The following is a 259645-nucleotide window of genomic DNA, read 5'->3' on the forward strand; positions in this document are numbered from 1 at the left end:
AGAAAAGTGTCTGACAAAATGATATCTATCAAAGAACATTTTCCACCTTTAAAAACATTTCATAGTCTGCGCAGTTTTCAGTAAAAGTACAAGGCGTCGCGCAAGTATGTAGTATTTATGATTACACGCATAGCAATTTTTTAATAAAAGGCGAAACAAACAATTTTAGATATCATTTAAAAGACACAAAATACTACTTTGGTTCTTAAATATAAATTGACATTAGTAAATATTTCATAATTGTAATATAACGTGAGTAATACCACGTTTTAGTGAAAATTATGTGAATAAAGTCTGTTAATGGGTTGGACAATTGAAATTGTGTCAGTTAAGAGTTATTTAGCCACGAAAATAGTTGTGCTACCTTTATATTTTCCCATTGAAAATGTTAAAAATGAGATGTTCTTGAGTAAAAAAAAATATTGTAAGGGTTCCGCGGAACCCAGTGTCTCGCCTACTTTTGCTGTAAATCGCAGGCTCAACAAAAATGAGGAAAAAAATCAATAAAAATATTCCTCTTGATACTATCTTATGATTGTAAGAAGCTTCTGTCCAAGTTTAGTAAATATTTAGGATAGTGAATGAATCTAATAAATGTTTTGAAAACTTTAACTGCAGACTGTATGTAATGTTAACTGGAAGAAAATCTAAGTCCATTTAAAAGAAAAATACAGAATAAATGGAGTTATCTTTTTACAATATTTACTTCTGGATACTATCTTATGATCATAAATAAGGTTCTGTCCAAGTTTTGTACAAACCCAGGATAGTTTAAGAAAGTTATTAAATTTTTAAAAACTTTAACCAGAGTGAATGTAATGTTTCCCCGCAGAAAAAACAAGTCCATTCAAAAGTAAAATACGGAAAAAAATGGATTTTCTTAATTACAGAATTTACTTCTCGATTCTATCTTATGATCATAAACAAACTTCTGTCCATGTTTGGTACAAACTAAGTATAGTTTAAGAAAGTTATTAAAACTGTAAAAACTTTAACCACAGAGTGAATGTAATGTTTCCCCGCAGAACAAACTAAGTCCATGATTTATAAGTAAAATACGGAAAAAATGGAATTTTATTTTTACAAAATTTACTTCTGGATACTATCTTAATATGATCATAAACAAGCTTCTGTCCAAGGTTGTTAGAAATCCAGTATAGTTCAAGAAAGTTATTAAAATTTTAAAAACTTTAACCACATAGTGAATATTTGTGGACGCCGCCGACGACGACGACACCGACGACGACGGAATGTAGGATCGCTTAGTCTCGCTTTTTCGACTAAAGTCGAAGGCTCGACAAAAAATAATAACACGATGCAACACTATCCTTCCAGTAAAAGCATTTTTATTTTGACTTTCTTTGCATTTTACTCAAGAGTGTGTCACTTCAATATAGCGTGATCTGGGTTGGTCGCTGGAATATGCATGAATTTATTATTAACGATTTCAATCAGCCTTAATTTTTGTGTCTGCTCAAAGTAGCATGTTCTCAAATCCGATTGAACGTGTCTTTCTAATTCAACACATGGTACATATATAACGTGTTGTCGTTTTCATATGCACATGACATTTGTCACTGGACGTTAAGGTGGTACCCAACACTACAGGGAGATAACTCTGTAAAGTCAGTGATACGTTTTAATTACGTTAACGTTGTGTTGTAAAGGGAATAATAAGCTTCTCGAAGATCAAAATTGGTGTTTGTCAAACTGCTATATAACCAGTTAATTTTTCTGACAAAACGGTTGGTTCAAATTTTTTGAAATTTTTATATTTCTGTTAAAGGTTCAAATTAAATACTTTGTCAAAATTTTATCCAAATTAAACGAACCACATTGATTTTAGTGAAAGTGTTCGGTACCACCTTAATCCTAATTCCTCAGCATCATCCAATTGTTTTTTTTTTCTTGTATTACTTAATCATCTGTTGTTTACAAATCATTCTAAAGAAGTAAATGGAAAGGAGCGAATGCAGCTACATTTGGTTGTATTAAAATTTAATTCATTTTATTCCGTTTAGTTCCTTTTCTACATATGTGCAGAGGAGAACTGCAGGTGTCCACATGTAAACGTCAAGCATTTGTCACCAATATGAGTACATCGCAATCCGTTACTGTTTCAACATCCAGGGGGGTTTCATGTCTTTATTCTTAAACAATTTGTTTTCTTCTCTTTTTTAGCAATGCATCACTCTCTACTGTCCTTATCTTTTATTTTGTATTCTGTATCTCCATCCAGATTCTCGTGTATACCATGAGGGTACGGATTGGGGGGTGTTGTTTATTTCTGTATTCTTTAAATGGTTATGTTACTTTTCTCTACATTGTATTTATCTTACCCATTATTCTTTCTCTATTCTTTATATTTAGGCATCCTAACGACGTTAATCTCTGATTTATATACTGGTTACCAATGTAGATGACAAATTGGTGTCATTCATGACAATTAAACAGAATCCACATGATATATGCGACCATTCTCGGATAAAATCAATTTTACTTTAATTTAACACTTTTTGAAACCATTTTTTATCAATTTTCAATATCCATTGCCTACATTGTTATTGTTCATGTGTTTTGTTCCGTATATTTTATATTCCATTGCTCATGTTTTGTTTCCGTATATATTTTATGTTCCATTGCTCAAGTGTTGTTTCCGTATATTTTAGCCGCTCGTCTTGAGCCTACCAAATGAACACACCATAAAGTAATAAAATTATACTTTTATTGTCATTCATAACTCTTAACAGACTAATTAACAGACCGGGTTTTATACATCCGACCCATTAACAGACCAGGTTTTTAATAAAGATTGATTTATGTCACCAAAATACAGATTTTCGTGTAGATTTTTCACAAAATGATATCAATTTGGTTAACACTCATAATGCCTGTCTTTTTTCGATGTTCAAAATAGTGCATGCGAGTAAATTCAACCCAAGTGTCATTTTGTGTACATTTTGTGTGTGTAAAATGTGTATAAATTTACTGATGAGTAATTTGCCTTTTCATTTAATAGATCGTACATAGAAGCTAGAAAAATAATAATTACACCACTGGATTCAGTACATTTTATAGTTTTGTCAGACATAAATATTTTTTATGATATACATATATTTAAAAGGTTATACAATGAAACATTCTGAGTTTTCAATGATTTTCTCGATAACACCTGATTAACAGACTTTAGCCAACCCGATTAACAGACCCACTGCCGATATAGCCGCATACTCAATATAGATTAACCGACCAATCTCTCGGTTAGCCGAGTGTCGGCCGTGTAGTGTCTGTGTTTGATTGGCATGGAAAATAGGTTTGCCAACTAGGTAACAATTTAACCTGTGTAGCTGAGTAGACCGTTTTAAAATAAATTCAAGTGTTTGTTTGATTTACCATCTTCTGCAAGCTTGATTTTTTTTTTATTTCAAAATCCCCCAAAAATAGTTTTCGACACACACAGTTTATGTAACGTTTATATCTAGTTCTTGTCATTGGCTTAATAATGTTTAAGGTACTCAGGTTTGTATGTAATCAAGAGTAAATTTTGTAGTATTACCATCGCTTTATTTGCAATTTATTGCTTTCTAATATGAACTAAAACATCACACAACTGGCGACATGTTTGCTACATGTATCTAGACAACAATTCAAGCATTATCCAATCGTATGCATATATTATTCATAGATCTCTGATTTCGTAATCCTCTGATAGATCTGAATTTATTTAGGTTGAGAAGGTGAAATGATATTCCACCATCGCTCCCCCTTTTTTTCGGTGTTAATTTTTTTTTTTTTTTTGGACCCACCGTTGATAATTAGAATAAATGATAGCACTAACGGCACGAATTATTTTGTCAATGTATATTTGTTCCTCTAAAAAAGAATACCTGTGGAAAATTATTTATATATTTTAAATGAAAGAAATTTCAATTTACTAACAAAAATTAAACTCAGGAAAGCAAAAATGGGAATCCAAGGCCCCATGCGCCATGTCCTCAAAGGGCTAACTTTTAAAAGTTAAATTAATTAATAGATGGATTTATCATGCATGACATATCATTATAGATCGATAGGTCAGATTTTAGGACGATTTCTGTTGTGAAACAGATCAATTCTAGCACATTTTACTGTGTGAATATATCCTATTACAATATAATTGTTTATTGAAAATAATGCACTATTAAAATATGAATTTTAAACAAGTTTACGGCCAATTAACAACATCTCGTTATTGTCATTTACAAAGACTTTAATTGAAAGCTAATAATGTGCATATATGTAGTAACAAGGTTGGTGAAGCATAACGAGGTTTAAATCCTCGGACTAAACTTATGTGTAAATGTTTGATAATGTGGCATGGAATTATGTGTCAATCAATCAATAATTAAAACACGTTTTATGGTATGAACATGTTCATTGTACGGGTAGATATTCCCTGGTGATGAAAATATTTACGTGAGGACAAGGAAAAAGATCAGATAAAAACGCCAAATAAGTGAGTACATCTTTATTTAATAACAATCCTTAGTAACCACCTTTTAGATATTTTGAAGAATCCCAGGCGTAAGATTCGTAATGAAGTACTGACCTCGAAGTCAATGTTTACACTCAATACAAACGACCCAGCCTACTGGAATACAAGGCACGACTAGTCCATTCTTTTTTTCAACCTACAATTTTTTAACATAACAATATTCACACAAATTTCATTTGATACGCTCTATTTAGTAAAGCAGTTTAAAACACACATTATTTTGTATCGTACGAATGTGATATTTAGTTTCCATCTATCATGTCTATTGTCCATGTTAATCAAAACAACAAAACAATTTACAACAGTCATTTATTTTTACTTGAGAGAACATTTCTAGAGGCAGATTTATTAGGGTGGCAGAGACGCCGGAAGCCCTTTAAAACGTTTTAAACGCTTCATTTACAGGGTTAACAGGTTACATGTCCAGCTTTAAACGTTTACTGGTTTGACCGCCCCCCTTTTTTTCAAATCCTGGTTCAATATCTGATTTTAAACATGTTTTCCATATTGAAGTTACCACAAAACAGGTACGGGAAAATGCACATCAACATCCAGGAACTTATTTATTTTCTGAAACACTTTATAAATACCTTTGAATGTTATTTACAAATGTCGACCATCCATGCCTTCAATATTACTCCCCTAGTACAGACAATTATGTACTAGTTCACGACGAGTACATCTATTTCAATTTAATGTCTCTGTGTTTCATTAAAAAAAATATCAAATATTGGACACAGTATATGCAGAGACTAAGTTGGCAAGTATTTATACTTAGTCCTAAATACACACCTGTATACATTGTACCTTTAAAAAAATATTTGCAGGGAAATGCCATTTATATCATGACAATTTTTACTCATTTCATAAAACATGTACTTCAATATTTTTGTTTGGTTATTTCCTGAAATCATAATCTTCATGGTAACTATGCTCATGCTTTATATTACTATACTCCTTAGGGTACCTCTGTGCCAGGATACCAAGGGAGATGAGAGTTGTACAGTTAAGGTGAGAACTTGATCCAGGATGGGGCGTATAGGGTGTACGCCCCTCCATATTTGATCGCATCAAAAATAATTATATGTTTTTTCACGTTTCATTTTTATCATAAAATCGTCTAAAATCATTTCGGTATATGATCCGTTTTATAGAATTACGCCCCTTTCTAAGATCCTGGATTTGCTACTGCTGAAATACATGTATATCTATTCCAAATAGTCACAATTGTTTACAGCAAGCATTCTAGATATCAATTGGTTTTGGTTTTAATCATTGTAGAAGACCGTACGATGTCCTATAGTTCTTTACATCTTTGTCCTTTGATCTCAATGGATAATTGTCCCATTGACAATCATTCCACTTCTCCGGCTTATTTTTATACATAATGTTAAAGAGAGCCGAAAGATACAAGAGTGACATTCGTCAAGGTATTTCAATTTGATAAAGATGAGAAGAAGGTGTGGAATGATTGCCAATAAGACAGCTAATCAACCAATCGTGATATATCAATGACGTAAATTTGAGTAACTATATATCACTGTGCGGACTTCAATAATGAACACAATCCATACAGTTCAGAAAGTGATTAGAGGCCCCGACATGAGGATATGTAAACACAATTCAAACGTCAAAAAACAAGCTTTACTTATGAACAAATCCATAAACATGATCAGACTTCAACCTAGCTGCGAAACCGTAGCTCTTTGGTCTTTTTGATATTTTTTTTACTTTTTGCTAAGCAAAGAGCTACGGATTTTTATTTTTTTTTCTCATATTTTATTCTCATTTCTTTTTCTCAGAATGGTTTTCCTATATATTATAAGACTTAGTGCTCGTAAATAATTACATGCATGTTAATGCTTATCTTAATATTTTAAACAGGAAATTCAAAGGTTTCCGAAGAGTGTTTGTTATTGTCATTATCTGTTTAGTTGCCTTGGCTACCATGCGCAAATTTTCTACAAGAAATATAACAGTTCAGAAAAATCCGGTACCATATGGCAGGAACGAAAGGAAAATCACAGTAGGGTTCCACGGGAGAGCAGGTAATCAGATGTTCCAATACGCTTCACTTATAGGGATTGCTAAAATGAATAACATGACCCCGGTCTTACTGGAGATTACAGAACTATGGAATATGTTTGACCTGCCTATAAGTACTGCATATATGGATAAATCAGGGAAATATACTGAGGTAAAGGAGGAACATACGGCCGTGTACGCTCCAAAATTCGAAAATATCAAAAGTAACACTGATGTATATCTTAATAGGTATTTACAATCTTGGAAGTATTTTGAAAATGTCAAGATGGACTTGAAACAGCGACATTACAAAATAAAAAATGAACTTTTAGAAGAAGCATCGCCTTACGTTGAAGACATAAAGAGAAAAGTTTCTAAAGAGGCAGTTTTCGTTGGTGTTCATGTAAGACGTGGAGATATAGTGCACGAAAGAAAACCAGTAGGGCATATTCCTGCGCCAATACCCTATTTTTATAGGGCAATGAACTATTTCCGGAAACGTTATTCTAACGTTGTGTTTGTCATGATTTCTAATAGTATGATGTGGTGTCAAGATCATTTAGACGATTCTTCAAACGTATATCATGTTGAGACTGGCGACCCTTACATAGATTTTGCCATTTTACATAAAATGGATCACCTTATACTTTCGGTGGGAACATTTGGCTGGTGGGCAGGATATTTGTCCCCTGGTACCGTCATTTTCTATAAAGGGTACCCTAAAGCAAACACCACTATGAGCATTGAGATGAAACAAACAGATTTTATCCCACGTCACTGGGTCGGACTTTGATGATAATTCCCATATAGATAGGACAAAGCAAACCTATCTTCAAAGCCACGGAAAGATTCAAATTCCAAATAACTACTATTGTGGTTAAAATAACTCGGCCAACATGACTTGTTCCGTATGTTTGTGCTCAATGTTTTAAGCCACACGATAGAAAGGCGATTGTAATAAACAATGTAAAGTGGCCAAAATCGAGTAGGTTGACCAAAGGGATGGACGGGTTCGCAAACTCTGGGATGAACACTATCATGCATCAAACAATTCACTGTCAATTGGCAGGACATGTTGAAAGACTACAAGAGCAATTCCGTTCAACATTGATCGTCATTCCAAAAAATGATGTGTTTTGCATTCATCAAGGTTTCGAATATTCTCTATATGTAAAACTAAGTGATAAGGCAGTAATCACGTTAAGGTTTATGTACCCTTCTGTAGCCATTTTTGTACGAATTTTTCAAACCTCAATTGTATCAAAACTAAAGATATAATAAATAATAGAGATAGGCCATTTAGTACATGTTCCAAGGGGAAACTTGATGCAAAGCATTATTTTTTACTGTTTCATTGCATTTGATAGAAAAAGAGGATTTTGTGGCAAATAAATCAAGATTTTTATAGAAAATCCACAGCCTTTAATACAGAGATTTTTGTTATAAAATTTGAAACATAAATTACTCACTTGATTTTCTATGATGTGCTAGTGTTTATTTTTTACAAAAAGTTCTAAGTAACTTGTAAATTCCAAAACACCTCGTGCTGAGTCACTAAAGTCGAGCGCACCCTAAAAGGTGTACTTGATTTTGGCCGTATTTATACTTGTCTTAACCAATAACTACATTTATAAACTTGTTTTAAGGAAATCAATGCTAGCACTGCATGCAATAATCCTATATCTATCAGTCATCAAATTGCCAAATATGAGAGTACAAGAATAAAGGCTATGGATTTTCTATAAAAATCTTGATTTATTTGCCACAAAGTCCTCTTTTTCTATTAAATGCAATGGAACAGTAAAAAATAATGCTTTGCATCAAGTTTCCCCTTGGAATATGTACAAAATGGCCTATCTCTATTATTCATTATATCTGTAGTTTTGATACAATTGAAGTTTGAAAAGTTCGTACAAAAATGGCTACAGAAGGGTACATAAACCTTAATTTCTTTAATAATATCAGAGGTTACAATGTGCATATGCAGAAGAATACTTGATGAGTGTTACAATAAATAATCTGTTATATTTTAGAATATCTAGAATGATTTAATTGTTCGTTACAGTAAATGTGACGAAGCACTGAAGTAATTATACTTGGCCAATCCTTGACTGATGCAATTGCATATGATTTTGGAAATGTTTGTCTTATAAGATTACTACGTAAATGTATGGATAAATATTGAAACCTTTGATAACACCGGGTATTTTCATTTCTGATTTTTGTCTCGCCTTCGACCTTCGCCTGTAACGAAAGTCGCAGTATATTAGACTTAGATTTTACCATCCAGTGGTGGCGGCGGTTTAAACTTTTTGTATAAAGCTTTATTCAACAGACTTATGGATGCGTCATACCTTTTATGCAGATACCTTATGTTACGAAGTTTCCATCTGTCATATCTCAAATTGTCTTTGACCTCATTTTCATGGCTCAGCAACTGCTAAATAAAATATAGTTTCTTTGTCATGTAAAATTCCCGCTTATTTGAGTAATATGATAACTATAATTGATATATGGGTTCCTTTTGAACGTCTACATGTTCACAGACAGGGTTCACCTGACCTCGACCTCATTTCATTGGTCCGTTATTAAAATTTAAGTTACGCGACTTGGTATGTTTCTCATATACCATAAGCAGTAGATGAACTATTTGTTTGGAATGATTGTAAGGGGTACATGTAGGTCTGTCAGGTTTCTTCTGACCTTGAACTCATTTTCGTGGTTCATTGGTCAATGTTTTGTCTTTTAAGTTTTTAAAGCAATCGGCCAACTATATTTGTAGTCCTATAATATATGCCTTCATAGGCGGATCCAGGGGGGGGGGCTGGGGGGCCCGGGCCCCCCCCTTTCGTGGGAAAAATTTGGTTGATCATATAGGGAATCACTGAAGCATGACTGGAGAGGCCCCCCTCCCCTTAGGTCAGTCAGCGGGCCCCCCTTAGGAAAAGTTCTGGATCCGCCACTGGCCTTCGCATTATGTATTCACTATTTAACATTTTCATGCTGATATTTTCATTATTCTTTTAAGGCACATTGATAATTAGCAAAATCAGTAAAAATAAAACAGAAATAGAAAATAACGCCCCAAGTTCATATATGATGGGATAAGTTATAGATATTTCAGTGTATGGATTGATTGTAAGGTGTACATGTACATGTCGGTCTATGCGATATTAGTTGAACTGACCTTATTTTCATGGTTAATTGGTCAATGTTAAGTTTTTGTGTTTTTGTCTGTTTTTCAAATCATTAAATCAATAGGTCAGCTATATTTAATTATGGAATAATAAGTTGTATAATTATATGTCTGTATGACAGGTATCATCCGACCGTGACCTCCATGTCATAGTTCGTTGTTCAATGTTCATATCTTGTGTTTTGGTCTGGTGTTGAATTGCCATAAGCAATAAGTCAACTACATGTATAGTTGGTGTATATAATAATTGTAAAGTGAATAAGTATGTCCATCTGAGAGGATTTATTTGACCTTGACCTCATTGTCATGAATCTTTAAACATTTAAGTGTATGTGATACCTGTAATAATCTTTTTAAAGACTTTCAACATACATGTACAATCAATGGTCATTAAGCAGGCAAGGTATTCCAGCGTGTGCACTTTTACTTTTGGAATTATTGAAAGTTTTCAAAACCTACCAGCAAACCAGCAAACTAAACCAAATTTAAACATCAAAAGAGTGCACACAAGAATTTAAAGTTACAAGTAACACGTAGCCTCAATAAACATTGTCAACGACCAAAAACTAAATTCATAATATTTGCAACAAATGAAAAAAGAACAAACATTTGGACATATCGTGCGCTTTTGGTGCAGCTTTATATTAACTTGGTAAATGTACTTTCAACGTGGATGTAATTATGTACCTAACTTGTCACTTTAATAGATCTTTTGTGAAAATATATGAGGTTTATTACTTATTCTGTAGGTCAAAAATGCATGTGTATTTTAAAAATATACAAATTGATCTGGCTTACTTTTAGATTATATATAAAATATGGTAATAAAGGCATTATATTGGAAATGAAAAATCCTCTCCCAAGAAATTATATAATAGTAGACTGTCGAGGTTCAGATATGTGAGTATGTCATGTTGGACTTTAGTCCAGACATGTGACAGTGTGCTGAATTTAGCGAAATAAAATGGCAAATTGTGCTCACTACCCAAAAGACCAAATAATATGGATTTAAGTAATTATAATTTTCCATGCGGTCTTCAAAAATTGGCTAAACCCATAGCGTAATTAGCTATACTAAAAGAAACTAATGGCCTGATTTATAAAAAAAATCAAAAATAACGTAAAGACAAATATAGTAGATAGCGAACAACAACAACCACTGAATTACCTGCTCCCGGTGTTGTACATTCGGGCGCCGAATGGGACTATTGTGGTTTTATACTCGAAATTCAATTTTGTTCGGACAAAAGTGAGTTTTGTTCAACAAAAATGAATTCAGTTTAACAAAATTTGTAGCATACTACAAATTTAAGTTTTGTCATACAAAATTATCTTTCAGTGGACAAAGGTTAGTTTTGTAATGACAAAATTCATTTTTGTAACACAGACTTTACTTTTCTTACCTCATTTGAAAATTGGGCGACAAAAGTCAATTTTGTATGCAAATTAGTTTAGTTTGAATTCTGTGAACTTATTTGCATACAAAACTGAGATTTTGTCACAAAATTGAATTCAATTTTGTGTTTATATTTGAGTAGATAAAATTGAGTTTTGTTAAACAGAAGTGAAAATTTAACACAAAAGTCATTTTTGTCGAGCCTTCGACTTTAGTCGAAAAAGCGAGACTAAGCGATCCTACATTCCGTCGTCGTCGGCGTCGTCGGCGGCGTCAACAAATATTCACTCTGTGGTTAAAGTTTTTGAAATTTTAATAACTTTCTTAAACTATACTGGATTTCTACCAAACTTTGACAGAAGCTTGTTTATGATCATAAGATAGTATCCAGAAGTAAATTTTGTAAAAATAAAATTCCATTTTTTCCGTATTTTACTATAAATGGACTTAGTTTTTTCTGCGGGGAAACAAAACATTCACTCTGTGGTTAAAGTTTTTAGAATTTTAATAACTTTCTCAAACTATCCTGGAATTGTACTAAACTTGGACAGAAGCTTGTTTATGATCATAAGATAATATCCAGAAGTAAATTTTGTAAAAATAAAATTCCATTTTTTCCGTATTTTACTTATAAATGGACTTAGTTTTTTCTGCGGGGAAACATTACATTCACTCTGTGGTTAAAGTTTTTAGAATTTTAATAACTTTCTTTAACTATCCTGGGTTTGTACCAAACTTGGACAGAAGCTTGTTTATGATCATAAGATAGTATCCAGAAGAAAATTTTGTAAAAATAAAATTCAATTTTTTCCGTATTTTACTTATAAATGGACTTAGTTTTTTCTGCAGGGAACCATTACATTCACTCTGTGGTTAAAGTTTTTAAAATTTAAATAACTTTCTTAAACTATCCTGGGTTTGTACCAAACTTGGAAATAACCTTATTTATGATCATAAGATTGTATCCAGAAGTAAAGTTTGTAAAAAGATTACTCTGTTTTTTTCTGTAATTTACTTTCAAATGGACTTAGATTTTCTTACAATCATAAAATAGTAACAAGAGGAATATTTTTATTGATATTTTTCCTCATTGTTGTTGAGCCTGTGATTTACAGCAAAAATAGGCGAGACACTGGGTTCCGCGGAACCCTTACAAATTTTTGTGTCACAAAAGTCAACTTTGTCTACACAAAAATAAAGACAAAATTGATTTTTTTCAGACAAAATTATTTTTTTTGACACAAAATTGAATTTAATAATGACAAAATTCAAATTCATTTTTGTCATGACAAAGTTCAATTTTGTGTTTATTTTTGTGAAGACAAAATTGAGTTTTGTTAAAACAGAAGTGAAAATTTAACACAAAAGTGAATTTTGTGTCACAAAATTCATTTTTGTCACAAAAGTCAATTTTATGTCACTAGAGTCAATTTTGTATGCAAATAAGTTTAAATTTGCATACCTAAAAAATTGGCATACCATGAAAAAAATGAATTTTGTCTTGACGAAAATGATTTTTTTGTAGACAAAAAAAAAGTTCTCATAAAGCAAGTCTGTATCACATAGTTTTGTAAGACAAAAATGATTTTGTTATGACAGAATTGAATTTTGTACAAAACCATAAGAGTCCCATTCGGCGCCACGTAGTACAGACACAAACAGAATGTTGCGGGATTAAACCTCTGTTCGTGAGCACTCAACTTTGCCTAGGACAGCGGTGTCACAACAAAACATAGTAGACCATTCAATAGTTCTTTCCATACCGGCTGTTGTTCATCCTTGAATGTTTTGTCAACAATACAATATTGTGAAGCTCATTAGAAAAGGCAATGGTTTTCAACTTTTTCCTCTGAACAAATTGCTTATTATAGATCTAAGTCCACATTAATTTAGCTGGGCAAATGTGGTATGCATTACGTTAGTAAAACGACAGGGACATACCGGACATAGTCTTGCCTTGCTTTGGTTCATACGACTGCCTTAGATCTTTGTATCGTCATCTAAAATATCATCATCTAATGGACTATAAACCAATTCATAATCTATACTTAAAATAGATGAATAAGACATGCAAATATATAGATAATAGTCCTATATACAATACCTCAGGTATCTACAGTACATAATCCTGTAAGTTGGACGGCATTTGTCTTTTTCCGCTTACTAGTGAATGGTTTTACACTAGTAATTTGGAGGCCCTTTATAGCTTAATGTTCAGTGTGAGCCAAGGCTCCGTGTTGAAGGCCGTACATTGACCTATAATGGTTTACTTGTATAAATTGTTATTTGGATGGAGAGTTGTCTTGTAAAGTAGGGCATTAGGTTTACTTATTGTTAAATGTACATGGTGGTTTTCAGCACAATATCTACACAAAGCTATTTTATACGATGGTTTGGTCAGTCATAAATTATGGCTCGTCTATTTGGGGCACGAGAGATTTCTCGTGCATCACTGCAGTACAGAATCGGTCCATGCGTTTCTACATGGGTGTGGGTAAATATACCCCAAACGATGCTGTGTCAGGTGACATGGGCTGGAATCCACCATGTGTTAAACAGTGGAAAAATATTTTTAGACACTGGTCCAAATGTACAAAAATGGACAATAATAGAATTAATTATAAAGTTTTTAAATGGTCAGTGATGAAATGTAGTTGTAAATTAAAAAATTGTTGCTACAAAGTTATGGAGATTTGAAATCCTTTGATTTTGAAAGATACTGTAAAATAAATGAAAATTTTCTTAATAGTAATAGTATATCTCAGTTAGAAGAGAAAATGTTTGATAAATATAAAAAAGACTGGGGCCTGGTTTTCGAAAGTATCATAAGATATGTCATAAGATATATCTTAGGACATATTTTATGATCATCTTATGACTATCATATGATATGTCTTAGGATGTAAATAAAAGCTGTCTTAAGCTATGATGCTCTTATGTCTGTCATAATGTTCTATTATTTTAGATAATGATTAAAAAGAGATAAATATAAAAATGAAAATGAAAAGTATGAACATATTAATTATTACCATTCTAAATATTTACGAATATTTTATTTATTTCATTATAATGAACATGAAATTTTATACAAAAAGGAATTGAAATATGAGTTGATAATTTGTTTCAATTTAGTTTGTAATATATAATAAACCTTGAACTTCGCTTTCGTGTATTATCATACACACAGTGTGGGAACGGTACTGTACGGTTTTCTAATAATTTGGTCATTCGGGAGACTGTCAAACGGGGCTCCGACATTAGCAAAATAACAAGTTGCTTGATGGAAACTTTGATGAACTCTTATGTTCCTATATAACGTTTCTGCTTCAAGTTTTGATAGCTAAAACATTCTTTATGTAAATATGAACCAATAAAATAATAAGAAAGATATATGCATCCAAGCGTTTTCCTTAGAATGGTGGAGCTCCGTGTAAAACGATCAAAATTGTCACTCAACAGCGATCAAAAATGTCAAATAAACATCGAAAAATCAATGTTTGCTACCTGAATTTTCACATGTACCTATTCTGATATATAGTCTTACCTGTCTGAAAGTTTCAAAGCCATTGTCCCAGTAGAAATCCAAATATATTCATTTTCTCCATGTCGGATATTTTTATTGACTGTACAATCGCTTGCAAGTTTACTGTAATATCACTCGGAGCCTTCCTGTACAATCACTTGGAGCTTTCCTGTAGAATTGCTTGGCCAAATTTCGTAAATACATTGGTGTTTTGAACCCTTTTAATGTGACTATATCAGAAACAAAAACAAAATGTGTACAATAGATGTAAAAAAAAAACTGATTGCCAAAGAGACAACTCTCAACAAGAGACCCAAATGACAAAGAAATTACCAACTATAGGTCACCGTACGGTCGTCAACAATGAACAAAGCCCATACCGCATAGTCAGCTATAAAATGCCCCGAAATAATAATGTAAAACGAGAAAACTAACGGCTTATTTATATACAAAAAAATGAACGAAAAACAAATATGTAACAAATAAACAAACAACCACTGAATAAGTATACGAGACAAAAAGAAAAGGACAGTACAAAATATGTTAAGAATGTAATCTAAAATAAAAACGAAAATAATCCTCGTACAAAATAAATATTTATATATAGTACCGAAAGGTGACTAGATGCTCTGGAAGGGTAAGTAGCATATTTTGAATTTTACTTACTATATTATTTACCAGCAATTTAAAAACAATAATAAATACATATTTGAACAATACAACAAAGAATTTTTCATCACAGAATCGGGATATTGTAACTTGATAAAGGAATTCGAATGTGGAATGGAAGTAGCTAACCACTGATCCAAGAAAAGACACGTATACTAGTATGTCAATAAACATGATATTAAAATAAGAAGATGTGGTATAATTTCAAATGAGATTTCTGTTTATTACAAGCTATAGCTACTGGTAGAAAAAAAGCTCCAGTAAAATTAAATGTTATCAAGGATGGGAGAGGACTTGTTTTCTGAAAGACAGAGAAAACACAAAATCCTTCAACATGATTTTTTTTATATCAATGTCACGATTCATGAACTTTTCAATTTTCCCAACCATAGCATCCGACACGCGAACGAAACAGTTGTTTTATTTTAGTGAGAACAACATTTTATCAAACCACATTTATATCTTCAACATAAAAATAAGGAGATGTGACATGATGATTGTCAAAGTAAAAAAATAAATGGATTCAAGGAATTATAGTCGGCTATAAAAGGTCCCGACATGTAACTGACGGCCTAATTCATAATAAAACAATTTACGAAAAACATATATGACAGACATGCACCATAGACGGATCCAAGGGGGGACCTGGCGGTCCGTCCCCCTCTTGTGTGGGAAAACTTTGGCGGTTGCTTTGATAGGGACTCGCTGAAGCATGACCGGAGTGGTCCCCCCTTAGGTCAGTCAGCGCCCCCCCCCCCCCCTTATGAAAAGTTCTGGATCCGCCACTGTGAACCAACGACAACCACTGAACTACGGGCTTTTGACTTGAAACAGGTACATAAAGAATTTGGCAGGGTTAAAATGTCTGTGTGCGCTCATTTCTCCTAAAAACTAGCACAGCACAAGACCAAACTATAAAGAATCTGTTGAATGATCGGATCATCATTTAATCACTATCATTGACGATATCAGACCAGGTGCGGATCCGCCTTTCTGCAAAAGGGGGGTCCAAACCACGGAACACCCTAAAACGTCCACAAAAAAATGGGGTTTCAACTACCAAAACTCCCTCTCCCCCGCATACCGCATCCGCTTATGCAGGCTGCATCCATTCAAATAAAAGTTTCAAACATCAGTAACACTTTTGAGTGTGTAATTTAGGTTTTAAGAAAAATTTGATAACAATACCAAATAACTAACTGTTATTAAATCGTAACAGAAAAGGGAGAGAACAATCATGCCAGACATATATTGTATTTGATTGCAGTAGTTTTAATAAATATTTGTGTGACAAAAGTATCATGGAAAACATAAACTGATCATGAATGTGGCAGAAGAGATAGTAGTAAGCATTATCTACTTTAGAGTTATAATTAGTCATATGCCACTAGAAACTATGACAGCAAAATGCAATGAGTGTGTAGGTAAAGGTAATACCTTTAACTAGCTTGCTTGCTAGCTGGACCGTGAAGTCATAACAAGGTAAAGTAGGTTATCCTCCTTTCGGAGTAGTCTAGTTGGCCAAACGATGAAAAGAAAAGCTCCAAGTGATTGTACAGGAAGGCTCCGAGTGATATTACAGTAAACTTGCAAGCGATTGTACAGTCAATAAAAAATATCCGACATGGAGAAAATGAATATATTTGGATTTCTACTGAGACAATGGCTTGAAACTTTCAGACAGGTAAGACTATATATCAGAATAGGTACATGTGAAAATTCAGGTAGCAAACATTGATTTTTCGATGTTTATTTGACATTTTTGATCGCTGTTGTGTGACAATTTTGATCATTTTACACGGAGCTCCACCATTCTAAGGAAAACGTTTGGATGCATATATCTTTCTTATTATTTTATTGGTTCATATTTACATAAAGAATGTTTTAGCTATCAAAACTTGAAGCAAAAACGTTATATAGGAACATAAGAGTTCATCAAAGTTTCCAACAAGCAACTTGTTATTTTGCAAATGTCGGAGCCCCGCTTGACAGTCTCCCGAATGACCAAATTATTAGAAAACCGTACAGTACCGTTCCCACACTGTGACAGTACTATTTTAAAAATACTAGGAACGAAATGATATGTATATTTATTATACAAAACCATAAGTTAGGGAAAAAAATCCAAATTGTATGTCGCAGGAGATTCAAATTTTAATTAATGTAGTTGAGGGAAAAAAACCTTTACTATTTAGCTAACTGAGAAACACAACTAATATTTGTATTGCAATGAACATGAAATTATACATGAAAAGTAATTAAAATTTTAGTTGACAATCATATGACCATCATACGGAAGCCGATAAGGGCCATTCAAAAAAAAAAAATTATGTCGTAATTACGACATAGCATGTCGTAATTTCGACATAACATGTCGTTATTACGACATCGCTATGTCGTAATTTCGACATAACATGTCGTTATTTCGACATAACATGTCGTAATAACGACATCAGTATGTCGTTTTAACGACATAGCTATGTCGTAATAACGACATCACTATGTCGTTTTAACGACATAGCTATGTCGTAATAACGACATCGCTATGTATATAAAAGAATATGTATTATGATTGCCAAGAGACTAAATGACACAGAAATTAACAACTATATGTTATCATAATGCCCCCAATAATTAAAAAAGCCCCCGCATAGTCAGCTACAAAAGAGGGACGAAAGATACCAGAGGGAGAGGCCCCGAAATGCTGTGTGGCAGACAGTGTTAACATTATTTAATTATTAGCTCCCTTGGTAAAACTCCAAATTTCATATTTCATTGTTGATTAATTTACATGATGCTTTATAAGTATATATTTGTTAATTGCATAGCTATTGCTATTTGAATTCATTGGTTAAAGATATTTATTCATATTGTAAAGTTTAATATTTGTATCGTTGTAAAATCTTTGGTCACCTTCTTTGGTTACCTTCTGTGAGAAACTTATATAATTTATAGGTACTGTTTAGTCCCTAAAGATACCGACCGTGGAAGGGATGCAGAGTCAGTCAAGGTCTTATAAACCTTCTACTTGTTCGAGCAAATTTGTGTGGAATTATATGAGGACTGACAATACAGTCCTACCTATAAACAAGCGCTAACTACATGTCTTCGTGTAATAAGGGTGAATTGAAATATTGATTGCTCTCTTTCTACTTTCAAACATTGGACACGATGTTCCTACAACCTCTAGGATTTAAAACAGAATCTTCGAAATTTCATCCGCAAAACAAAATAAAAATGTTAGAAAACACGAACCAATATTAAAACAAATTCAATATATGTTTCAAATTATGTTTTTACAGCTCTTGATCATATACTAAGTAATATCTAGTATATTTGATGATTAGATTAGCCAAGTTATGTGAAAAAAAAACAGATGTCCAACGTTACATTTATGAAAAACTGTTTTAAATCTTATGTATAGTGATCCTATTTCTTATTCTCTGATCTTCTTGATACTTGGCAGGAACAACGACAGGTGTCGGTTCTTTGTGGCGTTAAAGCCGTTATTTTTGCCAAATTTTATTTGACTCGGTGGCTTCATATTAAGCGGGAATAAGAAAAATGTCCAACGACGTTTTTCGTCATCTCAACGACTGAAAGTGAATTTTGTAAGTAGCAGAAAATGAATAAAAAGAGTAAGACAATAATAATATCTAACAAAAGTACAAATATTTGCCTCATTGTTCGTGAGTTTAAATATTGCTGATTCAATAAAATCTTCTCTACACAGTCGTTTTTCAAACGGTAGCCATTTTGTCCAAGCTGATATTTCATTTTTCAAAGCAGTTAACGCGTATTTTTTATAATTAATCAAAACAAAAGTTAGATACACGAAGAGTAAAAAATGCCAAGATTCTTTTCTTTTTAAGTTATGAAATTTGGAAAAACAGGTTGATGATTGCTGTCGAAAAAAAAGAATAGCGCATGTTGCTATAGACTTCACCCGGGGACATAGGTTCGACACAGCTTAAATTTTGCAATATTTATTAATCGTTTATAGCTTTTAACGATTTATTTAAAAGAATGGTGAAATGGGGAAAAACATCTCATTACATGAACTTCATCCAACTATTGCAAAGACAAATTTTAGACACCAAGACAGTCCTCTAAATGTAAAATTCGAATTGAAATTTATATTGTGGAAGTACTCCATAGATCATTTAAAGTCGTCACTTCAGTAAGGTGCAATCACCAATATTAAAAGACTTATACCAGTTCACGGAGTGTTTTACTTCGCGATTTGTCCTGCTATTCATGTTATAACTGTCGTGATGAAATAAATTCCTGTACTAGCGAAGCCGGAACTTTTCGTCAATATAAACTTGTGCATGAAATGGAGGTACTAGTAATTGAAAGACAAATCCCAAACAGCGACGAAAACCGTTTCATCGAATTTTAAAAACCCGGGATTATTTAAGCCGTTTTCGCAGACGATCCAGGAGTAGATTACTATATTTCAAAATGTATATCAGAAATTAAACACTATAGATGACTTGCTGAAATAATTCTCAAGCGTAGGTTCAAGTAATTGAAGGGGTGTATTTCGACAACTTATGTACCAGGAAAAATACAATTCTATTCAAATTTAACCAAGGGTAAAAATGTTCGATTTACTTGCAGAGCGTCAGATATATTTGTATTGGGGTTGAGTTAAGATATAGAAATTTTACAATGACAGATGATATGCACCTTGAAAGTTAAACATCATATGATAATAGTTTCGTACATCTAAAAAAATATATCTTTTTTATGGAAAACTGTACCACATCTTCCTATATCTACTTCCGTCCCATCTTTCTTTCCCACATTACTTGCGACAGTAATGCATTTTTAGTTGAAATAACTTAAAGGGTAAACATTATTAAATAGATTTCCACAACTTGAGGTAATTTATGATAAAATGACATCACAAAACGAACAGAACCAGAATCAGAAATTTTAAAAATTTTGTAATATAATGAATAAATCAACCAACATATAAAAAAACGAATAAAACTTGCAAAAATTAATCAAAAACCCTCTTCGACGCCGCTTTTTATGTGTAACGTCGTGCCCATCGTTTGACAATAAATACAGAGCAATCGATACGTCCATTCACCCTCATAACAACAACCAATGGAGTTGTGCAATCTTCAATGTAAGGTGGTAAGCTTTGCTTGCCTTAGAGGACTTCAGGTCCATCCTCACAGTCCCCGGTCGGTTTCGTATTACTTTCAATCAGGATCTATAAAATATATAAGTTTCTCACAGAAGGTAACCAAAGAAGGTGACCAAAGATTTTGCGACGATACAAATATTAAACTTTACAATATAAATAAATATCTTTAATCAATGAATTCAAATAGCAAAATCTATGCAATTAACAGATATATACTTATTCAGCTTCATGTAAATTATTTAACAATGAAATACATTAAATATGAAATTTGGAGTTTTACCAAGGGAGCTAATTATTAATTAATAACACTGTCTGCCACACAGCATTTCGGGGGCTCTCCCTCTGGTATCTTTCGTCCCTTTTTTATAGCTGATTATGCGGGGGTTTTTCTAGTTATTGGGGGCATTATGATATGACCTATAGTTGTTAATTTCTGTGTCATTTAGTGTCTTGGCAATCATAATACATATTCTTTAATATATATAGTGATGTCGTTATTACGACATGTTATGTCGAAATTACGACATAGCGATGTCGTTATAACGACATATTATGTCGAAATAACGACATGCTATGTCGTTATAACGACATATTATGTCGAAATTACGACATAGCGATGTCGTTATAACGACATGTTATGTCGAAATTACGACATGCTATGTCGTATTTACGACATAAAATTTTTTTTTTGAATGGCCCTTATCGGCTTCCGTACCATCATAAGTCATGTCGCGAGGGGTCTTAAGTTTACGACAAAAGTTATGACAAATCGTAACTTGGGACACTTTCGAAAACATATCTTACGACTATGACATGTCCTAAGACCATCATAAGACATGTCTTAGTCATAAGATACTTTCTAAAACCAGGCCCCTGGTGTACAAGAATTTTTTCATATAGTACCGGTTGTAAATTTAGAACATATAAACTTTTTAAACATACTTATAACACTGAGTAATATTTGCTAAAGAAAATGTCACTGTACCATCGTAGTGCTTTTTCAAAGTTTAGATGTGGTGTAGCACCATTAAAAATTGAAACTGGTCGATATGAAAAAAAAATCTAGACGAAAGAGTCTGTTTTAACTGCAATATTTTAGAGGATGAAAAACATGTACTTTTAAATTGTCCGTTGTATGAAGATCTAAGACATGATCTTTTTATTGATATATTGTGTCATAATGATATGTTTTTAAACTTGTCTGATGAAGAAAAATTTATATATAGGTTTAAAAATACCAATATTTGTAATATTGTTGCCAAAACCTGCAATAACATTTTAACAAGGAGAAACAGTATGTCATATCATTATCTACTGTATTTGTAGTATTTTATAAAATGAATAAGTATTATATGTATTTTAATAGTCTCTCATAATTCTTTTAAGAATGGCACATAGTAACATATATTTAATTGTTTTAACTATGTTAACTGTATAATTAATTTTATAATTGTATCTTGTTTTAATCATGTTGTATGTGGTGAGACTTTAATAAACTATTGAATCTGAATCTGAATCTGTCTCATTGGCAGTCATACCACATCTTCCTGTATCTATTTTATCGTCATTGATCTGTGACATAAAGTTTTGACATAAGTCATATACAAATACTGTGTCTAAATTCTTAGGGACATCAACAAGCGAATGAAGATTATAAAAATGATACGCTTATTATTTTGAATCGGCTGTCAGGGAATCTGACACAAAGAAGGGATCATTATTTTGAAAACTGATAGTCAGAGATTTGACAATGAGTCCAAATAATATTGATTCTCATTATTATATATAAAGATATGAAGATATAAATCATCCAGATCCATGTTGATGTTTTGTTCCATTTTATTCTTGATCTTTCCGAGAATATTATTCCTAAGTCTCTGTAATCATAGATGCACATTTTGAGTCAATCATGATGTACAAGTGTGAGCCAAAATTTGTTCCTGTGAAAAAGGTTCCAGTGGAACTAATATCACAGGAAATATGTTCTGGGAGAACTTTTTTCATAGATAATTTCAATATAATTTGTTCCATCTCTATGAAATAAGTTCCACACTTTACCTGGTGAAATAAGTACCGGGTTGGTGATATTTGTTCCTTACCTAGTGAAATAGGTTCCAGGTTTATGAGATTTGTTCCTTACCTGGTGAAATAAGTTCTGGGTTTGTGAAATTTGTTCCTCACCTGGTAAAATAAGTTCCTAGTCTGTGAAATATGTTCCACTGGTTAAACAGGTTATCTTATATACTGAACATTTGTCATCAATGAGTTTAAAGTTATCATTCAAGGGCATTATAAAAATAAGTATAATATATTGATAATATAATAAATGAGAAATGTAATTCATCCAATAAGAATCTTAAGGACTATAGCAAATGTTTAATTATAAACGTAAAAAATATCAAAATGACCACTTTAAGCAGAAAAGAGTAGGATAAGAAAAATCTTTTAGAAAAAATTAAAGTCAAAGAACATGAACATAAGAACTAATTTGAAAAGGACGAAATAACTGATTAATGATTGTAAAAGACATGAAGAAACAAAAGACACACTCTTTTGAAACAGTTCCATGACAAGTACATGTATGACTAGAAACAGGGCCATGACAGTTAACAAGAACCAAGACGGAATACCACATAAAACATAGATACAAATTATGATAAATTACCACCACTTTATCCTGTAGAACTTTACAGTCATGCCTAAAATTGCACATGTATCCTATGCCAGCACACTCAGTACAGCATTTAGCTTGCTTTATAATTTAAGTGTAACTTGAAAATGTTTCGCTGTGCAATATGTTGCAAAGGTACATGTTCTTATTTCAGTGAAAATATGTTTGAGAAGAACTTATTCATTGGTTTCTTTGAAATATGTACATATTGGTCTTAAACTAATATCACAGGAACTTATTTAAAACTTTTAATATTTACTGGAACAAAATTCATGGAGCTATGATATTTGTTCCGGAACTTATTTCATATTTGGTCAAAAAATTAGTTCCGGAACAAATTTTACAGTGCTGGAACATATTTTCTGTGATATAAGTTCCGGTGGTACATATTTCCTATGAAATTTGTTCCAGCGGAACAAATGTCACGCCGGAACATATTTTTTGTTACACAACTGCCTCTGTTCTTCTGCCGTAATACAAGAGACTTACCTTTTATAACAACATATGGACCTTTCCAACGAGCTTTTAATTTCGGAGAATTTCTCACTTTCCTGGCTGAATCTAATGTTAAAGCAATGTCTCATTTGCAATATTTTCTGAAGTTAGAATCGTTATCTGTGCGAATGCAGATATTAAGATTTCCCCTTGCAATGTTATGAGCGTCCTCTAAAGTATTTCTTAAATTTTGAAAATAGTTACATATCTTCATCCGTGAAACGGTCTTTTATCTGTCCTAAAACAAGATCAATAAGTTCATTTACTTCTCGTCCAAAACCATGAAAGGAGTAGGTCCAGTAAGACCCCTTTTTGGCTACAAAATATAGCAGTTTTACAAAACTGTTAAAATGTAAACTTTTAGTTATTTATTGGAAAGTAGAATGTTTCTGCTGTATAAATATGGGCTATTTTTGACAATACAATGCACATATATCGGTACTAGCACCGTTAAGTCATGCTAAATTACTGTAATCTTCACAATTTTAGCATTTTTAGTTAAATTTGGACGGTTTCCGTCTAAAATGAAAGTGGCCGCATTTGTGTTCATTCTTGATATTGAAATTTAAGTTGTATTTGATGATAGTGCATAACATATATAAAGGTTGAGGATAAACACGGATGCGGCCACTTTCATTTTTGACAAGATCCATCTGAAAAGTGACATATTTTGGCATATTTGATAGATTTTTCATATTTGAGCTTAAATCGGAGCGTTTTTATGACTAAATCACTTAAAATCTTTCACATAAACTAATTGAATCAAATGAAATAGACACTTAAGTGTTTAAAAAGTGTCTGAAATCTTTCTTTGGATGAACTTGAAAATTGAGGCCAAAATCGGTCCTTACCGGACCTACTCATTTGGTGTAAAACTATTTTGTCGATTCTCTGTTTGTCAGATATCACTGCTAACGGTTGCAGGTGTGTATTTCCAAGGGAGATGACGCTACTCGTGTTGTCATAACTTATGTTCACTCCCTTTTGCTACTTTTGCAAATAAAATATGTTTAAACTAAACTCATCTGTTATCAGTTTTCTTCAGGGCGACTTTTTGTAGTGATTATTCTATTATATTTCTCTACTTGGCCTAGAAGCAGGACAATACCCTGGTATGCCAATTTTCTGGTCTCAGAAACTTCAAAAAGAGCAAACCATTATTTTATCACCCTCCCATCTACACGTTTCTCTTAATCTGTATGCAATTCCATTGGACAACCAAATCATGAAATAGTGCTATCCATTAAAGCTTTAGCTACTATTTCAGCATTCTGATATGACAAGGGACAACATTCCAACCACTTAGTAGATTGATATATGATAACTAGAACATACTTATTTTGTTAACTGACTGGTAAAGGTCCAAGTATATCAAAGTGAATACGTTCAGTAGGAACGCCAAAGTGGTACTGGCCCAATTCTGCCTTGGCTCTCTTTTAAATATCTATTGCATAGCTGACATGGGGAAACATTGAGTTTACAATCCATTGTCAGTCAGATCCAATAAACTATAAGTCCTAACCTTGCCAACGTTTATCTTTTCCTAAATGCCCTGCTGATCGTAAATCTTGCCAGAGATGTAGCATTTCATGTCTAAGTTTTACTTGGTGTTATTAACAACAGAAATTTCTCAAAAAAAGTAAAGTATTCCGCTTCTGAATTCAAGTTAAGATCATAAATATCTTACAAACGGACTACTGATCTGTAGGTCTTGTTTTGTAGAAGAGAAGTCGGCGGATAACGAGGTAATACTAGTCCTCAGATCTATGTCATTCTTTTGCGCATCTTTCTGTTCAGTTTCAGTATAAATCTGCTTCATCTTAATCTCTAATATTTACTGAACGAACTGATAGTGGTTTAACAAATTATATGTCTTCTTGAAAAGTGGAATACTGGTTTTGGGCTCTTGTACAGTATTTACAACCTCCACATGGAAGATCATTACTTGGGATATACGAGTTGCATTCATTAGGTGTATCCGGAATTCGGAACAGAGCATCTGCGTTTACATGTTAATTCTTTTACTTGATTTGCGTTAAACTATCATATTGCATTGTGATAATTCCTCAATCAACCGAGCCCGATTACCTTCATATTCTTGAAATTTAATGGCTAAGTAAAATTATTATGGTCTGTACACACAAAAAATGATTACATGGAAGATAATACATATTTGCCCTGTGAAAGTGACGATAGCTAATAATTCCTTTCGAGTTGTGCAGTATTTCTTTTGAGCTGGTGTAAGAAATTTTCTTGAATCTTTTTCTTCTCTCTTTACCATCTTGTAGTTGGTTTAGTGCAGCGCCGGTGGTCTTGTCGGAGGCATCAGTATCCAGTACGCAGGTAGCTTCTATATCGGCTTAGGCCAAAACTACAGAATGTTTCAACGCCATTTTCAATTATTTAAAAACATTTTCCTGTTCATCAGTTCAGACAAACTCTGATTTTCCCTTCTTAGTTGATACAAGGAATCATGAATTTCAGCATAATTGTTTAAGTATCAATTTGTAAACATGAGGACAAATTTAAGCTCTTTCTTTCTTTTTTGGTCTTGGTTATGTTTAACTGTCTGCATATTCTTAGGATTTATCGAAATACCATCTAAGTTTCCAATTTTTCTTTAAACTCGACTTCTTTTTGAAATAGGAAGCATTTTTACGGTTTAAGTTTGTAGAACTTTTAAATCTTTAAAGATGTTTTCACGCTTTATCAAATGATCATCATGGCTATGACATAGAACGATGACATCATCCAGATATGCAAGACATTGTTTCCATGCAAGTCCATTCAAAATTAGCTAAATGACTCTGCTGAAAGTTGCTGGTGAGTTATAAAGTCGAAAAGTCAGTTGGACATGTTCGAAAAGTCCATATTTTATTACGAAAACTGTCTTATGTGGATTTTTTTCATCGATTTTAATGTTCCACTCTCCTGCAGCCATATCTTAAGTACTCATATATACACTTCCTCTCAATGTATTCATGTAGGACTAATGTTTTTGGCAAAGGGAAGATATCCTTAGTCGTAACTTTATGAACGGACAAAAATCCATACAGGTCCGAGACCACAATTATTTCGTAGTGCATTTCTTTAAGAACATAGATAAAAATTAAAAAAATCCCACCTGCGCTTTCTCGAAGAAATTTTTACAGTGTGTTGCACTACTTTTGGGACAAATTATATCAAAATTATAGAAAACTTCATCGGCTCTAACTCAAAATATGGACAATTTTATGTTTAGGGCGTCTTGAAATCTTTTGACAGCTTCCGAAGTGCTAATTTTTAACCTTTTTCAGCTGGACCAAATCACTACCTCCTTTAAAATTCTGGACCCAAATTTTTGTACAGTTTAATTTCACCCCCCTACTTGCAATTTGAGGCATTAAACATGGAGAAATAAATTTGGAAGGGGTATAAAAATTAATGGCAAGTAACCCACTGTCAACACTAGGGACTATAAACGAAAATCCAGGGACGACAATTGTGGTCTTGGACCTAACAGTATCGCAAACTGCAATCTTTCTTTAAAACTAACACAGGACACCTATCGGATATATAAGGTTTATACCTCCTATCAATCATTTGATTAAGTTTGGTTTTTTCAAATTTAAAGGAGTTCTACGTATTCGTTGTTTGATTGCTGCTGCTTCTCCTATATTTATTTGATGTTTTATTTTTCAATTAAACAATCCTAGATTCATGAATATTGAACTCATGAAAAGTGTAATGTCCTTTTTCAAAGGTACTATATTTATTTGATATTCATTGTTGTGACTAATTTTTTTTTTAAATTCGCCGCCACTATGTCAGTAAACACCGAGTGTCTCGATTGTCTTGATTTGAAGTAGATTCGAACCGACTTCTGACAATAATGTTGTACAGTTTTTGAAACGTAAAAGTAAAATCTTCCTCAGTCGGGAATCGTACGTACAGCGTTTCGAGAATCGTTCGTAAAGAGTTCGGCCATCGATCTTACATCGTTGGTAAAGCGTTCGTACAATGTTCGGACAGCGTTCGCACATCATCTTTTCATCGAATAGTAAATGTCATCGTTTTGGTATTGTTTGTCGTATGGTAAATTGTACCGTTAACCATTTGTTTATGCCCGCGTCACACTGTCCCGATTTTTACGCCGATGGCAACACGATTATGGAAATTTTCAAAATCGGGACTGATCGTATCCAGATCGGGCTATTCGTAGTGCCATCTTTAACCATCGTATAACCATCGGCCACTTTTTCTAGCCTTCGGGGACAACTTCGGGAAGGGTTCTAAATTTTTTAACATGTTAAAAAATCCCCGAAGGTGCGTCCGATGTTGAGGGTTCGTATTGAGTTCGTATCACCATCCTCACCATCGTAATTTCACCGGGAGTGCATCTTTGAACATCGTATTGCATTCGTGTTTCCATCGTTTCCATCGGGCAGTTTTGACATTACGATGTCTACACGAATGAATCACGAAGCTACCCGAAGGTCTTACGATGGCAACACGACTTCGTGAAGACCTCGTAATCCCGTCGTGTTGCCATCGAATAAAAGTACGAAGGCGACAAGATGGAACTACGACGGCAATAAATCCAGCTAATGTAAGTTAATTTTCGCGCTAAAATACATCTAAAGTGCCATACGCGATATGCACTGGTCAGTATTATACGACAGTTAAGAAAGACGTTCACAAAACATGGAGCTCATATCATATGATTCTATGAAAACAAGAAAGGCGACAGCGTTGTTTCTATTAATTCAAATGGAACAAGAAGAGCAGCTATTACAGACTCAGGATTTACTTTTATAAGTAAAATATTATTTTTTGTCAATTTTTCATATCAAGTAACATAATGAAAATCATAAACGCGCTTCGTACACCAACACTGCAGGTATACGTATATAGGGAAACCAACTTTTCCTCATTATTCTGATTTTTTTATGTATCGTCTGAGTTGTTGTCACACGAATGTTTACTCCATAACCATTTTGTTTTCTATATGTCATATTTTGCCGCATTTGTTGCTTTCCCCACATCCTTCCTTTTGTCTAAATTATTATGATATTCTCCTGGAAAGAGCTCTTTTTGAATAAAAGGGATCAACGAACCCATTACCTTACCTTTAAAATAGATCAGTAAACATGGGCATAATTATGGGTGATTATTCAGACGTGCACACATTTTACAGTTCAAACAAGGCAATGCCGAGCGTGGCATCCCCTCGTATGTAACATATTGGGGACAAATATGGAAACTATATTTGTATATGACACATGCAGAAAATGGTAAATTGAATATGCATATTTGATACATAAACTATCTTTTTAGAAATCAACCAAAACATTCAGTAACTGGAAATACCTTTAATATTGTCTTTAGAACCGGCAGGGTAAAAAATGAGCAACCAATTTCCTGTGTATATTTCAAGGAGAAAAAACAAGTCCATCTGCATGACCTTGACCTTTGGCCTTGAACGTAAAAAATGTCAGATCATTACAAGGAGGAACAATATACCAAATGTGATTAAAATATTTTGAAGCATATTGGTTTTAGAGTGTCCACGAGGGTGATATTGCCTTGTATTACATGTACAATATAATATATATTCAATATTGATCAAACAATTTAAAACGCGTGATGGCTTCGGCATATAATTTAAATGCATCGTAAGCTGTACACGACGCCTTTTAGACATCGTATGGCCATCGCGTCATCATCGTAATCCATCGTGTAGCCTTCGTAATCCATCGTGTAGCCTTCGTGATCCATCGTGTAGGCTTCGGCTGAGATATGAAGCTCAAATATCCGTCTTCGGTTAACCTTCGTATGTCCATCTTTTGCTATCATATATAATTTCGGCACCATCGTATAGACTTCGTTATTCATCGTACTTGCTTTGGTCACTTTTTGGTATTTTAACGAGATCGGGACCAACTTCGTACGAACTTACAATTTTCGCATTCGGGTGTCCATCGTATATAAAAATCGGGACAGTGTGACGCGGGCATTAGTGTATGGTATGTGAATAATATGTTGAGTTAAGAACTTAAAATAGATAAAAGATAATTTAATATGAAATAAAGAGGAATAAATTAAACTAAATATTAGATTGGAATGATTGATAGTTGGCTTCTTAACGTTTAGAAGCAAATAGTTCAAACATGTTGAAAACGAGAACAAATTTACAATAAAAACAGTAGGTAAGTCACTTAAAAGAGGACGTCCGGGATGAAGATCAAGAAATTTAGATTGCTGTGACTGGAAATTTAGGGTATGCTGGATAGAGACAGAAATTTTGCAACAGACCCCTGCCGCGCAAATTAAAGAATTTTTAAAAGGGTTCTTAACGTTGGTTAATGAAATAACGATAGAATGCAAATATCATCAATTAATTCCCTCTATTCGCTTTCTAGACTAGATCTTTTTCCGTCATACAACTTCTTTTTCAGATATGAACGTTTACAGAGGTCTCTTGGATCAGTTAATACTGCAAAAGAAAGCCGCATCAGGTGGTGGAATGGAGGTTGTCTGATCTATAAATGTCATTAACGTGATCTAATTTTTAATCAGTGAATTTTTGTTATCTGTTCTCATATTCATAAATCAAATTTTATCTTATTTATTAATCATTTATATAAGTGGCATGTGATACTGATATCAGAATGTGAAATATTCACAGGGAATATATCAGCATAAATATCATATGATGTAAAATGTGTTATGTTAGCAATCTACCTTGAAGTGCAACCACTGAATAGGACTCATTGATTCTATGACATCAAGCATTTTTCTCATAACTGTGAGCATTCGTAAACATGATATAAATGATTAATTATTGTTATGCTTATCTGTTGTATGTTCTTTATGTTGTCGTTTTATGATTACCCCACTTATCCTTTCATAGCTTTACCTCACTGGCAAAATGATAAGAATCACTGTCCATATGTAAGATAGTATCATGAACCCATCAATTATCCAAGAACAGTTTCTAAATGATTTTTGTTCCTAGAATCAAAATACGATAAGAATCATTGGCCTAGTTTGAACATTTCATTGATTACCATTGAGACGGTTCAATTGAATTGTTTTATTATAACTTAGCGCGCTAGTTTTGTTAATTGAATTGATTCTCTTTTTGTTTCGAGGTCTTTTATAACCGAACATACGGTACGGGGTTTTCATATTGTCAATGTCATACGGTTGCCTACAATTGCTTACATCCACTCCATTTGAACTTTGGTAGATACTTTATCATTTCCAACCATAATTTTTATATGACAGTTGTAATCGTGATTCAAATGACAACGTTTTTTATGTTAATATAACGTCACAGCACCAAAATTGCACAAAGTACCTACATTACACTTATTTAGCAAAACAAAACATTTGAAGAGACCATACCATGACAGAAGTCTCATTATTGGCAGCATCATTTGCTGTCAAGTGTATATGACTATATTGCAGCGTTTGTAAAAGAGGGACGAAAGATACCAAAGGGACAGTCAAACTCATAAATCGAAAAGAAACTAACAACGCTATGGCTAAAAATGTAAAAAACAAACAGACAAATAATAGTACACATGACACACCATAGAAAACTAAAGAAGCAAAACGAACCCCACCAAAAACTAGGGGTGATCTCAGGTGCTCCGGAAGGGTAAAAAGATCCTGCTCCACATGTGGCACCCGTCGTGTTGCTTATGTAATAACGAATCCGGTAAATAGTCTAATTCGGTAGGTCACATCAATGAAAGGGAATGGGATTGTAGTTACGACGTAAGGAATATATCCGATATCATTTGTGAAACGGTTATTCCATAATGGTCAACCAACTCGTGACGGCGTCCGTAAAATTTACGAAGGGATGATTTCAACTTCACCATTTGAAACTCTTGGTTTAATAGCTTCCTTGTGAATAGCAACCATCTATCAAGAAAATCATGATAGGAAATGCAAGCACGGGAATATCGTATCAATTGGGAGATATATACCCCGTATGCAGGTGCTGCTGGAATGTTTCTACTTAGAAATGGAATGTTCACAATATGAAAGCTGAAATCATCTCTTTTGTCATAAAGTTTGGTTTTCAACCGACCCTCATTGTTAATTTCTAGATGTAAGTCAAGATATGATGCCGACTTAACTGTATCTGTAGTATCCTTTATCTCTAGTTCGATGGGATAGATGCGTTCCACATAGTCACCAGATTTTGAATTATTTAGTGAAAGAACATCATCTATATAGCGGAAAGTAGAGTTAAAGGATATCGCTAACTTCTTATCTTTCTTCCTTAGAAGTTCCTGTATGAAGTCAGCCTCATAATAATAAAGAAACAAGTCGACAAGAAGAGGGGCACAATTTGTTCCCATTGGAATGCTGAAAGTCTGTTGAAAAACACATCCTCTGAACGTAACAAATATGTTGTCAATCAAGAAATCAAGAATGATAATGTCAGTTTCAGAGAATTTTTTGTTTGAATCAGAGTGATCCTTTACAAAGTAGGATTTATCCCTCCCTAAGACAAGATACTTGTATCTACGTTGGTCATTCTTTTTTATGAAACAAAGTAATACCAACTCTTTCAATTTGTCTTTTAGTTTGGAATGTGGCATACTTGTGTAAAGTGGGGAAAAGTCAAATGTTTTAATATTATTACAAGATGAAAGAGAGTTAGATCGTATGTACTCTAAAAGATCTTTGGAATTTTTAAGTATCCACATCTGATTCACGCCACCTCTAGAATAAGCAATTTCACAATATCTTTGAAGCCCGTCTTTGATTGCTGATAAAATAGATGTTAATTTTAACTTTTACATTCAACTATATAAGTCTATATATATATAGTCCTTTATATGTTATCTCATCCGAAATTTTGAATTTTATGCATTTTTAATGCATTTTTAATTTTTATGTATATTATTTTTAACTTCTCTGTTACCTTTGTACTTGCATGGTTTTATGAAAATAAACTATCTATCTATCTTATAATTTAGAAAGAGGTTTCGTGGAGCACTTGGAAGACACAACAATATACCGTTGTTTGTAAGAACACTTATGTAATTTAGGTATCCAAAACAGTGATGGAAGATCCAGTTCTTTATCTTTGGTTGAAATTCCAAAGGAACATAGAACTGACTTATGATTATCCAGGATTTCCTCTTTGGTAAGTGTCGTGAGGGTATATGTTGAGTTTCCAAGTGAATTGTTAATACCTAATTCGTTTATCAAGCAGTTAATGTAATGAGTTTTACACACAAACACTATGTTGTTTGGGGCTTTATCTGCGGGGACAATGTAAGATATGACAATTAAATGGGAGTTATAAGATTAGTGTTGCACAATGCTCTCTTGTGAACATATCTGAACTTAGACCGATAGACAGAAGGTTCTCAGAATTGTTTTCTACAATCAAAAATTGACCATATTACATTGTCTTTTTAACTTGACAATTTCTACCATAGTTTTTGGACTTTTACCATATTTTGAACTAAAGTCCAACAATGACATCTTTTGAACGTAACTCCCTAGAGAGCATTTTGCAGAATCGTTTGCCATCATGAGTTATAGACCGTATTGTAACGCCATTTTGTTTTGATTTTTTCCCAACAGTAATGAAACTAACAGTGACGTTTCTACAATACCTTCTGCAAGCCATTTGCCTATGTTAATTGGTATTATATTTTGCCGTTTGTACTGAATCAAAGAGGTTGTGTTTTAATTTAGCAATGATGAAATCGAACTGCAAATGCCATTTCTTTTAGAATTACTGCGAATTCTTATTCTTTTCTTATGTATATATATCATAGACGGTTGCCAATAACAGATGGTTACACACCTTTGATTTTGTTTCGAAATTTTATTGATCTTCTACCCATGGAATAAAGATTACCTTAGATTTATTTGATATCATCGAATAAAATTGAAAAAGGAAATGGAGAATGTGTCAAAGCCACAACAACCCGACCATAGAGCAGACAACAGCCGAAGGCCCCCAATGGGTCTTCAATGTAGCGAGAAACTCCCGCACCCGGAGGCGTCCTTCAGCTGGCCCCTTAATAAATATGTATACTAGTACAGTGATAACGGACGTCATACTAAACTCCGAATTATACACAAGAAACTAAAATTAAAAATCATACAAGACTAACAAAGGCCAGAGGCTCCTGACTTTGGACAAGCTCAAAATTGCGGCGGGGTTAAACATGTTGATGAGATCTCAACCCTCCCCTTATACCTCTAGCCAATGTAGAAAAGTAAACGCATAACAATATGCACATTAAAATTCAGTTCAAGAGAAGTCCGAGTCCGATGTCAGAAGATGTAACAAAAGAAAATAAATAAAATGACAATAATACATAAATAACAACAGACTACTAGCAGTTAACTGAGCCTTTTCGAGCAAATCTGACATGGGGTATAATTGTTCAATTGGTCAAGATCTATCAGCCCTGACATTTTTAGACAAATATCGAACAACCCATTGTTGGGTTGCTTCCAGTCTTCCACTGAATTGGAAATTTTGCAGTTTTTGGTTATTATCTTGAATACTACTGAAAATAAAGAAAAACTATAAACAGCAAAAATGTTCAGCAAAGTTAGGTATACAAAATATTTATATGACAAAAATTGTCAATTGACCCCTTAAGGAGTTGTTGCCCAACAAGGACAATTTTACACAAGTTGTTTGATATTTTTTTTAAATGAATCTAGAATAAATTTTGTTTTTCATTTCCTTGTACTCCTAGAAACATGGACACTTTGGCTAAAATGGAACATATGGGTTAAAAGCAAAAATAATCATTGATGAAAGTTTTAAGCAAAACAATAACAGGTGAGCGATTCAGGATCTTGAGAGCCTCTTGTTATATATTAGAGCGCCACTGATGAGTCTTTTGTTGACGAAACGTGCGTCTTGCGTACAAAATTTAAATTCTGGTATAAATGATTAGTTAATCTACAAGGGATCTGCATGTTCAATTAAAACTTAAGACATCTATTCGACAATTGTGGGAACGCGATCATGACTTGTGTGACTGTAAAAGAATATCTTCGACACATATAGTACGTTTACATTCATCAGTCATAGTCCCCATCCCGTCATCTCGATTTACAATCATTGTTAATAGCTATAACCTTTAGTTCATTTCGAATTCTAAATAACTTACTTTTAAATTTGTATTGCAGACAAGAATGGCATCAGATAGTAGGACATTATGTGGTGTGTGTGAAACTCAGGATGTTGTTAGAGATGCCATTTTCTGGTGCCCTGAATGCGATGAAGGTCTATGCACATCATGCGAAAAGTACCATCGGGCTTCTAAATCTTTAAGAAATCATGAAGTAACTTCAGTGGATGATTATCAACAATTACCGTCATCCATAGCAAATATCAAACAATACTGCTCTGACCATAAGAGAAAATATCAACACTACTGTTCCAAACATGAACAACCTTGTTGTCCGCTTTGTCTCGCGTCAAATCACATGAAATGTGATTTTTTAGCAATTGATGAAATCATCAAAACGTCCAAGACCTCCGCACTTTTCGACATTATGGAACAAAGTATGAAAGATATGAAAAGCACCCTAGAAAGAATAACAGACGATCGCGGGAAAAATTTGGAAGATATTCATGAACAGCGACAGAGATTCCTGACAGATATAAAAGAGATACGAGAAAAAATAAACAAGCATCTAGATAAACTTGAACAAGAAATAAAACAGAATATCCAAGCTGCGGAACAAAAAGCCATATCACAAATAGACACAGTCCTTTCAAAAATCTCCGGCCATTGTAAAACAACAGATAAGCTACAGAAGAATATATCTGCGACTAAACATCTTGCTACTGACCTTCAGACATTTTTGGGCGGGAAAATGTTTGAGGCCGAGATTCAAAAGGAAGAGAAATTCATGCAGTCTTTAATAGAAGACGGAGATTTACAACAAATAAACCTACAATGCAAAATTGATGATAAGCTGTCCAAAATACTGTCCTTGACAAAGATGGGAGAGATATCCGTCACAGCAAATCAACCCACTATTACAATAACGATGGATAGAGAAAACCAAGCTCAACAAATGATACCGAAGATAACAAAAACAATCAATGACATCAATCTAAAATTACTTACGAGATTTGAGATATCAAAAGGAAAGACAGGACTTGAAATCTCGGGTTGCACTATCCTGCCTTCAAGAAAAATGGTCTTTGTAGATCAATCCAATCATAGACTGGTAATTCACAACGAAAATGGAGTATTTGAAAGAGAAATACGTGTATTACAATGTCCTGTTGATGTTACAGGCATTGATGAAAACACCGTCGCGGTCACCCATAATTCAGAGCCTTATCATATCAAAGTTATTGACTTTGCTAATAAAAAGGTTGTGAAAAAGATTAAAACGTCTAGTATATGCTACGGTATTACAAGTACAGATGGTAGATTGATATTTTATACTTACGGGAGTGGAATTCAAGCAGTCGATGTGACCGATGAAAGTATTGTCACTACAGTGGTTAAAGTCGATGACGAACATTACTGCAACTATGTTACAACATCAAAAAACATGATTTACCATTCAAACTTAACTACAAATACCGTCACATGCCACACAGTCACAGGACAGAAGATTTGGGAATACAAAGATGAGTCAATTTTGAAAGGGGTTCGTGGAGTAACTGTTGATAATGATTCAAATGTGTATGTGGTATCCAATTCGAGTAACAGTATCGTCGTACTTTCACCAGATGGAAAGAAAGCCCGTAAATTGTTAGAAGGAAATGGGATTCAAGACCCATATGGTATACATTTTGACAAAGGAAGAAATATTCTACTTGTTACTAATTTTTATGGAACAACCTTTTTGTATAACATTAAATGACATTCTTCTGCTTTTTGTTGGTTCAACCTGTAAATAATTCTAGATGGATATATTGCATCGTTATTTGACATTACTTAAGAAATCACGTTTTTAATGCATTTAAATTACTTTTTCAATATGATTTTTGCATGTTATATACTCTAATCAATTCACAGAGATTAAATTTGTACTTGTGACTGACTTAATGTTCGGTTGTCTGTAGATGTGATAATGCATGAATTTTAGTTTTAAAAAGACTTTTATAAGTATGGTATCATATAGAACATCTGAATATGAAATATGTAAATCCTTCGAACTCATACGAATGACATCACTAAAGTTCGGCGTCAACAAACGGTAAATATAAGATTTCATATATTTTTTTTTCAAACATCTGGTCAAGTTGGTAATAGGGCCATATGAGCTTTTACATGACTGCATCAACATACAATGACTGTCGTTTGCTTCTCTATTTCTACAATTTAACGTTGATATTCAATGAGCCAAATGTAGCAAAACTTTCTATAATGTATGATTTCGGTTTTGTTATATTCCAATCTGTGCATAATATATATCCGGAATAATATGGAAACCCATCTTATATATTGGTATTTTTTGTTTGGAATACGTCAACGAAAAGCAACCTGACATAGCAATAAACAAAGATATCTCGGCGTATCTTTTGGTAAATGAAATATATCTGATCGTAAGAAAAGACATGCTTTTAATACATTTTTTGTTATAAATGACTGCGATCCTACTTATTATGTATAAACTTTGGGGGTTATTTAACTACGTCACCATATTACAACGAAAGAAACGCGACACTTCTGTACATTACTTTCAACGCCGATCGCTGGTGAAAATATTCCATTTTGAAATGTATGTTAACATTCATTGCATTTAGTCATATTTGCTTATGTGATCTTGTCGAGTTGAACTTTAACTGAGGGTCCTTTAAACAAATCAACTATTAGTATCTCTTACATTTATTTTCTAATTATTTAGCATATTAAAAAGTTGGGTAAAAGCATTCAACATATTAACGCGATTTAACTCCGATAAGAAATCATCAAATGGTTTCGGTCATCAAAACATATTTGAAGATCTGATCTTTTTTGCAGAGCACCTATCTATTATAGTTTGTAATATAATTTGCCAAAACATGAATTAGACAAAATTCGTCTGTTTTGGGGATTACTTCTTACGGAATCGGCAGCGGTTTCATTAACATGCTAGTGGCTCTTAATGTACTGTCTATTTACCGGTTTATAGTTTCTTCTTATCTAAAATAGGCTTCAAAAGACAAAAATATAACGAACATCGTCATTTAGGGACCGCGTTTTTTTTTTATAGATTTTGTATCGATTATCACTACGATTTTTAAAGTTTCTAAATATTACTTTCGAGATAATTGAAACAAGATGAAATTTAGGCATGTACAATTTCTATTTATCTTAAATCATTTGTGAGTTCAAAGGCAAAATCAGAAAGAAAAAAAAAAACATCATCATGCAAGGGTAATTAATCTTATAAGGAGTCGCTCAATACTTCTATTGAAAACAAAGCAAATAGATCTTGACATTCTGATATACAATATGAGTGCCAATGAGACAAACCTCAATCTAAATAACATTTTTTTTTAAGTTAACCCTTATAGTTCAAAGTAGGGCCTTCATCCCGGGGCTTGGCTCACACCCAAAAGTATGTAATAAAGGGCACAGATTTTGAGGATATTTTTCAAAAACGATTTTCTCTATCTATCATAGAGTCAATTAATGCATATAAATGTAGAGTCAATTAATGCATTCTATTTGTATGTTCTCTTTTTAGTTAACGCGGCCATATGTGTTGAGTTACAGGAATGAAATCACAAACGTTATGCTAGATACCATACGATTATTTTTTAAATGTAAACCATTATATCTAACACATCAGACTTTTGCAAAGCATGGTCACATCTCGAATGGTAATAGATGGTATTGAAAATCAACAAATAAAGCCTTACAACTGTTTTGTTTTATGACTTATTTATATATTTATAATCACTATATGATATATATGTATGTTTTTGTCGAGTGTTGTTTTATTTTTTCTTCCTCCATAACTAATTACAAGCAGTACTTAAATAAAGAAAACACAGTCATACTTTGTTGCTTGTGTTGCGTTTCTACTGATCCAGAGTATACCATGTATATGTACATGAAGTGCCGGATACTTTATACATCCAGGTACATTTAAGGAATTTGTGAACAAAGGAGAGTTGTTTTGATTGCAGTTATTTTTCTTGATCTTTACATACACATTTATTTAAAGGTAAAAATCGCTTGTTATCTTTTATATTTACAAATCGATGCGTAAGCCTAATGTCTTTTATTTAGGGCGAAAGCAGATCTTGTTACTTCTATACTGGGTAATATTGTCACCTTGAAATACATATATATTGGTTTATTCGATTTTATTTGCATATCTATATGCGAAGGTTTCGTACATACTTATTTATTTTACATTATTATACATATTGTTTTACAGCGTTCCAACATAATTGGGATGGACTATCCACATTGTTCATTGAGTACATAATTTGAGAAGAAACACGGAATGTAAATGTTACTTTAAACAACCGGGTATATGTATTTACCTTGTGAACAAAGGAAATAATTTCAATATAACATACTTTTAAATATTATTACAGATAAAAATGGCTTCAGCCTGTGGACCATTATGTGGTGTATGTGAAACCCAGGATGTGGTTATGGACGCCATCTTCTGGTGCCCTGAATACGATGAAGGTCTATGCCCATCATGCGAAAAGTACCATTGAGCTTCTAAATCCTCCAAAAATCATGAAGTAACTTCAGTGGATGATAATCAACAATTACCGTCATCCATAGCAAATATCAAACTATACTGCTATGACCATGAGGAAAAATATCAGCACTACTGTTCCCAACATAAAAACCTTTGTTGTCCGCTTTGTCTCACGTCAGATCACAGGAAATGTGATTTTTTAGCGATTGGTGAAAACGTCCATGACCTCCTTACTTTTCGAAATGATGGAACAAAAAATTAAAGAAATGAAAATGAACATAGGAAGAATAACGGACAATCGGGGAAAGAATTTGGCAGAAATTCAACAACAGCGACAGAAATTTCTGACAGATATAAAAGAACTGCGAGAAAAAATAAACAAACATCTAGATAAACTTGAACAAAATATACAACAGAATATCCAAGCTGCCGAACAAAAAGCCAAATCACAAATAGACAGACTCCTTTCAAAAGTATCAGACCATGGGAAAACAATTGATTTGCTACAGAAGAATATATCTGCGACCAAACATTTTGCCACTGACATCCAGACATTTTTGGGCATGGAAATGTTTAACGACGAGATTCAAAAGGAAGAGAAGTTCATTCAGTCTAAATAGAAGACGGAGATTTACAACAAATAAACCTACAATGCAAAATTGATGACGAGTTGTCCAAAATACTGTCCTTGACAAAGATGGCAGAGATATCAATTATAACAAATCCACCAACCATTTAAATGACGACGGTAAGCGACAAACAAGCTCAACAAATGATACCGAAGATATCAAAAATAATCAAAGACATGAATCATACTTTACTAGCTTGATTTGAAATACCTAAACAGGGGAAAGCACCTGCAATCACAGGCTGCACTATTATGCCTACACAACAAATTATCCTTGTAGATCAAGCCAATGATCGTCTTGTAATCCACAATGAAAATAATTCATTTCATAGTGAAATACCTGTATCACATTGGCCTATAGATGTTACATGTATTGATGAAAACACCGTCGCTGTCACTCATAATGCAGAGCCTTATCATATAGAAATCATCAACATCGCCGATAGAAAGATTGTTAAAAGGATGAAAACGTCCAATGTGTGCTACGGCATTACAAATATAGAAGGAAGATTAATATATTATGAAACAGGAACTGGTATTATAACAGCAGATATCACTGCTGAAAGTACTGTCACCACAGTAGTTAAAGTCGATGGTGAGCATACCTGGAACTATATTACAACATCAAAAAACAAGATATACCGTACAGACCCAAATACAAATACCGTCACATTGTACACAATCACAGGACAGAAGGTTTGGGAATACACAGACGCATCACTTTTGGAAGGGATTCGTGGAGTTTCTGTTGATTGTGATTCCATATGTGTATGTGGTATCCTGTGTCAGTTACAGTATCGTCGTTATGTCACCAGATGGAAAGGACGCCCGTCAATTGTTAGGAGAAGGAAATGGGATTAAAAGCACTTATGCTATATATTTTGACACAAGGAGAAATATTCTACTTGTTACTAACGTTAGAGGACCAGCGTTTTTATATAACATTAATGACATATCTTTTTCTGTTTTTGTCGGTTGAAATATGAACAAAAGCACTAAGTATTCTAAATGGTAAAAAGCGTACATATTTGACATTACTTAAGAATTTGAAAATATCCTCTTTTAGACAACTCATTTACTAGTAAAAAAAAATAAAATCCAACAAATCTACTAAACAAATACCATCGCCAAACTGTCAAATGTTTTTCTTTTCTTTTTCTATTGTCTGATTTAGAAGTACGGCCAAGTCAGCCTTATCATAAACGATCCGTCATCATAAACTGTCGTTCACTCTTCTATTTTAATTTGCATCTCAGTTGGCAGAAATGTTCCCATATCTTAATCAAAGCGCTTATATGTGTAAGAAGGAACTTAAAAGGAAACCTCGAATAAAATAAAAACAAACTAAACGAACCAAAACTGTTGTATGTCATTCTTGCTTTAGACGTTATTTAGTCTTCCGCAAACTATATACTTACTGAAGTCTCCACCAAAACAGATTTAAACAAACATAAAATCTACTAATCCTTTGAGCGAAATCAATTTAAAAAAAAATCATACATTACATCTCAATTTGAGAAAAGCTATATACAAGAGATTGATTAGGATTCACTCGAAAGGTTTTTTTTATCTATGTTAACCGTAATGTTCGACTTGATATCTTTATTTACCAAAGATTATAACTGGCTTTGATAGTTCAAACAAAAAAGTGCAGTTACGTGATCATTATTTAGATCCTATCCAATAAATGTAATGCAATTTATTGATGATATGTTACACTTTGATATGTTAGTTGCACTATTGTGTGTATTTGAATAACCATACTAGTCAAGGAAACACTTTTTGTTGAATTACATATGTAACGCATGGTGTACGAATCTGTTAAAAAAAAAGGTTCAACTACAAAATATACAATCATGAAATAAAGAAGATAACTGCAACTATTTTTTTCAATTTGAAAATCAAAAAATAATTCAATGTTTTATATACAAATTCATAAAATTGTAAAATGATAGCAAATTTTACCCTCACAAGCCTGTTGATTTCATACTTGTTGTATTCTGATGCTGTTATATAATTGTCCCTGATCAGGGGTTGGGTTTGATTGGTAATTCGCTGAAGTGAGGCATATATGTTTTTTTTTTTATTTTTTATTCTAACACATATATTTAAAACACCTTATCATAAGTGTGATGGCACTATAGTTTTTTTCTTGATTTGCCTTCATCCGAAACACTCATACAACAAGAATGAAAGCCAATGGAGAGTTTTTCAAAAGAATGTTTATCTTACGTGACATTTGGACTGACACTCTTTGTAGATAGATTACCAAAATACAGTTATATCAGTCTAATCCTATTATTTCATTATTAAATTAATTTCGGTGTGTCAGGCAGTTGAACTAACACTAACATTTGTCAGACATTTCTAATGTGTATCGTCAAATAATATGGACTGAGTATTTATGGCGTTGTACTATAGCGTAAGACCTAAGATGACAAATGAAAAAAGACAATACCAATCAAAACCAAGGAGTAAACAAAGACTAAAAAAAACAAAGGACATTTACATCAACAGTTATAAATAATAAATAAGAAACAACACAAACTCCGGAGTGAACTCAGGTGCTCCGGAAGGGTAAGCATTTCCCGCACCGTATACGGCAACCGTAGTGTTATTTCTAAGTTGTTCAGTTCGGTAATGATGGAAGGTTATTATGACTGAGGAAGAACTAATAATCTTAATAGAGGATTTATTTCAGGGACTAAGCCTATATATACTCTTGATCGTTAAAGGGAACTGCTATCTACGAACGACTGATAAAATTCCGGTTCTATAAATACGATTCATGTGCAGTTTCAGAAGGTAGTTTTCTACTCGTGAACTGGATATAAAGAGGGGCGAAAGATACCAAAGGGACAGTCAAACTCATAAATCGAAAGCAAACGCCATGGCTAATAAACAGCTGTCCAATGAGCGCATGATACGCCTTTCGTCTTGTGTGAGAAGTTTAATGCAATAATCATAAATAGTTTCTGAGATACAGCGCACCATGTGAAAATAATTGTGAATACAAAAAACTCAATAACTCTAAAATAAAATTTTGAATCACCAACCTAAAATTTCAGATCTATAGATTAATATTACTAAGAAGTGTGTAAAGTTTTAAGCAATAGTCATTAATGGTTTTTAAAATACGATGTAACATGTGAAACACCCCTGTATTTTTTCACAAAAAACTCAATAAGTCCAAAATAAAATTTTGAATCATCACCAAAAAAGTATACAGATCTTTAGATTAATATAATCATGAAGTGTGTGAAGTTTAAAGAAATAATCAGAAATCGTTTTTGAGATACAGCGACATGTGAAAAATACACACCCCTAGGCCTGTTTTAATCATAATGTCCCGCAACTCAAAAAGCTTAAATCTTATTTTCATCAAAAAGTATACAGATCGTTTGACCATCATAAGAAACAACTATGTTAAGTTTCATGAAATTTGGATAAGCGGTTCTGAAGTTACGGTGAGACATGTGGACGCCGGACATTTGTATACCATAATACGTCCCGGTATAAGAATGAAAAAGATAAACAGACAAACAATAGTACACATGACACAACATAGAAAACTAAAGAATAAGCAACACGACCCCACCAAAAATCACTGGGGTAGTCTCAGGTGCTCCGGAAGGGTCAGCAGATCCTGCTCCAGATGTGGCACCCGTTGTGTTGCTCATGTTATAGCAAATCCGGTAAATAGTCTATTTTGGTAGGTCACTTTCATGAATCCGAAGGGGATTGTAGTAACAAAATAAGGAATATTTGCGATATCATCTGTCAAACAGTTATTCCTTAACGGTCAACCAACTCGTGATGGCATTTTATAAAATTTGCGAAGGGATGATTTCAAGTTCACCATTTGGAACTCTCGGTTTAATAGCTTCCTTGTAAGCAGCAACCATCTATCAAGAAAATCACAAATAAAGTTTTGTTTTCAACCAACCCTCATTTTTCTAGATGTAAGTCAAGATATGAGGCCGACTTAACTGTATCTAGTTGGATGGGATAGATGGGTTCAACATAGTCACCAAATTTTGAATTATTTAGTTAGATAACATCATCTATATAGCGGAAAGTAAAGCTTAAGTATATTGTTAACTTCTTATCTTTCTTCCTTAGAAGTTTCTGTATGAAGTCAGCCTCATAATTATAAAGAAACCAGATATAGGTGTTGGTTTCAATGAACATCTTCAAGGCCAAGAGCAGCCACCTGGGGAAACAATAGTTTCCAGTAGTCAGCACTTCGGTGTTGACACGTATGATGAATATCAATTATATGGTAATTTTTATAAATTTACTGTTTGCAAACATTTAAATTATTCGAAATACTAAGGATTTTTTTTTATCCAAGGCATAGATTACCTTAGCCGTATTTGACATAACTTTCTTGGATTTTTGGGTCTTCAATGCTCTTCAAATTTATACTTGTTTGGCTTCCTAACTTTTTTCGCTGAGCTTCAGTGATGAGCCTTATTATGGTCGAAATGTGCGTCTGGAGTAACAAACAAACTCATCATAGATACCACGACTAAATTTTATATATTCGCCAGACGCGCGTTTTGTCTACAAAAGACTAATCAGTGACGCTCGAATCCGAAAAAGATAAAAAAATGCCAAATAAAGTATGAAGCTGTAGAGCATTCAGGACCAAAATTCCTAAACATTTTGCCAAATACAGCCAAGGTAATCTATACCTGAGGTAGAAAAGCCTTAGTATTTCAAAAAATTTTGTAAACAGTTAATTTATAAATATAACCCTATCAATGATAATTCATGTCAGCACAAAAAGTGCTGACTACTGGGCTTGTGATACCCTCGGGAAAATAAATCTCCACCAGCAGTGGCATAGACCCAATTATAAGCCTGGTACCTTTGATAACTATTTACGTCTTACTGTCAGTGATCTGATCTGGTGGCCCCACATTTATTGGTATGTAATGCAAGTTAAGTCTTGTGATGTTTTAGATATTACTGAATCAGCTAACAGGAGAAATGTTTCATCACTAAAACAAGAGAGCAGACACGGAAATCTCACCTGCCATACTGACCACTGATTTTAAGTTGAATGTGTATAAAGTTTTTACTACAAGCAACACATAAAGTTAAATTAATAAAGATCCATAACAATGAGGTCAAGGTCAAACACATCCTGTCAGCCAGACATATGTACTCTTACAATTATTCCTTACACCAAGTATAGTTGACCTATTGCTATACTAGTTGAATTAAAGAACAGATTTTCAATGTCCCCCGCTTTGCACATATTTTATCTATCCAAGGTACAAGGGCAATACTTAACAAGGATGTGTCCATAGTACATGGATGCCCTATTCCCACTATCATTTGCTATGCACAGTGAACCGTGAAATTGGGGGGTCAAACCTCTTATTTGACAATAAAATTAGAAAGATCATATCATAGGGAACATGTGTACTTAGTTTCAATTGATTGGAATTCAATTTCATCAAAAACTATCTTGACCACAAACTTTAACCTGAAGCGTGTCAGACGAATAGACAGACAATTGAATGGACAAGCAGACCGAAAAACATAATTCCCCTCTACTATTGTAGGAAGGGCATACAAAAACTATGTATAACCACATATCTATGTGGAGTTTTTTGGCTTCAAGTACTTGAAAACCAGACAAAAACACAATAAACTGTTACCACAAAGATACGTCTTGCCTTTATGTAAATTTGATAATGCAAATGTTGAAATCAAAATAGCAATACTTTTAACATGTAAGTTGTGCAAATATTCAAAGTTGATGAACCACCACTAAAAGTACATGGCTGAACAATCTCCATGGAAACGAGATGTGCCAATATACAACTACATACCAAATACCATAGACTTATCATAAGTTATTACCTTTAAACAAACCTAAACAAAAACATTAAAATTGAGAATGGAAATGGGAAATGTGTCAAATAGACAACAACCAGACCCGAACAGACAACAGCAGAAGGTCACCAACAGGTCTTCAATGCAGTGTGAAATTCCCACACCCAGAGGCGTCCTTCAGCTGGCCCCTAAACAAATATATATACTAGTTCAGTGATAATGAACCCCACTCCAAATTTTACACAAGAAACTAAAATTGAAAACAATACAAGACTAACAAAGGCCAAAAGCAATTGACTTGGGACAGGCGCAAAAAAAGGTGCAATGATGAGGGTAAGAGGCTGCATAATCTACATGGTAATAAGACTTGCAAATACCAATAAATTAGCATACCAAATATCATTCACTTTACATTAGCATTTCATTTAAACTGATTTTATCACAAACTAATACATGGAAACTTAGCAAAAGTTTCAAAGTCAATAAACATGACTGAGAGGACAGGGCCAAATATCTCAATGGAAATGAGACGTGCTGATGCTTATACAACTGAATACCAATTAACATTGGCCTAACACTAATGGTGCCCCTTTGAACTGACATAATCACAAACTTAATACATATAAACTAAATTTTCAAAGTCAATAGACCATGACTAAGGGGTAGTCAAATAACTTCAATGGAAATGAGATATTCCAATGCTAAATTTCATAATACACTAGATATAGTTGTGAAATCCGTTTCTCTAATGATTTTACCAGTGAAATTTAAGTTTATCCTTTCTATTCAAAGATTTTCAGAAAATTGTGTTCTTTATATGTGATGTCATCAGGCATGGTCACCTTTTTTTAAGACATCACAACAGGAAATTCTGATGAAATCTAGAAAATTTGATGTCATTTGCCAAGATCATAATTTTATCTGGAAATGAGAAATAATTTGTCTCACACTAATCCTGAAATGTGAAAAAAGCTTGAAAATAAGATCCATGTATTGGGCAATGGTGAATCAAAACTTTTAGATAATTAACATCATTTATTTGTTTAAGCCTCCTGTTTTTGTAAATACTTCTAAACAAGAGAAAAAAAAGTTCTCATATATTCATCAGCAACAGGATCTGTCAATGTTTTCTTCATACAGAACACCTAAACTTAACTTTTATCAAGTTTAGTAATAGAATATTACTATTTTATAAAACTCTGACTCTAATTAACTGTTCATAATATGTTTTTGTTGTAACTATAGTTTTTAACTGTCTTGTCAGATTACTCTGTAGAGTATAAGATTGCACTGTTTCAACCATCATTTCATTTTCATTTCTGAAAAAAAATAAAAATAAAATGAATAACTACAGAACTTTATGCATACCCATTTATTAAAATCATTCACATCGATTTCATGTTATTACAAAAATTTTACTAATATTAAAAATATGAAAAACTGTGTCCTAGCTTGCCCAACATGGAGAAGTGTAGCAGGATCAAGTTTGTCTGTTTAAGACAAGAAACTATACTTATGTCACTTTAAACTGCTCCTCTGCTCTTTAATAATAAAAGAAAACTGAAATTTATATTTAGGATATCACCACCCATTTATTCAAAAATTATGTGTTGACATGAATATACACTGATTTTGTCATAATTTTAAACTAACTGTAATGCAAACTTTTTTTCTAAATGCTAAGGACTTTCTATCCAAGGCCTTGCAGTCAAAAAACTTTCGAGTCAGTTTCTTATACTTGTACTCAAAAAGCACTGAGCAAAATTTTATGACTTCAACCCCGGGAATAGGTTATTTTAGCTATATTTGACAAAACTTTTGTTTGATTGGTCGTCAATGCTCTTCAACTTCATTAGTTTATTTTGGGTTTTTAACTTTTTAAATTTGAGCATCACCAATGAGACTTTTGTAGACGAAATGCATGTCTGTCATAAAAACTTTAAAGTATGGTATCAATGATGAGTTATTCAAAATGGCATCAGATCAGACCTGCAAATGTACATGCAATGAAATAAAAAACTTGCCATAGACATTAAGATAAGCATTAACATCTTAAGCCTGTTCAGGATGAAAATATTGGTTGGTCACAGTGACCTACATTCATTTTATTGCAAGCCCAATGCAATTATGCAAATGTCAATCAACATGATCTACACAAAGCATATATTCATGGACAGCTGGGGTATAGCAAAATGGTAAACCTCTTCCATTAAACAATAATAATAATGGCAACTCCGAATCCAGTGGAAAATATGACATGCATTTTCAAATATAGACAATTAAATGAAAATGAACAAATTCTGAAATATATATGTCATACAAACCTTCATTTGAATCATTTTAAGTTTTAACTACTGTAGCTGGTGAATTTGTTACCATCAACATGCTTGAGATCCAAAACTGTGATATCTTCAAAGAATACATCCCAAGTATGGCGATACTTTTCTATGCTTCTTAACCACACAAGAAACTTTTTTCCTGAAACAAAACAATCATTTCAGCATTAAAAATGTATTTACCTTCCTACGAGCTTGCAGTTGAATTTGTACACTTGAGGAAATGTTAAGTTCGTTATTGAAATGAACTTCATTGGTTTGATTTCAGCAAGAAACAAGAATGTGTCCTCAGTACACGAATGCCCCACTCGCACTATCATTTTCCATGTTCAGTGGACCGTGAAATTGGGGTAAAAACTCTAATTTGGCATTAAAATTAGAAAGATCATATCATAGGGAACATGTGTACTAAGTTTGAAGTCGATTAGACTTCAACTTCATCAAAAACTACCTTGACCAAAAACTTTAACCTGGAGCGGGACAGACGGACGAACGGACAGACGGACGGACGAACGGACGAACGGACGCACAGACCAGAAAACATAATGCCCCTCTACTATGGTATGGTGGGGCATAAAAAAACAAAAAGTATAATTGGAAAATGAATGCTGATGGTTTAGTAAGTAGGTACTAGGACAATAATAAGGTCACATATTGATTCAGACAAATCATGGTACAAATTATCAGTTTTAAATTGTTTTGTAATTAATAAATGATGGTAACAAGAGTGCACATGCTGAAATGTCTTGCCTTCTTTACTTATCATTGATACTATCTTGATAGTCCTAAATATAAAGCTTTATTACAACTGTCACATAAACCTAAAATTAACCACAAAAGCTAAACATTGACCAATGAACCATGAAAATGAGGTCAAGTTCAGATGAACCATTCCATGCAGGAATGTACAGCTTATAATTCTTCCATACAACAAATAAAGTTGACCTATTGCTTATAGTTTAAGAAAAACAGACCAAAACACAAAAACTTAACACTGAGCAATGAAGCATGAAAATGAGGTCACGGTCAAATAAAACCTGCACGACTGACATAAAGATCATAAAATATTTTTATACACCAAATATAGTTGGCCTATGGCATATAGTATTAGAAAAAAAGACCAAAACTAAAAAACTTAACTTTGACCACTGAACCATGAAAATGAGGTCAAGGTCAGATGACACCTGCCAGCTAGACATGTACACCTTACAGTCCTTCCATACACCGAATATACTATAACTATTGCTTGTAATATCTTAGATATGGACTTGACCACCAAAACTTAACCTTGTTCACTGATCCACGAAATGAGGTTTAGGTCAAGTGAAAACTCTCTGCCAGGCATAAGGACCTTGCAAGGTACGCACATACCAAATATAGTTATCCTATTACTTATAATAAGAGAGAATTTAACATTACAAAAAATATTAACTTTTTTTTCAAGTAGTCACTGAACCATAAAAATGAGGTTAAGGGCATTGGACATGTGACTGACGGAAACTTTGTAACATGAGGCATTCATATACAAAGTATGAAGCATCCTGGTCTTCAACCTTCTAAAATATAAAGCTTTTAAGAAGTGAGCTAGCACCGCTGCCTCCGCCGCCAGATCACTATCCTTATGTTAAGCTTTCTGCGACAAAAGTCACAGGTTCAACAAAAATGAAGGAAACCTAAAAAATCTTGCGATAAACTTAGGTGCTCTGTAAGGGGAAGTAATTACTGCTCTTGTCTTGTCTTGTTGGCTTGGCAAATAAAAATCTGGTTATAAATAGCAATTAAATCATACCTTCCTATGCAAGATTTTTTTGTAGGTTTTTTTCCCTCACCCTTTCAATATCTGTATTTTCTTGATATAAGAATGCCCGCCAAAACATTGTCCAATTTCTTTTTTGTATATCCTCTACTCTACAAGTCTACTGGTATACTGCAAGTTCCATACATACTGTAATAAAACATTTAACATACTATAAATGTTTTTAATATTGCTTGTTATAGGTGGGACTGAGAACATACATTTTAATTCTTTTTTTTATTTCAAATTAAAAATATTCTATGAATGAGATTTTTTAAAGGGGCAAGTGTCATGAGTATTTTAAGCCCTATAAAACTATATATAATTTTATCATTCATATATTTGTAATAAGTATCTATGTATGTGAGACAATAAGATTTCTGAAGTACCTTTTAAATTAAATAACAATGTTTATGTATTATAATAGATAAACAATGTTTTAATCTGTCAAAAGGAAAATTTTTATAAGGCAAGTTTTAGTAATTAGTATATTGACAGACTAATAAAAACACTTTTTTCTTAGAAATTAAGAACCAATTCAAAAGTAATCGTTTGTCCTCGTAAGTTATGTTGCAAGTCACAGCCTAGTCCTATATGACATTTTGGTCAATCAGAACACCTAAACGACCTTCCCACAATGCAACACAACTTCTAAATTGGTAATTTACAAGTTTCAACATTTTAGAAGCGAAAATAATTCACAAATCTAACACATGCTGACATTTGTAAGATATATTTTCTATAATATACAAATAACCTTTACTGAATTTATAGTAAACACATACCAACCAGGTTCTTTTTCTTGTAAACTGTTTTCTTTTTTACTCTAGAAATGGTATTTCATATATTAAATGATCATAAAAATGATACTTCCAGTTATCTTTGAAATGTCTTCAAAACAAAATTCTTCTTCCAAACTGTTCTCCCTGACTGCCTACAATTTATATCTAATCTGAAGACTGGTCCAGCTGCCCTTTTTCTGTTCTGTTATATTAGCTATTCAGATCACAGGGGAGAAAACTTTACTAGTTTAATTGGTTACAGCTTTTACACTCTGGATATATGTTCTCTTTTCAATATCTTGTCAAATCTTTATTTCTACTTTCTTTCTTGTCTTGACGAGGTCATAATATCCATAAAATTCTCTCTTAAATATTATAATTAAACAAATATTACCTTCCCCAGCAACCATTAGCTGGGTGAGGCATAGATCAAACCAATGAGAACTAAACAAGCTAGAGCTTGTCCAAACTTTAATCTGCTATTTGGACATTTTTCCCACTTGCTAAAATTTGTCTATATTGAGCTGCAGTTCAATAACAAAAACCTCACTGAATGACCAAGCATATTATTTGATGACAATGCTAAAAGAAGTTGTATAAGGGAGCTACCATTTGATTTTTATTGGGGGCTAGGATGAAAAATTTTGTCCTGCATTTTTTTTTAGTTGTTATCTCTGTCCTGCCTTTTTTGTTTTTCACTCTATTCGGTCCTGCCTTTTTTTTTATTAGTTTGTCCTGACTTTTTTTTGATAAATTGTCATCCTGCCTTTTTTTTTTTGCAAAGTGTCTCGTCCTGCCTTTTTTTTTTACTCAGAACGCCTGTCCTGCCTATTTTTTTCAAATTTCATCCTAGCCCCCCCCATAAAAATCAAATGGTAGCTCCCTAACAGATGATTAAGAAACTAATGGAGCATATGAAATCCTGGGGTAAATACCAGACCAAGAAATTTCAAGATAGAAACAGAAAAAGATTTTGATTTTATGTGATTAAAACTCGACTTTTAGGGTTATTTTGTGGCAGCCAGTTTTTTTTGGTGGAGGAGGCCGTGTGCCTGGAAAAACCACCAACCTCCAATAGGAAAACTGACAATCCTAGTCAATTAAGATTAGAGTAAAGTGCACCCGCATGAACGGGGTTCGAACTCACAACCTCAGTGTTGATTGGCTTGTGATTACAGTAGTAACTACTTAGACACCATGACAACTAAGGTCCCAACAGAACAAGAACCAAGAGTACTGTTATCAAGTCATCCTCTCACTGCATGTCCAGTACAAATTCATTTAGAGTTTTGTCATATGGTACAACACTTGTTCCCCTATTTTTATCTTTTAGTCTAATATGTCAATTGATAAAAAAAAACTGGCTTGGGTTGCTGTCTCATCTCTGTTTACCCCACATCTTCCTTTACTAAATAAAGATAAAATTAAGATTAACAAAAAGGAATAATTCAAGAAAATAACCAAGAAACATCACAGAATCAGACACTATTGTTCTAGGATTTTTAAAGAAAAGTTTGCTGCTAAAATTCAGAAAAAAAAGAAGCTCAAACCAGACGTAAACATTTTATCACAAAAATGAACTTCTTTGAAGAAATGGATACAATTTTTCAGAAAAGTTGGTCTCCATATGAGTAATGGGTGTATATATAAAAAAGAAGATGGGGTGTGATTGCCAATGAAACAACTATTCACAGGAGACCATTATTAAAATGACACAGAAATTTACAACTATATACATATTTTGTTATAAACTTAGAGATTGATATTCTTTGTAGGATCGCTTCTGAAAATCATGACAAATAAGAGATTGTGTTATGAAGTTCATAAAATAACTTGTGTAAGCATATATAAGTCTTGTTGCAATAAATATATGATAAAATTGAGAATGGAAATGGGGAATGTGTCAAAGAGACAACAACCCAAACAAAGAGCAGAAAACAGTTCCATGTTTGCTTCAAGAGTAAAATCAGCAGTTGTGTCTGTCTTCAAAAACAATCATCACCACAGCTGAGAAGGATAAGAAACAATGAGTTATAAAATAACAGACATCTAAGTACTTTATAATCATGTGGTAAAAATCACATGACATAGCCAAGAGGCCATTGTGTTTTGAAAGCATAATATAGATTATAAGAAATTGTCTCTATTTTTTCCCAAACATGTTGATGAATGAATAAACTATGTGTGTGTTGTTTCATTTGCTGCCCTCTCTGTCATAAGTAGGATTCTTCAATTTGACAGATTGTTCATCAGTCAATAAGAATCAATTTGTATGTCATTTAAGAAATATTAAATGAATTTTAAGTCATTTGTTCACAAGCACATGAAATAGTGTCAATTAAATTCTTCTTGAAGTTAATGATTGAATACAGAAGAATCAGTTGTGGAACTGAATGTAATTGAAGACTGTAAATCAATCAGAAATATTAGTAATTTACACAATCCAAATACACTTCATTAACCTGATGGTCCTGATCCTTTAAAAGATCTCACAATACTATAGAATATCATATTGTCATCATTTTCATAAGAGATCTGTTACTGTTAGTAACAGTTTTCTTTGCTTTCAACATGTTTGTGCAATAACTTTCAACCTCTATACTGGACTAAAAGTAAGAACTGTCAAAACCAATGAACTACTGTGATGATATGTTTGTACACTTGATGTCTATATATATTGATTTTATGGAAAATTTCTAATTTAGAAATGCCTTATAATACAGGTTTCAACTAACTCATACAAATTTGACATTATTTGGATTTTGGCTATTATTTTTATGTCCTTTTTGGTACTATATACATGTAGCTCTTCAGCTGTTTTAGTTCTATCCATGGCTTTCAAATATTTGGCTTTGATTGTTCCTGATGAAGGTAAATCAAGGATAGCGCTTCTGATGCATGAAACTGATAAAGTGTTGATTTGATTTTTTTATCTGATTCCGATACTTTGGTTGAAATTAGTCTCATACCATGTAACCTTTCTTATATAAATACTTATTTTCTGGTAAACTGAGTATGCAATTTGAAAATCCTACAGAACAATTGATGAATTGATTGAAGACTGCATAGCATCCAGCAGCAAATATTACATGCATACTCAGGATAACCACTTAGTAGAGAGATAAGTATATCATTCTTCGCACTAGACCTACACATCAAGTCTCAGACTAAACTCCTAGTTACAATGATTATACTAACTCAAAAGGTGTCAGCCTTGGTCGAGTAGAATGCAACTTTCAGTTTTTAAGTACCAAGTTGAATCTAGCTTGAGATCACAAGCTATAATAAAACTGACCAAACAGTTTTCTAGGAAATGTGAATCTAAACAAGGCATCACAATGTTATGAAATAAAGTATATATATCGTGAATGTATCTATTGAATCATTAGTATACCTTACTAAATCTATTGTTCTCTGCTTACAAGCAGTAGCTAGGGATCAACTAGACTTTTATTAGTCAATGTCAGAATATTTATTCCATGTGGGAATATGTCAGTAGCATTTAAATGTAACTAAATCGTTGTGTTTACACATACACACATGATTGTTTAAATATGGTAATTTTTTATCCTTGAAATATGGTTAAATCCTGAAATGTTTCCATTGAAATTCAAACCTCATCCATCTTGCTCTGCCATCAGTCATGTCTGTCAGTTGAACTTGTATCAAAATGTCTACCAACCACTGTTGAAATATTTTCCAGCATTTCTTTTATAGAAAACAGCTACTTTTTGCTGTATACCTTATATCTCAACAAATCTGTATTCACAGATTGCAAATATGTTTCAAAATAAGTGTAAATGTTTATACTTATAGAATTAATTGTTTTCAAAAACAATATTAAGCTAAAAGATTTTATACAGAAGCAGATAATCGTAAAATCCTATATAAATCTTTAGATGTTACACATTTTTTACTATGCATCCAAAAGGAAATGACATCATGATTTTTTTTCTTTATTCAGTCTCTGAAATGCAAAAACTATTGTAAAACACTGAAGAAATGTGTTAAAAAAATAACAGTTTACAAATTAAACTGTTTACCAAAACTCTTTGAAAGTAATCCAATCATGCATGAAGAACCAGCGCTCCAGTGTCATCAGGCTTCAACTTCCTGTCTTTATAACAAATAGCACAGTATAAAATAGCATTTTCTAGTGAATTAACCTAAAAAAATGTTTTATTATTTATAGAAAGAGATCTATACAGGGATGACACAGATGACACAATGTCTGTAACAAACTGAAGTTTATGGTTTGAAGGGGTTTTCTACAACAAGTCTCAAGTCTCTGCAGAATTAATCACAACACATCAAAGTCAAAAGGATGTTTTGGAAGAAAAACAAGAAAGCAAATTTATTACATCAGAATCATCAAAATCAATCATCATAAACAGAAACCTTAACGTCTTGCATTTTAAGATTCAAAATCTTGTAATCAGAAATACTTTCGCTGAAAAAAATACAGCAATTTGAACGATACTTTATTCCCAGGTATCATCCAGATTCCTATTTGTTTTTCTATGGAGAAAAATGAGACCAGATCTCCTCTTCAATTACATAGCACAGTCTCAGCAACCTCATATCTACATCATTACTGGTAATGTCTTTACAAAGTAAATCATCCAAATAGGACTTTCTCAGACTCCAAATATAATTTCTGAAGTGGCACTTTATATTGACAGATCATGACCATCTCTTCTTCCTTGAATTTTCAGAATGTTCACAATCTGGTTTAATCTTCACTCTCATTTGAATCTTCAAAATTAAATAGTTAACTAACTCATTGTAACATAACATCCTAGTAGGATAACCTCCAGTACTTTAATATCACCAAGAAATCGGTGAAAAACACTATATAAATGGTTTAAGAATATTTCTGTTTCTTTCTTCAATGGCTGTCAGTTTAAATCCTCTCACTTTTTGTTGATTTAACCATCACATTAATTGCAAAGTTTATTTTCTGAAATTCAAAATCCAAAAAACATAAAGAAATAACTCTGTCTACATGCCTCATTTCTTTAGTATCTAAACAAGATTCCAACTGTGCTGCAATTGGACTGATGGAGTTGCAAGTTACAAATAATGAATTACCTCCTACTACATAAAACTTTCGTATTTCCATATAAAATATAAATCGAGTACCTGTACTAGTATAAGTAATTTAATCTTCTGATTGACAGTTTTCTTATCTACTTTTTAATACAAAAGCTATTCTTCAAAATTAGGTGCAATCAGAAAAAAAAAGGCTGAGGTATATGTGTCAAAATAAAGGACTCTTAGTGTATAAGAGAATGAGTTTGACATCAGAGTGTCAGAGAATGAGGTTGACAGTGTATCAAAGGATGAGGTTGACACTAAAGTGTAAGAGAATGGGTTTGACACCAAAGTGTCAAAGAATGAGTTTCACACCAGGATGGCAGAATGAGTTTAATACCATGCGTATCAGAGAATGACTATGATACCAGCATGTAAGAGAATGAATTTGACACCAGTGTCAGAGAATGAGGTTGACACCAGAGTGCAAAAGAATAAAGTTGACACCAGTGTGTCAGAGAATGAAGTTGACACTATATATATAGCTAGAATGTCAGAGAATGAGGTTGACACCAAAGTGTAAAAGAATGAGGTTGATACCAAAGTGTAAAAAAATGGGTTTGACACAAAAGTATCTGAGAATGAGATTGACACCCAAGTGTCAGTGAATGAGATTGACACAAGAGTGCAAAAGAATGAAGTTGACACCAGAGTGTCAGAGAATGAGTTTGATACCAGTTTATCAAAGGATTTGGTTGACACCTGAGTGCAAAATATTGAATTGACACCAGTGTGTCAAAGAATGAGGTTGATACCAGTATGTGTCAGAGATCTATTTTGCATTTTAAAGGTAGATAAATAATGAAAATATTTTCTTGTTTGTAGTATAAGATAACTATTTTTATTAAACGGTACAAGCAAAACACATTTAAACAAGCAAGCACAAGAAAATATGTAAATTCAAAGGGCATGTTCTAGGTACAATGATTTTGAAGGGTTGGAATACACCTTGTAAAAATGGAGTATATTGGTAGTTAGCGTGAATTTAAATGGCTCTTTGAAAACAAACTCTTCAATTTTCTATCATGAATGATTGATCGTGAGAGAATGAATGACTTCCAACCCTTTTAATCTTTACATTTTGTTTTGCAACAAAAAACTTCAGGTGGGTGATACGATGTTGTAAGTAAATTCTGAATTTAACAATTTTAAAAAGATTTCATAGCAATAACAACACAAAATAAATACAAATACATTAAACTTGAACATATAAGAAATATATTTGTAGACATATAAGTAAATTTTACTCTGCACCATGAAAATAAATCTATCATAAAGCATGATTCCTTCTATTGCATTCTTCTTTAAATTTCGAAACTAAATAGAGAATTTCAAATAACTTAAGCTCCATAAAAATTCATTCTCTATGAAAAAATATTGAAAATATTGCGCTAAAAGAAAAGCCCTTTTACACAAAAAAAAACAAAAATTCATATAAAAAAATCTACTGGCCTTCTTTTCGAAGCTAAAAAAGCTACAGTTAATCCTTTAAGCACATAAAGCAATTTTTATTATTAATAAATGCAATATATATTTACTAAAAGTATATCTCCGACATGAAAATCTGATAGTGAAACATGATGTTGTATTCTATTTTGAAAATGAAATAATTATTGCTGTATGAAAAACTATATTTATATTGATAAAAATAAAAATAAATACTCAGTCTCTTGCAAAAGACTCCTAATTATTCAAACAAACATAATCAGTTTGAGTATATTAAAGTAAAAGGAGACATTTCCATATAACATGAAACTTGTTTTCTCCAGCAAAACTATAATGAAAGAGAGCATCAAAAAAAGTTTAAACAAAAATCCTCTAAAAGCTTACTGACGTCTGAAGCATAGTAATATCAAGAGAAAAGTCTACAAAATATTTCTAATCAACAAGAACATATTCTATATTTGTAAAATATGCATTATACCCAAAAGTAGTTTTCACTCTTCAATGATAAGGGGTTTGATATAAAATATATGTATACATGTAGCTAGCAATAAATGATTATTTTTTTTTTTTTTATCATTTTCCTCTGTAAAGCTGATGTCCAAAGTGAAGATAATGAATGATCATATTTACCACAATTACAAACTAATAAAACCTATTGAGTTGCATTTTATAGTTATATTTATGATAAAAAATGAAGTCTTCTACAAAGAATCATATAATATAACAAACAATGACTTCAAATTATGGTGATACAATGAAAACAAATACTCAACTTGGACTTCAGCTTCAGAAAATATAACATTCTAAGTTATAATAAGTTTTTTTTGGTTGTATAGAGTGATATGTGACTTGTATGTCTAAATACTTTATGTAAGACATATAACAGCCATATAAAGGCTTATATTTTTGGGCCAAAAAATCTACTTTCAATCAAGCTTTCAATGAAAAAAAATCCAAATAGATATTAAATCTGTGTCCTGAAAAATGTTATCATCTGAGATTCAAATTCCACTGTAAACAAATACAGCATCACTGATGCTGAATTTATAATTTCAACGTTAAATGTCTTCTTATGGCGTGGGTGTTCTGGATTTCTAATGTACAGTAACTTATATACTGGAAAAGGATTTCTTGTGAAGGAAATGTTTTTTGCATGTACTTAGTTCAGCTATTTTCCTCCTCTTACAAAATGTAACAAATCTAGAAAAGTATCTTTACACATGTGTGATCCACATTCACTCTGACGGGAGGCTAGTTTCTTTAAATGAATATATTCTTATTTTACTTTTGAGTATAAATTATCCATAAATCTCAAAATCTGCCTATTAATCCATCACTGTTTCCACCAAGTAAAGTGTTCCTGGAAATTTCATCATTGTCGCATTAAATAACTTTTCTCCATCACTGCTTCCTATAAAATAATCTTATAAAATTTTTTCCATCAAATTAACTGGTCACATCATTTTTTCCCATCCTTTTAACTTTTACCATCCCTGTTTCCATCAAATAATTCCTCAATCACAGTTTATATCAGGAAATTACTTTCTTTATCACTGTTTCCATCAAATACTTTTTTCATCATTGTTTCAACCAAAAATAACTTTTTCTATAGTTTCTACCAAATCACTTTTTCTGTTGATTTTCCTTAAAAAAATAATTTCCAACACTGTTACCATCAAAGAACTTGTTTTATCACTGTTTCCACAGAATAACTTTTTCCATCCATGCTCCCGCCAAAAAATTTCTCCAACACGGTTCCCACCAAATTACTTTTCTGTTCCTTTTCCATCAAATACATTTTCCATCACTGTATCCACTAAAATAACTTTTTCCTTTGCTTTTTCTTCAAACAGTTTTTCAATACCTGTTTCCATCAAACACTCAATCCACCATGGTTTTCCACCAAATTATCTTTTCCATCACTGTTCCCTTCAAATTAACTTTTTCAATCATTTTTTCCATCACTGAGAAATATGTCCAATTCTGGTAACATATCCTAATCCTGTATATTCTCTTTAGTATTTAAAAACACATCTAGCAAAAATTCTATAACTTCTTCTGTAGATGCATCAGCAGGTTAAAGTGTAGAACCAAACAAATTATTTAATTGGTTGACAAAGCCTTTACTCTTCATCTGATGTATCAAAAGGTTGTAGAGCGTTATTAAACCAACTATTTGATAGTTTCCTTTCGAACTTCAATTTTATATCTTGCCTTTAAAATGCATGCCAAACTGTATGTTACAAAAGGTACATCAAGTAGCTGAACTATTATGGCTCTTTACAGCTTCTATTTCTATATCATGGTTACAGAGGGAAATTGATGTTAGAATACTAATTCCCCAAAAAAATATTGTCTGTGTCAATTATCCAACTGTCTCCATAGATTTTTTTAATCTACGACCACTAGTTCGTCATTTTTGTATCCTAATCTTTGGCACTTTAAATGTGGAAGATTTGTTTTGATCCATCTTTTACTAAAACCACAAGGCAGATTTACCAATCTGAGGAGAATTGAGGTAAATTATGAACCACTCTATGATTTCCCCCTAAATAGCTAAGAGTTTATATGTATGTAAGTGTCTTCTTCGAACTACTATAACTAGATTTAGTTTTCTGGAACTACATGCCACTGATCAATGAAATTCATGTGTTTGAATCTGAATAACTGTAAATATTTGTATAACATGTCATGTTGACTGTTTGATTCTTGAGAAAATGATCTTTTATAAAAAGTTACAAAAGTACTTTTTAAATTTTCGATTGATCGTTTTGAGTTCATAATTCTAACCCTTCTTCATCCAATATTCAGCTGCTGGTTTCAAAAATCAATATTTTCCTTTCTGTTTCAACTCTTAATTTCCCCAAAAATTCTTAAAAGCTTCATTTTCATAAACAGTAATCAACAACATGGGGTATCTTGCAGCATGATAACTCTCGTTCTGTTGTCTTCAGATATATCTGTGATCAAATACTGATGCTTGAACTGTCACCTATAATATCAAGTCTGTGTCCTTCAAAATTCCATGCCTACACTTGTCTAGTCTACCAGCTTAGAATATAGCTTCTAATATAATAACTTTCAAACAAAAAATTATCTTTCATTTGTTCTATTGGTGATGAAGTTCATTTTAATTCAAACATTGTACATGTACTATATATTTTCTTTGCAGACTTCTGGTATTTTGTGGACTGTGTTCAAAGATATTTCATGTGTTATAGCATATTCTTGTTCAGGTGAATCATAGAAAACCAGTTAGAAATGGCTATGCAAATTTTCTATTAGGATTTCTGCCTCTAAATTTACACCATATTTCGAATTTATGTATAAGCCTTATATTTCTTTGTTTCTATTTCTGGTCAATCTAAGGAAAATATTTGAAAATGTACGTAAAATTGAAAAAATCTAGTCTAGTGTCCAATGAGAGAGCCATGTTTTACATCTTCATAAGAAATTCTGGTTTGGTCATCATTATTTTGTTTCTCTGGACAGTTCTGTTCAATGTGTTCCGCCAACCATCCACAATAGTTCCACATGGATTCAATCCATCAAGCAATTTGTCCATTCGATACTTGGTCTTATTCTTTTCTCTCTTGCAAAGGTGAGAATGAATAAATGGCGTTAGTAACTTCTGTCTTGTATTGACCCCAGTAATGGTATGGTTAATCTGCTTCAGCAAGCGATGGAGACTTTCCTGCATTTCAGCATAACTTTTCTCAAACCTGAGTGTGTATGTCTTTCGAAGCTTTTTATTGTTGGCATTGTAATCTTTTAGACTCATGGTTGCAACGGTACCAAAAACAACATGACAATTATGAATTTTTAATGCCGCCTCTGTCTGCCTCATCTGGCTATAGAATGTGTCGAACAGATTACGATCTTCAAATATAGTTTCCTCATAACCAGGTGATGTGAGAGTTGTCAAAAGGTCAGGTATACCTGTAATGAAGTAAACTGTCTTGTGACCTGGGATTTCTGAAGCTCTTTGGCATGCCTCATTGGTCAATTGGGAAAGAATGGCACCAGGAACCAGATGAAATTCATCACAATCCAATCCAACGTGTAAATCTCTTCCTCCGATGCAGGCATAGATTAAAGTTGTATCTTTAAACATCTAAAATAACAAGCATTTTTTTCTTAGATCTTATACAGAGTACTGTGGATTCATCGTAATTTATAAGTTACCAATTCTCATGGATTTACAAATTTTCTATAGGCTTCAAAACAAACTTTGGCAAAACCAAGAAACCAAATAGCCATAAAATTTGATTTTTACCTCAATTTACAAAGAATTGGTACCCATGGAAACAATTGAATCAATAGCATACTGAAGTTTTTACAACTTCTCATATTTCTACAAATTATTTACATTTCTGAAAATATATATACTAAGCATTTGTCAAATAAAGCTGCATGCTAATAAGCATGTCATTCATTAAACAGATGATAAAGAGGAAATGCTCCCGTTTTCCCCTGTTGGGCAATAACACTGGCTCCTGCCTTTAAAGATAAAAGAGAACTTATACATGGCATTTGTATATTTTCTATTTTAAGCACCTTTTGGAAGTAACATTTCAATCAATTGTTAGTTTCTTATTCTTAAATAGTTGTTTTTCGCCTTCCTATTGCAAATTATCCTATACATGAGACATTTTCTGGCAAATGTCCACCAGGGACCAAAAAGACATGGATGCATTGTTCCAAACAATTTTGCATATAATAATGATAGTAATTCATGCTGGTGTTTTTTCAAAGATAACTTTTATCTTTTATTTAATTTGTTAATAAAAAAACCTTTTTTAATCAAATTCAAAATTACTTACCGGTAATGCACAATGAAATAACTTATATATAACAAGTTCATAATGCAAATGTAATATAAAAAGCTAGTCCAAAAACTACATAAGTTCATTCTGAAACTGATTTGGATTAATAGTAAAAATGTACTTTATTACAAACAAAAACACTAAACAAGTTAGAAAGCAAGTGTGAATGTCTGTAGATATATCAATATCCTATAAAATTCAGTTATTTCATTTATGGTATAATTCAGAATGGGTTCGTCTATTTATTTTATTTTTTTTACCTAACACTTAAACATGATAATCAAGTATTAATCAATCATAGAAAGGAAAAGCTATATGTTTAAATCAAATAATATGTTTTTCTTTTTTATGTTCACAATATATTTTTTTAGGGAGGAGCAGGTGGGAGAGCTGAAAACTATGTTCTTTTTGTCCTTTTCTCCCAAACTTGAAAATAATAATAATTGTGTGTACCTTTTTCAATTAAAAGAGAAAACTCTCATTGACTTTTTTTCTTAATGAATGTATGACTGATAAGTTAGACAAGAATGTTTGTCATTAGGTAATTGTGGCTGGCTCCACTCTCATAAACATGAAGCTGTTCAATCCACTCTTAATCTTTCCATACAAACCTGCAGTAAAACTCTCTTCAAAATCAAGCCAGCGCCATCCCTACCGAACTCATCAATACTCACAATTCAATGTGTTCAAAACTCACCAGTCTATCTCTGTTGAATTGAGCATCTGACGGAGTGCACCGAAGCCACTGTGGAATTTCCTCTTCTAAATCATCGTAATATTCATTGAAGTCAGTATCTAGACCACTGTCTTCATCGTCACGATGGTATTTCTGTGAGACCTTACCACTATCCTTTGTCTTTAATTTCTTCCTTTCTGGGCTGTTAGGGTGAAAATTGGTTTGAAGAAAATTTCATCAATGTAACTAAAGTATAAATGTTATTTGTTTGGAAATTTAAAACGGACCAGAAAAATGTATAAAACTGAAATTTTAACAGAATAAATTATCAATTTTATGTTATTCCTCAGCTGTTTTTTTAATAACAGAAACAATTCATGTGCCTTTTTCAAGTCTGAAATAAACTAATTTTTTTTAAGCATAATGGGATTCAGGAACACTCCTCCTTTTCAATTTAAACTTGTATATCTAATAATATCCTCGGAAAACCATGAATAAGAATATCAGATCTATGTAAATTTGAGATCTTTATTTGCAATGGAACGAATGCTGTAAAAATTGAAATAATTTACAAATAGTTTAAATTATAAAACCTTTCCTGGGTCACATTTTATACAGATTCCACTAAATGTGTATCAAGTGGTCCACAGCTAATATTTGAGCAAAGTAAGAGAAAAAAAAAATCATCAAAATAAAAAATAAAAAAATTGTATTTATCTCCCCTTAATACAAAAAAAAAGACATGCAAATAGCAGATGAGAATTGAGTATAGGATTACTATATATAGCTTATTTAAAACACTATGAAAACACGAAGAAACCTAAATGCTTGGTTGGGCATATTCAACATGTATAAGAAAATAAAATAAAAGTGTCAACACCTTTTTAAAAGGAGTCAACAGTAAATGTTTTAATGAAAACCAGAGACAAAACTTTTATTTGATTTATAATGACAGTTTTCAGAAATTATTTTTGTCATTAAAAATTTGACCTTTGTCAATGTAATGTACGACCTGTTGCATATTTTGTACTACATGTATAACATTACCTTGTTTATTTCTGAATTTACAAGAGCTTTATATACATTTAGGATATATGCATAGACATTTAACAAGAATCTCTCCCAACTTTGGCCCTCCCCTTTTTCAAAATCCTTGACTGAAACCTAAATACAGTTATCTGAGCGTGCTGCTCAATTACAAGGTCAATATATTTTAAATTTGATAACCCAATAAATGCATGGAATATTTGTTATCAAAGTTCTGTAGTATCAATTCTAAATAGTTGTTCTATGCTGTCAAGGCCATCCTAAACAAACTAAAGGGGAATAAGATTTGTTTTAAAAATATAATATTTTTTGTATGATAAGACTCAAACCTGTTGGTATGACGTTTGTCTCTGCTTGACTTGTTGTATATATTATTTGTGTCTCTGTCTCTGTCATCATCTCTCCTCCTTTTATCATAATTGTCATAATCTGTTCTGCTGGCTTTTCTTGCATTTTCCTGTAATCTAGCTCGATTATCTCCCTTTGGTTTTGAAGAATCATTTCCTCTTGTCCTGTTGTGTAAACAAACAATTTTGAATTTAACTATCTACTGCTTTAATAATGCATATACAATGTGTATATTTTAATGTATATATATAAATATATATATATATATTTGAACATATTTGTACATTTGTTTGCACCTGTCCTAAGTCAGGAACCTGATGTTCAGTGGTTGTCGTTTGTTGATGTTGTTCATATAAATTGTTTCTTGTTTCTCGTTTTAATAAAAATTAGACCTTTGGTTTTCTAGTTTGAATGGTTGTACACTAGTAAATTTGTGGGCCCTTTTTAGCTTGCTGTTCGGGGTGAACCAAGGCGTGTTGAAGGCTGTGCTTTAACCTATACATTCTATAATGGTTTACTTTTACAAATTGTGACTTGGATGGAGAGTTGTCTCATTGGCACTCATACATGAACCACATCTTCTTTTTATCTATAAATAAAAAAGTCTATAAAGTTGCTATCCAAATAAAAACTTTTATGTTGTCATTTATGTGATATTGTGGTTTTTGAGATATAATTTACTGAATAAATTTAACTCCTGATAATCAAAATTATCAACCTAATCAAGCTAATAGTACCCACCTTGTCTGAAAGTTTTGAATTACAGATTGATCATTAAAATATTCACCATTTTTTATGTAGGCAGTATAAGGAATAAGTATTTCTAAAGGGAAAATAGGAAAAATATTTAATGACACACACACATTAGAAATTAATGAAAATTTATATTGAATTTTGACAGTTTATAGTAAACATAAACTTTAATATTACAAACCAATTTTCTTCTCTCCAGGTTGTTTCTTTTCTTTCATCTCTTCTGTCTCTTTCATCTAGTTGATTAACTCTACTTCTATCAACAGGATCAGTATGTCTGACTTGCTGTTGAGTATTTCTTCTGTCAACTTGTCGATCATTCAATCTATCATCATGTTTTCTAATGTCATACCTCTCAACTTGCCGATTATCCCTCCTGTATTCTTGTTTTTTGATATCATAATTTCCAATTTGACGATCATCTTTTTTGTCATCCTGATTTCTGACGTCGTATCTCTCAATTTTTCGATCTTCTTTTCTGATGTCGTATCTTTCAATTTGTCGATCCCCTTTTCTGTCATCATATTTTCTGATATCATTTCTCTCAATTTGTCGATCATCTTTTCTGATATCATTTCTGTCAATTTGACGATCATCCCTATAATCATCGTGTTTCCTAATGTCATATCTATCAATTTGTTGATCATCCCTCCTGTCATCACGTTTTCTAGTGTCATATCTCTCAACATGTCGACTGCTATCTTTGTTGTCCATATGCTCCTCTTTTCTAAAATCTCTGGAATCACTGACAATATCTCTATGTTCGTATCGGTTGACATTTTTGTTGTCCATGTGATCACCTATATTCAAATCTCTATAATCATTGACATTATCATAATGACATTGATTTTTGTTGTCCCTATGATCAATTTTTCGATTATTTCTTTTAATGTCTCTATCATCAACATAATCATCTCTTCGATCAGTGTTTCTCTTGTCTTTCAATTCTTTAGAATAACTCCTCCTGTCCCTAGTATCATGATAATCATCCCTTCTTTCATCTCTTCTTTCATTTTTTCTTTCTACTGAATAGTTTCTTCGGTCTATAGAATCATGATAATCATTCCTTTCATCATCAATTCTGTAATCTTTCTTTTCGTCAAAATAATTTTTCTGGTCTCTAGTACTATAGTGGTGGTCTCTTCTTTCATTGCTAACAAAATCTTTTCTCTCTTCTGAATAATTTTTCCTATCTTTACCATCACTTCTTGGTCTATCATATGACCTATCCTGTTTATTGGCTGTTATATGGTCATGGGATTTAGAACTGGATGTTCTTTTACTAGTATCATGTGACTGATAATCTTGAGTTTGATTGGATATTCTGGAATATCTTTGATTTGTACCTGACTTTGGTGATAACTGTCCACTTCCTCCTAAACCTGTTTGTCTTTGAGTAAACTGTTCATTTACAGCTGCTTTACCAAGTATATTAGCATTTGAATAAGTACCCTGCAGATTAAATTAAGATCATTAACTTTCAAGTAAACATTTAAATTTTCAGCAATTCTAAGCACTAAGTCATAAAAAAAATGTATCACACCAGAAGGTATTAAATGTATGTGTATATATATATGACTGAATAATAGCAAACGAAAAAATCTTACATGGCAATTGCAATGGATCATATAAATATGATACAGTACATTACAAAATATAATATATAACCAGTCTAAAAGGTCAAAGAATCTCTTTGGGTCGTGTTTTGGAAATTTTTAAATTGTATTTGCATCTCTATATACTAAATATGATGTTTGAGTAAAACTGTTTAACTGTTTTATTGTATAGAATTCAAGATTGTTATGATTCAATTTACATCGCAATCATACTGAAGAAGGATATCTGTTATCCCAAATATTTAACATTTGTTCATTTAATTGTTATATTTTGGTGACATTGTAACCTTTTAGACTGGTTATATATAGATAATATATATACACATTCACATATATTTTACTGCAACTGATATAGTCATTAAGTTCTCTGGAGAGCCACTAAACAAATACTTGATAAAATAGCCATAGCTTCCAAGGACATGTAGTAATGCTTTATTGACAAACTTTATTATTTCAGATATTTTTAACACTGCAAGTTGTAAGACATTAAATTGTCAGAAATGTTTTTGAAGGTAGGAAACAAACAAGATATTTTGTGGCTGTTTGTTCTGGTAAAAGCGACGTTATATTTTAGAAAAAATAATATTCTGTAAAAATTCTGTGACTTCTATTTGTACATGTACATGTAATATTCTCTGTGAAATACGCCTCACACAAATTAGTGGCTTAGTGTCCATGTTTAAATAATCACAATCTTTTTGTATACACAAAATTAAAAGAAAACATTGTAACTCAAAAGGCATCCATGTAATTTCCATAAAAATATAAAACAAATTGATTTTTACCTGAGTTCCAAGACCTGTTGTTGCCATTACTCCTGGCTGCAGGAATTGCTGACTAGGATAGAATCCTGCAGAGCTAACAGATTGAAGATAAGGGTTGGCATAGCTTACTACACCCGCTGGGGGAACATTCGGCTGCATGGGAGGGGGATGAATAGAATGTTGTTGTCCAGTCATACCAGTGCTCCAGGGAACAACAGCACCTGTAGGAGGAGCCAGCTGGGAATCCAATGCATGCTGGGCCTGGGCTATAACTCCTTGGATATGAACTTTACCCGATGATGATGAGAATGATGGCTGAAAGGTAGAGGTAGCTGCAGCATTATCCTGAAATCTGTTTGGTCTGACTGGTTGCTGTAGATGATTATATGAGGTTGTTGTTGATAATCCTATATTCTTAACTGTTGGCTGATACTGAAAAATAATAGTACAACTGAACTAGTCTATATCTTACTTGATTTTTTTTCTTCAAAATACTGGATATATTATTATATTCAATATTCCATTACATAATGAAAAACATACATGTTAATGTGGGTTTGGTGTTTTGAAGTGATACTAAAACAGCTGATATAGCCATTTAACCGATATCAGATATTATCGCACCGCGGGTAAAATATATCACGTTGTGATTGGTTTAACCCCATCACGTGGTGACCCCCTATGAGACTGTAGGGGGTTAGTAAATTTCATAGGGGGTTCATGGCGCGTTAATAGGGACGTCATCTATTAATGTTGTTGTGTTTCATTGTTTATCTTTCATCATAACGCAGCAGAAAAAGTCCAGCGTGCGATAAATTCGGTAAAGTTAACTACTGACCCCAGACGGACCATAGAGGGTGAATAAAATCCATAGGGGATTTGGCCTCCAGCCTCACCCCCTATGAATTTTACTAACCCTCTATGGATTCGTAGGGGGTCAGTAGCGAACCATATAACTTATAAGGTGGAGTCTACTGTATCATTTTTGTCTTATGAACTAATATGATGATCAGCAAAATAAACAATTATTTATGTCTGTGCATGTACGTAGATGCCAAAAAATTTATTTATTTCGTGGTGGTTACTTTTTTATTGGTGGAGGAAGCTGGAGTGTCTGGAGAGAACCACCAAACTTCGATAGGAATACTGACAAGCCCAGGTAGCCAAATACAATTTGACAATAACATTTGTATGTTTCATTGTATGAACTTTTATAGCCCTGATAGAGTATAAATATACATGTTCATATTTGACATATGTTTCAATGTAAAGACTTTTGACTCATATTTTACCCTGATAAGGTATTTAACATATATGTTACAATGTATTTTGACTTGAATTTTTTTATAACCTTAGTCTCTATCTAGTATTTTTAATTAGCATAAAACTGACAACCATAAAAAATAAACGTACTATTATGAGGTCCACTTTACCATCATATACAGGTCCCCATGTGACTTGATATGGGGTGTTTGATATGCACAAGCTTTTAACATCATCTTCATGGCTTCCACTTGATAAGCGTTGATGAAATTTCCATTTCTGAACATGAGTCTGCAGCTGTCTTAAACGGAAACATCTGTACCCACAGAGAGAACAATAAAATGGCACTGTATGAATAGGAGCATGTTCTTTGACCACATGATATATAGCTTCACCTTTAACCCCATCAAAGTTACATCCTTTCTTAACACACTTGAATCTTGCTGTTTCTTCATTCATTTTATATCTAAAATAATATAAAACATTACAAGCTTATGCAGAATTTTCTTGCTGGATTGAAGACCCATTGTTTCCTGAGGCTTTTTTATGTTTTTTTGGTCTGGTTGTTGTCACAATCCCTGTTTCCTTTCTCTACTCTTTTAAGTTTAAATTGCATGAACAGAATACTGTTGTAAATTGTACATATAGTATAATACATTGTATCCAACTAACCGGTAGATGTCTTAAGTGTTTTTTAGGGGTTTATTATAAGTTGGTGAATTATTCCCACCCCTGTAATACTTCTATTTTCATTCTTTCATTAAAATTATGTAGTTCATAGTTCACATAAAGACATAGTAAATAAAACTAGATATATGTATAAGTGTTAATTTATAATCTCAGGCAGTTTATTACAGTATGTAAACCAGTATACATGACTAACCTCAGTAAATATATATGTAGGCTACCAATGTTCCCCCTTCCCCTCTACAAGTTAAACTGAAAGTTGTGATTTGGACTTAAGTGAAAGAAGTAGAGAAATTAGAATTCAGTATTTATTCAAGAGTGAAAATTCAACTCCTACCCAAATATGGGTCCTTTCGCCCAAAAACATCTTCGCACCTGCTTACAATCCCCTCCCCCTTTTTCTCTTTCACACCCTGCACGTTCTCAACCTACAAGTTTGCATCATTTTTGTTTTTTAAACTGCTTTGTAATCAAATTTTGGTATAATTATTTTTTTGTGTTGAATAAATCTTAATCATGCAGGGTTCTTGTTAAGACGTGTATATGTGTCCTGGGTGCATCATTTTGAACCTGTGAATCCCTGGGTCACACCCTGATTGTACAAATGTATCTCCCGAGTCCCAAACACATCGTTTTGCCTAGAATATTTATGTTTCTACATTGTTTTGACAAGAAATTAAAACTAAACTGGAAGTCCATGTCGAAAAATCTATGTGATGCTAGATCAATATTTTTGACAGCTGATTGATTTATAATTTACATTGTCTGCATGGTTGAACATGATATGTTGATTCATGCTTTGTTTAGTGTATTGCTATAAATATCTGTTTTCAATGGTTCAAAATAAAGTTACAGAGCATAGGGGTCAAGCTGTTTAATACAATTATCTTTCGTGTTTTTCATTTAAAATCTTCAATGTTTTTATATGCTGATGCAGTACAAATGTACATGCATTGACATCAAAGCAAGTTTAAAATTCAATAATCATAATTTTCAAACACACAACAATAATACCAAATCTAGCTACAACATGTAGCTGTGTATAAATACCAATTATCAGTTATAATTAACATTTTATAACTGTAATAATCATCAAGTTGATAAAAAAAACATTTCATGATAATTTCCTTATTTATATCCAAGAAAATATTTTGTTTGGGTATACATCTGTACCATGAATGGCATGATTGTATATATGAGGGTTTGGATGGGGTTAAATGATTAAAGAATAATGCCCTTAAAAAATGAAGATTAGAGAATAACGGGCAAAAAAAATGAAGATTAGAGAAATGTGTGGTCTAATTTTTGAAGATTAGAGAAAAAGGGGTTAATTTTTTGAAGATTAGAGAAAACCAGATGCTCCGCAGGGCACAGCTTTATACGACCGCAGAGGTTGAACCCTGAACAATTGGGGCAAGTATGGACACAACATTCAAGCTGGATACAGCTCTAAATTTGGATTGTGATTAAATAGTTGACACAGCATAGGTTTCTGACACAGAATGAATGTGGTCTAATGAACTTAAATTTTTTTTTGCCTTTGAGCAATTCACTTTGCTGTTGAATATTAATCCTCTCAAAAAAAATGTTTGAAGAAATTTTCTTTTTATTTATGAAATCTGAAATGAGAAAAATTTAACCCCCCCCCCCCCCCATTTTTTTTTTCACATCCGGTGATCCCCCTTTCCCTTTTTCCAAAACTGATCTCAATTCAAACTTTTAATGGAGTTTGCAACAATAACTACTCATTTAAATATATCATAAAATATTAAAATGTAACAAAAGGTGCTTGTTATCACTGAATGGTAAAGATTGTTTTAATTTATCAGTTGGTAGTAAAAGTGAATATACATTGTATATTGTATAAAACAATGATTTAAGTTGACTCAACTACTATTCTGGACAAAGAAAGATAACTCCAATTAATTGAAAATTTCTTGCTATAGGTTACAAGAGCGCAATTATTCGTAATGCATTTTCCATAGGGTACCACTAGTGTTCCGTATTTTTTTTCTCGAAGACTACACAAACTAGGGAAAATCGGATGGCAGTTCCTGTTAGTACAAATGCCGGTGTTGCATTACAACTAAAAAAAAATATAGGGTCATGCGGCTCAAATTGACTTAAAATGCAGTTGAAAAAAATCGTCCACTTTTTTCGCTTAATGAAAAAGGCATATTTTTAATGGCTCCGACGTGCAGAAATTGAAGATATTTTCTATACTTCGTAAAATGTGAATATGATTTTCGGCAATTTTTAAACCTAATTGGATAAGCTTTCGATTAAATGTAATTCCAATCCTGTATCAACCAATCAGAAGCCGTATAGGATTCTATTCTGAGTACCATCTTGGGGTAAAAAACTTGCCGGTAAAATGTAAACAAATAATTGCGCTCTTGTAACCTATACGGTAGGGAAAAAAAATTCCGAAAATAAAGCGCCCGCGCCAAAAGTCGCGCTGGCGTCTATCTAGATGATATCACATCTTGAAAACATTATCTGATCACTCTCTGAATTTGGAGAATTAGTTTTTGCCCGCCGATCAGGCCTAAAATTGGAACTGATTTTTTCACCAAATACGGTACTGGTCAAAGAGACATGAAGATAATGTTAATTTATTGGCCTAATTTTTCGAAAGTCATCCAGCACTGATCATATTGTCGACAAAACCGTTTTGATATGGAAAAGCTACATCGAATTTTGAAGAATGGCTATATATGAAACCATTTCTTAAAAAAACACGTTTTTGAAACGGACTATAGTTTTTCCAAATGTTGCAAATATGATACTATTTCTACTTTGGCTAGAGAAACTATTCTTGGACTACGATATTCAATGCCAAGATCAATTTTTCTACTTTGCAATTTAACTAAATCGTTGGTATTTGCTTAGGGACCCTTTTGGCCAATTTTCACGAAATTAGCTTTTTGCTAGAATAGCAACTGAGACACGGTCGTTAAGGTTAAAAACCAAAATTTACCTTCAAATTCAAGATAAATACATGCTTTTTCCGATAGAAACAGTAGATATCACAAAAACGTTGCATTCTCTTCATACTTTGTCAACATTCGAGCCCACCCTAGATTCAGATATAGAAATAAATACAAATAGGAAACAGACTATAGCATGAATTCACGTTGATGAAAAGTCCATTTGATCCCGTTTCTCACAATTTCACATTTTTTCCGAGGTAAATGACAATTTTTGATATTTTTCAAAGCCTTGTTAAAAAAAAGTGTCATTTCTCTATAGGTTACAAGAGCGCAATTATTCGTAATGCATTTTCCATAGGGTACCACTAGTGTTCCGTATTTTTTTTCTCGAAGACTACACAAACTAGGGAAAATCGGATGGCAGTTCCTGTTAGTACAAATGCCGGTGTTGCATTACAACTAAAAAAAAATATAGGGTCATGCGGCTCAAATTGACTTAAAATGCAGTTGAAAAAAATCGTCCACTTTTTTCGCTTAATGAAAAAGGCATATTTTCAATGGCTCCGACGTGCAGAAATTGAAGATATTTTCTATACTTCGTAAAATGTGAATATGATTTTCGGCAATTTTTAAACCTAATTGGATAAGCTTTCGATTAAATGTAATTCCAATCCTGTATCAACCAATCAGAAGCCTATAGGATTCTATTCTGAGTACCATCTTGGGGTAAAAAACTTGCCGGTAAAATGTAAACAAATAATTGCGCTCTTGTAACCTATTGCACAATATTGTGCAATTAGATATTTCTGGCTATTGCGCAATACTGTGCAATTGAAAATATTTGCTATTGCACAATACTGTGCAATTGAAGATTTCTTGTTATTGCTGAATACTGTGCAATTGAAAATTTCTTGCTATTGCACAATACTTAATATAATAATTTTGGATCCTGATTTGAACCAACTTGAAAACTGGGCCCATAAACAAAAATCTAAGTACATGTTTAGATTCAGCATATCAAAAAAGCCCAAGAACTCAATTTTTGTTAAAATCAAATTTAGTTTAATTTTGGACCCTTTGGACTTTAATGTGGACCAATTTGAAAACGGGACCAAAAATTAAGAATCTACATACACAGTTAGATTTGGCATATCAAAGAACCCCAATTATTCAATTTTTGATGAAATCAAACAAAGTTTAATTTTGGACCCCGATTTGGACCAATTTGAAAACTGGGCCAATAATCAAAAATCTAAGTACATTTTTAGATTCAACATATATTAAAGAACCCTAAGGATTCAATTTTTGTTAAAATCAAACTAAGTTTAATTTTGGACCCTTTGGACCTTAATGTAGACCAATTTGAAAACGGGACCAAAAATTAAGAATGTACATACACAGTTAGATTTAGCATATCAAAGAACCCCAATTATTCAATTTTTGATGAAATCAAACAAAGTTCAATTTTGGACACTTTGGGCCCCTTATTCCTAAACTGTTGGGACCAAAACTCCCAAAATCAAACCCAACCTTCCTTTTATGGTCATAAACCTTGTGTTTAAATTTCATAGATTTGTATTTACTTATACTTAACAGTGTTCCAGCTTGAATCTCAGGGCAGAAGGGTGCTACTTGTCTGAAAGGACACTTTAGCGCAATAACCCAAATTGTAAGGGCACTGTTTGGCAGTGTATTAATAACCTTGAATATATGTATTATATATTGCTAGGCTCAGCTGCAGAACATTACTTGTATTTTAACCTTATTCAGAAATTAATATGTTCCAAGTGTTGGTTCCAGTAAGATTTTTTTATTATCAAATTATCATACCATGACACAAAGCATATCATTTTAATTGATGTAAATTTATGCAAACTGTGCATTTTGATCAGGAAAAAAATCCTTAGAAAATTTTTTTATTTTATAATTTATATAACTTAATTATACAAGTCTATAAAAATAAACAAGTAGTTCTGAAAGATGGAGCTAAACAAAATTGAATTTGTTATGCAATTAAATTATTTACATTAAAACTACTTGTTTAGACATATAGTATTTGTGTTATTGAAAGTTAGGCCACGGTTTTTTAATTTGTTGGTTTACGGATTTTCCCCATAAAAAAGTCGGGTCGGTCGGTCGGGGAAAAAAAGAAAAAAAATATCTTTCAAGACAGAAAAATATGCAAAATAGATATATATTTCACCTTTCTAACAATATTTTTAATATGCTATTTTGTTATCATTTCTTAACTTAAAGTTCGATGAAATATTATTGCTCAGTTGTCACAAACATCGTTTGACATTGTTTAATAATTTCCCGTAAAAAAGGGGAGTTGCACGGACAAAGACGAAATTGAGTCGTCATTTCACAAACAAGAAAAACACATTAGCGTAACTCATAATCCATTCCAGAAAACTTGATGAATAATGATCTCCAAGCACGAAAACTGAGAAAGAAAAAAATGTAAAAACGTCGTACGAAAATAAGTTTCAACACAAAGTGTCGAAAAACGTAATAGACTCGTCCACTGGAAAAACGAGAGATCGGGTTAATCTGTTGTCATGCATTCCCGTTTTTTATCCAAATGGTCGATATTTTTTTTTATTTTCTATGAAACAAGAAAATTCCAAATGATTTGTTAGCATTCAGTACTTTAACTGATGTATTCCACCTGTCCACATTTGGACAAGTCTATTTCTCTGAGATGATGCATCTTACGGAATGATGACAAATAAGGGAAACGAATTTATGGTGTAATTGGTTTTAAACACAGGATTCGTTTCGCAAAACTAGTTGCGCAAACGACATTTCAAGGTCAGTTATAATTGATTTGTCTATTTATAGAAACGTAAACTGGAAGTTTTATTTTTTCACAACAGAAAGTGTTATCACTTTTGTTTGTGATTAATGCATTTGATTTGATAAAAAAAATATTTTAATTATTTTTCAGGGAAAATGCATTTGTTAGGGTCGGCGGGAATAAAAAAACATGAAAAGTCAATTTTATTTTTATTCTGAAAATCGGCAAAATCGGGTCGGCGGATCCGTAAACCAACAAATTAAAAAACCGTGGCCTTACCTAACTTGTAAATTGTTACAAAAAAGTATTAAGAAGTGCACACCAAAGTGCTCCTAAGTAGGGAGTTTTATAAATATAACAGGTGATACAAGAGATGATTATATTATAATAATGCAATAATACATTGCATATATTACAGAAGGTATAAACTCCATTATGGTTAAAAAATAAAAGCATTTGTTAAGTGCTCCTATGTAAGGAGGATTATAATACAAGAAATAAAACAGGAAGTGGTGCAATCTTGTTATGTTCAAATACAAATTTCTTTGGTTCTTCTTTTAATTTCATACTCGTGGTTATAAAAACAAAACGTTTTTACCAATCTACCAATTTACTCAAAACTTAGTCTGCCTTTTAAATTGTTTTAAATTTTCTTTAAAAATATTTTTTTTTATGTGTACATATGCTATGATACGTAAACATTACAAATGGCTAACATGTCAGCATTTTCATTCTGTATTAAATATCTAGTATTTGTTCAATTATCTTAAATCCACTAATTAGCAGTGAACAATCATTAGCAGAGGTGATAAAACTGCCAAAGGCATTAGGTATTTAACTTAATCCTATTGTCAGTTAATTAGTGTTACACAATCACTCAGGTAACAATTTTACCGGAAACGCCAGAACTTGGGAGAAGGCATGAAATTTGTAAAATGTATCTTTTGAAAAGGCAGAGGGGGGCATTCTTTGGCTTTGGAGGGCAGAAGGGCGGGGGTAAGGGCACCAAGGGCCCTTCTATTTAGGGCAGGCGGGAACACTGCTTAAGTAATGGTGCGAAAACCAAGAATAATGCTTATTTGGGCCCCTTTTTGGCCCCTAATTCCTAAACTATTGGGACCTCAACTCCCAAAATCAATCCCAACCTTCCTTTTGTGGTCATAAACCTTGTGTTTAAATTTCACTGATTTCTATTTACTTATACTAAAGTTATTGTGCGAAAACCAAGAATAATGCTTATTTGGGCCCTTTTTTTGCCCCTAATTCCTAAACTGTTGGAACCAAAACCCCCAAAATCAATCCCAACCTTCCTTTTGTGGTCATAAACCTTGTGTCAAAATTTCATAGATTACTATTCACTTAAACTAAAGTTATAGTGCGAAAACCAAGAAAATGCTTATTTGGGCCCTTTTTGGCCCCTAATTCTTAAAATGTTGGGACCAAAACTCCCAAAATCAATCCCAACCTTCCTTTTGTGGTCATAAACCTTGTGTCAAAATTTCATAGATTGCTATTCACTTTTACTAAAGTTAGAGTGCGAAAACTAAAAGTATTCGGACGACGACGCCAACGTGATAGCAATATACGACGAAAAATTAAAATTTTTGCGGTCGTATAAAAAGGGGTGAAAATTAAATGTTTACAGAATAACAGACCCCCCCCCCCATCTAGACCCTCATAAATATATATAGAGAATTTTTTTTAATAATTCAACTAGAATTTGAATAAAATTGGGTGCAAACGACTTGGGGAGCTATTAACAATCATTTGGCCCGAGCAAACCTGATACCCTTCTACCCCTTGCATGTTTTCAGCAGTGCAGAGCTCTCAATAAAGAGAAAACAGTGATAGTTTGTGCAGGGACAAGCATATTTTATCAGAATAGACGTTAACTATACACAGTCAAATTTATCTCATGTTTGAAATGCTGATTTTTTTTAAATTCAATTGAATTGGACATTTACCAGACATAAAATTTTGTAGCTAATTATGGTCAGAGGCCTGACGGGTCTGGTCCCCTAAAGTACGCGAAACTTACGACACAGCCTGATTATATACATTTTTCATGTAATTTCATTCAATTAATGTCATGTTTACGAAAAGAATGTACTCATCCAACGTGTGAAAATACCGGATTGATAAAACATAAACAGTCAACCCCTTTTTCAATGTTTTTGTTGTAAATCAGTCAGAATTTTATTTTTTAAAAGCCAAACAGGGTTTACTGAAGACTAAATAGTAACCTTAAGTATTTGGCCTAATACTTTCTTATCTTTTGTAAACATAAACTATTCAGGCTCTCTTTTCAGCAAGCACAAACAATAATGAAAAGGTGCAATGATATGGTCGCCGCCATTGTTGGAATATTAGGAGTTTGGTAAAACACGGAAACGTAAAGGAATGGAACGGAATGGAACGCGTAATATTTTTATCAAATCAAATCAAATGTTAATAGTTTATTGTCGTATAAACCTGAGACTACTATAACACAAAACAAAAGCAGAGACATATATACATGTCTCTGATAAAATCAAGTTGATTAAGGATGTACACCTCTGAGGAGCCAAAAATTTCTAGAATTAAACTTTTTTTCTTAATTTGAATTTTGGGTTTATAATAGCTGTGACAAACTAATTGGTGAAAAAAAAAAATATGGTGGTGCGCTTCTTTATTTGCTAAGGCCCTTTGAAAATGGCCAATTTTGATGATTTTCCCATTTTTCATCGATTTTTACCTATTTTTGGACTATTATTGTGAAAAAAAATCACAGTTCCACAATTAAACTTTTTCTCATACTTTCTATAAAGATGAAGTGGACCAATCTGAATAAATTTTACTTGAAAAAACTATAGGTAGGTGTTAATATAAGAAAGTTTTATCATATTTTAACGCTTTTTTGTGTAAAATTTACCATGCTGTCCGTGAATTTTGTATTTTTGTGAATTTTCTTAGTTTTAAGAACAAAATGCATATTATTTCATTTTTTTGTTATAAATGATTGAAAAAATACATATCTAAGAAATTTGAAAAGACCAAAATGATATGGGATGAACATGATTCTTGTAAAATCATTTTTTGTATCCCTCACCCATTTTCTCAAAATTTTGGCTAAAAATACTGACTTGATTGGTCGTAAAATTTGAAAACTGGATTACTCAAAAACCATTCATTGTAAGCACTCAATTTTTTCACAGAGTTATGTTTGATTATAATTTTTTTTTAAATTCATTGATATTTTCCACTTGTATCACATATTTTGGAAATAAATCAAAAACGAGATTTCAACGACACTGAACGAGACTGAAAAGCCACCAGAAGAATACATCCTTAATTTGTTTTCCTGAAGATGAGGCTCTGTTTTTGGCTCTATGACAAGAAATATATGTATCCAAATATGTTACTTCTGAATTATAGGTCATAATTGGTTTTAGTAAAGAACCAAAAAGATTATTTGCTACTTTTATAGGTAGATTATTCAATGATTTAGTATAAGATTTTATTGCAAAAAATACTTTTTTTGCCTTTTTTGTCAGCTCTAGAGTACTTTGTGATAAATTTCGATTACATTTTATCAACATTCCCAAAAATGGATATTCTGTTACACTTTCCATGGCTTTATAGTAAATATATATTCTCATAGTACCAATATGTGCTGTTTCGCTGACTATTATAGTTTGACTGACTTAAAATCCGGTTACTTGAAATCATGGATTTAGTTTTGTTTGTATTCAAAGAGAGTTGCCATTTGTTGCAATATAATTTAACATTATTTAATATCACAGTTTGAATTCCATTAGGCCGAAAAAAGGATACATGCAGTGGCGGATCCAGAGTGGGGCGTAGAGGGCGTACGCCCCCACCCCCCTTTTGCTTTGACTTTCGCAGTTTATATATATAAAATGATTAATCAGACTAGACTTCGTGAACTTTGCCATTTCCCGTGTATTTAATTTTTATGCGACAATTCTTTACTTATAAATATATTTTTCTCTGGTATATTTACTGATTATGGCAAAGTCATGTGATTCGCTATGGTGGAGTTGACCAGTGCGTCAAAAAACGTCACTCAGTAATTGTGAAATTCAAATATACAGTAACATATTGCTTAGGCGGAGGACAACCATGATACCTTCACAGAAAGCGACACAGGATTGAGCAATTCAACCAAACCGTGAGAAAGTAATACTCTATTACACTCTCATGAAGAAAAAACCACAGCAATATTATTTACCTACGAAAACATGTTCAAGCCCAAACGGCCCAGCCTGTTTCAAAATAACATGATAGCGAATAACGATCCCCGGTCAGTATAAGCTTTAGATAGATTTAAAGTCTAAGGTACGAACTGTTGATCCCCGGTCAGTATAAGCTTTAGATAGATTTAAAGTCTAAGGTACGAACTGTTGATCCCGGTCAGTATAAGCTTTAGATAGATTTAAAGTCTAAGGTACGAACTGTTGATCCCCGGTCAGTATAAGCTTAAGATAGATTTAAAGTCTAAGGTACGAACTGTTGGATTTCAGGAGGCAGTCTAAGGTATTTGAGTGAAACAAAATCTGAATATGATTGTTGCATTAAATAAAAATTCTGACCATATCTGTATTGAAAGCAATAATCTTGTCCACGTTTTTGCTATTAGAAACGAAAATTTCCAACAGGATTATTTAGCATTGAATGAACATGATCATTCGGAATAAAAAACAGTCGTATTTTTTTTTTAGGCCGGGCTTACATTTCTGACCGAATGTCTGTTTCGCCGAACTGATATATTAAATACTTTTTTCAAGACCAGACTGCAACCTGACTGCTGAGTGAGGCCTTTGTGTCTCCATTTGTCGACCGTCATTCATAAATTTGTTGCCAGTTCAGACTCATTCGTAGCCTTTGGTTGATTTGGAACCCCACACCTCCCTTAATTTTGTTGGGTAAAACATATAAACCAAACATTTGGATAAAAAATGTTTGTTTGATTTTTAACTCGTGTCGGTTGTATTGATTCATCGAATAGCCCGGCGTATTTCTTGTTTACCGTGAACAAGAAATCTGCAATGAGGTTATGCTAACTTAACATACCGGCAACAAACGAGAATTGTCCATGTCTATTTTTTTACTGACAAGTCCCACATCAAATATATCAGTACATAGCTTGGGATCCATACTATCATTTTATGATAGACAATCAATAGGGAGAATACAGCATAAAAAAATGTCCAACCCTTACACTTAACGGCAACTATAGAGTATACATGACCCACGTCAGGAACCGTCTAAAAAGTGCATTTTATACTTATTTTATGTTTTAGCCCAAAAAAGGTTAAAAAAAAAAAGGTCCCAAAAACTTTTCTTTAAAAACTTCACCCCCTTACCAAATTCCTTGTATCCGCCCCTGACATGTAGCTAACATCTCTTGATCATCTCTAAGCTTTCATTACATATACTTTCATAAAACACCTTGGTTTGTGATCGTGCGTTCTTAAGTTTGGGATTTATCTGGCGTCGTTCCCCCTTTTCTCTTTCAATAAGGAATATCAGAAACATGTTCTTTAATTACTTGATATCTGCAAAGGCAAATAATTGTCTTTATACTGCAACTACCTGCATGTGTTTATTTCCTAAATATAGTAACATAGCTTTATTTTGTATAATGTCAATTTCATCATGGAACACTTTCTCCACAATCAGCAATCTAATTAGATTGCAATATGTATTCAATAAGAAACTCTATCATACTGATTATTTGCTCATCGGTGTAGTATGTTTTATCTTTTTATACGTCCGTTTACAGACCACTATCTGTCTGTCTGTCCATCCGTCTTTCCCGCGTCGTCAGCACGTCGGACATTAACTCAAAAACCGCTCCTTTTCGTTTTTTTTTTGTTGTTTTTTTGTTGTTTTTTTTTTTGTTATAGATTTTAGATCATTACGTTTCAGAGTTATGGAATTTTTTCATAAAAAGGGGTGATTTCCCTGTTTTTTGACAATATCTTTAAAGTTCATAAATTTCTGATTTGACATGTACATTGAGAAGTTATTGAACTTTATTCTTTTAAAACACGACGGACGTATCATGCGCTCATGGCGCAGCTGTTTATTGAATTATAAGACTCTCAGTGTATAACACCGTCGCATTTTTTCTGGTTGTGCCTGCCCCAAGTCAGGAGCCTGTAAGTCAGTAGCTGTCGGTTGTTGCTGTGTTACATATTTGTTTTTCGTTCATTTAATTAGGCCATAGTTTTCTCGTTTAAAATGTTTTACATATTTAAGTATGTAATTTCGAGGCCTTTTGTAGCTGACTATGCGGTATGGGCGTTGCTCATTATGAAGGCCGAACGTTGATCATATAATCCTGGTACCTATTAATCTATAGTTGTTAATTTCTGTTTCATTTCGTCACTTGTGAAGATCTAGTTTGCATTTTATTCTTACATGCATATCCTTCAGCTCAATTCTGGTTAAAATTTATCAAGTGAATTTAGAGGAGTTGTTGTTTTTGTGCATGCAGTAAATGCTATAGATGTACATGTTCTTTGGAATTTGTTGGTATCCACATCTGATTCATTAACAAAAATCGGGAATAACGCCACCGGCCTAACTGACAAAATCCTGGGTCCGCCTACTTTCTTGAAATCTAAGATGATATATATAGACTTTATAATTGATGAAATTGTCTGTCGACACCTTATAAAAGTTATTGCTATTCAATTATGATTTTACATATTTTCATTATATTCTTAGCGAATACATTGTTTAATACAAACATCTTTAAGCATTGAAAAAGATGAACAAGACAAGATCTACAAATAGGTAAAAAAAAATCGACTCATTATAAGATTTATTTCTAATAATTTTTAATCCTTTTTCATTTTGAGCAAAGGTTTTAGAATAACAAGAGAAAGTATAAACAACTAAAATTGCTAGTAAGACACATTAAACAAAAGTCAAGAGTTATACACTAGTCTTATTAGTACATGTATAAAATAAAATTGAGAATGGAAATGGGGAATGTGTCAAAGAGACAACAACCCGCCCAAATAAAAAACAACAGCAGAGGGTCACCAACAGGTCTTCAATGTAGCGAGAAATTCCCGCACCCGGAGGCGTCCTTCAGCTGGCCCCTAAACAAATATATACTAGTCCAGTGATAATGAACGCCATACTAATTTCCAAATTGTAAACAAGAAACTAAAATTAAAATAATACAAGACTAACAAAGGCCAGAGGCTCCTGACTTGGGACAGGCGCAAAAATGCGGCGGGGTTAAACATGTTTGTGAGATCTCAACCCTCCCCCTATACCTCTAACCAATGTAGTAAAGTAAACGCATAACAATACGCACATTAAAATTCAGTTCAAGAGAAATCCGAGTCTGATGTCAGAAGATGTAACCAAAGAAAATAAACAAAATGACAATAATACATAAATAACAACAGACTACTAGCAGTTAACTGACATGCCAGCTCCAGACTTCAACTAAACTGACTGAAAGATTATGATTTCATCATATGAACATCAGGCACAATCCTTCCCGTTAGGGGTTTAGTATCATACCATCATAACATATATGAGAAGAACATAACCCGTGTCATGCCAACAACTGTTTTTAGAATAAATGTGTTTAGTTCCGATGCAAAGACCTTATCAATGACTCAATATTAACGCCAAAATATGCAATCTTTAATGACTTGACAACAGTATCGTAATTATATCCCTTCTTAATAAGTCTATTCAAAGGTTTTGTAAGTTTCTGAGGTGAATACTGACACCTTTGTGCTATTGTATTTTGGTCAGCTGAAGCGTGCCCCTTTGATCGGAATTATCTTGCTGCTTTGATGTCATTTTTGCTGTTTCCTGTTCTTTGGTCGGGATGTTTTCTCTTTGACTCATTCGCCGTTCCATTCCCTATTCCCGTCAGTGTTGAGAAGTGGTCATTGCTGAATATACACTCAGATCAATATAAAAAAGAAGATGAGACAACTATCCATAAAAGACCAAAATGACACAGACATTAACAACTATAGGTCACCGTATGGCCTTCAACAATGAGAAAAGCCCATAACGCATAGTCAGCTATAAAAGGCCCCGATAAGACAATGTAAAACAATTCAAACGAGAAAACTAACTGCCTTATCTATGTAAAAAAAAAATGAACGAAAAACAAATATGTAACACATAAACAAACGACAACCACTGAATTACAGGCTCCTGACTTGGGACAGGCACATACATAAATAATGTGGCGGGGTTAAACATGTTAGCGGGTGAACGACACATGTTTTTTAATGAAGCCACTACTAACAATTTTACGGACGGACAATGGACGCCAAGGAATGACTAGAGCTCGCACATGACTTTTTGGTCAAACAAGGTCACACATTCTGCCCAATTTGTAAATTAAGCGATTTGAATGCAAGTGAGATGGGTATCACGGACAGCGCTTCTATGTCATATGTATATGCGGAACATTTCTGTTTGTTGTAGTGTAACACTAAAGAAAGTCCCTGGTTATTTGTTGTAGTGTAACACTAAAGAAAGTCCCTGGTTATTTATTGTAGTGTAACACCAAAGAAAGTCTCTAGTTATTTGTTGTAGTGTAACACTAAAGAAAGTCTCTGGTAAAAACATAACTTGATTTACAAAATATGCATCGATATATAACTATATAAGTCATGGGATAAATATATATATAGATACAAAACGATCGTTCGTATATTTTAATTAAGAGATGGTGACATTGAAAACCTAAACTAAAATCCGATATTCAAAGAAGACTCTGGTAAGTTATATATTTTTCTCACTAAACTAATTGTTTCGAATGCCTCTATGCTTTTTGAGTAGCTTTATTGTCCTCTTTGTGATCGTCCACAACATAGCGACCATCCTTCAAGTAAATTGATTTTTGTCTACTCCTCGCACTCTTTACTCGGCTACAGTGAGTCTGTGTCATGTGCAACCTTGAGAAAATCATGTCCACCTCCTTAGGTGTCATGACGCATCTTGGTGAAGTACTTGATTTTACACGATTGGTCATTAAAACTGTAGGTCTCGGCGTTTGTCGATACACGTGAGCGCTCTCTGGTCTATATAATCTCTGTACGATATCATACACTGTATCTGAATCAGTTTCTCGGAAAGCAGGAGCTTTGGGGAGATCAATTCCTAAATCCTTGTCGTAGTAATTCAGCCGATTGTCATATTTCGTTTTGACGGACATTTTTTTCTTACTTGACAACATGTCCATAAATATTTTTCTTCTTTCTAAAAGTCTGTCTACCTTTTTCTCTTTTAGAAGCATAACCGGAGCTCTTTCATTTCCACTGTATAGATTTTGTAAATTATGTGATGTGCATTGTCTATATGAATATTGAAATCCAGCCATTTTGTCGGTCTTTATAACATACAATCCCAAACTATTCAAAGCTAAAATATACAGCTAGTTCACAGCTAAAATACACAGTTAGTTCACAGCTAGTTCACAACTAAAATACAAATCTTGTTCATTTTCCCTTATAAAAACTGTGCTTGGCCGCGGAACATTCTTGATGAGTAAACGATTTGTATCTACACACAATTCTTCAATTCCATTTCAAAATATAAACATTTATTAATAAGAAAGTTTTCCTTTATTCTCAATTATCAATAGGTTCTATAACACAATATAGCCTCTGTTGCTTATCGATCTTTGTATTACAAACTTTAAATCTATTCTTTAGTTTCTCTTTTGTTTTAGTCAAATGTTTCGTTTGACAGTTAATAGAGAATGACGACCGTTTTAAAACGCGATAGAATTTCTCCCGGTGCATTATAATAGACGTGTTTAATCCTAATTTAATTGTTTAATCGCTTTACATAAATTTTAATCACAAATTAACGACAAGAATGTCACAACAAAATTGATAATCATATATATTTCATAAGGATTAAATAAAATGTTAAAAGATCGAACGTCAAGGGCAGAAAAGGGAAGCTTATATAATACAAAAAATAGCTTAAACATTCCCCACTCAGTGGCGGATACAGGGGTTGCAACCCCCCCTTTTTTTGACGATCAGTGCATTTGAATGGGGACATGTAGTTGGAATCCCCACTTTGTCCTGGGTTGAGAACCAACCTTTTTAAAATGGCTGGATCCGCCCCTACCCAGTACATGCTATTGCTGTTCCCTAGATGGATGAAAGGACAGTTCTTTTCTACTTTCAAGTTCGACTCATCTAGATTATATTAATTTTGTTCTTATGTGAAGTATACTTGCAGGGCCCGGCGGATCCATCCATTTCTAAAAGGGGGAGGGTGTTCCAATTCAGGATAAAAGGGGATGTTGCATCCTTATGTCCTCATTTAAAAGCATTGATCACCCACTCCCTGTACCCCCCCCCCCCCTCTTTCGGGGTCTGCCTGTGACATGTGCACCCCTTTGGTTTCATGTGAGATTGTAATAATGGTTAAAATACACGCCTCCCCCCCCCCCCCGAAAATCAAATGGTTGTTTCCTAAGAGATATTGACCGTTTAAAGGAAGTAAATTTGATTTAAGGCAAATTTAACTTTTACCAGAGATGACATGTATATTTAGTATAATGCAGCTATTTTTTGGTCGTTAGTCGTATCTTAGGAGAAAACCGCGTGAAATTAACCAACCGATGAAAAAATGGGTGTGAAGACAAGTGATTCATTAATTGAAGACCCTATTGAAGATAAATTGGAGAGTGAAGGTAGATGTTGTTTGATAGAAAATATCAGAGATAATAACAATATATATTCTTGTTTTTTTTGTAAGAATCAGCTTTTTTACAGAAATAGGCGATATAGAAAAGATTTGCTAGAGAGTCGAGTTCACCGAATAGAGCAGCGATGTTTTATACCAAGATTTTTTTAAAATTTTCAATGATGCCCAATTATGGTCCTTGACATTGTAATATGTCGTTTGTTGTGTTATTAAGTTGGTCCATTTAAAAAAAAAATTCAGGGGTTAAAAAATCCACAAGCCTGACGCACGGGACTAGAACATTTATGCCTCGGGCAATCAAAGCTTGTAACCCAATATGCCCGACGGACTAGAAACAAAAAATTCTTGGTGTTTCCAAAATAGTGGAAAATCCCTTCATTCCTATTCTTTCTTAGTCAATCAGATTCAATTACATCAACTGAGATTCCAAGCAATTCAACTGGGCTGCGTTCAATATCGTAGCAGCTATGTTGTGCTACGTAGATTTTGACTATTGAACGTGTAGCTATAGACAAGTTATTACATAGATATTGATAACAGCAACGTAGCTGCTACGTAGCTGCTATGATATTGAACTCAACCCTGGTTTGTACAGGTCCTGTTGTACAGTTACATGTTTTAAAAATAGAACAAATAATTCAGGATGGTCCGGTATCATGTATTGACCACACTAATTCGTACTTTCAATATCTATCTCTAGTACAAGGGGGATTGTACATTGCTTCTGTCAAGATTTCCAATTAATGGTACCTGGGGTATAATGTATTGGTCTTGTCGGACAACTGTTGAACACGAAACAATACAACAAAATATTTCAAAATATTTTAATACAGGCACCCAAGGAACTTTGTCAGTTTCAAAGCGAAAATCAGTAGATAAAAGGGGTACAGTATGAATGAGGTTGAAAATTCATCCCAAAAAAATGCAAAATACGATTGGGAAAAGAGGAAAATAATATTTATAGCGACATGGACAGAAAGATTCCCCTGGGCAAGATCGGCTGTGGCGCCAGGATGAAAAACCAGAGACCATGTTCTGCGAATATTGCGGGTGATTTCCCGATCACAACAATAAAAGGTTTGCCTTGCATTTGGGGACAACAAATACAAGAATTAAACCGCTTGTTTCACACGATAAAACCAATGAACATGTTATCTGTGCCAGAAGATATTTAACAACCCGTAGTACTTAACAACGAATAAAAATTAGTAGTTTAATACAGTGTATAATGTTCAATTCAAAACATGACGCCCACCCTGTATTGTGCAGCAAACTCTGATTTGTAAGGCATACTTGGGCTAGCAGGTCAGTTTTGATGGGCTACCAATTTTTCAAACAGGGCTAGTAAAATCCTGCTGCCAATAAGTCCAGGGCTAGTTAGCTGTAAGAAAAAAATTGAACCCCTGTTTTTTTTCAATGCAAGATTGTTGTACCTAGTTTTGTGCTACTGATAGAACAAGAGTGCAGGGGCGGATCCAGCCATTTTAAAAAGGGGGGTTCCAAACCCATGACAAAGGGGGGGTTCCAACTATATGTCCCCATTCTAATGCATAGATTGGCCAAAAAAAAATGGGGAGTTCCAACCCCCAGACCCCCCCCCCCCTGGATCCGCCAAAGGAGTGAATGAGTGCAAACTGAAATGATTAGCCTGATCAAATTTTATTTTAGAAATGGTAATTAAAGAAGGTCTAAATTACTATTCAGGTCCTAGCACAGGCATTTAAGCATGACGCATCAATAATTCGTGTGGTTATGTTTGGAATTATGGACACGCCAAAATAGACATGTACAGCACATGAGTGGATCCAGTCATTTTTAAAAGGGGGTCCAACATTATGTCCCAAAGCATTGATTTTACAAAAACAACAAGGTGAGGGTCCATCCCAATAAACCCCTGGTTCTGCCACTATATCTTGCATTATTATTTTATACATATTAAATGTTTGACATAGTTAACATAATCTATAAAAAAAAAAATGAACCAACTGTAAAAACATAATGTTCACTTTTGAACAAAGAAAATGAGGTCAAGGTCAATATTACTCTGCGAGATAGACCATTCATCTTAACATTATTCTATACTATCTTGAGGAAAGAATCTTGTGAAACATTATTCACTAATCAATAAATTGAGGCTGAAGTCTATTGAACCCCTTTGAACAGTCATCATGGTAATTTGCCTTCTTATCAAATGTAATTGTCCCTTGTTAAAATAACCTAAACAGACAAAAATTATGTGATATGAAATAAGTTACAGTGGAATGATGGTATATATAATAATTTCGGAATTCCTCAAAAAGAATTCGCATGAAATATGAGAAGATAGTCAGTCTACAGGGACTGCTTCAGGATATTTAAAAGAAACAGGGGTGTCACCGATTTGTTTTTCTTTCTACAAGTAAAAAATGAAAAGTAACTATCATTCCAGTGTAAATTATTTACTTTAAGAGTAATCTCCCCATAAATGGCCAAGTTGAAAAGTTGATTCTAAAAAACTCAAATATTTTATATTATATTATATATCAAATAAGGAGGCTCACAGGTAAATTTCCGCAAAAAATCAAATCTTCATTTTTTCATTACAAATTTTACTTATTACACTATAAGTTATTACTTTATGATATGGTACAGAAATCAACCAAAAAAAAAACGATTCGTTTTGGTCCCAGATGACTTTTAAAATGTTTATATCATTGAAAAAGCTCCAAATTATCTCCCTTTTGTGCAAAAATGCCATTTTTTTTTGGCATTAATTTTGATATCCTTTTTAACTCATCGGTGACCTATATTTTTTATTATTGTTTTCAAATATGCTGTACTTCAACTAAATAATTGTAAAATTTAAGTGATTTCTGTTATTAGGCTATTTTTTTTTTTCTATATTACCTATATTTCTCCTATTAGTTCAACAGAAAAAAGGGACATTAACAAAAATGTATGCTTCTTCCGGAGGCAGATTGTGAGCTTAAATGAACGGTGACCCCATTTTTTTTAGTTCATTTTTCTATTAAGTATATGATAAATTTCATTTATAAAAAAATATAGCGAAATCCGAAATCCTATATTAGATAAAAAAAATTGATTTATACCCGGGAGCCCCTTAAACAGTTTTTATTATGTAGTAAACCACTTATTTTTCTTTATACCAATAAATAGTCTTTTTTTAAACTGCAAATCTGTTAAAATGGTAAATGGCTGACCCGTGTTAAGAGAGAGCCATACCCTTGTAGATTTAAAAAAAAGCAGGCTAATGCCGCTACAAGGCAGCACTTGCACCCGCAGAGTGGAAAGGGATTAATATAAGTTGCAAAACTTGTTTCCCAATCCACTATAACTAAATATGTTTAAACTAATGCACTTTATTTTGAAAGTTCAAATGTGTTTTATACCTTTTTTTTATATAGTATTTTAATTTTATCATTCTAGTTGTAAAAAACACCCAGGAAGACATGTACATTTTACAATCATCCTACACTATCTGAGGAATAAGCCTTATAGAAATATAACATTGATCTCTGATCTTTGAAATGAGGCCCAAGTCAAGTTAACATAATGTACATAATCTAACAGCCATAACATGGCCGTGTGCTTTCATATATATACCAAATATATTGCCTTTTACAGTTGATTATAAGGTACAAGTTTTTGTCATTGTTGAAGGCCTATGATTGCTTACATTCACTTCATTTGATCTTTGGTGGATAGTTATCTCATTCGCAATCATACCTCATTTCCTTATTTTTGGTTATGATTGCTTTCAAGCAATCTGTAGACTTATACCAGTGGCTCAGGATAATGCCCTCATGTCAACCGTTTTATTCTAAACATGAAGGACCATCTCAGATTCTTATGATTGTCTTGGTTTAAAAGGTAAAAAAAACCAAAGGGATTGAACTTAAACAACTTTCCTATAATGTCCTTTTCATAATCTTCATGTTTGATATTTCCCTTGACTTATATGCATGTTTTTAATAACACGGAAAATCAGAATCAAGCAGTATTTATATTTAGTGTTTTTATAAATTTAGAAACACGTCAGAGGGAATTCCCCAGTTGTAATAATGCGAGAGTTCTCTGAATTCCGATAAATCTATTTCTGTCATATAAGAACTGAAGTGGAATTTTACTTATATGTCACCGTTATTAAACTGATATTTGATATTGTACTTGCATAAAAAAAATAGAGAACCATTTAGGTTTACTATACGTTCTTACTACATGGTTTGTTTAGGTAATTATGTGCATGCATATAGTTTTCTTGACTTCAAGGGGTACTAGGTTAAATGGTTGCCCTGGATTCCCCACTCAATTGATTAATTTATAACTCATGGGATCCTTTCTATGTATGTCTGCTATTGAGGGTTATTGTTGTTGCATAATTTTAAATCATATGCATCATTTAAATTAAAATGAATGTAGTCCACATCGTAAAGGTTACTTTCAACACCCCTTCAGGCGAAATGGAGTCTTCTATATTATCGTTTCTAGTTGTCTCCCTTCCGGATTTATCACTTCCGTGAATTCTGAATCAAAACAAAACGTTGTGAAAAATTAACTCGTTCTGTCGATAAACGTCGTATTATATTAAAAACGATGGCAATTTAAACCGAGGAATGTGTACGGAAATGAGTCATGATCACTGACCCAAAGGAAATTAAATATTTAAAGAGTTAGGAATGGGGTTCCTCCTAGAATTAACGTAGGAAAATAGGTTATAAGATACGAAGTGAAATACTTCTCTCACTTTGAGTCTCAGTGACTGCTGTGGAAAGTAAACTTGGAATTGATAGTACAAAAATAAAACACAATAGGCCTAAGTACATTGTTCATACACTTTTAACCGGGATTGGCTATTTTGTAACTATTCAGATTACTTAAATTACATTTTAAAGGTGCAGTTGAATTAGTTTTGAAAATGATAATATCCAGCTACATTTATACATGTGTCAATGAAAACAATTTTTTGCGCCTGTCCCAAGTCAGGAGCCTCTGGCCTTTGTTAGTCTTGTATTATTTTAATTTTAGTTTCTTGTGTACAATTTGGAAATTAGTATAGCGTTCATTATCACTGAACTAGTATATATTTGTTTAGGGGCCAGCTGAAGGACGCCTCCGGGTGCGGGAATTTCTTGCTACATTAAAGACCTGTTGGTGACCTTCTGCTGTTGTGTTTTTTTTTTTTTTTTTTTTTTTTTTTCTATGGTCGGGTTGTTGTCTCTTTGGCACATTCCCCATTTCCATTCTCAATTTTAATGTCAATCGTATCCCTCAGAGCAATCTGCTCTTTGATTTATTGAAGTGGTTGTTTTAAGATTCAGAAATTGAGAATTGATTTGTTTTATTGGTATCTTTTTTTAAAGATGGCCAATTATTTTTCAATTAAATTTTTTTATTTTCCTTGTTTTTAATTATTTAAATTGAACCATGATAAATTACAGGTAAACCGATCACCTGTTATCAGCTATGGTTAAGATGTTTATTTCCTGAGTGGAAAGCCCAGCAAAATACACCTAACTTAGATAAGCTGAAAAATTTGGCCTTGATTGGCGTTCATGTACCTGTATAGGCAGTGATTGATTTTAAGGTGTTGTTTTTTAAACATGGCCTAAACTTGTAAAAAATGGGGAAAAAGGAAGTAAAGGATAATTCTGTAGAATTGGGAAAAAAATCAAGTGAGTGAAAATGTTTTATCTTCATGATAAGTGTACATGTATGATCAATTTTATCTAGTCACTTGATAATACATTAAGTATTTGAAATTGACTTATATATACTCTTAATCCTAGATACTAATGTGACAACAAAAATGAATGGTCAGTAATGGATTTGTCTTTCTTGTTTCCAATCTGAATATGTTGGTGGAGCTTTTGTGAATTTGAGAAAGAGGACCATATTTTTACCAAATTAATTTAACTATTGAGTACATTTTGTTTCTTTTTTTGAAAGGGGGAGGGGATTTATTCACTGGAACCTTTATGTTTCGTCTTCCAAGAGAAATTCATCATTCATTGTTTAATTTACCTGAAGAAAAAAAATATCCTCTTAGTAGACTAAAATACATGTATAAACTAATTAAGGTGGTACCTAACACTACAGGGAGATAACTCTGTAAAATCATCTAAACGTTTTAATGACGTTGTGTTTTAAGGGAATAATAAGCTTCTCAATGATCAAAATTAGTGTTTGTCAAACTGCTATATAACCAGTGTAATTTTTCTGATAAAATGCTTGGTTCAAATTTTTGAAATTTTTATATTTTTGTCAAAGGGTCAAAGTAAATACTTCGTCAAAATTTTATGAAAATTAAATGAGCCAAATTAATTTTAGTGAAAGTGTTGGGTACCACCTTAAACTGTATAAGATGTTGTAATTATCCAATATTGATAATATATTTTCAATCTGTTCAATATAAACACAGATTTAGTTATATAAAAAAAAAATTTGATTTCTGACTAAATTTTAAACACATTGTTCCTATTTAAATTTGTTTTATTGTGTTTTAGTCATAAAAATACATTTAAGAAGGCCTTACTTAAAAATCCACATTTTTCCTTTTGATTTTTTTTTTTTTCAGAAATCAACTTTAAATACTTAAATCAGACAGTATATCTATACAATGGGAAAAGTAAACATACAAAAGTTTGAATACTTTGACCAAGAGGAAGAGATTCTGTAGTTATGTTTTTTTATTTACAATATGTTTGGGTTTTTTACAATCATTTTTTGACTGATATTTGGAAGAATATTTATAATTTTTATTGTCGAAGTAATCAATTTTACTTTTGAAGCTTTCAACCTTGTTTAAAACATGCACTAATCAGTAACAGTTTATTTTCTACCTGAATTTTCCATATGAATAAAAAGATAAATATAGGGGTTGTATACTCATACTGAAAAAAAACGTTTTGGTGTTCCTTGTATCTGGCCAGTGATATGTCATATGAAGCTAAAATTATTGAAATTTCCACAAAAGAATAGTCAGAATCATCATCTTCTTCATTAGAATGTACAATGATGACTTCTAATTACTTTATGTGTCAGACCAGCTTGTTTAATTTGTGTTAGTCACATATTTTGTCACAAAATTTTGATTTTTTATTTCCAAAATTAAATTTCATAGAATTTGAAAGTGTTGAGATACTAAGACCCTTTGTGTACCAAAAAATGTATACATCTGCCTAACACTCACATAAAATATGAATGATCATTCCCTACATGTATCCACATCATTGGATTGCTGTAAAATGTCACATTGACAATCATACCATATTTCCTTATTTTACACATTGTATGCAAAATTTTCAAAGACAATTATTGAGAAGATTTATTTTATCTCTTCTGAATTTGCATGAAATATTTGCCACTTGATGTGAAACCAGCACAAATCAATTTTATAACCATCAATTGTAGATTTTAAGATCGATTTAAAAAAATCTCTCTATGGAGGAAAGGTTTAAGAAATCATAACTTGAGAGTAAAGCTAACATGTTTAATGCCATGGCATTTTAATTAAGAAAGAGACAGATTAAATCACACGACAAAATCACTCATTAAAAAAAGGGACGCACCTCTGTAAAAAGACCTATTACCAAAGATACTACATGCAAGTTTATAACATCCTATCCTCGAAAGGAAATGTCCCTTTCTTTATCAAATGTATACCAGTATGTGTTTTTGTCCATATTTATTTTAAAGAAAAAACAATGAATGTAGTACAGATAGTTGGCATGCCTGGGTCCTCCACCATAATACAAACTTGGGGAGACATGCAAATTCCTCATGCCACTCAACTAAACATAAATTGATGTTAACAAAAAATATGTCTGATGCCATTGCACTTTGAATTAGCAAGAGACAGCTTACTTCACTAACCAAAGTGTCACAACTCTCATGAGTGTACTGCAAAAACACATAAGACCATTCAACATACAAGTTCAGTAAATTCAGAAATTATTGCATGGCTTTTATAAATACAAACAATGCAACTTGTTGAGTATCACAATTACAAGCACTCAATTTCTGATATCAATTACATACGGTACATTTGTATTTTGCTTTTCCTAAAATCACAATTTGTTCAATCTTTATAAATCACAATAATGTATGCACTCAATAATAAATTAATATCTGAATTTACAGGATATAATGTTATCACTCCTTTATGTAATATACAATATCTGAAATCTTTCAATCAATATAATCTAAGTAAAATATTACAGGTATAAATATCATAACAGGATCTTATCTGAAAAAAAAACCATTTTGTTTGATTTAAGAAAAAAACTACATATTACATGCCATAAATTAGTCATTTAGGTATGCTTGGATTTTGTATTGAGAACATTGAACGTTGGGGGAAATTAACTGTGAAACAGATGTTCATATGCAGAAAATCTCTTCAAGATAACAAATAAAACTACAACTCTTACACAGGTCATTTTTTCTTCAAACAAAATATTTCCTTTAAAAAATTTTCTATCAAAATATGACAGGAATAGATGTACAATTAGACCATGGGTACTTGAATGAGCCATTTATCAAAAAAATATGTAAATTTGGCTGAGTCCAAGACTTTTCTGTATCACTAAAATTTACATAATCAATAGAAATACTTCGATTTGAGTACAAACAGGAATTATAATAACTTTAACCTTGAAGACAAACTGTAATAAATTATAATTGCAGAAAGCCTGCACCAAACCCTTGATTCTGGTGAACTTCTTGCAAATGGAGGTTATCATTAAGCCTACTTTATTTGGCCTCTTAAATTTGATTTTTAGCTTACCTAAGTGAGTTTTTCTCATCACTTCATGGTGTCGATTGTCTGTCGTCATAGTTGTCCGTCGTTATTAACTTTTACAAAAATCTTCTCCTCTGAAACTACTGGGCCAAATCAAATCGAACTTGACCACAATCATCATTTGGGTATCTTGTTTAAAAAATGTGTGGGGTTACCCGGCCAACCAACAAAGATGACCACCATGGCTAAAAATAGAACATAGGGGTAAAATGTAGATTTTGTCTTGTAACTCTGAAACCAAAGCATTTAGAGCAAATCTGACATGGGGTTAAATTGTTTATGAAATCAATATCTATCTTCCCTGAAATTTTCAGATCAAGTTGACAACCGGTTGTTTGGTGGCTGCCCCTGAATTGGTAATTTTAAGGAAATTTTGCTGTTTTTGGTTATCATCTTGGATATTATTATAGATAGAGATAAACTGTAAACAGCAAAAATGTTCAACAAATTAAGATCTACAAATAAGTCAACATGAGCAAAATTGTCATTTGAATCCTTTAAGTAGTTATTGCCCTTTATAGTCAATTTTTAACAATTTTCATTTATTGCGTAAATTTTTACAAAATATCTTCCTCTGTGACTAAAGGGCCAAGTTTATTATAGATAGAGAAAACTGTAAGTATCAATAATATTCAGTAAAGTAAGATCTACAAACACATCACCATCATCAAAACACGATTTTGTCATGAATCCATCTGTGTCCTTTGTTTAATACATGTATGCACATAGAACAAGGTGAGCGACACAGGCTCTTAATAAAAGCCTCCAGTTTATATTAATCATAAATTCTATTACATCATTTTGCTGTTTTTTTTGGAGGAAATTGATAATTACAGATTATCATTGGTCGTCTCAATGAGATTGATTTTCTCTCTTGAGTCAGTTCGGCTAAAGTGAGAAAAGCAATCGAGTTGAGATGACCAATGATAATCTGTTTATCACTATATTACCTTCATTAACAACAAGAGGCTATCAACAACGGCCATGTGCGCCCTTAGTTTTCTAGTGATTATTTTTCATGTCATTCACCTTGCTGAGAAAAAATTTATCTGTCAGTAAGATCAACAGAAAATTTTGTAAAATAATGATAATTATATGTATTGTTATATAATAAATGTGTTTTTTTTTTTAATTGTTTGATATTTCTATCAATGAGAAATTAATCTCTTTGAATATTTTGCGTTAAAAAATAAGTTCATTAAGAATCCTTGCAACAGCTTGTATTGATGTTCTACAAATGTACATGTATTTGTCAGTATACAAATTTTCTATTGATTTACTTGTGAAAGGTGATAATTTTTGGATGATTTGACAGAATTGTGAGATAAAACATTCATTGATCTTGTCCATCATTATCTAAATATTTGGTCTTTTATCTTGACTGACAGCTCAGAGGAGACCTGCATTTCTCGATAGATCTTGAACGGACCACTATAGAACTTGAAAAGAATATCCCCATTGTTTTTGATATCAGTGTATAAGGGAATATTAGATAATGACAACTGATTATCTTAGGGCAGTTTTAAATAAATTTAGATAATAGTACATGTACATGTGATTATAAGCTTGAAAGCTGTACTCAAATTAGACAATGTTGTTTATATATATGGATTTTCATACACGTTTATGAATATGGAATACCTATAGAAAGGACTTAAATTAAAGATTTGTAAACATGACACAAATAGCTCCTGATGAAGGCAAGTTTATCATTCTAACTGAGGCTTTTGTGCTGACATGAATTATCATTGATATGGTTACATTTATAAATTATCTGTTTACAAAATTTTTAATTTTTGAAATACTAAGGCTTTTCTACCTCAGGCATAGATGACCTTAGCTGGATTTGGCAAAACTTTTAGGAATTTTGGTCCTCAATGCTCTTCAACTTCATACTTTATTTGGCCTTTTTAATTCTTTTTGGATTCGAGCGTCACTGATGAGTCTTTTTTTAGACGAAATGCGTGTCTGGCGTATATAAAAAAAATAGTCCTGGTATCTGTGATGAGTTTATTCACAACAAGAACAAAATGGCTTGCCAAATTGTAACGTAGCTCTGTACGATTTGTTGTAACATTACTTTATAAAAAATACAAAAATAAATATATTTATATTTGTTTTCTGCCTTCTAACAAAAAATTGTCAGTTTTCCTATCGAAGGTTGGTGGTTTTCATGATCTCAAGCTTCGACTTCCACCACCAAATAGCCTAAATGTGGTGCTTAAAAGTGGCGTTAAAGCATCAAATCTAACAAAAAATAGGAAAGATAGGCCAATTTTTTCTCTCGGTTATTGGGACTCAGTGTGTTTCAATATTTTTCATGAATTAAGTAAAGTTTATAATACAGAAACACAAGATATAATGTAGGTTATTATTTTTATATTATGTTAACATTATAAACACCTGTAACAGCTGCAGTTGTACACATTTTCTATCAGCAATGTCTGAAAGTATTAAAAATCTGAGAGCCCATCAACAACAAGAAAATATCTGTCCCTTTGAAATATTAATTGTATGAAAATTTTATTGTTAGAACTTTCACACCTTCATTTCTCTAATATTATTTTGAAAATCGTTTTAAGAACAATAACAAATTTTATTTTTTTTAATTATTGTCTTGGACAGATAAGATATGAGCCACACAGGTGGCAAAATAACTCTGTTCTTTTATTGTGAGTGTGACCATACTTGTCTGTAAACAATATATTTTACATATAATGTATATATAGTCCTAATTGAAGTATTAAAATGAAGTAAAAGTTCAAGTCCAAGTTCATTATAGATGGGGATAATTGTAAGAAGCAAGAATGTTTACAATACAGGCTCTAATAAGATAAGAGCCTCTAGTTTTAATTTACGACATTCAAACAGTTTTGCTGTTCATTCTAAATAGAGTTGTACTTTTCTCTTTTCTTGCAGATAACAGTTAGATTTGATGCTTTAACGCCACTTTTAAGCACCACATTTAGGCTATTTTGTGGTGGTCAGTTTTTATTGTTGGAGGAAGCTTGAGATCATGAAAACCACCAACCTTCGATAGGAAAACTGACATTTTTTTGTTAGAAGGCAGAAAACAAATATAAATATATTCATTTTTGTATTTTTTATAAAGTAATGTTACAACAAATCATACAGAGCAACGTTACAATTTGGCAACCCATTTTGTTCTTGTTGTGAATAAACTCATCACAGATACCAGGACTATTTTTTGTCGAGCCTGCAACTTTTGTTGCAGAAAGCTCGATTTAGGGATAGTGATCCGGCGGCGGCGGCTACGGCGGTGGCGGCTACGGCGGCGGTTACGGCGGCGGTGTTAGCTAACTTCTTAAAAGCTTTATATTTTAGAAGGTAAAAGACCTGGATGCTTCATACTTTGTATATAGATACCTCATGTTACAAAGTTTCCGTCAGTCACATGTCCAATGTCCTTGACCTCATTTTCATGGTTCAGTGACCACTTGAAAAAAAAGTTAAGATTTTTTGTAATGTTGAATTCTCTCTTATTATAAGTAATAGGATAACTATATTTGATATGTGCGTACCTTGAAAGGTCCTCATGTCTGTCAGACAGTTTTCACTTGACCTCGACCTCATTTCATGGATCAGTGAACAAGGTTAAGTTTTGGTGGTCAAGTCCATATCTCAGATACTACAAGCAATAGGGCTAGTATATTCGGTGTATGGAAGGACTGTAAGGTGTACATGTCCAACTGGCAGGTGTCATCTGACCTTGACCTCATTTTCATGGTTCAGTGGTTATAGTTAAATTTTTGTGTTTTGGTCTGTTTTTCTCATACTATATGCAATAGGTCTACTATATTTGTTGTATGGAATGATTGTAAGGTGTATCTATCTAGCGGGCAGATGTCATGTGACCTTGACCTCATTTTCATGGTTCAGTGGTCAAAGTTAAGTTTTTGAGTTTTGGTCTTTTTATCTAATACTATATGCCGTAGGTCATCTATATTTGGTGTATGGAAATATTTTATGATCTTTATGTCAGTCGCGCAGGTTTTATTTGACCGTGACCTCATTTTCACGGTTCATTGCACAGTGTTAAGTTTCTGTGTTTTGGTCTATTTTTCTTAAACTATAAGTAATAGGTCAACTATATATGTTGTATAGAAGCATTGTTAGCTGTACATGTCTGCCTGGCATGGTTCATCTGACCTTGACCTCATTTTCAAGGTTCATTGGTCTTTGTTTAGTTATCTTGGTTAATGTTAAGTTTATGTGACAGTTGTATTAAAGCTTAGCTTTATACTTAGAACTATCAACATAATATCAATGATTAGTATAGAAGGCGAGACATTTCAGCGTGTGCACTCTTGTTTTATATATGCCAGATGTGCGTTTCGTCTACAAAAGACTCATCAGTGACGCTCTAATCCTAAAAAATTAAAAAGGCCAAAAACTACCTCGACCGTAAACTTTAACCAAAAACTTTTAACCAAAATTTTTAACCTGAAGTGGGACAGATGGATGGATGAACGAATGAACAAACGGATGGACATACAGACCAGAAAACATAATGCCCATAAATGGGACATAAAAATGTAAAGGTATTATCACCTCCTTTCTCCCCCCGCTCCCCCCACAATTTAAAAAAATAAATAAAATATAAATCCAAACTGTAATAAATATATCAAAACTTATCTAATTAATGACCATTATCTTTCAACTCTCAGGTGTATTTTACCCCACCTATGTAATCTCTTCACCTGAATAAAAATTTAGATATAAAAATTTAATTCATTTGCAAAAATCAAAATAAATTCACAATTTTTTTTTATCAGAAACAAATTTCATAAAATTTGATTAAGGGGAGACAATTCAGTTAATTTGGTTTTATAAAAATTATTTATAGATGGTACCGAAAATATAATTAGATGTGCAGGAAAAATAAGAAACTTAAGAAAATGATTTCAATGTCCTCCTAATTTTTCATATTTTAACTGAAAAAAAATAATTTTCTAAATCTATTAAAATTATCTTAGATAGTAGAAGCCTTGAATAAGAGCAATTTCTGATATGTTTAATATTTCCAAGTGGCAACAATAGCTCATTAAATTAATACATTACCAATTATTTTTGAAATTTTCTGTGACATGGCTTATTTTTACCTCTGATAATAAATTTGTAAAAAATCTGATATAAAATTGTACATAAACTGATATAAACTGCAGTTTAAATAAAATTGTGCAAATTAAGATACCCATATTTAATTTGAGTTATTTTATCCTCATACTGGAAAAGCTGTACCAAGTTCATGTTAGTTTAGTAAGATTAGTCATAATAGGATGTTTTTACTCATTTGCAGAAATATGATGTCTATGGTCACAAGTGTTCCACCTTTTGGGGAATTCCCCTATTATTTGATATTTATTAAAAAAAAAACACAATTTTACTAAATATTTAAAAATATTTCTTGTCCAGGCCCATAGTTATTATATTTTTAGTTTTACGAAATTTTCTTACAAAACCAATGGGTAGGAGGACGAAAAAAAAAATAAAAAAAATTCAAGATTTTCTTTTTTTATTATTTATTTCGTTTTATGGACACCTATTAAGAAAAGAATGGGTAGGAGGAAGAAAAAAAACTTCCAAAACAAAACACATTCCAAAAACAAACTGCAGAACTTCACAACTGATGACATGTGCTTGTGCTGTGACCATGGATTGATTTAATACTCTTTAATATGTCAGTATCTATGTACTTTATCTGGAATTAAAACAAATTTTAATTCAAGTATAAATACTTTTTTAATTTTTTTTTACAATACAACAGACATGTCAGACAATGACAGTTCAATGTTCATTTTTGGACTTTTTAACTTTTTTGGCATTCCTGGTCGCAGGTTTCATTTTCTTCCAATGCATCCTTTGTATATGGGCCGCACAATACTGAAGTCTTCCTTCAGCTGAACTATTTCAGGATTGTTTGCAATGTCTTCAAAGTCCCTGCAAAAAAAGCAAACATCATTGAAAACCTGTGTGATACCTATTTAAAATAAAAGAAGAAACAAGGAGACAATTATTCAAATGATATCCTGGGGCAAGGTTGGACAGACTATCCGAAGTAACTAAGATTCAGTCAGAATGGACTGTTTGCTATTGCAGTATTTGCTACTAATATGGTTTTTTTTTCACATATAAGAAAAAAAATCTCAGATAGAAACTACTACAAAATTACAGCTATAAATATTGTTTTCATGCATTTCACCAACACACAAATGTTGCATACTTTCATATTTAAGAATTTCTTTTCATCTTGATGAAATTCTAATTTAAAAATACATACCTGCATAAATGATAATAAGTTACCTCCATCAGACTTTCACAGGACAAGGATTCCCTGACAATGACTTTGTCTTGATACACATTTGGCCAATAGATGTATCAGACTCCCCTTTTACTTTGTTTTTGATTACTGCAAGTTCAAAATCAAAACCAACTATATACGGAACCACCGCACCATGGTGGCCAAAAACATTCAAGTCCTTTCTAACATCGATGGCTAAGCATAAATTCCTATTCTTTCAAGCGGATAAAAAAATACAACTAAAAACCAAATTATTTTATTTTTACAACAAAGCACTGCGGCGGGCGGAAAAAAAATTAAAAAAAAATTGTCGTTTTTCAATTTTATTTTTTTTCCAATTCGGCAAAAGTTAGGGTCGGCGGATTCGTAAAACTAAAAATAAAATAACTATGGCCCCAAATTGAATGATATTTTTTCTCTGTCATAAATATATTTATGATTTATACTTATAGAGAAATGTGAGTTTCTACACAAAAAAAATATATTACTATAGAGGAAAAAGTACATTTTATTCCAATATTTGTATAGCAAATATAGTGTTGAAGACCCATTGGTGATCTTATAAATAATGATAACTTAGTATTGACTGTATTTTGTAATAACCATAAAAAAATGCACACATACATTTGTGAGTTTAGGTTTCCAAATTTCTTTAAAATCCCATCACAAATAAGTTTTTGATGATGTTTTAAAAAAAGGGAACATGGGACAGGTGAAAATTTGTCCTTAAACTGTAAGCAGAGGCGGATTTAGTGGGGGGCCCCTTTTTGGGAAAAAATTTGGTTGCTTATATAGGGAATCACTGAAGCGTGACTGGAGCGGGCCCCCTCTTAGGTCAGTCAGTGGTCCCCCACTTTATGAAAATTTCTGGATCCGCCACTGGTAAGTCTACTTATTTAGTGCATGTGAAATAGGGATGGGAGTACTAATGAATGAATGAACAATAAGAGGAGGATAACTTAATATATTTTAAACATTTTCTTAAACAAAATCTGTATTTTGTTAATGCAGTTGTTTTACTAATTCAGACAACATTATTTTTATACCTCATCTGACAGAAATGCTGTATTATAAAGCTTTTATAATCACTTCATTGTCCTTCATCTGTTGTTCTTAAACTTTCTAAAGATCTTTGATGGTGATAGCAAAAGATGCAGAAAGTCGTGTATAAGTATTGTCAGTCCAGCTCATGTATAAGTATTGTCAGTCCAGCTCATGTATAAGTATTGTCAGTCCAGCTCATGTATAAGTATTGTCAGTCCAGCTCATGTATAAATATTGTCAGTCCAGCATCTGTATAAGTATTGTCAGTCCAGCATCTGTATAAGTATTGTCAGTCCAGCTCATGTATAAGTATTGTCAGTCCAGCTCATGTATAAGTATTGTCAGTCCAGCTCATGTATAAGTATTGTCAGTCCAGCATCTGTATAAGTATTGTCAGTCCAGCATCTGTATAAGTATTGTCAGTCCAGCTCATGTATAAGTATTGTCAGTCCAGCTCATGTATAAGTATTGTCAGTCCAGCTCATGTATAAGTATTGTCAGTCCAGCTCATGTATAAATATTGTCAGTCCAGCATCTGTCATTTTGTACTTATTAGTCCTTGTAAATTCTAGGCATACTAGATATGATTCGTCACCTTCAATAACAACTTATGTGATATTGTAATTTCCTTTTCATTTATTTCACAAAAGAAGGTTGAAAGAAATCTAGTTAATTCATGAAAACCGACAGCTGTTTCTTTGTAGATAAGCCGTAGAATAATAATGAGATGAAGGTACAAATAATTGTATTATTGCAGTCATGTACCAAAGGTTACTGTCCTGATGTGTACAATAGAGGGGCAGAAGGACCTTTTTCTAGACCTTGGAATTTGTCTTTTATTTTTGTGGGAATTTTGGATTGGAAATTTATTGGTCAAGAATATGATTATAACATGCTCATGGGGAATATTTGTCTGCTCTGCCCCTGTGGAGTAACCTCTTAATTAACAGATAACAGGCTAGCTATTATTGGAATTATTTTTAATTATGGAATTTGCATAAATTCTTGTGCTTGAAATTTGTAATAAATTCCATGTTTATTAGGTCTTTCCACTTTTCTGTTGAAAGACCTATTGTATTTGTTCTGATTTTTTTGCTTCTTCTTCCACCAAATTTCAAAACCTGTTTTGAGGTTTCGCAAGATGTCTCTTTGATTTGTTGCTCACACCTGGCCCAAAGGGCCAAGTCAACTTTTCTCATCACTTGTCGTCTGTTGTCCATCGTCCATTGACTTTTACAAAAATCTTCTCCTCTGAATCTACCAGGCCAAATTTAACCAAAATGGCCACAATCATCACTAGAGTATATTGTTTAAAAATGTACGGTAACCAAGATGGCCGACATGGCTTTAAATAGAACATAGCGTTGAAATGCAGTTTAAGTTTGATATACTGAACACCACTTTTTAAAAGTTTATTTTTATTAATATCAGACATCAAAATACTCTGCCACTTATTATCTCTCTGAAAAATCCTTCTTATCCATGATGATTTTGCTAAAATATTCTTTGTATATCATTTTCTTTACTTTCCAAAAAAAAACAACTTAAGATCAAGGAGTTAAAAGGAGCTCAATATATTAATTCACAAAAAATGCTCGAAAACCTAGACTTATTTCTACAAAAAAAAAATTAGGGGAAAATGAAATCTTTTTTTTATTTGAGGCTAATATTTTTTTGTACTTGTATATGAAGTAGATAATTATATACAATTTTCCTTATAACAGTACATTCGAATTTTAAAGGGGCACTAGCTACGAGATATATAAAAAATCTAAAGTTTGATTTTTTTCTCTTCAATCAATAATGAAAGTGAAATAGTGAAATAACAATTTGCTTTTTGCAGCCAAAATGGTTCAATTTTGTCAAATTAAGCGAAGAAAACATTGATAATTACTGATTCACTTGCAAGTGAATGAGTTGACCTCTTTAAATCCGTATTCATGTGAACTTCAATTTAACCCCTAGCTAGAGATTGACAACGCATGCATTGTACGTGTACTGGTTATTTAAAGAAAAAGAATGTCAACAATGAAAATGAAACTATGGTAAATCATTTGATTACTAATTCAATGCACATAAATCATTCTTATACGGTTAAAAACAATGAGAAAAATCTATTTTTAATCAATAAAATCAAATCAAACAGACCTATAAAAATCCGATTGCACATGTTGATTTAATCTATTCATATCTTTATTTATGTTTACATTGCTTATATGGTTATCTGAGGTCAAATCGACAATTAATTAGATGGCGTCTGAACTAAAATACACACGAAATGAACCTATATATTATCTACCCCATGCTCTGTAAACTATTTATTTAAGACTTTTGATAGTTTGGATAAATGTTTTACATTGTTATAAATCAAATACAAGAATTTGAGTCAAATCAGTGACCATAAATTTAACAGCTAGTGCCCCTTTAAACATTTAGCTATAAATACAATTTTTTTTTAACAATTGAAGTTAAAAAAATGCCTTTACAGGGCTGTACATGTTTATTGGGGTTCCTGGGTTTTTGTGGGTCTGTTTGAGTCATTTTGATATAAGTCAACCACAAATTTAAAGGTTCAACATTGTATGTATTTTATTTAGGAATGTATTCAGACAGGTACGAAAATATGAAATCAAGTATCCTTGAAAATACCATTTTGAAATTCCTGTAATCCTCAAAAACTGGTACCTACAAAAATAAATGAACCCAAAGTATTTAATCATTGCCAACAAAATAGATCACTTAATTAGTAGGATCATTTAGCTTAATCAAAGGGAAATAATTGAAGAAATGTGACAATTTATAAACACTAAGGGTAGACAACTTGGTTGTCTTCTTTATTTAAGCATTATAAATGAGTTGTATTGATTCAATCTCACAGAAATATTTGTTATCTACAAGGAAGTGTTAAAAATACATTTATTATCCTTTACCTGCCAATAATTTGAATTTTGTTGTATGCATTGGGGTTATGTACATGTATATGTATCAGCAGGTGCAATTTATTTTTCTTCTTCACCTGTTTGATAATCATACATGTACCTATATGGTTTTACAATCCCCATATCAGCTAAGAATGTTCCAATAATATAGGTTGTAACACATATTTTATTACATTAAAGAAAACCATTATTGACAGGTGTTGTGTTTGTACTAAACATTAATTTTATTTATCAGCTCAAAATATGTGGAATTAAAGGATAGGGTTGAAATAAGATTTACAACTTTGCTCCCAGAAAAAAGGCAGTGTGAAATATAAATATATATAGGTCAATGAATTTAGGAAGCTTTTAAAGAATCCCTCAAATAGCAACTTTTTATATAATTTATGCACACACCTCATATAGCATCATAATTTTGTATGTTAAACCTTTATCTTTCGTAGACTTTTAAGTAGGGTGTTCAATTCAAATGCTGGCAGATATACTTTTTATTCCTGGCCAAACCAATCCAAAGATTTGAACATTTGGAATCTGCTTCTTTCCCTCTTCGCATGCAGCAAAAAGTGGTAAGAGAAATGACTGGTGAAAGGCACAGTTAATAAATAGAATAAAGTGTTATCGACTAGGAAGGGGTTTATGTCGTCCTGGTACTGATGTAGTGTGCCAGTATTAAAGTCAAATTATAGTACTAACATTACCAAGAATCTAAATGTATAATATCTGAATAATCGGGAAAATTACTTGTCGAATATAATAACCATGTAGGTTATAAAAATAGAGAAACCAAAGAAAGCCAAAGGCGGAAACATTTAAAAATGTTTAATTACAAAAATGTAAATATGTTCCCTATTGGAATTACTACACAAAACTTAGGTAAAAAATAAAGAGTTTATATTCATATAATATCAACATTCCCTTGTCACCATCTTACGGTGTTTATATATCTCAACTTGTACGATTCCCTCATGTATGTAACAATGTTTTAGATTTTAACGAGAGAAATTAATGATATCACAAACTAGTCAAAACATTTACTAAATTTTATCATCGGTATAAGGACATCATTCGTAAATATAGCTCAACATGCAGACTTCTTATATGTTTATTTAGCAGTTCAACCTTTGGAAGTAGTAAATAAGCAGCCTGGTGAATCTCATTCAAAGTTTGTACGGTCACGGAAAATAATTGAATTAAATTTGATTAAAAAATTACAGACAGTCTACCCTCTTGGTCTCTATGATAATATCATGGGAATTGGCAATATATCAAGAACCAATTCTGTTAACATTTTGGATATTGTTTCTAAAACTGTTAAAAAAAAACGCTTTCATGGCGTAGAAAAAATCACAATCAAAGAAAATTTCGGACAAATCATACCAATATTTCGGAGCTAATTTCTATTTCGAAAAACAATGGCAGACATTATCTGTTAACAAAGCTCTGTTCATTACCGATTAAAAGTTAAATAAAATAGAGGATTGCAACACAATTTCATATAGCAGTCCTAAGTATGAAATTGTTCAAATTATAATGGCATATTGTTATTCTAAACTGTTTCCTAAAATTGATCGTCCTGAAGATCATAAAAAACATTTTATTGAAATAAAGTATGTCAATTAAGGTTTTGATTTTGTTAATATTGCTGGTATTTTTAACGACCATTCTGTTAAAGAACAAATTCCTGGATAATTTGATAATACTGAGCTCCCTCTTATTTGTTATATTTACAAGAAATCTACCCGGAAATTTGTGTTTAATTATAGCCAATTTTGTAAAGATGTTAATATCTGAAAATACACCTACTTCATGTAATTGCAGTAATTCCAAATACATTTATGGACCCATTTCCCATGTTATAACAGGAGATCTTAACATCCTTCAAGACCGAGAGTTGAAATCATTCCTCAGTAAAGGACCTAAATATCGTCCCCCTTCATCTATTAATTGGAATGAGTGTCTTGATATCATCCACGACTCACTCCGTACTTACTGTTTGAAATGGATAAAACGGGAAAAAGCTGACAAAAAATCTTTGGACTCTTTTTCTAATTCAGTAATAAACATTGTTGATATACGTATTCCAACATTTTAAAGAACATTTTACTTTTAAAAATAACCACAATAAACCTATTCCTCGTATCAAACATAAACTAAAAGAACTAGCCAAGGCATTTGTTTTTGTCCTGGCTGATAAAGCTGCTAATAATATTATTATTGTTTGACGTAAATTTTACATTGAGGTTCTACAAAAAGAAATCACCAATTCACCAACATTCCAACTGACTCCATTTTCAGAAAACGACACCTGTAACAAACATAAACTTTTAGCTACCGCTTTACAAGCAGAACCAAAAACAATGAAAGTCCCAACTATGTATTGGCTTCCAAAACTACACAAAACACCTTACAAATATAGATTTATTTCGTCTTCAAGCCATTGTTCCACTACTAAATTATCTACGGTATTCTTCTTACCAGTACACTTGGTACAATCAAAAACCTGATAATAATTGTTCAAATAAAGCCTTCGAAATTGTGGAATTAATTACTTTTGGGGTGTCAAAAACTCGTTAGAAGTACTTGATAAATTGCATGCTTATATTGGTGATTTTGAATCTGTTCAAAGTTTTGATTTTTCTACCCTATATACCACATTGCCTCACATTCTCATTAAGAAAAAAATTGGTAAGGGTTCCGCGGAACCCAGTGTCTCGCCTACTTTTGCTGTAAATCGCAGACTCAACAAAAATGAGGAAAAAAATCAATAAAATATTCCTTTTGATACAATCTTCTGTCCAAGTTTGGTTAAAATTCAGGATAGTTTATGAATCTAATAAATGTTTTAATAACAACTGCAGACTGTACATGTATGTATGGTTCACCCTGCCACATTTTTGCGCCTGTCCCAAGTCAGGAGCCTCTGGTCTTTGTTAGTCTTGTATTATTTTAATTTTAGTTTCTTGTGTACTATTTGGAAATTAGTATGGCGTTCATTATCACTGGACTATATATTTGTTTAGGGGCCAGCTAAAGGACACCTCTGGGTGCGGGAATTTCTCAATACATTGAAGACCTGTTGATGACCTTCCACTGTTGTTTTTTCTATGGTCGGGTTGTTGTCTCTTTGATACATTCCCCATTTCCATTCTCAATTTTATTAACTGGAAGAAAATCTATTTATTATTTAACAAAATTTACTTCTGGATACTATTTTATGATCATTATTAAGCTTCTGTCCAAGTTTGGTACAAACCCAGGATAGTTTAAGAAAGTTATTAAAATTTTAAAAACTTTAACCACAGAGTGAATGAAATGTTCCCCCGCAGAAAAACTATGTCCATTTAAAAGTAAAATATGGAAAAAATGGATTTATTTTTTTAATAAATTTACTTCTGGATACTATCTTATGATCATAAACAATCTTCTGTCCAAGTTTGGTAAAAACCCAGGATAGTTTAAGTAAGTTATTAAAATTTTAAAAACTTTAACCACAGAGTGAATGTAATGTTTCCCCGCAGAAAAACTAAGTCCATTTATAAGTAAAATTCGGAAAAAATGGAATTTTATTTTTACAAAATTTACTTCTGGATACTATCTTATGATCATAAAGAAGCTTCTGTTCAAGTTTGGTAGAAATCCAGTATGGTTTAAGAAAGTTATTAAAATTTCAAAAACTTTAACCACAGAGTGAATATTTGTTGACGCCGCCGACGACGCCGACGACGACGGAATGTAGGATCGCTTAGTCTCGCTTTTTCGACTAAAGTCGAAGGCTCGACAAAAATCACACACCTAATTAAATAGGCATTTAAAAAGTCAGAATGTGAATATATATGCTCAAACTCTTTCAGGTCATTTTTTAGTAGCAATAAACAAAAAAAACTATGTCAATTGGACATGCTTTGATACTATATCTGCTCTTGAATTTTTACTAGATAACATTTTTGTTTGCTTTGGAGATTCTGTATATCGTCAGGTTATCTGAATTCCAATGGAGACTAACTGTGCACCACTCATTGCGGACCTGTTTTTGTATTGCTATGAGTTACAATTTATGACAAAAATCAGCAAAGACCCATCAAAACAACATCTGATACAATAATACTTTTAGATATTTTGATGATATTTTAGCTCTCAATAATGAAGACTTCAGTATGTATACTAAAGAAATTTATCCTGTTGAACTTACTTTAAATAAAGCTAATACTAACAATGACCACTGCCCTTTCTTCGATCTTGATATATATATCATTAACGGAAAGCTTAATAATAAAATTGATGATAAAAGAGATGATTTCTCATTTCCTATCGTTAATTATCCATTTTTAGATGGTGACGTTCCCTTGTCACCATCTTACAGAGTTTATATATCTCAACTTGTACGATTTGCTTGTGTATGTAACAATGTTTTAGATTTTAACGAGAGAAATTTATGTATTACTGAAAAATTATTACACCAGGGTTTTAGATATCACAAACTAGTCAAAACATTTACTAAATTTTATCATCGGTATAAGGACATCATTCTTAAATATAGGTCAACATGCAGACTTCTTATACGTTCAGGTATTTCACATCCAATTTTTTATGGAAATATTCTTTATAAAGCACAAAAATGTCAGTATTCACCTCAGAAGCTGACAAAACCTTTAAATAGACTTATTAATAAGGGATATAGTTACGATACTGTTGTCAGGTCATTATAAAGATTGCATATTTTGGCGTTAATATTGAATCTCTTATAGGGTCTTTGCATCGGAACTAAACACATTTATTCTTAATAAACCAGTTGTTGGCATGACACGGGTTATTTTCTTCTCATATATGTTATGATGGTATGATACTAAACCCCTCATGGGGAGGATTGTGCCTGATATTCATATGATGAAGACATAATTTTTCAATCAGTTTAATTGAGGTCCGAGCTGGCATGTCAGTTAACTGCTAGTAGTCTGATGTTATTTATGTATTATTGTCATTTTGTTTATTTTCTTTGGTTACATCTTCTGACATCAGACTTGGACTTCTCTTGAACTGAATTTTAATGTGCCTCTCGTTATGCGGTTTCTTTTCTGCATTGGCTAGAGGTATAGGGGGAGGGTTGAGATCTCACAAACATGTTTAACCCTGCCGCATTTTTGCGCCTGTCCCAAGTCAGGAGCCTCTGGCCTTTGTTAGTCTTCTATCATTTTAACTTAGTTTCTTGTGTACAATTTGGAGTTTAGTATGGTGTTCATTATCACTAAACCAGTATATATTTGTTTAGGGGCCAGCTGAAGGACGCCTCCGGGTGCGAGAATTTCTCGTTGCTTTGAAGACCTGTTGGTGACCTTCTGCTGTTGTCTGCTCTGTGGTCGGGTTGTTGTCTCTTTGGCATATTCCCCATTTCCATGCTCAATTTTATGCTTTTATGTGGTTTACTTTTATAAATTGTGACTTTGATGGAGAGTTTAAGAAAGGAAATGGAGAATGTGTCAAAGCTACAACAACCCCACCGTAAAGCAGACAACAGCTGAAGGCAACCAATGGGTCTTCAATGTAGCAAGAAACTCCCACACCCAGAGGCGTCTTTCAGCTGGCTCCTTAAAAAAATGTGTACTAGTTCAGTGATAAGAAATATGTTTTTTTTAACAAAATTTGAAAAGAATCCAAAGAATGTTTTTGAGTTATTGCCCTTGGACAGATCAAATAAGTTAAATTTCCTGTTGGATGAAGAATTTTCAACGGTTGTAAAAGTAAATGATGCAAAAAATGCAAAAGGATAGAAAAAAGAATCAAAGTTCAGAATCAACATGAAGGAATGAATGTATATTGTACATGTATTTATATAAACACACACAAATGCTTTGATATGATACATTTAAAAACAGTTAAAACCTAAGTTCAACCTTGGAGTCAAGTTTCTCGACTTCTGAAGTAAAGGTATATTATGCTTTTTGTGTCCGTTTGGTAATTTATTTTTCATTGAACATCTGAGTTTTTCATTGTGTTTTTTTTTCTGTCTAAATTTTGCTTCATTGTTTTAAAATCTTCTAAAATCTTATAAATTTGGGGCTCATTATTGGTTCAAAAATTTGCAGGAAATAAGAAAGAATTTTTGAGATCATATATTAGATTGCCTGAAAATAAATTCAGTGTTCCTCTTTTTTTTTTTTAAATGTCAAACAGTATGAACTAATTGAACTATGAACTTTCCAACGAGACATTTGGCAAAAAATCAATCATACATTAAGTCATTTAAGGGCTACTTTCTAAGAACTGGGATTGAAAGTGATTAATGTGAAATAAATAAATATTACTAATTTCTATGAATAGGAAATGTAACATATTTATAAGATCAAAAAATGTATGTAACATATTTCTGATGTAGATCATAACGTAGAGGAAATACAGTACTCTATTGATATAAGTAATGAAGGTTTTTCAGTGTATTTGTATCTTTTTCAACAACATGTACTTATAAAAAACATTGAGTGACAGGAAGGAGTAACTAAGTTTTAAAAGTGTTTTTTTATTTAATTGTCGTTTTTTATCTACTTTTTCAAAAGGAAGTCAACATTTTTGTTGGTCAACTTAAATTAAAATTAGAGGTTATATAGATGCTATTCATAGTGGATGATGGTGGGAATTTATGTGTATATTTAATGTGATGAAGCAATGATTTTAAGTTAAATTTTAACCTTTGATGATAAGGAAAACATGGAAAATAATGCAGATGAATTTGAAATTAACAATGTAGACAGGAGACCTTCAATTAATCATGATAGTGTAGATGAGATAGATTCAAAAAATTTGGATGAGGCAGACCAAATATATGGTGAGAGATTTTATATATCACACTTGGAGAATTTTAATTGGAGGAGCCTTGGTGTTCAAGTGGTCTTAGTAGTTCTACTACTGTTATTACTAGCCAGTCAACACTGAGGTTGTGAGTTTAAACTCTGCTCAAGCAGGTGCACTAGACTCCAGTCTAAATTGACTAGGATTATCATTTGTCATATCAAAGGTCAGTGGTTTTCTCGGGTCACTCCAACTTCCTTCACAAATATAAACTGGCTGTCACGAAATAGCCCAAAAGTGACGCTCAAAAATGGCATTAAAACACAAACAATTAATCAATCAATCATTTGATTGTACATAAAATAACTGAGCAGTCAACACTGAGGTTGTTAGTTTAAACCCTGCTCAAGCAGGTGCACTCGACTCTAATCTTTATTGACTAGGATTTTCAGTTTTCCTAGCAAAGGTCAGTGGTTTTCTCGGGTCACTCCAACTTCCTTCATCAATATAAACTGGCCGCCACGAATGGTGTTAAAACACCAACAATCAATCAATCATTTGATTGTACATAAAATAACTGAGCAGTATTGTATTTATAAGCTGCTTGCTATTTATGAAAAGTGAAAACGTCATAATAAAGGCTAAAAGCTATAGAAAAAAAGTTGAAACTAAATGGTAGCTGGGTTTTCAACTCTGAAGCACTTCCTTCCTATACTTTTCTCCCTTTTTTCGAGCCTGTAACCTTTTATGGTTTCGATGCAAGACACTCTTACATTCCAGCCTAAATTGTCTCCATTGTCAACAAAAAGTTACTTGTACAATTTTTTTTTTAAACATTGATAATATTTTCAAACCCTCATGGAATTGTATGAAACCTTGACACATGCTGTTTACAATCTATAGACAGTATCGACATTGAGAGCAAAATCTTTGTTTTCTCCCTTTTTTTAGCTCACCTGGCCCGAAGGGCCAAGTGAGCTTTTCTCACCACTTGGCGTCCGTCGTCCGTCGTCGTCGTCATTGTTAACATTTTACATTTTGAACTTCTTCTAGAGAACCACTGAATGGAATGAAACCAAACATGGCATGAATGTTCCTTATGAGGTGCTGACCAAGTGTTGTTACTTTGTAGCCGATCCATCATCCAAGATGGCCGCCAGCAGGGGACTTAGTTTAACATAGGTTTAACATAGGACCCTATGGGAAATGCATACAAATGACTTCTTTTAGAGAACCACTGAATGGAATGAAACCAAACATGGCATGAATGTTCCTTATCAGGTGCTGACCAAGTGTTGTTACTTTGTAGCCGATCCATCATCCAAGATGACCGCCAGCGGGGGACTTAGTTTAACATAGGACCCTATGGGAAATGCATACAAATGACTTCTTTTAGAGAACCACTGAATGGAATGAAACCAAACATGGCATGAATGTTCCTTATGAGGTGCTGACCAAGTGTTGTTACTTTGTAGCCGATCCATCATCCAAGATGGCCGCCAGCGGAGGACTTAGTTAACATAGGACCCTATGGGAAATATATACAAATGTCTTCTTTTAGAGAACCACTGAATGGAATGAAACCAAACATGGCATCAATGTTCCTTATGAGGTGTTGACCAAGTGTTGTTACTTTGAAGCTGATCCATCATCCAAGATGGCCGCCAGCAGGGGACTTAGTTTAACATAGCACCCTATGGGAAATGCATACAAATGACTTCTTTTAGAGAAACACTGAATGGAATGAAACCAAACATGGCATGAATGTTCCTTATCAGGTGCTGACCAAGTGTTGTTACTTTGTAGCCGATCCATCATCCAAGATGGCTGCCAGTGGGGGGACTTAGTTTAACATAGGACCCTATGGGAAATATATACAAATGTCTTCTTTTAGAGAACCACTGAATGGAATGAAACCAAACATGGCATCAATGTTCCTTATGAGGTGCTGACCAAGTGTTGTTACTTTGTAGCCGATCCATCATCCAAGATGGCCGCCAGCGGAGGACTTAGTTTAACATAGGACCTTATGGGAAATGCATACAAATGACTTCTTTTAGAGAACCACTGAATGGAATGAAACCAAACATGGCATGAATGTTCCTTATCAGGTGCTGACCAAGTGTTGTTACTTTGTAGCCGATTCATCATCCAAGATGACCGCCAGCGGGGGACTTAGTTTAACATAGGACCCTATGGGAAATGCATACAAATGACTTCTTTTAGAGAACCACTGAATGGAATGAAACCAAACATGGCATGAATGTTCCTTATGAGGTGCTGACCAAGTGTTGTTACTTTGTAGCCGATCCATCATCCAAGATGGCCGCCAGGGGAGGACTTAGTTTAACATAGGACCCTATGGGAAATATATACAAATGTCTTCTTTTAGAGAACCACTGAATGGAATGAAACCAAACATGGCATCAATGTGCCTTATGAGGTGTTGACCAAGTGTTGTTACTTTGAAGCTGATCCATCATCCAAGATGGCCGCCAACAGGGGACTTAGTTTAACATAGCACCCTATGGGAAATGCATACAAATGACTTCTTTTAGAGAACCACTGAATGGAATGAAACCAAACATGGCATGAATGTTCCTTATCAGGTGCTGACCAAGTGTTGTTACTTTGTAGCCGATCCATCATCCAAGATGGCCACCAGTGGGGGACTTAGTTTAACATAGGACCCTATGGGAAATATATACAAATGTCTTCTTTTAGAGAACCACTGAATGAAATAAAATCAAACATGGCATCAATGTTCCTTATGAGGTGCTGACCAAGTGTTGTTACTTTGTAGTCGATCCATCATCCAAGATGGCCACCAGCGGGGGACTTAGTTTAACATAGGACCCTATGGGAAATATATACAAATGTCTTCTTTTAGAGAACCACTGAATGGAATGAAACCAAACATGGCATGAATGTTCCTTATGAGGTGTTGACCAAGTGTTGTTACTTTGTAGCCGATCCATTATCCAAGATGGCCACCAGCAGGAGACTTAGTTTAACATAGGACCCTATGGGAAATGCATGCAAATGACTTCTTTTAGAGAACCACTGAATGGAATGAAACCAAACATGGCATGAATGTTCCTTAAAGGTGCTGACCAAGTGTTGTTACTTTGTAGCCGATCCATCATCCAAGATGGCCGCCAGCGGAGGACTTAGTTTAACATAGGACCCTAAGGGAAATATATACAAATGTCTTCTTTTAGAGAACCACTGAATGGAATGAAACCAGACATAGCATGAATGTTCCTTATGAGGTGTTGACCAAGTGTTGTTACTTTGTAGCCGATCCATCATCCAAGATGGCCGCCAGCGGGGGACTTAGTTTTACATAGGACCCTATGGGAAATATATACAAATGTCTTCTTTTAGAGAACCACTGAATGGAATGAAACCAAACATGGCATGAATGTTCCTTATAAGGTGTTGACCAAGTGTTGTTACTTTGTAGCCGATCCATTATCCAGGATGGCTGCCAGCGGGGGACTTAGTTTAACATAGGACCCTATGGGAAATGCATACAAAAGTCTTCTTCTAAAGAATCACTGAATTGAATGAAATCAAACATAGCATGAATGTTCCTATCCTTATGAGGTGCTGGCCAAGTGTTGTTACTTTTAGCCAAATTTTATATTTTTTTATATGATTTCAAAAACCCAAGTAGAATCAGGTGAGCGATACAGGCTCTTGAGAGCCTCTAGTTTTTTTTTGAATTTGCCAAAAAATGGACCAAAAAGGCCCATTGAGCTTTTTAACTTATCACTTGGTGGTGTTACCTCTTACTAAAACCATCTACCCTGAAACAACTGGGTCAAAATATAAAAACCTTTGCCACAATCATTATTGGGGTACCATGTTTGAAAAATGTGTCAAAAGATCCCAACTGCCAACGTTAACCAAGATGGGGATATGGATGAAAATTAAGAACATAGGGATAAAATGCAAGTTTCGTCTATTAATTTGAAAAAAACCTTTAAAAAGAGAAAATCTGACATGGGCTGTAATTTTCAGAATATTTGCAATGGTATTTCAAATGATATAATTTTCTATTTGCAGGAACTCCCTTAAAGTATGATCCAAACTTCAAAGGGCCAATCAAAAACAGGTATGTAGAAGATGATTTGTTGAATCCAAAAACTCCTTTGTGTAGTAATTGGTAGCTTAGTACAATAGATTGTATATTTTCGTCTGGGTTTCAAATTTTTACATAAAAAGAAGAAGATGTGGTATAAATGAGAAATGAGACAACTTGCCAGTAGAGACCCAGAGTCCGTTTCACAAAAACACTTAGGACTAAGATTCACAGATCACAATTATACTGAATTGTTCATGACTTACGATCAATCTTAGTCAAGTATTTCTGTGAAACATACTCCAGGGCCTTGAAGTCATAAAACTTTCGAGATAGTTTTTATACCCTCATCAAAATTTTGACAAGTCATATTATGGTATACAAATGTTGTCTGTCCGTCGAAAACATGTCGCACCGTAACTTGAGAATGACTTTAATATCCAAATTTCATGAAACTTAAAATAGTTATTTCTTATGATGGGTAAACAATCTGTATACTTTTTGGTTAAAATAAGATAAAACTTTTTGAGTTATGGTTCTTTGTAACTAAAACAGGGGTGTGTTTTTAGCTCAACTGGCCCAAAAAGCCATGTGAGCTTTTCTCATAAATTGGCATCCGTCGTCCATCGTAGTCTGTCGTCTGTCGTCTGTCGTCCGTCATCCTTAACTTTTACAAAAATCTTCTCCGCTGAAACTACTGGGCCAAATTTAAGCATACTTAGCCACAATCATCATTGGGGTATCTTGTTTAAAAAATGTGTCCTGTGACCCACCGAACAAACTAAGATGGCCGCCATGGCTAAAAATAGAACATAGGGGAAAATGTATATTTTGGCTTATAACTCTGAAACCAAAGCATTTAGAGCAAATCTGATATGGGGTAAAATTGTTTATCAAGTCAATATCTATCTGTCCTGCAATTTTCAGATGAATCTTCGGGCACGATTTTTGTGCTCTGAGCACTGAGCAAAGTTTTATAACTTCAACCCCAGATGACATAGAAATTAACAACTGTAGGTTACTGTCAACAATTAACAAGACCCATATATAAATCATAGTGCATATGAAACAATATCTGAAAAAGTGTAAATTTTGGCAATAGGAAAAACCAAAAAATAAATATCTTTAGAACCGGTATTTTAATAGCACAACTCAAAGAAAACACATTGAGGATCTAGGAACTGTTGTCTGTAATTCAAACCATTGTTATCAGTTAATTGTGGATTCCTTATATTTCTTGAGGCTCACTTTTCATGAGTAGAGGCAAATTAAGAATTAAGGAACCCACAAATTACAAGTTTTCAGTTGCATGGATAGGAAGAGATAACAAAACCAAATGTTGGGTACCAATGAAACATTAACATTTTGTTAAATCACAAAAATTATTTGTAAAAAAAATACCCAATTTTGAATCCACAGTATACAATCCATCATCAAATATGATTGCTGTTACTAATAAAAGCAATCTCAGTATAGTGATCTTTGAAATGGTTCTCTCTCATAAATATAGCCAATGACCGCTGCAGTTTGAGTTTGATATGGGCATGCCTACAAGGTTTACATACTTTTTATTAAAAGGGGAAAGGGGCAGAGGTAGTGATTGCAACCTTTTCCAAAAAACTTTAAAATAATTCTCTGAAACCCCTGTTTTAATCTAGAGCACATTTGACCCATTTTATACTGTGGGCAATTTTGTTAATTTTTAACATTGAATTATAATATTTAAGATAATTAAGGTTGTGACATTCACAATATCTGAACAGGTCTGTACATTTAGTAATTTCATTTAAATTTATTATAGTCTAGGTCTCTGCAGGTATTTATTAGTGACTTGTCTTTAACTAAGAATAAGGAGATGTGGTATTATTGCCAATGAGACATCCACCAAATTTTAAATGAAGTGGATGTAAGCAATTATCGGCAACAGTACAGTATTCAACAACCAGAAAAACCCTTATGGTCGTCTATATAATGCCCTGACATGAAAAATATTAAACAATTCAATTAAAAAACTAATGCATAATTTATAACAAAGCAGTTTATGAAAAACATATATGAAAGACATGTATGTTAATCTTGCAATCTTTAAAAGTTATATACAGCTACATGTATTTGTTTTTTCTCTTTCCTGATCTGCCTTTTCATATACTACAGTTGATGTATGTATATATATATATTTAATTTCTGTTAATCTTGATTTTTATACTTATTTATTACAGATCATGCACAGATATTATCTGTTGTCTTTTATTCCTGATCTTCATTGGTGGTCTGGTTGTAGTAGCAATCTTTGGTTAGTCTTGTGCATTTAATTAAGATCTACTTAAAGATTTTCAGTAAAATATAAAATATTTGGATGTAGAATATAAATCTTATTAACCATTGTATGTTACTAGAATCAATGAATGTATTTACAAACGATGGTGGGAAATTATTCATATGCATTTTTATACCCCCGCTTTAAAAAAAGGGGGGGTATACTGTTTTACCTCTGTCTGTCCGTCCATCAGTCCGTCTGTCAGTCCGTCCCATGAAACTTTCGTCACATTTTTCTCAGGAACTACACATTCACCCCTTCTGTAATTTGGTATCAACATTTATATATGTCAGCCATACCGTGTGATGCGTTTTCAGATTCATCACTTGACAACTTCCTGTTTACCGAACACTTGTATGATTTTACACATGATAACCAAGTTAAAAATTTTCGTCACATTTTTCTCAGGAACTACAATACAAGGATTTCTGAAATTTGGTTTCAGGATTTTTATAAGTCAGCTATACCGTGTGATGCATTTTCAGATTCATCACTCGACAACTTCCTGTTTACTGAACACTTGCATATTTTTACACTATTAATATTATCCACTTGCGGCGGTGGTATCATCAGTGAGCAGTAGCTCGCAGTTTCACTTGTTTAAATAATTTTGAATAAATTTATTCATTAAAAACAAAGGCATGAATACATCTTTATTATTATCGACAGAATAAATTATCAGGATGAACATCAATTCTATGTACTTCTTTAAAAGAAACAAACATTCATTCAATCTACATGAATTTCAATTTAATTTCTTGATTTTGCCGATGATCAGTTACTTTCTGCTGCAAAAAAAAAAGTCCCAATTTAAACCGACTTATAGGTGGGTCAAGACTGAATCCTTAGATTTCAAAGCTGAAAAGGGCATCCGACTTATAAGCGGATCCACTTATACTCGAGTATCTACGGATTGGATTTTTCCTCTGGTCTCGGGATCTCGCTTATAAGTCGGTACCCCTCTCTGGATTCTGAATTTTACTCCCAAACTTCCGACTTATAAGCGAGTATCTACGGTAAATGATTTTTACTATTTCATATGTAGGGCTTGTAGAACCAGTAATATTTGGCTCTCATTTTTTTTGCATTTTTTTTTTTTTGTACAGAAAAAGGATTGATTGTCTGCTAATTTATGATAATTTAATTTCATTGTCTTAAGAAGATATACATTACTCAAGTATTTCTCTTTGCAGCATTTAAATATGGAGATCCCAAACTGTTATTGTATCCAGTGAACTCAAACAATGAACTCTGTGGCTATGGGAAACAGATGTAAGTCTTATCCTTTCAAAGATGAAAAGATTTCTGGATTTTCAAAACTGTTAATCATTAATGACGTTTTTAATCTAACCTTGACAGCATCAGAAAGGAAGTCGAGGGCCTGTTCTTTCTTGCATTGACTGTGGTGTCAACAATATTTTTTTAAATAGAAAATGAAAGTGGGAGTTTCAGGTTAAAGTTTTTGGTCAAGGTAGTTTTTGATGAAGCTGAAGTCCAATCAACTTGAAACTTAGTACACTTCTTGCTTATGATATGATCTTTCTAATTTTAAAGCTAAATTAGACTTTTGACACCAATTTCACGATCCACTGAACATAGAAATGATAGTGCGAGTGGGGCATCCGTGTACTTACGACACATTCTTGTTTTAATTTGTGATTTAGTCAGCTTGAAAGGAACCACTAGTGGTATGCAATTGTAGCAGCATTGGCATATCTCATTTACTCAGATTGAATTAAATGTTTTAAGATACTGTAAATTCAGAAATTATAGCAAGGTTTTATTAATGCTTATATATGTGTCTGGGTGATTCTTGCAATATTTAGAACCCCAATTTTTTTATCTGATAAAATATCTGTATGCAGCTTTTCCTGATATCCCAATATTTTTGGTCATTCTTTAAAAATCACTTAATAAATGCATGCAATAATTCCTAAATTTACGGTATTGAATTTTTATCTTAAAAAATATGTTTTAATTTTAGTGGAAAGAATTACTTAACAATTATCAGATTGTGGCAAATTGATAACACTACAGGGAGATAACTCTGTAAAAATTTTGTTTTAATTTTAGTGGAAAGAATTACCTGTTTTTCTTTGACCTTGTTTCTTGTGGTAGAATGGGGGTAGGAGTATTTGTTACTGGATGTCCCACACCTCAGGTAAGGTATAATATCAATAAAAGAAGGTGAGGGGTAAAACATCAATGGAAAACAGCAACCTTACAACATGAGAAAAAAACTTAATAGACATAGAGTTTAGCATACAGTTTTCAACAATAATAAGTCAGGTCTAAATTTAAAATTTTAAAGTAAAACAAAAGTGGATAACTTTTGTTTTTAACAGACTTATAATCAAAGATCTGCATGGTCTAGTGAGGTTTAGGTTTTGAGTTTGATCCCCAAACCAAAGCATTTGGAATTGATGTTTAATGCATTTTTGCCATAAAGATTAGCATGAAACATGAAAGAGTAAGAATAAAGAGTAGTCAGCTTGTAGTCAAAATAATATGTTGGGTAGAGTGGCTTGTTATCCTTCAATTACGTTGTGAACTAGATATAAGAAGATGTGGTATGAGTGCCAATGAGAAAAGTCTCCATCCAAGTCACAATTTGTAAAAGTAAACCATTATAGGTCAAAGTAAGGTTTTCAACACGGAGCCTTGGCTCACACCAAACAGCAAGCTATATTTTTAAGGGCCCCAAAAATGACTAGCACATTAAGAATCTTGCTTACCATGTCAGTCTTGTACAAATGAAGGTTTATTGTCATATTGCATTAACATGTTCTTGTCCTGAATATGCATTTAATTTGCCACTGAAACAACCATGCATCATCATAATATAAAAAATTTCCTAGGTGTATATACACTTCAATGAATAAAATTGTTATGCTTACAGATTTGTGTCACTGAATGTCCTGACAGTAACTTTATATACAATCCAGCTAGAGGCATAAGTCAGTTTGAATCAAAATACTGTAAAGCTGAATTTGAAGGTACAAGTAAGGTAAGAATGATTTATTAAAATGAATCAAAATGGCAAAAGAAGTTCAAGCATTTCCACTGACCTATTTCATTCAACAGATTTGTCTGTTTGCTTCATATCCATAACCCAATCCATTTGGAGTATGTGCGTGCCTACCAGGTACTTTGCTTCTGAATTTGTGAGTTTATGGATGTATATTTTTTGTTCATTTTGAAATAACCATTTATGTCCCTTTTTAAGAATCTTAGATGACAATGACATGCATTGGATGTTTAAGACAGCAGAGTAAAAATGATTAGCACCAAAATTTTGAGAAAGATGACAAAAAATTGAGGAAATTTACAGAAAAACAGTTATAAAGCCGAAAACTATGTACATATTTGTGTTCTGTAAAATATTTGTTCATCATATTTGTTCCAAAGGATTACAATCTTTCACATTAGATATCTGTAAACCAACAGATTAAAAAACCCTGGTCTGAAGTATTAAGTATTCTAACCACACTGAAGTCTTATATGTATGAGATGTACACGTACATATAAATATATATATATGTCGTGTACATGTTGCGATTTTGTACAGGTTATAGCATGTACAAAAATATTGTACATGTTAAAATTTGTATAATGCAAAAATACAAGGTATAACATGTACAAAAGTACCTTGTACATGTTATAACATGTATGACATATTGGTTAAAAATGGTTTTAACTTGTACAAAAATTATGAAGCAGAATAGACATTTAAATTTATTAAATACTGAAGAACAACAATCAGTAAGCCAAAGCGTGTTTTTATTATTATGCCCCACCTACAATAGTAAGCTTGGTGCCTTATAGTCCAAATAATTATGACGTCTTGAAAGGCTATTGTAATTTTGACTAGGTGCCTTACGGCAGGGGGTCTGGGGGCGGCTCAAGGCCTCCAGAAGCTCTGGCATAAATAGAGCAAAATCCTGCATCCTCGCAATCACCGACCGTGCGAGGGCTGTATAGCCAGTCAAGGTCGTTAAACACTTCCATATATATTCTCGCAATCTCCTGGCACCTAATTTCATCTTTCAAGTGACCATTTTTTATGTATGAAATTAAAGAAAGAAAAAAAATCTCAAAGAAATTTCATTTTATTTTTGTTATAGTTTTTTAATTAGGGTCCCGCCAAAGGCGGTCCCCTATAGTGATCAGTCTGTCCCGTCCGTACGTCCGTCTGTCCGTAACACTTTGTGTCCGCTCCATATCTAGAGAACCATTATGATTTCATACTTTATACTTTACATGTTTATTAACCACCACCAGAGGGCGTGTCATGATGTATGTACAACTTCCTAGGTCAAAGGTCAAGGTAAAAAAACTTTGGTTTCAGTTGACAACCCTGTGTCCTGTGGTGAAGATCGTGTCCGCTCTATATCTTGAGAACCGTTATGATCTCAAAGTTTATACTTGACATGTATATGAACCAACACCAGAGGGTGTGTCATAATTTATGAACGACTGCCTAGGGCATAGTTCAAGGTCAAAAACTTTGGTTTCAGTTGACAACCCCATGTCCTATGGTAAAGATTGTGTCCGCTCTATATCTTGAGAACCGTTATCATTTCAAAGTTTATACTTGACATGTATATAAACCAACACCAAAGGGTGTGTCATAATTTATGTGCAACTTCCTAGGTCAAAGGTCAAGGTCAAAAACTTTGGTTTCAGTTGACAACCCCATGTCCTATGGTAAAGATCGTGTCCGCTCTATATCTTGAGAACCTTTATCATTTCAAAGTTTATACTTGACATGTTTATAAACCAACACCAAAGGATGTGTCATAATTTATTTACAACTTCATAGGTCAAAGGTCAAGGTCAAAAACTTTGATTTCAGTTGACAAACCCATGTCCTATGGTAAAGATACAATTTTTTAATGCACATTATTCACAGTGGGGCCCACAGAGATGGCTCCCATCTCAATGATATCTAGTTTTATTACTTAATGCTTGGCAAAAAAATGAAGTTTACCATTAAGAATTTCAAACATAATTAAAAACCAATTGTTCAAAGAACAATTGAAGGTCTTTCCACCAATAAGGATCTATTTTGATATGAAAATATTAAAATTCTGTTGAAAATGTCAGTTCCTATGGCTAAATGATATATAAATATGAATTTCAAGCAAAGGTCAAAATCTAGAACATCCAATTAACCTATGACCTTGACCTCAATTTCAAGGGCATAAACCAAGGATCCCAAATTAAAAGACCCTAGGTCTGTATTATGTATGGTTCATGAGTAATATCACTTTACGCATAATTCCAAATATAACAGGGGCAAAAATCCCATTTATTCTCTTCGCACCCTTCCAATCAAAATTTATAAGTTACGACATGTCGCAACTAACAATTTAGTAAAAATAATTTGTTGAAATCTTATAAGGTTAATGAAAAAGAGTGAAAATAAGCAAAAATCAAAATTTAGAATTTGACCTTGACCTTTGACCTTGACCTAATTTTCATTTTTTTGGACCAAGGATCTTAAATCAAAAGACCCTAAGCCTTTACTTTATAATGATAATGAGTTATATTACCATACAACTAATATAAGATATAAAAGGGGGAAAAGTCGCATCAAATGTTTACGTACCCATTTAACTAAAATTTACGTGTTACGCCATGTCGTAACACACATTTTGTGAAAATATTTTGTCGATATCTTATAGGATTTCTGAAAATAAGAGATAACAAGCCAAAATCATATTTTTGAACATGACCTTGACCTTTGACCTTGACCTCATTTTCATTTTTTTGGACCAAGGACCTCAAATCAAAAGACCCTAGGCCTCTATCACTAATGGTTTTCCAGTAACAAATTTATTTCATTTATTTCATTACAAAAGGGGAAATAACTCTCATATGGAGTCTTCGTAAAGCTTCGGTGAAAATAAAACGTAACATCCTGAGGATATAACGAGCAATTTGGAAAAATAAATTTGTCGCTTTCTTTTACGGTTGCGGAGGAGATCTGATAACAAGAAAAACAGTGTTTGGGGAGTTAACTCTTACAAAGAAAAGTGTTCGGTTAAACAGGGTCAGTTTCAAAAGCGTATAGACTGAATGATATCATATACAAAAAAACTAAGCGACATCTTTTGAAACATTTTTACACCGCAAGAAAAAAATTAGGCGGAAGAAAAAAAAAATAATCAGAACAAATACAATAGGTCTTTCCACAAGAAAGGTGGAAAGACCTAATAATAGGGAAAAAACTGGAGTTGTCGTTCGTTTAACGTTGATAGTATAGATAGCACACAAACTACATTCAGTTGTAAGTGGAGGGTTAAAAAAATGGGGGGGGGGGGGCAAAAGGGGGTCTCGGGGAGATTTTTTTTTTTTTTATATTAACGGAACAGAATGGTTAAAAAGGCCTTTTTACAATATAAATCAATTGCTTTTAAAAAGCAATTGTAAACGGTCTTTCCCCCTTTGAAACATAGATTGATTTGGGGGGGGGGGGGTTTGTTTTGTTTGTTTGTTTGTTTCTGTAAGGGGTCTATGGTATTGTGTTACCGGAGAAGTTTCATGTTTAGTTTGGAAAGTTTTTCTTTTATTTTAGGTCCAGCGCGCGCGCCAGATTGAGGAGACATCACGTGACGCGGGTATATAATAACGAAAACTTAGTCTTTTTATTTCTTTTTAGGTGGGGACGTTAAACAGACAACATCTATAGAGATGGAATGTACACAATGTAATTTCTTTTGTCATTGTAGGAAATTGACATTTTGATCACAGTTCACCAGCAGTGCATGATTTGGATTTAATTGATCCGGTGTAACTTTAAAACACGTTTAAGGATTATTTTCTTAAAATGTACATTTTTCAGCACCAGTTTGTAACAGATAAGTTTTTCAATCCAGGAGCGGACATTTTTATTGTAGGATTTCACTGAGATTTAAGGACCTAGCAAGCGATTTTTACGGCATTGCCATTTCTTTTCTCTAGGAAAAGTCTTGAGAGATATCAGCACCACGTTGTTTTATGAACCTTTAGTACATGTATGCCCTGCTGACTGTAAATTTTGGGATCGATTGGACTTGTAGTTTCAGTGTTTATAAAGTGATAACAAGGAGGTGGATTTTTTTTTCAGAAGAGATGTAAGATCAATATTAAAAACCAATTGTTCAAAGAACAATTGAAGGTCTTTCCACCAATAATAATCTATTTTGATATGAAAATATTAAAATTCAGTTGAAAATGTCAGTTCCTATGGCTAAATGATATATAAATATGAATTTCAAGCAAAGGTCAAAATCTAGAACGTCCAATTAACCTATGACCTTGACCTCAATTTCAAGGTCATAAACCAAGGATCCCAAATTAAAAGACCCTAGGTCTGTATTATGTATGGTTCATGAGTAATATCACTTTACGCATAATTCCAAATATAACAGGGGCAAAAATCCCATTTATTCTCTTCGCACCCTTCCAATCAAAATTTATAAGTTACGACATGTCGCAACTAACAATTTAGTAAAAATAATTTGTTGAAATCTTATAAGGTTAATGAAAAAGAGTGAAAATAAGCAAAAATCAAAATTTAGAATTTGACCTTGACCTTTGACCTTGACCTAATTTTCATTTTTTTGGACCAAGGATCTTAAATCAAAAGACCCTAAGCCTTTACTTTATAATGATAATGAGTTATATTACCATACAACTAATATAAGATATAAAAGGGGGAAAAGTCGCATCAAATGTTTACGTACCCATTTAACTAAAATTTACGTGTTACGCCATGTCGTAACACACATTTTGTGAAAATATTTTGTCGATATCTTATAGGATTTCTGAAAATAAGAGATAACAAGCCAAAATCATATTTTTGAACATGACCTTGACCTTTGACCTTGACCTCATTTTCATTTTTTTGGACCAAGGACCTCAAATCAAAAGACCCTAGGCCTCTATCACTAATGGTTTTCCAGTAACAAATTTATTTCATTTATTTCATTACAAAAGGGGAAATAACTCTCATATGGAGTCTTCGTAAAGCTTCGGTGAAAATAAAACGTAACATCCTGAGGATATAACGAGCAATTTGGAAAAATAAATTTGTCGCTTTCTTTTACGGATGCGGAGGAGATCTGATAACAAGAAAAACAGTGTTTGGGGAGTTAACTCTTACAAAGAAAAGTGTTCGGTTAAACAGGGTCAGTTTCAAAAGCGTATAGACTGAATGATATCATATACAAAAAAACTAAGCGACATCTTTTGAAACATTTTTACACCGCAAGAAAAAAATTAGGCGGAAGAAAAAAAAAATAATCAGAACAAATACAATAGGTCTTTCCACAAGAAAGGTGGAAAGACCTAATTATCTAATATACCAAATGCACAGGTTATGAAAAATATATAATGTGAGTAGTTAAAGTAGTAAAATTTAAAGATATATAAGATATATATTTTAAGAATGTCTGTAGATTATTATGAATTCAAAAGTATGAAAAGAAGAAAAAATAACCAAAAACAAAAAGAAAGAAATAAAAAAAAAAACAACAAAAGAAAGAAAGAAACAAAATTATAGACAATTGAAATTGTCAAGGTAGTTTTTGATGAAGATAAAGTTACATCAACTTGAAACTTAGTACACATGTTCCCTATGATATGATCTTTCTAATTTTGATTCCAAATTAAAGTTTTGACCCCAGTTTCACAGTCCACTGAACATAGAAAATGATAGTGCGAGTGGGGCATCCGTGTACTATGGACACATTCTTGTTTTTTCTTTAGATGACAATGATCACAAAGTTTCAGAAATTTATGCTTCATGACTTATGTTGGCATAATGTGTTTTCGTGTAATTGTATGTTTTATGCAGTCCATCATGGCTTACATCAGTGTGACACTGTTTAATAACAACAAACATTTCCTAAATGACAATGCATAAGATACTTATGACTAAATTCATCTGAAATGTTTAAGAACAATGCCTTAACATTTTAAGTAATACTCCTCCCCCTGGTTTTATAGCATGCAAAAACTGAAGCAATGTCTCAAATGCTTACTCTTTAAAAGTGAGAGAGAGAGAGAGCTGCAATTGTTTTCATTGGACCACACTTTATTATAAATATCTTTGAATCTACCCTTCAACATTTTTGGCCTTCAGCATGATTATGTAAATTTATACCTAAAATTATTACTTTTTATGCCCCACCTACGATAGTAGAGGGGCATTATGTTTTCTGGTCTGTGCGTCCGTTCGTCCATCCGTCTGTCTGTCTGTTCGTTTGTTCGTCCCTCTGTCCCGCTTCAGGTTAAAGTTTTTGGTCAAGGTAGTTTTTGATGGAGTTGAAGTCCAATCAACTTGAAACTTAGTATACATGTGCCCTATGATATGATCTTTCTAATTTAAATGCCAAATTATAGTTTTGACCCCAATTTTACGGTTCACTGAACACAGAAAATGATAGTGCAAATTTCAGGTTAAAGTTTTTGGTCAAGGTAGTTTTTGATAAAGTAGAAGTCCAATCAACTTGAAACTAATAGTATACATGTTCCCTTTGATAAGATCATTCTAATTTTAATGCCAAATTAGAGAACTTATTCCAATTTCACGGTCCACTAAACATAGAAAATGATAGTGCGAGTGGGGCATCCGTGTACTCTGGACACATTCTTGTTTGATATCTTATAAGATCATTGCATGATGCGAAAGTCATTTTGATGTCTTAAATATATATCCTCTACTTTGAAATCAGGGTATTTTTTGTAGAGAAATCTATCCTGGATATCCTCTTAGGTCTAGTGTCAACTATAGATTCTAATGCAACAACATTTGTAACGTTCATTTTGATTGGATAACGTCACTTATTTACATGGCATCAATTGACAATTGATGCTAGGAACGTCCGCACAAGCACAGACGGCACATTTCAGATTTTAAATACATGTTTTAACGTCGTTTTCTGTCAGTTTCATTTGACTGGAGATAACAATATTGTATTTTAAGCTCCGACGGCATCAATTTTGGATTAGATGGTCGCAAATACCCGTTTACTGTCTCTGCTAACGTGTCGCCAGTAAACTTAATTTGAGACCATCATATCCTCAATTGATGCCGTCAGAGCTTAAAATACAAGACAGTTATCTCCTAAATGAAAGTATTTTACTATTGCCTTCAAAGTGGACACTTCCAATTATAATTCATCAGATAATGTTTGTTGATGGCATGTGTGTTTTAAAAAGTATAGAGAAATTGTATAAAAAAAACTATGCATTTAGGCCCAGTTTCACAAAGCTGTCTTGGGACTAAATTTTCATTTTAAAATTCCTGTACCAAGTCAGGTATATGACAGTTGTTGTCTATTTGTTTGATGTGTTTTATCATTTGATTTTGCCATTTGATTAGGTAGTTTCTGTTTTGAATTTTTCTAGGAGCTCAGTATTTTTGGGATTTACTTTTTAAGATGGGCTTATGACATATCTTAATATAGGTTTCAGAAAATATTTCTAAATTAGAACATCTCTTAAAGTTGGTCATGAAGTTAGGACTACACCAGAGGTGTCTAATGATGATCCTAGGATATATAGTCATAAATCTATTAATATAAATTACACTCATTTATTATTTTATCATCAATTTTTCTGCTAAATCTTTGTAGGTTGACGGATTATAATGAGTTGTCATAAAAGAAACCTTCAATGTATTGATTTTAAGCAATGATGCACCATTTTATCCTTGCACCTTATCATAACCGATACACTGACACCTTTTAGTATATCTTTGCTAAGATCATCTTAAGACAGCTTTAAAACCAGGTCTGAGATATGTCCATAGATTGTCATAAGAGGATCATAATACATGTCCTAACTCCTAAGATATTTTTATGCCCCACCTACGATAGTAGAGGGGCATTATGTTTTCTGGTCTGTGCCTCCGTTCTTCCATATGTCCGTTCGCTTCAGGTTAAAGTTTTTGATGAAGTAAGTCCAATCAGCTTGAAACTTAGTACACATGTTCCCCATGATATGATCTTTCTAATTTTAATGCCAAATTATAGTTTTGACCCCAATTTCATGGTCCACTAAACATAGAAAATGATAGTGCAAAGTTCAGGTGAAAGTTTTTGGTCAAGGTAGTTTTTGATGAAGTTAAAGTTACATCAACTTGAAACTTAGTACACATGTTCCCTATGATATGATCTTTCTAATTTTAATTCCAAATTAAAGTTTTGACCCCAATTTCACGGTCATCTGAACATAGAAAATGATAGTGGGAGTAGGGCATCCTGGTACTATGGACACATTCTTGTTTATTACAGGTCTTAGGAATACTTCTTTATACCGACCACTGAACATTTACTGTATCAAAAAAGGACAAAACACACTTACATGAATGAACAAAAAAAATGTGATGAAAATATTATTGAGGTTAACATCTGTTGCAATAATAGAAACATGTCTTTATTTTTTAATTTTGTACAAGTTAAAACCATTTTTAAAGCAACATATTTTGTACAGGTTATAACATGTACGAGGTACTTTTGTACATATTATAACTTGTATTTTTGCATCATACAAGTTATAAGATGTACAATTTTTTTTTACATGTTATAACCTGTACAAAATATCAACTTGTACACAACATATATTTATCATAAAAGCATAAAGTAAGTAAAAAAGTGACTTGACTTTTTCATTTGTCAGTGAAGAATTCTTTAACTTGATATCTTGTCTCTGTTGTCTCTTTAAATGAGTCAAAAAGCAAGGCTAATATATACTGTTTTCAGCCACATTGGCAGCAGTATTAAGATTTTGTTATAGTTTGTGATTAGGTCAGTTGAAGGGGAACCTGTGTCGTAAGTTAACTGAATCATATTTGGAATGTAGTTTAAAAGAATTTTCTATGGAGATAATAATGGTCCTGCTCCCTCAGTTAGGGTCTCTTGACTTTTAAACTTTTGAATATTTTACCTGTTTGTGATTATGTCAATTTAATGGTAACAATTTATGGTAAGTCAATGATATTTGGTGTGCAGTCAGATTATCAGTGGCATGTCTCATTTCCATGGAAATTAGTTGGAATTGTCCCTCAGTTATGATTTTCTGACTTCAAGACTTAAGCTCAGCTTGTGATGAGGTCAGTTTCAGGGGAACTGCATATGACAAGCTAATGTATGTGGTATGCAGTTCAATTATCTAAGATATTATTGCAGATATTTTTACATTGTCTTCAGAAGAAGAAAAATCAGGAAGGAACACTTTGTTTGGGTTGAAATTAGATTCAGCCAGGAAGGCCTTTTTTAGTGTGTAATAAATGTAAAAGTATTATTTAAGGGGGCTGGCGGATCTAAATCAATTTTTATGCCCCACCTACGATAGTAGAGGGGCATTATGTTTTCTGGTCTGTGGCTCCGTTCGTCCATTCGTCCGTCTGTGGTTCCGTTCGTCCGTCCAGGTTAAAGTTTTTGGTCAAGGTAGTTTTTGATGAAGCTGAAGTCCAATCAACTTGAAACTTAGTACACTTGTTGCTTATGAGATGATCTTTCTAATTTTTAAGCCAAATTAGACTTTTGACCCCAATTTCACTGTCCACTGAACATAGAAAATGAAAGTGGGAGTTTCAGGTTAAAGTTTTTGGTCAAGGTAGTTTTTGATGAAGCTGAAGTCCAATCAACTTGAAACTTAGTACACTTGTTGCTTATGATATGATCTTTCTAATTTTAATGCAAAATTAGATAATTACCAAATTTCACGGTTCATGGAACATGGAACATGGAAAAGGATAGTGCGAGTGGGGCATCCGTGTACTTTGGACACATTCTTGTTGTTTCAAATATAAGATTTTGCTATATTTTTCTATAAACGAACTTTATCTTATACTTGATAGAAAAATGAAATAAAAATATGGGGTCACTGTTCATTTAAGCTCACAATCTGCCTCCAAAAGAAGCATACATTTTTGTTAATGTCCTTTTTTTCTGTAGGAGAAATATAGGTAATATCGATATAAAAAAATAACCTAATTACAGAAATCGCTTAAATTGTACAATTATTTAGTTGATGTACAGCTTATTTGAAAACATTAACAAAAAATATAGGTCACCAATGAGTTAAAAAAGATATTTCAATTTTAATTCCATAAAAATGGCATTTTTGCACCAAAGGGAGATAATTTGGAGCTTTTTCGATGATAGAAACATTTTAAAAGTCATTTAGGGCGAAACCGAATCGATTTTTTTAGTTGATTTTTGTTCAATATCATAAAGTAATAACTTATAGTGTAATATATAAAATTTGTAATGAAAAAAGAAATTTTTAATTTTTTGCTGAAATTTTTGTACCTGCGAGCCTCCTTAACTTTTATTTTACATTCCAGAATTCAAGAGAAGTGGTAAATGGTGACATATGCTCTCCTTATTATTTCAAGAGTCGACCAGGTATGTAAAGGATAAAGATGTCTTATTCATTCACAGTTCTATCTTTGAAAGTTCTTAATTTTAATGTTGCCCTTGCTATTATGCCTGTTGTTTAAATTTGAATGTTCGATTTATTTTTCCATCTGCTGCTGACATGACACCTGCACATTTCATTTCATTGTTGACTGCTATTATGCCTGCATGTTGTTGAGATTTGGATGTTCAATTTATTTCTCTAAATATGTCTGTCTGCTACAGACTTGGGGTCAATTACATTGGAATGTAATTAATTAAATTACACATTACATTGCAAAAATGATCAATTACATCAATTACACATTACACTGTTTTTGAAATGTAATTAATTAAATTACAATTACTTTACTAAAGTAATTAATTAAATTACACATTACATTTCGTCATGGTATTTTTTTAACAATATTATACATGTATAAATAATGCATGTGTAAAATATTCATGTAAGCATAGTTTAAAGCATTGCATTTGATAATCATTAGCTACTTTAATGTTTTGTCATTTAGTCTGAATCTCTCTGGTCTGAACACTTTGACATCAATTCTAAATAGCTTTTCGACAGGAGCTAATGTGGCAGTTATTGCTTGATCAGAACATGGAAGTTCTATGATCAGAAGATCATCATATTGAAAGGAGGGGGAATTGGTTCCTATTAACTTGCCAATACATCAAGGGGTATTTTGACATCTCAGAAATGAAGTCATTTAAATTAAACATAATATAAATAAAGATATTATACATAAATCATAAATATTTTGTTTTGCATTAAAAATATCAAAAGTGTGCTTGTCACAATATTGAAAATAATTTTTAGTACAAATAATGTATGAATAATGTCTTAATATTAGCAATATTTAGCTAATTAGATAAAAATACATGTAACAGTGGCATTGCCCCTGGACATTCTAATCTGATTAATTGCTGTTTGTTTTTACAGCTGTTAATTTTTATTTCTATAATCCTTTTGTGTATACTTATTTGACAAAATGATTGTGTGCAGTGATTTTAAATACAAATGAACTGTTTAAGAAAGATTTTTCACAGTGACACTTTTTTTTTGGTTTTTGTTTAACAACATGAACAAGGAGATTAATTACTTATCAATCTATTTAGTTCAAAGATCTTTCTTAAAAACTGAACACTAAAATATGATTCTCACATTTATTTAATTTATAATTAAATAATAATTATTAAAAAAAAACCATCTGCAGGTCAAATGAATATTAATATACATTGTAACTTCAGTATAAAAAATATAGACTTCATATAATGAAAAAGTATGTGATATCAATATTTGAAAAACAAGTATTATTTTACAATTTATATTATTAAACACAAATCCACATGAAATCCTTATCATTTACACCATAAAAGTATTTGTAATTGAAATGTAATTCAAAAGTAATTAAGCATTACATGCTTTTTTCAATGTAATTAATTAAATTACCATTACATGTAATTAAAAAAATGCTCAATTACACATTACATTCAATTACATGGAAAATTGTAATGCATTACACTTAATTACCATTACATTTTCAATTACCCCATCCCTGGTCTGCTAATGATATGACACCTGCATTTCATTAACTACATCATCCATCATTATTCAATAGTTTGAATATTCTTTTTGGTAAATTCATTGGCAGTATATTTAGTATAAAATGATACTATTTTTAAGATTTTTAGGATAAATAGTTTACATGACCAGACACAAGTTGTTTCCTTTTTCCTTTTTCCTTTTTCGATATTCAAATTTTGAAAAATATTACGTCCAAACTGAATTTTTTTTTTCCCTCAAAATTTTTTTCACAAATTTTTTTTTCCTAAAATTTTTTTTTCCTTAAAATTTTTTTTTTTCAAATTTTTTTTCACAAAATTTTTTTTCCTTATTCGGTTTCTTTTTCCTTATTCGGTTTCCATTTCCTTATTCGATTTTCATTTCCTTATTCGGTTTCTTTTTCCTTATTCAATTTTCATTTCCTTATTTGGTTTCTTTTTCCTTTTTCAATTTTCATTTCCTTATTCAGTTTCTATTTCCTTATTCGATTTTCATTTCCTTATTCGGTTTCCTTTTTCGTTTTTCGATATTCAAATTCAAGTCCAAACTGAATTTTTTTTTCCTTAAAATTTTTTTTTTTCAAATTTTTTTTCACAAAATTTTTTTTTTCCTCAAAATTTTTTTTTTCCTCAAATTTTTTTTTCCTCAAAAATGTTTTCCTCAAAAATATTTTCCTCAATTTTTTTTTTCCTCATTTTTTTCGTTTCCTTATTTGTTTTCTATTTCCTTTTTCGATTTTCATTTCCTTATTCTGTTTCTATTTCCTTTTTCGATTTCATTTCCTTATTCGTTTTCTATTTCCTTTTTCGATTTTTATTTCCTTATTCTGTTTCTATTTCCTTTTTTGATTTTCATTTCCTTATTCAGTTTCTTTTTCCTTATTCGGTTTCTATTTCCTTATTCGATTTTCATTTCCTTATTCGGTTTCTATTTCCTTTTTTTCGATTTTCATTTCCTTATTCGGTTTTTATTTCCTTTTTGGATTTTCATTTCCTTATTCGGTTTCTTTTTCCCTATTCGGTTTCTATTTCCTTTTTCAATTTTCATTTCCTTATTCGGTTTCTTTTTCCTTTTCCTTATTCGATTTTCATTTCCTTATTCGGTTTCTTTTTCCTTATTCAATTTTCATTTCCTTATTCGGTTTCTTTTTCCTTTTTCAATTTTCATTTCCTTATTCAGTTTCTATTTCCTTATTCGATTTTCATTTCCTTATTCGGTTTCCTTTTTCCTTTTTCGATATTCAAATTCAAGTCCAAACTGAATTTTTTTTTTCCCTCAAAATTTTTTTCACAAAATTTTTTTCCTTAAAATTTTTTTTTCCTCAAAAATATTTTCCTCAAATTTTTTTTTCCTCATTTTTTTCGTTTCCTTATTCGTTTTCTATTTCCTTTTTCGATTTTCATTTCCTTATTCGGTTTCTATTTCCTTTTTCGATTTCATTTCCTTATTCGATTTTCATTTCCTTATTCGATTTCTATTTCTTTTTTCGATTTTCATTTCCTTATTCGTTTTCTATTTCCTTATTCGGTTTCTTTTTTTTCCTCAAAAATGTTTTCCTGAAAAATATTTTCCTCAATTTTTTTTTTCCTCATTTTTTTCGTTTCCTTATTCGATTTCCATTTCCTTATTCGATTTTCATTTCCTTATTCGGTTTCTTTTTCCTTATTCAATTTTCATTTCCTTATTCAGTTTCTTTTTCCTTTTTCAATTTTCATTTCCTTATTCAGTTTCTATTTCCTTATTCGATTTTCATTTCCTTATTCGGTTTCTATTTCCTTTTTCGATTTTCATTTCCTTATTCGTTTTCTATTTCCTTTTTCGATTTTCATTTCCTTATTCGGTTTCTTTTTCCTTATTCGATTTCTATTTCCTTATTCGATTTTCATTTCCTTATTCGGTTTCTATTTCCTTTTTTGATTTTCATTTCCTTATTCGGTTTCTATTTCCTTTTTTGATTTTCCTTTCCTTATTTGGTTTCTTTTTCCTTATTTGGTTTCTATTTCCTTATTCGATTTTCATTTACTTATTCGGTTTCTTTTTCCTTATTGGATTTTCATTTCCTTATTCGGTTTCTTTTTCCTTATTCGATTTTCATTTCCTAATTCAGTTTCATTTTCCTTTTTCCTTTTTCGGTTTCTATTTCCTTATTTGATTTTCATTTCCTTTTTTCATTTCTGTTTCCTTATTTGGTTTCTTTTTCCTTATTCGAAATTCATTTCCTTATCTGGCTTCTGTTTCCGTATTCGGTTTCTTTTTCAATACGGTGGTCAGACGGTCCCGGATCCCAGAAAAATATTTAAGTGGGAAATAGCTTGTGTCAATCCCTTTCAAAGGTATTGACATAAGCTATTTCCCACTGAAATATTTCTTGGTACAGAGTCTATTATTTTCGTCAAATTTAGGACATTGAAAGACCAGGGGTCTCAACATCATATAAGCGGTCCTAAGCGGTAGGTTTTCACTGTACATTTCTTTTTTGGCTTTTCATAAATATTTCTATTTATATTTCTAAATGTCACTGGAGTGATCGGTATTTGTTTTTGTTTTATATATATCATATATTAAATTACATCTTTGATGAATCTTTGATGTCGTTTTATTGATAAAATTCTATACTACATAAAGATAAATATTCAACTTATATAAGGGCTTAAATTCGAGGTCAACGAGAATTAACGACAGCTTAAAGGGTCATAAAACGATTTGCAGTAGTCTATTCCGTTATTGAAATTAAGCTATTTCTCAATGTTCACGCGTATTTCGATATTAAGTCCGTCGGTACTCCTCTAATATGCAATGCGGAACATATTGACTATATACCTTTTGTTCCATTCTTAATAAGCATTCGAGTGAGGTATAAGCTAAGGTTTATCTGTACTTACGGGCTGAAGGGTCACAGCAGTTCATTTCATTATTCAAAATATCCATTTCATTATTAAAAATTTGCTATTTCTTAATTTTCACGCATATTTTTGTATTTAGGCCTCCGCAATCCAGCTAATTGTCATTGCGGCACATATCATTTATTCTCAATGTATTTCTCTATCAATAAGCTTTAATTTGGTGTATATTTTTTTTCCTGAATTAGGAGCTGACGGGTTGCAGCAGTCCGTTCCATTATTCCAAATAAGCTAGTTCTCAATGTTCACGCGTATTTCGATATTAATATATAAAAAAGAAGATGCGGTATGATTGCCAATGAGACAACTATCCACAAAAGACCAAAAAGACACAGACAGTAACAACTATAGGTCACCGTACGGCCTTCAACAATGAACAAAGCCCATACCGCATAGTCAGCTATAATAGGCCCCGATTAGACAATGTAAAACAATTCAAATGAGAAAACTAACGGCCTTATTTATGTAAAAAAAAAAATGAACGAAAAACAAATATGTAACACATAAACAAACGACAACCACTGAATTACAGGCTCCTGACTTGGGACAGGCACATACTTAAATGTCCGTCGGTACTCCTCTAAATGATATGCGTTGCGAAACATATTGACTATATACCTTTTGTTCCATTCTTAGTAAGTTTTCGAATGAGGTATAAGGTTTATCTGCAATAACGGACTGAAGGGTCACAGCAGTCCATTCCATTATTCAAAATATCCATTTCATTATTCAAAATTGGCTATTTCTTAATTTTTCACGCGTGTTTTTGGTATTTAGGTCCACCGTAACCCCTCGAAAGGTCATTGCTGCACAATCAACTTGTTATATCTTTAATCAGAGGATGAAAAATAGCAAAGGTCCAGGGGAAATAAAAAAAGACAACGTAGAGTATTTTGATATGTATGTTTTGGTATTAAGGTAACGTCCATACATGGAATTAGTATGGCGTTCATTATCACTGAACTAGTATATATTTGTTTAGGGGCCAGCTGAAGGACGCCTCCGGGTGCGGGAATTTCCCGCTACATTGAAGACCTGTTGGTGACCTTCTGCTGTTGTTTTTTTTTTCTATGGTCGGGTTATTGTCTCTTTGGCACATTCCCCATTCCCATTCTCAATTTTAATTTCTGTTAAAAATAGTTAAGGAAAAGCCATTAGTTTATCCTCCTGAACTAAATAAATAAATAAAATAAAAGATTTACAGAGTGTTTTTATTTTTTTCTTATAATAATTTGAATGTTCGTTTGATAACACCAAAATGACGAATTTAGAAATACGGAACTTAGCTATAGTGTCAGTTATTTTTTTTTTTTTTTTTATTTCACTATTCACCGCTCCAACTTGAATAATGAAACCTAAACTATTTCATTTACATTGAATAGTGAATAGTGAACTATTCCATTATTCATTATTAAATTTTGAATAATGAAAAATGAATAATGGACGTACTTCAGCGCGGTAAAAATGACATGTATGATGGATTTTTTTTCTGTGCTCGGTAAAAAGACCACCTACATAATGTAACTACTAGTACTTTACATATCTATGGACAAATCGACAGGCAGGACGGAACACACTTGGTTAATCATATATACATACCATATAAAACTTCATTTTTGAGGGATTATATATATATATATACAACCTCTAGTAACTTACCCTGTATTTCACTTTAAATGTGTCTCGTTTTATATTAATGTATAAGTAAAATTGTCGGGCAATCTATGACAGATTTGTTAGTCTTTCTTTGTCAGCTGTTCATATTAAATTGTTCGTATTGCCTCAAATCTGTGTGTCTTCTATGCCACGTACAACTGTGACGATATTGACTTACAATTCTGCTCAAACCGGTGCTAGGGCTGTCTTGCAACTTTTATTTTCTCTGTGTTGAAGATCTCACTGTATTTTGTCAAGATGAAGAACAGCAATAAAGTCTTAGACGCTGTTTCTTTGCTGCAAATTTATTTTGTATATGTCTTGATTTTGGTGTCGGGCAAACTTAGGTAAGAAAACGGAAACGAAAAATTCAGTATTTTTTTTTTATTTGATAAGGCGCATAACCTTAGAATGGTATACATGACGCCATCAAAATCAAATGTGATATGTATTTTGTTGTAATACGGATTGTGTATAAGTTTCATAACATTTTGTTGAGGCAAACTCGAGATAAAAGAAGGAAAACTAATTTCTTGACGTACAGACATACACACGGACAAGGCTAGCAAAACTTAATGCCCCCTCCACTATAAGTCATATTTCATTGAGTAACCCGATGTTTTCATCACTTAATAACGATAATTGCTATATCCTATTCTCTTTTTATTTATATAAAGTTCTGGAAAAAATGTCCCTAACCATATTAATCAGAGTCTTAATATCTAGAAGGAATTCCGATCTATATATAGGAAATTATTGACCTGGCTACTGAGGTTGTTATTTGTCGCTTCTGTAAACGAAGTAAAAAAACGGGGCATGTATTAATACCGAAATCGGGAATAACGGCTGGTATTTCATAATCTACCATGTATTGTTTCGTAGGGGAAATTTGTTCTTACGAAACAGCTTCTAAATGAACATCTTATATCATTTTAATGTCTCATATAGACTTTCCAGGTTGTTTTTCATTGTATACTAGAAAGATCTCATTTTTTTCTGAATTGGAGAACCATTTTTAAACGATAAAGATTAAGCCCCAGTCCCACTAGACCACGATCCCACCAAGCTCACCGCGATCTAAAGTAAATTCAGATCCTGGTGAGGTCACAGGTATGAGCGGCATGAAAATGTAAATTTCCGTTGCTTTCACGATGCTACTACGTCCTCATTACACTTCTACAACGATCCCGCTACGATTATACTACGTTCTCACCGCGCTTATTCTGCGACCTCACTACGCTTATCAAGATCTTTCTACGCTCATCGCGTTCTCACTACGACCATACCACTAGTTATCCGATTGCAACACGATCTTACCACGCTTCTTCTGCGATTATAACACATTCTTACCACGATTATACTACGCTCATACCGCGATCTTACTACGTTCTCAGCAATAACGTCAACATCGTGTTCCATATCAATACAGTTCCATTCCTTCTATTTCTGATTTGTACGTAGATTTCGCGGAAACAATACAGTCATGCCGCCAAAATGTACTAGAACATGTGGGCGTGGTGGAAGGGGTTGATGTAGAGGCAGAGGGAGCTCCAATAGTAACAAATCCTGATCCAGCATAGATGTCGGACCGACCAATCCAACCCAAGTAACAACCTTAGATTGCTGGTCCATAAAACAAAATCTGGAGAGATTTAAAATATTTTATGTGAAAATGACAACGAGAATGATGGTCGTAGTATGCACGTAGTCAGGTCGTAAGAAGAGCGTGGTGAGTACCACAAGGGCGTGCTAGAATCGTACTATGGTCTTGAACAGCGTGGTGTAGTCGCCGTGAGAACGTGATGGTCGTAGTGATGTCGTAATAACGTCGCTGTGAGATCGTAGCACATTCTCTCCGAATAGAATAACGCTCTTGCTACGATGGTACAGCGACCTTTGCAATCTTACTGTGACCTTAGCGCGCTCTCACTACGCTTCTACTACGACATGATTTTGCCACGACCCCAACACGATTGTTTTGAACATGTTCAAAGTTGTCCACGCTCATCACGATCTTGGAGACCTCACCACGACCGTGATACGACCTTACTACGATCATCAAAATTTGCATTTTTTTCACAGATCGTAGTGCGATCGTGGCCTAGTGGGACTGCGGTATTAGACAGTACTTTACATACGAAGAAACAACTCAGTCTCATGCTACTTAGTGGAAATTTTGATGAGTTAGTCTCATGCTACTTAGTGGACATTTTGATGAGTTTAGTAGTTTACAAAACCGTTTCGTAGTGGACAAATTGTGTCATAATTGATATCAACTCAATATTAAATTGATAAAAACATACTGAAAATTACATGGTACTAACCCTTGTTAATTGTTTTGTACAAATATAATTGAAAAATGAGTATACAAAACGACTGCATGCCATGGTCGTTGTAGTGTCCCGGCACTACGAAACGATTTTCTCCCGCAAACCGAATAAGGAAATAGAAATCCAAATAAGGAAATAGAAACCGAATAAGGAAAAAGTAACCGAATAAGGAAATGAAAATCGAATAAGGGAAAAGAAAATAAACTCATCAAAATGTTTTTCTCCTGCAAACCGAATGAGGAAATAGAAATTTAAATAAGGAAATAGAAACCGAATAAGGAAAAAGTAACTGAATAAGGAAATGAAAATCGAATAAGGAAAAAGAAACCAAATAAGGAAATGAAAATCAAATAAGGAAATAGAAACCGAATAAGGAAAAAGAAACTGAATAAGGAAATGAAAATCAAATAAGGAAATGAAAATCGAATAAGGAAATAGAAACCGAATAAGGAAAAAGGAAACAGAATAAGGAAAAAGAAACCGAATAAGGAAATGAAAATCGAATAAGGAAATGAAAATCGAATAAGGAAGAAGAAACCGAATAAGGAAGAAGAAACCGAATAAGAGAATGAAAATCAAAAAAGGAAATACAAACGGAATAGGGAAATGCAAATCGAAAAAGGAAATAAAGAACGAAATCGAAAAGGAAATAGAAACCGAATAAGGAAATGAAAATCGAATAAGGAAATAGAAACCAAAAATAGGAAAAAGAAACCGAATAAGGAAATGAAAATCGAATCAGGAAATAGAAACCGAATAAGGAAAAAGAAACTGAATAAGGAAATGAAAACCAAAAAAAAGGAAATAGAAACCGAATAAGGAAATGAAAATCGAAAAAGGAAATAGAAACCGAATAAGGAAATGAAAATTAAAAAAGGAAAAAGAAACCGAATAAGGAAATGAAAATCGAATAAGGAAAAGAAACCGAATAAGGAAATAGAAAATGAATAAAGAAAAAGAAACCAAATAAGGAAATGAAAATCAAATAAGGAAAAAGAAACCGAATAAGGGAATGAAAATCGAATAAGGAAAAAGAAACTGAATAAGGAAATGAAAATTGAAAAAGGAAAAAGAAACCGAATAAGGAAATGAAAATTGAATAAAGAAAAAGAAACTGAATAAGGAAATGAAAATCGAATAAGGAAATAGAAACCAAATAAGGAAAAAGAAACCGAATAAGGAAATGATAATTGAAAAAGGAATAGAAACCGAATAAGGAAATGAAAATCGAAAAAGGAAATAGAAACCGAATAAGGAAATGAAAATAGAAAAAGGAAATAGAAACCGAATAAGGAAATGAAAATTGAATAAGGAAATAGAAACCGAATAAGGAAAAAGAAACTCAGAATAAGGAAATGAAAATCGAAAAAGGAAAAAGAAACTAAATAAGGAAATGAAAATCAAAAAAGGAAATAGAAACCGAATAAGGAAATGAAAATCGAATAAGGAAATAGAAACCGAATAAGGAAATGAAAATCGAAAAAGGAAATAGAAAACGAATAAGGAAATGAAAATCGAAAAAGGAAATAGAAACCGAATAAGGAAATGAAAATCGAAAAAGGAAATAGAAACCGAATAAGGAAATGAAAATTGAATAAGGAAATAGAAACCGAATAAGGAAAAAGAAACTGAATAAGGAAATGAAAATCAAAAAGGGAATAGAAAACGAATAAGGAAAAGAAAATCGAATAAGGAAATAGAAACTGAATAAGGAAAAGAAACCGAATAAGGAAATGAAAATCAAAAAAGGAAATAGAAACCCAATAAGGAAATGAAAATAAAAAAAGAAAATAGAAAACGAATAAGGAAATGAAATCGAAAAAGGAAATAGAAACAGAATAAGGAAATGAAAATCGAAAAAGGAAATAGAAAACGAATAAGGAAACGAAAAAAATGAGGAAAAAAAAATTTGAGTATTATATTTTTGAGGAAAAAAAATTTGAGGAAAAAAAAATTTTGAGGAAAAAAAATTTTGTAAAAAAAAATTTGAAAAAAAAAAATTTTAAGGAAAAAAAATTTTAGGAAAAAAAAAATTTGTGAAAAAAATTTTGAGGGAAAAAAAAAATTCAGTTTGGACTGGTAATATTTTTCAAAATTTGAATATCGAAAAAGGAAAAAGGAAAAAGGAAACAACTTGTGTCTGGTGTTTACATGATATGATCACCTACAAAAGGAAGACATGTGCGTGTTGTTGTAGTAATTAGGGATCCACCAAAACGTCAACAGCGCCCTATAGAAATCACTCTATGTCTGTCTTTCTGTCATCGCTATATTGATGTTATGTCATGTTATTCAAAATTTATTTTCAATGTCGAAACTAGATTTTTGTGATAATGTTATGGTTGGGTTTGGCTGTAAAAACAAGTTGGTCTTAAATATTAGCAGATTCCTTTTTAGTTAGCAACAATTATTCATTGATTATTCTTTTTTTTTCAGTTATAAATCGATGTGTTCCATCTTTTTTGTTTGATTTCCTTGATAATGGAGGAAATCTTATGGAGAAGGTAAAAAATCAGAGCTTAGTTAATGTAACAGACAGTGCTAACAATACATTAACAGATGAAATCATCAAAGAGGGATTAAAGTAAGTTGTAATATATTTACATATAGTCCCCAAATCCCTTAATACAGTTAACATCCAATTTATAATAAACAAAATAATAAAATTGAGTATGGAAATGGGGAATATGTTTGAGACAACAGCTAAAGGCTACCAATGGGTCTTCAATGCAGCAAGAAAATCCTACACCCAAGGAATTGGTCTTTAGATGGCCACTACATAAAATTGTGTACTCTAGTTCAGTGAAAATGGACGTCACACTAAACTCCAAAACAGATAAATGAATTAAAATTTAAAAAAAAACCTCTAGTAGTTCTGAGATTATAGAAAAACAAATGATATGGGGTATCCAGGGATGACACAAAATCAGTACTGCAAAAAAAAAGGAAAATGAAATAGCAAAGAAGCATCTCAGAAAAAACAACTAAGATAATATTATGTCATTGATTTTATGACAATCTCAAGTATTTACTAAAAGAAAAAAAAACCTATTCAAAGTTTATAATGCTTGCATCAAAAACTATGATAGTAAAATATATTAATAAACTTTTATCTATTATATTGTAGATTGTTGTGTTTTAAACCTTTATTGTAAACTTCAAATTTGAATAACAAATGGAAACCACGACATATGACCTAAATTTTCTGACCATTGAAAGGGAAATATTTACTTGAAATTGGTATATACACATGGAAAAAAGTATTGCAACACCTTGATTTTTTAAAACTTGAAAAATCTGCCTCTTTTTTTGGATGAAATATAATAAAATATTTGTATAATATTATTGAAACATAGTTTATGATAACATTGACATTGAAACGAACGAAAAATGTTTAAAAAACAATTATTTATATAGCCACAATTTCAATACCAAAATGGAGTGTTTTTTGTCCAAAAAAATGCATTTTACAACTTTTACTGTAGTCGAACTTTACAATGTCAGACATTTCAAAATTAATCCTTAGATAACTGTTCATATCATGGTTGATCGTTATACGCCAAAGAATTAGTACTTTGTGCGCAGCCTCTATTCAAACGGATAACCGCATCTAAACGTCTTCTGATTCCTGCCATTAATCGACTAATTTGTTGCTAAGGTAGCAGCAATCATTTCTGACGAAGGGCATTGTTTATTTCATGATGTGTTTGAACTGGGGTGTCCTTTCGCGCACTTTCCGCCCAATACTGTCCCAAATATGCTCGATATGGTTGAAATCCGGGCTACGATCGTGCCAAGGAAGATGAACCGAATTCCATTTGAACATTGGATCTTCCTCCACGATGCTAATTTCCAACTTTGGCGAGCTCTGCACTACATTGGATATGGAAAACTGTGTGTCTGTTCGTTAGCAAAGGTCTCTGAAATGGTCTTATCGCACGATAACCAGAAGCGATGAGTCGATATCGAACAGTTCTTGTTAAAAGGCTCCTGTATGGCCACCACTCTCTTTTTAGGATTGTCTTGTATGCAATGGGTTTCCTTCTGACCAACCTTCATTATGCTTGATTTTCCTTAGCAAATGGTATAGGGTCTTCATTATCTCGGATTGTCTTTAACAGCGTTTATTGTCTGATTTATTCTCAAAACGACTTATAGCGAAATGGTGATGACCAACAATACCTGCAGTTTTTACAGCGACATCCCTGCTTCCCTTATGCTGATAATCTGCCATCTTGCTGCAGTTAAGAGTTGTCAAGGACCCATTATAAGGTGTCAATCACATAACTTTAAAAAATTGGTTATTTAAAGGGTTGAAAACAATGAGGATAAAAACAACTGTTTTGCTGTTTACGGGTACAGTACCTGCATGTGCAGATAAAAAATTATCGAGTCGATATTTATTGATTAAACTCAGGTGATACTTAAATAATGTTTAACTAGGTCTATTTTACCAAATTATATCCCAAAAAAATGAAGTGTTTTTTTAATTTCAATTTCAATTTGGTGTTGCAATACTTTTTTCCATGTGTATAGTTTTGTATATTGTATGTGGTTTTTTTATTACAGTGTATATGGAATATTTCTGAAGGCCAAAGAGTATGGAGAGAAAATTGTTGAAGATGTTGTGACCTCATGGTGGATGATTATTATGTAAGACATGAATTAGAAAATGGTGCAAATTAAAATCAGTATTTGCTTGACATTTTAAAGATTTAAATACAAATAGTTATGTTATAATAACGTCATGAAACTATTCAAAGACTTGGAAAAGTTACAGAGAAAAAGGTGTATGGTTAAAATGAAGGTTTGAGTCTGCTGCTGTTTATGGTCCACATTGGCCGTAACTAATAAGGTTTGAATTTCTCTCGTACTTGAAGGTCATGGTTAAAAGCTTAGTTGTTTATATTACAAATACTTCTAGCTAGGTTTGATTAATTGATTCTTACAATGTCAAATTTTTTACTGATAAATATAATGCTGAATGTATCTGTTACTTAAGTAAATGTATCTGTTACTTAAAGTCATAAGAAACCTCAAATTAAAAAAAATCATGCATATGTTTTTTATAACTAAATGGATAGTTTTCATTATACAACTTATGTACATATACTTTTTTCTGAGGAAAATTCTTTAATGTGTCCACATTTACAAGAAGTTTATTTGTTTTTAATTGCTTGCTTCCAGGAAGCAATTCGCCAACGTATTTTCCGTATGCATAGTGACCTGAGCGTAACCCTCCTCGTAAAAATCCGGCGATCGCAATACGCATGGATCTGTCATTAAAATAAACAACTATCTGATTGTACATGTTAAACACGTGCTCAATACCCATGCTTTTTGTCATTTATTTACTATAAGGTGATAATCGGTAAACTTCGGCTTTAAAACACGGCATTTAATGAGCAGCCATATTTGTTAAATCATAACAGACAGAGAGAAAAAAAATTGACGATTATAGGATATATTTGCGTAAAAAATGACAAAATCGTGCACAGAGCTCTAAGTTTATGATATAAACATGCATTGGTTCAAGAATTGGATAAACATTATTTTTCACCACTCACTGGTTTCATATGACTTTAAGTACATTGCTTTTTAATTTAATGTCAAAAGTGTTAAAAAAATACCGTTATAGGAAATAGGGGATATATAACCAGAGTCCTATATAAATAAACTGGAATAGGGGATATATAACCAGAGTTCTTTATAAATAAACTGGAATCATAAAAAATACTGGACAGTATAACACAACATCAACCATTAATACCTTATTCCTTTGAAAAAATAACAATATAAAAAAGAAGATGTGGTATAATTGCTAATGAGACAACTCTACACAAGAGACCAAATGACACAGAAATTAACAACTATAGGTCACTGTACGGCCTTCAACAATGAGCAAAGCCCATACTGCATAGTTAGCTATAAAAGGTCCAGAAATGACAAGTGTAAACAATTCAAACGAGAAAACTAATAGCCTAATTAAAGTTATACTTCATCAAAGAAAAATAACACCAAGTCCAGACTAGCCTGACAGTACAGGTACAAATGATATGAAAATGACTCTTTTCTCTACAGATATGTAACTTTTCTAGTCCAAATAGAGTCAAACTTTCCCAGAATTGTTTCCCTTTTTTAAAGAATAACTCAAGATGGCACTAAACTGTCAATTTTGATTTTGTTTTTAGAGGCCTATTTATTGCCACATTGTTGTCTTTAATATGGATCTTTACCATGAGATGGTTGGCTGGTATCATGGTGTGGTTCACAGTTTTAGTATTTATAGCTCTCTTTGGATTTGGTAATTATGATTTTTTTTTTGCACACTTAAATTTCAAGTTCAACAACACACATAACATTGATATTTCACAAATCAAAACATTTTAATCCATGAACGAAAATGAAATGTTTTTATCAAATATAACAAAATTTTTCACATGAATTTCGCATGAACCTCACAGGAGCTTATACATGAAACTCGTATGAATTTCACATGAACTTTTAAACCAAATAATTGGTACTTTTCATGATTTTAATCATATTTAAAAATTTAAATGTCATTTGAATTATTTTATTTTACAAAGGAGTAGGTCCGGTAAGAGCCGGTTTTGGCCTCAAATTTCAGGTTCATCTAACGAAAGTTTTTGGACACTTTTTAAACACTTAAAGTTTCTATTTCAATTGATTCGATTAGTTTATGTAAAAGATTCTAACTGATTTAGTCATTAGAAACGCTCTAATTCAAGCTCAAATATGAAAAATCTATCATATATGCCAAAACACATCACTTTTCAGATGTTTTTTGTCAAAAATGAAAGTGGCCGCATCCGTGTTCATCCTCAACCTTTATATATGTTTTGTATTATCATCAAATACAACTTACATTTCAATATTATGAATGAACACGAATGCGGCCACTTTCATTTTAGACAGAAACCGTCTAAAAATTAACCAAAATGCTAAAATTTTGAAGATTTCAGTAATTTAGCATGACTTAATGATGCTAGCACGAGAGATTTGTCCATTGTATTGTCAAAACCAGCTCATATTTATGTAGCAGAAGCATTTTACTTTCTAAAATATAGTTTCAAGATAACATTTTCATAATTTTCTAAAACTGCATTATTTTGGGGCCAAAAAGGGGTCTTACTGAACCTACTCCTTTGTGTGAATTTCACATGAAAAAGTTGATGTGATTTTCATGTGAAATTCATATGAGCTTCATATAAAACTCACATGAAACTCACATGAACAGATTTCGCGTGAGTTTTACGTATAAGCTCGTTTGAGGTGAAATTCACATGAATTTAAATATGAATTTAAATATACTTCATCAAAGAAAAATAACACCAAGTCCAGACTAGCCTGACAGTACAGGTACAAATGATATGAAAATGACTCTTTTCTCTACAGATAACATCTGACATGAACGAAATTTGCCTGTGTATATTTACAAAGCCAACAACACTATTTATAGTAATTTATGTTTTAAAGCTAAATTTGAAGGATAAAATTTAGGGGGTATTCTCAAACAAGTATAACAATTAATGCTGACATGTTTTGTAGTGTTATAATTTTTTGCAGCAACTTGGTACTGTTTCTGGAACTACATTGACCTGAAGGACACAGATGCAAGTTTTACTGTACATTTTGCTGTAATCAATTTCAACTTTTCCAAGCCTAAGATGTTTCTGACATTTGGTATGTTAGAATTTTGAAAGGTTTCATCTTCATGATTATCATGCAGACTCCTTCCCAGAGGGGGCCTCAGTGACCGAGTGGTCTTGGTAGTTACTACTGTAATCACTAGCCTGTCAACACTGAGGTTGTAAGTTCAAATGCGGTGTTTAAAAGTGGCGTTAAAACACAAAAAATCAAATCATCAACTCCTTTCCAGAGAATTTTGTTTGTTAAAATATCTTTATACAGTGAAACTTCTCTAAACCGGTCCCTCTTAATACCGGTTCTCCCTTCATACCGGCCAAAACCGCAAGTCCCGGCCGGCGTGTATGTAAATAAACGGTCAGGTAACCTTATAAAACCGGCCACCCCTTTAAACCGGATACCGGCCGTTATTTGTGTATTTGTGTAATCAAAATCAATAAAATATCACCTCATAAAACCGGCCTTCTCATTTGTAATCATTAGTCCATATATAATACTGTTATATAAACAAACAAGTTAATCCGGTCAATTAGACACCTGCATGGCCACTGAGTAGTGTTCACCTGTCAATGTCAAATCAATACCCGAATAAATTATCGGTTGAGAGATTTTGATCTTCACCCACGCTAATCAATGATGAAAGTTAATTATCTTTAAATGTTTTAGCTTGGCTACTTTATTTTATCATTTAAAAAAAAATTTTAGGCAAATTATAAAAATTAATCACTCACTTTGACTTTTGCAATAAAATCGTAATTCGTTATCGTCGGAATAATATATTAAAATTTATTAAACCTTTTTAGTTTATTACACAGGTGTGTTATTAGTTTGAAGTGTGATGATTTAATGTGTATGTATTGCTTATGGAATATTATATGATTTTTTTTTTATCATTATATGGAATATTATATGAACATCGTATGGTACCGATGAGTGAAGCTGTTTTTCTCTTTTGAATAATATGAGATATTGATATTAAAATTGTTTTGTTATATAGTTGCATTTTATTTGTTATTCCTGCAAAATAAAAAATAATAAAGATACAAATGATGTTTTAATATTTATTTCATAATCAATTTAGAATACAAAGCTAAATTTACACAACAAAACAAACTTTATGATTGAGGTACAATACATGGTAAAAAAAACAAATGCACACATATTGAAGGGAAGTAACTCTTATATTGAAGGGAAGTAACTCTTGTTAATTTCAAATTCATTAAACCGGTCACCCCTGAAAACCGGCCGAATCCCGTGGTCCGACGGGCGGCCGGTTTTGAGAAGTTTCACTGTACATCATATGGTCTTTGGCCAACTATTTTCAAAAACTTTAAACAATTTTCTTCTCATTAGTTCAGTTGAGAAAGAAGAAAATTAAGACTATAAATGACTTTTTAAATATATAACAAAACAAAGTGTTTAATTCAGTTATTATAGAAAACAAAGGATATAAGGTGTCTATCCATTCATGATCCAATATCATTACATTGGAGCAAAACACACTTAAAGCAATAGAACAGTGCTTTTATTGCTGTTCTTCATCTCAAAGTCATAGTGAAGCCTTCAACACAGAGCAAAGAAAAAAAACAAGAACTCTTGTATGAATGTGTATTAATCTCGATCTTTCTTATTATATATACACCAATCTTGAGTTGTTTTTATGCCCCACCTACGATAGTAGAGGGGCATTATGTTTTCTGGTCTGTGCGTCCGTTCGTCCGTCTGTTCGTTCGTTCGTTCGTTCGTCTGTTCGTTCATCCGTCTGTCCCGCTTCAGGTTAAAGTTTTTGGTCAAGGTAGTTTTTGATGAAGTTGAAGTCCAATCAACTTGAAACTTAGTACACATGTTCCTTATGATATGATCTTTCTAATTTAAATGCCAAATTAGAGTTTTGACCCCAATTTTACGGTTCACTGATAGAAAATGATAGTGCAAATTTCAGGTTAAAGTTTTTGGCTTCAGGTTAAAGTTTTTGGTCAAGGTAGTTTTTGATGAAGTTGAAGTCCAATCAACTTGAAACTTAGTATACATGTGCCCTATGATATGATCTTTCTAATTTAAATGCCAAATTAGAGTTTTGACCCCAATTTTACGGTTCACTGAACATAGAAAATGATAGTGCAAATTTCAGGTTAAAGTTTTTGGTCAAGGTAGTTTTTGATGAAGTTGAAGTCCAATCAACTTGAAACTTAGTATACATGTGCCCTATGATATGATCTTTCTAATTTAAATGCCAAATTAGAGTTTTGACCTCAATTTTACGGTTCACTGAACATAGAAAATGATAGTGCAAATTTCAGGTTAAAGTTTTTGGCTTCAGGTTAAAGTTTTTGGTCAAGGTAGTTTTTGATGAAGTTGAAGTCCAATCAACTTGAAACTTAGTATCTGTCACTAAGGTCCACTCGAGAGCACTGTTAGATAAGGGGGAGCTAACTCGTATGTGCTGGAACCAAGGGACAGGGGGTCAGTCTATCGCTAGACTTAATGTTCTGATAGGCATAGCTAAAACGCAAGGAAGGTTTTCATAATTTAATTAACGATAACGATTTAAATGAATGATAACAAATCAATCAATAAACAATGCCCAAATAATAATAATAATCTAATCAAATTATAAAGTATCAAATCTAAATATCAAATCCAAAGTAAAACTATTTCTCCTTAAAATGTAAGATATAAACTATATGCCAAAATTACTAAATCATAAAATGTACTTAATCTCAATTCAAAATATAAAAGTATCAAAATAAAAGTTTCTCAAAAGTATTTCTATTAAAGTTAAATTATGAGTCATGAGATAAATTTTGTCTCACACTACACAGTCAACTGGTAGACTGGTAGACAGTCTTATATGTCCAGTATAATGACATGAGTAGTGTGAGGTTATGCTTCCGAAACACTGACTGCTTTTACAAAATTTCCCAACAATATTTATACTAAAATCCGAAATAACTCAACTTGTCCCGACACGTTAATAATACTCTCATTAGCAAAAATAGACATTAATTAGCAAAGCCTAATCCTATAATGTTTTGATAAAATCTTAAACTTTCAAAGTGACATATGCTAATTACAATTAATATTTCAAAATAAAGTGCTTTGAGCAAACTGTGACATTTTGAGTATCTATCACCAAGGTCCACTCCAGAGCACTGTTAGATAAGGGGGAGCTAACTCGTATGTGCTGGAACCAAGGGACAGGGGGTCAGTCTATCGCTAGACTTAATGTTCTGATAGGCATAGCTAAAACGCAAGGAAGGTTTTCATAATTTAATTAACGATAACGATTTAAATGAATGATAACAAATCAATCAATAAACAATGCCCAAATAATAATAATAATCTAATCAAATTATAAAGTATCAAATCTAAATATCAAATCCAAAGTAAAACTATTTCTCCTTAAAATGTAAGATATAAACTATATGCCAAAATTACTAAATCATAAAATGTACTTAATCTCAATTCAAAATATAAAAGTATCAAAATAAAAGTTTCTCAAAAGTATTTCTATTAAAGTTAAATTATGAGTCATGAGATAAATTTTGTCTCACACTACACAGTCAACTGGTAGACTGGTAGACAGTCTTATAGGTCCAGTATAATGACATGAGTAGTGTGAGGTTATGCTTCCGAAACACTGACTGCTTTTACAAAATTTCCCAACAATATTTATACTAAAATCCGAAATAACTCAACTTGTCCCGACACGTTAATAATACTCTCATTAGCAAAAATAGACATTAATTAGCAAAGCCTAATCCTATAATGTTTTGATAAAATCTTAAACTTTCAAAGTGACATATGCTAATTACAATTAATATTTCAAAATAAAGTGCTTTGAGCAAACTGTGACATTTTGAGTACTAATGCCACAGCATAGGTAAAATTAAATAAACGCATTGATTAAAATTTTACTAAATACAAACATAAAATTTTCTTTCTTAAAATAAAACATATTTTTTATCCAAAATAACACTAACACAAATGTAAGCCAAATAACACACCATGACATATACATATGCCCTATGATATGATATTTCTAATTTAAATGCCAAATTAGAGTTTTGACCCCAATTTTAAGGTTCACTGAACATAGAAAATGATAGTGCAAATTTCAGGTTAAAGTTTTTGGTCAAGGTAGTTTTTGATAAAGTAGAAGTCCAATCAACTTGAAACTTAGTATACATGTTCCCTTTGATAAGATCATTCTAATTTTAATGCCAAATTAGAGAATTTATTCCAATTTCACAGTCCTTTAAACATAGAAAATGATAGTGTGAGTGGGGCATCCGTGTACTGTGGACACATTCTTGTTTAGGAATGAACTACACGGATTGAATTTTGGTTCAATGAGGTCATTGAACAATTGATTATACTGCAATGTAATATGACATAGGAAATGTACAGAGAAGTACATACCGGTAAATTCGAGTCGTCTATTTGTTATATTGAAATAAGAACAAAACATGTCCTTCACCATTGATTCTGTTTGGAGTAAACATTTTCTTTTTAAATTGTAGGTATAATTGCAGCTATAATATTAGCCATTGTATTATTGATATTGCTTATTCTGTGTGAGAGAATCAAAATAGCTATAGCTCTAATCAAAGAGGGTAGTAGGTAAGTTATAGTCTCTAATCAAAGAGGGTAGTAGGTAAGTTATAGTCTTTTGTTATAATTGTGGAAGAGTTGTTTCATAGCTCTAATCAAAGAGGGTAGTAGGTAAGTTATAGTCTTTTGTTATAATTGTGGAAGAGTTGTTTCATAGCTCTAATCAAAGAGGGTAGTAGGTAAGTTATAGTCTTGTTATTATTGTGGAAGAGTTGCTTCATAGCTCTAATCAAAGAGGGTAGTAGGTAAGTTATAGTCTTTTGTTATTATTGTGGAAGAGTTGTTTCATAGCTCTAATCAAAGAGGGTAGTAGGTAAGTTATAGTCTTTTGTTATTATTGTGGAAGAGTTGTTTCATAGCTCTAATCAAAGAGGGTAGTAGGTAAGTTATAGTCTTTTGTTATGATTGTGGAAGAGTTGTTTCATAGCTCTAATCAAAGAGGGTAGTAGGTAAGTTATAGTCTTTTGTTATTATTGTGGAAGAGTTGTTTCATAGCTCTAATCAAAGAGGGTAGTAGGTAAGTTATAGTCTTTTGTTATTATTGTGGAAGAGTTGTTTCATAGCTCTAATCAAAGAGGGTAGTAGGTAAGTTATAGTCTTTTGTTATTATTGTGGAAGAGTTGTTTCATAGCTCTAATCAAAGAGGGTAGTAGGTAAGTTATAGTCTTTTGTTATGATTGTGGAAGAGTTGTTTCATAGCTCTAATCAAAGAGGGTAGTAGGTAAGTTATAGCTCTAATCAAAGAGGGTAGTAGGTAAGTTATAGTCTTTTGTTATGATTGTGGAAGAGTTATTTCCCCTTGGTCATGTAGGTATATTTGTATGCCCCATTTATGGGCATTAATAATGTTTTCTGGTCGTCCGTTTGTCCTTCCGTCTGTCATGCTTCAGGTTACAGTTTTTGAACGAGGTAGTTTTTGATGAAGTTAAAGTCCAATCAAGTTGAAACTTAGTACACATGTTCCTTTTGATATGATCTTTTTAATTTTAATGGTAAATTAGAGATTTTCACCCATTGCCATGGTCCATTGAACATAGAAAATGATAGTGCGGATGAGGCATGCGTGTACTAGGGACACATTTTTGTTTCTTCAGTGTCCATTTTGAGCACACATGGCCCAAAGCATTTGAGCTTATTGTCATTAAGGTGGTACCCAACACTTTAGCTAGAATTAATTTGGGTCGTTTAATTTTCTTAAAATTTTGACAAAGTATTTACTTTGACCCTTTTACAAAAATATAAAAATTTCAAAAAATTTGAACCAACCGTTTTATCAGAAAAATTACACTGGTTATATAGCAGTTTGACAAACACTTATTTTGATCATTGAGAAGCTTAATATTCCCTTAACAACACAACGTAATTAAAACGTTTAGCTGATTTTACAAAGTTATCTTCCTGTAGTGTTAGGTACCACCTTAAATCATCAGTCCATCCAGTATTAATTCATTTGACATTTTTATCACTGCACTTTTTAGAGCTGTCAGACATCTACAATTTTCCAATACATTACAAAAATATATATAATTAGTTCATCAATTATTTCCACAGTATTGCTTATTAATAACTGAATGACTCTCATATTTTATAATTGGCTTGACAGAGATGAGTTATAACTGTGACAGCTAGCTTTCAGATCTGTCTATAAGGCTATTTCTGTTTCAACAGGATAAAGAACTGTCTGTATTTGTGACACACCTTTCTTTATATATGCAGTATTGCTGAACTGAACAACTATATGTTGTAATTAATTTGACAGGGATGAGTTATTGCAATGACAGCTTTTCAGAACTTTCTGTCTTCTACTTCCTGTTTGCTCATTCTTTGATTTTTTTCAATAGGTTAAGATACTTTATGTATTTGTGACACACCTTTCTCTATATATGCAGTACTGCTGAACTGAACAACTTCATATTTTGTAATGAGCTTGACAGGGATGAGTTATAACTATGACAGCTAGCTTTTCAGAACTTTCTGTCTTCTTAGTCTGACTTCCTGTTTGCTTGTTCTTTGATTTTTTTCAATAGGTTGAGGAACTTTATGTATTTGTGACACACCTTTCTCTATATATGCAGTACTGCTGAACTGAACAACTTCATATTTTGTATAATATTTTTTTTAATCCTGTAAGTGCCATGCAAGCTATTCTCTTACTTGACCACAGTTGTTTAACTTTTACAAAAATCTTCTCTTTTGTAACTACTCCTCCAATTGGAACAACTAGTTGTACGTATGCTTATATATCAATATGTTGAATATTTTTTTATCGGATAAGCAATTCAGGCTTCATTGAGCCTAGACTAGGTGTCAGACCACCATTTACTCCCTCCAATTTAGAACGTATGTGAAAGTAGGCCTTCTTAGACAAAAAATAGTGCATTTGATGTCATTGTTTACTTGAACTAACCATCCAACTTGCAGAAATGAAACTTTTTTTGAAAGGGAGATATATTTAGACCATTTTGAGCCAAAATCCACTTGTCAATGACATTGCATTAATAATTCAGGATTAATACCCTACATAGTACACTCATTTAAGATTTCCAGAAAACCAGGAGTTATTTTGGTAGTACCTGTGTTTTCAAGATCAGAAATTTCTTATAAGACTTTAAACATTGGTTGAAAATTGGCATGTAGAAAGGTGATACATGTACAATTCAGAATATACCTGGTTTCCTTGAAGTTAAACTTAAGGTAAAATATTTAGAAAGCTGTGAAAATTGCAAAATTTGGTTGAACAGATAGGGATTTTTAATTGATGGTCTGACACCTATAGTTTTTAGAGCTGTTGGCACATGTTGCAGAATGTTTACACTGATTTTCTATTTTACAGAGCAGTTCGTATTTATATGTTTACAATGATTTTCATATTTTTTTACACTTATTTTTCCTATTTTTCAGAGCTGTTGGTAGCATGATGTTCACGCTAATTTTTCCATTCTTCCCATTCATCTTAGAAATAGCAGTGATTGGTTTTTGGATAACTGTAGCTGTGTATCTTTTTCTGATTACCATAATGTGAAGAATTACATTTTGTTCTACAATTTCAACAATGAGCAAAACCTGTGCTGTATTATTTTACTATTAAATGTCTGTGGATGACAAATGTCTGCTTCCCTATTTAATCTATGTGTTAAATTGTATATTTAAAAAACCCTAAAACCCATACATTTATAATTTTATGAACATGGCATTCATTCAATTGTAAGGTGTACCTGTTTGTCTGACTGAGGATTCATCTGACCATGGCATTATTTTCATAGATCATTGATAATGTTCTGGTTATGCTATGCCTTAATCACAAACTTTTTACAGCTTAATTAGTGCAGCAGACAAGACATACATTTCTGATGAATAATTGGTTGTCATTCTTCTATATACATAAATCCTTTATTCTTCCTTAATAGTATACAGCTTTTTAGCCAGCACAGGAAGAAATCAGACATTTGAATTTAACAACAAGACAGAATACCAGTTTGATAATGATACATGGGATTACTCAAAAATTCAAAAAGCATCTTCAAAGTACTTAGGTGATCTTGGTTGTAAAGACCCATCAGTAAGTATATATATATTAGACACTCTGTGATACTGAAGTATGAGTATCAATCATAAAATTAGTTTTTGTCGAGCCTGCAACTTTTGTTGCAGAAAGCTCGACATAGGGATAGTGATCAGGCGGCGGCGGCGTTAGCTCACTTCTTAAAAGCTTTATATTTTAGAAGGTAGAAGACCTGGATACTTCATACTTCGTATATAGATGCTTCATGTTAAGAAGTTTCCGTCAGTCACATGTCCAATGTCCTTGACCTCATTTTCATGGTTCAGTGACCACTTGAAAAAAAAGTTCAAATTTTTTGTAATGTTGAATTCTCTCTTATTATAAGTAATAGGATAACTATATTTGATATGTGCGTACCTTGCAAGGTCCTCATGTCTGTCAGACAGTTTTCACTTGACCTTGACCTCATTTCATGGATCAGTGAACACGGTTAAGTTTTGGTGGTCAAGTCCATATCTCAGATACTATAAGCAATAGGGCTAGTATATTCGGTGTATGGAAGGACTGTAAGGTGTACATGCCCAACTGGCAGGTGTCATCTGACCTTGACCTCATTTTCATGGTTCAGTGGTTATAGTTAAATTTTTGTGTTTTGGTCTGTTTTTCTCATACTATATGCAATAGGTCTACTATATTTGTTGTATGGAATGATTGTAAGGTTTACATATCTAGCGGGCAGATGTCATGTGACCCTGCCTCATTTTCATGGTTCAGTGGTCAAAGTTAAGTTTTTGAGTTTTGGTCTTTTTATCTAATACTATATGCCATAGGTCAACTATATTTGGTGTATGGAAATATTTTATGATCTTTATGTCAGTCACGCAGGTTTTATTTGACCCTGACCTCATTTTCACGGTTCATTGCAGTGTTAACTTTTTGTGTTTTGGTCTATTTTTCTTAAACTATAAGTAATGGGTCAACTATATATGTTGTATAGAAGCATTGTTAGCTGAACATGTCTGCCTGGCATGTTTCATCTGACCTTGACCTCATTTTCAAGGTTCATTGGTCTTTGTTTAGTTATCTTGGTTAATGTTAAGTTTATGTGACAGTTGTAATAAAGCTTAGCTTTACACCTAGGACTATCAACATAATATCAATGATTAGTATAGAAGGCGAGACATTTCAGCGTGTGCACTCTTGTGATACCAGATGGGTTAAAAATAGTGATAAACATTATCTTTGGAACATCAGTAAATTAATGTACATTAAATTATTTTCGTGAGTACCAATGTGCATGGATTGAGAAAACATTGTAGTTTCATTGATATCTAACTTTCGTAGTTTTCTTAAAAGTTTGTAAACACGCCTATAGAAAACCTACATAGGCAGGTATCATCTGACCTTGACCTCATGTTTATGGTTCATTCGTCAATGTTAAGTTTTTGTGTTTTGTCTGTTTTTCAAATACTAATAGAAAAAGTTACGCTATATTTGGTGTATGGAATAATTTATCTTAAAAATCTATGGTCAGTAAGGCAGGACAGATATTTCAGCGTGTGCACTCTTTTCTACAAGATAGATATAGGAAGATGTGTGAGTGCCAATGAGACCACTCTCCCTCCAAATAACAATTTATAAAAGTAAATCATTAAGAATCAATTTCCGGCCTTCAACAGAGAGCCTTGGCTCACACCGAACAATAAGCTATAAAAGGCCCCAAAATTACTAGTGTAAAACCATTCAAACGGGAAAACCAACAGTCTAGTCTATATAAAAAACGAGAAACAAGAAACACATATACTGTAAACCAACTTATTTTTGCGAGCGATTTATTTTCGCGACTTTCGCGAGTAGAAAAATAACATGAATATAAATCGTCGCGAATATGTAACAATTGGATCTTTGCTTACTGAACTACATCATATAAATTAGAAATTCGCAAAATTAAGTAGCCGCGAAGTGGACTTTAAATGGCAATACGCGAAATAAAGTATCCCCGAAAATAAGTTGGTTTACAGAAAATTACATAAACAAACAACAACTACTGTACATCAGATTCCTGACTTAGGACAGGTGCAAACATTTGCAGTGGGATTAAACGTTTTAATGGTACCAAACATTCTCCCTTTTACCTTGTCATGAAAACAGATTGTAAATGAAAATTAGCTTTTTTTGATGTTAAAATTTTTTTTTGGACTAACAAAACAATGCATGATTTTCCTTGATGAATTCAAAAAAGTTACATCTTCATCTTGAAATTTAGTTTTGAATAATTTTTAAAATAATTTTATTTTATAACTACAGGTAAATGAAAGCAGAAGTGAAGTGTGTCAGTTTTTGAAGAACCAGGAGGAAAAGTGAGTAATTTAAATTAAAATTTTAGGGGTTTCTCCTAAAAAAAAAACCTTTGCCCTAAAGCTAGCATACTGCCAAATTTGCCATATTTTGAATATCCATTTTGTTATAACTTGCATAAACCCCTTTGTAGACTTTATTAAAGAAAAAATATCATGATGGGGGACATTTTCCAATTTGGTCTTGCATAACCATTTGAATTGTATTATGTAAGCAGTTTTATAGATCTGTCGAATGCACCAACCCTTACCTGACTGCCATCCATTGCTTTTTTATGACGCCCTGCTTGATTTTATGCATTTGGACAAGAAAAAATTATTGTTTCTGATTTTGAACTTTACCCCAGGTAGACAATCATGATCAGCCAATTAAAATCATTGTTTGTTCTAAATATTGGGATGCATTGAAAACATGCTGAATTTTGGACTTGTTCAGTGGAACATCGGAATTGTACAAATTGTGATTAGGGCAGAATTTTCTTCTGGAAGAAGGTGCTTAAAATGGCTTAGAAGAAAAGCATGGCTGATTAACAAAATTCAAAGATGTAGTAATCCAATAAATTTTTGACTTATTTCTATCACAATGTCCAAGCAAGATAGACGCTTGAAAGATGAATTAGAAAAAGTAAAGAAACAAACAGGAATGGCTGTTGTACTACATGAGTGTTTTAAAAGTATTTGATTTACTATCCTATGCAAAATCCGATTATTCGATTATGTCATTAGAAATGAAATGGGTTAGCCTTATTTAGTTCCCAGATTAATCTCCAGTTAAGATACATTTCATGAAAATTTCAGAAGACAGTCCCATCTTCAATTGTTTAATTGGTATGCATGAAGGCATAATTCTTATTATCAAAAACTACAGTTTGGTAGAACACTCTTTTGAGGAAAGTTGAAATCATTAAATTCAGTGGTTTAATTTAAATCAATTATGATAAACTTAAAATTAAAATAGAAGCATTTGATACAGAAAAGGAAGCCAAGTGCATGGATTGTCATCTTAATTATTGCCATGTAATAAACACTCTTACAAGGGGATACTCTATTATGAATTTTTCAAGAGTTATGCATTTCCACAAATTAATTTGTCTCTCTCAGAAACCTGGGAAACATGTCGTCGCCCTTAGAAATGTTAAACATTGTATAATTTCTGCTGGATAAGTTTATTATTGATATAAAGTTAAAACATCATTACTTCTCACTAGATAAGGCACCTCTCAGGTTTTAAGTAACAAACACATTAACTGGCTATAGGCAGCAATTGTGCTAACAGCCTTTAAGGCTTTGATTCTGTTTTGTACTGGTGTAATACCACAAAATCATTGTACGTCACATCCACTGATGGTTATTTTCTTATATGCAATATTAGAATTATCTCCCCTCTATTAAATAAGAAACGTTTATAGGCAATATTTTTTTTCAAATAAGACTAGCCAGTTATATCATTTGAATATTGTTAGTGAAATCAGTGTTGATTAGAATGACAAATAATTTCATACATGTGACAGATTTTTGAACTAGAGATTTGAAAATTTTCAGCTGGAGTTTGTTGCACTAGATTGGAGTTTTACATCAACATTTGTATTGACTCGATCATTTATTACCGGTAACCAGATTTTTCAAAGGTTATCGATTTGGGGATGTCTGGCTGGCGGGCATCCAGGCAGGCGGCGCGAAACAGTGTCCATGCAATTACTCATGTACCGTTCAACCAAAGCTTTTCAAATTCTAATACATACATTGTTACTGATGAAAAAATGGAGGTCAAGTTCAAAATTGACGATTTTCATTTTCACCTCTCATGAGTTACGATTTTTGAAAGATTGAAAAATGGTGTTTTCCATATTGTTCAACTCGAGAACCATTCAGCCAAAGCTTTTCAAATTTTAATATGTTGTTTTTAGGGTAAAAAGGAGGTCTGGTTCAATATTGATGATTGTCACTTATACTGTTCAGGAGTTATGTTTTTTGATATATTGGAAAATGCTTGGACACAAATAAATGTTTAAATATCCAGTTTGCTGTCACTCTGATAGCCTCTTGTTTTGAAAATAAGCTACAAATTTTAATTAATTTTTAGCTCACCTGGCCCAAGTGAGCTTTTCTCATCACTTCGTCGTCGTTAACTTTTATAAAAATCTTCTCCTCTGAAACTCCTGGGCCAAATTTAACCAAACCTGGCAACAATTATCATTGGGGTATCTTGTTTAAAAAATGTGTCCGGTGACCTGCCCAACCTACCAAGATGGCCACCATGGCTAAAAATAGAACATAGGGGTAAAATGTAGATTTTGACTTATAACTCTGCATTTAGAGCAAATCTGACAGGGGTAAAATTGTTTATCAATCAGGATTTATCTGCCCTGAAATTTTGAGATGAGTCGGACAAGCGGTTGTTGAGTTGCTCCTCCTGAATTGGTAATTTAAGAAAATTTTGCAGTTTTTGGTTGTTATCTTGAACATTATTATAGATACTGTAAACAGCAACAATGTTCAGTAACTTAAGATCTACAAATAAGTCAACATGACCAAAATGGTCAGTTGACCCCCTTAAGTAGTTATTGCCCTTTATTATCAGTTTTTAACAATTTTCATTATATTTGGTAAATTTTTACAAAACATTTTCCTCTGTAACTAATGGGCCAAGTTTATTATAGATAGAGAAAATTGTAAGTAGCAAAAATGTTCAGTAAAGTAAGATCTACAAACACAGCACCATCACCAAAACACAATTTTGTCATGAATCCATCTGTGTCCTTTGTTTAATATGCACATTAACCAAGGTGAGCATCACAGACTCTTAAGAGCCTCTAGTTTAAGATAACAGTATTATAATCAATATATTCTCTTAAAAAATAGATTGTCACTGTTTTATCAGAAATAAGGTTATCAAATATCAAATTGTACTTAAAAAATTCTATCTTTCTTCATGTATTCCTCCTATTTTGAAATCTGAACCTATTAAACTAGTGACGTCATAAAACAATTACTTTTCCATTATGACATTTAATAATTTCTATTGTGACATCAAAATTTTACAATAACCTTTGTGATGTCCAGTAATGGAGGACAAATAGCAATTCAGCGTATTGTACTACATGTTTCATAAAATAGTAATTTTATTTAATTTTAATCTCATTTTGAATTATCACTCAAAGAAACAGAAAAACAAACAAAAATCTTTAGTATATAAGTCAGTGCTAAGCAGTTCTAATCTCATCATTCTTTTATAAAGCTCTTGATAATTAAGAAATGAAGTGGAAATTGAAATGGCTTCTTTTAAACAAATTAAATTAAAACAGGAATGGTCTATGTTGTAGAAAAAAAACTCATCACAGATACCTGGCTTATAACCAGAAGCAGGCTAAGTCTACTAAAGAAGTCTGTAAATTCAGAAATTATGGCGTGCATTTATATTTACGATTTTGTCTTTTTAGACTAAAATTCAATTTTAATTTTTGCCATATTGAGAAATATCCTGTTTAATTCATATAAAAAAAAAATTAAATGGGAGTTTAGATTATTGTGATTATAACCCTGTTGCATTTTTTGCAATAATAAAAACAAGGCAATAATTTCTGAATTTACTGTAACCATTTGGAGCTCAAATAATAAAAACATTGATAACAATAATTGATTTCTAACAATTCTGTTTACAGCTTTGTCTTCTACTCCCAGATCTACAACCTGTTTATGCTGTTTTGGTTGGTCAACTTTTGTATAGCCCTAGGACAGATGTCACTGGCCGGAGCATTTGCTTCTTACTACTGGGCATTTCACAAGCCTAAAGATGTTCCTACTTTCCCACTGATGGGATCTGTCTGGCGAAGTTTCAGGTAAGTTCTTTGGACAATTTTAAACGACAGGAACTTTAAGGTTTATTTGTCCATCTGTAAGTACAGAAATTGGTTTCCCTTCCAGTGTTCTAGGATTCCCATTACCCGTTACCCGGGGTAAGTGGATTAGGACAACGGGTAAGTCAATTTTTAGCCTTTGTCACCCGGTGGTAAGTCAATTTTCAAGTTCGGGGAAGCCGAAAAACTCTTGAAATTTCCCGGTCCTCTTCAATTTTCCCATATCTGCTTTTTATTTTTATTAAATCACGAGAAAAAACTTTGATAAAAGATCGAAGATTTTGTCGATGTCTATCGGCGCTTTCATTCAAGCACTCGTTTACTAGGTGTAATCAAGTGCAAAAGAGACCACATTCTTCTATCATTCTAAAAGTCGGTCACGGTGTCGGTAAAATCGGAAAATCCGGATTGATAACTGGTGCTTAAATCGGGACATAAACGATTTTTTTCTTGTCATCGGAGGAAAATAAACTTACAGTTGCATTTATTATAGCTCTTAATAAATGACATAGTAATAACTATAACATATTTGTCAAATTTAGTAAGAAATCTTTTTTTTGCGCCGTCCGCATTGGTTGGCGGATTTAACTTTTAGATGTGGGTAAGTAATTTTTTTATTGATCTTACCCGTGGTAAGTCAAGGTGCCAAAAAAATCCTAGAACACTGGCCTTCTCAAACTTTAGTTTGCTTTAACCAAGTGTTTAGAAACTTATACAAAATACTTGTTTCACCAGTACCATCAAATACAAATCAATTTCAAAATTGGGTGGCATCACTTTCACTGTTCTTGAGTTATGTCCCCTCATAAATGGAAAAAATTGCTAAATTTGCAGTATATTTTCAAGTGGGGGAATATGGTATTCATTGAGAGTGTTAAGTGTTACCCTTGACTGTCCTTCTATCTGTCCTATGTTCGTTTCTGCACTCTGACTTACGTTTTTCTTATCCCTATTTACCCAATGCTTGGAATCAAAACATGTAGACAGACTTCAAAATTTGGCAACGAGTCACTAATTGTTCTAGAGTTATGCCCATTTATAACTTTGAAAATTGCAAATGTTTTCCATTTCCCCATTATTACTCAAGTTTTTGTCATTTAAAGTTGGTGAAAATAATACACAATGCTAAGAACCAAAACTTGCAAACAGAGTTAGATTTATGGCAGCAAGTCACTTACCCTATTTGAGTTGTTCGATTCTTCTTTATAATTTGGAAAATTTCCAATTTGTTCCTTTCCACACCCTCACTTAAGTTTGCCTCATACAAATTTAATGAAACTCATACAAAATGTTAATACCACAACACGCAGACAGAAATTTAATTTTGGCAGTACGTCATTTTTCAGTTTCCACACTTTAACTTAAAGTCATAAGAAACCTCAAATTAAAAAAAAATAATGCATATGTTTTTTATAACTCAATGGATAGTTTTCATTTGAAAACTTGTGTACATATACTTTTTTCTGAAGAAAATTCTTTAATTTGTTCATATTTAGAAGAAGTTTACTTTATTTTAATTGCTTCCGCTTCCTTCCATGAAGCAATTCCCCGACATATTTTCCGTATGCAAAGTGACCACAGTGTGACCTGTCTCGTAAAAATCCAGTGATCGCAATACGCATGGATGTCCTTAAAATAAACTATTATCTGATTGTACATGTTAAACATATGCTCAATATCCATGCTTTTTTAGCTCACCTGGCCCGAAACTACTGGGCCAAATCAAACCAAACTTGGCCACAATCATCATTGGGGTATCTAGTTTAAAAAATGTGTGGCGTGACCCGGTCAACCAACCAAGATGGCCACCACGGCTAAAAATAGAACATAGGGGTAAAATGCAGTTTTTGGCTTATAACTCAAAAACCAAAGCATTTAGAGCAAATCTGACATGGGGTAAAAATGTTAATCAGGTCAAGATCTATCTGCCCTGAAATTTTCAGATGAATCGGTCAATCGGTTGTTGGGTTGCTGCCCCTGAATTGGTAATTTTGAGGAAATTTTGCTGTTTTTGGTTATTATCTTGAATATTATTATAGATAGAGATAAACTGTAAACAGCAATAATGTTCAGCAAAGTAAGATCTACAAATAAGTCAACATGACCAAAATGGTCAGTTGACCCGTTTAGGAGTTATTGCCCTTTATAGTCAATTTTTAACCATTTTTCGTTAATTAAAGTAATCTTTTACAAAAATCTTCTCCTCTGAAACTACTGGGCCAAATTAATCCAAACTTGGCCACAATCATCTTTGGGGTATCTAGTTTAAAAAATGTGTGGCGTGACCTGGTCATCCAACCAAGATGGCCGCCACGGCTAAAAATAGAACAAAGGGGTAAAATGCAGTTTTTGGCTTATAACTCAAAACCCAAAGCATTTTGAGGAAATCTGACGTGATAAAAATGTTAATCAGGTCAAGATCTATCTGCCCTGAATTTTTCAGATGAATCAGTCAATTGGTTGTTGGGTTGCTGCTCCTGAATTGGTAATTTTGAGGAAATTTTGCTGTTTTTGGTTATTATCTTGAATATTATTATAGATAGAGATAAACTGTAAACAGCAATAATGTTCAGCAAAGTAAGATCTACAAATAAGTCAACATGACCAAAATGGTCAGTTGACCCATTTAGGAGTTATTGCCCTTTCTAGTCAATTTTAACCATTTTTCATAAATTAAATTAATCTTTTACAAAAATCTTCTCCTCTGAAACTACTGGGCCAAATTAATCCAAACTTGGCCACAATCATCTTTGGGGTATCTAGTTTAAAAAATGTGTGGCGTGACCTGGTCAACCAACCAAGATGGCCGCCACGGCTAAAAATAGAACATAGGGGTAAAATGCAGTTTTTGGCTTATAACTCAAAAACCAAAGCATTTTGAGGAAATCTGACATGGGATAAAAATGTTTATCAGGTCAAGATCTATCTGCCCTGAAATTTTCAGATGAATCGGTCAATCGGTTGTTGGGTTGCTGCCCCTGAATTGGTAATTTTGAGGAAATTTTGCTGTTTTTGGTTATTATCTTGAATATTATTATAGATAGAGATAAATTGTAAACAGCAATAATGTTCAGCAAAGTTAGATCTACAAATAAGTCAGCATGACCAAAATGGTCAGTTGACCCCTTTAGGAGTTATTGCCCTTTATAGTCAATCTTTAACAATTTTTCATAAATCTAAGTAATCTTTTACAAAATCTCCACTGAAACTACTAGGCCACAATCATCTTTGGGGTATCTAGTTTGAAAAATGTGTCCGATGACCTGGCCATTCAACCAAGATGGCCGCCACGGCTAAAAATAGAACATAGAGGTAAAATGCAGTTTTTGGCTTATAACTATGAATTCAAAGCATCTAGAGCAAATCTGACAAGAAGTTAAATTGTTAATCAAGTCAATATCTATCTGCCCTGAATTTTTCAGATGAATTGGACAACTGGTTGTTGGGTTGCTGCCCTCCAATTGGTAATATTTAAAGAAATTTTGCCGTTTTTGGTTATCTTGAATACTATTATAGATAGCGATAAACTGTAAACAGCAATAATGTTCAGCAAAGTAAGATCTACAAATAAGTCAACATGACCTAAATGGTCAATTGACCCCTTAAGGAGTTATTGCCCTTTATAGTCAATTTTTAACAATTTTCATTAATTTTGTAAATATATCTAAATTTTTACCAAATATAGTTCTCTGTTACTAATGGGCAAAGTTCATTATAGATATAATTGTAAGAAGCAAAATCGTTCAGTAAAGTAAGAACTTCAAACACATCACCATCACCAAAATACAATTTTGTCATGAATCCATTTGTGTCCTTTGTTTAATATGCACATAGACCAAGGTGAGCGACACAGGCTCTTTAGAGCCTCTAGTTGTTGTTTGTTGACAAACAGGTGACTTTAATCATTAAACTTCGGCTTCAAAACATGAACAGTAATTACCTGCCACATTTTCACAACAACACTGACAGATTGAAAAAAAAAACGACGATTAAACAAAATTTATCGAAACAAATCATGCACTGAAGACTTAAGTTCATGATGTTTGTATGCATTGGTTCAAGAATTGGAATAACATTATTTTTCACCGGTTTATTATGACTTTAAGCTTGTTTCACGCTCATACCCAATACATAAGTACCACAACATGCAGACATAGGTTAAACTTGGCGGTGAGTTGTTTACAAGTCTACAGTTATGCCCATTTTTAACTTTGAAAATTGCAAAGGTTGAGGAGGGCATTTTTATTCTTAGGCATATTCTTCTTTCATTTTACAATAATTATTCAAGATTGAATGACGGTAAATAAGTTATGAACTGGTAACTTCTTGACTCAATAATTTAGATCGTGTATAGTAAATACTTGACTCAATACTTCAAATTTTGAACCAGTAATCTGTTGCTCTTTGAATTTTGGCTTGCGGTTGTGTTACAGAATTTACTTTACTCATTTTTCAAATTTTAAACCAATTTGTTTTGTGATTAAAAAATGACAGTATTGACATGAACTAAATTAAGCTGATGACAATATCTTCATTAGCAGCAGGATATCTTTTTGATAGGATTATAATTCTAATAAACTATTATCTGATTGTACATGGATTAAATGTCTGACAGATGAAGACAAACCTTTTGCTTTGTATATTGGTCTTGATTGAAAGAAAGTATTGATATTGATTTATTTTTAAAATCTTTAATCTTAGAAAAGAAGCTAAATTATTCTGAAATAATTTTTGTAAATAAATATGTTTATTCTTGATTTTTTAAAAAATAGAAAAAGATATATTCAGATTTTGATTTTCGTCTTTCTCTATCGTAGTCAAAAAAAATTAAGGTGTGCTATTCATTTTTTTTTTTTAAAGTTTGTGATTTGGTAAGTTTAATGGTTACCAAAATAAATGTTCAAACACTAATATTTGGTATGCAGTTATAAAAGCATTGACACATTTCCATGGAGATCAGTTGGCACTGCTTCCTCAATATATTATGGTTTAGTTACTTTGAAGTAAAGAAACTAAAATATTGAACTCCTAGGAAAATTTAAAACGGAAAGTCCATAATGAAATGATAAAATCGAAAGCTCCAACACATCAAACGAATGGATAACTCATATTCCTGACTTTGTACAGGAAGGGGTTGAAAGCTGACTGTTTGAAATTGATATTTGTGCTCTTTGAAGAATTGGAAATAAGGGTTGATTTAATTAGTAGAAATGTCATTTTAACTTTCACTGAAAATATAATGATACAATTGAAGACTTTTATTACATACTTTCATATGATATTATTTAAGAAACGAGGCTTTCCAATAGAAATTCAGTTATATTGATTTTGGGTTGTACAAAGGTATAGGGGTTGACCAGCTGTAGTTTTTTCTTTGCAATAAGTTATTGGCATTATGTTGTCTGGTCTAAGCGTCTGTCTGTTCGTTATCTTTTGTCCTGCTTCAGGTTAAAGTTTTTGGTCGAGGTAGCTTTTGATGAAGAAGTCCAATCAACTTGAAACTTAGTAAACATGTTCCCTATGATATGATCTTTCTAATTTTAATGCCAAATAAGAGATTTTATTCCATTTTCATGGTCCACTGAACATAGAAAATGATAGTGCAGATGGGGCATCAGTGTACTAGGGACACATTCTTGTTTCTTAACAATAAGTTAAACCTGAATAAACCAGTCTCCTGTCCATTCCAGCCAAAATTGAAAGTCCCAATTTTTTCCCTTCAAGGTCTTTGTTAAAATACCCTTTGTGAACCGGACCCTGTGTATTCCGAATTCCGGTCTTATTATGGAGTCCCAATATTCTTAATTACATTAATTATACCCCACGCAACGAAGTTGCGGAGGGTATAATGTTTTTGACCCGTCCGTCCGTCCATCCGTCAGTCCTGTTTCTTGTTATCGCAACCCCTCTCAAACCACACAACAGAATTTCACGAAACCTTTTCAGATAATAAGGACATACTATGTAGTTGTGCATATCAACGGGAAATTGCGATTCAATTTTTGTCGAGCCTGCAACTTTTGTTGCAGAAAGCTTGACATAGGGATAGTGATCTGGCGGCGGCGGCGGTGTTAGCTAACTTCTTAAAAGCTTTATATTTTAGAAGGTGGAAGACCTGGATGCTTCATACTTTGTATATAGATGCCTCATGTTATGAAGTTTCCGTCAGTCACATGTCCAATGTCCTTGACCTCATTTTCATGGTTCAGTGACCACTTGAAAAAAAAGTTCAAATTTTTTGTAATGTTGAATTCTCTCTTATTATAAGTAATAGGATAACTATATTTGATATGTGCGTACCTTTCAAGGTCCTCATGTCTGTCAGACAGTTTTCACTTGACCTCAACCTCATTTCATGGATCAGTGAACAAGGTTAAGTTTTGGTGGTCAAGTCCGTATCTCAGATACTATAAGCAATAGGGCTAGTATATTCGGTGTATGGAAGGACTGTAAGGTGTACATGTCCAACTGGCAGGTGTCATCTGACCTTGACCTCATTTTCATGGTTCAGTGGTTATAGTTAAATTTTTGTGTTTTGGTCTGTTTTTTTTCGTACTATATGCAATAGGTCTACTATATTTGTTATATGGAATGATTGTAAGGTGTACATGTCTAGCGGGCAGATGTCATGTGACCTTGACCTCATTTTCATGGTTCAGTGGTTATAGTTAAATTTTTGTGTTTTGGTCTGTTTTTTTGTCGAGCCTGCAACTTTTGTTGCAGAAAGCTCGACATAGGGATAGTGATCCGGCGGCGGCGGCGGCGGTGTTAGCTCACTTCTTAAAAGCTATATATTTAAGAATGTGGAAGACCTGGATGCTTCATATTTTGTATATGGATGCCTCATGTTACGAAGTTTCCGTCAGTCACATGTCCATTGTCCTTGACCTCATTTTCATGGTTCAGTGACCACTTGAAAAAAAAGTTCAGATTTTTTGTAATGTTAAATTCTCTCTTACTGTAAGTAATAGGATAACTATATTTCGTATGTGCGTACTTTGCAAGGTCCTCATGCCTGTCAGACAGTTTTCACTTGACCTCGACCTCATTTCATGGATCAGTGAACAAGGTTAAGTTTTGGTGGTCAAGTCCATATCTCAGATACTTTAAGCAATATGTCTAGCATATTCGGTGTATGGAAGGACTGTAAGGTGTACATGTCCAACTGGCAGGTGTCATCTGACCTTGACCTCATTTTCATGGTTCAGTGGTTATAGTTAAGTTTTTGTGTTTTGGTCTGTTTTTCTCATACTTTATGCAATAGGTTTACTATATTTGTTGCATGGAATGATTGTAAGGTGTACATGTCTAACGGGCAGATGTCTTCTGACCTTGACCTCATTTTCATGGTTCAGTGGTTATAGTTAAGTTTTTGTGTTTTGGTCTGTTTTTCTCATACTTTATGCAATAGGTTTACTATATTTGTTGTATAGAATTATTGTAAGGTGTACATGTCTGGCGGGCAGATGTCATCTGACCTTGACCTCATTTTCATGGTTCAGTGGTCAAAGTTAAGTTTTTGAGTTTTGGTCTTTTTATCTAATACTATATGTCATAGGTCAACTAATTTGATGTATGGAAATATTTTATGATCTATATGTCAATCGTGCAGGTTTTATTTGACCTTGACCTGGTTTTCACGGTTCATTGCTCAGTGTTAAATTTTTGTGTTTTGGTCTATTTTCTTAAACTATAAGCAATAGGCTCAACTATATTTGTCATGTTTGTTGTATGGAAGCATTGTTAGCTGTACATGTCTGCCTGGCATATGGTTCAACTGACCTTGACCTCATTTTCATGATTCATGTTAAGTTTATGTGACAGTCGTAATAAAGCTTTATATTTAGGAGTATCAACATAATATCAATGATTAGTAAAGAAGGCGAGATATTTCAGTGTGTGCACTCTTGTTTCATACTATATGCTATAGGTCTACTATATTTGTTGTATGGAATGATTGTAAGGTGTACATGTCTAGCGGGCAGATGTCATGTGACCTTGACCTCATTTTCATGGTTCAGTGGTCAAAGTTAAGTTTTTGAGTTTTGGTCTTTTTATCTAATACTATATGCCATAGGTCAACTATATTTGGTGTATGGAAATATTTTATGATCTTTATGTCAGTAGCGCAGGTTTCTTTTGACCCTGACCTCATTTTCACGGTTCATTGCACAGTGTTAAGTTTTTGTGTTTTGGTCTATTTTTCTTAAACTATAAGTAATAGGTCAACTATATATGTTGTATAGAAGCATTGTTAGCTGTACATGTCTGCCTGGCATGGTTCATCTTACCTTGACCTCATTTTCATGGTTCATTGGTCTTTGATTAGTTATCTTGGTTAATGTTAAGTTTATGAGACAGTTGTTATAAAGCTTTATACTTAGGACTATCTACATAATATCAATGATTAGTATAGAAGGCGAGACATTTCAGGGTGTGCACTCTTGTTTTTCTAGGAGTTACGCCCCTTTGAACTTATTTACTTTAATGTACTACTACAACAGTTTGTCATCGCAACTCCTCTCAAACCACACAACAGAATTTCACGAAACCTTTTCAGATAATAAGGACATACTATGTAGTTGTGCATATCGACGGGAAATTGCGATTCAATTTTTTTTCTAGGAGTTACGCCCCTTTGAACTTATTTACTTCAATGTACTACTGCAACAGTTTGTCATCGCAACTCCTCTGAAACTACACAACAGAGTTTCATGAAACCTTTTCAGATAATAAGGACATACTATGTAATTGTGCATATCGACGGGAAATTACGATTCGATTTTATTTCTAGGAGTTACACCCCTTTGAACTTATTTGCTTCAATGTACTTCTGCAACAGTTTGTCATCTCAACTCCTCTGAAAACACACAACAGAATTTCATGGAATTTTGTAGATAATAAGGACATACTATGTAGATGTGTATATTGACAGGAAATTATTATTCAATATTTTTTTTTTCCTCTGAAAACACACAGCAGAATTTCATGGAATTTTGTAGATAATAAGGACATACTATGTAGATGTGTATATTGACAGGAAATTATTATTCAATATTTTTTCTTATACTTATTTAATTTCTCCAATGACAATGTGGGGACGTGGGGTATGTGAGCATGCTCACTAAGGTTCTTTAATTATTACCTGTCAAAACCAGTTTGTCTAATTAATTTCAATGATTGATATGCAATCAAAACATATTTGTTTATACAATATGGCTTTATCAGGATAATCAATTAGCAGGTGTTAAACTGTGAACTTACAATCATACTGTAGTGTCAAGTTGTATTATTTATTACTGTACAACATTATAAACGTGTGAATTAAAAGAAAAGACACACCGATTATATCTCGGATTGAACTTGCGTTGTAACTTGGATAAACAAATTTAAATCGTGGAGTAGCAAATTAACATTGTGATTTCGAAATCCTGGTTTCCCTGTTGTGAACCCCTAAACAAATGACTTTGATAAGGAAAACACCCGGATGACAACAATCAATGGGTATTGTACACTGTACGGCAACGTTTCGATAGTGATGAAATTACGTTTGATAATATTCTGGCTTTTTAATTGGCCATTCCAACATTTTAAAAACATTTTAAATTAATGATCATGGAAGTAAATCTAAACTCTCGTCTCACAGTTCAAACAACGCGAGCATTATGATGCAAATGCAAACAATGAAAAATGAAGTGAAAGTATTTTAACTTATCAGATATAATTAACAATCAGAGAGAACTTTTACATGCAAAATATCGGACGTCACAAGTTATTAACTTCCAGTCAAAACCGAAACCTGAATAAATCGGCTCACTGTCCAAACTGGCCCTTTTTCATAGTCCTGTAACTGGCCGGTTTATACAGGTTTTACTGTATTTCGTCAATGCTTTTCAAATTTAAAAACTTTAATATTGATGATTTACCCTTGCTGTTAATGGAAGTTTTGGTCTATGATTAATTGATAAAGGGTACTTTATGTCTTTTCCTGGATGATGCAATAACTTGAGATCTTTTCAACCAACCAATACTTTTCTAATTTTAATATTGTATTACAGATGACCAAAAAAATTAGGTCAAAGTTCAATATTGACGATTTTATTTTTGTCATTCAGGAGTATTGGTCCTTGATTGATTTAAATTGGTTTTAAAATCATGTCCATGTAATAAGTTGAAAACTGCTCAACCAATATAATATTTTAAACTTTTGATTTGCTGTTACAGAGGATACAATTGTTGTTATCATATTTTATACTGATGTTTTTCACTGTTGCCATTCAGGGTTATGGTCCTTGAATGATTTGAAAATAGCAATTTACGGTTTACCTCTAAATTTGTTTGACTGCAGTATAAAGTTGAAAACATTCAATCAATCCTTTTAAAAAACAAAATTCTAAACACACAGCAATACCTACAGTAAAACTCAGTTTAAAAGAAGTCCCAAATCTGATGTCAGAATAATGGTAACAAAAGAAACCAAGCAAAATGGCAATGATACATAAATTAACAAAGGACTACTAACAGTTACGGACATGCCAGCCTCAGACCTGATTGAAAGATTACAGTCTTCATCATACGATATATTCTGTTCAAGGTTCTTGTTTGAAGAGTACTGAAATCAAATAGCCTGGATGTTGAGCAACCAACAATCAATCAATCTGAAATCAAATAAATAATGATCCATTTCTTTATTTTTAGCTCACCTGGCCCAAAGAGCCAAGTGAGCTTTTCCCATCACTTGGCGTCCGTCGTCCGTCGTCTGTCGTCCGTCGTCGTCCGGCGTCGTTAACTTTTACAAAAATCTTCTCCTCTGAAACTACTGGGCCAAATTACACCAAACTTGGCCAAAATCATCATTGGGGTATCTAGTTTAAAAAATGTGTCCGGTGACCCGGCCAACCATCCAAGATGGCCGCCATGGCTAAAAATAGAACATAGGGGTAAAATGCAGTTTTTGGCTTATAACTCAAAAACCAAAGCAATTAGAGCAAATCTGACATGGGGTAAACTTGTGTAACAGATCAAGATCTATCTGCCCTGAAATTTTCAGATAAATCGGATAACCTGTTGTTGGGTTGCTGCCCCTGAATTAGTAATTTTAAGGAAATTTTGCTGTTTTTGGTTATTATCTTGAATATTATTATAGATAGAGATAAACTGTAAACAGCAATAATGTTCAGCAAAGTAATATTTACAAATAAGTCAACATGACCGAAATGGTCAGTTGACCCCTTTAGGAGTTATTGCCCTTTATAGTCAATTTTTAACCATTTTTCGTAAATCTTAGTAATCTTTTACAAAAATCTTCTCCTCTGAAACTACTTGGCCAAATCAATCCAAACTTGGCCACAACCATCTTTGGGGTATGTAGTTTGAAAAATGTGTCCAGTGACCCAGCCATCCAATCAAGATGGCCGCCATGGCTAAAAATAGAACCTTGGGTAAAATGCAGTTTTTGGCTTATAACTCAAAAACCAAAGCATTTAGAGTAAATATGACAGAGGTAAATTTGTTTATCAGGTCAAGATCTACCTGCCCTGAAATTTTCAGATGAATTGGACAACCCGGTTTTGGGTTGCTGCCCCAGAATAAGTAATTTTAATGAAATTTTGCTGTTTTTGGTTATTATCTTGAATATTATTATAGATAGAGATAAACTGTAAACAGCAATAATGTTCAGCAAAGTAATATTTACAAATAAGTCAACATGACCGAAATGGTCAGTTGACCCCTTTAGGAGTTATTGCCCTTAATAGTCAATTTTTAACCATTTTTCGTAAATCTTAGTAATCTTTTACATCTTCTCCTCTGAAACTACTTGGCCAAATTACACCAAACTTGGCCAAAATCATCATTGGGGTAATCTTGTTTAAAAAATGTGTCCGGTGACCCGGCCAACCATCCAAGATGGCCGCCATGGCTAAAAATAGAACATAGGGGTAAAATGCAGTTTTTGGCTTATAACTCAAAAATCAAAGCATTTAGAGCAAATCTGTCAGTGGTAATATTGTTCATCAGGTCAAGATCTATCTGCCCTGAAATTTTCAGATGAATCAGACATTTCGTTGTTGGGTTGTTGCCCCTGAAATGGTAATTTTAAGGAAATTTTGCTGTTTTTGGTTATTATCTTGAATATTATTATAGATAGAGATAAACTGTAAACAGCAATAATGTTCAGCAAAGTAAGATCTACAAATAAGTCAACATGACCAAAATGGTCAAGTGACCACTTTAGGAGTTATTGCCCTTTATAGTCAATTTTTAACCATTTTTCGCAAATCTTAGTAATCTTTTAGAAAAATCTTCTCCTGAAACTACTGGGCCAAATTTAACCAAACTTGGCCATAATCATCATTGGGGTATCTAGTTAAAAAAATGTGTCCGGTAACTCAGCCAACAAACCAAGATGGCCGCCATGGCTAAAAATAGAACATGGGGGTAAAATGCAGTTTTTGGCTTATAACTCAAAAACCAAAGCATTAAGAGCAAATCTGGCAGGAAGTAAAATTGTTGATCAGGTCAAGATCTATTTGCCCTGGAATTTTCAGATGAATCGGAAAATCGGTTGTTAGGTTGCTGCCCCTGAATTGGTAATTTTGAGGAAATTTTGCTGTTTTTTTGTTATTATCTTGAATATTATTATAGATAGAGATAAACTGTAAACAGCAATAATGAACAGCAAAGTAATAACTAAAAATAAGTCAGTATGACTAAAATAGTCAATTGACCCCCTAAGGAGTTATTGCCCTTTATAGTCAATTTTTAACAATTTTCTTAAAATTTGAAGATTTTCAATAACACTTTCCACAGAAAGTACTGTTATAGATAGAGATAATTGTAAGCAGCAAGAATGTTTAGTAAAGTAAGATCTACAAACACATCACCATCACCAAAACACAATTTTGTCATAAATCCATCTGTGTCCATTGTTTAATACATTGTATTCACATAGACCAAGGTGAGCGACACAGGCTCTTTAGAGCCTCTAGTTAATTTTTTTCAAATAATGTACAGTGGAAAAATTTAAATAATTATTTAAACAGGACTATTCTTGTGTACAATTTGGAGTTTAGTATATGGTGTTCATTATCACTGAACCAGTATATATTTGTTTAGGGGCCAGCTGAAGGACGCCTCTGGGTGCGAGAATTTCTCGTTGCAATGAAGACCAGTTGGTGACCTTCTGCTGTTGTCTCCTCTATGGTCGGGTTGTTGTCTCTTTGGCACATTCCCCATTTCCATTCTCAGTTTTATTTAGTGTACATTGATAGAAAGAATACTTGTAAATACAGATTTATGGCATACATCTGTCAATGATAGGAGATTGATTAAGATTTGATACAACAGAACAAAAAGGAAATTATATAGCTGGAGGGCTTCTGCTTTGTTATAGGATATTGGTTCACAATTTATCTAAATATACAGTCCTTAAAAGTCATCATATCCAATATCTAAAATTTTAAAAGTGTGTTTAGCAAGACAAAATAAAAAAATATTTACTCTAGCTTTCGCTCATTTACTCAAAAAGTGCATGAAAAACCATTTTGCTGAGAATTTTTATGCCCCAGCCACTGTGTAACGACTTACAAAAGATAATATTTTCTTTAAAGTTACATAGCATATAAGTTATTGTTTGTATGCTATATGCCCTCCAGGGGCCCTAAGTTGGTAAATAAAATTTTTCTATTTCTAATAGCTGTCTGTACATCTCCGTATGTCAACCATTTCAGGGCCCTAACCACTAGATGGTCAAGCCACTTTAAATTAATTTGCAATGCAGCTGTTCATAGGATGGTAATTTTTCTTTATGTTATGTTTACAGGCTAGACATATTTCTGTGTCAATAATTTATTATTGCTTGTTACAGCTGGTCCCTTAAGCAGGTTAAACTAACTGTGTAATGTGACCTTACAGTTATCTTTTGAAATCATCAAATGTAAAATAATTAAAGGAATATCAAATTATTTGTTTTAATTTTAACATATATTTAGCTGATGATCCTATATTTGCCATAGGTTTTCATATCGAAGGCTGTTATATAAATCTGTTCCTAATGAGCCCACTGTTATATATTAAAGACAATTACTGCACCAAAGTCTTTAATGATCATATTGCATTATCATTTTTAATCTAAGAAGATGGGGATAATGATTCTTTTGTATTTAAAAAGCTTGTATCCTGTCTTATTATACTGAAGTAATTGCTAAAAGCAGTATTAGAAATATGGTTTATGGAATTGCAAGATGTCATTGTCAGTGTTTAAAAATGAGTTTCTTAACCCTTTATTTTCAAATTTCCCAATTGATTATGTAAAAATTGTTTTTGAATATCTTTTTGTGACGTCCTGAAAAAAAGGCAACCATGATGTTTATAAAGAACACAGCTTTTGGCACATCTTTAAAAGAAAAGAAAAACATCATTAGAAAAACAGATTCTACCACTATAACTAGTGTATTATGTTATTTCTCCAATCTCAACATTTATATTTTAATTATTCAGTTCACACTTTAAATATTAAAATTTAACTGTCTAGAGTGGAGAAATATTGTAACACTCTTGTTGCAGTGGGGGTCTATATATGGGTTTTTTTTTCTCTCCACAATTTAAACTTTCATTTGAGCAACAAGATTATAAAATGATAACCCATGGCTCCTACATTAACAATCTTATCTGAGTAAGCTATGCAACGAGATAGAAATTAAGATTTGTCATTAGTCAGCTTCCAATTACATATAGTCCAGAGAATCTGGGGTTTAACCTCAAACAAATTGCAACAGAATTATTTTTTCATGAAAAACGAAGATTACAACTATATTATTAACATATCAAAAATCGGCAAAAATCGGACCACGGCAAAGTTGTATAATTTATGAGAATTAAAAAGGTAAAATTCTACTGAATTTCATGCAACGTAATGCGCGCCATACGTCAAAAGGGAAATAACTTGTACACTGCAACTACAATATGTCAACAAGCGGCATTTGTTTTTGACTTGGATTTGACCCAGTGGAACTTAAAACTGGTGAGTAACGCTTGACTATTATAATAAATGTATAAAAATAAATACATTTATCATGTTTTGAATCTTTAAAAAAGTATTTGTTTCCCCCCAGTTGCATTATTTTGCCGTATTCCCCCTTCACTTGTCATTTTCAATTCCATCATTTTTTACATTGATTTATTACAATAAATCATGTTTCCTAGTCTTGGAAATTGTTTTAAATGTATAACAACTGTTTACAACGCTTTTCACTGAAAAAACGACATTTTATAGGGAGGTTACGTCAAAAATAAAAAAAGTATGGAACGCCGTTTGTGACACAAAGAATGAACGAGTAAAAACAAGTATTTGTATTTTCATTCCTATAAATGCTTTTGTAGTAATCTTTGTTGTTGTTTTTAAGTATCTTATAATGACCAGCTGTACGCACTGTGGTGTTAGGCGTTCTATTATCCTTGGTTGGCCGCCAGGAGTACGGTTTATGGATCATATATAACTTATGTTTAAATTGACCATTTTTTAAAAATTTTAACAGTGTGGATAACATTGTTTTTTACTGTTTACTTTGCAAATAAAATATTCATGGGCTAATAATGTAATTTTACTTTTAATCAAATTAAATTTTTATATGGTTGTGATTGAAAAATCAAAACTTTCTGTTTCAGGATGAAATGGTGATCGAAGAGAAGTCCGAAAAAAGAAAGCAATGGTTATTTATCCGTTTATACCACTACTAGAGCAGCAAAATTGAGTGATAGTAAGTTTCATGCAAATATATATTTCTTTGAAGTTGAATGATGAAGCTTATTCTTTTTTACATGACCATCCGTATGTTTGCCCACGCGATCATGTTCACTGTTAAGCAATTAGAACATAATATAACCGTCAAACAAATTTTGAAAAACTGCAGAATTGAGTATTAAAACTAGCGAATTCGATTTGCATCCAGTTACGAACTACAGTGATTAAACATGACATTATTTTAATGATATCAATTGTAAAGTTTTATTAACAATGTGTAGAGCGTGAACTAAACAAATAATTCTTTTCTTTGCTTTGAAACTAAATTATATTCTTCATTCATTTCAGATGTCTGGAAGTAACTGTGTGATATGCAACGAACCTTTGGAGAATGGGCAAGTTCTGATAACGATAAGAGAAAAAGGTGCAAAAACAATCAATGAAGTAAGCAGCAAACATAGACATCAAAACGTATTTGTTGTAGCCGGCCAAATACTACACCAAGAATGTCGAAAAAAATATACTAATACTAAAGAGATTCAGAAAATTGGTAAAGAGAATACTGATAACGATAGATTTGATCGACTAACGCGATCATCACAGTATTTTGATTTTAGAGAACACTGTTTGTTTTGTGGACAGTCAGCGCAAATGTCAGATAGAAAATATGGAATAGAAGTATATCCAGTGAGAACTTTTGAATTCCAACAGAAAATTGATGCAATATGCAAAGACAGAAAAGATTCATGGGCTGCTGACGTTTTGGCAAAACTTGAATATGCACAAGACTTACCTGCAGCAGATGCTATTTACCATCAGAAATGTAGCGTCAACTTCAGGACAGGGAAAAATATACCAATTGGTGGAACACCAGAGCAAAAACGAAAAAAGCAAGGTAGACCAGATCACACTGAAGCAAATACAGCTTTTCTAAAAACCATGGATTACTTGCTAGAAAATGAAGAAGACCAATTGACAGTAAAAGACCTCGTTCATCAAATGACACAGTTTTGTGGAGATCTGGCATACACAACAGTACACATGAAATCAAAGATCAAAACACACTTTGGTGATGAAGCTTTTATTACCGACGTCTGTGGAAAACCAAATGTGGTCACTCTTCGTAAAACGGCATCTGTTCTTCTGCAAGAATTTCATCAGAGTCAAAAAACTTCCGATCCTGAAACAGAAAAAAGAGATATTATCAAAACAGCAGCTAAACTGATCAAATCTGATATAAAATCAATGGAATTTTCAAGGGCGGTGTATCCATCACCAGCTACAATAGCATCTTGTGAGGAAAACATCGCATACTTACCTGACAGTCTTAAACAGCTACTTGGTGGAATATTTTCTGAAAAAGATTGCGATCTTAAAGTGGCAGCCATTGGCCAGTCTATCATGCAAGCCACAAGACCAAGATCTCTGATTGCCCCTTTACAGCTAGGTCTAGGAGTTCAAATGCATCACCATTTTGGTTCAAAATTCCTTCTCGATACCTTATACCAACTTGGCTTTTCATCATCTTATAAGGAAGTTCAAAAACACGGCGTGAATTCTGCTCTTCAAGGTGATGATTCTCCGCAAGACCTTGAAGGGAGATGTATTCAACACGTGGCAGATAATGTGGACCATAACATCAGAACACTTGACGGTCATGGGACATTCCATGGAATGGGGATAATAGCAGGCATCACACCAGGATATAACCACAAAACTATTGTGCAGAGATTAAATGTTTCGCTTGACGATATAAAACAAATAGGGAAAATCGATCTCCATCAATACAACTTTGACCGAACATCAAAACTTAGTTTAAAATTCGAATCACTTGCAGCGCAACAGTCGGGTGCGTTACCTGATAACATCAGTCTTCTCTGTAGTACTCTTTGGCCAAAGAAAAGGATTGGGTGGTCAGCAATGTGTAATTTAGTGCAAGATGGAGCATACCCTGGTAAATCGACAATTGTATTTTTGCCTATGATAGACCTTGAGCCGGGAAACCTTTCATGTATCTTTTCGACCATGAAGTTCGTATGTAACGAAGCGTTTAAGTACAGAGCTAATCCCATGCTTACATTTGACCAACCGCTTTATTGGAAAGCTCTTACAATTATTGACAACGAACCAAAGGACAGCGACTTGAAATCGATAGTTCTTAGATTAGGAGGTTTTCATCTCGAAATGAGCTTTCTTGGTTCCATTGGTAATATTATGAGCGGATCTGGACTTGCAGAGCTCATGGAAACTGTCTATGCACCTAACGCTGTTACGCATATGTTTACCGGAAAGGCAGTTGCGAGAGCAGTGCGTGGTCATTTCTTGATTTACAATGCTTTAACTTCATTATTGTTGTGCGAACATTTTCATGTATCTTCCACTGTCTTGAAAGATCATGACACTGACAATGTAGAACATCTTTCTTCTCTTGAAGACTCTGAAATTCACAATGAAAACACTTTTATCCAGGATTTAAATAAATTGAGTTATATTTTTGATGAAATCCTCGAACGACATCTTCCAGTAGACACCCTTGATCAGAATGAGGTATTGAGAAAAATACGCGACAGTATATCAACTTTTAGAAAATCACATATCGAAAACCGGACAGCTCGACTATGGTTTCTATATATGGATATGGTGGACTTGCTGCGTAATTTCATCAAAGCTGAAAGAACTGGAAACTGGACCCTTCATCTTCAAACCATTCAAAAGATGTTACCATACTTTGCTGCTGCAGGACATAACTTATATCTAAAATCTGCGTATGTTTACCTGCAGCAAATGCATGGGTTATCAAGAACAAATCCTGCAATAAACGAAGCTCTCATGTCAGGCTTCCATGTGATGAGAAGAAGTGATCGGTTTTGGTCAGGTTTATCATCGGATCTGATCATAGAGCAAGTTCTGATGAGATGCATTAAAACAACTGGAGGTCTCACCAGAGGTCGAGGGATGACAGATGCGCAGAGATCATTGTGGATTTTGTCTATGCCACAGTGTATTCAGATGAATGAGGCCATGCAACAAGTAACTGGTGTAAATTTTGAAACGAGCGAACAGCACAAAGAAATGTGCATTCCAAGGAAGGTACGGGATACCAAAGACACAACAACCTTTCTTGACTTTCTTGGAGAAAGAAGTCCATTTTCTATCGATAAAAATCTGAGGAACATCGAAACAGGAGCAACTGGCGACAGCAACGTAAATTCTGACAATGCACTGGTCATAGGACACAATGTAATATCGTCAATGGAAGGTAAATGTATTGACGAGTTTGTATTCAAAAGAAAAAACCAAGTAACAACTCTATCTTCAAAATTAAATATCAAAGTAGATAATGAAGAAATATCTGTCGATCCACAATTGTTGTTTCAACGACTAGTTACTACTGCTAATACCATGTTTCCAGATGTATCTCAAGTCTTTAAGTACGAACTAAGCGCTGTACCAGCTGCTTTGTTTGAACCGTCTGGGTTGATGCGACAGGCACAGAAATCAACATTGGCAGATGAAATATGGAACACGGGAAGTTGTGTATTTTCAGATGACCTTGGTACCGATGTTCGCCACGTAATCGACGGTGGTTCCTTGATACAGCGAATCCCATGGAAAAAAGGTGCGACATTTGCAGAAATATGTCAGTTATACATCGACCATATTAATAACAGATATCCCATTCCAATAATTGTCTTTGATGGGTATGGTTCCGGACCAACGACAAAAGATCATGTACATGAACGGAGATCGAAAGGTGTGACTGGTACACACATCTCATTCAAAGATAGCACACCGTTTAAATCAAAGAAGGAAATTTTCTTAGCTAATGGAGAAAACAAGCAAAACTTTATCAATATGCTTTGTAATAAAATGGATAATGAAGGATTTATTTCTCTTCAAGCTGCTGCTGATGCTGATGTTCTTATTGCATCAACTGCTGTACGATATGCATCTTGTTACCCTACCGTTGTCGTTGGTGAAGACACTGATGTTCTCATACTACTGCTTTTCCATGCAGAGGAAAATTCTAAACCATTGGTTTTTCAATCCGATAAAATTCGAAAGTCTAAAGTATGGGACATTAAAAAGACTAAAGAGTTGCTTGGAAATGAAATAGTCGATTTGTTACCATTTATTCATGCTATCACAGGGTGTGACACGACATCTAGACTTTACGGTATAGGGAAGAAGGAAGGACTAAAGCGGTTGCGTGAGAATGCCTTTTTTAGAGAGTTAGCTTCAGTATTTTTAAAATAAGATGCAACGTCAGATGATGTTATACAATCAGGACAGTCAGCTCTTGTTATATTATACGGAGGTGAGACAGGAGAAAGCTTAGACCAGTTACGCTACAGAAAATTTAACCATAAAGTTCTTACCAATTCTTTGTCTTGTGTACATGTTCAGTCCTTGCCACCTACCTCAGAAGCAGCGTCTCAGCACTGCAAGCGTGCATATTATCAGATCCAAGAATGGACAAATGACTCTGTCCATATGTTAAGTCCATCAGACTGGGGATGGGTTCTACAAGGTACATCACTTTGTCCAATTAGAACAATTTTGCCTCCAGCTCCAGATAATTTATTGCACGTGATTAGATGTAAATGCAAATCTGGTTGCGATACACGCAGATGCACTTGTAGAAAAAACGGTCTTGACTGTAGCTCAGCATGTAGCGAATGTAAGGGACTGAACTGTTCAAACTGTAAAGTACTTGAGATTCATGAAGACGAGGACGATAGTGACATTTAATTCTTACATATACATGATTGGTTGGTGATGTGACTCTATAACATTTAAGCAAAAACTTTGAACGAAATTTTGTTTTTATAAGATTTATTTTTATGACAATGTGAATTCAGAAATATTGTATTTGGTCTCCCTCTTCTGTAACTTTTTTTTTATTTTATTCAAACTACATTAATGTGTCAAAATAATGAATACGATGTTTCTGTTGAAGTCTATTCTTTCTTTGAGGGATTAAAATTCTTCTAGTTAATATTCGAGATGATTTTTTTTTTAATTTTTAGGTTTATAAATTTTCCAGTTTTCAGCAATTTTCTATTTAAAATCAGCGTTTTTTCTCCAAAAAAAACTTACGGCTATGCATTTTTAAGATTTCATCACGATAATACATATAATTGCAAAGTTTCCGAAAAAAAATAGGGACTTCGAGTAAAAATTTTAAAAAAATTTCATTTTTTCCAGTTTTCAGCGATTTTCTATTCAAAATCAGCGTTTTTTGGAGAAAAAAAACCTGAAGACTATGCATTTTTAATATTTGATCACGATGATACATATGATTGAAACGTTTTCTGAAAAAAATAGGGACTTTGAGTAAAAATTAAAAAAAAAAATCATTTTTTCCAGTTTTTAGCGATTTTTACATAAAAATCCCCATTTTACCCCCAAAACACCAATTTCCCGTGGTCTGTGAAACGCCGATTTTTAATATGTCACTAACAGGTATCCATTGAAACAAAATTGATATAAATTATTTCTGTTGCAATTACTTTGAGGTTGAGCCATTTTTCACCTCAGATTCCCTGGACTAATAAATTGCTATGAATTTCAGTGCACCTGATATTTAGAATTTTTATTAAATAGGTAGTAATGTGTCTATTTTGTCACAAGCACTATCTTCAGATTTTATTCATTAGGGTACTTTGTTAAAAATTAATATGCGTCCAATGACCCTGCCTACCAACCAATATGGCAATAATAACTAAAAATCCAACAAAGGGGTAAAATGCAGTTTTTGGCCTTATATCTCTGTTTATAAAGCATTTAGATCAAATATAATAGGGTTAAAATGTTCATCAGGTTTAGTTCTATCTGCCCTGAAGTTTTCTGACCAATCAGACAACACATAGTTGGGTTGCTGCCCATGAATTGGTAATTTTAAGGAAATTTTGCAGTTTTGAGTTATTATCTTGAATATTATTAGAGATAGAGACAAACTGTAAACAGCAATAATGTTCAGCAAAGTAAAAGCTATAAATAAGTCAACATGACCAAAAAGGAGTTATTGCCCTTCATAGTCAGTTATTAACATTTTGAAATCTTTTACAAAAATTCGCCTCTGAAACCAGTATTGGTAAAATGCAACTTTTGTCTTTATTTATTTGAACTGTTTTGAATAGAGAAAAGGGGTTCAAAACTGCCCATTAATAACAAATTTTACCTTTTTTAAAAAGTTTTTGTTGTTGCCTATAATTATGTAAAGTATGATATTTTGAGAGAAACATTTTTTTCTGTTATGCCTTTTATGATTTAGATTTAAATAGATAAATAGACACTTTAAAATCATAGAAAGGATCAGCAAGGCAAGATCTATTAAAAAGTCAAATGTTCATTGTTGTCAATATTGTTAGTAGAGGTGTCTCTCTTCACAGGAAGATTGCCCTTAAATGAGGATTATTTTTACCGTCTTTTGTGTTTTGGGCAAAAACTAAAGAAGATAAAGAGAAACTAAACAGATTAATAGATCAGTAATGAAGATCATGATCAAGTAGTGATTTTTGACGTGAAGGATCCAGAACTTTTTGTAAAAGGGGGTACATTGACTGACCTAAGGAGGGGCCTGCTCCAGTCACGCTTCAGTGATTCCCTATATAATCAACCAAAATTTCCCACATAAGGCTGGGCCAAGGGCCCCCTGGATCCGCCTATGTTTTTGTCATGAAGTCTGTTCTCGTCTACAATGTTGGAGTGTTTAATATACACATGGACCAAGGTTAACAACACAGGCTCTAAATAGCCTCTAGTTAACTAACAAAATTGCAAAGCCTGAGACGGGGCATTCATATCCTCAGATACATTTTTTCTTTTATCTTAATAGTGATATTTTAATTGAAAAAATGTCAGACAAAATTAAAGTGATCAAGGTTCAACAACAAATTTCTATCCAGAAGGCTTTCCACAGAGGGATATAGCTATTATTTGTGGGGTTTGAAAAGTTGACACAAATAAGATAACTGATTACAAGGACAATTGATAAGTAGCATAGAAAAGGCTTTCTGGTAAGGCTTAACAGTTAAAAAGCACATGATCGGATCGATGAGGTAATTCAGACATTGTAACAGTACACCATAGTCGTAAAAATGATCTCTTGTATCATTAGTCAGTCTGACGATTACCACCATTACAACTTGAGGAAGAAATATGAGTACATGTGTTGTCACTAGTAACGTCAGCACTTTGAGAGCCTGGATTTTCAGTTTCATGTTACCTTGGACAGTTGGAGGCGGATAAATAGCACAGATATTTCCTTCCGAGTCATTTCTGGTTCGTTGGTAACTCATTAAATTGATATGAACTCCAATGATAGTGCAAGCTTTTTTGATGTTGACAAATGTAGCAATGCAAAGTGGTACTTCGACCAAAAATATACCGATAAGTATCCAAAATCCTGACAGCTGACTTATCAAACCTGTTGCATTGCCGTAAAATTGTTTTGAAACACAGTTATCTGTTCCACTAACGCCACCTATAATTGTGAAGATAAGAAACACAGATAAACATAAAATGATCGACACTTTACCCAATTTTGATCGTCTTCTATGTAGAACAGATTTAGTCAGAAGTAATGATGCCTGGAATCGATCAGCGGCGACTATGCATGTTTGTAAAATGGATGCCATTCTCATTCCTGATAACAAAACTGGAATCACGGTACATAGGATTTTGACATTTGTTTTGTAGAGAAAAATACAGTATTCTGCAACTATGGCCAGCGAACTTAATCCATGGAACAGATAAATAACAAATAAAAGTCTGTAAAATAAGTTTAAGCGCAATTCTTTTGATGTTATAAAGATTATAAACACAGTGAAGTTTAGAATAAGGGCTAACACACCCACTCCAATGTTTATTCCCATAATTGGAAATGATTGTGAATAGTTGTTATCTTCACTGATATTCTTATCATTCACTGGATCCATGTTTAAAGAAAAATTTGCTGTTTTGTTGAAATAACTAAAATATCTCCTTTTAAACTTATAATGAATTTTTGCTATGGATACCTTTTTATCCAATTAACTAATTGTTAACTAGTAAGTGTCATCTATTATAAATTGATAATAGCATGAATTATTGTCCTTTAACACTTTTTTCTTCTGTTCTGTTACTTTCTGGATATATTGATCACAGGGTTCTATGTTTGAACAAATTTTGCTGTTTTTACGAAGTTACTAAAATATCTTTTTTTTTTAACTTATAATTGTTATCATGCATACCTTTTTGCTTCAATTATTTTCCTTATTTATCACTTATTGCGCCAGTTATTTTCCATATAAATATATCAAACACAAGTTCCATGTTTCAGCAAATTTTGCTGTTTTGATGAAATAATTATTTTCCTAATTTAACTCTTATTTCTTCAGTTATTTTCTGTATATAAAAGTACATAATTTTAATGGAAAATCAATGGTTTTTCTCCTTTTCCAAACTAATTAGTAACTTCACTTCATTCATCAATAACAGCTGTTTCGATAACAGAATTTTGTGTGAAATATTCTCTTGGTTTTGCCGCTATATATATATATATATATATATATATAGCGGCATATATATAAGACAATTTAATGTCTCTTGATAGGTTATCTGGTAATGACAGTTATGTAGGTGGCTCTATAATTTTGAAAATAGGTAAATATATATAAGACAATTTAATGTCTCTTGATTGGTTATCTGGTAATGACAGTTATGTAGGTGGCTCTATAATTTTGAAAATAGGTAAGATAAATAGATAAAGTGTGGAAAGAATAAAAGATAATCAGTCCATTTATAGAATGATAAATTATGTACATTTTTTTACAAATTTTGGGGAAAAATATCTGCAAACATGTGTCGTTGATTTGTGAAACTTAGTCATATTCCCTTATTTAAACAAGCACTTTGTAGTACGAACCCCACACCGTTTAAAACGAATAAGCACTGCTAAAGTCAACATTTTGAATTGTGACTGTTAAAGTTGAGTTCATGAGTCCAAATACCCCCCCTTGGAAATTCTTTGTTAAACCGGAAGTAGCTATTTTTTGTATTTTATTAATATAAAAGTATATAGTCTAGAACCAGATATTTTTGGAATCAGTGTCAAGTAAATATTGAAATATTATGGAAAGGAACATTTTTCAAACCGGAAATAACAAATTATCTCCCTTATTTAAAAAATATTGTATAGAAACCATATATTTTTGGAATCGACGTACAATAAGCTATCATTTGATGCTTAAAATGACATTTTAAACCGAACTTTACTATTTTCATATAAGATTACATGTTTTTTCTTTGTGGAAAGACATTCAATTGTTCTCTGAACAATTGGTTTTTAATTGATCTATAATTCTGTAATACAACAATTTAATTAAGGCTTCAGAATTTGGAATTTATGCATGTATTTCAAAGAATTTTATTTTTTTAAAGATTAATGAATAAAAGAATATAATTCTATCTGCTGTCTGATATAATTTGGAGGATGAATGCATTTGAATGGGGACATATGGTTGGCCTCACCCACCCTTCTTTTTTTTTAAATGACTGGATCTGCCCCTTAGAGATATATTATTTCTGCTCTTTGGTCCAGTTGTAGTCTCTTTAACACATTCCCCTTTTCCATTTTCTATTCTTTATACCTCTCTATTAATCAAATGAGATGTCCTTTAATCATTTTGTTCATTGTTGTAAACCCAACCATGATAAAAGTCAAAATAAAGTCTTTGAATTTTTTTATACGCCCGTCTTTTAGACGGGACGTATTATGGTATACCGTTGTCCGTCCGTCCGTCTGTCCGTCCGTCGTCCACACTTCGGACAATAACTCAAAAACACTTTCACCAATTTCCATGAAACTTTGGTGAATTGTTTATATCTATTGACGTAAGCTCCCTTTTGTTTTTTTTTAATTTCAGATTTTTTGTCGAGCCTGCAACTTTTGTTGCAGAAAGCTCGACATAGGGATAGTGATCCGGCTGCTACGGCGGCAACTATATTTTAGAGGGTGGAAGACCTGGATGCTTCATACTTTGTATATAGATGCCTCATGTTACGAGGTTTCCGTCAGTCACATGTCAAATGTCCTTGACCTCATTTTCATGGTTCAGTGACCACTTGAAAAAAAAGTTCAGATTTTTTATAATGTTGAATTCTCTCTTATCATAAGTAATAGGATAATTATATTTGGTATATGCGTACCTTGCAAGGTCCTCATCCCCATCAGACAGTTTTCACTTGACCTCGACCTCATTTTGTGGATCAGTGAACAAGGTTAAGTTTTGGTGGTCAAGTCCATATCTCAGATACTATAAGCAATAGGTCTAGTATATTCGGTGTATGGAAGGACTGTAAGGTGTACATGTCCAACTGGCAGGTGTCATCTGACCTTGACCTCATTTTCATGGTTCAGTGGTTATAGTTAAGTTTTTGTGTTTTGGTCTGTTTTTCTCATACTTTATGCAATAGATCTACTATATTTGTTGTATGGAATGATTGTAAGATGTACATGTCTAACGGGCAGATGTCATCTGACCTTGAGCTCATTTTCATGGTTGAGTGGTCAAAGTTAAGTTTTTGAGTTTTGGTCTTTTTATCTAATACTATATGCCATAGGTCAACTATATTTGGTGTATGGAAATATTTTATGATCTATATGTCAGTCCCGCAGGTTTTATTTGACCTCGACCTCATTTTCACGGTTCATTGCTCAGTGTTAAGTTTTTGTGTTTTGGTCTATTTTTCTTAAACTATAAGTAATAGGTCAACTATATTTGTTGTATGGAAGCATTGTTAGCTGTACATGTCTGCCTGGCATGGTTCATCTGACCTTGACCTCATTTTCATGGTTCATTGGTCTTTGTTTAGTTATCTTGGTTAATGCTAAGTTTATTTGACAGTTTTTAATAAAGTTTTATACTTAGGATTATCAACATAATATCAATAATTAGTAAAGAAGGCGAGACATTTCAGCGTGTGCACTCTTGTAAGTTTTGGATTTATGGGGCTTTATTCATAAAAAAGGGGGGATTTTCAACACTTCGGACAATAACTCAAAAAGGCTTTCACCAATGTCCATGAAACTTTGGTGAATTATTTATATCTATTGATGTAAGCTCCCTTTCAATTTTTATAAATTTCAGATTTTAAGTTTTGGATTTATGGGGCTTTATTCATAAAAAAAGGGGGATTTTTAACACTTCGGACAATAACTCAAAAAGGCTTTCACCAATGTCCATGAAACTTTGGTGAATTGTTTATATCTATTGATGTAACAAATAATACTTAATAAAATCTGATGAAAACATAAAATTTGTAAAATCTTTAGTTCAATTTAAAACATTAAATTTCTTGTAAAAAATAGGTTCCATGAATGTCATACATTTGTACTATTATTGAATGGTTGCAAGGATGAAAGCAAATTAGCAGTCCCTGAGATACTAACTGTTCCCTGAGGCATATATCATTTTATGATAACATTTTTACTATCTAAGCTATGGATAAAAATCAAATACTGTTTTTGCATATAGGATGTTTTACTCTTGTTAAAATTGGTTGCAATTGAAATCACAAATGATACCTTAGCATTGCAGCTTTTTTATAGAGTTCGGTTTCGGTGGAAGGGTTGAGCGCAATAATAAATGTTATAAAACATAACTAGTCTACAATAGCACATAATAAGTGAACAAGTGAAAACATGAAAATCCTAACATGTGACTAAATATTCCTTAAATGTTTGTAGTGGTTAGTGCATCAGACTACTAACACAAAGGTTCCTGGTTCGATTCCCGTTTGGGATGAAAATTTCAGGAACTCAATTTTCGGCTCTCCCTTGACACCATCTGCGAGTATGGTCTTGAGGAAACGATGATAGTCCGTCGGAAGGGGACGATAAATGGCTGACCCGTGTTAAGAGAGAGCCATATCTCTTGCACGTTAAAGACACCCTTGTAGATTTCGAAAAAGAGTAGGCTAATGCCGCTACAAGGCAGCACTCGCACCCGCAAAGTGGAAAGGGATTAATATAAGTTGCAAAACTTGTTTCCCAATCCACTATAAATAAATATGTTTAAACTAAACTAAACTTAAATGTTAAAGGGTGTCATTTTATGAAAAAAATAAGGAATCATTAAGTCTCCTAAACATTTATCAATATGATCATCTTGTGAATATTCTAAACAATAAAAAGGTAATAATCATTATCCACCATATTAAGCACCATTTGAACAACTTTTGCATACATCTTTGTATAATTTAGTATGGATTCCTTACTGTGTTCAACAGAATCTAACTACGAGCAATATACCCCAAGAAAATTACCTTCTTTCAAACTACTATAAAATTTGGAAATCAGCCATAGAATTGCTAAAACCCATAATCATATATCACTTTCCTTATATTGCATTGAAGACTTCTATGTTATATGCCAATGTTAATGATATTTGTTTTTTATGCTAAATATTGAAAAGCTGAACTAGGTTTAATCATCAGTGTCTTCTTCACTGTAATCACTGTCCTCATCATCAGAAAAATCCTCATTTTCATTCTCAGAAGAGGCCTCCTCATCATCAATGAAATCTTTATCTTCATCATCAATGAAATCCTTACTTTCATCACCTACTTCCTCATTTAGATCATAACTTTCAGTAGAGTCACTTTCACCATCTTCACTTTCCCTGTTATCTTCTTGCTGCTCCTCATTGTCATTGTAGTCATTTTTGCCATTTTTATACGCCCGTCTTCTTTCAAACGATGGGTGTATCATCCTTTATTTCAGAAAGTATAATACTTTTATATAGCTCTAATAGCATATTAGTTTAGAAGAACAAATCATAATCCAGTCTGCACGGTTAGCCACTAGTCCGATGCCCTCGACTAGTAAAATTTCATTCGGACTAGTAAGTATTAGCAAAGCTTTGTTTGGACCAATAAGAAAAATGTCAAAATATTGGTCTTCGGACTAGTAGTTGAAAAAGTTTTTGGTGCAGACTGATAATCAAAGAGACACCTTTATTAAGAGGTCATTGATTCATATTGATCAGACAATCCGTTGTTGGGTTTCTGCCCCTGAATTGGTAATTTTAAGGAAATTTTGCTGTTTTTGGTTATTATCTTGAATATTATTATAGATAAAGATAAACTGTAAACAGCAATAATGTTCAGCAAAGTAAGATTTACAAATAAGTCAACATGACCGAAATGGTCAATTGACCCCTTTAGGAGTCATTTTTAACCATTTTTCGTAAATCTTAGTCATCTTTTAGAAAAATCTTCTCCTCTGAAACTACTGGGCCAAATTAAACCAAACATGGCCACAATCATCATTGGGATATCTAGTTTTAAAAATGTGTCCGGTGACCGGGTCAACCAACCAAGATGGCCGCCATGGCTAAAAGTAGAACATGGGGGTAAAATGCAGTTTTTGGCTTATAACTCAAAAACCAAAGCATTTAGAGCAAATCTGACATGGGGAAAATTGTTCATCAGGTCAAAATCTATCTGCCCTGAAATTTTCAGATGAATCGGACAACCTGTTGTTGGGTTGCTGCCCCTGAATTGGTAATTAGGTCTTTCCAATTTTCTGTGGAAAAACCTATTGTTTTTCTTCTGATTATTTTTTTTTTTTTTTTTTTTTTCTTCCGCCAAATTTTGTTCTTGTGATAAACATTTGTTTCGCAATATGTCGCCTAAATATTTGGTATATGATATCGAACAGTTTATGCGCTTTTGAAATTTACCCTGCGTAACCGAATACTTTTCTTTGTAGGAGTTATCTCCCCAAACACTGTTTTCCTTGTGCTCACAACTCCTTCGCAACCGTAAAAGATTACGACAAATTTATTTTATAAAATTGCTCGTTATATCCTTCGCATGATTTGTCCAATTTCGACCGAAGCAATATGAACGCTCCATATGAGAGTTATTTCCCTTTTTGTATTTGAAATTTTGAAATGTATTTTAAACTGGAACCCCATAAGTGATAGAGACCTATGATCTTTTGATTTGAGGTCCTTGGTCCAAAAAATGAAAATTAGGTCAAGGTCAAAGGTCAAGGTTATATTCTAATTTTTGAATTTGTCTTATTTTCACTCATTTTCATTAACCTTATAAGATATCGACAAATTATTTTGTATAAATTGTTAGTTTCGACATGTTGTAACTAAATAATTTTAGTTGAAAGGGTGCGTAAACAATGAATGGGAGTTTTAGCCCCTATCATATCTAGAATTAAGTGTAAAGTGATATAACTTATTAACCATACATATTAGAGACCTAGGGTCTTTTGATTTGAGCTCCTCAGTTTGTGACCTTGAAATTGAGGTCAAGGTCATAGGTCAATATGACGTTCTAGATTTTGACCTTTGCTTTAAATTCATATCTTTACATCATTAAGCCATATGAACTGACATTTTAGACTGATTTTTAATATTTCAATATCAAAATAGATATTAACTGGTGGAAAGACCTTCAATTGTTCTCTGAACAATTGGTTTTTAATTTTAAGGAAATTTTGCTGTTTTTGGTTATTATCTTGAATATTATTATAGATACAGATAAACTGTAAACAGCAATAATGTACAGCAAAGTAAAACCTAAAAAGAAGTCAACATGACCAAAATGGTCAATTGACCCCTAAGGAGTTATTGCCCTATATATAGTCATTTTTTTTTAACAATTTTCACAAAATTTGTAAAATTTTACTAACATTTTCCACTGTAACTACTGGGTCAAGTTCATTATGGATAGAGATAATTGTAAGCAGCAAGAATGTTCAGTAAAGTAAGATCTACAAACACATCACCATCACCAAACCACAATTTTGTCTTGAATCCATCTGTGTCCTTTGTTTAGTATTCACATAGACCAAGGTAAGCGACACAGGCTCTTTAGAGCCTTTAGTTTGAAATCTACAAGGGTGTCTTTTACGTGCAAGAGATATATCTCTCTCTTAACATTGGTCAGCAATTTATCCTACCCTTCCGACGGACTATCATCATTTCTTAAAACCATACTTGCAGATGGTGTCGTTGGAGAGCCGAAATTCAGTCCCTAAAATTGACACAGTTGCTAATATGTAGCTTGTGATAGTTATCTATGGCCTATTTGTCTATAGTCTTAGCAAGTTTAACAATTAACCTAGACTTGTGCTAGTGATGTTTAGCTCACCTTTCCAAAGGAAAAATGAGCTTTTGCCATTACTTGGCGTCCTTGTCGTCGTCCGTCTTGTGTAAAATATTTCAAACATCTCCTTTGAAGCTACTGAACTAAATCCAACCAAACTTCAGCTGAATGATCCTTAGGGTATCTTATAAAGTTTGTGTTTGTGTTCGTCAAAAAATAAAGCATTTAGAGCAAATCTGACAAGGGAAAATGTTCATTTTAGGCAAGTTCTATCAGCCTTGAAATTTGCCACTAAATTGGTAATTTTAATGAAATTTTGCAGTTTTTGGTTATTATCTTAATTTAAATATTATATAAGATAAAAGATAAAATGTAACAGCAAAAATGTTCAGCAAAGTAATATCAGTAAATAAGTTAATATGACCAAATTTGTCATTTGACCTCAGAAAACATGGCTGCCATGGCTTAAAATAGACCATAGGGTAATGAGAAATGAGCTAACGCCGCTGCCGCCGCCGGATCACTATCCCTATGTCAAGCTTTCTGCAACAAAAGTTGCAGGCTCGACAAAAACTATTTTGAAACTGCTGGATCAATTTGAATGAGTTTTTGTCGAGCCTGCAACTTTTGTTGCAGAAAGCTTGACATAGGGATAGTGATCCGGCGGCTACGGCGGCGGTGTTAGCTCACTTCTTTAAAGCTATATATTTTAGAAGGTGGAAGACCTGGATGCTTCATATTTTGTATATAGATGCCTCATGTTACGAAGTTTCCGTCAGTCACATGTCCATTGTCCTTGACCTCATTTTCATGGTTCAGTGACCACTTGAAAAAAAAGTTCAGATTTTTTGTAATGTTAAATTCTCTCTTACTGTAAGTAATAGGGTAACTATATTTAGTATGTGCGTACCTTGGAAGGTCCTCATGCCTGTCAGACAGTTTTCACTTGACCTCGACCTCATTTCATGGATCAGTGAACAAGGTTAAGTTTTGGTGGTCAAGTCCATATCTCAGATACTATAAGCAATAGGTCTAGTATATTCGGTGTATGGAAGGACTGTAAGGTGTACATGTCCAACTGGCAGGTGTCATCTGACCTTGACCTCATTTTCATGGTTCAGTGGTTATAGTTAGGTTTTTGTGTTTTGGTCTGTTTTTCTCATACTTTATGCAATAGGTTTACTATATTTGTTGTATGGAATAATTGTAAGGTGTACATGTCTAGCTGGCAGATGTCATCTGACCTTGACCTTATTTTCATGTGTATAGTTAAGTTTTTGTGTTTTGGTCTGTTTTTCTCATACTTTATGCAATAGGTTTACTATATTTGTTTTATGGAATGATTGTAAGGTGTACATGTCTAGCGGGCAGATGTCATCTGACCTTGACCTCATTTTCATGGTTCAGTGGTCAAAGTTAAGTTTTTGAGTTTTGGTCTTTTTATCTAATACTATGTCATAGGTCAACTATATTTGGTGTATGGAAATATTTTATGATCTATATGTCAGTCGTGCAGGTTTTATTTGACCTTGACCTGGTTTTCACGGTTCATTACTCAGTGTTAAGCTTTTGTGTTTTGGTCTATTTTCTTAAACTATAAGCAATAGGTCAAGTATATTTGTTGTATGGAAGCATTGTTAGCTGTACATGTCTGTCTGGCGTATGGTTCAAATGACCTTGACCTCATTTTCATAGTTCATGTTAAGTTTATGTGACAGTCGTAATAAAGCTTTATATTTAGGAGTATCAACATAATATCAATGATTGGTAAAGAAGTCGAGACATTTCACAGGGGTTTCATTATCTTTCATGTTGACTGGTACTTTCCACATGTCTAGGTGGTACTTTTCAATTTATTCCATGAATATCTTATATAAAAATTTCTATATTTAGGCGGTACTTGTCAATAGCATACAAGGGTAAAAGTACCGGGTACCGCCTCCTAATGAATGGCCTGCATTTCAGTGTGTGCACTCTTGTTTAGTATCTAGTATAAATTTTGTATTTTATTTCCTTTTACGTCAGGAAGCATTTAACTACTATTGCTAAAATAGAACATAGGGGTAAGTTGTACTGGTTTAATTGCTTTTGAAGAATATTTGATTGATACAAAGATTTTAAATTGCACATTTAAACCACTCATTGATATATATTGAAAAGCAAAAATAATCATTGATGAAGGATTTAGGCAAAAAATAATTTTAAATTACAGGTGAGCTATTCAGGCTATTCAAAACTTCTTGTTTATTCTCCATTGGCTAGATATATAGGGGAAGGGTCGAGACATCAAAAAGTTATGTTTAACCCAACTACATTTTGAGCCTATCTCAAATCAGAAGCCTCTAGCCTTTGTTAGTCTTGTTAGTCTTGTATGTTTTTTTTTTTAATTTAAGTTCATTTATATGTTTAACCGGATTTTTGTAACAAAAATGTCGGTTATTGATTTGGGGATGTACGGCGGGCGGGCGGGCGGCAATCAAATGTTGTCCGTGCATTAACTCATGAACCGTTCAACCAAAGCTTTTAAAATTTTAATATGTTATTCCTGACAACTATACGAAGGTCAAGTTCAATAATGGCGATTTTGACTTTTACCGTTCAGGAGTTATGGTTCTTCTAAGATTGAAAAATGGAGTTGTCCGTGCATTTACGCATGAACTGTTCTACCAAAGCTTCCCAAATTTTAATATGTTGTTACTAATGAAAGAATGGAGGTCAAGTTCAATAATGACAAATCTGACTTTTACCGTTCAGGAGTTATGGTTCTTGAAAGATTGAAAAATGGAGTTTCCAGTCGTGTCCATGCATTTATGCATGAACTGTTCTACCAAAGCTTCCGAAATTTTAATATGCTGTTACTGATGACAAAATGGAGGTCAAGTTCAATAATGACGATTTTGACTTTTACCGTTCAGGAGTTATGGTTCTTGAAAGATCGTAAAATGGCGTTGCCATTCAGGTTGTTGCATTTACTCATGAACCATTCAATCTAAGCTTTTCAAATTTTAATATGTTGATACTGATGACAAAATGGAGGTCAAATTTGATATTGACGATTTTCACTTTCACCATTCATCAGTAATGGTTCTTGTGATATTGCCAGGACACAAATAAATGTTAATAAATCCGGTTTGCTGTCGTTGTGACAGCCTCTTGTTTAGAGTTTAGTGTGATGTCCATTTTCACTGAACTAGTACTCATTTTTGTTTAGCATTTTAGAGGCCTGCTAGGTGCAGATTTTCTTGTTGTGTGGAATACCCATTTGTGACCTTGTACTGATTGCTGCTCTTTTGTCGGGAAATTGTCTTTTTGACACCTTCCCCATTTCCATTCTCAATTTTTTTTGTATCCTATCATTCAGTACCTTGTCATAAGCTATAAGTTTTAATATTTCAGCTTGAATTTTTATAAACCTAATAAGATGTTGCTTTTTAGCTCACCGGGCCTGAAGGGCCAACTGAGCTTTTCTCATCACTTTGCGACCTTCGTCGTCTGTTAACTTTTACAAAAATCTTCTCCTCGAAACTACTGGGTCAAATTTAACCAAACTTGGCCACAATTACATTGGGGTATCTAGTTTAAAAAATGTGTCCGATGACCCAGCCAACCAACCAAGATGGCCGCCATGGCTAAAAATAGAACATAGGGGTAAAATGTAGATTTTGGCTTGTATCTCCGAAACCAAAGCATTTAGAGCAAATCTGACGTGGGGTGAAATTGTTTATCCGGTCAAGATTTAACTGCCCTGAAATTTTCAGATGAATCAGAGAACCTGTTGTTGGGTTGCTGCCACTAAATTGGTAATTTTATGTAAATTTTGCAGTTTTTGGTTATTATTTTGAATATTATTATAGATAGAGATAAACTGTAAGCATCATAATGTTCAGTAAAGTATGATCTACAAGTAAGTCAACAAGACCAAAATGGTCATTATAGTCATTTTTGTCTAGCCTTCGACTTTAGTCGAAAAAGCGAGACTAAGCGATCCTACATTCCGTCGTCGTCGGTGTCGTCGGCGGCGGCGTCCACAAATATTCACTCTGTGGTTAAAGTTTTTGAAATTTTAATAACTTTCTTAAACTATACTGAATTTCTACCAAACTTGGACAGAAGCTTGTTTATGATCATAAGAAAGTATCCAGAAGTAAATTTTGTAAAAATAAAATTCCATTTTTTCCGTATTTTACTTATAAATGGACTTAGTTTTTCTGCGAGGAAACATTACATTCACTCTGTGGTTAAAGTTTTTAAAATTTTAATAACTTTCATAAACTATCCTTGATTTGTACCAAACTTGGACAGAAGCTTGTTTATGATCATAAGATAGTATCAAGAAGAAAATTTTGTAAAAATAAATTTCCACTTTTCCGTATTTTACTTATAAATGGACTTAGTTTTTTTGCCAGAAACAAAACATTCACTCTGTGGTTTAAGTTTTTAAATTTTTATAATTTTCTTAAACTATCCTGGATTTCTATCAAACTTAGACAAAAGCTTGTTTCTGATCATAAGATATTATTCAGAAGTAAATTTTGTAAAAAAAAAATTCACTTTTTCCGTATTTTACTTATAAAATGACTTAGTTTTTCTTCCAGTAAACATTACATACAGTCTGCAGTTAAAGTTTATAAAACATTTATTAGATTCATAAACTATCCTGGATTTTTTTACCAAACTTGGAAGCTTCTTTCAATCAAAAGACAGTATCGAGAGGGAAATTTTTATTGATGTTTTTCCTCATTTTTGTTGAATCTGCGATTAACAGCAAAAGTAGGCGACACACTGGGTTCCGCGGAACCCTTACGAATTTTTTAACCAATTTTTCGTAAATTTTTGAAATCTTCTACAAAAATCTTCTCCTGAAACTACTGGGCCAAATTTGATTTAACTTAGCCACAATCATTATTAGGGTATCTAGTTTAAAAATGTGTGCGGTGACCCAGCCAACCAACCAAGATGGCAGCCATGGCTAAAAATAGAACATAGGGGTAAAATGAAGATTTTGGCTTATAACTTTGAAACCATAGCATTTAAAGCAAATCTGACAAGCAGTTTAATTGTTTATCAAGTTAATGTCAATCTGCCCTGAAATTTTCAGATGAATTGGACAACTGGTTGTTGGTTGCTGTCCCCAAATTGGTAATTTTTTAAGAAATTTTGCTATTTTTGGTTATTATCTTGAATACTATTATAGATAGAGATAAACTGTAAACAGCAGTAACGTTTAGCAAAGTAAGATCTACAAATAAGTCAACATAATCAAAATGGTCAATTGACCCCTTAAGGAGTTATTGCCCTTTATAGTCAATTTTTAACAATTTTCACTAATTTGATAATTTTTTGTAAATTTTTACAAGATATTTTCCTCTGTAACGAAAGGGCCAAGTTTATTATAGATAGAGAAAATTGTAAGTAGCAAGAATTTCAGTAGATAAGATCTACAAACACATCACCATCACCAAAACACAATTTTATCATGAATCCATCTGTGTAATTTGTTTAATATGCACATAGACTGAGGTGAGCGACGCAGCTCTTTAGAGCCTCTAGTTTTGTTTTATTGACAGATTTATCCTTAATTATTGTACTTAAGATCATAATTCGATCCAATATAGCAATTTTCCACTTCTTTTTAATAAAATGATAACCCTTCAAGTAGTGATTAATGTTGGATTAATTTCCATTTTTGAATGTGATCAGTCAGTTGTTGTCCCCAGAGTGTATTCAGCTGAGAGGTTTTAGGAAACTTGTCTTTAAAAAATCATAAAATTAACCAACACAAATTGATGATAATGATGATGATTGTCTGCTTAACCTCCAGAGGTTAATAAATGTATATTCAGGATAAGAATATGTTAATGTAATAGGTATATTTACCCTGCTTTGTACTTTGGGCGAAAGCTACTGGTAAGTGATTATTAACGTGCTAGTTCACATTTTGGGCGATAGCTAAGTGATTGTTAACGTGTTAGTTTATACTTTGGACGATAGCTAAGTGATTATTAACGTGTTAGTTCATACTTTGGGCGATAGCTAAGTGATTATTAACATGCTAGTTCATAGTTTGGGCAGAGCTAAGTGATTATTAACGTGTTAGTTCATACTTTGGATGATAGCTAAGTGATTATTAACGTGTTAGTTTATACTTTGGACGATAGCTAAGTGATTATTAACGTGTTAGTTTATACTTTGGACGATAGCTAAGTGATTATTAACGTGTTAGTTCATACTTTGGACGATAGCTAAGTGATTATTAACGTGTTAGTTCATACTTTGGACGATAGCTAAGTGATTATTAACGTGTTAGTTTATACTTTGGGCAGAGCTAAGTGATTATTAACGTGTTAGTTTATACTTTGGACGATAGCTAAGTGATTATTAACGTGTTAGTTCATACTTTGGACGATAGCTAAGTGATTATTGACGTGTTAGTTCATACTTTGGGCAGAGCTAAGTGATTATTAACGTGTTAGTTCATAGTTTGGGCAGAGCTAAGTGATTATTAACGTGTTAGTTTATACTTTGGGCAGAGCTAAGTGATTATTAACGTGTTAGTTCATACTTTGGGCAGAGCTAAGTGATTATTAACGTGTTAGTTTATACTTTGGGCAGAGCTAAGTGATTATTAACGTGTTAGTTTATACTTTGGGCAGAGCTAAGTGATTATTAACATGTTAGTTCATACTTTGGACGATAGCTAAGTGATTATTAACGTGTTAGTTCATACTTTGGACGATAGCTAAGTGATTATTAACGTGTTAGTTCATACTTTGGACGATAGCTAAGTGATTATTAACATGCTAGTTCATAGTTTGGGCAGAGCTAAGTGATTATTAACGTGTTAGTTCATACTTTGGACGATAGCTAAGTGATTATTAACGTGTTAGTTCATACTTTGGACGATAGCTAAGTGATTATTAACGTGCTAGTTCACAAGGTAATAGTCTGCATGAAGATCAGTTACCATACCTGGACACAGGTTGAAGTTTATTATCAGTTTAATAATTAATATGCCTTTTTTGGCAGTAGGATAATACAGGATAATATAATGTTTGTCATTCTGGGGTCAAAACTGGTATGACTATTCTGTGATTGACCCTGTGATTAGAGATCCTTATTTATGCCTCCGCTGTAACAGAGATGGGCATTGAGTGCTACCCTTGTCCATCTGTCCAGGCTTTCTCCATAATCAGATTCCGCTCTCAAACAAATGTTATAAAACTTACACAAAATGCTTATTACCACAAAACACAAATCAAGTTGGAACTGGAGTTGTAATTACAAAACTGCTACCTGTAGGATAACGTCTAATTCATATTTTGTTGAATCCTCTCCAAATTGGGAGGATGATTTTCATTTGTTAAGATCTCAAATGAGAAATATCTGAAACATGTGCCATTTTTAGTGGAAAGGAACTAATAAAAAAAGTATCTGAAAGTAACTTCTATATGAAAATACAATCATTGTTGGTGGCAGCTTGGACGTTACAAGATGTTATCTATTTGGGACAGAAAATTACATAATATCAAAATCTATCTTACATTTGGGAGAAAACAAAATGATTGCCATAGATTGTGAATTGTTGGTGTTTGGGACTTCCTATTTTAATACCTTAGTTTAGTAATTTGCCATAGATGTAGAACCCACCATAGATTTGAATTCTACATATATTTTTCATCTTTTATGGTACACAGATTATTTTAATTCTGTTTAACATAAATGCTTCAGAATCATTGATGAAATTATTGATGTAAAGAGTTATCTCCTGTACCCACCCCCTTAATTTTGTGGGGTACTGCAGACTACAAATAACACGAACTAGAAACTAGATACTCAATTCAAATAATATTTGTGTAGTACTTATTTATGTGAGTATATTGTGAACAAACAAATTAAATGTTACTGTGGATTCATTATTATTCGTTGGATACCAATTTTCGTGGCTTTCCTGGGTACAAGTGAACAACGAAATTAAATGTTCAAGGAATAACAAAATTTCTATAGGCTTATATGCAGACTTTGGCAAAACCACGAAATTAAATATCCACGAACATGCATGTTTTATGTAATCAACGAAAATTGGTACCCACGAAAATAATTCAATCCACAGTATTTGACAAAATATGCTTTCAAATAGGTTTGTAGAAAGCATTTGTTATTATTCACTGCCATGAAGAAACATTTTTTTTTCTCAATTGTCTGCAGTAAACTTACCTTGTACTTTTTTATGACATTTCAAATATTTTAAAGTTTTACTTTTATTTCAGGTACCATCTAGGATCTCTAGCCTTTGGATCTCTGATAATAGCCATTATACAGATCATTAGAGTCTTACTGGAATATGTAGATGGTAAATTAAAAGGATCTGAGAACCCTGTTGCTAAATTTTTTGTGAAGTAAGTTTTTTTTCTCCATAGTAGCTATATAGTATATCAGATACTTTTAAAAAAAATAGCTTCTCTGCTGATTGCTAGTTTTAACTTTCAAACACAGATTGTGTGTAAAAGTATATTTTAAAACCTAACAACATTTTGGTACATCTAACCTTGTATGTATATAGATGCCTTATGTGACCAAGTTTCTGTCATGCATATGTCCATTGTCCTTGACCTCATTTTCATGGTTCAGTGATGAATTTCTCCCTTACTATGTGGTAATTGGGCAACTAAATTTGATATGTTTGATCTTTGTATGGTCTTCTTCAGACAATGTTCACCTGACCTCTGCGTCATTTTGTTTGATCAAGGTTAAAGTTTTGTGATTTTGTCTTTTCCATATCTTATAAGCAGTAGGTTAACTTTGTATGTTTTATGGAAATATTGTAAGGTGAACATGTCTGTCTAGTATAGTTCATCTGACATGGACCTCTTTTGTGTTAGTTTAATTTGTGAATATTAAATTTCCCTGAATATGTCTGTTTCTATGATACTATGAGCTGAATAGTAAACAGTATTTTGTGTATGGATGAATGAAAGATGTACCTGTCTATCTAGCAGGGGTTGACTGACCTTGACCTTTCATTGTTCAATAGCTATGTTAAGTTTTTTTGATTATGTTCTTTTTCTCAGATTGTTTAAGCATATAAGTAGTGAGTAAACTAATTTTTTTGTGAATTGTGTTGGGTACATATGTGTCTGGCAGTGTTCATTTGGGGTCTGCTCCCTAATCCCGCTTATTGTTTAGTGAGAATCCTGTATCCCGCTTCTCGTTGCCATAATAGCGCATGAAATTTTCTTTGTCTGGCTGGACTTCGTTTCCCATTTTCATGCTTAATTGTTCGACTTTCACTTGTCACACTTCGCCCCTATGAGACCCACTTCATCTGGTCTTGACATCATTTTATTAATTAATTGGCGATGTTAAGTTTTTGTGGTTAGGTTTGTTTCTCAGATACTAGAAAATATATGTCAGCTATCTTTCTTCCCAATTATGAACTTTTACAACTAATTTTTGAAATGGTTAGAGGATGCCTTTTGAAATGCAGAATTGTATACCCTACCATGAGTTAACTTGATTAATTAGTCCTTTTAAACATTTATGTGTGAATCAATTTTATTGTCCGTCTGTGTCCTGAATAACATGCCATGCTGTAAGGTATATTTGACACATTTTTTAAAAAAAATCTGTAATGCTTTTAAGTAAGTTTTATTTTCAATAACCTTCATGTTTTCTTCATCAAAAGATATTACAATTCAAAATAAATATTAAGGATGGTTCTCACTTCCAATTTCTAATGCTTTTGGTTTTCGCTTTTCATTTCTTATGTTTTTTGTTTGTAACTGATGTAACAGAATTCCTATAGTATAATTAATTATACTGACATTGATCTGTTACACAGAGGCATACTGGTGGTTTTTTTTATGAGATGGTAGCTATTTCTGTTTACGGTTATAAGTATGGTTAAGTGAAGTTTATAAAGTAATTTGAGAGATCATACGGGAGGATTTTTTTTAGGAACTTTGTCTTTTTAGCTCACCTGGACAATGGTCCATGCGAGCTGTTTTAAATACCTTCATTATGCGTTGTCGCATTCATTGGCATTATTCTCCTCTGAAACACTATGGGCAAACATGTTGAGTGTTCTTTAATAAATATATTGTTATGTCTGACTCTAAGACAATTTCCCCCAGTTTTAGCTCACCTGGCCCAAAGGGCCAAGTGAGCTTTTCTCATCACTTGGCGTCTGGCGTCGTCCGTTGTCGTTGTCGTCGTCGTCCTCCGTCGTCGTCCTCCGTCATCGTTAACTTTTACAAAAATCTTCTCCTCTGAAACTACTGGGCCAAATTTAACCGAACTTGGCCACAATTATTATTAGGGTATCTAGTTTAAAAAATGTGTGGCGTGACCCAGCCAACCAACCAAGATTGCCGCCACGGCTAAAAATAGAACATAGGGGTAAATGCAGTTTTTGGCTTATAACTCAAAAACCAAAGCATTTAGAGCAAATCTGACATGAAGTAAAATTGTTTATCTGGTCAAGATCTATCTGCCCTGAAATTTTCAGATGAATCAGACAACCTGTTGTTGGGTTGCTGCCCCTGAGTTGGTAATTTTAAGAAAATTTTGCTGTTTTTGGTTATTATCTTGAATATTATTATAGATAGAGATAAACTGCAGTTAACAGCAATAATGTTCAGCAAAATAAGATTAACAAATAAGTCAACATGACCCTTTAGGAGTTATTGCCCTTTATAGTCAATTTTTAACCCATTTTTCGTGAATCTTAGTAATCTTTTTCAAAAATCTTCTACTCTAAAACTACTGTGCAAAATTAATCCAAACTTGGCCACAATCATCTTTTGGGTATCTAGTTTGAAAAATGTGTTCGATGACCCGGCTATCCAACCAAGATGGCCACCACGGCTAAAAATAGCACATAGGGGTAAAATGCAGTGTTTGGCTTATAACTCAAAAACCAAAGCATTTAAAGCAAATCTGACGGCGTTAAATTGTATATCAGGTCAAGATCTATCTGCCCTGAAATTTTCAGATTGATCGGACAACCAGTTGTTAAGTTGCTGCCCCTGAATTGGTAATTTTAAAAAAATTTTCCTGTTATTGTCGAGCCTGCAACTTTTGTTGCAGAAAGCTCGACATAGGGATAGTGATCCAGCGGCGGTGTTAGCTAACTTCTTAAAAGCTTTATATTTTAGAAGGTGGAAGACCTGGATGCTTCATACTTTGTATATAGATGCCTCATGTTACGAAGTTTCTGTTAGTTACATGTCCAATGTCCTTGACCTCATTTTCATGGTTCAGTGACCACTTGAAAAAAAAGTTCAAATTTTTTGTAATGTTGAATTCTCTCTTATTATAAGTAATAGGATAACTATATTTCATATGTGCGTACCTTGCAAGGTCCTCATGTCTGTCAGACAGTTTTCACTTGACCTCAACCTCATTTCATGGATCAGTGAACAAGGTTAAGTTTTGGTGGTCAAGTCCATATCTCAGATACTATAAGCAATAGGGCTAGTATATTCGGTGTATGGAAGGACTGTAAGGTGTACATGTCCAACTGGCAGGTGTCATCTGACCTTGACCTCATTTTCATGGTTCAGTGGTTATAGTTAAATTTTTGTGTTTTGGTCTATTTTTCTCATACTATATGCAATAGGTCTACTATATTTGTTGTATGGAATGATTGTAAGGTGTACATGTCTAGCGGGCAGATGTCATGTGACCTTGACCTCATTTTCATGGTTCAGTGGTCAAAGTTAAGTTTTTGAGTTTTTGTCTTTTTATCTAATACTATATGCCATAGGTCAACTATATTTGGTGTATGGAAATATTTTATGATCTTTATGTCAGTCGCGCAGGTTTTATTTGACCATGACCTCATTTTCACGGTTCATTGCACAGTGTTATGTTTTTGTGTTTTGGTCTATTTTTCTTAAACTATAAGTAATGGGTCAACTATATATGTTGTATAGAAGCATTGTTAGCTGTACATGTCTGCCTGGCATGGTTCATCTGACCTTGACCTCATTTTCAAGTTTCATTGGTCTTTGTTTAGTTATCTTGGTTAATGTTAAGTTTATGTGACAGTTGTTATAATGCTTAACTTTATACTTAGGACTATCAACATAATATCAATGATTAGTATAGAAGGCGAGACATTTCAGCGTGTGCACTCTTGTTGAATATTATTATAGATAGAGATAAACTGTAAACAGCAATAATGTTCAGCAAAGTAAGATTTACAAATAAGTCAACATGACCGAAATGGTCAATTGACCCCCTAAGGAGTTATTGTCCTTTATAGTCAATTTTTAACAATTTTCATAAAATTTGTAAATTTTTATTAACATTTTCCACTGAAACTACTGGGCCAAGTTCATTATAGATAGAGATAATTGTAAGCAGCAAGACTGTTTAGTAAAGTAAGATGTACAAACACATCACCATCACCAAAACACAATTTTGTCATGAATCCATCTGCATCCTTTGATTAATATTCACATAGACCAAGGTGAGCGACACAGGCTCTTTAGAGCCTCTAGTTTTGTATTGATGAAAACTATAATCAGGAAATTATGAGCATAAAAAATGTCAACATAACTGAAGTCGACAGACAGTGATTCCTTGTAGGTTGTTATGTACCAATTAATACTTTATGATTATTACTCACAGAAAAAGTTGTAAATCAAATTGAAATGACCTTCTTTGGGACATTTTACATTGGATATGACATGGTTTTGTTGCAAGAAATATATATACAGTGTCAGTAACAAATGATATGAAAATGTATTATCATGAGAAATACATATTGTAAATTCAGAAATTATTGCGATGTTTTTATTATTGCAAAAAATGGGACAGGATTATAATCACAATAATTTAAACTGGCATTTGATTTTTTTTTTATGAATAAAACAGGATTTTTCTTAGGATCGCAAAATTTAGAATAGCGTTTTAGTTTAAAATGACAAAATCACAATGATAAATGCACGCAATAATTTCTGGATTTACAGTATACAGTATCAGAAACAAATCATGAATATTGAAAATTTGGGTTAACGCATGCGAAAGAATATTTTCAGTTCTTCAGTACTTTAATTTTTATTGTAGATGTATGAAGTGTTGTTTCTGGTGTTTGGAGAAGTTTTTACGTTTCCTGAACAAGAACGCCTATATAATGGTATATAAGTTTGTATATGTATATTATGAGTTTTTGAAATTGTTCCATGGTGTATAGTTAAAAACAAAATTATACTGTAAACTTGCGCTATGGAAATTTCAAGGAGAGTTTTATTTTCCATTGTAGAATTTAAACAGCAAAAATAAAGATGTAGGGAAGATATTAGTCTCTTAAAAAAAAGCTAAATGTCATTCTCTCAATACTGAATTTTACAGCAGCAACTTAAATGCAATTGTACAAGGAACTAACAGACAACCAGCAGTCTTTATGACCCAGCCTTTGGTTATCATAGTAAATCTATCCTATTATTGAGTTTGTTGTATGACATATTACAATTTCTGCTCAAGGTTTATTTACTTGTGAAAGAAATTACAGATATGTGCATGATTTTTTGTGAGCAGCTTTTAAATCGCAATTTTAAACCCTAAAATATGCATCTTTCAAATTAAAACTAAACAAATGGTCACCAGTATTATGTCAGTTTTCTTTTTCAATGTGTCATGCGTATAAACCAAATAAAGCAATGATTTGTCCTTTAAGTACAGTTGTTGAAAAATGCTCCTGTTGTGATTTTGTATACCCTTGCTTTAAAAAAGTGGGAGTATACCGTTGTAGTTAGTGGGCAGGAAATCATCAGTAAGCAGAAGCTCACAGTTTCACTTGTTTGAAGTTGTTTTGAATGAAATCCCCTATCAAAGAGCTTTGTTTTAACTATGCATTAAATTCTATCAGTAGTCTTTACTTTTTAAGCTAAAAGCTATTTAGTCAAGATTTTAATGAGATTTCATTTCCTTCTTTTTGGAAATAAGATTTATAGGTTGGCATTTGTTTCCTTATTTTAATTCTTTATTTACTATCCAAGATAAAAACATAATAGATTTGTAAAGATTCTCTATTCAAGGTTGTATTTTTGGGATACGATTGCTTTCAAGCAATCTGTAGACTTATACCAGTGGCTCAGAGCATTGCCCTCACGTCAATCGTTTTATTCTAAACATTAAGGAACATCTCAGATTCTTATGATTGTCTTGCTTTAAAAGGTAAAAACAAACAAAGGGATTGAACTTAAACAACTTTCCTATAATGTTCTTTTCATAATCTTCATGTTTGATAATTCCCTTGACTTACATGCGTGTTTTAAACAACACGGAAAATGAGAATTAAGCAGAATTTATATTTAGTATTTTTATAAATTTAGAAACACGTCAGAGGGAATTCCCAATTTTGATAAAATGCGAGATTCTCTGAATTCCGATAAATCTATTTCTGTCATTTAAGAACTGAAGTGGAGTTTTTCTTATATGTTACCGTTATGAAACTGATATTTGAGATTGTACTTCCATAAAGAAATAGAGAACCATCTAGGTCGTTTAATAAACATTTTTACGTTCTTGCTCCAGGGTTTGTTTTGGAAATTATGCGCATGCGTATAGTTTTCTTGACTTCAAGGGGTTTTAGATTGAATGGTTGCTCTGGATTCTCCACTCAGTTAATTAATTTATAACTCATGGGATTTTTTCTCTGTATGTCTGCTATTGAAGGTTATTGTTGTTGCATAATTTTAAATCATATGCATCATTTAAATTTTAAAAAAAAAAAGGAATCCTTATCGTAGAACACCCCTTCAGGCGAAATGGAGTCTTCCATATTATCGTTTCGAGTTGTCTCCCTTTCGGAAGGGAGACAACTCGAAACGATAATATGGAAGACTCCTTCCGCGAATTCTGAATAACAACACGTCAAGTATTAGCTCGTTCTGTCAATAAACGTCGTATTATATTAAAAACGATCGCATTTTAAACCGATAAATGTGTACGGAAAGGAGTCATGATCACTGACCCAAAGGAAATTAAATATTTAAAGAGTTAGGAATGGGGTTCATCCTAGAATTAACGTAGGAAAATAGGAGTTAAGATACGAAATGAAATACCTTCTCTCAGTCTGAGTCTCAGTGACTCACTGCTGTGGAAAGTAAACTTGGAATTGATAGTACAAAAATAGTACATAGGCCTGATTACATTGTTCATACACTTTTATCCGTGATTGGCTATTTTGTAACTATTTTAAAATGTGCAGTTGAATTAATTTTGAAAATAATATTATCCAGCTACATGTATACATGTGTCAATGAAACAACGGCAATCGTATCCCTCAGAGCAATCTGCTCTTTGATTCATATTTATATGTTATTTTAATGAAGGACATTTTTGTTTGAAGCAAAGAATATAGAATTTGTGCAGTTCAACACTAGTTCAACCTTATAAATACAAAACAAAGCATTCAAGTCTCAAATGGTTTAAAAAACAAATATGTCAATCTCTATTATTTCATATACTAACTATGTGAACAAACACTTCTTGCAGATAGCAGCTCATGGGAAGAACTTTTGTACATCAGCTAAAAATGCCTTCATGTTGATCATGAGGAATTGTGTCAGGTGAAGACCATTTTATGTTTAAGAGCAATGAATTTTATTATAAACTTTTTTTTACAAAATTAAGCTTTCAATACCACAACAGACCATGATATGAAGCAGGTGTTACCTGTGAAAGAGGACAAAGTCAATTTTACAAATTTTATTTTCATATTATTGTTGTCACTATTCTTTTTGGTGATCAGATATATAAATTGTATGAATTACAACATAGCAACAAAAATTCTGTTAATATACCATATTTAGCTGTGTAAAATACTCTTTTGATTCCTCCCAAAATGTGAAATTAAACAAAAAAACAAGAAAACTTGATTAGAAATAATTTAAGGTCTAGTTAACAAAAAAAATAGGTAACACGAACAGAGTTTTGCAGAAACACATCTGTTAGAAAAGAAAGTAACCGATTTTAGTGTCTCGCTTGACGGAGTCAAAAAGCGAAACATAGGTATGCTGTTTCCGGCGGCGTCAACAATGTATTCTAATGCAACAATGTTTGTAACGTTCATTTTGATTGGATAACGTCACTTATTTACATGGCATCAATTGACAATGCCACGGGACGTACGAGCAAACGCAGACAGCATATGACAGATTTTAAATACATTTTAAACGTTGTTTTCTGTCAGTTTCATTAGAATGGAGATAACAATATTGTATTTTAAGCTCCGATGGCATCAATTGGTCGCAAATACCCGTTTACTGTCTTCGCTAACGCGTCGCCAGTAAACTTAATTTGCGACCATCAAATCCCCAATTGATGCCGTCGGAGCTTAAAATACAATACAGTTATCTCCTAATTAGTTTGTGTTTAGGTCTAGTTTATGGTGAACCACTAGTGGTAAGTCAAAGATATTTGGTATGCAGTTTGTATAAGTATTGGCACATCTCATTACCATGGAAATTATTTGACCCCCCCCCCCCCCCTCAGTTATGGTCTATTGACTTTGAAACTTTTGCTTAGTTTTCATGTATTAGTTTGTGATTAGGTCAGTTTACAGGGAACCACTAGTGGTAAAGTAATGATAATTGGTATGCAGTTGTATAAGCATCAGCATATCTCATTTCCATGGATATTATTTGGCCCCGTCCCCTGATTCATGGTCTATTGACTTTGAAATTTTTGCTTAGTTTTAAAGTATTAGTTTGTGATTAGGTCAGTTTATGGGGAACCAATAGTTGTAGGTTAATGGTAATTAGTATGCAGTTGTATTAACATTGGCACATCTCATTACCATGGAATTTTTTTACCCTCCCCCTCAGTTATGGTGTATTGACTTTGAAACTTTTGCTTAGTTTTCATGTATTAGTTTGTGATTAGGTCAGTTTATGGGGAACCAGTAGTGGTAGGTCAATGATACTTGGTATGCAGTTGTATATTGGCACATTGGCACATTTCATAACAATGGATTTTTTTTTACCCTCCCCCTCAGTTGTGGTGTATTGACTTTGAAATTTTGCTTAGTTTACATGTATTAGTTTGTGTTTAGGTTTGTTTGAAGAGAACTACTTATGATAAGTCAATGGTATTTGGTATGCAGTTGTATTAGCATTGGCACATCTCATTTCATGGATATTGTTTAGCCATGTACCTTCAGTCATAGTTGCTATTTTTTATTTCAACATTTGCATTATCGAAATTACAAAAAAGCGAGACATATCTCTGTGATAACAGTTTATATTTATTACTATATTGCTTTTTTGGTTTTATTGATTTTCTTACTGCAATAGGGGACTTTGTTGACGTATAATTGATACCTTTTGCAACCCCCCCCCCCCCAAAAAAAAACAACATTTGACCATGAATATGCTGAAAATTCTTCCAATTAGATTAACAAGTCTTCTAAAGGTTGTACTGTAGTTATTAACTTTGGATGTATTTGAAATTTCATAGGCATTATTAATCTTTGTGAAAAACTTTTGCTTTATTATGATAATAAACAGCATTTTATTATTGTTTTTCAGGGTAGTTGTCATAGATAAAGTAACAGATTTTCTACTCTTTATAGGCAAGCTTGTAATAGTTGCTGGCTCAGGTAAGATTTAACACTATAAGGCGTTATATATATTTTAGGTGAAGTTTTAAGTTTGAATATAGATTCAGTGACCTCAAAAAGATATCTAGAGGTCAACATTCAGTCTAATCTATACAATAGTTTAAGCTTTTATTTCTGAGGGGCAGAAGGACCTTTTTAGCTCACCTTTCCAAAAGGAAATGTGAGCTTTTGCCATCACTTGGCGTCCGTCGTCGTCGTCGTCGTCGTCAACTATTTCAAAGATCTTCTCCTCTGAACCTACTGAACCAATTCAAACCAAACTTCATCTGATTGATTCCTAGGGTATCTAGAATAAAGTTTGTGTTTTAATTCCCATTTCATCAAAAAAACATGGCCGCCATGGCTAAAAATAGAACATAGGGGTAAAATGCAGTTTTTAGCTTATAACTCAAAAACCAAAGCATTAAGAGCAAATCTGACATTGGGTAAAATTGTTTCTCAGGTCAAGATCTATCTGCCCTGAAATTTTAGATGAATCGGTCAACCCGTTGCTAGGTTGCTGCCCCTGAATTTGTAATTTTAAGGAAATTTTGCTGTTTTTGGTTATTATCATGAATATTATTATAGATAGAGATAAACTGTAAAACAGCAAAAATGTTCAGCAAAGTAAGATTTACAAATAAGTCGACATGACCGAAATGGTCAGTTGACCCCTTTAGGAGTTATGGCCCTTTATAGTCAATTTTTAACCATTTTCCTTTTACAAAAATCTTCTCCTCTGAAACTACTTGGCCAAATTGAACCAAACTTGGCAACAATCATCATTGAGGTATCTAGTTTAAAAATTGTGTCTGGTGACCCGGCCAACTAACCAAGATGGCCACCATGGCTAAAAATAGAACATAGGGGTAAAATCAGTTTTTGGCTTATAACTCAAAAACCAAAGCATTTAGAGCAAATCTGACATAGGTTAAATGGTTTATCAGGTCAAGATCTATCTGCCCTGAAATTTTCAGATGAATCAGACAACCGATTGTTAGGTTGCTGCCTCTGAATTGGTTATTTTAAGGAAATTTTGCTGTTTTTGGTTATTATCATGAATATTATTATAGATAGAGATAAACTGTAAACAGCAAAAATGTTCAACAAAGTAAGATTTACAAATAAGTCAACATGACCCAAATGGTCAGTTGACCTCTTTAGGAGTTGTGGCCCTTTATAGTCAATTTTTAACCATTTTCCGTAAATCTTAAGTTATCTTTTACAAAAAACTTCTCCTCTGAAACTACTTGGCCAAATTTAACCAAACATGGCCAAAATCATTATTAGGGTATCTAGTTTAAAATTGTGTCCGGTGACCCGGCTAACCAACCAAGATGGCCACCATGGCTAAAAATAGAACATAGGGGTAAAATGCTGTTTTTAGCTTATAACTCACAAACCAAAGCATTTAGAGCAAATCTGACATGGGGTAAAATTGTTTATCAGGTCAAGATCTATCTGCCCTGAAATTTTCAGATGAATCGGACAACCTGTTGTTGGGTTGCCGCCCCTGAATTGGTAATTTTAAGGAAATTTTGCTGTTTTTGGTTATTATCTTGAATATTATTATAGATGTAGATAAACTGTAAACAGCAATAATGTAATGCTTGGGGTATACAATGTTTTTTATACTTTCATCATAAATTATATTATGAACACGAGACAAACGAGACATTTCAGTGTGTCCACTCTTGTTTTTGCTTTTGAAGAAGATATGACAGAATCGAAGAACCATTTATATAAATTGAAAACCCAAAATAATCATTCATGGAAGATTTAATCAAAAAATTTAAGGTGAGCGATTCAGGCTTTTGAGAGCCTCTTGTTTTGGTACGTTTGGAATGAGCCTTTATTTTATTTTCCCAAGAATTCTTGATTCAATGTTTGTTTTCCAGACAACCCTTATCCTCTAATCTCTGTAATAGCTGGAGAAACAAAGAACATACAATTAAAAACCATTCAGAATAACCACTACACTGAGGGTATGAATGGGATTTATAGAATAGAAAATAACCAACAAATACTATAGAAATACCTTACATAGAAATAACCAACAAATACTATAGAAATACCTTACATAGAAATAACCAACAAATACTATAGAAATACCTTACATAGAATAGAAAATAACCAACAAATACTATAGAAATACCGTACATAGAATAGAAAATAACCAACAAATACTATAGAAATACCTTACATAGAAATAACCAACAAATACTATAGAAATGCCTTACATAGAAATAACCAACAAATACTATAGAAATACCTTACATAGAAATAACCAACAAATACTATAGAAATGCCTTACATAGAAATAACCAACAAATACTATAGAAATACCTTACATAGAAATAACCAACAAATACTATAGAAATACCTTACATAGAAATAACCAACAAATACTATAGAAATACCGTACATAGAATAGAAAATAACCAACAAATACTATAGAAATACCGTACATAAAATAGAAAATAACCAACAAATACTATAGAAATACCTTACATAGAAATAACCAACAAATACTATAGAAATACCATACATAGAAATAACCAACAAATACTATAGAAATACCTTACATAGAAATAACCAACAAATACTATAGAAATACCATACATAGAAATAACCAACAAATACTATAGAAATGCCTTACATAGAATAGAAAATAACCAACAAATACTATAGAAATACCGTACATAGAATAGAAAATAACCAACAAATACTATAGAAATACCGTACATAAAATAGAAAATAACCAACAAATACTATAGAAATACCTTACATAGAAATAACCAACAAATACTATAGAAATACCTTACATAGAAATAACCAACAAATACTATAGAAATGCCTTACATAGAATAGAAAATAACCAACAAATACTATAGAAATACCGTACATAGAATAGAAAATAACCAACAAATACTATAGAAATACCTTACATAGAAATAACCAACAAATACTATAGAAATACCATACATAGAAATAACCAACAAATACTATAGAAATACCTTACATAGAAATAACCAACAAATACTATAGAAATACCATACATAGAAATAACCAACAAATACTATAGAAATGCCTTACATAGAATAGAAAATAACCAACAAATACTATAGAAATACCGTACATAGAATAGAAAATAACCAACAAATACTATAGAAATACCGTACATAAAATAGAAAATAACCAACAAATACTATAGAAATACCTTACATAGAAATAACCAACAAATACTATAGAAATACCTTACATAGAAATAACCAACAAATACTATAGAAATGCCTTACATAGAATAGAAAATAACCAACAAATACTATAGAAATGCCTTACATAGAAATAACCAACAAATACTATAGAAATACCTTACATAGAAATAACCAACAAATACTATAGAAATGCCTTACATAGAAATAACCAACAAATACTATAGAAATACCTTACATAGAAATAACCAACAAATACTATAGAAATACCATACATAGAAATAACCAACAAATACTATAGAAATGCCTTACATAGAATAGAAAATAACCAACAAATACTATAGAAATACCGTACATAGAATAGAAAATAACCAACAAATACTATAGAAATACCGTACATAAAATAGAAAATAACCAACAAATACTATAGAAATACCTTACATAGAAATAACCAACAAATACTATAGAAATACCATACATAGAAATAACCAACAAATACTATAGAAATACCTTACATAGAAATAACCAACAAATACTATAGAAATACCATACATAGAAATAACCAACAAATACTATAGAAATGCCTTACATAGAATAGAAAATAACCAACAAATACTATAGAAATACCGTACATAGAATAGAAAATAACCAACAAATACTATAGAAATACCGTACATAAAATAGAAAATAACCAACAAATACTATAGAAATACCTTACATAGAAATAACCAACAAATACTATAGAAATACCTTACATAGAAATAACCAACAAATACTATAGAAATGCCTTACATAGAATAGAAAATAACCAACAAATACTATAGAAATACCGTACATAGAATAGAAAATAACCAACAAATACTATAGAAATACCGTACATAGAATAGAAAATAACCAACAAATACTATAGAAATACCTTACATAGAAATAACCAACAAATACTATAGAAATGCCTTACATAGAAATAACCAACAAATACTATAGAAATACCTTACATAGAAATAACCAACAAATACTATAGAAATGCCTTACATAGAAATAACCAACAAATACTATAGAAATACCTTACATAGAAATAACCAACAAATACTATAGAAATGCCTTACATAGAATAGAAAATAACCAACAAATACTATAGAAATACCGTACATAGAATAGAAAATAACCAACAAATACTATAGAAATACCTTACATAGAAATAACCAACAAATACTATAGAAATACCTTACATAGAAATAACCAACAAATACTATAGAAATGCCTTACATAGAATAGAAAATAACCAACAAATACTATAGAAATACCGTACATAGAATAGAAAATAACCAACAAATACTATAGAAATACCGTACATAGAATAGAAAATAACCAACAAATACTATAGAAATACCGTACATAGAAATAACCAACAAATACTATAGAAATACCTTACATAGAAATAACCAACAAATACTATAGAAATACCTTACATAGAAATAACCAACAAATACTATAGAAATGCCTTACATAGAATAGAAAATAACCAACAAATACTATAGAAATACCGTACATAGAATAGAAAATAACCAACAAATACTATAGAAATACCTTACATAGAAATAACCAACAAATACTATAGAAATACCTTACATAGAAATAACCAACAAATACTATAGAAATGCCTTACATAGAATAGAAAATAACCAACAAATACTATAGAAATACCGTACATAGAATAGAAAATAACCAACAAATACTATAGAAATACCTTACATAGAAATAACCAACAAATACTATAGAAATAACCAACAAATACTATAGAAATACCTTACATAGAAATAACCAACAAATACTATAGAAATACCTTACATAGAAATAACCAACAAATACTATAGAAATACCTTACATAGAAATAACCAACAAATACTATAGAAATACCTTACATAACCAACAAATACTATAGAAATACCTTACATAGAAATAACCAACAAATACTATAGAAATACCTTACATAGAAATAACCAACAAATACTATAGAAATACCGTACATAGAAATAACCAACAAATACTATAGAAATACCTTACATAGAAATAACCAACAAATACTATAGAAATACCTTACATAGAAATAACCAACAAATACTATAGAAATACCTTACATAACCAACAAATACTATAGAAATACCTTACATAGAAATAACCAACAAATACTATAGAAATACCTTACATAGAAATAACCAACAAATACTATAGAAATACCGTACATAGAAATAACCAACAAATACTATAGAAATACCATACATAGAAAATAACCAACAAATACTATAGAAATACCTTACATAGAAATAACCAACAAATACTATAGAAATACCGTACATAGAAATAACCAACAAATACTATAGAAATACCGTACATAGAATAGAAAATAACCAACAAATACTATAGAAATACCTTACATAGAAATAACCAACAAACACTATAGAAATACCTTACATAGAAATAACCAACAAATACTATAGAAATACCTTACATAGAAATAACCAACAAATACTATAGAAATACCTTACATAGAAATAACCAACAAATACTATAGAAATACCGTACATAGAAATAACCAACAAATACTATAGAAATACCTTACATAGAAATAACCAACAAATACTATAGAAATACCTTACATAGAAATAACCAACAAATACTATAGAAATACCTTACATAGAAATAACCAACAAATACTATAGAAATACCGTACATAGAATAGAAAATAACCAACAAATACTATAGAAATACCTTACATAGAAATAACCAACAAATACTATAGAAATAACACACATAGAAATAACCAACAAATACTATAGAAATACCTTACATAGAAATAACCAACAAATACTATAGAAATACCATACATAGAAATAACCAACAAATACTATAGAAATACCTTACATAGAAATAACCAACAAATACTATAGAAATACCTTACATAGAAATAACCAACAAATACTATAGAAATACCTTACATAGAAATGAAGAATAGAGAAAAATAGGCAAACAAAAAAGAATTCAAAATAATGGGTTGCTAAGATGCAATGAAGGAAGAAAAAAATTACCTGAAAATTTAAATTAGGCATATACACTATCTTGGCTACAAAAACACAGATAAAACAATTACTGTACAAAATTATGCTGTATTAAAAAAATTGTGTTTGAAAAAGAACAAAGATCTTCCACTAAAAACCCTTCAAAACTTGCTGTGTATGATCCACTGGATGTTGGAACTGTTTCTAAGTCCTATTTTCTGTCAAAGGATTTTGTAATTGCCTTCAAGCAAGCTGTGTTAATTAGCTTTTTTCATGTATATTTTTAGCTGCCTTGTCATTTTTCTTCTTTGATGGAAGAATAGATTTTCTAAAGACGTATACACCCACTCTAAATTTCTATGTTGTTCCTATTGTGGTAAGTTAACTTATGACTTTTAAATGTACAGTGGAACCTGTGTTATTCAAAACACTTGGTGACCAGAAACAAATGTCAGAATAGTCAGGTTTTTTTCTGCAAGGATAAGCATATTTTAGGACCAGAAAAATGTGTTGGTTAAAGTTGGATGTTTGAATACTCACATTTTAGTATTCTTATGCAGCATATACTAGAATCACATTAAAATTTATTTCATAGTCAGTTGTTGAAGGTTCAGTTAATAATAGATTAAAAAATAAAAATGTTAATTTAAATTAGGTTTTTCCAACCACCATACCAAATGGCAGTTTGATATATGATGCTAATCAATTTTCATATACTAAGTATTATGGGAGTATAATTTGTAGATTTCTTTACCAAAATGGTTGATATAAGGGCGTTTTTCAATAAAAGGGTGACTTTCAGACCTAAAAAAAATGGAAAAACAACTTGTCTAAAATTTTATTTCAAGAGTTATTTTAAATACCTCTATTATAGACCTGTTTGTAAACAAAAAGTGCAATTTCAAATACTCTTTAAAATGTTATTATTTTCCTAATTTATGTTCTGTTTCGTAGGGGACATTTGTCCACTTCAAAACTGCTTCTAAACACACATCTTATTGCAATTTTAAATGTCTCCTATAGACATTCAAGTTTGTTTTACTTTGTATACTAGAAAGATCTCATTTTTGTCTGAATTGGAGAACCATTTTTTATCGATAAAGATTAGACAGTACTTCACATATGAAGGTACAACTCGTGTTACGTAGTGGACATTTTGATGTGTTTCGTAGTTGACATATTCACATGTTTTATTTTTTTCCCACAATCCCTATATTGCAATAGTAACAAGACTTATTGTATTCATCAAAGCACGTATTAAGCTGTACACTGATATTTTTTTCATAATTTTAAAACCAAATACTGAGGGAGATTTGACCCGTTTCGTAGTGGACATTAAAAAAAATACAGTATCACTCCGGTCCATTTGATGTGCTCAAATTTTTTAACCAACAATTTAACTGCCATTATAAAAGCATCACTTCTTTTGTAAGACCCTAATGTTTATACCTCTTGCAAACATTGCAAACAATGATTTTAAAAACTGTTTATTAACATAATTGGGTCCTACTAAAATGAGCCCTGGACCGCCCGGGTGAAGAAAATGCACCATGGGGAAAGAAAAAGTGCCTGGGGAAGAAAAATTAGCGCCCGAGGAAAAGAAAAGGCGCCCGGGAAAATATAAAAAATATTTTATAGGCATGAGACAACTTTGTGTCGATGAAATCAGTTATGAACATTGATTTTTGGGATACAATTGCTTTCAAGCAATCTGTAGACTTATACCATTGACTCAGGGCCATGCCCTAATGTCAACCGTTTTATTCTAAACATTAAGGAACATCCCAGATTCTTACGATTGTCTTGCTTTAAAAGGTAAAAACAAACAAAAGAATTGAACTTGAACGACTTTCCTGTAATGTTCTTCTCATTATCTTCATGTGTGATATTTCCCTTGACTTATATGAGTGTTTTTAACAATACGGAAAATCAGAATTAAGCAGTATTTATATTTAGTGTTTTTATACGCCCGTCAAAATTTTGACGGGACGTATTATGGTATACAAATGTCCGGTGTCCGTCCGTCTGTCTGTCTGTCTGTCCGTCCATCTGTCCGGCGTACTTTAACATGTCGCACCGTAACTTGAGAACGACTTATCCAAATTTCATGAAACTTAACATAGTTGTTTCTTATGATGGTCAAATGATCTGTATACTTTTTGGTGAAAATAAGATTAAAACTTTTTGAGTTACGGCACTTTGTAACTAAAACAGGGGTGTGTTTTTTTCACATGTCGCACCGTATCTCAAAAACGATTCTTGATTATGGCTTAAAACTTTAAACACTTCTTAGTTATATTAATCTTAATATCTGTATAGATTTTTGGTGATGATTCAAAATTTTATTTTTGAGTTATTGAGTATTTTGTAAAAAAGGGGGAGGTTTTTTTTTACATGTCGCACCATATCTCAAAAATTATTTATGATTATTTCTTAAAACTTTACACATGTCTTTGTTATAATAATCTAAAGATCTGTATACTTTTTGGTGATGATTCAAAATTTCATTTTTGAGTTATTGAGTATTTTGTAAAAAAGGGGGAGGTTTTTTTTTACATGTTGTGCCGTATCTCAAAAACAATTTATGATTATTGCTTAAAACTTTACACACTTCTTTGTTATATTAATCTAAAGATCTGTATACTTTTTGTTGATGATTCAAAACTTTATTTTGGAGTTATTGAGTATTTTGTTAAACAGGGGAGGGTTTTTTTACATGTCGTGCCGTATCTCAAAAATAATTTATGATTATTGCTTAAAACTTTACACACTTCTTTGTTATATTAATCTAAAGATCTGTATACTTTTTGGTTTTGATTCAAAATTTTATTTTAGTGATATTTAGTTTTTTTGTAAAAAAAAAAAGGGATGGGAGTTTCACATGTCCCACTGTGTCTCAAAAACAATATATGGTTATTGCTCAAAACTTTCTCAGAAACTATTTATGATTATTGCTTAAAACTTCCTTACAAGACGTCAGGCGTATCATGCGCTCATGGCGCAGCTGTTTATTATAAATTTAGAAACACATTGGAGGGAATTCCCCAGTTTTGATAAAATGCGAAAGTTCTCTGAATTTCGATAAATCTATTTCTGTCATATAAGAACTGAAGTGGAGTTTTTCTTATATGTCACCGTTATGGAACTGATATTTGATACTGTACTCTCATAAAGAAACAGAGAACCATCTAGTTCGTTTAAATATCATTTGATAAACGTTCTTGTTCCAAATCACAAGTCTAGGGTTTGTTTATGTAATTATGCGCATGCATATTAGTCCATCAGCTGGTAGGGCAAAAATTCAGTTCTGTGTTACACCCCAGGGTACCGCAATTTTTTTGTATAAATTTAAAGAGTAATATCTGAAGAATATTTTAAGAGGTGTTAGACTTTTGAAAAAGTGTCCAAAAGGGGTTAAAAGGGGACTTATTTAAGGGTATATCAAACAATTTGTTTTGCACATATTTACAGAAAAATGTAAAAATAATCAAGTATTCAGTACTATACTGTTTATTAAATGGAACACATCATATCTTATTAAAACGCAGGCTAATTTTTAAATCGTAGAGGACCAAGAATAAAAGGGGAGGGTAATTTCCAAAAGTCAAGTTTTTGAATGAAAAGTGCCATACGTACTAATTTTCTTGATGAAATGGTATATGTTTTCACATTGAAACATAGACCATAAAGTATATAAAGGCTGTTGAAAAAAAAATTAAAGGTAAGAAACACAAACATAAGCAACCAGAAATGCACGATTCTGTCACAAATTTATACATCATATTCATGAAATAAATCACATATTAAAACACACAAACCTGTCAGGGTTTCTAGATTTCTATTTTTTTTTTTTAATTTAACAATCGAATCACCATATTTTATGGTCACACAGAAGGTCAATCCATAGAATCATCATCAGTTTAGTCACATGCATCTACCGAATTATCATTATCATCATTTCCATCATCTTCGTCGTCATCATTAGCAATATCATTTTGATAATGCTTATATCTACAAGCTTTCGAGTATTAACATACAGCTATCTGTTCAGGATAAACCTTGTTGAACACATGACACATCTTTTTTTGCACAACCAGCTTTACATGAACAGCACATTAGAATTATCAAAGCATCTAACACTGGTTGGTCTAGCAAATTGATACTGATCAAAGTGCTCTAAACAATCCAACCATATAGTTGTTTGGCAACAGATCAGTGTTGTGTTTAAGAGCAGATTTCCAAATCTTCGTCTGAAAGTTGGCTTGTTTAATGTGCTTTAACATTGCATATTTTGCATTTCAAAACGTTCTGATCTTTATTCATCGATATTTTTAATTTCTTAGCCATATATAGAACACGAAAACCTCTGGAGTGTTTTGACAACTCTTCACCAACCTATTCAAAGGTTTCAACAAGATGGAATATACCTTCTGAAAACTTCACATTACGTGTCAAAAAGCCGAATGCTCTGCTTTTTTTCTTGACCAGACAAAACACTTACTGAATCACAACCTGTATTGGCGTGAAATCCTGGCAGTTTTCTACAAACATTCTCACCAAATTTCGCACACATTGATTGCACATTTAATAAAAGAGGGACGAAAGATACCAAAGCGACAGTAATCTGCATTTGGAAGATGTATCTGTCAGACTTACAATGTTAGAATTGATATGCAACTGTGAAAATAGTTAGCCAATACCTCCACATCAGTGTCAGAAGGTTTTTTTGACAAGGGAGTCGTAACCTTTGTCAGCTGCATGTTTTTGCATTAAGAAACATTTTTTTATCGGCTTCTTCCTGTTAGATTATAAGGGCCATTTTAAAAAAAATGAAGCAAAAGTGTGACATAGGGGGTCCAATTTCAAACTCAATATTTTTCATTTCTTTTTGTCTTACCCTATTACCGATACTTTAAATTTTATAATTCCAAAGTTTCAAGCAGAACGAAACAGACACATTGAATAATCTTAAATTTTAATAAGTTAACATACATCTCAAAACATTTGAACAGAAACCATACTACTTATAAACAAGTTTGGTAATAAAACAGTCAAGAAAACATCGCTCAAACCTTTTCCAAATGAAAGTCAATAGAATAAGAAAAATTTTAAAACCAAAATTTCCATCTTTTCTGCTAAATCATATAATAACAATAAAATTGAATAGCTTAATTTAAAAAAAATAATAATAACTAGTGATTGAAGTTTTTGCCAATAAAAAGAATCTTAATATATTTCAGTTAAAATAGTAAACTTTGAAAGCCCTGAGTTTTTGTGATCATTTGGAAAAATAAAAATGTCATTTCATTGTACCGTTATTATGTAATTGTATGTAGAAAAAGCCTTCTATTTTCAGTATTTTGTCACACTCCTGACATATTTTATAAAGATTGAAAAATGCTTTAAACTTGCACAAAAATTCACTTAACACATTGCTATATCATTGATTTCAATTACTGACATCTTTTGCCATAGAACAGGACTTTCTTTTTAGGGCCATTTAAAAAAAATACACAGAAAGGCACCCAAAAATGTCAGGAGTGTGACAACTGTCTTTAAACATCTACCAAAGAATACATAGGACTTAAATATTTTCTTCTTCTTTATTTTTCAGAAGTGACTATTCCAAAGAGAAGAAAAAAATTTATTACAACTGTGATATGTTTATATCATAAATGTGGGAGTGCATTATATATGTCAGGAGTGTGACACTTTTTTTAAGACATTTTCTGTCAATTCATAATTTCACAAGGACAAGTCCCACAAGTTTCTTTGTGTTAGAAATGTTGAAACCAAGTTATATTCCTATCATGTACCTCTTAAATGTGTTATTTATCATGATTGTTTTGGCACAATGAGTTTTAATTTGTAATTTTTCTATTTTTTGTGCACAGTAATGCAAATTTATCAAAGGAAATAAGTGTGTACAACTAAAATATCATATAGGAAAGTGAGGAAATGAATTTTGTGCAAAAAAGAACAATCATTTTGATTTAAAATGGAATATTTAAAGAAGTTTCAAGGATTAACCATTTAGATGTAATTCGTCACACTCCTGACATGAATTTAACAATTTAAGAAAAATATGAAAATTCGCTTTATTTTTAGGACAGATAATTGAAAGACAGCTAGTAAAATGAAGAAACTCTTGGTAAAACTTCCATTCCTTAAAACATCTACTAGATTTGCTGAAATTAGCAGGGCAAAATTTTCTAAAAGAAATGATTCAAAGAAAGAGACTTCGAAAGAGAGGACCCGCAAATACTGGCTGAAACTGAAATTAAAAAATGAGGAGTTGGAACATCTTAAAATAAAAACTTATAAAACCAAGCTAACAAAAAAAAGCTTAAAGAAAGAAGAACTTTGAATCCCAAATTTGATAAACAATATAAAGAAAAACAAAAGCAGAGAAACAGTAGAAAAAAAGGAAGATTGATAAAAAAGAAGTTGGGTTGAATAAGGACTTAGAATCGAACAAAAACAGCTCAAAAATTCAAATGAGAACAGATCTGTGACTGTGTCAGATTCCAGATCTACAGTGAGAAAACCTGCACAACACACAAGAAAACAATTGCCACAAAACAAAAATGCTTATAAATGATCTCTTCAAGAAGGCCCTTTCTTCTGGGTGTAGCATTTTTAATGATGTGTTTCAAAGTACTCGTCCAAGCATTTTTGTTTTGTGGCAGTTGTTTTCTTGTGTGTTGTGCAGGTTTTCTCACAGTAGATCTGGAATCTGACACAGTCACAGATCTGTTCTCATTTGAATCTGAGCTGTTTTTGTTCGATTCTAAGTCCTAATATATTCAACCCAACTTCTTTTTTATCTTTCTTCCTTTTTTTCTACTGTTTCTCTGCCACTGCCTTTGTTTTTCTTTATATTGTTTATCAAATTTGGAATTCAAAGTTCTTCTTTCTTTAAGCCTTTTTTTGTTAGCTTGGTTTTATAAGTTTTTATTTTAAGATGTTCCAACTTCCTCTGATCATTTTTTAATTTCAGATTCAGCCAGTATTTGCGGGTTCTCTCTTTCCAAGTCTCTTTCTTTGAATCATTTCTTCTAGAGAATTTTGCCTGGCTTATGTCAGCAAGTATAGTTGATGTTTTAAGGAATGGAAGATTTACCAAAAGTTTCTTTATTTTACTAGCTGTCTTTCAAATATCTGTCCTAAAAATAAAGCTGATCTTAATATTTTTCTTAAATTGTTAAATTCATGTCAGGAGTGTGACGAATTACATCTAAATGGTTAATCATTGAAACATCTTTAAATATACCATTTTAAATCAAAATAATTGTTCTATTTTGTACAAAATTCATTTCCTCACTTTCCTATATAATATTATAGCTGTACACACTTATTTCCTTTGATAAATTTGCATTACTGTGCACAAAAAATAGAAAAATGACCAATTAAAACTTATTGTGTCAAAACAATCATGATAGATTACACTTTTAAGAGGTAAATGATAGGAATATAACTTGGTTTTAACATTTCTAACACAAAGAAACTTGTTGAACTTGTCCTTGTGAAATTATGAATTGACAGAAAACGCTTTAAAAAAAGCGTCACACTCCTGACATATATAATGCACTCCCACATCTATGATATAAACATATCACAGTTGTAATAATTTTTTTTCTTCTCTTTGGAATAGCCACTTCTGAAAAATAAAGAAGAAGAAAATATTTAAGTCCTATGTATTCTTTGGTAGATGTTTAAAGACAGTTGTCACACTCCTGACATTTTTGGGTGCCTCTCTTTGGTGTCCATTAAAACAATAAAATGTGTGATTTAGAGCACCAACATACCCTTAATTATAGTGCTAATATACCAATACAAACTTATTTCCCATACTGGCATTATTGGACTTTAAAACATGGTTATAAGGAAGCTTTAATTTTAAAAGTGTCATTTTTTGAAAGACTTTATTTTTTGTACATACCTTCACAATAAAGGTCAGTGATTACTTATCTTAAAATTTTATTGGACAAAATTACAAAAATATTTAAGACTAATAATGTAGCAACTACCAGAAATATTTCAGTATAGCATAAAAACTATCCACCTTTTTCAATTCTACTTTGAAAATTTCTAATTTTTTAAATGTCACGCTAAAAGCGTCACACTCCTGACAAAAATGGCCTGTTTTTAAAACATTTCTCTGCAGTGGTTTGAGATATCTTCATGACACTTTGCAGCAAGCTAGCCCTGACTATCCTGCATTTTATAACACCTGTGTTATAGTTCTAAACTTAACTAATTTAAAAATATACCACAAAAAGTAAAAAGCTTCATTTTTTTTGAAATGGCCCATAAGCTAAAACAATTCTAAGCTATTTTATTTTCAACATATATTTTGTGGCACATACTTCCATGTGATACAAATAAATCAATACATTCAAGTGTAAATTATAAGATTGTTTACTCTTTGCAAAACCAAAGAATTCAACAAAAGCAACTTTGTTTCCCCCAACTAACAAACATTTCTTCCATTCCCAAGAACACGATTGTGATGGTTTAGAACTTATCATAATGATTTGCCCTCCCAAGGACCTGCCGTTCTAATTTCTTTATGAATATTGTGGGATAATAATCAGTGACAAAAGCAATGCGGGACCACTTTTCGAAACTAAAAGGATGGTTTTTAAAATAATAATTGCCAAATCGAAAAAAAGTGCTTGGTATCCTAGTAAAGAATTGAATAACTGCCATGTCATCAAATATCCACATGCTTTCCTAAGGAATGAGCCTTTTCTAAAAGACCACACAGGACATATTTTAATTTTTCATTACATGTGTACCATCAAAGTTTGCAAGAGACATTGAAAGAGGACCTAATTCAAACTGGAGAACCTATCACATAACCAACTATCTTGTCTTGGCTATGACAAGCAGTCGACATTTTTTTTTATCTGCTCTCAATGTTTTGTTGTTCTTATCAGCCAATAACCGCTTGCCTTTTATTTCCTTTTTTAAAAATGTAAGCAATGATTTTCTTTTGAGTGTTTTGAAGATATCGGTTGACTTTTGAATAAGCCGTTCCGTAATGAAAATTTCTGAAGCAAATTTTCCCTTTTCATAGGCGTTTAGAAGGTCGCACATTAATTCCGAAGAAGCAACATAACCCGTGAACAAGCCATATAACTACTCAGATGTTATAATGGAACTGGCCAGCTTTGCAGTGTCTGAAACAATTTCAAAACATCAGTTTCGTCTCGCTTCATTCGAGTTTTTCTGAGTTCTTTCTGGGCGGATGTTTCAGGGTTAACCATTCCTACCAAATCTCGACATTTTAAGGATATTGAAGCTCTTTCATGTGCATAATTTTAGCAACCAACGTTTATCAGAATCTTTATTTAAACTGAAACCAACAAAACCATTTTTGTCGAGCCTGCAACTTTTGTTGCAGAAAGCTCGACATAGGGATAGTGATCCGGCGGCGGCGGCGGTGTTAGCTAACTTCTTAAAAGCTTTATATTTTGGAAGGTGGAAGACCTGGATGCTTCATACTTTGTATATAGATGCCTCATGTTACGAAGTTTCCGTCAGTTACATGTCCAATGTCCTTGACCTCATTTTCATGGTTCAGTGACCACTTGAAAAAAAAGTTCAAATTTTTTGTAATGTTGAATTCTCTCTTATTATAAGTAATAGGATAACTATATTTTATATGTGCGTACCTTGCAAGGTCCTCATGTCTGTCAGACAGTTTTCACTTGACCTCGACCTCATTTCATGGATCAGTGAACAAGGTTAAGTTTTGGTAGTCAAGTCCATATCTCAGATACTATAAGCAATAGTATATTGGGCTAGTATATTCAGTGTATGGAAGGACTGTAAGGTGTACATGTCCAACTGGCAGGTGTCATCTGACCTTGACCTCATTTTCATGGTTCAGTGGTTATAGTTAAATTTTTGTGTTTTGGTCTGTTTTTCTCATACTATATGCAATAGGTCTGCTATATTTGTTGTATGAAATGATTGTAAGGTGTACATGTCTAGCGGGAAGATGTCATCTGACCTTGACCTCATTTTTATGGTTCAGTGATTATAGTTAAGTTTTTGTGTTTTGGTCTGTTTTTCTCATACTTTATGCAATAGGTTTACTATATTTGTTGTATGGAATGATTGTAAGGTGTACATGTCTAGCAGGCAGATGTCATCTGACCTTGACCTCATTTTCATGGTTCAGTGGTCAAAGTTAAGTTTTTGAGTTTTGGTCTTTTTATCTAATACTATATGTCATAGGTCAACTATATTTGGTGTATGGAAATATTTTATGATCTATATGTCAGTCGTGAAGGTTTTATTGTCGAGCCTGCAACTTTTGTTGCAAAAAGCTCAACTTAGGGATAGTGATCCGGCAGCGGCGGTGTTAGCTAACTTCTTAAAAAGTTTTATATTTTAGAAGGTGAAAGACCTGGATGCTTCATACTTTGTATATAGATGCCTCATGTTATGAAGTTTCCGTCAGTCACATGTTTAATGTCCTTGACCTCATTTTCATGGTTCAGTGACCACTTGAAAAAAAAGTTCAATATTTTTGTAATGTTGAATTCTCTCTTATAAGTAATAGGATAACTATCTTTGGTATGTGCATACCTTGCAAGGTCCTCATGCCTGTCAGACAGTTTTCACTTGACCTCGACCTCATTTCATGGATCAGTGAACAAGGTTAAGTTTTGGTGGTCAAGTCCATATCTCAGATACTATAAGCAATAGGGCTAGTATATTTGGTGTATGGAAGGACTGGAAGGTGTACATGTCCAACTGGCAGGTGTCATCTGACCTTGACCTCATTTTCATGGTTCAGTGGTTATAGTTAAGTTTTTGTGTTTTGGTCTGTTTTTCTCATACTTTATGCAATAGGTCTACTATATTTGTTGTATGGAATGATTGTAAGGTGTACATGTCTAGCGAGCAGATGTCATCTGACCTTGACATCATTTTCATGGTTCAGTGGTCAAAGTTTTTAAGTTTTGATCTTTTTATCTAATAATATATGCCAAAGGTCAACTATATTTGGTGTATGGAAATATATTAGAATCTATATGTCAGTCCCGCAGGTTTTATTTGACCATGACCTCAATTACACGGTTCATTGGACAGTGTTAAGTTTTTGTGTTTTGGTCTATTTTTCTTAAACTATAAGTAATAGGTCAAATATATATTTGTTGTATGGAAGCATTCTTAGCTGTACATGTCTGCCTGGTATGGTTCATCTGACCTTGACCTCATTTTCATGGTTCATTGGTCTTTGTTTAACTATCTTGTATAATGTTAAGTTTATGTGACAGTTGTAATAACGCTTTATACTTAGGACTATCAACATAATATCAATGATTAGTAAAGAAGGCGAGACATTTCAGTGTGTGCACTCTTGTTTCATAAATATTTCGTTACACATTCACTTTATAAAATAATTTGTCTCACAAAAACATCATAAACCGACAATTAAATGTTTGCTTTCAGTTGCAAATTGATAATGCTTATGAGTGAATACATTGTACATGTTGTATGCTGAATCAAAGACGGTAATTTGATGATTTCCGGTATTTCACGAGTATTTGCACGTACATATATTTTATTAAATAATTCATATTTTAAACGATATATAAATACTGCAAATGATTTAAACATTGCATAATGATTAGTTCTCAAGTTTAATAAACTAAAACGTGTAATTGTATAACGAATTTCTTTATGAAAGGAGAAAATATGCCATAATTTGAACCCAAAAAATCGGATTGTTTGTAATGTAAAAAACATTATTTTTTTTAAAACAAAAAATCTTCCGAGTTACATTTGATATGATAGTTTTGTATCTGTTTTAGTTTTTTAAACCTATACTTTATTTTTTTTTTAATCGCTTTATCTTAAAAATTTTAATTAAAAATTACTTAGTTGTGATTGCTAAATGAGGGGACCATTGGAAGGGACGTTTTTAATCCTCTTTTGGACACTTTTTTTTTAGTCTAATACCTTGTATTTTATCAATAAGAAAATAAAGTTGAATTCTATCCAAAAAAATCACGGTACCCTGAGGTGTAACACAAACTCCTTAACTAGCGCGCTTTTGAGAACTAGCTGATGGACTATATAGTTTTCTTGACTGCAAGGGGTATCAGATTGAATGGTTGCTCTGGATTCCCCACTCCATTGATTAATTTGAAACTCATGGGATCCTTTCTATGTCTGTCTGCTATTGAGGGTTATTGTTGTTGCATAATTTTAAATCATATGCATCATTTAAATTAAAATACATGTAGTCCACATCGTAAAGGTGTAACTACATACACCCCTTCAGCCAAAATGGAGTCTTCCATATTATTGTTTCAAGTTGTCTCCCTGGGACAATTTAAACAGAGGAGTGTGTACGGAAAGGAGTCATGCCCACTGACCTAAAGGAAATTAAATATTTAAAGAGTTAGAAATGGGGTTCATCGTAGAATAAACGGTGATAAGATACGAAGTGAAATACCTTCTCTTACTCTCAGTGACTGCTGTGGAAAGTAAACTTGGAATTGATAGTACAAAAATAAAACACAATTAAAAACCAATTCTTCAGAGAACAATTGAAGGTCTTTCCACCTCAGTAATAAGAATGAAATTTAAAAAACGATGTTAGAAAATGTCACTCCGTGTTGATGTAATGTGGTAAATCAAACTGATATAAAAAAAAAAATGAAGATTGATAGGTTTATGCAGTAGACTTAATTGTTTTATAATGAACCAGAGAGAAATTTTAGCAAAGGTCAAAATCTAGAACGTCAAATGACCTTTGACCTTGACCTCAATTTTGAGATCATAACTCAGTGATCTCAAATCAAAAGTCAAAAGACCCCAGGTTAATCACTTGGATGGTTGTGGAGAAATACTGATTTCAAATACATAAGTGGAGAAAACTATAAGGGTTAACCAAAACTCTTCGACTTAAATAGGTTGAAGTTGCGCCTTATTGTAAACAGTTATTTGGCAAACACATTATTTCATTTACTGTAACAGTTTCTTTTGAAAAACGATATCAAGCAAAATTTTAAATTTATAACATGACCTTGACCTTTGACCTTGACCTCAATTTCCTTCAAATGGACCAAGGACTTCATATCAAAAGAATGAAGACCTTTTTGACTTATAAAGTATGAATTGATCCAACAAATCGCCTATCTTAAATTTTCAAAGGGAAATAACTCCCATAAGATTTCTTCTGATCACTCCAGTCAAAATTAACCAAATCATTCTTAAGAGTAGACGAACTATTTGGTGAAAACAGTTTGTTAAAATCTTTTACGGTTTTAGAGATATAGCGATAACAAGAAAAAGGGGACGCGGGAATAACTCCTATAAGAATAAGTGTTCAGTCACACAGGGTGAGTTTTGAAACCCCCAGTAGTGTACAACATCCTTGGCCAAAAATCCATTCGATATGTTGTAAGACAAAAAAGCATCTAAATTAAAAACCAATTGTTCAGAGAACCATTGATGGTCTTTCCACCAGTAAAGATCTGATATGAAAATATTAAAATTTAGTTTTAAATGTCAATTTTAGCGTCAAATGACAGCTTATTGAAAGCTGATTCCAAAAATATATGGTTTCTATACAAAAAGATATAAATAAGGAAGATCATTTTTTACTTCCGGTTTAAAATATGTTACTTCTGGTAATTTTTTTATAGTTTACTTGACACTGATTTCAAAAATATATGGTTCTACATACTTTTTCATTAATTTAGTACAAAATATAGCTACTTCAGGTTTACAAAAGGTCACTTCCGCTTGGCTTTTTCTAGATCACGTTGCTTGCAAACTAATTCCCATGTAAGTCCCATGTCTTGATCATGTATACATATGAGGTAAAAGCAAAGGTCAAAATCTAGAACGTTACATTTACCTATGACGTTGAGCTCAATTTCGAGGTCAACAACCAAGGACCTCAAATCAAAAGATTCTAGGTCTCTACTATATATTGTTAATGAGTTGTATTACCTTACAACTAATATTAGATATAAAAGGGGGAAAAACTTGCATCAAATGTCTACATACTCTTTTGACTAAAATTTACGTGTTACAACATGTGGCAACTAACAATTTAGTGAAAATAATTTGTCGATATGTTATACAGCTTTTGAAAATAAGTGAAAATGAGCCAAAATCAAAATTTGAAATATGACCTTTGACCTTGACTTTATTTTCATTTTTTTGGACCAAGGATCTCAAATCAAAGACCCTATGTCTCTATCACTTATGGTTTACCAGTAAGAAATACATATTCTTATATCAAACATAAAAGGGGGAAAACTCTAATATGGAATCTATTTACAGCTTCGGTCAAAATAAAACAGAACATCCTGAGGAGATAACGAGCAATTTGGAAAAATAAGTTTGTCAGTTTCTTATACGGTTGCGAAGCCTTAGAGATAGCAAGAAAACAGTGTTCGGGGAGATAACTCTTATATGGGAAAGTATTCGGTTAAGCAGAGTTGGTTTCAAAAGCGTATAAACTGTTTGATATCATATTCCAAAAATCTAAGCGACATCTTGCGAAACAAACAAAAAAGCGAAGGGAAAAAATTAGGGGGAAGAAGGGAAAAAAAAATTAATAATAATCAGAAGAAATCCAATAGGTCTTTCCACGGAAAAGTGGAAAGACCTAATAATAATCAGAAGAAAAGCAATAGGTCTTTCCACGGAAAATTGGAAAGACCTAATAATCAGAAGAAAAACAAAAGGTCTTTTCAAGAAAATTAGAAAGACCTAATAAGTACATTGCTCATACACTTGTATGCAGGATTGGCTATTTTTAAAGTTGAGTAACTATTCAGATTACGAAAATTACATTTTACATGTGCAGTTGAATTAGTTTTAAAAATACTATCCAGCTATACCAGGGCTGCAAAAAATGCGTGAGACTCATGCATGTTCATGCTTTTTTGCAGCATTATCCCTTGTTCTTTTTTTTCTCTTTGATCTTTTCAATTTTGGCCAAATCTCACGCATTAGCTTTATGAAAAGTTGGCAGAACTGCTATACATGTGTCAATGAAAACAATAGCAATCGTATCCCTCAGAGCATTCTGCTCTTTGATTTTTTTATATTTTAGACAAGTAATTTTCAAATTCAGATAATAGACATTTGTAACAAAGCACAAAGACAAGTATGAATGTTTCAATTTTAACAATAATATATGAATACTATTTCGAAAGACAGATAATACTGGATCACAGTTTATGCGGAAGATTTATAAAATGTAAGACATCAAAAGACAGTTTTTCAAAAACGATATCAAAATGAAAAATGTAAGAAAATAACTTAAATTTCACAGATAAATATTAATTATACCCCCGCTTTGAAAAAAAGGGGGTATACTGTTTTACCTCTGTCTGTCCTTCCGTCAGTCCATCAGTCCATCAGTCTGTCAGTCAGTCCGTCCTTCCCATGAATATTTTTCGTCACATTTTTCTCAGGAACTACACTACCAGGATTTCTGAAATTTGGTTTCAGGCTTGATATAAGTCAGCTATACTGTGTGATGCGTTTTCAGATTCATCACTCGACAACTTCCTGTTTACCGAACACTTGTATGATTTTACACATGATAGCCAAGTTGAAAATTTTCGTCACATTTTTCTCAGGAACTACAATACAAGGATTTCTGAAATTTGGTTTCAGGGTTTATATAAGTCAGCTATACCGTGTGATGCGTTTTCAGATTCATCACTTGACAACTTCCTGTTTACCGAACACTTATATGATTTTACCCAAGATAGCCAAGTTAAAAATTTTCGTCACAATTTTCTCAGAAACAACAATACAAGGATTTCTGAAATTTGGTTTCAAGGTTTATATAAGTCAACTATACCATGTGATGTGTTTTCAGAGTCATCACTCAATAACTTCCTGTTTACCGAACACTTGCATATTTTTACACTATTAATATTATCCACTTGCGGTGGGGGTATCATCAGTGAGCAGTAGCTCGCAGTTTAACTTGTTTAATCAAAATTAAAAGAGTTACACATAATAAATCAGCAAATAAAGCAGTACAATACATACTGTAAAAAAAAGTTAAAACAAGGGGATAAAGAGCAGGAGTTTGGTTTAAAACTATAGCATTAAAACCCTGATAAGCATAGCCATTGAAACAGTTTTAGTTTTATAAAAAGATATAATAAATCTGTATCAGTATCTGCATAAAAAAGTGTTCACCATGCAGTTGCGAAAATATTACACCTCATGCAGCCACTTAGTATTTTTAAATAACAAAATATACGTTTTGATCGAGGACAGTATGGTTCATGATTCTTCTATATACTCTTATTTATATTTATTTACTTACTTATATACAATTTTGAAATCAAAATGTAAAAGTGTAACTTGACAACACTTTAGATGTAGCATCTTACATATCCCCATTTATATTAAGGACAAAACAAGCAATGATTATTTTTTATTAAGGAAAAAATTATTGTTATAAAATATTATTATAATTTATAATTTTCTTCTCCGGGCGCTAATTTCCTTTCCCCAGGCGCTATTTCTTTTTATGGGCGCTCCCCGGTGCTTTTTAGTAGGACCGAAAAATTTAATGACTTCTTTTCGTAGTGGACATTTTGTCAGGGACACATCTTCTAAAATTAAAAATCCTTTGTCAAAAGCTGTTTATTTAAGGTAGATCATAAGTAAATAATTTTTAAGACAGAATTTTCTTATACTTATAGCCAGAATGAAGACTTTAATATGCTCTTTTCAAAAATATAATAAAAAAGTAGGGGTCACCGTGCTATTTTTCAAGCTATGAGTCGTTGAAAATTGCCTAAATTTGGTTAAATTGTTCATGGAAAATCACATTTGTGTGCATAAAAAAAAATCTATTTGATAGAATTTTGAAATAAATTGTGAAAAGATAGGTTTTGTAATATGTTTAAAGAAAATAAAAAGAAAAAATGGTGTCATCGAACTTGTTTTCTTGCTACAAGTAAAAAGAAAAAAAATCCCTATCTGTCCAGTATAAAGTTTTTACTAAAAGAGTTATCTTCCTTTAAATGGCTCATTTGAAAAAAATGATTCTAAAAGCAAAAAAAAAATTTTTTTTTTAAATATTTTGAGTTGTACAATAAAAGGGCCAAGTGAGCTTTTCCCATCACTTTGCGTACGGCGTCGGCGTCGTCGTCCGGCGTCATCCGTCGTCGTTAACTTTTACAAAAATTTTCTCCTCTGAAACTACTGGGCCAAATTAAACCAAACTTGGCCACAATCATCATTGGGGTATCTAGTTTTAAAAATGTGTGGCGTGACCCCGCCAACCAACCAATATGGTGGCCGCCATGGCTAAAAATAGAACATAGGGGTAAAATGCAGTTTTTGGCTTATAACTCAAAAACCAAAGCATTTAGAGTAAATCTGACTGGGTAAAATTGTTTATCAGGTCAAGATCAATCTGCCTTGAAATTTTCAGACAAATCAGACAACCTGTTGTTGGGTTGCTGCCCCCGAATTAGTAATTTTAAGGAAATTTTGCAGATTTTGGTTATTATCTTGAATATTATTATAGATAGAGATAAACTGTAAACAGCAATAATGTTCAGCAATATAAGATCTACAGATAAGTCAACATGACCAAAATTGTCAATTGACCCCTTAAGGAGTTATTGCCGTTTGTAGTCAATTGTTAACAATTTTCATAAATTTTTGTTAATTTTTGTAAATTTTTAGGAAATATTTTCCACTGTAATTACTGGTCCAAGTTCATTATAGATAGAGATAATTGTAGCAACAAGAATGTTCAGTAAAGAAAGATCTACAAACACATCACCATCACAAAAACACCATTTTGTCATAAATTTATTTGTGTCCATTGATAATATGCACATAGACCAAGGTGAGCGACACAGGCTCTTGAGAGCCTCTAGTTTCACAATATTTTAGAGTATGAAAGTTGAACAGGCGGTCCAGGGACATGCCATTTTGGTCATTTTGAATCATTCAGGAATCAATATCATATTAATCCCTCTAAAATAAGTATGTTTCTTTGCTTAAAAATGTTAAATCTAATTCAATGTACTGACTGCACAAAAAATTACTTGTAAAGATTAAACACATTTTTTTTAAAGTGGCTGGGACAAGAAAATCATGATTATTGAAAAACGCCCATACCAGGCTTATGGGTTACCAAACTTGTTTGAAAGCTACATGCTGTGAACATTTATACATGGAAAGTGCATTGTTATATGAATAGAAAAAAAATTTAATGACAAAACTATCTAATAAAATATGAAAATAAAAAAATGGGTTCACTCTCTATATATATATATATATATAAAACAATTTTTTTACTGTACATTCCATAATAGATGAAAAAACCAAAACAATATGCATTAATTAGACAAATGAACATTGTTATCAATATTTAGATAAAAAGTCTTACAGATTAATTGGTTTATTATAGTTATTTTTCTCTCATTTTAGCTAATAACAGTGGGATCATATGTTATAGCCAGTTGTTTCTTCAGCGTATATGACATGGCAGTGGACACACTTTTCTTATGTTTTTGTAAGTTATAGTATATATTGAATTTGTTGGATCCATATTATGTGGAATGCCTATAAATATTCACAGTGGTCAAGTTATTTGCATATTTTTGCAAATTTTTGAAATACCTAAGTTTCCTTAAATCTGGGGGTCAATTCGGTTAATAGAAAAACTGTCTTTACACAGGAAGAAATTGTCCTTTGCAATTGCAGGAATGCCATTTCTTCCTGTTTCATTATACTGATCCTTCAAATGAAAATCAGTTTTTAATTAGGTTTAAACCTGTTATCCTAAAGCTAGTAAATTAAAGTTTTGGTTGTCTTGCTTGCTTTGTTTGTGTTAATGTTTTCTCAAGCATTGTAATTAATATTGACATCTGCAAACAAACAAATAAGCGGAGTTAAACCTGTATATAGGTCAACATTGGCGGATCCAGGGGGGGTTCCGGGAGTTGGAACCCCCCTTTTTTTTGGCCGATCAATGTATTTGAATGGGGACATGTGGTTGGAACCCCCCTTTATCCTGGGTTAAGAACCCCCCTTGGCTGGATCCGCCCCTGGTCAATTTGATTACTAGTATTTAATAATGTCCAATCAAATTTTAGTATAATTAATACAAGTTTTTATATTGTTTTCAGATGTCAATCTTGGTTACAATGCTTGAGCAAACATTGACACAAGTGAATAAAGCAAGCAAGAAGCCAAACCTTTCTTAGTTACATGTGACTGTTATATAAAAATATTAATATAATATATAACAACAGACCAGAGTATACTGATTTGTACCACTACAATATAATAGTTATTACTGTGAGGTTGAATTTCCTGTCATTTATTCCTCATCCACACACGAAGTTGTCTCAGTAAAAAATAAATATCTGTACATTAACCTCACTCTCAGGTATAGTGATGTAATTTACTTCCTGAGACAAGTGCTTGTGACCATCCACAAGAACTTACAATCATCTAATGTTAAGTACTTCAGTACTTTGATATTTTCTGAGACAAGTGCTTGTGACCATCCCCAAGAACTTGCAGTCATCTGATGTTCAGTACTTCAGTACTTTGATTTTTTCTGAGACCAGTGCTTGTGACCATCCACAAGAACTTGCAGTCATCTGATGTTTAGTACTTCAGTATTTTGATCATATTTGTTAACCTAACAGTAATTGGTGGTTTACTGCATATATTGTTCGATAGCAGGTGTTCCATATTTTCTCAGGATGATTTGATTTATTTCGACCATACTTCGTGATTCCCTATTAAATTGTTAACAAAGACAGTTATTCCCTATAAAATTTGTAACAAAGACATGTTATATAGGTGTTTTTTTTTTATGGATCTGTCTGTAATAAATAGTCTGGAATTAACTTGTTTTTCTAACAAGAAATTAATCTCTATTATCCTTCGGTTTAAAAAAATATTTTGTTTGTCCAAATATACATCTTTGTATAAAAAAATTTTTTTTTGCTGATATAATCGTTAGCTCTATTTTCTTGAATAGAATTATTCTTGCTGATATAACTTTTTTCATTCACACTAGAATAATTGGTTTCTTAAGAAAATCCCAATTAACTGTAAGAATAAATCTTGTAACTAATCTAATTAAGGATGTTTGCCACTCTGTTTCAAACTAACAAGCTATCTATTAGACTGTTATAAATTAATAGTATAGAAATAAAGGAAATCAAATAGACCAAAAAAATGAAGGAGGTCCAGATATTAGCCGTTAAAAACTTGGCAGGAATTGATTCTTAGTAGACCTTTCTTAACTTTAACCATAAAAAATAAGAAGGTGTTTATAGGAAAGGGAGAGTCACACAATTAGAATAATGAAACAGATTTTATCATAAAATATTTAAATGCGATAAAATAAACAATAGTGTATAATATGTTTTTAAAAAACAAAATGCTTTTCTGGTAATAGAAACAAAATGAAATGAATCCAACGTATAAATAACATCTTAATAACTATAGATATTTGCAGCATTAAATCGAAGATACTGTGGATTGATTTAAATTCGTTAAATACCAATTTTCATTGGAACAGGGGAATCATGAATGTATTTAGACTTTGCCAAAACCATGAAATTTGATATCCACCAAAAATACATTTTTTCCTTAATCCACAAAAATTTGTACCAAAGAAAATGAATAAATGCAGTAATGGAATTTCGTCACCCCAAAAAAATTTAACTTGTTATTAATTATGAACTTTTTTTAGTGGAAGATTTGGAAAGAAATGATGGAACTGAACAGAAACCTTACTATATGGGAAAAGAACTGATGAAAATTTTAGGCAAGAAGAATACAAAGCCAAAAGTATCAAAACAGGAGAGAGATGAGGATTACTAATTAAATTCACCATTACATCTTACTATCTGTGATAGGACTAATGCTGTACAATCATTTATATAATCACGACTGTTACATGACTTATTAAGCCATTACATGTCAACGCTGTCTCTATTGTACATAACTGTGTTATCGAAAATATTATATAAACAGATGTTATGCTATTGTATGAAGTTTAATCACTAAGAATATTTATATATCTTTAATTTATTTATCAGTATTAAAATTATGTATATATTGTAAATTCTTAAATTAAGGTGATTGTTTAAAAAAGACATTCTTATTCCTATCATGTATATTTCTGTTTAAAATTTGCCAAGAGTTGTATGAATAAATTTTGTATTTCAATCAATATTTGACCATTTTAAATACATCCATCTTCCAAATCGATGAGCCGAGTGGCCAAAGCTACTAAGTTACTACTGTAATCACTAGCCAGTCAACACTGAGGTTGTGAGTTCAAACCCGGCTCAAGCTGGTGCAATCTTAACGACTAGGATTGTCAGTTTTCCTATCGAAGGTTGGTGCTTCTCAGAGCACTTCGGCTTCCTCCACCAGTAAAAACGTGCCGCCACTTAATAGCCAAAAAGTGATGCTTAGAAGTGGTGTAAAAACATCAAAAATCAAAATTCAAATCCAATTAAAAATTTAGAATGTAGAACAAAAAGTCACAGGGCAAGAAGTCACAGGAAAATAGTCACAATTCAGTTTTGAGTTTATATTTCTTTGAAAAAGAAATAACTTATTTTTAAAAACATTTTTGTATTTTTATACGACTGCAAAAATTGAAAATTTTTTGGTTGTATATTGGTATCACGTTGGCGTCGTCGTCGTCCGAATACTTTTAGTTTTTCGCACTCTAACTTAGTAAAAGTGAATAGAAATCTATGAAATTTTAACACAAGATTTATGACCACAAAAGGAAGGTTGGGATTGATTTTGGGAGTTTTGGTCCCAACATTTTAGGAATTAGGGGCAAAAAAGGGCCCAAATAAGCATTTTCTTGGTTTTCGCAAAATAACTTTAGTTTAAGTAAATAGAAATCAATGAAATTTAAACACAAGGTTTATGACCGCAAAAGGAAGGTTGGGATTGATTTTGGGAGTTGAGGTCCCAACAGTTGAGGAATTAGGGCCCAAATAAGCATTATTCTTGGTTTTCGCACCATAACTTTAGTATAAGTAAATAGAAATCTATGAAATTTAAACACAAAGTTTATGACCATAAAAGGAAGGTTGGGATTGATTCCCAACAGTTTAGGAATAAGGGGCCCAAAGGGTCCAAAATTGAACTTTGTTTGATTTCATCAAAATTGAATAATTGGGGTTCTTTGATATGCCGAATCTAACTGTATGTAGATTCTTAATTTTTGGTCCTGTTTTCAAATTGGTCTACATTAAGGTCCAAAGGGTCCAAAATTAAACTTTTAGTTTGATTTTAACAAAAAATGAATCCTTGGGGTTCTTTGGTATGCTGAATCTAAAAATGTACTTAGATCTTTGATTATTGGCCCAGTTTTCAAGTTGGTCCAAATCGGGGTCCAAAATTAAACTTTGTTTGATTTCATCAAAAATTGAATAATTGGGGTTCTTTGATATGCCAAATCTAACTGTGTATTCAGATTCTTAATTTTTGGTCCAGTTTTCAAATTGGTCTACATTAAAGTCCAAAGGGTCCAAAATTAAATTAAGTTTGATTTTAACAAAAATTGAATTCTTGGGCTTTTTTGATATGGTGAATCTAAACATGTACTTAGATTTTTGATTATGGGCCCAGTTTTCAAGTTGGTTCAAATCAGGATCCAAAATTATTATATTAAGTATTGTGTAATAGCAAGAAATTTTCAATTGCACGGTATTCAGCAATAGCAAGAAATCTTCAATTGCACAGTATTGTGCAATAGCAAGAAATTTTCAATTGCACTGTATTGCGCAATAGCAAGAAATCTTCAATTGCACAGTATTGTGCAATAGCAAATATTTTCAATTGCACAGTATTGCGCAATAGCAAGAAATATCTAATTGCACAATATTGTGCAATAGCAAGAAATTTTCAATTGGAGTTATCTTTCTTTGTCCAGAATAGTAGTTGAATCAACTTAAATCATTGTTTTATACAATTTACAATGTATATTCACTTTTACTACCAACTGATAAATTAAAACAATCTTTACCATTCAGTGATAACAAGCACTTTATTTTACATTTTAATATTTTATGATGTATTTAAATGAGTAGTTATTGTTGCAAACTCCATTAGAAATTTGAATTGAGATCAGTTTTGGAAAAAGGGAAAGGGGGATGTGAAAAAAAAATGGGGGGGGGTAAATTTTTCTCATTTCAGATTTCATAAATAAAAAGAAAATTTCTTCAAACATTTTTTTGAGAGGATTGATATTCAACAGCATAGTGAATTGCTCAAAGGTAAAAAAAAATATTTTAAGTTCATTAGACCACATTCATTCTGTGTCAGAAACCTATGCTGTGTCAACTATTTAATCACAATCCAAATTTAGAGCTGAATCCAGCTTGAATGTTGTGTTCATACTTGCCCCAACCGTTCAGGGTTCAACCTCTGCGGTCGTATAAAGCTGTGCCCTGCGGAGCATCTGGTTTTTATTATATGTTATATATAAAGCAGCTATGTAAACAACAATTAAACTTTGAAAAAATAAATGACATGGTTCCAAGAAATAAATTCTTTTTGCATAATTATAAATTTAATAATTCATTTATCACAGCTTATGAACAATTTCCCAAACTTTCCAATGAATTCAAAGAACTTTCTCTTACATATTCAAACAATTTCAATCAAATTATTTGTGACTTTCTTTCCGCTACCTAAATTTCATACCAAAAAAACACTATAGATATCAAAATACAAATACATAGATTTTGTTTTGTTTCTCCAAACATATATTGCACTTAAAAACTCACTGGTTTACAATAGATATCTGGTAGATATGACACTTGAACAATGCATTACAAAATATGAAACAATTCACAAACTTGAAACAAGAAACATGTTTCACTTTATTTCAAAGGCTATTTGGTTTACAACAGATATCAGGTTGATACTACACTACAAAAAATATTATAAAATGTGAAACAATTCAAACAAGAAACATATATCACCTAAAGTCCTTAATTCAATGCTATTTGGTTTACAATAGATATCAGGTTGATACTACACTACAACTTCACATGACAAAATGTGAAACAATTCAAACAATTTCAAACAAGAAACATGTTTCACTTTATTTCAAAGGCTATTTAGTTTACAATAGATATCAGGTAGATATAACACTACAACTTCACATGACAAAATGTGAAACAATTCAAACAATTTCAAACAAGAAACATGTTTCACTTTATTTCAAAGGCTATTTAGTTTACAATAGATATCTGGTAGATATAACACTACAACTTCACATGACAAAATGTGAAACAATTCAAACAATTTCAAACAAGAAACATGTTTCACTTTATTTCAAAGGCTATTTAGTTTACAATAGATATCAGGTAGATATAACACTACAACTTCACATGACAAAATGTGAAACAATTCAAACAATTTCAAACAAGAAACATGTTTCACTTTATTTCAAAGGCTATTTAGTTTACAAAAGATATCTGGTAGATATGACACTACAACTACAAACGACTGAATATGAAACAATTCAAACAATTTCAAACAAGAAACATGTTTCACTTTATTTCAAAGGCTATTTAGTTTACAAAAGATATCTGGTAGATATGACACTACAACTACAAACGACTGAATGTGAAACAATTCAAACAATTTCAAACAAGAAACATGTTTCACTTTATTTCAAAGGCTATTTAGTTTACAAAAGATATCAGGTAGATATAACACTACAACTTCACATGACAAAATGTGAAACAATTCAAACAATTTCAAACAAGAAACATGTTTTACTTTATTTCAAAGGCTATTTAGTTTACAATAGATATCAGGTAGATATAACACTACAACTTCACATGACAAAATGTGAAACAATTCAAACAATTTCAAACAAGAAACATGTTTCACTTTATTTCAAAGGCTATTTAGTTTACAATAGATATCTGGTAGATATAACACTACAACTTCACATGACAAAATGTGAAACAATTCAAACGATTTCAAACAAGAAACATGTTTCACTTTATTTCAAAGGCTATTTAGTTTACAAAAGATATCAGGTAGATATAACACTACAACTTCACATGACAAAATGTGAAACAATTCAAACAATTTCAAACAAGAAACATGTTTCACTTTATTTCAAAGGCTATTTAGTTTACAAAAGATATCTGGTAGATATGACACTACAACTACAAACGACTGAATGTGAAACAATTCAAACAATTTCAAACAAGAAACATGTTTCACTTTATTTCAAAGGCTATTTAGTTTACAAAAGATATCAGGTAGATATAACACTACAACTTCACATGACAAAATGTGAAACAATTCAAACGATTTCAAACAAGAAACATGTTTTACTTTATTTCAAAGGCTATTTAGTTTACAATAGATATCAGGTAGATATAACACTACAACTTCACATGACAAAATGTGAAACAATTCAAACAATTTCAAACAAGAAACATGTTTCACTTTATTTCAAAGGCTATTTAGTTTACAAAAGATATCTGGTAGATATAACACTACAACTTCACATGACAAAATGTGAAACAATTCAAACAATTTCAAACAAGAAACATGTTTTACTTTATTTCAAAGGCTATTTAGTTTACAATAGATATCTGGTAGATATAACACTACAACTTCACATGACAAAATGTGAAACAATTCAAACAATTTCAAACAAGAAACATGTTTTACTTTATTTCAAAGGCTATTTAGTTTACAATAGATATCAGGTAGATATAACACTACAACTTCACATGACAAAATGTGAAACAATTCAAACGATTTCAAACAAGAAACATGTTTCACTTTATTTCAAAGGCTATTTAGTTTACAAAAGATATCAGGTAGATATAACACTACAACTTCACATGACAAAATGTGAAACAATTCAAACGATTTCAAACAAGAAACATGTTTTACTTTATTTCAAAGGCTATTTAGTTTACAATAGATATCTGGTAGATATGACACTACAACTTCACATGACAAAATGTGAAACAATTCAAACAATTTCAAACAAGAAACATGTTTTACTTTATTTCAAAGGCTATTTAGTTTACAATAGATATCTGGTAGATATAACACTACAACTTCACATGACAAAATGTGAAACAATTCAAACAATTTCAAACAAGAAACATGTTTCACTTTATTTCAAAGGCTATTTAGTTTACAAAAGATATCTGGTAGATATGACACTACAACTACAAACGACTGAATGTGAAACAATTCAAACAATTTCAAACAAGAAACATGTTTCACTTTATTTCAAAGGCTATTTAGTTTACAAAAGATATCAGGTAGATATAACACTACAACTTCACATGACAAAATGTGAAACAATTCAAACAATTTCAAACAAGAAACATGTTTTACTTTATTTCAAAGGCTATTTAGTTTACAAAAGATATCTGGTAGATATGACACTACAACTACAAACGACTGAATGTGAAACAATTCAAACAATTTCAAACAAGAAACATGTTTCACTTTATTTCAAAGGCTATTTAGTTTACAAAAGATATCAGGTAGATATAACACTACAACTTCACATGACAAAATGTGAAACAATTCAAACAATTTCAAACAAGAAACATGTTTTACTTTATTTCAAAGGCTATTTAGTTTACAATAGATATCAGGTAGATATGACACTACAACTACAAACGACTGAATGTGAAACAATTCAAACAATTTCAAACAAGAAACATGTTTTACTTTATTTCAAAGGCTATTTAGTTTACAAAAGATATCAGGTAGATATAACACTACAACTTCACATGACAAAATGTGAAACAATTCAAACAATTTCAAACAAGAAACATGTTTTACTTTATTTCAAAGGCTATTTAGTTTACAATAGATATCTGGTTGATATGACACTACAACTTCACATGACAAAATGTGAAACAATTCAAACGATTTCAAACAAGAAACATGTTTCACTTTATTTCAAAGGCTATTTAGTTTACAATAGATATCTGGTAGATATAACACTACAACTTCACATGACAAAATGTGAAACAATTCAAACGATTTCAAACAAGAAACATGTTTCACTTTATTTCAAAGGCTATTTAGTTTACAAAAGATATCAGGTAGATATGACACTACAACTACAAACGACTGAATGTGAAACAATTCAAACAATTTCAAACAAGAAACATGTTTCACTTTATTTCAAAGGCTATTTAGTTTACAAAAGATATCAGGTAGATATAACACTACAACTTCACATGACAAAATGTGAAACAATTCAAACGATTTCAAACAAGAAACATGTTTCACTTTATTTCAAAGGCTATTTAGTTTACAATAGATATCAGGTAGATATAACACTACAACTTCACATGACAAAATGTGAAACAATTCAAACAATTTCAAACAAGAAACATGTTTCACTTTATTTCAAAGGCTATTTAGTTTACAATAGATATCTGGTAGATATAACACTACAACTTCACATGACAAAATGTGAAACAATTCAAACAATTTCAAACAAGAAACATGTTTCACTTTATTTCAAAGGCTATTTAGTTTACAATAGATATCAGGTAGATATAACACTACAACTTCACATGACAAAATGTGAAACAATTCAAACAATTTCAAACAAGAAACATGTTTTACTTTATTTCAAAGGCTATTTAGTTTACAATAGATATCTGGTAGATATAACACTACAACTACAAACGACAAAATGTGAAACAATTCAAACAATTTCAAACAAGAAACATGTTTCACTTTATTTCAAGGGCTATTTGGTTTACAAAAGATATCAGGTAGATATAACACTACAACTTCACATGACAAAATGTGAAACAATTCAAACAATTTCAAACAAGAAACATGTTTCACTTTATTTCAAAGGCTATTTAGTTTACAAAAGATATCTGGTAGATATGACACTACAACTACAAACGACTGAATGTGAAACAATTCAAACAATTTCAAACAAGAAACATGTTTCACTTTATTTCAAAGGCTATTTAGTTTACAAAAGATATCAGGTAGATATAACACTACAACTTCACATGACAAAATGTGAAACAATTCAAACAATTTCAAACAAGAAACATGTTTCACTTTATTTCAAAGGCTATTTAGTTTACAATAGATATCAGGTAGATATAACACTACAACTTCACATGACAAAATGTGAAACAATTCAAACAATTTCAAACAAGAAACATGTTTCACTTTATTTCAAAGGCTATTTAGTTTACAAAAGATATCTGGTAGATATGACACTACAACTACAAACGACTGAATGTGAAACAATTCAAACAATTTCAAACAAGAAACATGTTTCACTTTATTTCAAAGGCTATTTAGTTTACAAAAGATATCAGGTAGATATAACACTACAACTTCACATGACAAAATGTGAAACAATTCAAACGATTTCAAACAAGAAACATGTTTTACTTTATTTCAAAGGCTATTTAGTTTACAATAGATATCTGGTTGATATGACACTACAACTACAAACGACTGAATGTGAAACAATTCAAACAATTTCAAACAAGAAACATGTTTCACTTTATTTCAAAGGCTATTTAGTTTACAAAAGATATCAGGTAGATATGACACTACAACTTCACATGACAAAATGTGAAACAATTCAAACAATTTCAAACAAGAAACATGTTTTACTTTATTTCAAAGGCTATTTAGTTTACAAAAGATATCAGGTAGATATAACACTACAACTTCACATGACAAAATGTGAAACAATTCAAACAATTTCAAACAAGAAACATGTTTCACTTTATTTCAAAGGCTATTTAGTTTACAAAAGATATCAGGTAGATATAACACTACAACTTCACATGACAAAATGTGAAACAATTCAAACAATTTCAAACAAGAAACATGTTTTACTTTATTTCAAAGGCTATTTAGTTTACAAAAGATATCTGGTAGATATGACACTACAACTACAAACGACTGAATGTGAAACAATTCAAACAATTTCAAACAAGAAACATGTTTCACTTTATTTCAAAGGCTATTTAGTTTACAAAAGATATCAGGTAGATATAACACTACAACTTCACATGACAAAATGTGAAACAATTCAAACAATTTCAAACAAGAAACATGTTTTACTTTATTTCAAAGGCTATTTAGTTTACAATAGATATCTGGTAGATATAACACTACAACTTCACATGACAAAATGTGAAACAATTCAAACAATTTCAAACAAGAAACATGTTTTACTTTATTTCAAAGGCTATTTAGTTTACAAAAGATATCAGGTAGATATGACACTACAACTACAAACGACTGAATGTGAAACAATTCAAACAATTTCAAACAAGAAACATGTTTCACTTTATTTCAAAGGCTATTTAGTTTACAATAGATATCTGGTAGATATAACACTACAACTTCACATGACAAAATGTGAAACAATTCAAACAATTTCAAACAAGAAACATGTTTTACTTTATTTCAAAGGCTATTTAGTTTACAAAAGATATCTGGTAGATATGACACTACAACTACAAACGACTGAATGTGAAACAATTCAAACAATTTCAAACAAGAAACATGTTTCACTTTATTTCAAAGGCTATTTAGTTTACAAAAGATATCAGGTAGATATAACACTACAACTTCACATGACAAAATGTGAAACAATTCAAACGATTTCAAACAAGAAACATGTTTCACTTTATTTCAAAGGCTATTTAGTTTACAAAAGATATCAGGTAGATATAACACTACAACTTCACATGACAAAATGTGAAACAATTCAAACAATTTCAAACAAGAAACATGTTTCACTTTAGAAACATGTTTCACTTTATTTCAAAGGCTATTTAGTTTACAAAAGATATCAGGTAGATATAACACTACAACTTCACATGACAAAATGTGAAACAATTCAAACAATTTCAAACAAGAAACATGTTTCACTTTATTTCAAAGGCTATTTAGTTTACAAAAGATATCAGGTAGATATAACACTACAACTTCACATGACAAAATGTGAAACAATTCAAACAATTTCAAACAAGAAACATGTTTTACTTTATTTCAAAGGCTATTTAGTTTACAATAGATATCAGGTAGATATAACACTACAACTTCACATGACAAAATGTGAAACAATTCAAACGATTTCAAACAAGAAACATGTTTCACTTTATTTCAAAGGCTATTTAGTTTACAATAGATATCAGGTAGATATAACACTACAACTTCACATGACAAAATGTGAAACAATTCAAACAATTTCAAACAAGAAACATGTTTCACTTTATTTCAAAGGCTATTTAGTTTACAAAAGATATCAGGTAGATATAACACTACAACTTCACATGACAAAATGTGAAACAATTCAAACAATTTCAAACAAGAAACATGTTTCACTTTATTTCAAAGGCTATTTAGTTTACAAAAGATATCAGGTAGATATAACACTACAACTTCACATGACAAAATGTGAAACAATTCAAACAATTTCAAACAAGAAACATGTTTCACTTTATTTCAAAGGCTATTTAGTTTACAATAGATATCTGGTAGATACTACACTACAACTTCACATGACAAAATGTGAAACAATTTAAACAAGAAACATATTTCACCTTATTTTAAAGGCACCTTAGTTCCCAATAGATATCTGGTTGACGTGGCACTATAACTAATTGGTAATATTGTAATTAGTATAAAATGAGGAGATGTGATATGATTGCCAATGAGACATGATTTCTTTTCACCAGAATTCAAATGACATGAATATATACCTAAGCAATGATCGGTCATGGTACAACCTTCAACAATGACGAAAAAAATATACCATGTTGTCTTTTAAGTGTTGATTTGTTTTTGTCCTGAACATGCATGAAATATTTGCCACTGGAATTTAAGCAACCAACAATCAATCAATTGTTCTGAACTTACATGAAATATTTGCCACTGGACAATTGGCTAAAAACCATTATTAGGTATCACAGATTTTTAAATGTATCCAATATCATTTTGAGTACAAAATATGGAAAAATAACATTCAACTATGGACAATTTTGCTGCATTCAAAAAAAGTCCCAGAAGAAACAATTTTGTCTTTGTTCATCCATCTTTAATTTTTAATTTTATTTTGTTTCAAATATTGTATTTGTTGTTGTTGGGTTTTTTTTACTTTGCATTGTCCCTTCTAAAATATTTTTTTCCCTGTTGAGTTTTCCTTGTATTTAACCTTTTATGGCTTGAAAGTTAAGACATATATTCCTTTGTGTACATATATGCAATTAAAGAAGAAAAATTACTTAAAGACTGATTCTGTGATTTTATTGGTATCAATGTAAAAAATGTCCATTTATTTAAACACAAGCTGATGCCAAAGAAGAGGGTCTTAATGGGGTTTACAGAATACAAATTGAAGGGCTATAAATTGGGAAATTTGTCCAGCATAAAAAAATTTAATAATAAAGAATAATGATAAAAAAAGATCAAGAATAAAAAAAAAATGGTTAAAAAAAAGATTAAAAAATAAAGAATATAAAAGAAATGCCTAGAAAAATAGGATCGTTAGCCACAGTGGCTATGTTGATTGATGTACAAGAAAATAAAATACAAAATTTATACTCGATTCTCTGAAACTCATTCGGCCCAAATTTAGCTGAAATTGATTTGGCAGTTTCAAAGGAGAAGATTTTTAAAATAAGCAAACTAGATGAACAGATTGTGAAACATTGTTTGTAAATTAAGGACAATAACTCCTTAAGGAGTCAGTTGGCAATATTTGGTCATATAAACTTATATAAGATCTTATGGCATCAGCTTGAATTTAAGTAAATGTACATTAATACCAATAAAACACAGAATCAAGAGTCAAGAACACAGAAATTAAACTCCCTGAACCATCCAAACTCCTCTTCTTGCCCTTGTCTTAATTTAACTAGGATTAAATTGTGTTGAAATGAAGCAAGTAAATTTACTTTTCTATTTAGAGATATTTTTATTCCATGTACTTTATATAAACATCAAGAGATGTGGTTTGAGTACCAAAGAGACAATTTAATCTTCAACCTGCAGAGAAATCTGATCCCTATTCTTTACTAAATTAAATTAAGAAAGATCTTTCTGTGTTGTATTGATTTATCCAGTGCTATTGATAAATAATTGTTTGAAATTCTAGTACATATCATTATAGGAGATTCATTCCCTTTTGTAAAGGTACATTAGGTGCTTATGTATAGGAAAATTATGTGCATGTGTTTCTGGAAATCTGACAACAGTCAATATCATTGGTGTAGGTTAAAATATGTGATGAAGAAATAAAAAAAAATATTTAAACAATATTTTGATATAAAACCCAATTGAAATATAACATTCTTATTCTCTGTTGTCATTTTGAAATGCTGGAAGCTCAAACTGACCATGTTTTAAAACATAAAATTTCTTTCATGTGGTTAATTCAATTTTACAATCTTGCCTATAGAGCTTTAAAAAGGGCAGGTGATGTGACTTCTTCTCACTGGGAAATTTAAGAAAAATCACCAGAGTATAGCTATATTAAAAAAAAGAAGATCACTTAGAATTTAGCTATTTTGGTTTATATATAATGACAAGATATTTATAACTCTCAAAGGGGCAAAAGCTGTCAAATTTAAGTTCATTGATATGAGTCAAATTCTCATATTATATTTTTAAAATACTAAAACGTATATCCAAATTGCAAGTAAATAATTCAGCAGCCATGTTTCTTAGCTTATTTTGACAAATTAAAAAAAAAATCAATAAAAAAGGAACACATGGCAGCAGTCCAACAAAATAAAATTATAAAAATACTATTTTCAAAAAGTTACACTTTCTGCTGGAGATTTATCTTGAAATGATAATGTGTCCGTAATATGTCCTTTTCAACTAAAAATCTTTAAATGTATATGAATTGCCAAAGCGTTGAAAATTGTGTTTGATTTAAAATCTAGCAATTCTCCCCCAATTCTCATTGTTGTTGGTATTGGTATTTGTGCTATAATCTGGACAGGCTTTTGGCTTGCATGGTATGAAAATAAAATCTGTATTTATCCTATGTAAAATCTAGACAGGATAGAATCTTCAATTCTGCATGCATCTTGTTAGAAAGTAAAATATAATGCGATAAAATAAATTATAATTATAATCTGGTCTGCAAAAAATTGAATAACAATTATTTATTAGATACGAAAACCAAAATATATTACATCTAAATATTTTCTCATTTCTTTTGTTTTGACAGATTTACAAGTAGATGAAATAGGCATTTGCACAAACAAAATGGAAATAACCTATTTACTATTATCTGCAATTTTCGAGAGAAATGAATTTTTGAATTTGTCACCAAACAATATTATTACTGCACTTGAGATTATTTGGCCAGATATTCATGTTCCCAGAGTTGATTCTTTGAAACGGCACATGTTAAAAGTTGTTTCCCGATGTGACAAATCTTCTGACCTACTGAACCAGAAAGTATCCCTACTTTATACAAACTGTAATGTTAAATTTACTGTTAATGGTCGAATGACAAATAGAGATTTCTTGTCCATGTTTACTGCTATGTCCAAGCACCATACTATACATGAAATTTACAAGCACATTTTACCAAACTTCAAACTGGAATCTCCACCATCATCTGTACCTGCTCTTAGACAAAAATATAAGAAACTCACTGAACTGCGAGATAAATTACAAAAAAATCAGAAAAATTATGACTTAGAGCACCTTTTAAATTCAAATTTTATTCTACCGACAAATACCAGCAGTACAAAACAACCAAACTTGAACGCCACGAAAAGAAAGTTAGACACATTTAAGAAATTTCAAATTGAATTATCAAAAGTAGGAACTGAAATGCAAAATATGGAATCTGAATTAGAAATTTCATCTGAAATTGCTGCTGACTTTAAATTGCAATATGAAATGGCATTTGACGAAATATATGAACTGCAAACGGAAATAGATGTTCTTGTAAGAGAATGCAATAACAATGATCATACAATACATTCGTTAAAATCAAAGTTATTCCGAATTGAATCAAAGTACAAAACTCAAAGTGCTAAGCTGGAGGAAACTAATAATCGATTCAACTATCACGAACTTAGAAAATTTCAAAAACGTGAAAGCTACCACAAAAAAAGTAATTTGTTCACAGAAGAATGAAATAAAGAAATTAAAACTTGATATAGACAAATCCAAAACTGTTGAAGCCGAAAAAAGGAAGACAGTAAAAAACTTAACTTACTATAAGAGACAAAATAATGAATTAAAACAAAACGACTCGGAACAAAAACAACTGATATCAAAACTCCAAAAAGAAGTTTCCGAAAGAGACAGGAACATTGCTAGTTTGACGGAACAGGTCACTGTTCTTCTTGATGATCAAATTTCTATTAATACATTTTCCGATGGGAAGTACCTTCCAGCTGTCCGTCAAGTGGTTCAAGACTTGCATTCTTTTGGTGTAGGAGTTAAACATATCGGCCAAACTATAAACTCAGTGCTAAAACATTTATTGGGGGTTGATGAATTGAAACTTCCGTCTGAATCTTCTAATCGAAGAATGATTTTGGAATCTAACTTACTAGCAAAAATGCAAATTGGTGAAGTATTATTACGCAGTCAAAATTCGAACACATTACATTTTGATGGTACATCGGACGCACAGAGACACTTTTTGGGCTTTCAAATTACAACTCCCCAGGCAAACTTATCGTTGGCTATGAATGAAAACGTGCGAGGTGACACACAGACTCAGGTCGAAACAATTAAAGAAAATTTTTTGGAGATAGCGAATTTAGTTTCACAATCAAATGAAGATATAAACGAAAATTATGCAAAATTAATGCTTAGTATTAAAAACATGATGTCTGATCAACATATAGTTAATAAAAATTTCTATGATGAATTTGTTAAAATGAGGAGTGAGCTTTTGCAAAAATTTGAAAGTAACTGGGACACAATGTCAGAAAATGAACAAGAAAAAGCGGCTGAAATACATCAATGGTTTTGTCACTTGCACCTTTTGGCGAATATGGGAGATAGTATCAATAAAGCTTTAAAAGAATATGAAAAAATTATAACAGATGGCACTGGTAAACTTGGAAGAAGTCAACTTCCAACATTTTCAAGTTGGTCTGACAAGGACAGTGCAGCTGTTAGATGCATACGTACTGTTTGCAGTGCTTTGGTGTCCGGTGGTAATGCATCGTCTGGCTGCCCAGAAGATTTCAAAACTTATCTCTTTTCGAAAGGAAAAACTTGTAGATTGAAAAGATTTGAACATACTAGATTCAATGTCATTTTTGAAAATGCAGGTGCTGTGATTTATCACAGAAATGATATTATTGATTTTTTCTCAAAATCGTCATCATCATCCCTTAATATGCTTCAAAAGTCTGTGCTATCTGATCTTCAAGATAAAACGATATTTCAGGAGATTTTATCGGTGGCAACTATTGGACAAATTATTACCACTCCATTTCTGAGGCTTATTGATAGCAAAACAGTTGCAACACACATTTTGGATTTAAATCAACATTTTCTACAATTACAAATAAATTTAAAACAGTGGTCAAAAGATCCAAGTGACTTAATATCAGGTGAAACTGTTTTGTTCCCTGAAGTTCCGCCATGCAAAGATGACATCTTTGATGCCGTATTTTTAAACCATGTATTACCAGATACAGATGTGATTTCAGAATCAGCCAGTTTAATGTCCACTCATCTGTATCTTACTGTGTCTCGCCTCTTAAAAAATCAGTTACCCGAAGGTTGTCATGGTACTGATAACGAAACAATACGTGAAGAATCTTTAACGGTTCCAAAACACAATCGTACAAGTGAAAAGAACTTTGCCGATTTTAAGCAGATTCGCCACTTTAAACCAAATGCATCCATTGAACACATAGAGGCTACTTTAATGTGGGTTAACAACAAAACTGTCGAATGGCTTGATTTAATGGATCCTGAAATTAAAAATGCTAAAATTACTTTAGCTATGAAACGAGCGCCTGAATTTATCAGTAAATGGCATGAGCGTAAAATTCAATTAAAACAAAACCGTCTTGAAAAGTTAAAAGAAAAGGAAACCGAAAAGGCAAGGAAAGATGCTCAAAGTATAAAAAATAAACAGACTGCATTAGATACACTTCAAATGCTCAATTTACAGCCATGCAACACAGTCCAAGATGTAACTGAAATGCTCCAGAAATGTAAGACTGAAAATGAAAAAGAATCCGCCTTAAAAGCTCAAATTACATTTTACAAATTTGTGATTATCCTTCCAAATGTTGAACACAAACTCTTTTTCTTTTCTAAAGATAAAAAGAAATTTAATTCAGAACAGTTAATGTTGAATTTTGTGAAAATTCTAAATAAAAAAACGGATTTGTTATTGGCCTGTAATGACGACAATGAACTAGTATCCAATGAAAGAAGAAAACAGTTGCTTAAAGAGAAGAAAGACAATCTGCTTTCTAATCAAAAGAAATCTGTTGAAAGTGTTCTTGAAGAATAAAATATAGTTCAATGCCGTAGCTTGATGCCTGGAGTTAATTATATGATATTTGAGCTGTTATTTCTTTAACCTATAAAATAAGGAGATGTGGTATTAATCCCTTTGAGAAAACCTAGACGATACAAATGAAGCATTTCTGATTATCGTAAATGTTATAACATTCTTAGATATTGACTTATAATGTCATAACTTCTTTACTTCTTGTTATCAAAATTCAACTGTGTCATTTGATCACTGGTATTTTTCTCTTATTTAATGAGTTCATATTGACAGTATTAGAACAACAGTTGTATTCACTTCCATTGATACCCTTCTAGCCTGTTTTTTTCTTTCTGTTACATATTTAGGTGCACTCCATACAGTCAATCAAGTCGACGTGTCATATGTATCTTAAAACTAGTAGAAATATTAAAGAAAAAGTATTGCTGTCCTGGAAAAATACGAAATTTCAATTTTTTATTTTTGCATTAAATTGGTTGCCATGGTAACAAAAAAATATTTTTGTCACTTATTTTTACAGTTATATATTCATTTTATTGTCACAAAATATTTGTAATAATATATGAAGATAAAAAAATCAACTCAAAAATTTTGAAAAAAAAAATCTTAGATTTCCCTTAAAATAAAGACAATTTTATGCAATTTTTAGTGAAAAAAAACACCAAATTTTTTTTTTTAATAAAAATATTTGAATTGAGACTTTGAATGATACACATTTGATAGAAATACGTTAAAAGATACCAATTTTATATGATATTTTCCTAAGAAAATCATGTTACAAATGATTTTATGCTTAAATTGGTCAATTTTGCACGTCTAAAAGTTAAGATTTTGGGTAAAAAATGAAAAAAAATGAACTTTTGAGACTTCAGATTTAATTCATCATACATTTTTTATCTAAAAAAAACTTCAGAATTTTGAATATCTATCTAACCATGTGCAAAAACAGTAAAAACAAATTATATTGACCCTCTTTGATTGTAGAATAATTTACTCGTAATATGTCCAACAATTGGATATCTATCAAATTGACAAAATGACCCCAAAATACCTTTAATTTAATAATCTTAAAATTGGTCTGTACTTTTCATTTCTTGTCCGAATTAAACAATCAAAGGTGATTTCTCCATGGAAAAGTGATCTGTCTTACTTAATACTGATTTTTTTTTATTTCTAATGTATATAATTTTTCCATTACTATCCCTAAAATGAATTTTTTTTTCTAATATAGGATTTCGCTATATTTTTTCATAAATGAACTTTATCATATACTTAAAAGAAAAATGAAATAAAAAATGGGAGCTAAAATCTGCCTCTAGAAGAAGCATACATTTTTGTTAATGTCCTTTTTTTCTGTTGAACTAATAGGAGAAAAAGAGGAAATATCGAAATAAAAAAATAACCTAATATAAGAAATCGCTTAAATTTTACAATTATTTAGTTTATGTACAGCTTATTTGAAAACAATAATAAAAAATATAGGTCACCGATGAGTTAAAAAAGATATTTCAAATTTAAGGCCAAAAAATGGCATTTTTGCACCAAAGGGAGATAATTTGGAGCTTTTTCAATTTTTAAAGTCATCTGGGGCCAAACCAAATAATTTTTTTGGGTTGTTTTTTGTACCATATCATAAAGTAACAACTAATAGTGTAATAAATAAAATTTGTAATGAAAAAATAAAGGTTTAATTTTTTGCTAAAATTTTTGTACCCTTGAGCCACCTTAAACTAAATTATTGTTTCACTATTTCACTTTCATAAATAATTGAAAAAAAATTCTATCTTTAAGCTAATGCCCCTTTAAGACCATATGTTGACCTCTAGATGTCTTGTGTCAGTTAATTTGTGTTTCTTGGTTATTTTCTGGGAGATATTTTAATAATTAATCTGGCATGTTTAAAATTTCTATTTTGAAATTTAAAAACAGTCATTTGTCATGTTTTTAATATCGTACGTCTTGCCTTTTCAGAGAATACAGAAAATCATTAAAAAATGAATTATGAGTAACATTTTGGCCTTCCAGTGAATAAAGAAAATCTTTAAAATGAATTATGAACCAATTTTGTTTTTACTATATTCTTCTATATCAATGTCATATAATGGATAATTCACTCTACCAAATTTTACAAATAAATGAAAATTTTTCTGCATAAATGGTAAGCCTGTGGTTCATAAAGTTTACAGAGTTAATAAAATGTGTGAGATTAGGTCAGTTATGGTTTACAGTCAAATGATATTAACCCTTTTCTAAATGACACCTTTTAACGCCACTCCCTTTACTCCATAATAACGTCAGTTGATACCTCACTCACGGTGTACTGCCTCAGTTGAAACGTCTTTACTATGAAAAATCTGTATCAGACTTAATAAATTTTGTATCTAACATATTGTATATTCATGAGAATATCTGACTGTAATTTCAGTGATGAAATATTCGTTTTCGCAATGCATGAATACTTAAAACCTGATGGGTTTTTTTTTTATTGAAAAAACCCCTATTTGAATCAGGTATGTGAAAAAAATGGCATGGAGGAAACCTTACAAAAAAGATGTATCAGTAACAATTTGATTTCTTTATTTTATTAACTATAATACTATACATAAAGAACTCAGGTGTTTTTGAGGATTGAGTGACCTTACTATTTTCATGATACTGTTTGGTACATTTGTATTTAGGCCACGGTTTTTTAATTTGTTGGTTTACGGATTTTTCGCATAAAAAAGTCGGGTCGGTCGGTCGGAAAAAAAAAGAAAAAAAAATATCTTTCAAAACAGAAAAAATACGCAAAATAAAATATATATTTCACCTTACTAACAAAATGTTGGTCTTATATGCTGTTTTGTCATCATTTCTTAACATTAAGTTCGTTGAAATATTATTGATCAGTGATCATGAACATCGCATGACATCGTTTAATAATTTCCTGTAAAAAAGGGGGGTTGCACGGACAAAGACGAAATTAAATCGTCATTTCACAAACAAGAAAAACAGATTCGCGTAGTTCTCAATCAATTCCAGAAAACTTGGTGAATAATGATCTTCAAGCACAAAAACTGATAAAGAAAAAAATATAAAAACGTCGTACAAAAATAAGTTTCAACACATGTGTCGAAAAACGTAATAGACTCGTCCACTGGAAAAACGACAATATCGGGTTAATCAGTTGTCATGCAATCCGGTTTTTATCCCAATGATCGATATTTTTTGTTATCTATGAAACATGAAAATTTCAAATGATTTGTTAATATTCAGTACTTTAATTGATGTATTCCACCTGTCCACATTTGGACAAGTCTATTTCTCTGAGATGATGCATCTTACGGACTGATGACAAATAAGGGAAACGAACTTATTTTGTAAGTGGTTTTAAACACAGGTTTCGTTCCACAAAATTATTTGCGCAAAAGACATTTCAAGGTCAGTTATAATTGATTTGTCTATTTTTAGAAACGTAAATTATTTTTCACAACAGAAAGTGTTACAGTCAACTTTGTTAATGATTAATGCATTTCATTTCATAATAAAGAAAAATTTAATTATTTTTCAGGGATAATGCATTTAAAAGGGTCGGCGGGAATAAAAAAGCATGAAAAGTCAATTTTATTTTTATTCTGAAAATCGGCAAAATCGGGTCGGCGGATCCGTAAACCAACAAATAAAAAAACCGTGGCCTTAGATAATACATATTTATTGGGAGAGTGTATACGTATGCTTTACATAATGGCACAGTCTCTGTTAACAGGGCACCAGTGAACAATTGCGAATGTCTTATCACATGACTGGGTTTGTGCAGACCTTATTACACCAATACTATAAAACCTTAAGGACATCTTTTATCAAGTCTTTTATGTATTATTAAATGTCAGCTTCCTGAATTGAACTCCTAATAAATCTAAAAGTGAAATAAAAAAGGAAATAAGATCTAGAAATAACCATAAGTCTTGAAAACAGCTGATTATTAGCCAATATCAAGTTTTACACCACAGTTTATTATTTTTCCTTGATATTAACAATCACCGGGGGACACAACAAAAATTGTGCTATATAATATACAATTACTGGTATTAACTTTTGATGAGGTTGAAATTATTATGAGTTATACCTTAGTATGTATTTTCTTATTAAAATTATTCACAAATAAATTTATTTTGGAACAAAATTTATATCTGGAATTTTTTTTTTTTACTGCATATGAATTGTTAATATGGGATTGGAAAGTACTGAAATTTGATAGCTTATAGTTGGTAGGGATTTTAATTGGATTTTTATATGTCAAATAATTCCAATATTTTACTAAAGGTAACTAAGTGTGGGAGTATAAAAACTTTTTTTTATAATTCGCTTTTTTCCTTAATATAATATAAATTCATTGTTGAATGCCATACTTTGACATAAAGTTGTTAATTTCTGTGTCATTTGGTCTCGTGTGAGTTGTCTCATTGGCAATCACACCACATCACACTTTTTTTATATTAAATCATAGCTTATTTTCAAGCTTCAGGTTGTGAAAAATTAACACATTTTGTAGGCTTTTCTAGGGGATATAATATTAATAAACATAAGAAAGAAAACTAAATTACAGAATTTTAAAATCAGGAAAAAATGTACTTTTCATTCCTTTTTAGCTCACCTAGCCTGAAGTGTCAAGTTTTCTCATCACTTGAAGTCCTTCTTCATTAACTTTTTAAATAATTTCTTCTTAAACTTTTAAGCTAAATTTAATCAAACTTGGCTACAATCATTATTGGGATCTAGTTTTCAAAGTATGTGACTCAGTAGGCAAACCAAGAAGCTGACATGGCTATAAATAGAACATTTTTATACCCCACCTACGACAGTAGAGGGACATTATGTTTTTGGTCTGTCCGTTGTAAAAATTTACAAAAGCTTACCAAATTAATGAAAATTGTTAAACTTGACTATAAAGGACAATAACTCCTTAAGGGGTCAACTGACCACTTCGGATATGTTGACTTATTTGTAGATCTTACTTTGCTGAACATTAATGCTGTTCACAGTTTATCTCTATCTATAATAGTATTCAAGATAATAACCAAAATTTCTTTAAAAATTACCAATTGGGGGGCAGCAACCCAACAACCCATTGTCCAATTCATCTCAAAATTTCAGAGCAGATAGATATTGACTTGATAAACAATATAACCCCATGTCAGATTTGCTCTGAATGCTTTGGCTTCAGAATTATAAGCCAAAATCTACATTTTACCCCTATGTTCTATTTTTAGCCATGGTGGCCATCTTGGTTGGTTGGCTGGGTCACCCCACACACTTTTTAATTTATATACCCCAATGATGATTGTGTCCAAGTTTGGTTAAATTTGGCTCTGTAGTTTCAGAGGAGATTTTTGTAAAAGATTACAAAAATCGGTAAAAAAATTCTATAAAGGGCAATAACTCCATAATGACGCCTTTTGACGCCACCCCCTTTACTCCATAATGACACCTTTTGACGCCTGTGTAGTACCTCAGTTGAAATGCTTTGACTACAAAATGTCTGCATCAGACTTAAAAAAAATTGTATCCAATATGAAAAGGAGATTCATGAGAATTATCTGACGTGAATTTCATTGATGAAATATTGGTTTTCACAATGCATTAACACTTTAAAACTGATGATTTTTTTAACTGAAAAAATTCCTATGCGAATCAAGTATATTAAAAAAAAAAATCCATGGAGGAAAGGGTTAAGGGGTCAACTGACCATTTTGGTCATGTTGACTTATTTGTAGATCTTACTTTGCTGAACATTATTGCTGTTTACAGTTTATCTCTATCTATAATAGTATTCAAGATAATAACCAAGAACGGCAAAATTTCTTTAAAATTACCAATTCAGGGGCAGCAACCCAACAAATGGTTGTCCAATTCATCTGTAAATTTTAGAGTAGATAGATCTTGACCTGATAAACAATATTACTCCATATCAGATTTGCTATAAATGCTTTGGTTTCAGAGTTATAAGCCAAAATCTACATTTTACCCCTATGTTCTATTTTTAGCCATGGTGGCCATCTTGGTTAATTTGGCCCAGTAGTTTCAAAGGAGAAGATTTTTGTAAAAGTTAACGACGACGGAGGACAAGTGATGAGAAAAGCTCACTTGGCCGTTTGGGCCAGGTGAGCTATAAATGAAAGTGGGAGTTTCAGGTTAAAATTTTGGGTCAAGGTAGTTTATGATGAAGTTGACGTCCAATCAACTTGAAACTTAGTACACATGTTCCCTATGATATGATCTTTCTAATTTTAATGGCAAATAATTTTTTTTACTCAATTTCATGGTCCATTGAACATGGAGAATGATAGTGTGAGTGGGGCATCAGTGTACTTTGGACACATTCTTGTTTGTCAATTATTTTCATTTTAAAAAGAGAAAATCTGACTGGTCAAATTTTTCAGAATGTTGAACTCAACCAATTGTTCACATACTTTAAAACTGTCAACATAAGGGACGACATCAAAAGATCGATGTAGGATAAA

The 259645-nt window shown here is 32.3% G+C and overlaps 3 protein-coding genes and 1 long non-coding RNA gene across 10 annotated transcripts; 3 read left to right on the forward strand and 1 right to left on the reverse strand.

Moving 5' to 3' along the window:
- Window positions 1-4173: 4173 nt before the first annotated feature.
- Window positions 4174-8594, forward strand: LOC143063031 (galactoside alpha-(1,2)-fucosyltransferase 2-like). The gene is made up of 3 exons (XM_076234944.1): window positions 4174-4495; window positions 5497-5545; window positions 6419-8594. The coding sequence occupies exons 2-3, from the start codon at window positions 5526-5528 to the stop codon at window positions 7350-7352; spliced, it is 954 nt and encodes a 317-aa protein (XP_076091059.1). The 5' UTR covers window positions 4174-4495; window positions 5497-5525; the 3' UTR covers window positions 7353-8594.
- Window positions 8595-30262: 21668 nt separating this feature from the next.
- On the forward strand, window positions 30263-38535 carry LOC143063033 (uncharacterized). The gene is made up of 2 exons (XR_012974924.1): window positions 30263-30457; window positions 34843-38535. It is a non-coding gene; the product is annotated as an uncharacterized LOC143063033 (long non-coding RNA).
- A 9600-nt stretch (window positions 38536-48135) lies between these two features.
- On the reverse strand, window positions 48136-77353 carry LOC143063034 (uncharacterized). 4 transcript variants are annotated; one of them, XR_012974927.1, is made up of 8 exons: window positions 77221-77353; window positions 68708-69023; window positions 67316-67726; window positions 65096-66366; window positions 64143-64325; window positions 62788-62968; window positions 49977-50092; window positions 48136-48289 (listed from the first exon to the last, which is right to left on the reverse strand). XR_012974927.1 is itself a non-coding variant. In XM_076234945.1 (7 exons), the coding sequence occupies exons 2-7, from the start codon at window positions 69014-69016 to the stop codon at window positions 50051-50053; spliced, it is 2397 nt and encodes a 798-aa protein (XP_076091060.1). In that variant the 5' UTR covers window positions 69017-69023; window positions 77221-77353; the 3' UTR covers window positions 49936-50050. The 4 variants fall into 4 exon arrangements, 1 of the variants encoding a protein (XP_076091060.1); XR_012974926.1 differs by having other exon boundaries at window positions 49937-50092; XR_012974925.1 differs by lacking the exon at window positions 48136-48289 and adding an exon at window positions 50728-61378 and having other exon boundaries at window positions 49936-50092.
- An 8195-nt stretch (window positions 77354-85548) lies between these two features.
- On the forward strand, window positions 85549-237821 carry LOC143063037 (choline transporter-like protein 2). Of its 4 annotated transcripts, none has more exons than XM_076234949.1 (23): window positions 85549-85685; window positions 115656-115704; window positions 117891-117964; window positions 119182-119260; window positions 120062-120149; window positions 120888-120995; window positions 131331-131391; window positions 142290-142437; window positions 144423-144506; window positions 146045-146157; window positions 147441-147557; window positions 152045-152144; window positions 155037-155129; window positions 155550-155694; window positions 157945-157997; window positions 161657-161833; window positions 200975-201103; window positions 205779-205848; window positions 208212-208285; window positions 210245-210315; window positions 216874-216962; window positions 235052-235136; window positions 237339-237821. In XM_076234949.1, the coding sequence occupies exons 1-23, from the start codon at window positions 85622-85624 to the stop codon at window positions 237467-237469; spliced, it is 2202 nt and encodes a 733-aa protein (XP_076091064.1). In that variant the 5' UTR covers window positions 85549-85621; the 3' UTR covers window positions 237470-237821. The 4 variants fall into 4 exon arrangements, with proteins under 4 accessions (XP_076091064.1, XP_076091065.1, XP_076091066.1 ...); XM_076234950.1 differs by lacking the exon at window positions 85549-85685 and adding an exon at window positions 91206-91371; XM_076234951.1 differs by lacking the exon at window positions 85549-85685 and adding an exon at window positions 96042-96199.
- The last annotated feature ends 21824 nt before the right edge of the window (window positions 237822-259645 follow it).

Source organism: Mytilus galloprovincialis, chromosome 2, assembly GCF_965363235.1.
Source record: "Mytilus galloprovincialis chromosome 2, xbMytGall1.hap1.1, whole genome shotgun sequence".
Lineage (NCBI taxonomy): Eukaryota > Metazoa > Mollusca > Bivalvia > Mytilida > Mytilidae > Mytilus > Mytilus galloprovincialis.

Coding starts and splice junctions, on each gene's coding strand:
- LOC143063037 (XM_076234948.1), top strand. CDS start 111,504: ATGGAAAATAATGCAGATGAATTTGAAATTAACAATGTAGACAGGAGA. Junction 146,158..147,440: donor TATAGCTCTCTTTGGATTTG/GTAATTATGATT, acceptor AATTTTTTGCAG/CAACTTGGTACTGTTTCTGG. Junction 208,286..210,244: donor ATCATGAGGAATTGTGTCAG/GTGAAGACCATT, acceptor ATTGTTTTTCAG/GGTAGTTGTCATAGATAAAG.
- LOC143063034 (XM_076234945.1), bottom strand. CDS start 69,016: ATGAATGAAGAAACAGCAAGATTCAAGTGTGTTAAGAAAGGATGTAAC. Junction 66,367..67,315: donor CAACAGGTCTTGGAACTCAG/GTAAAAATCAAT, acceptor TTTAATCTGCAG/GGTACTTATTCAAATGCTAA. Junction 62,969..64,142: donor GACAAACGTCATACCAACAG/GTTTGAGTCTTA, acceptor TCACCCTAACAG/CCCAGAAAGGAAGAAATTAA.
- LOC143063031 (XM_076234944.1), top strand. CDS start 5,526: ATGAGAGTTGTACAGTTAAG. Junction 5,546..6,418: donor ATGAGAGTTGTACAGTTAAG/GTGAGAACTTGA, acceptor TATTTTAAACAG/GAAATTCAAAGGTTTCCGAA.